Genomic DNA, 254949 nt, shown 5'->3' on the forward strand with positions numbered 1-254949 from the left:
AATGATAATGAAGCAGTCCCCTTTCTAATGTAAAAGCTGACCTCTACTAAATGTACAAACGGAAGTGCTTTAAGAACAAGCTTAAAGAATATGATGTGGGCAATACAAGCAGTTTAAAAGTAACTCTGCTAAACTGACTTTCAGTCAGGTGAATGGCGCCTCTCTCATTCCCACCCTGCGCCCTCTACACCTGTTCTTGCACTAGGTTTTAGATTGGGTTTGGGAGAAGTGCATAATGCTCTACCGCACTATGTCACACAACACCGACCATTTCACACGATCAAAAATGGATCATATTTTACAGAGAAAATGTTTTTCCGGGGCTGCTCTCCTCAACTCGGCTCCATCAGGAGTTAATGAACAGATAGCTTTACTTGTTGCTGATGTAAGTTAACCGCTAAGCTTGTTAGTTCAGTCCGTGCTACCCGGTAAGGGAGCTCAAAGCACTGGGGAAGTGTTCGTGTTTACACCGCTTTCAAAGGAGCTCTGGACCACTGGGAGGAGGAGGTTTTTCAGGGCCCGGGCTGAGTGGGATCCATCAGGGAATGCTGACGGGAAGCAGTCAGACAGTGTTGTGCCAGAACCGAGTGGGCGGGCAATGTAACTGGGCTCAGCAGCCTCTACGGACATAGCAGTGGCTAAGAGACCCAAGAGGATGTTGATGGAGGGAGCTAAGAAGAAAAAAGGAGAGAGTGACCAGACAAGACTCTGCTGGACAAGAGTAAATGTGGGACTGATTTTTAGTCACTAGTGAGATCTATGTGAAATAAAAGTCTGAAAGACAGACGCCGAGCCGGACTGACTGCTGTTGGACTAGTAAGTAATATTATCTGCTGCTATGTCTTGTGTTGTTGACCTTGTTGATGTTTTAAGGTTAGCAAAGTTGTTGACTTTTAGTTTTTATTAAGAGTCAATCTTTGGTGACTAATTTATGTCATGACATATACACTACTCACAAAAAAGTTCAGGATATTCAGCTTACAGATGAAATTTCAGCGTGCACCTGAAATCTTTACAGGTGAACTTAATTTGACCTTGTGTAAACTTTTGTCCAACTGTTCAATGTTACTTATTGCATAACATGCCGTTCTATAAGAAGGTGATTACAAATCACAACAAGTGTCTGATCCATGAATGGACCACTGAATGTTCTGCTTCAGTGACAGTTTGTATTTAAACAGTCCTCTTCACCATGTCGTCTTCATCAAGGCGACACCTAACAATCCATCAACAGTACCTGGCCAGTGCGAGGCTTCAAACAGGATATACTCAGAGGGAAGTTACCACTGAATGTCACAGAGTGTCATCAGCAGGTTGCAATAAGTCGACTTGTGAACAGCATGAGACGTCTAGTCGAGCTGTAATCGATGGTCATGGATACATGACGAGTTATTGAGACAGTTTTTGTTGTGCTATACACATCACTGTTGTTAGCTTTTGTTTCAATAAGTTGTTCAGGGTGAAGAAAATACCATTGCATGTTTCTATTTAAATGCCCTACTATAACATCACTGCAGCATGAACTTTTTACATTTTCCATAAATTTCACCTGAAAGTCAAATATAATAAATATAATAATAATATAATTTCTGAGTAGTGTATATGCTAACCTTCTACTCAGTATTTTAGTGCAACAGCTCAGACTCTCTTGCTCTCAAACTCTCTGTGTTGCTACAGAGAGTCTGACAGCAGCTGCACGTGAGCATGAATGAGGGGTTAGCTCTCGACCCCTATGCTGCTTGTCCTGTGCAGTCCTCTACTGCATTTATATTTGCTGAGAGTTTGGATTTGCATACAAGTGTTGATCATTCTGAATGGCTGCACTCAAAGGCCATGCAAAAATCATAGACATCATAGCATCCTGGCTTCATTTCGCTGCCTCCCTGATCTGTCTCCGAGATGTTCAGGTCTTTTCAGACTCTTTATAGTCCTGATAAGATTCATCATACAGTTAGGAAATATCAGTGCAGACTTCAGGGCGGCCTCTCCACAAAGCAACCGTACGCATGGACAGTGATAACAGCTTTGAAGCCCTGCTACTTTCACACCCCTGCACACCTGGCCAACAGCTGCACAAAGTTTGTTGTGGTTATCGGGTTATTCTTCTGTGATTGCACACAGAGCATACGATGCCGTCGATGTAGAAAGCTGTTTAAAGAATCCCATTATTGTCCAAAAGGAATCTTAACCCGGATAAAACCTGGAAAATGAAGTTGGATTCTGCTGCTGCTCCTGTCAGATTTGTTTGGATGGAGCAGCTTCAGACTGTTGCTAACTACCGTCACACATTTTACCCAAGATCATTATGTAAATTCTCTTTTTTTATCGCGGATGTTCATTATGCCATAACACTAAAAACCACTGTCTTTCTTTCACTCTAATAAGGCTAACAAAGTAGACCCACTTTCTTGTGGTTTCCCGTCCTTTTCTCTTTTTTTTCCCCTCTTTTCCTCTCGTGCTCACGTGCACTCCCGCTCCCCGCCGTGCACCGAGTCACTTTCACAACTTTCATTACCTCTCTGAGGGCTGACTGAGCTAGCTGGCAGGGGAGATGGGTGTATATCTCCTAGCTATAACCCATCATCCCCAGAGTGTGGAGGTCAATGAGATTAACCTATAGCTCCTTTTTTTTCCTTCATTACACACTCCAAATTACACCCACTTACAGACGAGAGAAAGAAAGAGGGAATCATATATGGGCTGATATCTATTTAAAATCTAATCCCTTTGGGTGAATTGCTCAGCCTTTCCATTTCTCTTATGTTTCTGCCTATTGCCTCTGGGCTCCGCTGTGCCGTGGTGCGCCGTTCAGGAAGGTGCTATAACCTCGCCCCTGTTCGTATTAACTTTAGATTCATCTGCGGTAATATAGGAGACACTTAAGATTATAACTCCCTCTTTTCTGTTGTTATTGCTCAGTTAAACATTACAGACTTGCAGCTTATTGCTCTGTTGCCACGAAGCTAACCACCCAACTTACTCCGATTTTTTACTGTGGATCGCTTCGGTTGTACCTTGAGGGACATCTAAAAGAAATGTCACCACTGTCCAGGCTCTATATATATATTTTTTTTTTAACTTACAAAATAGTTCACTTAGTTCAATTATAGCCCCTGATGAACATGATGTGGAGGGAGGTGGGACACAGGTTAGGACACATGAGGTTTGCACGCCATTTGTTCCCGAATATTCAACGGCACTGAGACATTTTATTATTGTTCTCTGTGTACACCATTTAATCACCGCACTATTTGTTCCACTGTTCAACTTGAGCGTGATGCTTTAAAGGTCCCGTACCAATCAGATTTCATGATTTTGATTTTGAACGTGTCTCGGTATTAAAATAATGTCGCACGTGCTGTAAACAGGGTCTGGTAAACAGAGTTTTGATATGCTTTTTTTTTTTTTTCAAAACAGCTCGTGACGGCTCGCGGCGCCCTGTCCAAATCATCCCGTGCCGGTCAACAAAGATACAACGTGTTTCATATTTCATGGGGAGCAGTCTGGAAAATGACAGCATATACAAAACACAGGCAAAGTGCTTAGATAAAGAGGAAGTTGAAACCAACCAGCAGAGATATGACAGATGTACAGTAAACATACAGCAGAGAACGGGATGACAACGACGGCTAGTTAGTGTGTAACCTCGCATAATCCACCTTTTGTTTTGCAGTGCTTGCAGTGATGAGCCGCTTACTTCAAAGTCCTTCCTCGAGTGTTTACATTAATTTGTCTACCTCCTGTAGTTTATTTAAATAGTGTTTATTGAACATACATACAGGCAAAACAGCCACAACGCTGCGCTCTGATTGGCTGATGTCACCAGCCCGTCTAATTCAAAGGGAACAAACCTGCTGACTGGAGGCTTTCCAGATCAAATGCAAACTACCTTGACTCAGTGCGGATGGCTTCTTCAGTGGCCAATCAGGAACGACTCCAGCTGTGATGTGTTTTTCCTGGAGATCCTGAAAATACAGATGTAGTTAGCAATTATTTCAAAGCTGCACTAATCAGCATGTTTATTCTAATATCATATTAATTATTGGATGTGTAATGTGAAACGGGTCGCCATCCCACGGAGAGTTATCATCTACAGAGCGTTTTAGTGTTTAGTTCAGTTTTTCAGCCTACAGCTATGCTCTTATTATCACCCTGGCTTCAAGACGGCTCGACGCTGCCTGTCTAACAAACAGCAGGCAGGAAATGGGCTAGCAACTAGATAGTGAGAGGAATTGGTGGAGACCAAACCAGGACAAAAAAATAAAGAGAATATGATTATGAATATGAGAACATGATGCATGAATGCTGCTGTTACTTGGCTTCAGCTGTAACATGGTTGAGATATCAACCTTGCCCAGTAGCCAAAAAAATAAATAAAAATAAAAACCAAATAAGGCAACTTTGCGTCTTTGTGACCTCGTTTTTATATACATTTGCATTTTCTCAGCAACTTCCATTTAGTGTCTTTGCATTCTGTAATTGCCTCTTTAATTGTTACTGGTGGAGTCCATCTTTCCTACTGGGAATTAAAACTGCATACCCATGCACAAGAGATTCACAGGAAACAATGCATGGGAGTACTGGATGAAAACTGGAAGACAAAGCCAGCACAAGCACAAACACAACGTGACAGGATGCATCTTTTTTTTTTATTCATTCATTTTTTTTTGGGAGGGGGAGTCGTACTGTAAATAGAGTACACCAGTTGCTCTTATTCTGTTGCATATTAAGAGAGTAGCTGTTAAAGGTGTGTTTGCTGCCACCAAGGTCATGGCATTTATGTTATTAAAATGCAGTTGCAGTTTCCACTACTAACCACTAGTGTCACCAGATCAACCCGAACTGAAACCTTAAAGGTTACATACACTGTTTACATTGATGTAGCAGCAAACAAGTGTTCACTCTGGAAAGTGAAGTCATGACGTCCTGAGCAGAGAATGATGTCACACTCCCTTTGCCTGCGTTGTTATCCCAGCCCCTCTGTGCTTTGTTTACCGAGCCGGGCTGGCCCGCGCGTGCATGTTACATGTGCAGCTGAGGAGCTCATCTATGTCGGTGAATTATGGATTTATTATAACCAAACCAGAGCTGTGATTGTTGGAACGGTGGAGAGACAGAGAAAGACAGTTTTGGTGAGTTTCTGTTTTGTTTCTGTCCACTTGAGTGAAGTTCAGATGATCTGCAATTTAAAAAGACTGTTTTTGTCTATGGAGTCTGGTGGCAGCCAAGTGATATAACTGCTGTTTCTGGTTGGACAAAAGGTCTTTCTCTGTAGGGATCCCTCCTGTAATGTTGTCAGAATAACAATCAGAGCACTTGGTAGATGTACTTGTCCCTAAGTATCCATTGCAGCCTCACTATTTTGACACCTAACTCTCTCTCTCTCTGTATTTTTGACCAAACCAGCGTTGAAGATTGTTGGAAGGACTGTGGAAAGACAAACAGAGACGGTTTTAGTGTTTTATTTTGCTTCTGTCCGGTTCAAAGTGTGCTTTATGATTACCTGCTAAGTATAATTACTACTTTTGTCAATGAGTCTGGTCAGCTGTAGCACCCAATCATTTTGGTCTGGTATGCTGCGCTCCAGTGCGACACCTAGTGGCAGTGAATTCCATACATATAACCTTCAGTGTTAAACTAGACGTTAATAAACATTTAGAACCATGAATGTGTATAAAGAAAAGGCTATTTTGATTATGGGGGGAAAATACGTTGGACCCTATTCCTCTAAGCTGATAGTTTAGGGGCCTATAATACATTTCTCACGTTGACTAAATATCTTCCGCCATCAGTCATGACTTTCTCCGTAACCTTTTGTGAATTAAAGCCCTTGGGCTCCATGCTCTTTGGGGCCACTCGTATTAAAGCTGCATACACTTGTAGCATACAGAAGACAGAGGCTTCCACCTACAGCGTGTACGGTACTTATCATTAACTACAGTTCAGAGATCAACCCAAATCGGAAGCTGCCGCGAAACAATGGGGGAGCATCGCTCAGTATTATCTCAACAAATCTGTTTGTCGGTGAGCACATCTGAGCTCTATCAGCTGGAGGATGGTGTGACGGATAGAGCGTCACGGTGGTGGGTGTGACGGAGTAGGCAGCAACCGGGCTCATGTAACTTCCTGGTTATGAATAGCCTCGGCGGAAAAGGTCAACGCCATGACAACCCTGTGATGGATGTCACTGACGTCCAATTAAATTCTTCTAAAAAAAGGCGCCTTGGAGGCTCTTGTGTGTCCTTATTAAATATAAAACAGCTAAATCAAAAGTCTGAGGGCCTGTTTCTCTTGTGCTTAATGCCGACTAGGACAACCAAGAGCATTTTTTATTCCTCAATTATTCATGTTTTTGATGAGGGGGTCAATAAGGGGAAGAGCACTCATTATGAATGTTTGGAGCCAAGCGCAAAGGTCACAACACACAAACACACACAAATACACGTCTTTTCAGATGGTTGGAACTTTTTTCTCTCCCCTCACTCTCTCTCTGGATAAACAGAAGAGAGCAAAGAACAGTACTCCCGTGCTTTGAGGAATGCAAATATTTGTCGCCAGGTTGTTGAAGCTTTCTTTCTCTGATCTATCTCGCTCACTTTCTCACATGGTCCCCTCTCTCTCTCTCTCACACACACACACACACACACACACACACACACACACACACACACGCACATTCCCACACACTCGATTCAGCAGTCGTCAGCTTCCTTCCTCCAGTCCAGCAATAAAAGTCCTCTCACTTTTTAAGCCTACCTTTGGTTGAACTTATACTTCTCTTTTTTTCCCCCATGTCTTGTGTATCCACTCTGAAATTATAGATGGGGATAATAATAATAATGTCATTTTGTACCGGAATCTTAGTCATTACCTGCAGTAAAGTGCTTCTAATTGATACCACCAGAGAGATAATGATTACAATGCCCTCCAGGAACATATTATTGCAATATTAACCTTTGTATATACTTTTATGCAGAAGACTCTGGCACATTAAGGGATCTCTAAATCTTACTTGTGCGGTGTAATGCCATTACAAAAGAATGGATACTCGGAGGTGTGCCCTTTTACTGATTAAGTGTGTCCAGGGGTTTGCAGCCATCTCGAGGAGATGGATGACATGGAAGTGCAATTTCCAATGTCTCTCTCTTCTTTTACCGGCCAAAGCTTTCTTTCCTTCACATGCATCTCTTTATAGTTGTGCACTGGCGATAACCTTTCGCTGATGCCTCGGCGTGTGTGCACAAGTATCCGAGTGCGTTTGTGTGTTTTTCATGTGGGCATATGAATAGCTGTTTGCATCTCCCCATATCTTTCATTGCATGTGTTTGACTGTCATATCTGTCCGTGCATGAGTGTGCTTGGTTCTGCGAGCATCCCAGACATTTGACCGACACGCCGCACAGCTGATGTTCTGCACTCGGCATCCAAACCAAATACTATTTTTGGATACAATGCCTTTACCCGATAATTGTCCCACACTGAGGCCGTGACCCTTGCCATCAACCACACTGCAACATTCCTCTCTTAATATTATTGCATGGAGTACCACTGTGCCGTGCACTGTGGTTTATGGCTGTTTGACCTGACATCTTAAAAAAAGGCAGCAGTGAGCTGATCTGGAATATGAAATCCTATGAGCAGATAGAGGGACCTTTGGTTAAGAGATCTTTTATACAGCAAAGACCAGAGTACTGCTGACAGAGGGCAAATGAAAACAAATTAATTCAGTGAGGACTGTGTGAGTGAGTGAGTGAGTGTGTGTGCGTGTGTGCGCGTCTGAGTGTGTGCACATTGGTGCGTGTGTCTAACTCATGACACAGTCCAAAACGACTTCTTAAGACCTGATGACACAGGACAGGAAATTGGGATATCTGAATACTCTGGAGACTTCTTGGCTTGGCCTCACACACGCTCCCCCACCCCTGCACTCCACCCACCTGCAGTAGCAGACTTCAGCCTCTGGTGGGCATAGTATAGAGCACACAGGTTTGACCTCCCACAGGATCACAGTGCAGGCAGTAGTTACCCCAGATGATTGTTGTGGCTCTTGACTATTGAAATGTCATGTAAACTTAGTTCATATGAAACAAACAAACTTAACCAAATCAGAAGGTCATGACTTTTGTCATGAAGAGAACTTGGATGAAATAATTTACAGCTTCTAAACTGTCCTCTGTCCCGTGTGCAGACAGACAGACAGCATCAGTCAATGTTCATGTGACGAAGCTGTCCAGCAGCTGCAGTAATTACAGCAGCAGCAAGGAAGTAAGCGAGGCGATGAGAGCGACAAATGTTGGATGGATAGGTCAGCAAATCATCAGACTTTAATTTGGACTTTAAGACTTGTTGGCTAGTCGGCACCACACATGATCTCTGCCATGTGTTAAATTCTTGCGTGGTTTGAGCATCTTTCAAATAATTCTGCTCGGTTTTGTTCGCAGATGATTTTTAATGATCCTACTGGAAGTTAATGAAGCACATACGCTCTTTGCTCCCCTGGTCAGACCTGCTGAGAAGATAGCAATATTGTTTTCCACAGTGTCTTATTGCCATCAGATGGCGCTGTTGTCGGAAATAGCTTGACTGATATATTAATATTGACCCAGACCTTAAGAAATCATGAAAAATTATTCATTAAAACACTTACTTTGATAGACAATAAGCACCAAACAAGTCAGCCCATCCTCATCATATGGGCTGTTCAAACAGCTTATTTATATTTGGCTGATTGCAACCCCCTCATCTCACCCTTCCCTTCCTATGAAGCAGAAACAATAATGGCTGCAAAACCTGTAGAAAAGGTGAAATACCCTATCTAGAGCCAGTTTGTCCATTCTAGGCTACCGTAGAAACCTGGAGGGTCAACATGATAGACTCCGTGTGAGATGACCCCCGGCATCTGTAGATATAAAAGGCTCATTCTAAAGGCCAACTCACACCGGACGCGGAACGGAAGCGGAACGGCACCGAGGCGGTCACCGTAGCAAATAGAATCCAGTCTAGTCAATGAGAGCACTCACACTGGGCGCGGATCAGACGCGGATCAGAAGCGTCCCAGAAGCGGCTCTCCGCCCCACGGCGCGAGCTTTCCGCAGGATTTCTATTTCTTCCGTGAGCCGCGGCTGAACCTCGTAAATTTCAACAGAGCACTGCGCACCAGACAGGAAACCTGTCTAAACTTCCGCCCCCTTTCAAAATAAAACACAATACTCAGTTCATGTAGCTTTTTACAACTTCACATCAACGTTACGTCATGACCGGTGGCACCAGGTGATCAAAGATCGATCAAAGGGTCTCAACGAGAGACTAATTGTTGAAGTGGAACAACACACAATCATTTATGACACAACAGATGCTTTTTATAATCTCCTCCACATCGGAGAAGCAAAGTCTGCTGTTTGTTGTTGTTGTTTTCTTTATACACAGTTTATCGCGGGGTCTCGGGTATGTCCAGGATTCTCGCGTGATCTCGCGTGAATACGGCCGGCTCGCTCCGCTGCCGTTCCGCGGCTGATCCGCGTCCGGTGTGAGTTGACGCCGGGCAAAGTACCGTTCCGCTTCCGTTCCGCGTTCGCTGTGAGTCCCGTGTAAGGTTACAAAACCATAAAGACTCCTATTTTCTATGGATGATACACTTATGAAAACATATTTATAATCCATTTCGTATCCTGTTAATCTTACACTGAAAAAAATGATTTTTAGCGCCTTTCAGCTCATTGTTTTTGTTTCACGCCCGCAAGTTTATTGTTTTAAATTAATCACTCTTATCACATGTTGCTTCTTGACGCAGTCGGTGTTTCTGTTGGCGTAAAGCTCTTGAAAGCCGCAACCTCATTGTGACAAATGGAAAACAAAATATTAAAGCTGCTTCTGTTTCAACAGTGTGAATTTAGACGCTAAAATGTCAAATATTTTATTCAGGGGTTGGTGGAGACCAAATTTGAGGTAAAAAAATAAATAAAAAAGGGTTAATATTGAACTTAACTTCATCTGATGATCAGAAACTGTATCGTATCATACGATTATAAACCAGAAGCCATATCAACTTTAAAAAGTGATAATATGTCAATGTGAAATATTGTTTACAGCTTGTTGTGCTTCTTCCAGAAGTGGCCAGAAAATAAATGAATGCAACTTCACAAAGAATGATTGTAACCATGACTGTATTTTAAAACTTGGAGGGTCCGGACAGCAAAATATTAAAGTTGGGTCTGTTTTCTTCTCATGCTCCAAACCAGCTGTGAAAAAGTGGAATTGAAATTTGTGATTGAAAATGAATTGGCTCCTAACTGGCACTGTACATGACATGTTCAGGTTGTACCTGACTCCTGCCCAGTGGTGAGCTGGAATAAGCTGAAGCCCCGCTGTGATAACACAGGATAACCAGGAAGAGATACTGGATGGATGAACCAGGTTCACACAGCATTATTTTTTTCTGCAGGAATATTGACTTTTTTTTATTCTGGGGAAGCAACACACATAAAGAATTGACAAACATATTAAAAGGCCTGAAGTAAACTGCATCGAATCTTTGCTTTGAGAAAACAGTTGCCTCTCGAGCTACATTCATGTGAGGAATACTCAGGGTTTGGATTTCATGGCTAAAGATGCCTGTTATCTCTGTTTCTTATATGCATTCTAGCCTTATCGGGTCCAATCAAAGACTGCATAATATCCAGAAACCTGCAGCGGTTTCACTGAAACACAACCTTGAAACAATGCATGGATCCTTGACCTGCTTTGGGTCCAGTTGGGTCCACTGGGCTTTTTGCCTAAAGACCTTGACTGTATGGCTTCCACAACAGACTGACTGAGCACCATTGCTCTTTTTTTTTTTTCCAGCGTTACCATACTGTGCTACTGTGCCAAGTCAGTGACATGCTCAAGGGTACAACAGCTGTATTTATTGTGTCGGTGGTAGTGCCAGTAGCATTTGTCCAGCAGTGTTTATTCTCTACTATGTCCTCACCAGCTTCACTCATCTTCAACTCAGTTGAACAAATGTACCTGTTTCTTATTTCCAAGGCTAGAAGATGGCCTGAAAAGATAGATAGTTGGCCAGGAATTTTTTTGTGTTTAGTATTCATCTCATAGTTGTAACACAAGGCCCACTTGTCCTTGAATGCTTGTTACAAATAACCCACATAATTCCCACAGGCTCAGAGATAATTCACTGATAATTTAAGGCACTAGTACTGTGTAGCATTTTCCCCCAACACACACAAAAAAATCAGCACATTCCTTTGTTGTTCTCTCATTGTTTCCCTGCTGCTCCAGAGCTGACACTAACCTAGTAAAGCGTCTCTTTTGTTCTGGGTAACGGGAGACTGTTTCTGAAGTGTACACAGAGTTTAGTGTGACTGAGCCCTTTTGTGGTGTGGCAGCACCTTGCACTTTATCTGCCGTTTAGCTTCTCTTTTCACTGCGCTGCTGCATTATCTGCTGATTTAAGGAAGTGCTGCTGAATCAGGTCAAGGAGGTGCTGGCAATTGTCAGCAAGGTACGAAGCCAGCCTTAAGCGGCAGTGCTTGCGAGCTTTTAAGAAAAATGATTAAATTTACTTTGACACGGAAACCGTTTTTATACCAATAATCAGACCTCTTACGAATGTAGCATTGAGTATTCTCTCTTAATGCAATTTCCCAGGACCTACAGTATGGAGGAGTATTTTTGTACTGGGGCACCATAAAGAGATTAATTTGAGTGGTAGTCTTCCCACCAGGGAGCCAATGTAATCCTACAGAGCATTAGAGAAAAGGAGACGAGAAGGAGGAGGAATGGACAAGAAAGAAGTGGACAGATTAGGACAGGAAAGGGAATGGAGGAGAGTGTAGGAGAGTATGGGAGAACACAGGGGGAGAGGAGTAATCACGTGTGTCCGGCGGAGGTCACCACTGGTCTGCAGGTTCTAATTATGTGCTAATAGCCACTGAGGAGGTCATTTGGAGCCATTAGCCAGCGCCTGTAGGTAGTTAACGGCCCACAGCATAACCCAGCCTCCTTAATGTTCCCTGCGAGGCCGTTAGCGCTCTGTCACCAGCCAGCTCGCTGCCTCGTTACTGCGATTAGAAACCAATTGATAGGTAATAGTAAAATATGATCGCACACTATCCAGGAAATATGGACTCTGGTGGAAAGGTGAGAGGACAGGAGACGCCGAGTTGGTAGTGCATGGGAGCGCCTACCTGTTCCTGAGGGGAAAGCACATCGGACATTGCTCTGAAGCTGAGGGCAACGACGGACGGATAGACTGACTGAAAAGTTGATTCAATTCTTGAACTATGCTTAGATCCTCAAAAGATGAGAATGTTGTCACTGTGGGTGAGTTGAATACATGGTGGCGAGTCCTTGTGAAGATGAAGTGTGACATTTTACTGCTGGGAGTGGTTGGTTTTAGGGCTTTGAATGCTGTGCGAATTGTCATCTCATGGCTCCAACTAACCGAGGAGTCAATCTATCATCACTAAGTTTCCAGTTTTGGCACTTACAAAGAAGCAACACACATTTACACATTTAGAGACACGTATGCAAGTAACAATGAACCCAAAGTTTGTGCTTCCAGTGTAACTATTACGATTCAGTCTCAGGACTAAACATCAGATTTCTCCAAAAGTACTACTATTTGAAAAACACAGATGATCATACCCACTCACTACTGTTCTTGACGTATTTACAGTATTTAAAGATTTTTTTTTATTCCACTTCTTAATGTGTAATTTCTATTCTTTCTCAGGTCCATGTCTTTTTATTTTTATTTTTTATTTTTAAAGGAACATAATGTAACTTTTCTACCTTAAAGGGCTCCGGGTCAGGAGAAGTGTGCAACACTTTATGACACTAAGTCACACAACACCAGCTATTTAACTGATTTTGGTAAAAAAGAAAAAGTGAAAGCAAAAATGTTTTCAGGTTTTCCCTCTGTCTCAAACAGTAGCTGCTGTTAGCTAGTTAGCTCTTAAACATGCCTGGGCTGCCTGTTCAGAACACTGGAGGACTGTTGCTGTTTACATTGGTATCACAGGAGCTTTGGACCACCGGGAGCAGTGGAACGCTGCAGGAGAGTGGAGCTAGAACCGAAGCTGGGCAATGTGAGCGGCCTCAGCAGCCTCTATCGACATAATGGCAGAGGAGAAGAGGCCGAAGAGGACACTGACAGATGAAACAAAGATGAGAAAGGGGAGGCTTTTAGTCATGTTGTGGCCTTGCTCTGTTGCAATCTGCTTTGGCTGGTAGCAAACTTGTTGACTTGGTAGTTTTTTATTGTAAGTAATATATTCATAAAAAATTATTGTCCATATTTACCACAGCGGTGTAAAAGAGCTAAATTGCAACAAAAAAAAAATCAAATATTACATAAAGTTTCTTTGTTGAAGGAAAATGTTACATAAAAACAGCTGTAGCCTGAGAAACAGAATAAAAGCAGCCTTTTCTCGTGCGACAGAGAATATTTCTTTGTTGCTGGAAAAAAGCTTCAGAACAGCAGTAAGTCGTGTTAAACAACCTTCTGGGTTTTTTCAAAGTACGTGGGCTAATTATATTTCAGAAAATAGTCTGCTTCGCTCTGTGACTTTACAAACTAGTAAAGATATATGAACACGTCCATGAACACACACATCAGTTCCTTTTCCCTTAGTCATGGATGAAGGAGAAATCGAATCAGTATCAAAACAAGGATATTCTAGACCTACTATGCAGAACATTGTTCTTAATCAATTAGAGTCAGATGTTTTCACTTAGATATATTTCATTTCTGCTCTGGGCAGATGTTGATTCATATGATTTAAATTAAAATCACACTGGTTATAGGTCAAAGGCAGTATACTTCCTGCTGCTCCACATTCATCAAGCCCGGACAAGTTTGATCTTGAGTTTACGCTCTGTCCTGGCGAATAAAGAAATACAGCACTTCCTGAAGAATCACAGATTTGTCCGTGATGAAATCTCCAGGCTGGGTTGTAAATATTTGCCTGTGCTGTATTTGTGTGAGCGTTTCATTAACGATCAGAGCTGACAAACATGCACACTCATTGACCCCAGTCATCGGGGGAGAGCCCGAGACAGTAGTGTGTATTTAGTGTGTATTTGTTGAAAACGTAAATGCCTCACATGAGGGATTGATGTCACCAATAGAAGAGACGGCTGCAGTGGAAATGAATCTGGTGTGGTAAACGTTTTCCATAGCCGGCGCTCCTGGCTCTTATTTAAGGCCCTGTCAGAACTTGAAAGTGTAATTGATACAAATTCTAAAGTTTAATTTTTAAAGTTTATAGTCACAGAGGGTTCAGGGCCTCAGATTGTTTAAAATTGCACTCACTCCCTTTTCATTAAAGCAGGGGATAGTCTGAAAACATTTGTTCATCAAAGGGTTGCTACAAATTAGACTTTGAGAAACTCAATTTGAAGTAAAGAAAAGCATTTCTTTTCCTCGGGGGTGGAAGCCAAAGTCCCGGCTGTGTTTGCATTTAAATATAAACAGGGCACAATATCTGGCTTTAAAGATGCATTCAGTCATCATACAGACACAAACACGGAGACACAAACTACACTTGCCATATGCACATACTCAACCATAACTATATAATTTGGTAGTTCCCTCTAAACTCGCGCAGACAACGGCATGAAAACCTTTGTGATCATGTTGCGCCCATGTTCTTAGATTGTTGTGTCTACATGCTAATAGTTGAAATTAGCAGTAAGGCCTCTGGAGACGCTGAGGAACAGGCTGGCATGTTGTAAACTTGGGTCTGGTAAAAAGGGGGAAAGAGAGACAGAGAGTCAGATAGAGATGGCCAGAGCAGTGGAATAACATCTTAATCTATCTGAGAAGTGAACAGTGGCCGGTCTGTTTTTGGAGCACGCTGTCTTGGATGACTCCCAAGCAGAGGGGCAAGGAGCAGAGCCATCTTCAGCTGCTAGTCACTAACATGGCAGTAATAAGGCAGTGATGACCCTCCCAGGACTGCCGGCCAACACTCCCCCTGCCTCCTATCCCTTCAGTACAAACACACACAAACACACACGCACACTTGAACAGAGCACCAAATCTCTCTCTCTCTCTCTTTCTCTGTGATATACTGACTTCCCAGCCTGCTGACCAGTTCCCATTCATTTTCAATGAAACTTAATAGCATGCTGAAAAGCACAGCGAGAACAATCAGTAGGTTAAAACGTGGGCAGCAGGCTGCTGTGTTTTTAACGCTACGCCGCATCCACTGAAATTTGACAGACATTAAAGTGTGTGACGTTCATTTATTCAATGAAGTATAATCGACGAGAGTAACACGCAGGCATTTGACCAGCCACCAGTCACAGTTTATAAGCCTTAAGACAGTACTGAGGGCTCGCATAAATGGATGTGATGCTGCTGCACCTGTTGCAGCGGCGCTGTCAGACCTCTTCCTCTCCCCTCCCAACACTGTCCATCACTCACATACAATAAAAAAAAAAGAAATCATTGATGCGCTTTCTCGCAATTAGGTTTTAAGTAGCACCCCGAAGGACTTCAGCATTTAGACTAAGTTTTATTAAGGCGCTTAAATGGCAGATAAAGCTGCACACTTGCCTGCAAACAACAAATAAATAGCATTAATTTGTACAAAACTGATGCTGGAAATCATTTATATCCCCTCAGATGAGATAAAGGTGGGTTCATGCATTGTTTGTGCTCATTAGAAGGGCAATAAGAACTTCTAATATCATAAAAATCAATTATATTATCATAAAAAGAATTTATATTTATCTTTCAGCACCTTTAGAGCTCTGATCCACGTGTACTTAAATTACTTTCATCTACTCACTCTGCAGACAAACTGATTTAAGTCTCTGCTCTGATCTGCCCTGTACAACACCGCTGGCAGTTTTGTTGCGTGGCTACTTACACATATATGGTGGCGTGCATGTGAGAGTACAACACTCACTGCTACGTATTGTTAGAAATTTGCATGCTTAAGTCCATATGGCAACTTCCTTTTGACCTGCTTTCCCATCCCAGATGCATTGTCAAGGCTGTCAGCCGATAAAGAATCACTTGACTTGCTATAACAAGTTCAAAAGGAGCTGATGACGCGCTGTTGATCCATGGAGAATCGGCAAAAGGAACACCCCTACTGCTTGCTGCTATCACTCCCATAGAGATAGCCATATTATTGATGGGGAATGGTTATGCTAATTTCTTTAGGGGAGAAAAACTTTTTTTATTTTTTTATTTTGGAAAATGCTCAAAAAAAAAGAAGGAAAGAAAAAAAAAGAATTTCATAGGCATCAAACTGAATTCCATATAACCATTTAAAGGAGCAGCATGAGAATCTGATTTTCATAGTGCATAATGAATGTGGGGTGTCTTTTAAAGAGGGGAGATGTGTTTTGTCTGGGAAAAGGGAAGAAAGCAAATATTTAGGCTATCTATTAATGTCACACACACACAGGCTCAGCACTGTGACAATATCTTTAAAATAAGCACACATATTATTATTAATATAAGCGTCAGCAGAGTGATACAGATCATAATAGGCCTTTATAATGACTGTGTTTGTTCATGAAGGTGGGTGAATATTTCAATTCCTGTGAATGTGATCAAGAAAAAAAAAAAGTTAGACTCCTGAGTGTGAGTATGAAGAAGTGTAATCTGCTGTAAGGTGCAGATTATTTGCAGCCACAGATGGAGTGTCATGCGCTCTGTGTCACAGTGACCGTTTACATGTGTGTGACTCTGCCTCTCTCTCTCTCTCTGACACATACAGCATGGCACAAGCGGCGTGCAGAAGGGGGGTGGGGGGGGTAGGATGATGAGGGTGTGTGTGTGTTTGGGATAGTGTGTGTGTGTGTGTGTGTGGGGGGGGGCTGCTATGAATATGACCCCGAGATATTCCATTGTGGGCCCATGTCCGGTTCTGAGGACATTTGATATCATCTCAGTCAGTGGCATTAATGTGTCTCTCGGTTCGACATTTTGAATAATCGGGGCTGTCTGCCGTCATCCTGCCACTAGCTGTCAGCAGCACCGTCTGTCTGTCTGTCTGTCTGTCTGTCTTATCACACTCCTCTACTCATGCACTTACATTATAGAAAACAAGCTGTCCGTGCAAGAGAGCACTTGATACTTTTTTATTATTACCAAACCGTTCCCATAATTACCCCATAATCATTATATAATCCTATAACAAAGCCTCTATTGAAGCCCTGTCTTTTGTCAACGCTGGGACACTGAATCTATAATTGCATTATTCAGTCTCTTCCACCCCCCTATAGAAGCATAATATATCAAAACCATCCCGCAAAAGGAAGGTTTTAGTTGCAAGAAACGGTTCGGCCTCTGCGGGACGTCTTCTTCTTTTTTTTTTTAAATGTCGTGTTTACGCGTCGCAAAAAAAGTTGTGCCAACTTCAAGTGTGGAGCTCCTGTTGGAAATCTATTAGAAAATATCAAAAACAAACATCCTGAAAAAAGTCTTTGCTTCAGTTAGAGTCAGATCGGCCGCCTTAAAAAAAAAAAAAAATCAAGCAAACGGTGTGTAGAACGCATTCATTCACAAATTGGACCAGTCGCATTATTGATATATCATATTTTCAAATAATTATGTTCATTCCCTCCTGCGCTTCCAGGCAGTAAGAATAAATCGTCAATACATAGTGAAAAAAAAGGCAAAAGCGAGTCCCCGAGGAGCGGTTTGCGTTTGTATGCATGGGGATTGGCAACACAACGGGGCTTATTTACATTAAATACGCCACAAGGTTACAGTGCAGATAGATGAGCGTCATTTTTATCACTCATTACTTCTCTTAAGCGGTGACTGACGCTCAGGACGCACAAGAGGCAACACTCATTTATCCTGGAGTTTTTTTTAAAGGCGAAGAGAAGAGGAAAAAGACTCGAAACAGTTCACTTGGAAGGTAAGGAATTCTACTTTTTGGACTCATTTTGTTGACCTGGGTGTCTTTTTTTCTTTCCACCACCGAGCCCGATGTTTTTAACGCACGGTGCCTAAAGCGGCGAGGCGGGCTGCGTGTGAATGCTTCTGTACAAGGGGGCACATTTTTGAAATAAAAGAGTGTTTGTGGGCAGTTCAAGGTCAGAAACAAACTAAGGTGGTCGGGAATCGGCTTCCCCCCCCCCCTATTGCTACGGCACCGGGGGACATGTAACGACGAGGGGCTTATTTCTTTAAACGAGGTTGTGAACACCGCTGGGCTCACCAGCTGATTTTTTTATCCCCGTCAACGACGAATACCGCTAGACCCGGGCTGTATGCAGCCAGTCGGCTCTGCTTTCTACAATGGAGTGCCTTTTTAACGGTACAATGCATTTCACCTACCAGATAGGGGGAGTTCAAGCTGAAAGATGAAGGGAATATGCTGATGCCTGGCGACCGGCTTCAATGCAAACGTTTACCTTTTTATTAGCAGGCAGGCGACAGGAGAGGGGGGGAAAAAAGCAAGAAGAGAGACAAGTAATAAAGCCGTATTTTTTCATTTCAAACTCAGGATGCGCGGCAGGGAGCAGTTGTAGGGACAGGATTCGAGGAGTGGACAGTCTTTAACAGGTCCGAAGCGCACTTTTCAACACCCCCGTCATCCGACAAGAATATGATCCGGTCAAATCATATGGACATGCCTCATTATTCAATGAACACTATCTCTCACAACGCATCGTTTACGCGCAGGAGTTAGCCGGCGCTTCGCCAAATTTAAAAGGTAAGAAGTGTGGAGCTTCTAGTACACATGAGTGTTTTTTTTTTTGTTTTGTTTTTTTACTGGGGGGGCTTGGAGTGTATTACTCGCTGGGAAGTCAGTTTTTGGGGAGGATTTTGGGGTTGTTTGTGCGGGGTGCATCGCAGCGGGGGCCCCTGATGTCTCCCCAATCATGATTAGAAAATAACAGTGCAATTATCCGTAGCGAGTGACGATCGTAAAAAAAAAAAAAAAAAAACGGCGACAAAATAGCAGCTGGGACCAAGAAGACACGGGGCTGCGATGCTCGACACCTTGCAACTCAAACGCGTTAAAAAAACACATTTTGAATCCAGCTTGAAATAAATGTAAAGTTTGTTTACGGTTGCATGTTTTTACTCGGAACCCGTATGCGTAAAAAAGGCGATAGGGCGCACGGGCTTTGCGATATTGCGCATACAGATCAGACACGCAGTATGAGACTTTTAGGAAAAGTCCAGCCGTGTGTTTCTTCCTCCCGTTAAGGAAAAAACTTTCCCCACCGCACTTGTGCTGAAGGAGTGCCGGGGGTAGGCGAGTCAAGTTTACCGGCGCGTTTTGCCACCATGTGTCAAAACTTGTGAGATGGAAGAAGAGCCGGTGAGACCTGCCATTTTGTGCAGTGATCGACCTCTCTTTATGAATAAGCAGCCCCTGCACTATGCTTTGAGGAGACGTTACGATGGCATTCAGACGAGGGGGGTAAATGCCATATGTGGAGAGACTAAACGCACAGCATCGGGGAAAATGACATTTTTTTGCAGTGGGGGGGTGGGGGACCCGATGTCAGCTTTGATGGGGGGGAAGGATGTGAGTTTTTCTTTTAAGAGACGGGAGGAGAAAGTTACGGCGAGTCGGCAAAAGGGGCTACAGGAGGCTGATAGACATCCGTTACAGTGGAAATATAAAATGACGGAGCTCATAAGGCAGTAATATTTTTCCAGGGGATGGAAGAGGTCGTGGGTATGACATGTCATTGCACTCGTGCTCTCTGGAGTTTTTCCGCGTTATCTTCTTTTTAAATTTACCACATGGCGTTTATTTTTAGGATATCTGAAACATCCAAGCAGGTTGAGCGTCTTTCCGTGCGCTTAAAAATGCCCAATTCCCCACACCAAAGGGAGCGAGAGTTGAAGCGATGTCCGAATTTGCGCTTAACATGACGGGGTCGTATTGAATTATCACTAATATGTGGCATGGGTGAGGCTTGTAATCCCATTTAAAGCCTGTGTCTCACCGTGCGTCTTGGGTGGGGAGGACCTTTTTTTTTTCTTTCTTTCTTGGAAGTCGAGTTGACCCCTGAGTGATCTGACCTGGGTTATCCAGCCACTTCCAACAAGCTCCCAGCACTGCACAATGGCTGTGAAGACACGTGTCATCCTTCTTAAAATACTCAACAATGTCTATCACGTTGTTTCCCACTGTTTCTCTAACCTTTCCTAAAGTTGTCTTGAGCCAAAAAACTAAACAAAAAAAAAAAATGTTGCCTCTTCCTCAGATTCATTGTGCGAGGAAAAGGGATAAATAGATGTACTGTGTGAGTTGAGATGCTGTCATTGTTTAATGGTATGCACAGGGCGGATATTATGTCTGAAATAGTGTCTGGGCGTAAACCCTTTTTGTCAGCTCCTTACATTCTCTTATTGGAGATGAAATAGCAAATGGATAAATGTCCCCGCTCCTCTGACAGTTCGGTCTGCCTCACAGACCTGTTTGCCCTTTATCGCACCTCTCTGCCGCTCTTCCAACTTGAAATGTTGTCATTCTTTTCGGGTGAAAATATTTGGGATGAGACACTTGGTGTTTTAAGAAAAGGCCTTGTTTTGCTGACTGGCCTCTTTGAGGAATTTATGTAGCGAATTTTGGTGTCAAGGCCTCAGTGGATTGCGTTAGCAATTTATTTAATATTCATCAGGCCTGCTTTGGATTGTCAATTTTTTTTTCTTCTTTTCTTTCTATTCATCTACAAGTCAGGTTACATTTTAATATCACACACTACTCACTAATGAATTATCCAATGAATTATCAGGATTGTTGTCATTAAAATAATTATTCTTATAAAATATGCAAGCATTATTTATCTTCACTTCATGGCAAGTCAAATAGATGAATTGACGAGGTTTATGGATGGGATGTTTTATTTTGGAGTCAGCGTGAGATTTATTACAGCAAAGAAAAACACACACACACACACACTCACACACACACAGCTCAAGTATTTTGATTTTCCTGTGCTGCAACTTTCTGACCGACGGAGCTCGAAATCTGGTCTAGTGGAGCCAGTCTGTAGCAGCCGCCGTTGATCCTGCATTAGTTGCTTTTCCCACCTGTGCCCGTGTCAGCGTTGCTAAGGGGGCCGTGGGGCCGTGACTGGCTGGGTTGGTGATACACATCTCTCAGCCGAAAAACGAGGGAGAAGGGAGTGATGAGAGAGACAAGGAGGGAGGGAGGGAGGGAAGGAAGGAAGGGGGGGCATAGAGACAGAGAACGAGAGAGATGGGGGGGGGGGGGGGGGGGGGGGGGGGCATAGCATGCAAAGGATGGCATCAAATCAGTCCTCTTCTCACCAGGCTGTCAGTCAGTCAGTCAGCCACTCGGTTCACCGTGGAGTAGACCCACTCGACTGAAGCCGCCGCGTTGTCAGTCCGACGCACTGTGAATTATTTGCGTGTTGACATGTACACAATCAGATTCTTTTAAAATCTTTTTTTTTTTTTTTTAAATAGGGAGAGTATGGAGCAAAAAAATAAATAAATCACACACTTGTTTAACGAATGTGCACGAAAAGAAGGCTGAGCAAAAAAACCCACCACAGCGAAGTGGCCGCACGAATTACATAATCCAGCAGCACAGAAAAAAGATGTGTGTATAATCAATGGGACAACACATAATTGAAGTGATCCTGTACCGTTGTCAGTGATATATGCATCTGAAACATAGTGCAGTCCACAGGCAGATAGGCAGCCTCACTGTGGCTAGTAGTCGATCCCCTTCTCATGTAATTATAGGGGAGAGGGCTCCAGCTGTACAGGCTGCGAGGCCAGGGCTCCCAGTCCGCTGGGATCAGGGCGGTGGTGGGCAGGCCAGATCAGGCCAGCTCTGCTCATCAGCCAGCCATTAATTGATATGTGCAGTCATTGTGAAAGCAACCCCCCCCCCCCCCCTCTCTCTGTGTTACCTACTGGGTAAAGGCTGTGGATACTGGCTGTGTCATTTCTTCATTTCCATTCTGCTTCTAATCTTGCTCACTGTTCTTCACACGGGCAACAGGGCAAGGCGGCAGCGTACATGTATTCCACTGTGTCTGTGTATGTGTGTCCCGTGGGGGGGTAGGAGGGTGTTGAAGGGGCTGTAACACACAGGCGTTAGTCTGGGCTGAGCCTTGTAGCTCCATGACCTTGATCTCTAGAGTTCAAGCCAGAGAGGGGAAGATGTTGGCGAGCTGGGCTTGCAGTTGCAGCATGAGGCTAATATGACAAGTGCACACACACACACACATGAACATACACACACACACACACACACACTCTGACGCACAATTGAAAGCATTGAATCGAATGTGGGAAGTGAACTCAAGAAGAGATTGCCCTGACCACAAAACAGCACACGCTAGATTACACACATTACGCAGAAATCTCAAACGATGAGATGTTTTTTTTTTTTCTATCACATTTGTTTGAATTTCTGTCATCGACAATGTTTGATTAGATTTTTTTTCTTCTCTTTTTCTCTCCGCCACTACCAGGCCACAGGGTGAGATGCCGAACTTTTATAAGGAACGGCAATTATGATTTATTCTGCCGTGGTGATAAATGGAAGGGGGCATGGATGACCTCAAAGTTTTATGAAGTTAGTGCCACTGACCTTTTTGCTCATTACGAGGCCTTGTTCACAAATTCATTTTGTGAAATGAATTTGTGAACTGATGACTACAATTTTCTTTGTCCTTTTCACGTGAAGTGTTGCCGTCGTGTCTCAGTTCTTGTTTGTTTTAACTTGGCTTTAGATTGAGCGTGTTGCTTTTTTCTCAGAAGTCAGGGACTTTGAAGGAACGTAAAGAAAAGTGCTTTACCTCTGACTCAGTTATTGAATAATATAAAAAGCAATGGGAAATATGGAAAATGCCATTAGCCATAAATGAATATGCTATCAATTAAATCTAGCTGTAAGAATGATCAGCCTGACTGAATCATTGTTTAAATGAGAGTTTATGTTCAGTTTTCCTGTTGTGTGTGTGTGTGTGTGTGTGTGTGTGTGCTGTACTGCGCTCTGTGAACGCCTCATCCTTTACATGGAGTGTATATTCTCCCCCGGCATGTTCCTTGCCCTGAGAGCTTGATAAGGATTGTGGGGTTGGAGGAACAGTGGGGTAGATGGTCTGGGGTGGTGGTGGTGGTGAGGGGGTAATCATGGACGTCATTTTGATCTAAGAATAAAGGGTGTAAGGCAGATGAGGTGCTGACAGATAGGCTTGACTCAGGCTCTTGAGTCCTTTTCGTGCCGGGGTGCCATCACAAGAAGCGTCTGCCTGTCTGGGCAGCCGGGGGAGTTAAGGGTGAGGGAGGGGGGGGGGGGGGCGAGGGCGGCTGAGGTCTGGATAGTAAGAGAGGAAAGGAAGAAATTGAAGTGGTCTCGGAGGGAGAGGTGGGAATGGAAGTGGGCACAAGGAGGATCTATTTTTTTCTTTTTTTTTTTTTTTAAATTACAAAATCTGCTTTTCTCTTTTGCGACCTCCTGCATGTGTGGTGGTAGCGTTTGTGACAGTTTTGCAACAGTGTATCGTGCACATGAACCCTTCTGCTGTGTGTGTGTGTGTGTGTGTGTGTGTGTGTTGTCAGGACTAGTTCAGCCTTGAGAAAATCCAGTGTCCAGACGATGCTTTGGCCTTTACCCCTTCTCTCTCTCTCTCTCTCTCTCTCTCTCTCTCTCTCTCTCTCCGTCTGTGGAATCAGTTGGCGCTCACATAACACCAACAAGGAATGTAACCTGAAAAAATGTAAAACACCTTATCCTCACAACCCGTGATATTCCTCCTTTGTTTGCCCCGGCTTCCCTGCTGAGCTCCCTTGGCATTAAGGCATTATTGAATTTGGCTTTAGTTTGGTAGTTTTTTTTTTTTTTTGATTCAAAGTTCATTTGCATTTTGGATTTAAGGATGCGTCATGCAGTGTCAGGACCGTTTTCTCTTTTGATGTGTCGAACGCTGCTACGTTTTCAGCTGTGTCATTTCCGTAGACAACAGCTTAACACAAACGGGCAAGCACGCATCAATCAGAGGTCCTGAAGCAGAGAATTGTTACTGCTTAACATTCAGTCACGCTCAGCTAAGACTGTGGTAAATACCTCCAGTGTTGATGAGATGGAAGGTTGTATCTGTGTGTGTGAGGCAGGTTATGTCTATTACCCACTTCACATACCATCACCGACTGGCATCGAGTGTCATGTCCGCTCTTTAGCCGCTCTACCTCCCCGGATGTGACCTCTGTAAACTTCCCAGACCTCCTCTAATGAGCACGCCAAAGTAGCACAAGATGGAGGGAGAGGGAGAAAGAGAGGAGGGTGTGAGGATGCTGTCGAGAACTCCTGCACCTTTAATTATGATCAAGAGGTTTTCACCAAAGGATGGAGGCGTTGCAGTTCTGTTGCGCTCGTAAATCTGGCCCCGGATGCCGTATATTGTGTCGAACGATTACTGTACACCATTATAGTGCATATTCAACTGCCTCTCCAGCACCTGATTTGCATAATTGGATCTTTAATGAAACTTGCCTTGTGGAACAAAAAAATACAAAAAAAAAAAAAAAAAGTGAGATGAAAAAAGTGGTTTTGGTGTGAGGGCCTGGGGGGTGGGTGGAGAAAATAACACGATGTAGATGAATGCCCCCTCAAATATTTATTGGACTTTGGAGAGGTGGTATTGAGAGTATAAGGGAAGACGGAGAGATATAAAAAGCGGGGGTGTCTGAGGGGGGGTTGACCTGCTCTGGCCCAGGCGCTCGCACATCAGCGGCAGTGCTACAAATAGGATGAGAAGTGACTGTGAAAGCTGTACATTCCCCGCCAGGTCTCGCGGGTTAAGACTACAATAGCGGGATATTCTCTAGCCCGGGGGGGATTTCAGCTCCTCTTCTGTCGACACTCATTGCACCAACTTGTTACTCAGGGAAGATGGCTCTTTTGTAGAGGAGCCGATTCCGCGCTCGCCTGGTGGAATTCCTCCGTCACAAATATTTTGACAATGCATAATCTGGAGGGTGTTTTTTTTTTTTTTTTTTTAGCCTCCACTTCTTTTTTAAATGGGGAGTGGTGTGAGTTGCTTCGAGCTTTCTTGCAGTGACTTGAGCGCTTACTTTTAACTTACATATGCATGCATATTTTCACGCGAGTTTCTTGCATTTCTAGTAATAATTTGTCTTATTTGAAAATGCATTTGTACGTGTGTGTGTGTGTGTGTGTGTTGAGCGCCTGAAAGTTTCTTTCCCTGCCACTTGTTTGCGGCTGTGGTAAGGCATCCATCTAATTGCTTAATTAAATTCCATCGTGTTCCTGTTGGCCTTCAGGAAGGGGAAGGTTAAACTCCTCCTAGTGCCACTTTGACGCCAGTGTGAGGGTCACGGGTAATAATAGCGGGTTATTTCCCACTGAAGGATCCATTGCTTAAAAAGTTGACAGTGAGAGATGGATAAAAAGAAAAAAAACAAAAAATTTTTTTTATCAACCTGTCATATGAGAGACGATTAGGTAGTGCTCTTGTTTCTGCTGTGAGTGCCCCTCCACTCAAAAAGTGGGACAGCCAGTTGTTAATCGAGTGCTAATGTTAAAAAACAACCAAACGTTGATGATGCGTTAAAGCGTCTGTGCGCACTTAGCAGTGCTTCCTCTCTCTCTCTCTCTCTCTCTCTCTCTCTCTCTCTGTCTGTGTGTGTGTATGTGTGTTTGTGTTTCCACTCTACATCCGTGGGAGTGGATCATGTGTCAAAGCGGTTTACAGGTGGCCTGCAGGGCAGCAGCTCTACAGAGAGGTGGAGGAAAGGCAGGCAAGGTTCAAGTACCTCAGAGGCTCTAACGGCGCTGAACTGAGCAATCCCAGCATCTGAGAGGACCCTTCAAAGGCCTCCTTATCACACTCCTCACTCCACCATTTCACTCTTCTTTTCTGCCGCGCCCTCTCCATCCCCTCTCCCACTCTTATCTCTCCTTTTCCTTTTTTTCTTCTTCTTCTTCTTCTTCTCTCCGCTCTCTTTTCTTTTCTTTCTCTTTTCTTTTTTTTCCCCCCTCACTTCCCATTTATGCCATCTGCCAACTCCATTCATGACTCTTTATCGCCTGCTAGACTCGTAGCCCAAAATGACAATAAGTTACCTATTAGTTTTTTTCTGCACCACACCCTCCAGGCTGTGATTCATTCCTAAACTTTGTGAAATTGGCCTCAGAATCATAATAATTGATCATGAATCCAAACACTTGTCCTTCGACTGGATACAATTAAAGAGGAGGAAATGCTTCACAGAGAGAGAGAGAGAGAGAGACGACTCTCTGCTGCCGCGATTATGGCATCAAATAAGAATAATTCAAATTCATAAGATTTTTTTTTTTCATATTTTAAATTTTTTTACTTGCTGGTCAGTGGAACGGTTGATTTTCCTCCAGATGACTTGTCTTCCAGTCAGGATGGGATTGGAGCAAATCTAAATCCCATTTCAAACCGGAAACTGGTGAGTTCTTTTCTTACAGTCATACCAGCGGCTCCTTCCTGCACAAGTGAATTAACTCCAAACTGGTTAAGATGATACATCAGTTTCACATATCCTTTTATTAGAAATCAGACAATCAGGACGGCTTTTCTGGCCTGACCAGACACCGTTAACCTGTGTGAAACTATCCTGATGGCCTCAGGAGAGTTTCAGTGTCCCACACGATGGCATGAGAACTGCTTTAAGACGTTTACACCTTGACGCACAGAAGAAGTCATTTGTTTGTTTTGTTCTTTCAGTGGTCCAATTTAAAAACTCAATTTGTCATTTGGAAGCCAGAAAACATTCTTATTAGCCTACAAAGTGCCACATTTGTGGAATCCGGAGAGAAAAGAGATAAATATACAGTAGGCAGAGTGATGACAGGACAGCGCGGGGGGGGGGGGGGGGGGGGGGGGGGGGGGAGAAAAAAAACAGAGAAAAGCAGCGAGCAGAAGGGGAGAAGGAGTGAGACAGAGAGGAGGGATGATGTACTTAACGGTATCTGTAGGCTTCCTTCTGAACAAGCTGCTGCCACAGATCCTGGGAGCCTGCGTTGATAAATTCAGTTTGATAAAAGTCACTGAAATGCCGGCCTGTCTGCACACCTCTATTAAGCGCTGGTACATTTGTCACAGCCAGTGGAAGTCAACCAAAGGGTTTTAATGTCACATCAGGCTGAATTAAAGACTCAATCGAAAGCCCTGAAAGGTTTACGTTTTTATTTCAAGTGACAGAAGTGGTGGTACAGCTGTGGCTGCTGCTAAAGATTACTGGGCTCTAGTTGATCAAGGCAGTCATTTTACATTTTATATTTGGCTATTGGGAATCTTGTGATTATTTGTTGCTCATTTTAGCCTGGATGCTCATTTTGTATCTGATGACTTTGAGCAAGGGAGGGGGGTGTGTGTGTGTGTGTGTGTGTTGGGGGGGGGTGGGAGGTGGTGGCTGGGGTTGAGCTCATCTCAAGTCTGGCATTATTTTTTTTTTCTAATTCATGTTTTTTAATCAAGAGAAATTAGATCTATGCTGCATTAATCATCAACCTTCCTTAATATAGCAAACTGAGGGAGCATTTAAAAAAGGCTGCATTTGAAAAACACACAACTTTCCCCCTGAGAAGCCCCTTTAATACCACAGTACTGTTCTCCATTTATGCAAAAGTAAATAAGTAAACCCAAAAGGCAAATGAGCATTCCAGGCGTTTAAACACACAGCCTTCTGTAAACGCCTGGTGCAGCCGCGACCACATCTCCGAGGCATAGCTGCCATGAGACGCAGAGTAAGGGTTGCTACTGGGATTTATTTCTTCTTCTTTTTTTTTAAAGGTAAATATGTCTACTTGTTTATTCGTGCCCTTATTTGAGGACAGGATATCCAAGAAAACATCTTTTTTTATGATTTTTATTTTCCTTGAACATCATTACCGTAAGCTTAGGGACTGTACACAAATTATTCAGCCAGGGGCTGGGAGGGCTGAATCTGTGATTTGTTTTATGAATGAATTAAATGCAACACCCGTCCTCCCCTAAAATGTCACAAAACAATACACTAATAACATATAAAACGGTGAAAATACGGTCTACATTTGAGTAAAGAGAGGGTAAATAAGCAGGACGAGAACGTGTGAATCCCAAACAGGCTGCAGCTTTGTGGGTGCACGAAGGCGCCGCAATATTTAACCCTCAACCCGGACTCTAAATAATCTAAATTTGAAGTTGAACTTGGAGCGGATAAGTTGACACATTTAACTTTACTGCAGCTCTGCTTTCTGTTATGATGCAGAACGGAGCGTCCGTAAAGGCTCGTGAAAAAAAAAAAACTAACAAAAAACAAAACACAACAAAACCCTTGTTTCTTGTAGAAACCACTAATTAACTCTCCATGTATTGTGTTTCGCAAAGACAAACACGCTGGTCCGACTAGTTACAGCCCCTTACTGTTCGGCACCTACGCCAACCATCAGCTGCTGATGAAACCACTAATGATAAATGTGAACGTAATGAAATTCAGCCACAATATTTGATCTTTCCTTCTCTTCATCGCTTCTCCTTTTCTGTCCGTGATGCACACACACACACACACACACACACACACACACACACACACAGGCGCACACACTCGCAAACAATCAGTCGATCCCACCTGGTGTTTTATTTAATTAGGTAAAATACACATTACATGTACATGCGCTTGCTTGTGTGTTTGTGTAAGTGCGCTTTCCTCGCCAAGAGCTGTCAGTCTTTCATGAACTACTTTAAAAAGTGTTGTTCAAGGTGGGAGCTAAATACTATTTATCTATTATGTATCTGCGTTATTACCGGGGTTGAATTTAAAAAGAGAGTTCTCCGACGTGGGAGAATTCCCCCGGCGCTTGGCTCTTTTCCTTTAATACCTCTTTTTAAGTCATAAGATGCGCTCCCACCCCTGCTGAAAAAGAAACCTTTAACAGATCTCCCGCAATTTCCGACAGTATTCTCAAATCATCCTTTTTTTATTTTTATTTTCAAAGGGCCTACCTCATCATCATCTTCTCTCTCTCTGTCTTTCTCTCTCTCTCTCTCCAGCCCCCTCCACCTCCTCCTCATCTTCCACTTTTCTTTTCATCCTTGTCTTTAAAAAAAAAAAAAAAAAAAATATTATTATTCTTGAGCTGCAGTTGTTTTCTCCGGCTCAGAACTGCATTTTATCTCTTTTGTTGTGTCGTTCACACCAATCGTTGTAATGGGGAAAGAGTTAAGTGGAAGTGGCCGGGCCCTTGTTCAGCTTGTGTGTCGGCTGCTTTGGTAAACAGGACTGTCAGATCTGTGCAGAGGGAGAAGAGGGGGGGTGGGGGTGCGTTTGCATCCATGGTGTGGTTGTTGACACTGATAGGCTTGAAGGGTGGGAGTGAGTTCACCCGTTTACAATGTGTGTCCCCAAAACGGGGGAGGTCATTTTTGAACAGATTTGCTGTTTCTAACTTCTGTCACTCTGTGACACCAATTAAAAAAAGAATAATAAAAGGACATGGGAGACTTGCAATTTGTTTATTTGGACTGTGCAGTGTATAATAGTAAGTCAGTTTTGTACCAAATCACAGGCAGGAGGGTCAGACTTTAAAGAACGCTGCAGGTTTATTACAGCTTTGGTCGGTTTGGCCATTGATTTAGGTCACGATAACGATACACACACCGCAGTGATTTATGCAGAGATCTTAGAATGAGGTGACATTGTTAAAAAGACATGACGCGTGAGCAGTCAGGCAACTGGACAGGTTTTAAACAAACCTACTGAGATGTACATGGCCATGAGTCAGCCATGCTGCCAAATTGTCTCGAACACAGTACTGCAACCAAAAAGCGTCTTCCCTACAGATGACCATTAGAAAAGAAACATCTGTGCAGTTTTTAGTATATCTCAAATTGCAGAGTCAGTGATCACCGCACAGGATGACGATGTTGGTTGGTTGGTCCAACTCTTTGGATCAGTGGTTCTTAAGCTTTGTCTATCAATCACTATCAGTGATAGTGGAAGGGGCGCCTGGTACCACAGCGGCACTTTGCCGCATGTCGTTCCTGTTGAAACAGTGATAGGGGAAGCAACCAAAGAATTGAAATAAGTCAAACTTTATTTAAATAACGTACAAGAAAACTTGTTTATTTTACCCATGGTAATCATATTCGAGTCTCAAATGTCAACAACCATTGGATGGGTTAGCAAAGACTTTGCAAAAACGTTCATGGTCTCCTGTGGATGAAGTGTAATGACTGATGATTTCTGCATTATCCTTTACGACAAGGCTTTAGACTCTTTTAAATCATAAAGGTTCAATATTTTGAAAACTTCTCCAGAGCCTGGAAAAGTTCTTTATATGTGTTGCTGCCCTCTCAATGCAGATTCTTGGATTTTTATTTGATTGAATGAAAACATCTCGGAGTCCAACATTCAGCTGTACAAACCAGCTTTTGGTACTCGCTGTACTAGTCGTGTGCATACACAGTTCTGCTGACTCTTGGGATTTACCTCAAAAAGAAGTGGTTTAGATGATCTGGCTAAACTTTTGTCATATTTACAATTTACTGACCACTCCTGTTTCCTCGGTACAATCTTTTAACCAATAGAAATGAAGGCCATAACTACGAAAATGAGATCCAGGTTGTAATAGTTATCCCTTCAGCCAGAATTTGAAGGACTTCTTAAGTTGTTCAAACTGATAAACAGGTCTAACACACAGAAACCACACAGACGCTCAGCTTATTTTGCACCACAGCACAGTAACTTGTGTGCTTATTGCCCCCTTCCTGTCCTGACCGAGCGCCTCCACACTTCACCCTCCCCGTGACCCCCTTTTGACCAAAACTTACCCTGTCACAGGAAGTCCTTCAACTCGACGCTCATATCCTCACAAACACCCCTCATCCTGCCTACCCACCAACAGGACAATCTCATGGCAGAGCTGCTTCGTATTAGGGGAGGTTTGCTCCACATATCTGATGTTGAGGTTGAGTTTATTTCTCCCTCTCTCTCTCTCTCTTCCCTCGTAGCCTCCGTCTCTCTGATTGCCGATCAGCCCCCGAGGGCTTTGAGGCGCTCTTGCTGGATCCCTGTGATTAGAGTAAATGGCCTCCCCTCTGCTCACCGGAGATCAGGGTTGGTTTGCGGGGTGGGAGCGAGGTGGACTGAGGAGGGCGAGGTGAACAGCGCGGGAGAATGCTGAGGGTGTAAGGATGTGAAAATTTATGGAGAATAACAGAGAGAGAATAAATATCTTTAGTGTTGTTTGACAGCTGGTCAGTGTGGAAGGCCATGTGTGACAGGATCCAGTAGGTGGGCGTAATGCCATGTATGCATCATGTCAGATTTATGGTAAAAAAAACTGGCTTCCAACTGAGGAAAAAAACCTGCCTGCGTCCCTCAAGAGTCAAACATGCCACCAAATACTAATGTACTGCTTGGCAGTCACGTCTTTCTCTCAAAATAATGTGAAGGTGGCATAGTCAGGGGAGTTTCTAAAGATTCAGCCAGCTCAGGGGAGTGCTGGTCTACAGCAGTGGATGGATCTGATCTCCAGACAGTGTACTCTGTGCTCTCTGTGTGTTTTCTCATATGTGGCCTGTTATAAAATCTAAGTCCTCAGGTGCTGAGTCCTCCGTCTGTGTGTGTGTGTGTGTGCCTCTGACTGCATGAAGTATGCTTTTCCTCAGCTGTCTCACTGATTCTACAGTATGTATCAGTACCTGTCGTGTGTGTGTGTGTGTGTGTGTGTGTGTGTGTGTGTGCACGCGGGTCTATGTGTGTCGGTTACTGCTGGGAGGGGCATTTGATCCAGCCGTGGCTCATGTTCGCGTGGAGCCCGGCGGAGAGCAGCGGAGGTCAGTCTCCTCCTCAACACCCCTTTTTCATCCAATTTCTGTGGCTGCGGGCGGCCGCTTGCCGTGCTTTTGTTGCCGGAGGTAATCTGTGAAGTGATCTTAATTATGGAGGTTCGGCCTGTTCCTCTCTTCCCCCCACCTCTTCCTCCTCTCTCTCTCTCTCTCTCTCTCTGTTTTCGTTCTTTCTCTCTCTGTCTTCCTCTCTGTACACGCTTTTAATCTAACAGCGTAGTTAGCTCGTAATGAGGGCGAGGGGAGCACGTGCGCTTCTGCTTACACATGCTGCGAGGCTTCGAGGAGGAGGAGGAGGAGGAGGAGGATGAAGAGAATGAGGAAGGATGGGAAGGGTGGAAAGACAAACGATTATACAGTTTCCATGACAGGTTTGTCAAGAAAATTATACAGCGGACCAGAAATCTGAAATTTATTTTGAATTCTGTCATGCCCAAAACTGAGTGGTATGAAGAGTAGGGTTTGACTTTACATACCACAATAACAATAATAACAATATCGATATTTTTGGTTAAAGCGTGTACGGAAAGACGTGCAGTATCTAAACAAATTTTACTGGGAGTGAATTAAATCAGTTTAAGACACTTATCATGGTGGAAACATGTCTAAATCCACATTCTAAAGAATGTTTTTAACGATACTAACACAATGTATTCAGTCAGTCTTGAATATAAAATATCAGAACATACACGGGATAAAGTGTGGATCTACTTCCCTTTCTATTTATAATTACATACAGTTTGTTCTTCCTTTTATAGCACTGACGCCACACGTACCATTAAATCTCGTTCCCTCTGCTCGTCAAAGAATGCAGACATATCTGCAGTGCGTGAGGAGAGGCAGATATGTCTTATTTGTAAAAATAAAAATAAAAGATCAAATCAAATAGTTGGTGCATTCTTTGACGAGCAGAGGGAACGGTTATGAACGAGATGGGAGGGAGGTTGAGAGACCTGGAGGCAGGGAAAGGGTGGAGGGGGCAGGGGGAGAGAAAGAGGGAGTTAGATGGGATCCATTACACATAAACAGCCTAGGCATTGATGAGATGATCCGACGAGGATTAGGACGACAATCCTGATGGACACTGAAAAGGTGACCACACGGGGAGGGGCGTGTGCGTGTGTGTGTGTGTGTGTGTGTGTGCATATGGCTTGGAGTACAATAGTATATGCCGTATGGCCTCATTATGACACCACCACCACCACCACTACCCATCTCCTCCTTCCAACGCTGCCACAGTTGCTCTTTAAGGTCACGCTGGGAGCCATTTCCAGGTCACAGCGAGGCCAAAGGGCAGCAGCTGGGGCATGAATGGCAATCAAAACGCTTCTGAGACGTTCTTGTTCGCCATGTGTGAAATGTCTTATAATATCACTCAGCCGGTTTCAGGGCAGTCCTTGGCTTTTTTAATTTGTGCAATTTTGGAGTTTGAGGATAGAATTACGGATGTCAACAGGCTGATTTCCCCATGAACGATGAACGACTGAAACTAATGCTGCTGCAGTCAAATGAAGTGACAGCATAGTGATGATTAATAGTTAATAGTTGTTTATTAGTAAAAAAAAGAAACATTTAGTTTCTTAAATGTTAAAATGTAATGCTTCTCTCCATTTTAAATAACTGTAAATTTTATTATTTTTGGTTTGTAATCTGAGTTTGAAGACAATCTTTGGCTTTTGGAAGTTTTTGAGGCATTTTTTTTAACCGTTCATTGAGTCATTAATTTGATAAATCCAAGAAAAATCTTAATAATCAATATTATCATTAGTCAATAACGAGGAGTGGAATCAGTTGATTAATGGATTTGTTGATTGTCCGAAAACTCACCTGCGACAGACGATGATAGCGATAATCTGGTGATTAATTGTTTGTCATTTTGAAGACAAAAATTCCAAAAAGTCTCGGCTTGAAAAACATCATTATTTGCTTGTTTTTCTGAGTGCTTCTCGACACCTAACAGGACGTTTTCAGGCGTCGGTGACTGTTGAATATGTCGACTTGAATCAAAAACGTAGATACAGACTCCATGTGTGAAGTGTGTAAAGCCACTTTTTCTCTGTCTGCAAGGTAGTTTGTGAGTTTTTTGCGTGTGTGTGTGTGTGGTGCGTGTGCGTGTGTGTGTGTGTGTGTGTGTTACAGTGAGGCTTCTAATTCCTTCAGGGTCAAGGGGAGGGGCTGGGGTTAAATGGTGTGACAGGGGAGGTCAACAGTGATTAGCTGCCATCTGAACTAATGGCTGGATGCTGAAGAGGGGAAGAGGCAGAAAGAAGAAGAGAAGGGGTGCTAGCATTCGGGTTACTGCTTTGGTGGAATCATTGTGTGTGTTGTTGTGTGTGTGTGTGTGTCATTGGTTTGTACTTTTGTACTCACCCCACCCCCCCCCCCCCCCCCCCCCTCCTCCCCTCCATCCCCTCCTTTCCTCATGTCCTTATATTATTAAAGGTTGCCTCCGTGCTTAAGTAAGGCAAAGCAGATGGCCCTTTTCATAAATCATGCTTATAAGATGATTATAGGCGTCGCCGCCCACCATTCTCCCCTTCACTTACGGTACAGTAGTGCTTACAGTTTTTCCTCGAGGCCCCGTTAATCTGGCTGTAGTTTTAACAAAAGCCGCCGTTAAAGCCAAACTCTTGATTATTTCTGCCGATCGGTTAAAGGAGACGCCGCGGCTTGAACCCTGAAAGCGAGTGGAAAGCCTCGCGAAGGTGACAAGTCACGAGAAGAAAAATGCGGAGATAAGATTCCTTTGCCCTGTCAGTGCTGCCTCCTCTCTCTCTCTCTCTCTCTGTCTCCTCCAGACTCTCAGCGTCACTCCCCACCACCCCCACCGCCCGCCACTTGTTATGTTCCTGAGCTTGGTGCAAAGTTGCTCCGAACAGGATGTTAAATATATAGCACAGGGAGAGAGAAGGAGAGGAAGAGAGATGGAAAAGGAGTAAAAAAAGGAGGGGTGTGCGTGCATGTGTGCGTTGGATTATGTCTGTGCCGTTGCACTATTCCTTGATGTATGCACCATGTCAGGCAGTCATTGTCTCCTGGGTAAAGAATGATAGTTCAAATACCTAGCATCTCTCCCCTGGTGCTCCAAATGCTCGCCTTTGAAGTTTTTATAATCCATCTGTCATCTGCGAGCAGGGAGGGCACATGTTCTGTACCACTCAATTACCAAATTCTCTTTTTGCCAGCTACAATGAGACAGGAAGCAAATAATATGGGCGACCCTGAAAAAAAAAAAAAAAAACGGGGGAGGAGAGGGGGGTATAGAAAGAGAGAGAGAGAAAGAGAAAGAGGGAGGAATTGCTTGAAATCCTGCGTTCCTGGCTTTCTCACGCACTTGATTGTGTCCCCTCGCTGCCTCTCATAACAGGAGAACAAAGCCTGTTTGTTGTGGGTGGAATGCCTAAAATGTTTCCTACTGTTACAATTATGAAGAATTTGATTGAATGTGTATTGTTTCAAGGGCTTGGTGATTTTGATCATTTTTTAAAGTGCCTTAGATTGTTATTCTGCCTCCCTACTAACAATAATAACCTACTAGCAATAGTCACCTAATCAAATTCCATTTTGATATAAACATTTAATTTGTTATAAGGCCGCGTTGATGTCGTGAATGGTGTGGAGTGTGAGTAGAGAGGGGAAAGAAAAAAAAAGAAGTGTTTTTTGATTATACATTATTCATTAGCGACACTTAAAGATGCATTCTGATAGGCTTTTTGTCAGCGGCTGGATGAAGAATCTAATGAAGTTTGCCGCAGTTCTTGGTGTAAAAATCGTCTTTAATTGGTGAACGCTTTGTTGTGCGTCTCTTTAAAGCTGCGCTGAGGCGACCAGAGAAACTTCAGATAACCGTCTGAAAAATAACAACAGCAGCAGTTGCAAATTATGACTCTGAAACATATTTCATTTACATACGCCACAGGCCCCTTTTTAAGACGTCTACCTTTTAATTCTTTTTCATATTTAACACTCGATACAAAACAATAAAAAAAGCCTCAGATCTCTGCGTCTGTATCCTCGTTTACATTGAAAATCCCCCCCCTGGCCCTCCCCCTCCGCCAGCCCCCACCCAAAGGCATCCTCACTGGGAAGCAGATGAAAAGATTGTTTTGAGAAACTCGAAAAGAAATTTGACATTCTTTGGTTGCTTCTGAAACTTCCAATATTCTCCCATAATTGTTTCATACACGTTATATATCTTCATTTGGGGGGAATGGGGGAAATGAAGAACACGTCGGCTTCTTTCTTCCTGAATAAAAGGCAGCAGAACCCATCTGGTTGGGTGAAACACGGCTGGCCCTCTCGCGCTCATCGCTGAAATAATACTCCCTCTAATGACTCCCACATATTCTGAAATCTCCCTTTTGAAATTGGTCTTGGCAGATTATTTGCAGGTACTTGAGTTGCATCTGTTTGCAATTTTGCAAATGTGGAAGACTTTAATGCTGGGCAGGGGCGGGTAGCAGAGAAAAGTCTATTTTAATCCTTGGGATAACACCGGCTGCCAGTGTGAACGGGCCTGGGTGGCGGCCTGCACCTTAACCCAAATTTTGACTTGTCTCACCCAGGTGACAATACGTTTATCTATAGTGATGCTACATTTTCCCCTAATTCACGATTTGTATATGTCCGTACATAGGAGCAGGATGGTGGTGTTTGCAGGTTAGTGTGAAGGCAGGTGGTCACAGTGTCCGTTAAGATCGCAAAAATATTAAAGTAGGAGTTTAAATGCATTAGATGGAGTCATAACAGATGTAACAGTGATGGAAAGTAATCGAGTACTTTACTAAGTACACATTTGAGTATTTTACCTCGAGTCACACGGCCGCAGGGGGGGATATTTTACTCCATGTATCTCCACATTTGGTGATTTTTATTATTTTTTTAAAGTTTGAGTTGAGAAATTCCTCCAAACTTCTGAAGTTGAACGAAGCGTTTAAAAACTTGTTTGATTATTTGAAGAATCCTTTCGCACTAGGCTGAAAACAGGCCTGTCTCTCATGGCTCATGAAAAGTTGACATTGTTTTTCACAGATTAAAGATGGAAATTAAGGAATTTTTGCATTATAACTCATTATAAAGAATATAATGCAGCACTGCAGATTAAACTACCCAGCAATGAATAAAAGTAGTCCAAATGTGCTTCCCCTTCACTAACTACAGCCATAAAATCCTTTGGAATAATACACTAATCATGTCGGCTAAGTACTTGAACTTTTCATACTTGAAGTATCATTTCAGTGCAGTAATGAGTATTATTATTTTTTTTTTTCACAGTGTGGTATTTCTACTTTTGAAACCGATACGAACGCTGCAGATTAGTCTCACACACCGTATTAGGTTATTTAATATGTACATGACGGATCGTATGTCCAGGTATTTGTATTGTCCAGTATAAAGTGCAGTGATCAGCGAAGCTAAACCAAAGCTGAAATGATTGTGACTTCAGTCCTTATTATTTCTACCATGTGGTGAGCAGCTGACCGGCTTAAGCCTTCCCCCCTTTTTTTTTTTTTTTTTTAACCCCCCCTCGCACTCCCTCCCCCTTTTTAAAACTGTAATAAGGTGCCCTATTGTCCTATGGCAGGGTGTACCGGGGCCACAGTCGAGCCCACCCGGCTGACTGTAATTGCATAGGTGGTTACAATTACATTAATTACATATTTCATCAACACTGTTTATCCAGCCGCACGGTAAATGAAGAAGCCAAACTTTTAACTCTGTCTTTTGTTTTTGCGTTTCTTGCCCCCCCACCACCACCATCACCACCACCACCCCTCTTCTCTTCCCTTCTTTTTTTTTTGGTGTCTGTGTGTGTGTGGTTGTTTTATTAGGAGCGAGGGGAGGGGAGGTGCCAGAGGAGGAATTATGCTGAAAGTGTATGCCTTGCAACTTTTCCCCTCCCTGTTGGAAATGTTTATTTGAACAGTAAGCTCATGATTTGAATATTTGTAATCCATGCTTAAATTTACAGGCCAGATGAACTTTTTGGCACAGAATGGCAACCATAAGTAGGATTTTGAGAAAAGCTTTACAAAATTTTAAGCCATGTGCAAGGCTTATATAATTTAGAAGGGGGGAAATATGCACAAATAAAACAGGCTCTGTCTTATTTACTTTACACGCGCGGAAAAAAACTGCATCATATGGCGGCAGACGTATATATGCGTTTGCGATGTCCTTCTGTCCACACTTTTTTAGAAAACACAATCGAAAGCTAACAAGCAGTTGTCTATGAATGCCTGGAGGAATAAAATAGCTCCAGAGGCGCCGGCATTTGGGTCGTTCTCCTGAGTTAGATGTAAATGAGTGTACTTTATATTGACTTGTGCTGGCGGGGATGCCACCCATATTGTAGGTTTGGGAGGTGGGTGGGTCGTCCCGGCGAGTGGCAGAGAGTGATAGGGAGAGGGAGAGAGCGGGAGAGAGAGGTCGCTGAGGCGGGCAGAAAAAAAAAAAGGAAGGCTTTCTTAAATGATGCTAATCAGTCCGGAGGGGCCTGGCCCTCTCTCCCCCATCAGCCTGCTGTAATTCAGATGTGCTGAGAACCTGGAATTAAATGTGTCACTGTGAGTCGTGCATGTGTGTGCATGTGCATATGTGTGTGTCAGCCTCTGTTTGCCTTGTGTCCACTTCTGTGCGTGTGCGCGTGAGCACAGGGTGTTTAGGGGTTAAGTAGAACCAAATTAGTCGATGGGAGAACTAACAGCAGCAGTAGCTTTCTGTGTGGCTACTTCTTGGTGAATGTCAAGATGATTTAGCTGCTCTTCTGCTCGCCGTCTGTCTCTGAGTACTGGCCCTCCAATCACCGCTCTGAGCTGTCTGTTTTGTGGCCCTCCGTGCAACAAATGAATATTAAATCTGCGCCGGGCAACTTCACACACACACACACATGCTGGCAAGAGGTTACAGGCTGAAATATGAGGACGGCTGAGTCCAGAAATCCTGCAAGGTAACATCAGTAAAAAACGTCTTCTTCTGTGGTGGCTGCTGATCGCAAGGAGGTGCTGGAAAGAGAAGCTTCTTCTGCATTTATCCGAAATCTGAAAATCTGTATACACTTTTAATCAAAAATCACAACCTGAGCTTAAATATATATTTTTAGATTTTTTTTACATTTTCCCAACATCTTTATAATTCACAATCATCTGTACTAGGAGCTTTAATGATGAAATTAAACACAAAATTGTGAAAAAATATGATCTAAAGAGTAAGAATCTGAGCATGCATTCGATGCCACTTTTTAATACTTTTCCACACATTTAATTTCTTACCAGAAAACATACTGAGGTTCGATACCCCGCTCTACTGTTGAGTGGGAGCTCACAAAGGTGTCTGTGTTGTCTTTTTTTTTTGCCAGCGAATGGTGTGTGTGTGTGTGTATTCTTGCTAACATATTGTGTGTGTGTGTGTTGGGAGGGGTATGGGGGTGTAAGTGCGTGCGTGCGTGCGTGTGTGTGTGTGTGTGTGTGTGTGTGTGTGTGTGCGCAGGGACGCCAGTTGGGCTAACAGCTGAATCATGGCTCAGCCGCTGCCCCTCGTAGTCCTTGGCAGTTAGCGGTGTGAAAAAGCCTTCTCTTTGAGGGCATTATATAGATTAATGTGCTGTGCCTCAGGCAGAGACACACACACCTCGCCAGGGAGGGATCCTGACCGTGTGTGTGTCTGAGTGTGTGTATTGTGTGCATCGGGGGGGGTGTTAACAAGAGACTAGGGGAAGGTACAGTGAGTAAGCTGTGCGTGTGTGTGTGTGTGTGTGTGAGAGAGAGAGAGAGCAAAGAGGCTTGGGTGGCATTCAGATTTATTCTGGGTGAATTTCTGAATGATTTCTTTGATATATTTTTTATGATTTCACACTTGTTTGTGGTGGAAAAGTTATTCCGTGATAATAGAAATTATGCAATGAATAACACATTTGATCATAAATAAGTAATGACGGGGTGTAAAGTGTAAAAGATTTTACTCGTAGCGTGAGTTCCTGATGTGGCTCCACCTGTTTAATTCACTTCTTCAACCCGGAATCGGAGTAAACTCACAGATATTAGAGAGCATCCCAGCTTTATGCTTGATTAAACTGTGAGTCTGCGGCCAATAAAAAGCAGAGGAATGCTTAAAAAAAACATGAAGTCAAATCACTTCTCTTAGTGTATTAAGCCTCCTGCTTTGTGTACACCTGAATCCACATGTGTTCAGGCTGCAGGGGCGACCGGGGAAGTCGATAGCTTTCCATCGAGGTATTTTTATGTGGATCAGAGGGGGTGTTTATGAGGCCTGCGCGACCTGAGAGGGTCAATCCAATGGCCCATGTGACTCTGGCTCTTTTCTCTCTCGCCTCTCCTCTTAGCTGAATCTTAGCCCGAGCTGATATACAGTATCACAACAAATATGCACAAATGCCACAGCTGCTGGGAGCAAACACAAATGGAAAAGTACAACAGTGTTCCAGCTGAAGTTAAAGGAGAAACCTTGTAAACAGGATGTCTTTCTCTCTGTCTCTTTAGCTCTCTTGGGTTTCATGATTGCTCCTATTTTTCATATTTCATCTCTTCTCATTTACTCACTTTACCCCCCCACCCCTCCCCTCCTGAGAAATATGGAGGGTAGATTTTACTTATCAGGATTTTAGCACATTCCATTCAAGGTTAGGCACATCTGTTGTTTTGTGTATGATCGGTGCACGTGTGCAAAAGAAGTGCATGCATGTGACTCGTAAGTTCAGAGATCGTTCGTGTTTGAGCTCTCACACGCAGTCACAAATGTACATACGCACATCCGTATATGTTTGAGTATGCACATGTGTGCGCTCGCTCTATAATGCAGCTCTCTTCAGCCAGCGGTCTAAATAACCTACTTTTTTTTTGTCTGACAACGGCATCAAGTCGTGGAGGTGCACATATGCAGAAAGCTACTTGGAAAGGCCTCCTCGTAGCTGTCAGCTTTTATTATGCGCTGAGGTGTCATGTTTGTTAGGAAGCTGAGTGCAGATGGCAGAGTGGAAGAAATGGATCACTAATTTTAACAATGATTAATGAACAGAGATGGAAAATGAATTACATCGGACTATTGGAGGCAAGGAATATTTTCTCTGAAAATGTTAACTTCGGCTGCCAGGCAGCCGGCCGTGTTGTGGGAGTATATTGAGGAGGGGTAGGGAATGTGTGTGTGTGTGTGTGTGTGTGTGTGTGTGTGTGTGTGTGCACTAAGGTGCAATTTTTCCCCCGCATCTTTTGTAGAATCAACACTTCACTGCTCTTGCCTATTACTTTACTGTTCGCCTGCTTAAACACTGCCGGCTTTATACACATTGTTTTTCCCCCCTTATGTGTATTGCACTACCAGTTAAGGTACACACTCTTTAATAAGGTAAACACAGGAAAGGTTAGCCTGTCTTAAAATGTTAGCTATTTCCATTACTGCGCAGTGCGCTTTGATATCAAATCATAGATGGAGCAGATTCGATCAAGTGTCAGTAGCTTTCATCTGTGGTATTTCACTCCGGCGGAGTCTGCCTTTGAATGGAGTTTGCAGGCTGTTTGTGTGACTCCATATGGACTTCTGATTATGACAGAAACAATAAAGTCTGATTGGGGAAGTATTTTTTTCAAGAGGAAACAGCCCCCTGCACCTTTGTTTGAATGACTGATGGACACCTCATCCATCACATTTTTATCAACATGTTCGCGCTAAGTTTTACATGACAGAGAGAATCAGCGTGTACAGTTCATACGCCAGTATTACAATATCATACGGCGGTATAAGAAAAGCAGACGTGACACTCCTCGTTGCCTGTGATCGGAGCGGAGTTCCTTCTAGTTGCTCCTCTCTTCCTCAACACTTTCTCTCCTTATAAAAGACAACCTGTCTTCTCTCTGCCCCCCCTCCCACCCCCAGCCACACACCTCCAACACCTCCACCCCACCCCATCACCTCCCTGCCTTGCCTTGCCTGTATTTGTGTCTCTTTCAAGGTTTGTCTGGTGGGCGGCTGGTGCAACATGGTTTAATAGGTAGATGTGAACTATTTTGAATTTAATTAAGGGCCTGATGGGAAATACGTAAAGGGAGAAAAACAGAGCGACTTCTTTGCAATGTTGTGTGTGTGTGTGTGTGTGTGTGTGAGAGAGAGAGAGAGAGAGAGAGAGAGGGAGCTCAGGTTACAGCAGCATATGCTAAGCACTCAGAAAACATACACAATGCCTTTGGTGAACAAGGTAGTCGGTATGCCCTTGGGAGCCAATTTAGATTGTGACTTAAGGCAATGTCGTGGCTTTGTGCGTGAGCGTGTGTGTGTGTGTGTGTGTTCTCTGTATGTGAGTGTGAGCTTTACTCATGACACTCCATTGAAATAGTAGTGGTGGTGCTGGTGGTAGTGGGTAGGTCTGGGTGGCCCTCCTGCAGACCCTCCACATCTGTGTTCCTCCTCCACTTCCCCCCGACTGTTGCAGACTGAGCCAGCTTCTCCATGCCTGGCTGCCTCTCCACATCCAGAATAGTCATGAGAATTTGTTGGACCCATGCTTCCCTTTTTTTTTTTTGTTGTTGTCAAAATTTAAGTAATAAGTAATAATGTGCATCATTAATGAAGACAAAGAAACAAACAAACAAAGCGCCGTCTACAGAAACCACCAGTATGACATCACGTCGTGACTGACGGATGATCTTTGGGTTGGCGGAGTGTAGAAACAACACGGCATCCAACGTTTAGCACAAAAGATTGAAAGTAAATACACTAAAGCGAGATCCCGCGGATTACCATCTAAGCAAACTCTGGCAGATTTAGGCAAACGTTTGAAATGTCACAAAAAAATGAAAGGTAAATCAGGAGCAGTTTAGTCAGCTGCGTTGAAACGGATAAATTAACTTCTTGAACAAAGAACAAAGCCATGGAAGTTTTTCACCTTAATGGAGCATATAAACTTTTCTGCAGGGTTTGGTAAATAATATTCTCTATCATTTCATAAATCAGGACTCGTATCAGAAGTCAGTCAGTGTCAGTTTCTTTACATCTCCCTGTGAGGCCTCAACTCGAATGCCACTCAGCGGGGTTACATGCTACTTTAAAGGGGAGTGGTGGTTTTTCACTTCACATACTTTGTGTTGGCTTGATTATTTTTCTGGTGTTAAGCGGCCCGGGCTTCAAGGCTGGATCAGATAACATCCTCTGCTGTGCTGCGTAGGCTCCTCTCACAGTTTTCTGCTTATGAGAACAAAGATTCCTGCTTTTTTTAAATTTTATTTCCCCCCCGCACAATGTACTTTAACTCTGAAACGATAAGGCTCGCGCATCTTGTTATGTGTCCCCGTATGATTCCCTCATCCTAGATATTATAGTGTCAGATTAAAAAGTTAATAATAATAAGAAAATGAAAAAGTAAAAGATTGATATACACACGCAATTACAGTTTCATATATTCGTTAGATTACTCAGGGATGTGTAAATGACATCACATCCTCACAGGAAGTCCTGAGGAAAAATAAAGATGTGTGTGTGTGTGGGGGGGGTGGAGGGGATCAGCGCACAATATTTTAATGGGTATTTCTCTTCTGTCAGTGTGGCAAACATGTCAAGCTTCAAATGTGGGTGACTGTAAATTTCCTGGTGTGTGTGCTTTGTTTACAGGCTCTTGTCGTCCCACCTTCTGTGGAGCTGTCGGCACTCTTCCTGACATCCGGCATTCGTTGGAGCGGCGGCAGTCGCGCAGGTACGATCACACCGATTGATCACGGGGAGGGGAAAGGAGGGAGGATATTAAAGGTGTCTGTCACACTTACAAAAACACCCGTGCATGCATCTTTTGTTTTCATTTAAATCTTTGTTTATCCGCGGAACCCAATTGAGCGTGGCACCGGTTCAGCAACTGCCAATGCTTCCTAGTCACACTGTCGAAAAAACATTCATATGCGGGAGCTGCCTATTACAGCATGTGGTGGTGGGTCACAGCAGCTCGCGCTGGAGGACCACAAAGTTACAGAAGAGATTTAGTTACTCACAATCATCAGCCAGACAAAAATAAAATGAATGGACATTCCAGCAAACAAAACTTTCATCACATAACACATAGAATATATGCTTTATGTGGAAGTATGGACGCACTGATCGCGTGGGTGGTGCGGTGGCTGAACTTTGCAAGTGAACATGAACTATTGTAGTTTCAAATGTCATCAAATAAGCCATTAGCCTACTATAAAAAATAAATAAATGATTAAAAAAAACAACAACATAAAATTGCTTCAGAGTTAGTTTTTCTGTGGTTTCACTGATTTCCACAATGAACATCAAGTTGGGACAGGACTTACTATCCAAACAAATGTGATTCGACAGTCAGTTGAATAGCACAAAATCTGCAAAATGAACACTCGGAAGATAGACTCACCTTACTGCTTCTAGAGCTAGTTAGGGTTGGGGTCTTTCAGTCATATTCATGTCCAGGATCAGATCAAGTTTTCAAATCTGACTTCTTTTGAATCTGATTACGTTTACCTTTCAATATTTTCAAGTTACTGCAGTTTTTTTTTTTTTTAAGAGAAAAAATTCACTGGAGAACTGTGATCACCTGATGTCAGCTGAAAAAGCATCACTCCAGTTTTCAGTGGCAGCCTAATTAATGTTCACAACCTGTAGCTATAACCTGAAAATGAGATGAGCAGCAGACGATATGAAATGTTGATTAAATGTATCTGACACATTGAAATAACAGCTGAGGCCTACTTACCTTTTCAACCTTTTTTTTTTTTTTTTCACAAACTACTCGTTCCAATTACTGCAGATGCAGAACTACTGAGATGATTCTCCTGTAACTGACGCGATGAAAACAGCCAGGTCATTTCTTTCACATGTTTCAAAAGCAAAAGTGACGGTCAGCGCTGATATGGATTGCCTGGCTTAATTGGCACTGGGTTGAATCAGGAGAAAGAAGACTGCCTACTAAATAAACTTGTCTTATTAATACATGGCTATAAAGAATCACTTGCATTGTGTTCACAATCTCAACTCTGGAACTGTGAGATTGTAACACATGGCTCAATGTAACACCGTGAAATCATAACTCTGATATTTTTCTATAAATTACAACGTCTAGTTTTCTGTTTCTATAAGTCTAAAATATCAGACACGATTGGTCAGATTTGGAGTTGATGGAAGACAGGCTAAATATTTCTTTGACCAATCTGTCCACTGAACATGTAGAGAATTTAATTTGGTGACATTTGCACCGTCTTGAAGACAGAGATATATCGACATCCGAAGATAGATTTGGATGTTTTGTTGGTTATTTATGTTCATCAGAAACAAACAGCAAAATTCCAAATTGGAAAATTTAGCAGCTTGGTCAGTGACCCTGTACTTCATGCTATGACACCGTAAGTGCACCCACCGTTAACGTGACCCAACCAAGTAGCTTTTGTTCGTAAACACAACCAAGCTGCAACCTTTTTTTTTTTTTTTCATGGACAATTATGGTTTTTAAAAAATAGTGGCAGGTTTAGACATGTGTCATTAAAATTAAGTCAACACTCACTTATGTAAAAAAAAAACATTGACTAAAGATACTCATGCCTCCCCCACCACCACCACCACCACCACACACCCCGCCTGTCAAAAAGCCACGACGCCGTCAATTCCTCTCTATGTAGCTCAAGGAGACAATTAGCAAACAGAGGTGACATGGTAAACAGGTGCAAGCCATTATTCCTGGAGCTGGAGGAGCGTGGCCACCCCATCTCTCATGGTGATGGGCTGTTAGAGTGTGTGTACTGTATGTGTGTGAGCCTGTGTGTGTCTGTGAGTGATGGAAGATCATATGACAAGTACAAGTGAGGGATATGTCTGCTTTGTGGGGTTAGGATGCTTCATCCCGCCTGGTTGTGTGTAATCAGCGCGCCGTCACCGCCATCATCATCACCATCACCATCATCATCGCCATTGTTGTCACCGTGCTCATGCAACAGGAATTACACTCTCTCTTTCTCTCTGTTAGGTACCTCAGTTGCCTCTGCTCCCTTTAAATCCATACACGTCTCCTCAGCACCGCTCCTCTTCCTCTTTCCAATAACTAGTCTTACCACTCTCACTCCTCTGTATTATTTTAATTCGTAAAACACCATCATCCCCGAGAGTTGGCTTCCCGAGAAACCGAGACAGAGATGAGGGGGTCAAGCGGGTTTGTAAAAATTGATTGCTTGCAAAGTGCTAATCAATGGGAACCTTTTCTCTTGGAGCTGGAAAATTCATGTTCTAACATTTATTATAAAGCAGTGGGGATTAAACATATATGGCAGCTGTCCTCTCCTGGACAAGCTGAGACAAGGGCCTGTCTGAATTACCACCCTCTGCATTCACATGTGCCTCACTGAGTGAAAAATGAAGACATTATGTAACTGTAAATGTAACATTCAGATGATATCATTTTTGATCATATGAGATTTCGTGCTTCGCACAGATATTTTGTCTTCATACCTTAATAATAATAATATGATTCTACATCTCTCCAGTCAAGCCGTGCCTTGGTAATGGTCTGTTGTTTTGAAACACATTTCGCCGGCTGTAGTTTTATTAATCAAATATAGCATGGGTGAGTCATGTCGTTTTGGCTTGTGTCATATCGGAGGTATGTGCCACAGATTTCCCTCATATTGGAAGCAGAGCTAACACATGCTCCCCTTGATGCATTCTCACACCATTTCTCACACAAAGCACTCACACACACAAACTTGCAGATGCACACACACACACACACACACAAACACACACACAGATGACTTATATAGAAAGAGATTCATAAACAGACCTGCTGACACATACGCATGAACGAGCATCGATAGATACACACACACACACACGCAAACCTCCTGCTGAAAAAAGGGAAACGGCTGTTGCTTCCAGTAAATGTGTATCTATAGCAGTGGACGCAAGTAAACACCAAATACATTTAGTGAAGTGCTTCAGTAGAAGTTTGAGATACTTCTATTGAACTACATTTCATAGGTAAATATTTGACATCTATAGATTCTTTGTAAATGAAGGTTTTGTATACAAATCATGATTCAGTGGGAGAGTTCAAATCTGCACATTTAACAGCTGCAGTCGCAAATCTGTTGCTTACACCATAATACATCAGTGGCAATAAATTAATTAATGATATAACACTGTCATTCTGCTGCACAGTGAATGCTTTGGACACTATAAACATTTTGAAAATATCGGCTGTGACTTAAAGGACCAGTGTGTAAGATTTAGTGGCACCCCCTCGCCTCAACCTCTCCTTCCTTGCATGAAGGGGAAAGTGGCAGCGGAATGTGTGAAAAATGCAAAATCTTACGCATATATGCTGTCATGTCATATTCTATTTCTGTTTCTGTTTATTTCCAAAATCGGATACAGTGGATGTTTAAGTAAACGATCTCCATGCTTCTTCTTCCACGTCCAAAACAGAGATTCCTAAAGTTAGGAGTGTAAAATGAAATCTTTTATTTGGAAACCATACCCCACAGAGAAGACGTTAGAACACTGTTTACATGGTGTCGTTCCCAGATACCATCAAATTATCTTCATGTTTGTTTGCTTTTTGGTTTGTCTTTTTGCATTCCAGGAGTGATTAAGTGTAAAATAATATTTTGATTTACCCGAGCACCTTCAGCCTGGCCTCTTAATTCTGTTTAGTGATATCATACATTTCCCAGAATGCCTTTTAATAAGCCCAAAGGAAAGGGTGTGAACCCTTTTTTGCTGTTTGCGCTCATGGCCACATGAATACAGATACAGCTAGTTCACATTTGTGAACTTGTGATCGCAGTTTTTACTCTGTCTTCTGGCTGCAATGCATTTTGACAGTGGATGCAGTAAAACTGATTTCTGAACCAAATCGTGTGTAGACAGAATCGGTGAGTGATGTACACTGAAACCTGACATGGACTCCACTTGAAATATCAACACGATGTCAGACAAACTACAAAATGTAACCTGCACTCCCATTTTAGGATTTTTTTTTTCCTGTAAGAAGGCGACAGAAGGAGCAGGGGTTGGTGGGTGGAGAGGGGTCAATTTTCCCACAGTTTCCTCTTCAGTGTTGTTGGGTTAAGATTGTCACTGCTGTGTGGCACTCTACCCCGCTGGTATAAATAAGACATGATTGGCATCACAGCAGAGGAAAAACTCTCTCTCTCTCTCTCTGCCTCTCACTCGGGCTCTCTCTTTATCTCTGTCTCTCTCTCTGACAGCCTTCATTTGCTGGAGGAGTGGCAGACTTGGTGGGAGTTAATGATTATAATTATTTCGCTTTTTTTATTTATTTTTTTTATTTATTTTTTACGTTGCGGGATAATTATTTAAGAGGTTCGTGTAGTCATTGTTGTAATCAGTAAAGAGAGATTACAGAAAATCCGCATGCCAACAGATGGCACTTCGCTGTTGTTGTTGCTTCATATTAAACCCAGTGCAGCACACTCGGTAGCAGGCAGGCAAGAGTGAGGGGACAATCAGAGAGGGGCCAAATTATAAAACAATTTGTCCTTCATCATAAATCAATTTATCATATCACTGCATCCCAGAGAAGAAAAAAAGAAATCAAAAGTAGTTAGCATTGTGTGTGTGTGTGTGTGTGTTTTCAATCCCAAACCAGCTACCCTGCTAACACACACACACTCCCATAATGTTGTGGTTTTGTAGGGCATTGCATTGTTGGTCAGAGTCCTTCAACGCTACAAACAGTATTTAACCAGAGAGCCCCAAACCCATGACTTTATCTATTAACGCCACAGTGCGCCGCCATGGTCGTTCACACGCAACCCAATTCACAAAGAAGGTCAGCCCTTGTTAGCTCGGCTCCTCTGGGACACCGGCTGCTCCAGCCGCCTCCTGCGCCGTGATGCTTGGTGCCACTTTTCAACTTTATGGCCACATTTGCATATTATTTATGTTTAAAAAAAAAAAAGTCTATTCATGTATTTCTGTGTGTTTCTTGACAAGTGAGGAGGAAAGAGATAAATACAAAGTGAGACGAGGGCACTTGCTATCCAGGGTCGGGGAGCAGGAGGAGCACCAAGGCCGCTGGCCTACATTCCTGACTAATTGTATAATTGGAAAAGCTCTCCAAATGAGCAAGCAAGCGCCCCCCCCACCCCCCTTCCCTCCCTCCCTCCCTCCCTTCATACCCCCCTCACCAACCACCTCACCCCTACTCACTTAACACCCCCCACCCTCACCCCACCCCACACACACACGCACGGCCTTCAAAGCAAATCACAAAAGAGCATTTTGGGAATAATAATAATTTCAAAAAGCGTCCATTATTAATCCCACACACTAGCATCTCTGGCAGCAGCAGCTAGGCTGGTTAGCACCCCTCCACCCCCCGCACGCACACACTCATTACGACATACTGTACTTAGCTATCCGCTGCTGCTGTACTAGTGTTAAACACAGTAAAAGGTGGTTAAACACGTATGTCCAGTGGGAGAAATCATCGATTCAAACTTTATTTTCTTAAAATATTCCATCCTAATGATAGAAGACAGACAAATATAGATTTTTTTCCAGACTTCAGAAAGTTCATCCGGAGCCACAGGCGACTAAACTAAACTGAATTTCGCGTAGATTTCTTTTTCGTAAACGACAATCCGTCCGATACGGGATGACCTAACTGCGTGCTGCGTTAGCGCTCCTATTTTACTGTTAGTACTGGAGCTCATGGTCAAATTGGATTTCCTGATTTATGGCCCCTGCCACGCGCCGTTCATTTCCATGGCTACTGAAGGAAGGGTGTGAGGACAGTGTGTTTGTGTATGTGTGTGTGTGTGTGTGTGTTGGGTGGGGGGGTGATTTCTGAGGTCGACAGTGGTGTCTAACGGGATTGCGGGGTGCCGTTAAAACGAAGCCGTTAATTAATGCTATTGATCAGCAAAAAATAGAGGCAAATGTGATTTGCATACAGCCGGAGTGATCAATGCATTAACCGATTTTTTTTTCTCTCCCCCCTCTGAAATCTGATTTCCTGAGTTTTCAAAGTGAAAGAGAGAGAGTTCAGACTAATGTGGATCGATCGGGCCTCTCTCAGACAAGAATACAAAGCATTTTATTAGCCGGTGAAGGGTGAAACATACCGGGAGAGAAGACGCAGTTTGAAGTTGGGTTATGTATTTACGTCTCACTTCAAGTAGAAGACAGAAAATTGCCATCTTCTGCCTTTTACATATTTGTTATACTGGTATCGACTTTGTCATATTACCCCTCTGCTGCTACAGAAAACATGGTAATAAGGTGATATTTCTGCAGGGCCAGACTAAATCTGTTTTCTAAGAGACTACAATGTAAAAAGAAAGAAAAAAAGAAAACACATACAAAAAAAAACATCAATGACAATAACAACAGGGGCATGAAAAAAAACAAAAAAACACAAGAGGTGTTAAAAAAGCAATATGTTGTTTTTTCCCCCCCTCCTCCTTTCTCTCCCTCTCTGTCAAGAGCAGCTTATTATAGCGTATTGATTTATAAAGCTTTAAATGTGATCCTTCATGTCCAAGTCAAGGGCAGGGAGTGAAAGAGAAAGAGAGGGAGAGGAGAAGAAGAAGAAGACAGAGAAGAGAGAGGGAGGGAGAGAGAGAGAGAGAGAGTGGAGAACGAAAGAACGACAAAAGGCAGAGGGGAAAAAGGCGTCTGGAGACGGATAGAGATAGAAAGAGAGCGTCCACGACATGGGGAAGTGACAGCAAGGCATTTTCAGAGCCGCTCTGGAACACAAAAGGGTAATTGTTTTAGCCCAGATGTTGCTTTCGCACAACAAGCAGGATACAATGTTCCTACTGAGCTGATGAGCCCAATCAGTGAAATGATTAAAAATTGATTTTGTCCCTGTAATTACAGTATGTAAACTACTTAGCCGGGATTGCAAAGGAAGTGATTTTCTAATTACGTATATACTCTGGTGTCTAATGATTGGTTTTTTGAAGTAATGAAGAGAGGGTCCTAACGACTCCACTGTGTTCTGTTGTTGAAGGGAGAAGGCTAGAGAAGGGGAGTGTGTGTGGTGGGTGGTGGTGGTGGTGGTGGGGGGGGTGGGGAGCATCGTTAGGGCAAGACAGCAGGCTCAGATACAAAAGGGGGATGAAAATTGAATTTTTGCCAGCCAGCGCTAGCACGCTAACACGGGGGCCCTGTGTTCGTTTGCATGGGATCTGGAAGCTAAATGGAGGCTGTGACTTCTCATGGGGGTCACCAGGCCCTAACCAGCCCCGGCAATCTGGACCCAGCAATTATAACCTCAGGGGGGTTAGGGGATTCAGAAAATCACACATGCACAGGAGAATTAACACTTGTGCAGGACACAAGCACACAGAAAGAGACATGCAGCTAGGCCCTTCTGTTTCATTTGAATATATTGTGATTTACAGCCGAATCTGAGATGTTTAACAGAAGCTAATCATCTACAGGCTCCAGCGTTATATTTAGTGTACAGACAGAGTGGTATCAATCATCTAATGTGACTGTTGCCAAGAAAGCGAATACGCTTATTTTCCAAAAATGTTCAGCTATTCCCATGAGTGCTAAGTCGACATCGTACCCATACAAAATTTGCAGCAATATCCTTACTTGGTCTCATGTGACAAGCGCCTGACGGTGGCTAATCTTAGCTTATGTTAACATACTTCATATAAATGTAGCAGCCTCCTCCATTGACCTGGTGATCCATTTTTAAATTATGTTATAGCATACACACACACACACACACACACACACACACACACACACACACACACACACACACACACACAAAGCTCAAAATCAAAAGTGGACCTTGACTTAAATATTTTCAGCTGTTTCCAAGCTGAACATTGAGCTTTAACACCATTTTCAAATTGAGAAAAAAACAGGTGTACGTTATAAAAACTGTATCACCAACCTCATTGCCTCCTAGTGCCGCATGTTTTGGGCGTAGAGTAAACAGGTAAGAGTCAACGTTTCACCAAGTACACATATTTCTTTGGCATGGCATCAAGTTGGAACGTCTTGAGCTCTCACTCCACAACACCTTCCATTGCTTTCTGGGTAAACCTCTTTGAGATCCACAGATCACTGACAACAGTTGGTTATATCGTAACAGGACACAAAGCAACAGTAAAATTTAAGGTTTTGTTTTGCCTCTAAAGGTGGTTCAGTACACGCTTTTCCCGATCGATCTCAGAAGTTAAGGGCGGTTTCTAAGAGTGTTTCTGCAAATGCTTTTAAATTTCTTGATACATCTCCCCAGGCAGTGCTTAGGAACGAGTGCATATGCATGCCGTCAAGAGCTTCTTAATGTCGCCTGTCCGTGGTGCTCAAGATGATACTGAATACACTATAAAGTAACTTTGCATATATAACTGTCAGCAGTGCTATATCTTAAAATGCAAACATGTAGTGTTGTAAATGGCACAATCGATGATTTATACTTATACGGGATGAAAACAAAGCTTAATGTTTAGCTTGTTGCCCAGGGTGCAGCTAAGTTTAACCAAGTATACTGACTGATATAGCTTCTGCTAAAGGCAGACGTTACTCTGAAGCTCATATCAAACATGAAATGAAGCAGTGCCACTTCCTGTAAGTTTCATAAACATGCAGTTCATAATGTGAATGTCGTTTCCTCAACATTCACACCAAAGACAAAAAGATAGGGTCAGCAAGAAGGTGAGAAGAGGAGGATGATGGAAATTGTGTCAATCGATTGTCAAATGAACTTACTGATCTCGTTTTCTAACTTAAAGATCACCCATTTTACATGAAATGTCCCTTAACAAACAGCATCAGTATTCATGATAAAAATATAGACGGAAAAAGTGAACCGTGATACTTAAAACATGCTGTTTGTTGGCTCCTCTTGCAGATTGTGGAACTTAAGAGTCTCTCAGCCTCCAAAGAGTGGGCACGATCATTTATTAGAGTGTTCGGTTACGATGCTTTTGGGAAATACCTCTTAAGCTTAAGGAAGTTCATAAGATGGATTTTATGATCATCTTAGCCTTAAGATGCTTTTGAGAAACAGAGCTCCGGATAATGACTGAAATCAAGATTCCAAGAACTGTAACCATTTTAATTAGAGTATGTCATTTTCAGGTTGGTGCACAAAAAGTGGGTGATTGTTAAATTCACTTGTTTCTACAGGAAAGCGTCTCTTTCCCTCTTTTCGTTTCTCATCTGTCACCCTCTTTTTTTCCCCGTCAACCACAATTTGACGAGCTATCAAAGACGTGACCTTTGACTCGGGCTGTAAATAAGAATCAACCATCGAGTCCGGTACACAGTGTTATTGTGGCGAGGCATGGAGACAAGCAAGGAGTCACTCTATCAGACAGGGAATATAGAGATAAACTTACAGGGTCGCAGAGCACATAAAGAGCACATAAATCATATCACACAGAATGAGTCACTGCCTCAACCATGGCTGCGCTCTCCCTTCTTCCCTGCTCTTAACACATCTAACAAAGCTGAACGTATTTTCTTATCTCCTGTTCAATATTCAATATTTAATTAATGACTTTGTTCATTTATTTAAAAAAAAAAAAGATTTTTTTTCCAGAGAAATAAAAGGACCTGACTTAAGCCTCAGATTATTGGTAGGGAAAGATCTGTGGTTTTTAGTTCCTTGGGAACATTAATAAGTGACAGAAAGCTAGATTAAGAAAGCTGGGATGCGGCTCGAAAGAGAAACGACAAAGCTTTGAAATGCTGCCAGTATCGCCAACTGCACTCTTCTGACACAGCTGATTGTAAGAGAAGCCGATAGCGCAGACGGCGTAGGCCTTTAATAATTCATTTAGTTAGGCTATGATCTATCATTTTGTACCTTTTGACATGCGATATTGAAATTTAATATTGCATCAATACAAATGATATATTGCCAGTCGTCAGAAGAAAGGATGTGGATTGCAAAAAGATCTCTGCAAATGTCTTTTCACTCCTCTCCCCCTTTCCTTTCCAAAGCTTCATTGTACTCCAGTAGAAAGGCATAAGAGAAACATCTGTCTTTTTCGCCCCCCTTTTATTCCCGACTTTGATATGTGTTTTAAAAAAATGACAACTTAAAATGATCAGGGAGAAAGTCTCCTGCTCAAACCACAGTCAAGAGAGACTTGGATAGAAAAAAAAAAAAACAGGGGGGGGGGGGGGAGAAGCAGACGGAACATGACAGCAGTGGCTGAGGGAGACGTCACACGTTGTCAAGGTCTTTGACATGACTCTTTAGTGCAGTGAAATCCCACAGGCGATATTCGGGCTGCGAGCGGAGCGTTAGGTGCTGGGAACCAAAGGATGCTGTTGTGGTGTCAGTCTAGCCCGGCTCCCAGACTGCTTCATGTACGCAGTCTGCTCAGTGAGATAGGAATGCATCGATAGCAACGCTGGCTGATGTCAGTCTGAAGTAGATTATACGTGTCAGAGGATTTCCTCTCCACTAAATGTTGCTACCAGGGGAGACATGGCAAAAAGAAAAAGAAAAAAATCCACATGACAAAATAAGATTTTCTACATCTTTGGTTTTTACATATGGATGATAAAGAAGTAAAGCAAATACCAGTGTTGCTCAAGACAGGTCATCACATCGGATATGCAATTTGGTCTAAGACAGTTCAGTACTTACTGCATACTGTATATTCACAGTGAATATATATATATATATATACACACACCACACATTTGAATTATGTTAAAGTGAACAAAAACAACAACAATATAATTTATATAGCCCCTTTCAACACAGCAAAAAAAAAAAAAAAACAACAACAAAAAAACAAACATAATCCAATAAAATGACAATAAAATAAAAACATAAAAAGAACACTTCAAAGCAAGAGTAGAAAGTAAGTTATGATCAAATAAAACAAAATAATAAAACAATATATTATTAGACACACAGTGAGGAATTCATTAAGTAAAAACAGTTTCAAAAGAGATTTAAAAGACATGAAAAGACATGTGGCTTGTCCCAATAAGTCATTTCAGAGCAGTAGGGCCAAGATAACAGGAAAGAAGTTCTAAAATGTAGCCAGTGTAAAGAAACTAAAGTTGGGCTTAAATAGACTCTTTTGGTAGAATTTGTGAGGATTCTAGCAATGGCATTGCTTTAACTGCCTAAGAGAGGTTTTGTTTGCTCAAAAATGACACCAAGATTTCTGCAGCTAGAGGTGATACTGGTGGAGAGTGAACCAAGCTGTGGTGAGATGTGATGACATGTGGTGCCTGGGCCTACGATAATGACAGCCGGTTTTTGACTTTATTTGGGCATATCCTGTGAGTGAGTAATTGGTTGTTACTGATGGAGTCAAAAGAGAAATAAAGCTGTGTCTCATCTGTGCAAAAATGGACACTGTGATGCAGATCATGTGTCCTCATGGTAACACGTAAATGGAGAAAAGCAGGGGACCAAGAACTGATCCCTGTGGTACTCCACAAAACAAAGATTCAGTGGACTCTCATCCACCAAAATCAACACTAAATTCCAATTCAGAGATACAAGTAAAACCAGTCTAACGGTGCCAGAGACACCGATTTTTTTTTACATGTTTCTCAATTATAATTGAGTGATCTGAGGTATCAAAGGCAGCAATATGATTTAAAAGCATTAAAATAGATGAGTGAGCAGAGTCAGCTGCTAAAAGAAGATCATTGAGCACTTTGACGAGTGCAGTCACCGTGCTATGGCCCACTCTAAAGCCTGACTGAATTTTTTTTCAAAGAGACCATTTCCGCTCAGAAATGAAATTACCTGTTCTGCAACTATTTTTTTGTAGAACCTCGGCCAGGAATTGGAATTGGGAGACAAACGTTATTCAGGATAATGGAGTCGAGCTTAGTAAGGGTTTTCGAGAAGTTATTTAACTATTGCAGACTGAAAATGATTGGGGACAGTGCCAGATGTGAGAGAGAAATTGATTATGATTGAAATAAAAGGACAAACTAGCTGCGGGACATGGGAATAAGAGGATGGGAAGAATATCAAGAGAACAGGATGTGGCCTTTATGTTGGCAGTGGTCTTGGTTTAATGATCAATTGAGACAGGCTAAAATAAATTTAGAGAGACATGATTCCTAGGATACTCCTTTTTTGTAAAAAGATTTTTCTTTTATATAATTTTTTTATAGTTCAAGAGGCAGTAGGGACACAGGAAGAGAGATGACATGCAACAAATGGCACCGGCTAGAATCTGTGATCCAAGTTCTTTTTTAGCTCCTGAACTTTGTCAGTTTAAAGAAAATGTTTCAGCCCTTGAATGGCCCATTTCAGACTTTATTGTGGTTGTTGTATTGTGTATAAGTGAAATTTGACAGTTTTCTCCCATAAGAGCTTTTTCCAACTTGAAAACCTGAAGCCCAAATCCACTGACAACCCAGCAAGTGGTGCATTCATTTAGTGCAGCAGTGGTTAATGTTGGTATTTCAGTGAAGTAGATCACCTAAAGCAGTTTTACCCGCATTAAATTAAATTTGAAATGTTTTCTGGATAGAGATGTTACTTTGAAATATTTTGAAGGTATTTGGTTGGATGCAGAAATCTCAGTGACTCATTTCTCAACAAATGTAACCAAAACAAACTGCATGACTAGATAGCACTACCCATTAGATTAATCTTCGGTGGCTTAGACTTTACGTCTGTTTTACAAACCGAAGTCTGGTCACGCCAAATAATCTTGCTGTGGTTATTTGGTCTTATGATTTACTTTGAATGCATATATTGCCACGGTATGCAAGAAAGAACTGAAGTTCTGGGTGCATTAGAGCTCAACCAAACTGCTGCAGAAATGTTTGGTGTGAACGTATCCTAACACCGCTTCATCACCATCCACTGACTGCCCATGTCACACACAAAAAATATGGCTCGTGATGGGCTTGATGATTACAGATGACGGTGTTGATGATGATAGTGATGCTGTCAGTGGCAATAATGATTACAACAGTATAGAAGGTTGTCATTACACTGATGCTTGAAATCATCCCTCTCAAGTGAATTATTACATATTCAGCTGAGATACACCTAAATTTTACAGCTCTGACGCGTTTCCTCTGTAGGTGTAAATGTATTTCAACAGACAGATCAAAATCTGGGTGTGTAATGTGTGTTTCAGCATCGACTACGACATCTTTTCACGCGACTTTGGGTGAATCAGAGACGTTGACCTGTTATTATGTGTGTTTGTGCAAGCCCGTGTCACTCCTGTTCCAGAGAACTGAGTGTGTGCAGCTGTGTCATTAACACCACATTTGTCTCTGTATATTTGCATTTTCATAACTGATATACGGATGTCAATTAAACAGGGGAAGGAAAAAACAGTTTAGGTGACGATCCCTGCATGCATTTGTGGGCTATTTATAACAGCCCCTCCCTGATTTCCTCATGGCCTGCTCCTCGAAAACAACACTTGACACTATTTCCGGTGAGGTTGTCTGTTTCACACATAGCATTTGCTTAGTTGATTGCATTAAAAATATGTTTTTTGGGGGGTGGGGGTATCAGTATAAAAACAGCACATTGTTGCTAATTTCTGCATGCCTTCCAGGAATGTTGACCTTTAGCTGTGCCCTGACACTGCTCTGAACATCTAGGAAGTCTGCCATGGTTGTAGGTGTCTGGGTATGTTAACAGTGGGGAAGAAAGACACAGTGAGAGAGAGAATTAGGTGCAGTTAGGAGGTGCCTTGGGTTGCACTGGATCGTGGTGTGCCTCCCCGCTCTCTGCCTTATGTCAAGGCTTTATTATTTCACGTGCCAAGGTCCTGACCTGATATACCAGGGATCTGTCTTCCTCACACTTTCCAGGAAACAGCTTGTTGAAAACCCGTGTAAATGCAAGACACCCCAAAAAAACTGGAACATCACCGAGAGTTGCTATGTGCGTTGTAGTGTCGAAAGGATTGTTTGTAGTCTACAGAACAGAGCTAATTAATAATTGTTTTAAGTCTTTCATTGAAAAAAAAATGAAATTTGCAAGTATTTCCTCTCTATGGTTTTAAATTGAATATCTTTGGATTTTTGATTGGACAAAAGTAGCAAACTGAAGGTAAGGCACTGCGACAACGCAATAAGATAAATACATTTTATTCGAACATTGAGAAGCACGAACAATAAATGAAAAAAACAATTAGAAATCATGAAATTAATTAAAATACCTTCTGCTCTAGGTAATTTTTAATTTGCACGTTTGAGTATTTTTCTAAATTGTATAGACTAAACATGATTGATTCATTGAAGATGAATCAAAATTAATACAAATATACCATGAATGAATACAATTATTACTTGCCAGCCTCGTGTATTGCTTGGTGAAACAATAGAATAATCTTCCAGGGGTTTAAAGCTAATATGACTTTCTGATTGCCCATAAGATCAAGTCTTTTACTTCTTTTGGTTGGTATTTATTTCTCTTGGTTACTACTTAGGTTTGTCTTTAAGTATTTGCTCGCCGACTCCTCCTTCCCATCTTTTCCTTCCTCCTTCTTCTTTCTTCCTCTTGCCTCAGGGGTGCGTTCGGCAGGTCAACACCTCAGCAGGTGGGTCGTTGTGGGCCAGGTGACCTTTGTCTGTCATTGTTTTGCTCCTCACACCTCACCCAGGGAGAAGGGGAAGGAGCTTAGTGCCTTACACCTGCCACTGGCTTTACTGTCATAGTGCTGGTGTGCGCTTGATTGTGGTGTGCCAAGGACAAGAGGGTCCCAATGGGTTTATATATGTAGCCAACAGTTGGTAGATATTAAACACCTTAGAGCAGGGATACTCAAGTTACTTTACCTCAGGGCCACGTTTCAAAAAATGACAGGAGGCTAGGGGCCAGTTAATAAGAAAACATTAACAAAATGTATCAGAAAATCTGAGCTGTGATTCTTGACGGTGCTTGATGTTAGCAGCCTTGTACAGCAATTGTCAATTGGCAAATTAAACACAGTGGTTTAGGTGGTTCAGGATGTCCAGGGTTCATTGAATTGCCTGTTTTTATGATCAGTCTTTCCACGTTTGCTGTCCTCGTTCATGTTTGCCAAAATCCAATCACAGCAGCACTACGCTGGTCGGGAGTGGTGCACTGCACGTGTCACTGATGGGTTAATATGCAACTTCCCAAGTAACAGGAAATAATTGGAATTGGAAAAATTCCCAATGTGAATCAATTTATTTTCATCATGAATTTGAAAATGTTTGGGGTGCCACCAGGCACTGTATCGGGCATTAAGTTGAGTATCACTGTCTTAGTGAGTGGGTGCACATCATGTACACTTTGGATACACTGGTTTGAACCTCTAATGGCCCTCCTATTAGTGTCTGCTCTGTGCTACCCTCAGCCATGTTGAAAAGAACCAAAACAAGCAGCTGCGGCGGAGATAACCATAACGAACGCGATGTTAGATTCCAAATGCGATTTACGCTCCTGCGCGCGAGATAAATCAAACGTAGCTCAAGTGAATAAGGGGATGGAGATGAAATGAAATACCCAAATGCTGCCTCCACTGGGGCCTGATTGAGTTCAGGTGGCTGGAAAGTGTCTCACCCAGGGCTAGTTGTCAGTGAAGGATCTGCTGTCTTCTCATCTGTCTGTGCTGCAGGGCTAACTGGTGAACATCGGGTGTGTTGCTTTGACTGATGTTTGTGTGCCTCCTGTGTTGCGGGGGGACGGGCCGTTGACACACTTCATATTTCAAAGGCAAGGTCTGAGGAAGAAATGAAGATTGATGCGGGAAAATGGCGCGGCAACTCATCGCCCATTCGATACATATATTATCATTTACACATACGTGACACCTTTGTGCATGTCTGTATGTCTATATATACATATGCATGGGCGTGATCCAAGGCGCCACACATATTCACGGGAAGGGGGTGGGGGGTGAGGGGTTTCCTCTGTTATTAGAGCCATGTGATATAATTGCATTTGATCTCCAAATAAACAGGGAATCAGTCCATCTCCTTGGTGGAGATGGCAGATGTGATGGACGAGCACATTAGCGGCGAGGACAACATTAGATTTGCTCAAAATTATTGATCTTTTGTTTGTGAGCCAAGTCGGCGATAAATAACAGTGCATGGGAGATGTGACTCATTATCACCGTGCCAAAAGCCCCGACAGACCTCTGTCAAAACACACTCTCCTTCCCCCCTTCTCTTCCTCCTTCCTTTCATCTCCGTCACTACAAACCAATTTAATCTGTTTTTAATCCTTCCCTCTTTTTCTGTCGCCGGTGCCTTTAATGCGAGGCCTCACTGTCACTATCTGATTCCCTTAAAATTTTAATCCTGCACTGATAACCCTGTATTATTACATATTGCACACACACACAGGCGGCAGGACACTCACACATACATACACATATACACATGCAAATATGTACACACAGCGTTTAGTGGCTCTCTCAGTGTTTTTATTCCTTTTTACCTTCTTAGTGAAGAAAAAATCCTTTTATCACACAATGGGTAATTTATATCCATTACCAGCGTTTTCAATCCTTTTCAGCGCGGCTGTCACTGCCTTTGGCACACTCGTGATTAATGTGATCTAATAATAGTCTGCCATTATATTTCCTTTAGTAAAACATGTACCAACATCCTATTCAGCTCCATGAAATTCATTGCCCCTTAAAATATTTTTCCCCTTTTTCGTTTGAAAGACAAGATTGCTTGCCTCCATCTCGTTGCCTCCCAGGAGGTGATTATTTGTTGGGGGGTGGTGGGTGGAGGTGTGGGTGCATGAGAATGATGAGAAGTGCCACGATTCAAAGTGGTTTGTATGGATGTATTTGTGTGCGTGGAAGTGTGTCTCGCAGGTCAGTGTGAGTGTGTGAGGACCACACACTCACAGCGACCTGAGAGAACACTATTAATGTCCATAATCACAGATTTTGAAGACAACTACCTTTATAAAACTGTCCAAAGCCCTGATCACAAATGAATCATTTATTTTTTCCTCTTGTCTTTCTTTCATTTTTTTTTCTTTTAGAGCAGGTAGTTTGGAATGGGTGATCGAGAGGAAAGATGCTCCCCATGGAATGTGCATAGGATTAGGTGTGTGTGTGGTTGTGTGTTTGTGTACGTGTGTGTGTGTTGCTGGGGAGGTGGTCCAGCAACGGGCTCTGTTCCCTCCCAGCCGGACAGCCTGAGCCAGTCTGCCACTCATGGGGCACGTTTCAGACGGGGCGGTGCCAACACTCACTCACACACACACACGCATGCATGTATGAAGTCGTGCACACACGCACACACACAATCCTGGCTCCCTCCCACAAAGAGGGTTAACCCTTACTGGGTTCTTAGACTTGTATCCAGGATGAACAGGTGGTCCCACAAAACATGGGCATCCATTTCCTCATGACTTATCCCAGTGTGTGTGTGTGTGTGTCTCTGTGTGTGTGTGTGTGTGTGTGTGTGTGTGTGTGTGTGGAGGGAGGGCTAGACAGAGACATGAGGGGAAGAGAGAAAAAGAGTACACAAGTGCGTAGCTTTAGTACACCTTTTGTATGTGTGTTGCTTTCTCTTGGTACCGTGGCCGCTGGTGTACGGAGCAGCTTGTGGAGGGTCCCGTCGCTGTGTGAAATTGACATCAGATGGCCGTCGTGACAAGAACAATATTACATCCAGCTTCCATTTAGCAGGGGACAGCTAATATATGTGTGCCGTTTGAACATTTGTTTGTGTGCGTGCTCCTCGCTACCTGACCCCGGAGTCTGACCGCACCAAACACAGCTGTCAACACTTTACATCTATGTTTTTTTTTTCCCTGCTCCGTCCCTCTTTTTTTCCCCCCTCATTTTTTTTCTTCCTCCAGAATCCCTCCATCCAGGATCCTTCCATTAAAGATAACTTGTATTGAGCCACATCTTATTCACTTCAATCCGCCTCCCCCTCCTGTCTCAAGTGATCCCTTCCCAGCAGAGAAAATCGAAGGTAAACCACTTCTAAGGCAAAAAAAAAAAAACAGTGCGCTCCATCTTTGGATGTTTTAAATATCACCTCTCTTGATGGATGAGGAGATGCAGGGCAACGTCAAAAAATCACAAAGTTACATGTTTAACACCTGACTGCTGCGATAAGTGAGACTCAGCATCTGGCCGCTATGACACATGGCTGAGACCTTCTGTGCCTTTGATAACTGTAGTCTTTCATGTCGGAGGAAAACACTCCGCTTTATTTGTTCTTTTGTGATTTTTTTTCTTTTTTCTTCTGTGGCTCAGCCCCTTTCGAACTCCAGACACATGTGAAATAGACGTTTTGGAAAATATGAGTAAGTAAGCAAAGAGAAAGGGGAGAGAAAAGCAGAGAGCAGAATGGAGCTGAGGAGATAAACATAAACAGAGCAGAGAGAAAGAAGGTTTCTCTCTGAGTCAGCGAGTTTTAGTAAAGTCTGATTAAACGAGGTGGGAAACCGGTTGGGGTAGTAAATAACAGAGGTGTCAGAATGTTGCTTAATGACCTGGATATCTATTGCATGAAATATGTAGCTGCAGATCTAAGCAGGAGCTGTAGTTTTTTCTTTTTTTTTCTTTTGCTTTAATGCCTTAATGTGCAGGGGGAGTTCAGATGTTTAAAACAAGCTATTGTGAGTGGAAAGCAGGTTTGCATTACATGCTTTTATATAAAGCCATATAAGAAGTAGTAACACTATCATTAACACTGTGTCTGTTCTTAATTAACACACAGTACACATACACACACAATACTTTTTTAAGCCTGTGCCTGCAGCTGAAGGAGCATTTACTGTATAAGAACCTCTAACAGAAACGATCAATCCAAACCCACCAGCACATGTCATGGTCTCTTTTTCTGTTTTTGTCCCTGACAAAGTTTTCTGAGGTTTCATCTGAAGGATAGGCGATGCTGCTCAGTGCGGAAAACTGTTTGAGGCATATTTGTGGTTTTGTGATTTCAGACTGTATAAATAAGATTAACTTGACTTTTAAAACGAGGCCTGCGTACATCCTATTTGACCATAAGACATCATGATTTACTATCTTATTTACTTCATGCATTAGTCACATTTGATCAAATGCGGGGCTAGACAATGATATGATGTTATTACCTTATCATCAACTTATTATCCTTACATGACGTTTATTGTATCATCATTTAGTGTATGAATATGAAGAGTTTTGTTAGATATACTGCAAAACAACTGAATCCTGCTAACTGCATTTCATTCATTTGCCATATTACAAGTGTCAGAAATATTCCTCTATATCATTGCATTGATTTCATCTATATCGCTGGCCTTCACAACATGCAAATGTAAATCAAAAACACATCAATAGAACATCAATATCCATCTCCCTGATATAAGGAGGCGTCACTGCAGAGCTCCCAGCACAGGTCGCTCCACCTTGCATCATGCGTTATATTTTCCATATTACAGTTTTGCAAGCGCACTTTTTATACTAAATATTAAAAATATGCATTCATAGTTTCACAATTCGGATGTTACATGTTGATATTGGAATATTGGCAACACCTAAAATGGCAAAACAAAAACAAAAAAACGACATACATTAAAAAGTTAATGAAATGTTTAAAGGCTTGAAGAGAAGAGTGAAGAAAAGTTAGTGTGTGAACAGGAGGAGGGGGCAGAGCGAGCAGAGAGCTGGAGGTGTATTCAGAGGTTAGTGCAGCGCAGTCAGCAGTGTAGCAGTGCAGCAGTCGATTCACCTTCCCCTCCTCTTTCCAGGGGGGAAACCCCTTCCCGAGGAGGGGATGCTCGAAGCAAAGAGAGAAGGGGAGGAAGGGAGGGAGGGAAGGGGAGCAGTGGTGGCGGTGAACTCAGCACTTTCCTTATCTTCTCTCCCTCTCTCTCTCTCTCTCCCTCTCTCTCTCTCTCTGTCTGTCTCTCTCTCCCAGGGCTCCCTGATCAGTGCCGACCAGAAGCGGAGCTGAAGCTGAGGCTGGCTTAACGGGGCTAAGCGCACTATCACGCTGTCTAAGAAACTACCCCCACCCACGTCTGAGGTGACTCAGGGCTTTCAGGCAAGAGGGAGTGAGGGGAGGGGAAGTGGGGAGGGTGACAAGTTGGGAGGAATAACTGTGGACACATTTTTAGGTTTTCAGGAATTTCCGAGCAACAGTGGTCGTGCATGAATGGGTGAAACTGGAATGGGGTAAAAAAAAAACAACAAAATAAAAAAAACACACAGGGGCAGGGAGAAGCGTGCAGCAGGTCACCGTTATCCACACTAAGATGCAATCTGCGTGGGTGATGATGACGATTGCTGCGATGATGAGGATGATCGTGATAATGACACACACGTACGCACACATGCAAGGGCACACACACACACACACACACACACGCTCGTGCACGCAGCAGTTGGCAGGGACGTCTGTTATATATGGACGTACAGAGGGCCGGCATGGGCATATGAACAGATAATTCCTATTTAATCCCATCAGTTATCCGTCATAGAGTTACTCTATCTTAACGTCCAAGCTGGCTGCCTCTTATCTCTTTTGTCATTCTTCTCTCCGGCGTCCAGACACAGAAGCCGCGTATTAAGCATGGCCTGAGTTATGTAATATAGGTATGCGCGTGGCGTTTAAAGGGGCTTCGGATGCATGGAGTGGAGTGCAAAAGAGTGCAACTGTGAAGGTGTGAGGAGAAGTTAGTCTGAGAAATCACTACAGCGTTGTCTGAAGCGGAGAACCCTGCAGGGCCCGTGTGACCCGGGCCTGACGCTCTGGCATGATCCGAGGACGCGAGGTTAGTTCACCTAGCAGCTATTTCTTGTCCAGCTGTGGAAATGCCTTTGCCATCATATCAGGAATATCTAGCCGAGGTGCGGATGAACATGTTGCATTTATCTGTTAATAGCAGAGCGTAATACATGTAGCTGTGTTAGTGATTTATTTCAGTTGATATTAAAGTGGGGATTGATTGCGATGCTGGTTTGGCATCTTAATGCAGAAGCATGACAGAGTTAGTGAACTCTTCTCCTCTCGCAGCACCTTCTCTCATCCTTTCCTTTGCCAAATTTGGACACTGACACTAAATGGATCTGCCATAATTCAGATGTGAGTGGGAGGATATATATAAATATGTGTGTGTGTGTGTGTGTGTGTGTGTGTGTGTGTGTGTGTGTGTGTGTGTGTGCAGCTGTGTGTGGTTGTAAAGTGAAGCATTATGGCAAAAAAAAAAAAAAAAGCCTGAATAATTTAGCACTCACATTATTTTCTAATGCCATTCTTTAGAATCTGACTGCGTCACTCTAACAAATGCGCATGTCGGAAAGTTCAGGGGATTTTGTAGGGCGCCTGTGAACAGTGAGTGATGGCAACCAGCCGACTCTCAGCTCCCTCTTGTCTACCAGCAGCTCCATGTGAGCCCCGTGCACCATATTCCCTTCTCAAAACTAACGCCATGGTGAATCGAAACAAAAAGGCCACATATTTTATTTATGTGTCAAAAGTGCGGTGAAAGGAGGGTAGGAAGGAGGGAGCGGGGCATATCACTCTATCCGTTGGTTGATATCATTCCATCCTTGCGGATCAATTCTCCCAGACAGAGGGAGATGAGAAAGGAGCGAGCACGAGAGGGGGGGAAGGACGGAGGGGGGGAGAAGGAAGGAGAGCTGAAATGGTGGTCGTATTGATTTGTCAAAGAAATACAGCGTTGCGTGTTTTGCTTAAACGTCCACATAAACCTGAGCTGTCAGAGGTGGGCGGGCATATACTGACATTTGGCCACACAGACATGGATTGTGGATTTTCTGCTTGGCTTAGCTGTACACAGTCTTACCCATCAACTTCTTGTGGGGAAACAGGCAAAAATGGCCCATGTTTGCTCAAAACCATGCTTTGTGGCGTCCAACGTCCCCAATTTTCTACAAAACAATCCTTTAATTAGTCACACTGGCCAATCCCTTTAAACATCTTACCAGTTTTTGAGAGAAACATTACTCTGTGTCCGCTTGGTAGCTTTTTTCTGTCGCTTTTACCATCGTCTCTTTTATAGGATTTTGCTAGTAGCCTACTCTCACTATAAAAATTGTGTATTAATGCAAAATGCATTATTCATGAGAAGTACAGAGCACTGAGCAATGATCTTCCAGGGATTTCAGGTGTCTATGCAAGTTCAATTCCAAGAACAATGTTCCATTCCTGTTACACCTACCTGTCCCAGCCACTTTCAGGCTTCAGCGACAATCACAGCTTGACACCATTATAACTCCCCATATTCCTACAAGATCCACGCTATAATAACCGAGACCCTCCCTTAAAGTCTGTTCTTTTAAACATGGTTGTGTATCTGCAGCAGCTTCAGGCCCATCACATTCCTCAGTTATAGCAACTATAACAACCTTGGTCGAGAGTGAAAAGAAGAAAAACACTTTGAGGTTATATCTTGACAAAAATATGTCAAGATATAACCTCAGTTAAGACCATCCACGGAAATTTAGCTCATCATGGTGAAACTGTCACGTCTAGAAAAGACTAAGACAACAACTTTGCATTTAATCGCTCCAAGGAATCCGTGATCCTATCGTGTTTATCCACTCTCAAAAAAATGTAGTCGTCCTGATATTTGAACATGGGGCAATAGAGAAAAGCCCTCTTCCACTGTGTGACTACATACCTGGCACAAGGACAAGAGTGAAGGGAGGGGGGGGTGAAATTAAAGAGCAGTTAAAGAAAACTGGAGAAAAGAGAAGAGAGTGTGCACAGGGCCATAAAAGGGATAGTTTAACCATTGATCGAGAGCAGTGGTGGAAATGGCAGCTGTAAATCAATTTTATCTTGGAGCAGCTAAAGAGTGTTTTCTAATGAGGTTAATGCCACATAATGGCTAAATTCCTCTGCTTAAAAGATGCCCTCAAGGTGGTGGCGAGAGATAGATGTCACCATGGAAAGCTTAACACCTCGCCATTCAACACCAAGCAGAGGGATGCCTTTTGCTTTCAGGGAGATTGTATCTTAAATGATGTTAAACCTTTATTCATTACAAGGTTTCAGGGGGTCATTATATCATCCAGTACACCTTTGTCTAGACAGCTTGTTTTATCGATGGACAGATACATCTGTGGCTGAGATTGGGCATTCAGTAAATTATTCAGCCCCATGTTGTCCACTTCCAACATGATGAGTTCCTCCCTGATCATGACGTATCAATCAAATTCGAACAACTATGAGAGAACACCACTGATCATCTCAGTGCTGGGCTAGCTTGTCAAACTGGAAAAGGCTGGGTACTGACAAACTGACCCAGCACCAACAGATTATGAATCAAGCTGACCCCTGGCAGAGAATAGCGTTCATGATATCCTTTATGTTTTGGGGGATAAGGCCTGGGTGGCAAGCAAGTACTGCATTCACACCACACACAGGTTTTCCCAAAAATGCATCAAATGTGGAACAAAATTAGTTTTTAAAGGCCAATATAGAATATCCTTTCAGAGGTACTGGTAGCCAATTTTCTGCCAATTTTCATTTCTATGCTGCAAAGCTTTTCCAAATCTGGGTCTTGGCCAAGTCATGGTGGCAACAGGCTAAGCAAATTAGCCTTGTCGTCCTTGTTCCTAGACACATCATTCAAATTTCCTTGGGGGAACTCGCAGAATTCCCAGGACCGTTAGGATGTTTAATCCCTCACGTGTGTTTTTGGTCTGCCCTGCGGTCTCTCCCAATATCGATGTATCTGACCTGGCCAGGAGACAACCTGGTTAGATACCCAAAAGAACCCAACTGGCTCTTTCTGAAACTCCTTCTGGATATCTGGTCATCCCAACCCTTGAAATCAACAGACCTACGGTTTTGGCAACAACCCTGAGGTCAGCAAAGTGGGCATCCCCCACTCACTGGGTCCGTCATTAGTGGACTTAAAATATAATGTTTTCATTCTATTAAGTCGGCCTGCTGATGTAATTGCGTCAGAATAAAATGAGTCCCTGAAACTTCCCTTGGACCATGGGACATTTGATCAAAATGTCACCTTCAAATCAGTTTAGTATAGAAGGTTTAAACACTGGTGTATCAATTCTACTAGACTGTGTAATAGCAGAGGTTCGTAGAGATTAATCTTATTTTCTCAAAAAACAAAAATCGACCTGACCCAATGGTGAAGCCCTACTTTGTGCATACAGAGACAGTGTTTCTTGTGTATCTTGACCAGACGCAGATATACAGAGCTTCAGTGAGCGCAGACCGGCCTGAGCAGTTGACAGTTGTAGTATTAAATGGGTGGGTGAGTTTTCGAAAAAGCCAAGAGTGTTGGTTCCAAACCGGAGCTTGTCCAAAAGTAATTACAGTGTGCAAAACACAAACATAATGCAAGTAAACGTCAGCTTCTGTTGGTTGGTCAGCCAGCATCTTTATTTTTACAGTCTCGTCTCCTGAATGTGCTCGTCTACACCTCTTGCTGAGTTGGGGTTGGGGAAAAGTAGACAGAAGGAGGAAGCTTTGAGAGTCAACAACCGGTGCATCCACAACCGATACGTGCAGGGATTCCCAAAGCATCCAGTATCAAGACTAATCACAAGTTAGCTAGCTAGCATGTCAGCAGACGCAGACGTGTTGAAATATTACATTACACAAATCACATTAGATAGTAATGGAAGCATAAGGAATCCTCTTTGTCTTCAGCGAGAGTGATCCGAGGAGTCTGTAAGCTGTAAACTCGACTCCACCATAGGGTTGTTGACGGAAAGCAGCTCACAGTCAGCAAGTGTATTTTAGTGATGTGGAGACACTGTGGGTGCATCGCATTATGGGAGAGGCTTGGAGGTCTCGGGGGATGTTGAGCAGGCTTTATGAATTTCCAGTATTATGGAATTCTGAATCATATCCATCATGTTGGTGGTGAATATAGCACTGATGCAGGCTATTTAAAATTGTATTTAGTCCAACACTGACCATACGTATTGATCTAATCATATTTTACTTTATATACTGCCAACAGGAGAATGACAAATGATGAAAGAGGCAGAGGACATGCAGAAACATATTTAAGATAATGCTATCTATAACACAGAGCTTCAAACCACTTTGGTGTGTGTGTGTGTGTGTGTGTATGAAAAAAAATGAGTCCAACCAACGTGCAGCATGAAACTTAAGGAAAGTTCATCTCCACAGACCTCTAGCATTGATCACTAGGGCCCTAAAGCTATTATCATGATCTAATTAGGTTTAACATAAGTCTGTGTCACGGCCCGGTGCAAGGCTCCCTTGTCCCCAATTCCACACTTTCACAGCATCCCTATATAAAAATAGCACACATGTGCCACACATACATGCGGTGAATACTAATATTTTTTTTTTTTCTTTCCCCAGTTACACTGAGATTTACTTTAATGTCAGACTGAGGTCTAAGCAGGGAGAACTGATGTAATTCACGACTTGTACGAGTGAACAATTGGGTGTAATCTCTCAGGTTCTTCTTCTCGTTCAGATGCATGTTAGTACAGTCCATCAAAGAGAAATTGGTGTAATTTGTGAAAAAAATAAAAATAAAATACAGCCCCTAGTTTGATGCAAAGCCTTTCCACACCTTACTGTACATACGTGCATACTGTGAGTCCAGGAAACACAAAAGCTTCGATGAACTGACATATATTGTTTGAATCAGCAGTTACTTTAGTGTAGTGGAATATAGCCTCCTGACTGTACTCTTTACAGTACAATACAATACAAACAGTCTCATAATTCTTAAATGATGCAACTTAAAGACCAAACTGACTTCAGAGCTGTAATCGTTTCTCTTTATTTCTACTCTGTATAGTTCATGGGCTAAATATAGTTTAAATCACCAATAGAAAGGAGCCATATTGATATTTATTTTAAAAAAAAGAGTATAACTCTCTTATTGTTTAGGAGGCTGTTGCACAGACAGTCACTCTCATGTCTCATAATTGCGATGCAGTTTGAACTAGATTTTAGCCAGTTCTCTTCCTCTCTCTGTATTCCTATGAGCTATGAGTCAGAGTTGATCTCAAAAACCTCTGGCTCAAAAAGTGTAGAAGGTGAAACATTCAGCCAGTGACCTAATAAGAAGACCTTTGAGGTGTGCCCATTAATATAGCTGTCAGAAATATTCTATAATAGATTATTATATATAATTTAATTTGTTTTATGTACCTTATATCTGGGCTGAGGTGCTTTAATACAGCTGTGAATTACCTACTCTGACACCTTATTCATTTTCAACACGATTAGCAGCAGTGGTGTGCATGGCTGGCGCAGTGGGTGGCTGTGGCCCAGTGCACACACTCATGGGCTCATTATGCCATCGCACAGGTGTAATGGAATGCCCCCCACCCCCAATACACACACACACACACACACATGCACGCATGCACAGACAGACAGGCAGGCAGGCACACATACGAGCCCTTGCATGTACAAACTCAAGAACATGAAAGCTTGCACACAGACTGAATACTGCGGGCCCTCTTTGGCCTCTTCACAAAGCAACTTTTTTTTTTTCCAATGTTGTACAATCTACGCATCCACTACAGTCTTATTATTTCAGGCCCAGGCTGAGGAACCATGCTTCAGTCCCCATATAAGGGAAGACAAGTCTAAAAAAAAAAAAAAAAAAAAAAAAAAAAGGTGTTAAGAGGACTCCCCTCCCTCTCCACTACTCCTGTGTCCTCTATTATTATGAATAGTGGCGCGGTAAGAGAGAAAAGCATATACTCCATTCGAATCTGTTCATGGTTCCTGAAGGACCACTCTCACCAGACGAGGGTCCTTTCCCCCCCACACACACCCTCCCCCTCCCTCTTTTGATTGATATGTGAAATCCGTCTCTCTCCGCAGCTCTAAAGGCAGTCCCTGTGTGTGTCTGAAAGGTGCTCATTGTTGAGTCGAGACCACTTTGTCAAGAAACAATCCTGTTCCCAAGGAAGCTGAGAATGTCTTAAAAAAGATACAGGCCCTTATTGTGTACATTGGGGAACTTTAATTTTGTGTGTGAGGTCATTTTAATCCTGATGAATTTTTATAGTAGCGGTTGTAGTTCAATGGCTAGTCGCCCTAATGCTCTAAAGAAGGAGCAAAATAAAGGAAGAATGGGAAAAGAATAAAAAAACCCACCCACAGGCCTGTTGAAGAATCCTAAACTTAAAGTGTCACAGAGAGCGAGGAGGAAGGGTAGAGGCCTTTGTTTATGGACACATTGGGATGTATTTAAGTTCTACAAAGGAGATCCCCTGAATGGAGGCTTGATTTCTGCTACAAGGTTTAAAAATGCGTGCTCTAAGGATAGATTTGCCACGGGATGGAGTTTGTGTAGGGTAATCTCTTAGGCTACAGAAGCTGATGTGAGGAACCACCCAAGACATCGCCTCTGAACTGATGCCAAGGAGGAAAGGCAACAAGCTTCTAACACGGTCGTGCATCTATGACACCGCTAATGGTATGATTGAGCATTCTTAATTGACATATTGGATTTTTCCCCGACCCCATTTTATCACATTTGACCCAGGTAAACTTTCACGATTGTCAGAGTCTTATTCTTTCTGATAATAGATGGCTAACCTCTCAGACGTCTTCTTTTGTGCAAACTAATGGTCCTGTTTGAGCAAGCAGTTTGTCTTTTCATCTGAGCCGCATGGCTGTTTTTGTTGCTGCTTGGCCCTCTGGCCTTGTGTAGGTTTAGACTGGATGTGAGCCTATTAGGCAGACGAATTGAGAAGAAAACAGCAAGCAGCTGAAATTGCGATCGTCTAAATTGAATAAAGTCACTTGATTTTGAACTTTTTAAAACACTAGATAAACACATAACTTGTTTTTTTTTTTTTTTTTTTTTTTTTTTTTTTTGGTGCACCATCGCGGGAGGCTTTCTCATCACCATTGTGGCTAAATGGAAACTGGATCTTGTTTGAGAAACGGCAGGGTGAGACCAAACAGCGTGATTCATAATGGTTATTTATGTACCATGTAGCTAAGACTCAGCAGGGGGCAAAGGCATGGTCTTTACTAAGTACATGTCTTTCTGCTTAGTTTCTCCTCAGTTGGGCTTGCGGCCTGATAAATATTTCTCATACGGATGCCGAAAATACATCATCTCGATGTTTTTGATCATCCTCAAAATAACGACTGTAGGAGTCTGCGTTCTCGAGCAGAGTGCATTCAGACAAGTTTCACTGGTGCGTCAGATTGCACACAGTTTGGGTTGCCTCTAGTTTAGCGTCGGATGCTCATATTGCCTCCGAATTCTAACAGCTAAAACATAAACACCGCCGCAGACGCTTCTTCCCTCTCTTTCCTCTAACTGTCCTTTATTTCTTCCTCTGCTTTTCCCTCCTCCCTCTTTTCCCTCTGTTCCGAGATGCAGAGATCCAAGTGCGCGATGGTGCATTACTAAGGACACCTGCTCTGTTGATGTGGCCAGGCAGATTGACTGTGTGCTGTGTGAGTGTGTGTGTGTGTGTGTGTGTGTGTTTGTGTGCACGCGTGCATTTATTCATTCATCAATTTTTAGGCTGAGACTGGGACCAAACCTATCAAAATTGTTCTGAAGTGAATTTGTCCATTTCTGCCTGAAATTATGCATAATGGGCTTTTAATTCCGCGCCCTGCGACTGGCCCAAACAGTGCCCCTCTCAAGGTTTGGCACCAGAAATAGTAAGAAACTCCAAACCATGCATGTCATGAAGTGTTAAAAATGATGATGAAGTGTTAGAAAAGATGGCATTTATTAATGTTTTTGAAGCTATTTATTTACAATGAGAATCGAGAAGAAACAGTAAGTAGATACTATTCTGAAAACAACCCCCCCTCCCACACACACACACACACACACGCACACACACACACACACACACACACACACGGTGCCTCCCTCCACTTCTCATTTCATTAATTCTTCAAAAAAGAGAGAAAGTCCTCTTTCCAGAGGGTAAAAATGAACAAAGGAGGGAGAGTTCAATGCCTCGGAGGGCACAATATGTTCTGTTACATTATACTGTACTTTCTCTTTTTGCTCTGGCAGGAGAAAAAGAGTTCTGTTCACATCCCCTCCGAAATCCCCCCCACCCCTGTGCCCTGTTGTACCCCCACTGCACCCCAACCGACATACAAAAAAATTCTTATTCACTTAGTATGTAGGTCACATTACAGTGATGTCTAGCTATTGGACATGGGCTTAGATAACTGTTTGTCGAGTATTAAATGCTTTCGCTGCCTCAGCAGCCTCTGCCACTGGTATTTCTCACACAGCTGTGCAACTGAAAGGAGGCAGCACCGCAGCAAAAAAAAAAAAAAAATCATGTCACATACATACACACACACGTACGCGCACGCACACGCTTTCAACCTCTGACGCTCTTTGTGTGTACTTTAAAAAAAAAAATCCTGTTTGCATAAAACATTCACTTTTCTCGTATAAAAGTGCCTTATGCGAAGTTGAAAACAGGTTTTTTTGAAAGAGACTTAAAGCAGCATCTGTAAAAAGAGGAGCACGCTGCGGTGAATAGGAGGTAAACCCATTGACCTGAGGTGCTAACTCAAGCAGATGAATCTTTGCTTTTCTTTCCTCTTATCCCCTGTTTGCTTTGGGTGACCTTGCACACCGGCTTCGATGTAGTGTGTTCACATAGCACAGGCCTTAATGGCTTAGATAGGCCCCGGCATGGCCAGTACTTTCCACTGAAAACACCCCTCCATGTTCGACCCCGTCCCTCCGAAATTGTACACTCGCTGCTCACTGCAACCGAGCGCGACCTCCGATTTGAAAACAGCCGAGTGGAGGTGCGGGGCACAGGAGGAAATTGCACCTGCTTTTATACCAGCAGGATCCAGGTGAAGAGTGTTTTTCAGTGTTCACTTAAAACAGAAAGGCAGGAGACAAGAGGGGCACGTCTCTGCTGTACATTTTTTTTTTTTTGCCCTCCGTTGTCTTTGCATGAAATGAAAGATGCAAGAAGTGTGTGTGTGTGTGTGTGTGTGTTATCCTCCCCTCCCTCTGTCCTTTGTATGAAATGAGCCCAGATGGTGATTGATTTTTCAAGTGCTGACATCCCTGCTTGAGAAGCACCCCTCCTTTCTACACGCACACATACACACACACACACACACACACACACACACACACCCTTCTTTGTGCCGAGCAAGTGAGGCACACTAACATCTCGGTGCCATCATCATCTTTGTGACTGCCAGCAACCACCATTGATTGACAAAAGTATGCATGCAAACAAATAGACATACACACAGACAACAAGAACACACACACAGTCGTCCAAACACACACGTGCACAGAGCGAATAAAACAAAGTGAAATGTTAGAAATCATAAAGAAAAACAGGCCCCCGTTCTGCTACTGTTAGAACTATTAGTTTATTAACAATTTAGATGATCGACAGAAAATTAATCAACATTTTTGATTTGTCAAGTGAAAAATGCCAACTAGATTCCAGACTTTTCTCAGATTTATGTCATTATATGTTTGATTTAGATTTATTTTGACATTAGATTGAATACTTTTGGCTGGATGTAACAAGTAATTTGATAGTGGCACTCTGGAAAGCTGTCACAGGCATCTTTTTTTTTGTACTTTCTGACAGTTTGACTAAACAGATCCATCAATTAATCAAAGAGATTACTGCCAGATTAATCCATAATGGAAATTATTGTTAATAATTACAGCCCTGGACTCAAAACAGTAGCCTTTTGAAAACATCACCATGTTTGAGGAGGAGAAAAAGAGACGTGAGTTGTGCTTTTGTGTCAGGTATTTGCGACGAATTCCATTTAATCACAGCTTAAACGTGCAAAAAAAGGTGAATAAACCTCAGGCCAAAGGGTGTGATAAAGGTCATAGATGGATGACCTTGTAAGAAGAAGAGAGAACAACAGATAACAGCAAAAGAAAAATAGCGATTGAATCGACTTGAGGGGAATTTTTCAACAGTGAGAGAGAGACATAGAGCAATGGTAGGCGAGGACGGGGTAAAGTGACAGAGCTGTACGCCACAGCAGCCCCATTGAGTTAAAGTGGCTGTGTGGCTAAATGATGTCATTGGCTAACTAGGCGTTCTCAGGCCATTGCCTCTGTTTGCGTGACTAAATACATACAATTAAGGCCTAGGCACTTCTCAATCTCTGTGAACTCATTGTTATCCCCGGGTTCAAGTGCACTGATAATGGGGGCCAGAGGAAAACAGGCGTAGCAGCGAGCGAGACAGAGAGCTGGTGGGTAAAATAGACATCTCATTATTAGTGGCATTCTCTTTCACCCCAACAGCGCTACTAAAGCCTTGCTCACTCATCTGTCCCTTGTTTTTTTTCTTTCTTGCCTGTTTTCTTTTTTTCCCCCCTCGGTTCTTTTCCTCCCTTTCGCTTTTCGATTTTTCTTTCTCGTACCTTTTTTTCTTAATGCGATTTGCAAACATTTTTCCCCACTTCATTCTTTCCACCTCTTTCTGTTGCCGTGTCTCTCACCACTCTTCTCCTTTGTTACGTGAGGATGCTTTTGTGCGAGCAGCGTTCGCTCCCATACAGTGGCTCGTTTTCGCATAGGGGCTTGAGCGTGACACACACCTTTTTACCAGTGTAAACACCCCCCTAATGCCACCTCTGAATGCATCATTAGTCGGTTAGGCTGCTGTGAAAGTGGTAGGACAGTGGACGGGCAGACAAACCAAGAGGAAATAACTCTGTCTAAAGCAATTGTGATTTTTTTTCTTCCTCCTCCCCTGCATTACCCCCTCCATCCCGTCCTCGACCCTCCTCTGCAACGTACTTATAAATCTTGAAGTTCGAATGCTTCACGGACTGTGGAAAGTTTGTGTCTGCTTTTGTGAGTTTTTTTCTCTTTTAATTTTTGTCATGCATGTCTATTTTTGGTTGAAAGCTTTAAGAGGAAAGCTACTGATGATGTTAAATTTCAGTTAATGACTTCACTTCACTGGCCCTTATTATTTTTGACTTCAGTTTCTGTTCCTGTTGGCTGCAGTGCTGGGAGAAACTGAAGAGCAGCTGCAGCAACTTTGACAATATTGAAATCTAAAAGACAAAAAAAAACAAAAAACAAATTCATTCATAAAGGAGTGGCGGTCACGTTATGCTCCCCCTCCCATGACACACGCATACACGGGCACACACAGGGGGACACACACACACACACACACACACACACACCAGACTGAGTGTAATCGTCTAAAGCGAGACTTCCCTGATGGCCTCGACACTTGACAGTGATGCCCTCAAGTCTCGGAGAAAACTCTGTAACTGGAGAACGATTGCTTCTGTCTGTCTTGAGTAACTGGATCACCATGCCGTCCTCCCTGCCCACAGGCACACACACACACACACACACACACACACACACACACACACAATCACTGTTACACACTAATACACACACACACCAGCAACACAAACACGTAGATATTCTTTCACGAAGACACACACGGGCAGATTTACAGATAGATACTACCAACTGGAGAGGAACGGAAGTACGCTCGCGCGCAGAAAACAGCCAGCGTGCACGACTGTGTGTGTGACAAGAGGTGTGTTCAGGGCGCGTCGGGGAGGGCGGCGCGTTCTCCTCCAGTCGGCGGCGGGGCGCGGTAGCCTAGGTAAATGGATCTTATTTAGCGACGCGTCAACACGTGTAAGGGGGCTTACGGCTCATTACTCTGGGCCCGATCCTCTCTGCTCACCCACTGATGGATGGCAGGGGCTGCTGGGAGGAGGTGCAGGTAGGGGGGGAGCGGGATGGACATCGACCCTTCCCGCCTCCCTTCCTCCCTCCTTACCTTCCTTGCTTTCACTATTCCTCTCCTCACTTTGCTCCTTTTTTTTTTTCTCGCTTTGAAATGTAATTTTCATCTCATTTCATATTTATCTTTTCTATAAACTGACACAGGAAACACTCAATAAAGAGTAAACTGGAAGCAATTCATGGAACCTATTTGCAGATCTGAACACGTCTCGGGTCTTTCCTGGGAGAAATAGAATAGTACTTTTTTTTTATTCTGCTTTATGCTAACCAAACAACCAAACACACAATGAAGAACATTATGAGAACAAGTACTGAATGCTGCATTATACAATAGGCCTTTTTCACCACTGACATTTTGACATGTCACGGTAGGAAAAGCACAGGTGTAATAAAATGAATGATGGCTGAATTCAATTTAGCTGCTTCAGTTTCAGGGTCATGGTGTTGTGCCGGCTGGTTTACTGTCATACTGTGATGACTTACTATGTCTCTCCTCTAAGAATACCGGCATCTAAGGATAGAGGTTGTCAAATGTTGTACTCGGAGGCAAATTTGTGGTTTGAGCCTGTCGAAGGCTTCATGCTGAAAACACATCAGCAGATGTCTCTATCTATCTATCTATCTATCTATCTATCTATCTATCTATCTATGAAGTTTTGATGGAACTGATGCTGGCAGCACCACCTGTCACACACATCATGACACTAAGCTGAATCTAAAAACCCCATCCAGAGCTCACGCTGCCAGTACTTTCTCATAGGATGCCGGTGGTTTGTAATCACTGTGTGCAGACACAAGAGCGAGGCGAGATGGATTTGTGATCTTGCGAGTCCAGCTGCCTCACAAGGTTACCTACTGTCAGGGTTACAATTCTCTTTGAGGAGAACGAAGAATGAGAAAGGACAAAGTTTGGAAGTTTCGTATGACGTTTGTAAGACACCTCTATCTTTTCAGTAACACAGGAATGTAAGATTCAGTTATGTTAGTAATAAGTAGTAGTAGTAGTAGTAGTAGTAGTAGTAGTAGTAGTAGTAGTGTGTGTGTGTGTGTGTGTGTGTGTGTGTGTGTGTGTGTGGACACACATTGGAAGAAGAACCACAAACAGTAATTACACATTCCTCAAGAGCATATTGAGACCCGACTCAAAAGATAAGTTGAGAGAGTGCAGGTTGAGTGCGTAACTTTCTTTTTTTATGTTTATAATTTGTGGGAAACAAACACATTGATGCACATCATCATATACTGTAGTAGAAAGTTTGACCCTCCGTACCTGATGTTCTTCATCATATAGTAGAAAGTTTGACCCTCCGTACCTGATGTTCTTCATCATATAGTAGAAAGTTTGACCCTCCATACCAGGTGTGATTGGCTCAGTAACTGCTACATTTTAGGTCAGGACTGCTGCTTTCTAACTCTCTACTTGATTCTTCTGTATGTGGTGAACTTTTAAACCCTTACATTAGCTCCCTGACACCTAATTGTTACCAGCACACAAACCTACACTATAAACGTCTCAACCATGACACACAGTTACCACACACACACACACACACACTGCTTCCAAAGCACTGAGTCAAGTCCCTCTCTCTTAAGCTCGTAGAGCATTCCTCTCATTCATGGAAGCAGGGCCCTCCTAGTGAAGCGCTTAATTGGCTGCAGATTGCTCTTTAACCTCAGGGTTATACCACACACACGCACGCATACGCACACACACACACACAAACATGGTGCACGCACACATAGACAGAGACAAACACATGCGCACGCACACACCATTTGTTCAGGCTGTTAAAGCCTTAAGGGAAATGGAGTGTGGTTTTTACAACTCAGTGGGGAGGTCAAAGGTCAACAGATTTGTAACAATCTCTAAGGATCTGTCAGTCAAGGCTAAGATGCCAAGGCAACTACCGCACACACACACACACACACACACACACACACACATATTTGGATGCTTACTGTTGTCTCAGAGTGTGTCTTGTTGGTTGTTTTTCTTCTTCTACTCTCCGCCGTGTGTGGTAGAATTACACAATGGATGGGAGAGTTTGTAATGCAGTCTGGTCAAACGCGCCGGATTGGATCACATGACTTTAGAGTTGCCTCAGCCAGTTTTTGGTCTTGCCCGTCACCTCTGTGCGTTTAGCCCAAGTGGGACACCTCAGTCCCAGAGCTATCCATTTTAGCCCTACGCCCAACGGGGCTGGCTATGACAGTTCGGACCTTGAGTTCACATGTGTGTCCGTGTGCCTACCCAACTGTACTCATGTCATACTGTCATTGAGATCAAACTGTGGCTGCAGACAAAGAGGAATTTGGTTTTGCAAGCTTTATAAAAATGAGTCTTTATCAAAGCTGGGAGAATTTCGAATCAAGATATGCAGATTCTCGTCTTTGTTTGGACATTTGTGTAATCAAATGGTAATGGTGTTGGGCATTTCTGACATATGTCCTAATTTGTAATGTAATTTGGATATTTCTCGCATTGTTTTTTTTGTTTGTTTCTGCGCGCGTTGATGCGTGGGCGTGTTATTCTCTTCTCTCACTACTCCCTATTGTTTATGATACACAACGAATATGCTTTTCCTACATGACTCACTCTGCTCTTCCAAAAGAATTAAGATCTGTGTGTTTCTCTTCCCAAATTAGCTTTTACACTTTTATCCCAGCGCACGAGGGAACTTACTGCTAACGTGATTGTGTACGACGGAGAAAGAACGAGAGGGAGAGATTGAAAAAAAAGGAGAGACAGGGAGAGAGAGAGAGAAAAAAAAGGGGTGTGTGGGGGGGTATTAGTTATTTGAAGCTGTGAGTCACTTAACATTTAAATGCTGTTTTTTTGATGAGCTTATACTGCTGTAGGAAAAAAAAGAAAAGAAAGAAAACAACAGCATAATTTATGGCATCCAGACATGTGATTTCATGATAGGTTGCAAAGAGAAACAGTTAAGAATAATTTTTTGTAAAGGAACAAAGGACCCTGGTAGAGACTCAGTCATGCCTGCCAGTCCTTCCATTGTACAGGCTTATGAATGATTAAGCTACTGTAGCAACAAGGGCAGATCACATTACAGACGCCATTTTGTTAGTTCCCCCTGCAATCTTTCATATCTCCACCAGTCGTTTACCAGATTTATTCCAAACAGGATAGTGATGGTGTGTGTATTTATGTATGTCTGTGTGTGTGTGTGTGTGTGTGAGAGGTGGGTGTGTGTGTGTGTGGGGGGGGTGCAGGCAGGGTGGCATGCTCAGAGTCAATGCCACAAATTGTTGTTAGATGCAGGTCTCCGTCTGCCATGCGTTTTGGACAGGAAGGTAACGTGATTGGCTTTGTTCAGTCTTCCTGGCAGCCAACACCAGCTGACATCTGTTCCCTCCTAACCACTCAGACTTATCTCCATCAGGGAACACACACACACACACAAACAGGCACACACACACACAAACAGACACACACATACAGACAGGCACACGCTGTCACACAGAACAGACACGTGCACACACACACACCGATTCACACGGTCATACACACAACCATATTTTGTGCACGTGAGAGTAAAAAAAAAAAAAAAAAAAAAAGCACATGCACACTCGCACTTTCGCGCACGTGGGCTAATTTTGTGATAATGGAGAGTTCAGCGTGCCAACTGTATGTGGGTAGCAAATAAATGAATTCACATATGTATAAAACGCTACAGAACGGACCACGAAACAGATCGCAGAGTAATACACAAACATCGGAATATACAGACGCACACACAGCATGTGGAGAGTGTGCATGTATTATCAAATGAACAGAATCTACATTGTATTGAAATTATTGTGCAGATAGAACCAAACTGGCATTAGTTGGGAAAGAGGGGAGAAAGTGGCTGATTTGCTTATGCATTCGGGGCTGATTGTGGCGGTGCTGCAAATCTTATTGCATTGCTAATTTATATTATTGGCGGCTGAGTCCCTGGCACAGAGGCCTGGGCGTATATCTTAGACATGTGGAATCTGAAGGCAGAGTGGCATGAACATTTTCCGGGTAGACGAATTAGGAATTTCAGTCAGTTTTGCCTCTCTTGAGCAAATAACCGTCTGCACAACTTGCCTGGTGTATGAAGGACTGCCTTTTTTCCCCCCGTCTGAGATGACAAGATGAAAAAAAAAAAAAAAAGTGAGAAGGGCGGGGGGGGGAAAAAAAAAAAAAAAAAAAAGGACAGAGGTCTGCGTGTGAGAGGGGGAGGCTGTTTGAAATTAGCCCTCCACTCTGGGGTCCTGGGAAATGAATGTGACACGTCCAAATTTGGTGTTTTTGTTGCAATTACCAGAAAACACCAGATGAATTCTTTGCAAGCCATGTGTGCTGGTTTGTGTATGCATGAGTGTGTGTGTGTGTGTATGGTGAACATGTACACATATGGATGTGTGAGCATGTATGTGGGTGCGTGTTTGTGTGCGTGTGTGTGTGTGTGTGTGTGTGAGCAGGTGGCGGGCATATTTGAAGATGACAGTAGGGGTCTGACCCATGCCAGGCCCAATAAAGCGGCCTTGTGATGGAGCTTATGTGACACACCATCCCTAGGGCTCTGAGGTCTTTTTCTCTCTTAACACACATGTGCACGACACACACACACACACACACACGCAGTCCCTCATTTCCCTAGTGGTGCTTCCCGTCAGATAGCGAAGGCGGCACTCTGATTGCTGCAGTACGTGCGTGAGGCCTGCGTGTCGTCTAATGATGACACGCACCATACACTCAGCACTAGCACTAACGCTATTGATCCAAGTCGTCACCTCTGCATTTGGTACACCAACTCATGTTTCCAGTTGTAACAGCCACCTACGCCTGTTTTGAAATGTTGTGAGCGCTGCTTTCACTTGTAGAGTCGAGCTGAATCATTTGGAGCCAGTCAGTGTTGTGCGTCACACTAAACTAGAAAAACCACAGCAGAGTACACAAGAAGGCTCATGCACAATCATAAGATAATGACATTTGAAAAAACGCCGTCTCTGAAAAGTTTAAACCAGACTCCAGATTCTTGGTTTGGAGTAGAGAAATCTGCAGCTGAGAGATTACTTCCTAAATATGCAATATTTCCTCCATATTGTAATGATGGAGAGTTTTTTTTTTAATCTGTCTGCACGCGATAACCTTTGAGAACAGTGGAACATATCTTTGATTTTACACTTTTATCACAGCATTTTATAGCCTCAGAACTCAAACAGGTTTAGAGACGGGCCTGCTGAACGTGCCGTCTGTGAATACGGCCATAAGGCTAACATGAGGAAGAGAAGTTCCATCATAGATTAGCTTGACAGTAATGCTGTGAGGCAGACGCAACTGTTTCTAAGACAGAGAAGAAAACAGGTTGGGATGTTACCTGTCAGGCAGACAAAAATCCATCTCATCTCATCCCCTCTGATGCTCTGTCTCACTTTCTCTCTCTCTTTGGTTGTGCTGTTGGGAGCGCTTTCATCAGGCGAGGATAGAGCACTGGCTTTTTGTGAGTGTGTGGTTACAATAAATAGAGAGAGACCTTGACACCTTACAGGTGCATATGGCAGCTTCACACCTTGCCGGCTAAAATGGCAGCTGCAGACAGAGAGGTAATTACGGGAGAACTGCTTTAGTACTCGGCATACCTGTAATCTGTTGTCGGTGAATGACTTACCGCGTGTCAAGTATCGTGACCAAAGGATATAAAAGGTGGAGAGAGTTTTAGAGTTTTTAGAGTTTTAGTGTTTTTTAGAGAACATTTGGTAAAAAAAAATAAAATTCTAACAACATGAATATTTCAGTTCGTTGGCTTGGATGCAAATTGAACTGTGCCTCAGTTTTGGTGTCCATCAGTTCGTCAACGTTGGGTGGTTAAATTGCATGAGCAAATAAATTTGCTGAGAAGAAGTATTGTATGGCCAGACTTGGCCTGCTTTTCTTTCTTTCTTGTCTTTCTAATCCTCTTACATTTGGTCAAGAGATTTGGCATTGCCCATCATTATTTGGCCAGCATACATGAATTAGATTCTTGTTGTTGATTTCAAAGCTTCAAAATGTTTTTTTTTTTTTATCATTTAAACTCTTACTGTAAGTAAATTAAGTCTTGTATGTCGAGATCAATGCGCTCCTCCGGATGAAGAGAGGCAGCTCAGAATACAAAGAGGAGGGAAAAGTAGGAAAGAATCGAGGGAGGCAGAAACTTTTTTTATGTTTTGCTGATCTGGTCTTTCGGTTGCGGCCGCCGCATCTCATTTGTTACCACAATAAACCAGACTAATACAAGTAACCCTGGTGCATTTGCACATGTTTTTTCAGCAGCGCAACTGGAAAACAGGACCTGCAAGATAACATCAGCTGACTGACTGTGTGTGGTATGCATGCATGCACACATTGCTGTTGCAACCATCAATTTTTTTTTATCATTCAGGCGTTCTCGATGTCTAAAACACGGCTTATGTCATTTCATACCTGAAACACGGGGGCTGAGCGCAAGGTCAGATTTCTCACCCGCTTCTTCCCTCGTTGTTTTTGTCTCTCATGATGATAGGATATCATAGAGGGATTATTAATTAATAAATACATTTCAGTTTAAGTTACAAGTTGCAGTCTGTGAATTTTGGCTCAGAGGCTTTACATATTTGCACTTTGTTGTTTGTCTCCGAGCACTTCTAGAGAGGTAATGTGGTAAATGATGTCAAGCAAACTAATGTGTGAGCATGGAAGAAGTCTAGAGTTGGAGAAAAGACATTTTCAGTCTGAGGGTGTGAGTGTAAGGCTCTAATGTAGCTAAATAAAGAGCTAGCCTGATAATGGCATTCACCGATCAATATACACTGGTGTGGAGTCGGCTATAGCCAAGATAAAAGCTTTAACTAACAGATGAGACATCAGATAAGGAATAAAATCTGTCTATTCCAATATCAAAATAACAATTAGCAGTCATTGTTCCTGATAAGATGAAAGCTACCCGGTCACATGACATAAATCACCATTTCCATGGCCTTTGATGGATACGGTGGTGACACAGCGAGAAAGAGAGAGACAGCTAGGGGGGGAGACATTAGCAATCAGGCAACAATCTGGCATCTGAGTGTCAGTCCAATATAGAAGGGCACGTGTGCAATCACAGCACATACGCATGTCACATCACATGTACTTTTAAAAAAAGAGCAATGAGTCCGGACTGATAGGATGGTAACCAAAAAACAAGCAACCACAAAGCATGCCAACAAATGACTGTGAGCTGTGTTTCTGTCTTTATGTCTTCCTTTATACGTTCCTTTATTTGTCTTGCTAATAAAAGAATTATTTAAACATGAATCTTGTATTTTATATGGAGTGTGCGGGGAGAGTAAAAGTGGAAACTAAAACACAGTGAGGAAGATGGGTAGCTCTGTGTAGCAATTGTATGAGAAACCCATTACTGCTGCCTTGCCCCAGTTTGAATTGAACCCTGGTTTTTCTTTTTTTTTTTCCATTTTGTGCATAAAACTCTCACTCAGCATGTTTAAAGTTATATTAACATCTCTCGAGATCTTCCCCCTTTTTTTTCCTGAAGGATTTATTCTCCTCAATTTATTAGACTTCAGCAAATTGTAAGTGATCTTTAGAGCCAGCCTTGTACTCAGAGTATTTGGATAGTCATTTTACATTTTAATATTACCTAAAGACTCGCACAGAACTGCGGCTTCATGTCACCTAAAAAAATGCTCAAGAAGGATTACAAAATTAGAATCACACTTCCCCAACGTCTGAAACGTGTCTGTCGCTCCATCTCTCCCCCTCTAAGCTCTCTCGGTGAAAAAGTGTGAACTAACAAGCGTCCAGCAGCTTGTAACACAAAGGGCCATCTACACATGTTATTCAAGAGAAGCGGTGGAGTCTGGCCAGGCACTGCTGTTAAAAAGAGTGAGTGAGAGGAGGGAGAGTGAGTAAGCAAAGCTGTATAGTGATTTGCCATTTATAATTGGCCTGCAATGGTAGATGGTGGCTGGCAAGGACTGCTTTTTTCTTTTTTTTTAAAAAACACAATCTGTGCCTGCGGTCGGGGCGATGCATCGCTAATGACAGAAAGCCAGAGTGGTGTGGAAGCACAACAGCGCCTGGTGGCTACAAGGCCAGCACTCGCAAATATGTTCACAATACGATTTCAGATAGATGGATACAGTAGATGATGTTTCATGGGAACGGATCATAGAATTGTCTGTACTTTCTATTTCAAGTGCTTATTTTCACAAGTGAAAAATCGTGGGCAAAAGTCACGTTGCACATTAAGGACATTAAATACTATGCCAAATGCTTTATTTATCCACGGAGCTCTGTGCGCTTTACCAGTAACACTCTGCTCGTACTCTTCCACACAGCCTCACTGGTAGCTGCCCATTAAAAACACTGAAGCAGCTGGAGGTGAAGGTCTTAGAGGACCGACACGAAAATTAGAGCGCAGAGGTACATTTTGGACAATCCCATCAAAAAAAAAAAAAAAAAAACGGATCCGTGGACACTCAGTCGGAAATAGACCAGGGGATTATTGCACCCAATTCAAAATGTGGTCGACCCAAACAGACACGCGATATGCGGCCATTTAACGAGCAGCCTCGGACGAAGAGAGGAGCTAAGGTTCTCCGAATTAAAGAAAAAGGATGATCAGAAGGAAAAGGCAACCAGGCAAACAGATGTAAGCTCTCTCAGTCCAACAGGAGCTCGACAAAGTCAACCTCATGCTGTTCCACATGCACATCAGCATACATCTCTGAATACACCTGGGTGTCTGACTTGGTGAGCCCCTATCAGGTAGACAAAGGAAAGATTGATTGATCTTGTGATGAACCTTCTAAGCATCTTAACAATAACTACATGGTTATTGTTGTAGCACAGTTTCAGTCACTGTCAAATAAAGCCAACATTTATGAACCCACCCCAACCTCTTTCATCTGGACTTTGTGGCTCTATAACCAGTGTCACACCATTTATTCTTGTAAGTATATAAGTATGGTTGCAGATGAAATGATTCGTCATTTGAACATGCACATCTTTTGGAATGAATGTCCATTTGGATATTCTTCATATAAGGCACAGATCTGAGGCTGATTACGAAGTTACTTGGACCCTGCCCTGACTAGCATAGCTGGTCGGGCTCTTGGTTACTAAATGGTCCTGAGGGAAGGCAGAATATTCTTCTCTGAATTTCCCCCACCCATTTTATCCAGCCTTTCAGTTTGGAGAATCAAACCAACAACCGTACACAAAAACCTCCCGTCTAATCTGCAGATTACACCCCCACCCCTCACACTGCAGGGGAGGGACTCATGGGCAGACAGAACAAGACCCAGATGCCCCAGCCGTGGATAAGGTTTTTTTTTTTTTTTTGATAAAGAACCCCTACCACCACCACCACCACCACCTCACCCCCCGTTCATCCCCTCTCCTTCCCGATGCCTCCTCCATAAACAATGAAAAGTTAATGAAGAGGTAACTTAATGATGTAATGAATATAGCGGAGCCCAAGGTCAAAGCTGGCTACAGTCTGGGGCTGGGCACAAGACAGGGCCAGGTGATAACACATGGTTTTATATGGCTCTCACTCTCTCTCTCTCTCTTTCACTCACACACAATCACAGACACACACACACAGTCTCAGTATTCCTGTAGATGTACGTAGATCGATTATTTGTCAGCTGGCATTGAGAGGACAATCTCTGCTTTTTAATTGTCTGCAGAAATATTCTTTACGGCTTAAACGTACATGCGTGTAAATGGCTACATACTTATATATATAGAGTGTTTTTGTCCAAAGCAAAGTTTTTACTGCTTGTTCACCCGCAGGCACACTGATGTCGGCGAGCTCCCAAACAGGATGCCGGCTTGACCATTGGGAGAAATTTAAGGGTGCCTTGTGTCCAAAAGGAAATCAAACCGCCAATACTGTGATCAGTGGACGACCCTCTCTACCTCCTGAGCCACTTTTGTGTGTGGAATTCTTTGTGTTGATAGAGGGAGGTGTGTACTTGTGTGTGTTGGGATGGGGGAGATGAGAGTGTTTGAAGTGGGTAGTAAGAGCAGAGGGATGTTTATGCATGTTTTTAAGTTTGTGCGTGCATTTGCAGCTGTGTGTGTTTGTGGCTTTTACATTCTTTCCCGCGTGCATGTGTGTGTGTGTGGGTTTGACAGTACAGGGACTTGTTCTGATGTTGAAGCTATGGTGATTAAAAATTGAATAGGTTTGAAAGACACAGCAGAGAGTTTGGCGGAGCCAGGTACGATCGATGAAGCTGTGGTGAATGGCCCCAACCCCTACTTGTTGGGCTGAAGAGCACTTGGAAATGTGTGCTTTTGTGTGTCTGTGTGTGTGTGTGTAAAGAAAGTGTCTGTGGCGTGTGTATATTATGCATTTAAATAGTCAGTAAACCAATTACACTTTAAAAAGACAGTGTTTTCCTCACAGCGCAGCACTTTTACTTTGAGTTTGTTTTACACCAGCCCTGCCACAATGTTAGAAAAGGTCTGGATTTGTGTAAGCATCTGTCTGACAGTGGCTGCTTTTTTTAAAGAAAATGCCAACCCAACAAATCTGATTCATTGGGAAAAGAATGAGTAAAATCATAAGAAGAAGGGGGCAAGGACAGTATAGGAGAAGGAAAGATGATAAGAAAGGAGAGGAGGGGTAGGAGTTCTTAGCACACAGCTTACCCAGCAGCCAGGTGCTCTCTGTCTTCGATCTGTTTGGCCTCCACAGGGCTAAAGAAGTGTCTACATCTCACTTTATCCCCTTATAGCCTCTCACACCACAACATATGGGGGGAGGGGAAGAAGAGGAGACTGAGGAAAGGCTGAATGGAGAGGATGGAGAGGAAGGAAACGGAAGGAAATGAAATTGTTGGCAAGTAGGACAGAAGAAATTAGGGTGGTGGGAGTGAACTAGGATGGGACAGACTGTTGCGCCCAATCACTGAAAGACAAACAACCAATATTTTCTAAGTGCAGGTTAGTTAGAATGCAAACGTTATGCCAAAAGAAGAACTCAACAAGGTAGCTTTGATAACTTACAGTTTTATAATGCTGGCTACCTCCTCCATTCCATTCCATGAATTTCTTTATCCCAAGCAGCTTTAAATGTTTCTTTAAAACTAAACCAAAACACACATTTTCGGGTCAGATGCCATATGTTTAAAGGTTTAGTTAGCATCTTTCAAAGTGGCGTTGTATAAAGTACAAAGTAGCGTATTAGGTGATGGTGGTCGGCACGGCCCCACCTTTGAGAAGTAGCTAAGAAATGCACTGCTGTGGATGAGGCAACAACAACACAATGTGATTTAGCTATATTTTCACAGCTTAATCTTGCCATCAAACAGCCCTTTATGACAAGAAACTAAAGTTTTTAGAACGATCCGTACTCCCTTAAAGGGGCCAGACTCCTTGGACAAAAACAGTTGTTGACCTGCCGCTGCCTCAATCAGTTTGTGTGCGTTACTGTGTGACTTTGGACCCAAACTGACTGTTAGTTGCTTGCAGATCGAGGATGCAGTAAACCAACAACTCCTATGTGCCGTGATGTAAAATGACAGACTGTCTTATAGCAATGGAAAGCAGTGGAAAAAGTCCACACATAGCATACACTTAGACTGACGGTGATTTTTTTTTTAGGTAGATAAAATATGTTTTGTTGCTGCCCCGTGGTTAGCTCCTGGGCTTGTTCTCCTGTCTGCTTCTCCAAACTGGACGTGTGCCAACTGTCATCTACTGTAGATAATATACAGACTATGGATACATACCTCATAAAACCCCAAACTGTTCCTTTAAGTAAAGTGTAGTGCTGCTTTAAGGCACAATGAATAGATGCAGCCTGTTGCAGCAGTGCAGACATTATACAGCTACAGTGAGCATACAGTGAAAAGGCCAGCATGGGTCACGCTGATGGCTTCCTTTCAGAATAAAATCATTTTGCAGATTCCTACTTTCTCACTTGAATCCACGGGGAAAATAAGAATGTTTTTGCATATGTATTTCTCATCATGATGATGTCATCAGGCTTTTTCATACAGTGCAGCTTTTTTTTTTTTCTGGTGGCACTGTAAAGTCCTTTCTCCTCTCTGTGTATACATCTTCACCACTATTAATCATCGAAATGAATGCTAACAACACTAAAAGGCCGATTTAGAACAGCTTGCCCAGGATGACCTGTGTGTGATGGAGATCTGCACTGTAAAGCATTGGCTCTTAATGTGGAGTCCTCCAACAGTTCTCGTTTTACTCTTTAAGATGTTTATGCAATCAGAAGATTTTTTTTTCACATACTATCCAAATTGCCAAGTCCCAAACTAAATAAAAAAAACAGGCCTTTTGTTAACACTGGCTGTTTTTCGGACAAATAGTTTTAATTCGAGTCAGAAAGGTCCAGTAAGAATCTGGTTCGGGGTTTGCTGTGGAAAGTTGGCTGGCATTAAGAGTTAAAAGGTCATATTTCATGTCCCTGTGTAAATGAGATACAAGGTCACCAACAACCAGCAGCCTGCAGTGAAAGTTCTGTTGTTTCAGCACCGTCTCCTATGAATTACATTTATATATAACTAATATGCAGCAGCAAATACGACTTGGCGGTCGCGTAACCGCGAATTCAGTTTTCTCTGAACATAATGAGGAAATGCACATGTCAGTGGGCATGTTCTTGTTATTTATGCAGGATCTGTATGTTGCAAATAAAACATAGTTATGTAGTTGAGATAGATAAGGCTCCTGGTCATGAGGCTGCTGTATGACCAGATGTGGCATATGAATGAAATTTGTAGGAAAATGGAGTGAACATCATACACTTGTTATGTAGTCTGTCCATCCACAGATGCAGCAGATAAAAGGGGAAATAAGGTGCAGATGCTGTCTGGCTGGTGCACGCATCACAGTCAAAACATGACCGTCTAAATAAAAATTTTAAAAAGTTGGTTTTAAAGAGTGCTTGCCTTTCTGCCTGTGTTGCATTGGCAATGTTTGAAGCACTGGTGAAGTGTGACCAACCCTTCCAATGTAACTCATTGATCTTGGCGCTCCGCTTTTCCTGGATATGTATTAAAAAGGAAAATAGTCGAATGTCAGAAGACACAAAATCCATTTGTTTAAGTGTTTTTTGGTGGCTCAGCAGCCTGAAGCGCCGCAGCTATACTTGCTCACAACCTTTGTCATGAGTCATTCTCTCCTCTCACAGTTTTTTCCTGTCAATCTCCGCTAAAAGCAGAATACACTAAACTTAGCTTCCCCCAAGGCAATCTGTGATCCATCTGATCTGCTGGACAGCAGGCATGGTAATGCACTGAAGCTGTATGGCACTGTAAGATATTATATTATAAGCAGGGATACTCTATTATTAGATGATAAGAACAGAATATCTGCTCTGAGTGTTTTATGAAGGTCAAAGAATTGAATCAGAAATATTTCAGCACTGACCTGGACTGCTTTGCATATAATATATATCATCACATGGGCCGCATTCTCATTTTAAACCCCATAATGTAGCCTGAATGTGGTTTTAATATGCACTCATGGTTTGTGTTTATGAGAGACACTCTAACTAAAAATGTGCATAAGACCTCGCAGTGAAGATAAGATGCATGTGCCTTATTGTCTGGATTCAATATACATTTGTCTTCCGGCCCAGTGTCCGTCTCTGTAGTTGCTGATATACAAAGAGGCGAATCAGAAGCACTGCAACGTGTGGAAATGTAGCCGCTAATGTGCTGACAGCTCACACCATGTCGGCCATCCACATTTAAAAACTCCAATGTTAAATATTGTGAAAGCGCTATAGGCCGCCGTCGTACGTTCAGCGAAAGAAATTAGCTCCAGAAATAGACAAAAAAAATGCGGCGGCGTGCTCTGCACATGTGGGCTTTTGATAGGATCCCCATATTGCGCAGTTTGATCTTTTGCATTGATAGCCTGCGAGAAAGGCTTGTGTATGTTGAGCGTCGTGTTAACTCCAGGTCATTTTGACAAGTGTAAACACTCAATCTCCCCCCATCAGATTCCATTAAACCCTGTAAGAACACAAACACACACTCCAAAAAGAAGCCCCCAAGCAGCGGCATTAAACAAGTGCTCTCATTTGGACATAAATAGTGTGATCTTACTCTCATAAATCACTCTGAAATTGTGCATTTGGCCCGGGCAAAGGCTTCAGGTTTGCACACCCCTTCTGTAAACAGGTTCTCTTTCAGACTCTCACAACTTCAGCTTGAGTCTGTAGATGTGTGTGTGTGTGTGTGCAAGGTTGCTGTGCTTGATCCATTTTAAAAGGAGTCTTGCTGTAATCAAAAATAATAACCGCTCAAAGCGTAAACTCTTCCAAAGCCCCCCCTTACACACACACACACACACACACACACACACACACACACACCCTCCCCACCCTCCCCTTGAAGTATGAAATAATATTCTGTGTGTGGGCCCTGGCCGAACGCTGAGAACGCAAACATTTCACAATAAAGTTGTTTAAATAAAGGCCTTGGCATAGATGGCTGGGAGATAGAGGACATGCTGCGTTAATTACAAGCGCCCGTTAAAATAAACCGCCGGTATAAAATATGACTCCCTCCCCTCTCCCATTCTTGGGGATTTGAACCTATAAAATGTCAGCGAGGTGTGTACCTCAGATGTGCTGTTTGGAGACCAAACACAACAGCAGCCCTTCTGGTTGGAGATTGAGAAAGAGAGATAGACAGACAAAGAAAGAAAGAGAGAGAAGGGAAGGAGGGAGTGTCGGGGGGGGGGGCACGATATGCAAAAAAACACAACAGAGCTCTACAATCAACAAAGAAAGCAGTGTTTACTCTGCATTTAAAGACTTATGAATTCTTCTCGCCCCCGCCTTGCCGTTGCGTGGCGTTAACTGAAAGAGAAAATAGCCCAGTTAAGCACCCGGTTTATTATTCTTCAAACTCTTGTCTGAAAAGTAATATGCTTTAAAGGCACAGTAAATGTACTGGTGCTCTCCCCTCTGTATCTGTTTCAGCCTTTCCCCTTACCAAGCGGTATGTATGTGTGTGTGTGTGTGTGTGTGTGTGTGTAAGTGAGTAAAGTTACTTCGCAAAGAGAGAGGCCGAGAGATGGATTATTTTTCCTGAAGCGTGGACTTAAGTTTCTGCTCTCTGCTGCTGGGTGGCCCACTCCTCTTTAGCCGTGTTAACATAAGAATAGAGGGGTGGCCGGGGGGGTGAGGGAGGGGTGGGGTAGCCGGGTAGCTGGTTTAAATTATTCTGCGCCTCCGCTGCTGCATAGCAGGAGCTGTTGTTATCCACTTAGAACATCAGACGATTTGTTCCTTCTCCCTCTCTCTTCTCTCCCTCTCTCAACCCTGTGGGTGTCTTTATTCGGGACCCTTTGTACCAGTGTTATGTTATAACGCCTGTCCCGGCCAGGGTGCACCTTATTCCCCGTCGCTTGTGTGCTGAGTTTAAAATAAAAAAAAAAATTCAGATTGGAAATGTGTTTGTTTTTTGTTTTTTTGCCCTGCTGCAGCTCCATATCTGATTTTAACCCCTTCAAAAAAAAAAAAGAGTCTGATTTTTGTTGTTGCTGTTCGTTGGCAAGGGTGAAGTCCAACTGAGCTAAACTAATCAAGCCCCCCATTCCAGAGAAAGATTCAGCCCCTGTGAGGATTACCTCAAAAATCTAAATATCAAATGTTAACTCTCCGCACCGCGGGCTGTCATCCAAGCTCTGTGACGAGCGCCGTGACGCTTGCAGGCCCAGATGAGGAATGCAGTTATGAAGAGATATTTGTATACATTCAGCCTGCGCCTTGGAAAGCGGAGATGGTGGTTGAGCACAGCTTAAAGACATCTGGATGCGATGAAATGCCATTTGTCTAAACAATCAAGAGTCTTACCAAAGCCACCCAACGTGCGCTGTGCTTTTAGTACATACTTGTGCAATGTGCTTCAACAGAAAGCGTTATTGACAAATATTTCATTGCGACAGCCTCATGAGATCTCAAAACGAGATTTTTTTTTTTTTTTCCTTTGCATCATTCCAGCTTTCTGCTGTAAACATAAAGCATTTGTGACGGCTGTGTACTTGAGGATAGATGAGATGCGATGAAGTTCGTTTTGAAGTGGGGAGGGGAGTGGGGGGTAAAGAGAAAAATAAAACCATGGTGGCATTTCATTAGAACTAAGACTGAGGCAAATCAGTGAGATCGTAATCTAAATGCTTGAATGTAATGCTCATTCTTACTGGAAAAAAAAGGTGAATAATAAGCGCTCATATTTTGTGGTTGACCACCAGCCATCGCTGCAACAAAGCAATTCGGAGAGAGTTTGAATGAACGTCACTTGCAGAAGATACAATAATCAACATGTCGGAATGGAATTCAAGACACAGAATCACAAAGACAAACACCCGGAGAGAGGATGAGGCATCATCTGTCACAAGAAATGCCACACCTATAGATTTATTTCCTCCTTAATTCCATTTAAACAAATGGTCTGGGCAGTCATGGCAGCCAGTGCTCTGACTATGCCAATGGTGTGTGTGTGTGAGTAGTGGCGGTGGAAGTGAAGGGGGCAGGCAGACATGACTGGGATAATAAGCGTCATGGAATCTAATCAGATTTCTAAGAGGAATTGATTGTTGTGAGGCAGCCGGTGCAGGAGTGGGGTTGACAATAAGCTGAAATTTAAGTGTTAATTTTTATGCTAATCCTCTGGCATCTCTGTGTGATGCAATTTGGTCCAGCAGCCCCTCGACTTTGCAGCCGCAGATATGAAATTGTCCCGTGCACAGAGAAAATGTCAGCTTGCCAGACCCTGAAAGCTCGTAATTTATTAGGTATGTTTCTATTAGTATGTGTCACAGTTGTTAGGGAGCCACATGCGCAGGCAGGCAGCCACGCCACGCCACCTTGTTCTCTCCCTCCCTTCGCCTTCTCTTTCTCTATATCTCACTCTTTCTATTCCTCTAACCCCAACTTGCCTGATCCTCCTCTCTCCATCTTATTTTCTCTCTCCGCATTGCCATGCACTTCTTTAGCACACGCGCGCACGTTCGCGCACGCACACGTACAATGGCACACACCATGCTTGTTCTTAAGATGGTCTCGGCTCAGTGGCTGCTACACTGGGGCCTTAATGTATTATCATATATCGGGTGGTCCTTGCCCCCTGGACAAAAGGCTATTTAATACAATTTAATGACATTCCCAAGGTTGGGGGGGGGGGGGGGGGGGGTGGATAGAGGGATAGAGAAGAGAGAATAAAAGAGAGAGGGAGAGAAAAGGGAAAGAGAAGAATAAAAAAAAAAAAAAAAGCAGAGGCCCAGATGAAAATAGCATCTGTGTTTTTCATGGCTCACCCATGCAAACATCGCAGTGTAAAATGCGTGACTTTTTCTCCTCTCCTGCTTCTACCTGCTGAATAAAATGTAGTCGTGAGGCTTCACAGCGGCTTTGTAGTAAAGTATGAAGAGACTTTTAAAATCACTTCCATCTGGTCTTCGGCCCAAGCAGGAAAGTGGAGTACCAATCAACAATGCTACATGGAAATATACTCTATTATACTGGTCCAACAGAAGACAGAGACTCTTAACCTGAACATGTTCATGTTATCAGACCAGGTTTTTGATACTATTCAGTATTTTCCCAGAAGTAACCAATGTATTTACATTCTACTGTAAATATAATATTTTTCATTGTTGCCGGTGACGTCCGCTGGTGCAGTGCACATACAGAGCCAACAAGCTTGATAAATCAAATGAGACATTTGAAATGAACACATTTTGATATTCCACCATGGGACTGAAGAAATAATGTATTAAATTAGGTCTGATATTTGTGTTATTAACACAAAGGGGACACATTGTGTCAGCACCTTTAGCCTCCACCCAGGTAAATATCCACCATCCGCGACCGATGGGTGTGTTCAGGCAAAACACTTCAATTTGTTTTCTGTGTGTTTTCTGTTTAAATATTATCAAGCGTTGTTAACACCAACACGTTTTTAAGAACATTTTTTGCCTTTTCAATGTTTAACCACACAATCTTGCCTGACTTCAAGCCTAAAATCACATAATTATTAGGAGACAGCTTGCTGAGAGCTGTATTAGTAAGAAAACACACTGCTGTGGTTACCACAAGCAACCACAGGTGTCACCTAATCCTCCAGGACTGACATTTTGGTTTAGCCTATAACAATATCCATATTTTTTTTACAGCTGATCGCACAATTTGTATGCAGAATATGAATCTATGAACGGGCACTAGTAACTCTAACTGTCATGTATTAAATATAGCGGAGCACCTCCTCCACGTTGTACTTGATTACAGTATACAGTATATATGTAGTACTTACTTTCCATCACCACCTGTTAGTGAGCAGCATACAGTCAGGTTTGGTAGAGATGCCATCAGTAAAGCATAGCAGAAAAAGAAGCGTGAACAAACAATGGGGTTGAATGATTTTTTTTTCAACTCCCTACAATTCTATTCTATTCTATTCTATTCTATTCTATTCTATTCTATTCTATTTCTATTCTATTCTATTCTATTCTATTCTATTCTATTCTATCTTTAGTCATGTCCCTCTTTATGTTTAAACACTGCTAAAATGGCTGTGCTCCCTGCTCATATGTTGAGTGGTACTAGAAAGCCAGTCAAAACTGTACTCAGTGGGCCCAGAAAACACACTGAAAGGTTTGGATGCAATTCACATATAGGTCAATTAAATGCAACAACATCTGCTCTCTCCCTACCATTTGCATATGGCATTCATATGTTAATGATGTCCCTTGTTTTTTTTTTGTTTTTTTTTTCTGCATGTGTGTATGTGCATGTGTGTTTGTGTGTGCTATTTGTTTCTCTCTCTCTCTCTCTCTCTCTCTGTATTTTTTTTTCCTGTACTTCCTCCCCTCCTCCCATTCTCTTTGTATCGCCAGACAAAAAGAGATGCAGAAAATTTGGATTCATACTTCCCTTTTCGAAAAAAAAAAGAAAAAACAGATACGCCCGTCCTATTTTCACTTCCTCTTGCCTGACGATTAAAGGGGAGGTTAGATGAGTGCCACAGTTGTTCCATTGCCGTGCCCCTGATTTCGACAAGAAGCCCCTTTAACAGCAGAGAAGGCAAGGCCCTCTCTCTTCCCCAAGCAGCTTAATGCCTTATAAATCAATGATGACACAGATGGACTAGCGATAATCTATTTAGAATGCCTCACAGCAAATATTGTTGTGCAGATGATTAGACAGCCAGTTATTTTAACTCAGACCCCTAAACCCAATCTTCCGCTTATCATAATGCTCCTCAGATTTATAGTAGTAATTTGGGATTTGAGATTTTTGCTATTTGAAATAAATTTGTCGAGCAAAAGAGATGTGCAAAATGTAGAAATCAGAAGTGAAATCGAGTGGTGGCAGGGTGTCTCTGTGCATGTGTGTGTGCGAGACGTGTGTGTCTTGGGTGGCATGGGCAGCTTGAGAAACAAAAGACATGAAGAGGTGCTGGTGTCTGTGCCAAGGCCATAATGATAAGGCATGTTTCTTTAAAGCAGGGGGAGACAGACCTTTAGCAGAATTGTATCTCCAGGGCATTTTGTGTGCCTGTGTGTGTGTTTGTGTGCGTGTCTGTGTTAGACAGTCTAGTGACACGAGGGGGGTTAATGGCAATCCAGGGTCTCTGCCCCTTTTCATGGTCGATGGGTCTCAATTTAGCGTGCGAGGGTGGTGAAGAGGAGGAGGAGGAGGAGGAGGAGGAGGAAAAGAAGAGGAGGAGCAGGACGGGAGAAAGAAGAAAAAAAAAGAGCAGAGGAGGAGTGCAAAAATGAAGTGGAGGTTGTCAGACGTGGCAGCTGCTCGGAGGCCCTGATAAATATAAGCCCTTATTGATCGGTTGAAAATGAAAGATCCCCGAGTGGCGTGCAGTATTTAGCTTCTTGTCTGCCTCGCGTCAGCGGTGGCCTTGCCCTGGAGGGATAGATTTTCAGCTGTGCCTCCGGGCACCGCAGCGCGCTGGCTTTGATTTCATCTTTAACCTTTTTCGGCTGCGTTCCCTTGACCTCTGCAGCGTCGCTCGCTGAATTTGTTAGATTTTCATCTTGACATCGACCCCCCCCACTCATCTTCTTTCTTCCTCTTTCCACCCATCACTGTCTTCCTCTTCATGCAGTATCCCCTGTCCATCTTCCTCCTCGCCTCCTCTAGACTATATTTCATTATCACCTCCTCTTCTAATCTTCCCCCTTCCTCTTGTTTCTCTCTCTAGGTGGCCATTCCAGCAAACACTAGTCAGTCAGGAGTGACAGTGAGACGCCACTTGATCCTAACAGACAGGTTGCACTCCAGTATGCAGTTGGAGTGTTAAGGTAAGCTGACACACACACACATGCACATGCACACAAACCTCATACCTTAGCTCGTAGTAAAACATTAAAACTTGGAAGATTTTTCCCACTTTTCCAAACCCTGTACGATATTTTCTTCCCACACTATAATGATAAAAGAACAAGGCACACGCAGACACACACATAAATGCACGCATACGCTCACACACTCCAACTGTTCGTCATTCACTCACCATTTAGTCTTATCCCCAAAGGCACTCTGTCTTAAACCAAAACACACACACACACACACACGCGCACACACACACAGACAGTCACACAGCTACAGTACACTGCTGCTATGTGCGCAGACAGAACTTGTAACAATCTGGATTGTGATAATCTATGATAATCATCCACCACATGCCACCTAAAAACGCACATGGGTGGCATTCAACACCCACACTGGCACGCTGCTTCAGTGCATCTCGTCTCCCTCTGCCGCTCTCCCCAATGTCACTACCTCCAGCGTCAATGTCACCACTCTGCTCCTTATTTCTCTTTTATGTATGAGGAGGCTCGAGCTATAACACAGCGCGGAGGGGGGAAAAAAGAAAGAAATCTTGAACAATTTATGTTTGGCATTAGTGTAATTGAATCCCACTCGTATATCAAAGTAAAAAAGTTGTGAGGTGTAGGTGATATACATGCAAGGTAGGGATCCATGAAAACACAGATCTGTCCCTCCCCTTTTCCTTGTCTTCCGAACAATGTCTCCCATCTCTTTTTTTTTATTCTCTCCCTCTCTCCCCTCCTTTAGCTAGATGGACGATAAATTCCCAGCCAGAGAGCCAGCAACAGCTGTTGGCAGACAGGCCTGATATGAGAATAGCAGCATAGGATGAGCAGGCATTAAAAATTAATATGCTATTTAGCCTAGGTGTATTTTAGGTATTTGACATTTTCATGTCCGGGACAGACTAAATTTATTCATAGTACAGAAAAAAAATAAAAAAAATAAGACGAGAGGAATGGGTGTAGGGAGCGGAAGGAGGGGTGGTGGAGATAGAAAAGGGTGGGGGGGTGCAGGGAACACTAAGTGACGGCCATTCTGGTTTTATGGTCACCCTGTTTCACCTTGCCTCCCACCACAGTGATGAGTCTGGGTGTGTGTGTGTGTGTGGGGGGGGGGTTTGACTACACCTTTTTTGCCTGCTTCTCAGTCGAATATGACAGGGCTGCTTGTAATGATCACACTCGACACAAGTGGAACAAGTTCTTCCCTTTTATGAAGGTCTAGCTCGTAGGTTAGTCTAAGTGCAAACAGCCCGATAGCCAGGATGACATACGTGTTGAAAAGTTGACACAACCTGTATCGCCCGCTTTTACTGCACTCCACACCTTTCACTGTTTTGTGAAATCGGTACTTAATGCAACGATAAGGAACTCTGAGTTTGTGTTGATTCTGGCGACCCCTGTGGATAAAAGTGGTACTGTTTTCCGCAGTCTAATATCTGTTACAATAACAATATTATGTTATATATAAGCTGATTATATAGTGTGTTTATAGTATGTAGTGTGTTTACTCAAAATAGTTTTTCTTTTCATATATTTTAATATTTATTTAGTTTTAAAAGCTTCTAAAAAACTTTTTCATCTACATATGTCTTTGTTGAACCTCCATCATTCGGCATCAGCCCAGGACAGACAAACTGGCCAACACTGGCCCCTAGATACATAACGTTTATAGTTTTCCTAAGTTTCAGGGCCACCATAGTTTCACCTTAAGGCTAGAAAGGACAGGGTGAGGCCAGGGGCTTGCAATCAGCTACACCGCTAGATTCCACTAAATCATACACACTGGTCCTTACTAGATGTTGTCTTCCCAAAGCTTTCAGACACATTTTATGGCCTTCCTCAGTGGATGGAGTTGCTCACTTATCATGTGACCAACAGTAAGTATGCAATTCAGTCACTTGATAACAGGTGGTCGTACATGGGGGGAGCTGAGAGTCTGAATTTAAAGTATGAGATTTGGATCCATTTTGGCTCTCTTTGAAAATGAGCTTTGGAAAAAAAACAAGATGTACAGAACAGTTGAGTTGCATGTTGATGAGAGACAAAAAAGAAATACTGTAGATGTAGAGTAGCAAGATCCAGTATTGTCATCCATCCAGATTAGAAACTTAAACGCCAGCTGTCATTACAGACAAAATACTCAGCAATGTAAACTTTACATTCTGTTCAATTATAAACATGATTAAATGCAATTCCGCTTGCAAAATACACCATACACACAGAAATGTGTTAGGTTTAGATCGTAAATGGATTTATGTCGTATATTTCCTTTTCTAATGGACCAGGATCAGGAAACTCCTCCACTGAGCCACTGTTCAGCAGTCAAACACAAGACCCCTGGAGGTCCAGACAGCAAAAGTACAAGTCCCATGCTGAGCCATGCTAGGACAGTCCTCTCTCTTTATCACTCCCTCTCTTCGTCTCTCTGTCTCTCCCTCTCCCTCCCTTCCTTGGTGATTAATGGCTAATGCTGCTCTAGTACATCTCTATATCCCTCCTCATCCCTCCCTCGCTAATCGTTGTGAAATCTTAGACATGGCCTGGATTTGGCTTCCTGGAGAAAAAAAAGAAGAGGAGGGGAGGGGGGGGGTTCGATTGGATTGGGGAGGGGAACAATTTCCACCTCCCACAGCATCTATATCATCTGCTTTTTTTCACTTTTGACTACATTATTGATTTCCTGTCTTTACATTCCTTAGGAATAAAACATACTTTTAAAACTTTGACGCCTTGTTGATGAAGAGAAAACGAACAGATTGAAGTGATTGTACATTGTTGCGAATGTGAAACTGCCACAGCTCACTTCAAACAAAAAAAACAACAAACTATGACATGATGGAAAATGATGGCGTAATGGAAGAACATATATCTGGGTTCTTCATGAGGTTGCATAGATCACTTCCATATGCTGATCTAGATATTAAATCAAAAAAATAAATAAATAATATGAAAACATTCACTTGACACCAGTGATATATTAGTAGATCTGTTCATGATAAAACTATATGTACTCATACTAAACTACACTGTCATTACATATTTCAATTAGAGCCAGACTGATATATAGGTAGACCAATGTATTATTGATTTTTGATTTTTTTTAATTCCCTGATATCAGTATCAACACCTGCCCTAAAAATCCAGTGTTGGTCGGGTTCTAATTTGAATATGTTAAATGTCGGGTTTGTTAATGGTTTGGTTGATGTCAGCCAGTATCTAATTTAGTTTATCTCTTCACAGAAGAGAATAAGCTAGCTGATTAACACACACACACACACACACACACACACACACACACACACACACACACACACAGAGGGAGAGAGTTGAGACCACAGGAGCTCAAAGAATTTAAGTCTTCCTGGCACCTGATTTATAAAACCAGACTTGCAATCAAGCTGCATTCTGAGGCCGTCCTCACCGGCTAAATGACATAATTTGATGTTTATTCAAACTTTAAAACGACGCACGTTCGTGTTTTCTTGAAACGTGATCTCCAGTGGTGATGCAGGTAATTGAAACAAATAGAAGAATTAGATGAAAATAGCAAGGAGGCGAGGTTGGATGGCATGCAAGAAGTGGTTTGTATCCCAACAGTCAACGCTGCTTTGTTTAAGCTTGACCACAATCTTGTCTTAACCCTCACAAAGCTGCTTTACTTACCTAAACTTGACCAAACCTTATACAATAAAATTTGTGCCACAAAGGTGAAAGAAGCAGAAAATAGTCGAGTACGGTGTATTTATATTTTCACAAAAGTATCTTAACACTTACTTTCTTTTTCCAGTAAGGTCAAGAATGAGTTTTCACACCCACATTTGTTTTGGTGTCCGTGCATCATTAGGTACTGTTAAGTACGCTGCATATCCAAGCTTTGTTACAGAGGTGAAAATAGTGGTTAATGAACATGACTAAAAGCTGGATTTAAACTCATGTAACTGAGTTTATAGTGCATGCACCTGTGCTCACTCACCAGCCAGCATGTAACAGTGTCACATCAGTTTCACTTCTTATTGACTTTATTTATACCTCTGCTTTGGAAATTACTCACCTTCCACCTTTTCTAATCCTACCTTTAATTTCTGTCTTTTTCGCCTCTGTCTCCTAATTATTCCATTTCCTTTCCTTTTTTTCCCCTACTTTTCACCCTCTCCCTCTCGCCTCTTTCTCTCCGTCTCTGTCGCTTCCACACTTGGCAGCAACTTCCCCGCCACCATACAGCACAGTAGTGTATATACACTCACTGTTATTACCTTGGGGAACGTTTAGCAGCTCTGTGTTTAACACCATATAACCTCCGCTACATCAGCAGCGGCAATAGAGAGAAAAACCTGGGAGGTGGAAACCAGAGACGGCTTGCGTTAGGCGAGTGTTCGACTGATCACCACAATAAAGACGACAAGAGGGAGAGAGAGAGAGAGAGAGAGCGGGAGAGGGGGAGCGAGGGAGTATGTGACAAGCCTGCTTTATTTCAACCTATTGGATGATCAGTGATTCTTAAGGGGAGGGATAATTTCTTGCGATATCTCTCACTACAAAGTAAATAGAAATCAAAGCCCTTCACGCTCCTAGACAGAAAGCACTATATGAAAGAAACTCTCTTAACCACCTCCTTCATTTCTGCTCTTTCTTCCCTCTGTACTTCCCATTGATTTCACGTAACTGGTGTTAAGTGAAACTATTTGAGAGGCAATGAATCCACTTGACTTTCCATCTCAGAAGTAAAGGGAGGGGGGGGGGGGGGGGGGGGGTGATTGGCTCATAGTGTGGTCAAATAATCTAGTAAATCTAGTACTTGTGTTTTTATTTTTCCCAATTATGTGATCAGACTTTGTTTGATATCCATTCAACAAATTAAAAGTTAAATTGAGACGTCGTTTTTTTTTTTTTTCTTGCTGCGAGTCGTTGCGGTGTATGTCTCACAGTAGCCAATGTGCCTTTGAGTCTGCAGCCTCTCGGCAGATTACTGTCACTCCCTATCATTCAAATACCTCGCCGTCCCCCGACTAACATATTGTACACATCAACCTCTGTCCTTCGCTGCCCCACTACTGCACCCCACTCATTCCCCTTCTCCTTGATAGGAATCTGTGGGCGTTGATGTCTGTCTCCAAGGAGTTTTAGAAAGGGGGTAAGGAAGGGGGGGGGGGGCAATTTGACAGATAACAGGACTACCATAGGAGTCAAAACCGAGTCATGTCCATGTCTATCAATGTTCTTGTCCACAAGCGCAAAAGAGGAGAGAAAAAAACGGTACGTCGACCAAACATCGACAGCTCGGGGAGAGACATCGAGGGACTGTCAGGTGATTATGAAAGGAAAGAAAGAAAAAATAAGAAGTGTTCAGGGGGACTGGGCGCTCACACACACTCATGCACACACACACACATCTTCTCAGGGGTTTCTCTCTCTCTGCGTCCCATCATCCTCCCAGGATATCAGGTTGTAATTGATATATGGGCTTGGCTGTCTCTCCCCCATCTTACTCTCCTACGTGTGTGTCTGTGTGTGTGTGTGTGTGTGTGTGTGTGTTAAAGTCGGCTTATCCAGATTGCACCCGTGATTCCTCCCATTGCCCTTTCTATGGGCTGACCCGCCACTTCCCCGTACGGGATGGACAGAGATGGATGAGTGGGGGGAAAAAAAAAGAAAAAAGGAAGGTGCGTCATTTGACAATTCCACAAAAGGCCTAATGTGTTATCAAAGTAACTTCCAGCATATTAGTGACAAGAAGCCCCAACCCCCTCATATCCTTTGTCCCCCCCCCCCTCCCACCACCACCACCTCCACTCCTCTCTCTCAGCACCCACCCGCCTCCCTCTCCTCCTTTGTGGCATTGCTCGCTCGCCTCGGCAAGCTTCCTGAATTAAACTGCCGGCTTCCTGTTCTTTTATATGCACGGCCACATCTGGGGCGCTCGCTCGCAGGGCCCCGCCGCTTAATAACAATCACCTTCCCTTTCACTCGGCCCTGATTGTTTCTAATTCGCCCTGACAGATAGTAGCTGACAAGCCGCCCGCGCCTCCCTCCCTCCGTGACCCGAGCTCACTCAGCACACTTATAAGGCCTGTCATTTTTAATATTTGATTTTCACTTCGTAAAAAGTTATGTGTTTTAGAGCTGCCACAACCACAGCCACCAGCCCCCTCTCCGCCACCCCCCCACCCCCCCCCCCCCCCCCCCCCCCCCCCCCCCCCCCCCCCCCCCCCCCCCCCCCCCCCCCCCCCCCCCCCCCCCCCCCCCCCCTCCCCCCCCCCCCTTCCCAATCGTATGATGAAATCAGTATTTAACTGAAACCATGTCGAATGGCCGACCCTCCCTTCCCCTCTCCCTTCTTGGCCACTTCGCTTCATCCCTTTTTTTTTTTTTAAGCCCTGTGCTCTCCATCTCTTCTTCCTCCTGTTTTCGTTAATTGTCTTTCTCCCTTTCTGCCTTCATCATTTCCACCTTCTCCTTTCTTTCTGTCTCTTTCACTCAATCTCTTCCTTAGTTTATGAAGACAACGCAAGCGGGAGAATGTAGCAGCGGGATTGTACAGATTCATATGTAAGCCACTGTCTGAGCCACCTTTTGAAGCCACATTCATCCAGGCGTATACAGTATAAAGCCACATGGCTAAGAACAGAGCTGTGCGTATTGACAAATAACCGGCGTCCACATCCGTCCGTCAGACATGCAGCTTACTGGCTTCCAGCATTATTTGCTTTCCATTGATTCCCATTAAAGGTATATGGAGCCATGTAAAATGCATATCAGGTAGGCTGATCATTAAATGAAAGGATGGATTCATCGACAGCTTGACGGATGACATTTTGCCGAGCGATCCATACAGGCCTTCAATAAAAACACAATTTGGAGCTTAAGACAAAGGGAAGAAAAAAGAAAAAGGAGGCGTTTAAGATGGAGAGGGAGAGAAAGACAATGATTGGAAGATGGATTCATGGATGGACTGCAAAACACATCTTCACTATGAAGCATTAACGCAACATTGACAGAATCATATATAACACATTCTCCATTTTTTTCAGTTTGACTGATGTCGATGTGATATCTTGGTTGCATCTCTGAAAGCTAGCACTACAACGCCAAAGTGATTTTTAGAAAATATACATATACAGCTTGCATTGTCTTGTCCTGAAAGATCACCTTTTGGCATTTTGCTGTGACAGTCAATGTTGGTAATAGATACATGTATGAATCGAACAAACGTTCAGAAATATTGTGCCCTTTTAAGTGGAAAGTGAGGTTGTGGAGGTCAAGGTGCTCAATCGGCCCGTGGGCTTCACAGATGTTTCTTAATATTATCTATAATGAGGATTTTCATAACCACCGTAATTGTAACCATGTGTTTGTTGCCTAACCCTAATCATACCTTAATCCAGTGGCGACAAGTCAATAAAAGGTGGTGCACCACCAACCACAGATCTTAATTTAGAGACACTAAAGTTAATACATTATTATCAAAGATTTAAAATGAGCAAATTGATATGTTTTTACTTTTAAGCTTTGAAATATATCTTCAAATGAATTTGGACAGTGTGAAATGAACCCTAAATTCTCATTTCTAATGGACGTGCAATACACATGAATTCAGCACACACCACAACAGGTGTAACAAGTGCACAGAAGACAGCACCATAAAATGACTTAAATGCTGGGTTTAAGTGATATCAATAACTGGCCAATGCTCTGTAAGAAAAGAGGAATTTGGATTTAGTCACAGCGCTGAGCTGTTGGAAGCATTTGCTCTTCTAATCTAATTGTTGAGTAAATGTTAGTTTTATAAAGCTGGAGTCAAAGCTAAGTGTGCGAGGGGTATTCACTTGGTTGCAGTCTGTCACCGCTAGAGCCACTAAATCCTACATTCTGGACCTTTAAGCACTCAAACAAGCAACTTGTACTGCCAAGGACAGTCACGACAACCCCCAACACATTCGTCAGTACCACGCAAATAAAATCTCATCCGATCACTCCGCAACTCTGCAAACACTTTTTTTTTTTCTGTCATTGCAGTCAGCCTTGTGCACCCAAACATTGTCTAACAACACTGCCCCCCCCCCCCCCCGTCACTTTCCCCAATCCACCCACCCGCCCACCCACCCACCAAGACATACTATTTTGGGACCCCGAGGTGCCCGGGGCGCACCCACTGCCATTCTCCATCTTTACCCAACGACAAAAACACAACTAATTGGAGTACCACTGCATGTTTTCACTAAAGGCACAATTTAATTACATTTGAGCTGGGAATGAGTATTTTGGGAATGTCTGTATGTTCATTCAAACAAATCGAGCGAATGAAAAGCAATATTTGTTTTGCTTTGATTAGCAAACGGGCAGGGTAATTTGTTAAGGAGAAAGAGTGAGGGCAGAAAATGTTTAACCCCCAGCTTTCCAGTGGTGGACTACACACACACACACACACACACACACACACACACACACACTTCATCCCCTCCCTAAACGTTTGTGCCCCTTTCCGTCCTAAAAATTAATGAACTTGTGCTCCTGGCTTTGGGCTTTGACCTCCCTCTCTCTGCTCTCTTTTTCTTATTTCTTTCCCTTTTTCTGTCTGCCTTTCTTCCTTCCCTGATCCCCAGTCTCTGTCCTATGGTCCTCCTGTTCATAAATCCTTTATTAATAACTCTGTGAATAATGTAAAGAGTATTGTTTTCTCCAAGGTTGTATTAATAAACATGAATGAATTTATTTGTCTTCACCAAAGCATGATTAATGCACATTAATGCCTGGATATTGCTCACTCTGCCCTGCATCGCCAAGCACATATCACCCCCACCCCCACGCCGTCTCTCCCACAAAAAAAAGAAAAGAGAGAAAAAAAAAAAGACCTATCAACATTAAATATTTATGGCATAATATTAATGGTTTTGTAAAGAAAATAACAAGTTATTAATCCTCTGATTAACAACTGATTAACCTTTTTTATTAAACACGTGATCCGTGCATCATCGACTCAGGATATGTCGACTGACTGCGCTGCAGAATAATTATTTTTGTGTCTTTTCTAATTGCAAAAATCGCATGGCTGAACTATATGTGTGTGTATGTATTTTTTTGTGTGTTTTTTTTTTTCTTCTTTGACACATGCATAGATACACTACCCTCACACTTGTTCAAACAACACGAGATGTATGTAGCCCCAGATTACAATGAGGGATAAAGGAAAGGGAAGAAAATAAAACACACAAACATAACATAACTGGCACGTTCTTTCACATGCGGGTTGGGGGGGGGGGGGGCAGTGCCTAAAATTAGCAGCAGATCTCTTTAAAACAATGGGGTTTAATTCACATATCCGTTTATTCTGCAGTCACTGGCATGGGGTGGGAAAGTGAAGTGAAAACATGGCTGAAGGACAAAACATTTTCTCTCCTTTTCTTTTTTTCTGCTCATCTCAAAGCTATTGTCTGAGTATTTTTAGGTCTTGTCAACTGAAAAGACAATTATGTTGTGTTTTCTGACATGGCAAAGACTTCAGATTTGAGACGGCTGAATTAAACACAGTTTCAATCAGGAGTTCACGGAGTATATTTTGGGTTTTTTTGTTTAGTAGTCTCTTTATAAACAGTTAAATGTTTGTACAGTCAGAAGTACTGACTATGCGCCTAATATTATTCATGTCTTATGATTAGATTGATCTGCATCTAAAATTGTAATCTGCAAAGGAACTGCAGCTGTCATGTGAATGTGGGTATAAAGTAAAATATAATAAAATATAAAGTAGTATAAAATGTACAAATGCCTCAAAAGTTTGCTTACAGGAACATACAAGACAAAAGTCTTTATATGTTTTATTATTTGCACCTTCAGATTCAGTGCTTTCCTCCCAAATACATTTATTAGAAATATGATATCATATGATTTGGCTCCTCTTTTATCCCAAGATTAATTTCCATGGCAGAGATATACATTCCTTCTGTGTAGTTGGATCTGTTGTTGGATCACTCAGCTATGCCAACTCTCTTCCCTGTGAAGCACACCACAATTCTGACCCAAACATTCCAGCCAGGAGGGAACTTTTACTCTGTAGTTGAAAGACTGGAATCACGATGGATTGTCACACATATAGGTTCATTCACCGCATCGCTGTCTTGCTCTAACTCTGCTTCCAAAAAAAAAAAAGAAAGAAGAAAAAAAAAACCTTGTGGATTGCATAGTTTGGAACGTGTTACAACTGCACCACCAGCTGCCATCTGTTGGGTTCCAGAGATCGCTGTTCTGGTGGATCCAATGATGTAGCAACAGTGTTCCCTGTTCCTGCCCTTTCTCTGTCTCGCCTCAGCACCATTTCCTCCTCAGTCTGTCTCAAACTTCCTAATTTTATCTTCTTACATGGGCCCTTCTGCTCTAATCAGCTGAGTTTGACATATCGAGGAATGGTGCATTGACGTGCCTTCCACTTTGCATTTAGCAAAATAATCTTTCATAGACCATTCAATACAATTGTCAAATTTCTGATAATCCCATGCATCCCGTGGTGAGTTTCCAAACACCATATCTTCTGAATACGGTTCTGCGCTGCGGCCGTTTGGGCCACATTCTGACATCAGACCTTCACTTCAGCACATCAGCAGCAGGAAGGATTCACAGATCGCTCCGCGCTTTAAACACTAAACTAAAATGGATTTTCATTATGCCTTATTAGCATTAGCATTTTGATGCTTAGTCGTCGTTATATTAATACAATTTGTTAAACAACCAAACACGTTAATGAGTCTATTTTGCTATGATGGTTCACATTACGCCTTTTTTTCGAGGGGTGCTGCCTTAACATGTACAGAGAGAATAAAGCAGAACAGCTGTTTGGGTCGTCTTTCTTTAAAGGGAAGCGCGCTACATGTCCCGTACCCCAACTTGTTCCACCTTGTTTCGATGCTTTTTCATTTTCTCCCCCCTTTCTTTTTTTACTCTCTCCCCCGCTGTTCTAACCATCAACAGCAGGCCTCACCTTGTCTACCTTAAAAACGCTGAACGTCACATAGGCCACTTTCTCACCTTCCCTCGCTCTTTCTAAGATCCATTATCTCAGCATTAACATTTCTCAGTTCTCCCTCTCAGAGAACATATGTCTTTCCATCTCCTATTCTTTCTCTTTTAACTCCTGCCATCCTGGGAAACCGCACAAACCCGTTATGTAAAAACAAATCATTTTATCCCCGTTAAAAAATAAATTCTGATCCTATTGAGGTTCAACCTTATTTCACTCGCCTGGAACTCCCCTTAAGACCTGGATTTATCACATGTATTCCCCACAGGCTTTCCTAGTGTGTTTTTTTCACCCTCTCTCTCTCTCTCTCTCTCTCTCTCTCCGTCACGTAGCTCTGTATGTTTTTTGCTGCCTTCAAATTTCCCTTTTTTTTCTTTTGTTGTCGTAGATTTTGATTTTTTTTTTACACTATCATTAAAATGAATAAGTCTGATCCCAAAAATACGCAGTAGGACATATGGTTTGGCCCAGTTTCTTACAAGTGCCGGGTTCAGTTTTTGGTCATTGTGTGTAAAGAATGTGTGTTTGTGTGTGTGTGTGTGTGTGTGTGTGTGTGTGTGTGTATGTGAGTGTGTTCGTTCATTTACAAGTTGGATTTTCAGGAGCCTCTTGGGAGTTGGAGGGTATTTAAAGTGCTGCTCACACAGAGGTGGACTTCACAGTAATTAAGAAAGCAGTAAAGGTGGTTAATTCTACTTTTCCGATCACTTTTTTAATCTTCTGTCCCTCTGTTCTTGAAACACACACACACACACACACACACACACACACACACACACACGGAGCAGCAGGTACATGAGCCTTAAGCCTCTTATGACTCCTTGTCTCCATGCAGCGCAGACACAACACTGTGTCAGGGAGAGGTTTAGGCATGGTGCGGGCCTTCCTTAATTACTGGGGGATTGCTAAGCAGATATGACTGTGCTTTCACTGCAGTAGGTGCTGGGTCAGTGGCAGCCTATGGGATTAGCTGTACACACCAGCTTCAGACAGAAAAAAAGTGGGAAACATGTTCGAATAGAAGTTGAAAAGCTTCAGTAGAGTGTAAGACAGCGGGAAGAGAGTTTACAGAGTGCACCGTGCTACTGATATTGATTGATCGCTGCTCATTTCCTATTTGTACAGTGCCATACGTTTGGTATGAGCAGCACACGATCTTTTATCAATATATTCTCGCTGTGAAAGCCGTGAATAGTTTAATGACCTCTCCGATATCTACAAAAACTTTCTGCCTGCACTCCAGTACAGAAACTCTTTAGCAGCCACTTTTGGACATAACACACACGGGACTTCATTATTTAAAAGAATAGTAGAGAGAGAAAGAGAGAGAGTGTGTGTGTATGTGTGAAAGAGAGAGTGCTATCACAGTAGTTCTGGCACATGCCTCTTGAAATTAGAAACGTCACAGTCGGAGACCGCGCCGATTGCCTGTGATTACTTGTTGATGATTGGCTTGTTGGTCCATGTGATGACCCTCACCCAGTCAGTTCTTCTGCCCCCTTTCCGAAACACCAGCCACCAGATAACGCCAACATATCTGTAAAACTTTAACAGGGACATGTGGCCACTGTAAAAGTTTTAACAAAAAAAAACGTCACATTCAGCTTTTCATGCTTCCGGGAGGGGGGGGGGGGCATGTTGACAGCTCTCTCCAACACCGTCATCAAAGACCAAATGAGGGAATATCCTTTGGAAGAATGGTGTTAATCCCTCCAGTGGAGTTCAGAGACTTGGAGAAGCTATTACAAGAAGCACTGAAGCTGTTCTCGAGGCTCGCGGTGGACCAAACCATACTTCCAAGCCGTTACCCTACAACTTATTTTTAAGCTCAACAATTAGCTTAACCTTAACATACCCTGATCCTAACACTAATACGTCTGACTCCCTGTAGACATTCCAGGGGACGTTTTCGAGCCACAATACTTGAGTCATTCCTCTTGAATTACACCTCCGCTCTCAGGGAGTAGGGAAAAAAGTGGGTGAAAGCACACATTTCTCGTCTCTCTGGAGCACAGTGGTCTGTCAGTCTGCTGTGCACACATTAGATTTGTCACTGAACAAATACAGAGGCACGTCAGGCGCAGTCAAAACACTCCAAACCAATGCAAGTTTCGGTGGGAGGAAGACATTTTCGCCTCCTTGTCACCAGCGTGAGTTTGGACGTACCATCACAGGAGTTTCGGTGACAGCCCAGTGAAGGCTGCTTTGTTTGCCTAAGTCGTCTCCATTCCTTTTAATGAGCCATTATGGTTATGTTTTGTCTCAGTCGTGTTCGTTGGCTGGCTGAGTTTCTGAGACGGCAAGACAGAGGATAAATGGGTAGGGGGGGTGGCGGTGGTGGTGGTGGGGGGGAGAGGCCCCCTGTCTTCAAACCTCCTCGCAGGGTTTCAGGATAGAGAAGCTATTGGAGAGAGGCGTAATGAGGGAAGAAATTTCAAAATGTTTGGACAAAATATATATTGGGATTTTCTCGTAAAGTGGAACCGTTTAATGTTTCATGTCCTGGGCTCCTCGTGGACTTTTGATTGATTCACTTTTGTCTATCTGTCCTAGCTTGAAAGGAGAGTTTCAGGACTCTGACAATGACACATGCATGTTGCAGGAAGAACAAAGTTTGGACGTGGTTAGGCCTGGTCAGTTCAGCGGTTACTGCCCTGATCTAAATCATTTTCATGAGTCTTTTCTTCTAAAATATTGCCAACACTGGCCCTCAAACAACTCCTGCTAATCCTGCCAGCAGACAGCTCCCTCGAACCGTTTCATCATCTGTCCTGTCGCTCTTAAATGTTTCCGAAATCAAAGCCTCGCGTTCTGAAGCCAAACTCTCCTCTACCTTCCTCTATCCTTCATCCTCTTTACCCTCCTCTGTTTCTCTTTTGTCTCCTGTGCTTGCCTGGAGGTGCGAGGAGCTTCCTCTCCGCGGCACGTGGTAAACTGTAACAGAGCAGGATGGAAAGTGATGTGATGTTGAAGGGGGGAAGACGAGGGGAGTTGGGTGGCTAAGCAGACACTGTGACAACCCACCTGTCAGCAGGTACTCAGTATAATTGGTAAACGAAGGCCGCGGGATAGTAGCGGGGCCCCCTTCTCTTCTCTCTGTCTTCTGCGCTGTTCTTTGTTTGACAAGTATTTGAAGTCGCCAGGCAGCCGTTGGAAGCTCGTAGCTTCCGTGTTTGGTTCAGAGGAAGACGGAGGCCAACCCGGAGAGAGGAAAAACGAGGAGAACTTAACACACGTTAAATATGAATCGCTACCATGGTTAAGTTCACCGAAGGTGATTAGCACAAGTGGACAGCTCTGCCTGTACATTTCATCGTGGATCGCGACTGGATAAATGTGTGTTTTATCCATATTAGACCCTTCCTCCTCTCTCAATGCCAATTCCAGCCATCAGGCTCTGTTTGCCCTCTAATGAAACATATTTATCTTCATCGCGCTCTCTCGCGGCTCTCAAACTCACTTTACAGCATAGTCAATTAAACCCTTAGGGGCCACTCTGTGCAGGAAAAAGGATATATAATGCTTTGACATTTCAGCGAGTCCACATTAGGCCCACCCATAGAGCATTCTGCTTTGAGCTGGATGAGAAAGAGTCATAGCCAAGCCTGGAGGTAGAGGGAAGCCAGTCAGAGGGATTGGGTCTCTTATAAGCTAGTTAGCTCTTTGGATTCAGTTACTTATGCTGATGTAATAGGGCAATTGTAAGCTGATACTGAAGTCTCTCTGTGACCCCTACACTGGCTCTTGTTCTCATATTAGGCTACTTAATATATACTTATGTGTATATACTGTAACTATAGACTAACTAATGAATAACCAAAATGGACTGAACTCAATAGACGAGTGTATTAGAGTTGTGGATCACCGTCTCAGGCTTCTTAAAATTTCAGGATGTCCTTCGAGGGGCTTTTGTTATGTTCTGTCTTATCTACTGTAAATCTGTGATAGTCTGCTTCACTTGCTTGACTTTGTCCCTCCTAGACATTCATACAGTCACTGGAGCAACTGGGGTCAGCAGTGTAACGATGCAAAGCAAGTCTCATAACAAGCCTACTGCTTTAGGGCTCTGTGTGTGTGAGTGTGTGTGTGAGTGTGTGAGTGTGTCTCCCAGGCTCGTAGTTGATCCTGCATCTCGATGGCATGAAACAGCTTGACAGAGCCAACTTCTCCTTAAGGCTGAACATCACCCCTTTCTCCTGTCATACCCCCTCTGACTTGGGGGCTCTCGTGTGCGTGTGTGTGTGTGTGTGTGTGTGTGTGTGTAAGAGCACACTTCACACGCTTATCTTGAAGGCAACTTTGCACCCACTTAGGTTAAAAGTGTGTATGTAGTATCTGTGTGGTTTTACTTCTGCATCATATCACATTTAATGATTTATCACTGCGAGAGATGACACACTGTGTTTGTCTTCCTCCGAATCACTTTTGAAATGTTTTACTTTGGTGTATTTTTTTCATCATTATTCGGCGCATTTAGATTCACGCTGTGCAGAGGGAACGGCATGTCGATAAATGACATGGAAGCAGTTTGACGAATCTTAATTCAAGGATCAGTTTTGCAGAGCTTTCAACCACATCTTCCTCTGTCTACCAGCAGAGGTGTCCCGCGTCCTTGTGTCTTACTTGTGGTCACATTTAGGCGATGAAAGCATGTCAGTTCAGGTTAGAGAAAGACTGTGGTTTCAGTAGACGTGCCGTATCTCATGCTTCATGTCACTTTTGATTATTCTGTATTTAAACAGGACCGTGATCTTGGTTTAATCCTGAGCATGCCGTTATACAGTATGTAATCTTACAGCTTCAGTCGCTATAAGTGGATATTGTATCGAGACGGGGGAAATGAAATTCTTCTTCTCATGTCAGCGTTTTGTGTCTTGGAGGATATGTTCATAAACAGCATTTCCTCATTATGTTGATAAAATCTCTTCCAGATTGCATTACGTTTCATTTCATAAATTAGTCATTTGACATTTCAGGACACAGAGTTGCCTCACCTTAGCTCAACCCGTAAACCTGTGATAGTTGACTTTCTTTTGCCATCAATCTTAACCATGGTGTGATTTCGACTCATGGTTCACGAATAAAACCCGAGAGGTGTCGTGACTTTTAGAAAAGTTTGAATCGGTTTTTCTTTTCTTTTTTTTTTTTCATTCCTGGATTCAAGCCACGGTTCTTAACTTCACTCGTATTATATTCCTTCAATTATGTCCAGCCGTCACGTCCGATGGATCAAGCTTTTAATTCATAGCAAGACGTCTCCAATTTCCTATTGAAACAGGGATAATACAGTTGCAATTTTGTGGAGGATACTAATGTCGACTGTTTTTATGGCGGATTGTACGTGATTCCTATTTGTTAATTGTGTTTGTTTCTATCAATAGATCTGTATGTGTGGGTGTGTGTGTGTGTAAGATGAGTAAACTCTATTTGGTATGCCCAGCCACCAATATGTGGAACAACAATGCTAGGCCTCTATTGTCTTGTGCTGCTCTATAGGGGTTAGCTGGCACCGCATATGAACAGATGTGTTTCAAATCATTGTTGTTATTTACCAGTGATAGGCTAGAGCTCAAGAAAATGTCCCCCTGTTTCTGATTTATTCATTCGGACAGTGGATTTATGCAGAGATGCTGAAAAACCTGGATCTTTTCTGCACGGATAGACGGGCAGATTTATTATTCATGAAGCTAATGCATTGTTTCTGTTGCTTTATATCTCTTTTTTGTTCTCTCATCCTGCTCCCCCCCCCTCCACGGCTTCCTCTCGATGGTGCACTGAATTCTCTCAGGCAAAGGTTGGCAGTTAAATGTCTGTGTTGAAATGAGAAGTTTGAAAGACGAAGCGCTATCTCTGTATATATGTGTGTGTATGTGTGTGTGTAAACTGATTTAAATCGCTCTTTGAGCCCTACAGAATGGCGCTTTAAATGTTAAATGGGGGTTGAAGCCTGCCTGAACTAATTTGTAGGGCTTTGCACCGTGTTGACATTTAAATGTGATAAGAATAGCAAACTGTACCGCCGACCTATTTTGAAGATGCTTTCGGAATACATTCACATCATCTGCGGCCTATAATTAATAAAAAAAGACAGGCCTCCCTCGCTCCAGATTTGATTATAATACAACCTTATAAACACACCAGGGATAGATGAGAGGAGACGAAGGGAAAAGAAGAAGAAGAAGAAGAAGAAGAGGAACCAGGGGAGGGAAGAAAAGAGAAGAATTACAGGAATAAAAACAAGAGAAATGATGGGGGCAGGAATTAAGAGGGAGGTGGATTGCGAACACCTGGTCTTTGAGGCAGATTGCGTTGGCTGGCTGCTGTGCTATCACATTACTCTGATCCTGCCTCTCTTGTTTGTCAGAGAATTGAGGAGAGAGAGAGGGAGAGAGAGAGGGAGAGAGAGGGAGAGAGCGGGAGGTGGTGTTGTGGGGGGGGGGTGGTGGGGGGGCGGGCTGTGTCGGGGTCTGCGAAATCAGCATGCAAATAACACCACATTGTTAACTTAATCAGATACAGGGGGAGAAAATATGGAGAGGGGGGCGGTAGGGGTGATGGAGGGAGGGAGCGGGGGGGATTGCCAAGGAGGTGAGGCAGAAAGGAAGAGGGGTTTCTGCGGTAACGGGGGGGGGGACACGGCAGAGGGCGAGTAGATTATAACCACCCCCAGCTCCACCTCCCACCACTGTCCACATCCAACACCCTGGGGCTGCTCTGGAACTCATGGAGGAGACGCTCTATAGATGTGAGTGTGTGTGTGTGTGTGTGTGTGGAGAGAGAGAGAGGGAATTTGAGGGAGACGGATGCAGCCTCTTCAGTGCTCCATCAGGTGCCAGGCCAGGACGAGAGCAGTAGGGCTAAGCGAGCTAGCTCATGCTTGGCCGGAGCGCCGGTTCACAGACATTTTCATAATGCTGCTGTAAATGTCAAGATATTTCTGTCATAAAAACAATACAAGTCGCGAGGTCCAAGCAACCCTTAGCAACCACTTAGACACTGATGACAGCGGTCGAGCCTCTTCTAAATACAGATCAGTCACTCCCCTGAAGGCCACGGCTGAACTGCTTTGGATTGCAGGAACGTATTGTTTCAGGTCAGAACCTTAATCAGATAGAGATACATATAGCATGTCGTCCCCGCACAGCAGCATTCCCACGTGTTTGTTTTACATATTTTGATAATTCACAGCACAACATATCATTACATCAGAACATAACCCACACACACATGTATATGTGTTGTCAGACAGTTAGAGGAAAGCCTCTTTTGTGTAAGTTTGAATACAGAAGGTTTGTGTGTGTGTGTGTGTGTGTGTGTGTGTGTGTGTTTCCGTGTGTCTCGAGGGAGTTCATACAGTGTACTACAGAGAGGTCATTTTTCATTATAAATATCCACTGCCTTAATGAACTTAACCCCCCGCCAGAGCACACACACGCACACAAATGTGTGTGTGTGTGTGTGTGTGTGCGTGTGCACGCGCTGTCTTTTTAATGAGTGTGTGTACTGTAGCCTTTGTAGTGGAAGATAAGTCGGTGACGATGCTGAAGGTCAGGCAGGGCACAGAAGAATGAGAGAAATGCAGTGTTGGCCGGGACAGACAGCTCCGAGCTGAAGGCTCTGGTGTAGACAGACGCAAGGACTCCTGGGAAACAGGCCAGAGCGTACCTTGAGACACACACGCAACACACACACATACACACACACGACAAACACACTGATGCTACTATAGACTACCTGTGAGCATCTTTATTGATTACTGACATGATTTATTTAGCACGAAGCTTCATTTAAAAGTAAGTTTTAATCATAAATCCTAATCCTCATCAGTCCCGATAGAGTTTTGTAGCACTGACAGAAATGATTTGATGCATTATTACAGATATATTCCAACTTTGAGCTAACTGAAACGTTTATTAATAACTTTTGCTACACCTGCTACATCAGGTGTTTGTCTGTTTCGCACACGTATGACTTGTACGCAGCATACTTTTTTGCGTGTGTGTGTGTCGGAGTTTTGCACCGACAATGCTCTGCACATATGGGTGTGTATAGTGTGTAAGTTGTGTCCGGTTGTGTGTTTTTGTTGTCCGGTTCACAGAGAATCCTGCAGAAAAAAAAAAAAAAGTCTCCTCTGAGGTTTCACCCAACTTCTCCTTCCTGCTTTAATCACGGCTGCTTTTCATGAGGCGTTGGCATCGATGCCGCCTCACTGGCATGTCTCTTCCTCTCTCACTCTTTTTTCCCCCCCTTTATCCATCTCTCATTTCTTTTATTTCCTCCTGTAAACCTTTTCATCCTCCTCCACTCCTCCCAAAACCCCATCTCTGATCTTAAGAGCAGTCGCCACAGTGTTTTTTTCTGATAAAGCCTGATAGATAAACATGCTCTCTTATGTCCCTGAGGCCCTCCGCCCTCTCTCCCGAGAGCACACCCCTCCAAAGCACTTCCTCTGCTACAATTAGTCTGTAATAAATACACCCTGGCCTTAAAGTAGATAATGCTCTCTCTCTCTCTCTCTCTCTCTCTCTCTCTCTCTCTCTCTCTCTCTCTCTCTTTCTTTCGTTTCATATTAAGTGCCACATTAGCTCGTTGTACATATCTGACTTTGAGGTGAAAGGAGAGAAAGACAGCAGTGTGTGTGTGTGTGTGTGTGTGTGTGTGATTTTTTTTTTCTTCTTCTTCTCTCGTCTTCCCCAGTCACGCCAAAACTGCGTGCGAACAATAGCAGTTAAAACACCACTAAAGAGATATTGTAACATATGCAGAGAATCGCAAAGCATTTCCACTCAAGTCTGAGCTGATGGCTTTGATAAGATTAGTTTGCTTTCTTAAACAGGAAGTGTGCTGCTTAAAGGGAGAGAGAGAGAGAGAGAGAGAGAAAAAAAAAGGCACAGCATGGTTGCATAATAAGTTTAACTACTTCTCAGAGAGCTAAAGTTCCCTTCAAACTCTTCAGATTAACACGGGGAGAAAAAAAAGAAAGAAAGAAGAGAAGCACAAAGTGAGGGAGAGGAGAGAGACAGAAAGGGGGGGAGTTTATCAAAGTGATGGAATAAAGAGAGATTTAACACGGTCATATTAAAAAGACATGCGGCAGTTTCAATATTTAAAAATCCCATTTGCTTCGACAGAAGAGCTTTTTCATTCAAGAGCATATGGCGGCGGTACCTGGATCCAGCCTCTCTCTCTTATCTGCCTCAAAGACAAAGAGAAAGAAGGAGTAAAGGGGTGGAAGGGAGGAGGGGGGTGAGAAGAGATACTTTCAAACAGACATTCAGACATTGAAGAATCATTCAATTATCGGCAGCATGATGTAAAATAATTACCTGACTCGCTTCCTGTAATGAGTGCTGCTAATTAGCCATAGACTTTTGTTTTAGTTGGAAAAAAAAGAAAGAGAAAGTCCCAAACTCCCAACAGCAGAGAAGCTGTGAAAAAATATGTTGTATGTCGAGGTAGCACCCCATCCTTTCTGCAGACACACACAGAGCTCACACACACTCTTAGTATAGGCTCACTTGGCTCGAAGGCACAGTTTACCTCCCGATGCATGCACACACAGCTCACGGTAAATAGTAAAAAAAAAAAAAAAGATCCTTCTTCTCTTAATTAGCTGTGTAACAATTAAAGTCTCCTCTTAGTAAATTGAACCTTTGTCTCCCTTGCCTCCCTAGTTTGATTTCAGCACCTGTCACAACAACCCCTCCCTTTACCACCACCTCCACTGCCGCAACACACACACCCACCACCATTACCTCCACCACCGAGCCCACCCCACCCCACCTCCCCCTCGACTGTAGTCATTATGCAAAACTCTACCAGAATGCGCCCAGCATGAGCGGAAGAAAACAGCAATTATTTCTGATATTCTGTTATTTAGGCCGTATTGACATTCAACTACTTTCTCTTCCTACTCTGTTTGTCTCGTTCTCGCTGCCGCCACCTGAGAAACGGAGTGAGACTGAACTTGACTTTGTTTTAGTCTCAAGTCTTCAATCTTTGTGTGTCGTCACTGCAGTCACTCTGCAAGAGGCACAAAAAGGCAGCGCTGGCCCATAATGTGACCTACAGATTTCTGTGTGTGTGTGTGTGTGTGTCTGTTTGTTGCATTGACATGCAGCGGAGAGGGTGACCAGTGATGTAAGCTATGACAGATACACTGTGGCCATTGTCTCTCTGGCCTCTTTCTTCTCGCAGTCTAACCATGCGTGAGCGCTCTACACTGCCATGTTTGTTGTCTAACACACACACACACACACACACACACACACACACACACACACACACACACACACACACACAGTATTGTGTCCTGGTTTTATGACTGATTTGATAGGAAGAAGAGTTTAGTCACCAGACACCGAGCAGACCAGACCACACAGGTACATTACAAAACATCCGAGCCACTTTTTCAAACCGTGTTGAGGAGGAAGTCGATCTGAGAGGCCACACCATTGTTCTGAGGTTTGTGAAAGTGCAAATTAGGACTCATATTTGATAGAAATAAAACCACATATGGATTTGTGTACCAATACATAAAACCAGCATGACGAAATACAGTAGAAGAAGATTTCTTAGTCCAAATCTGGGCCTGCAAAGAGCAGTCAGCAGTCAGGAGGAAGCAGTGGATTATCCATCCTGTGGAAGTCTGTCGACCATGTCAGGGCAGGTTAAGGACCATGCTGGTGGTTTTTGCGTGATTCCCATAGGGTATACTTATTCATTCTAAGGCCTAATGCAGTTCATCAGATGTCAGTTATCTTATACCAGCAACTGTTTTCCATTCATTTTACTACACTACGTGGATCAATGTTCTATTTTCATCAACATAACCTTGTTATTAAAGCAAATTTTTGCAAGAGAACGTGCATTATGTTGGAAATTACTGCGACCGAAGGCTGCATGGAAGACAGAATGAACAGAAAGCAGCAACACTTAACTCGAGAACAACTTTCAGTGGCAACGGAGCTGATGTGTTTACATTCAGTTCCTCTAATACATCATAGTGTGACCAATATATGTATATAAATCATTCCACATTTTCATGTTAATGCATCTGCTTTGAAAAGGAGCGCATCAGCAATCTGATACTGTAATGTCACTGCCACTTCACGGAGTAAGCTGCCGTATTTGCAGTATTAAAGCAGGATTGATGCAGCGTGTAAGTATAAGATGAGCCACGTTCACTATCATTATCATGTCAATTACTGTAATTTTTATTTATTTTTTTTGCCTTTCGCTCCTGTCATTGTGCTTCACTAAACAGACACTGTTTAACAAATGTTTGGCGCTATTAATCCGACGCTCATCGCCGTGCTTTATTTGCTGCTGCAGGGGTCTGTCCACGCCGCTGTGACCACTATTGTAAGCGCACTCGGGAGGGGAGAGGTGCCCACAGATGTACATGCACACACACACACACACACACACACACACACACACACACACAGACAGAGACATCTGCAGGTCACCATCATCATAGTGGGAATAATACCAGGGATGGTTATCATAAAGGGAAGCTTTGAGCTCCCGGCCGTCTTGGGAAGATGATTTGGCTGGCCCGGAACAATGAACTGTGGGAATCCGCTTGTCCTGCATTGATCTTCCTCCCATGGCATCCCCTGCAAGGCTGTCAGAGCGACGGACAGATAAAAAGACCCACAACATTTTTCTTTCTCTCTCTCTCGCTCCCTCCCGGTGTCTTTCTTTTCTCTCTGTCAGGAGGGCTCCCACTGATCAGCGGGGATGAGCTGAAAGTTGAACTACCTGTTGACAGGACCTCTTAAACAGCCCTCAATGACATATTGTGCAAGAGAAAGAGGGAGAGGCAGAGGCTCCTGTTCATTCATATTTCTCACTGATCTATTGAGCCCACTGCTCTCATCAAATCCTTGCTCCTTTGGCATTATTTTCTCTGTGTTAAAGAGGAGCAGGCCGCAGCGTTAATCCAGTTTTATTCATGGCTTTTTACATTTATGGATGGTTTGAAAAAACCTAACTTTTAAAAAGATGACTTTTTTTTTGCCTTTTCAGTCTTGTGTTACAGAAGGTGTCGGCTCCACATTGATGCGTAAGAATGTGGTTGTTGTGTGATTGGTGTTTTTGGCCAGACAAGAAGAGCTCTGGCTCTTTGAAGCCACTGGAAACACCTTCCTAATGATCCAGTAGCCCTTTGGAACAGGAGGCACATATTCCTAAAATAAATGTGTATGTTTTTGTTAGAAAAGAAAGAAATCCTCCCTGTTTAAAACGAGATGAGATCAGATCTCGGGCATGTCCGTGAGTCTACTTTTTTTTTTTTCCTGTTTAAGATAAAACAATCCATCTCTGAAGCTTCACATCTTTTCAATAGTGCGGTTATGAGTTTTGATCAAGAGGCTCTAGGCATGGGATGGGAGTTAGGATTGAATCTGGCAGAGGCTGTGTGACTGTCTTCCATGTGCAGTTCAGAGTGTTTTCGCCTCATTACAGAAAGTAATAATGCAGTGAAGTCAAAGAGCGAGAGAGAGAGAGAAAGAGGGAGAGAGGAAGGAAAACAAGGCGTATTTTTTATTGGATTAATTAGACGCCTTGCAAAGACCACCTGGAATAGAAGCAAAATACAAGCCAGGAAGAAACTCATATCGGTTCTGTTCGACCTACCAGAGCACTAACTCCAACTAAACCAACTTTTACCCAGAGGTAACTGATCTTTGAAAAGACGAGAAAGCTCTGTTTGTTCTTTGAAAACATACCCGCAGATTCTGAATGGATCTGAATGTCCCCGCTGCTCATGTAGTCACAAAATATTTAGCATTCAACTCTCAGTACATGTACCATATGGCAGATACCTACATTGTCCCTTCAACGTCAGATTGCTGTAGCTGCAAACCCCCCCCCACCCCCTCGTCTCATTAATGATTTGGTGCAAATATGATGGAATTCAGCACATTGTGAATAATGATTGATTTGTTTAATGCAATGAATTTGTTCATTAGGACTTAATGAGGTATTGCTTTGTGATTAGTCGATGGGTTTTGTGTCGATACATGTCAAAATAACAAAGTAAAGTTCAGCTAATGGCTTTTCGATCCCTTAGTTTCTCCCCGTCTTGTCTTAAATGTCAGAGGAAAAAGTTTTGTGACAAAACTCCTGACAGTAAATTTAAGAAGTGTATTCAGAAGTCTGTTTGAAATAGCTTCTTTTAATATGAATTTATAATAGGTAGCCATTCCTAATGTTGACACCGCCTTTCATATACTTCAATAATTTATATGATTACAATTAGACCGAAACACATATAAATCCCTTTAGCATTTATGATGCATAGTACTATTGATAAGACAGAAATGAACTGAGCACATTCAAATGCTGACTGAAATACACTTCCATTGTGTTACAGATACCACTTATAATTAAGCTGAGGCTTGAAGAGAAAAAAAGAGCAGAGAAGAAAAAATGCGTTTAGAGAAAGTCAGTGAAATCGGTTTCTGTGTGCCTGCGTGTGTGTGTGTGTGTGTGTGTGTGTGTGTGTGCGTGCATGAATGCGCAGAGGATTCAGTGTGTTTACGGGTGCACGTGGTGCTTTGCTAAATATTAAACCACAAACTATAAAGACAACAACTGAACTGTCGTGAGAAAATGCTAAAGGAAGTCTTTGTGGTTTTAGAGGTATCAGAAGAGCCAATAGTTTTAATGAGGCAGCATTGCTGCACATGCCAGGAAATGATAAGGTTATACAGGTTAGAATAACGGCAGATAGATACTGTACCAGTGTTAAGCTACAGAGTGGATGTGTTGTTCATATCGGAGTCTACACAGCTATGACAGTGACAGTAAGACATGAGGGACAAAGTGGCATCAAGTCTTTCCTTCACACAACCGGTAAGAACAACAAACCCGAGCCTTGATCTTCTAAAAGCATAATTCTGTTACATTAAAACTGCATAGAGTTGTTACCTCCTTCGACATTTGATGGATATTTTGCAGGAGACTCGTAACAGTTAACAGTTAGGTGGATGTCAAAATAGAAAGAGGTGTTGATGTGATTTCTGTGGGCAGCCATTTGATAGCGCTGGGTGAGTTGTGACATACTCGCGGTGTCTTTTAGAGGGCATGCGCATATTGAATTGTTTGTCTGTAGTCAAAGGGCTGTGTTTGAGTGCTTGTCTTTGCCTGTGTGTGTATGTGTTCCTACTTGTACACCACCCTCAAATTCCCTTGCATGCGCGCGTGTGTTGATATGAGCAGAGGGGGGATGTCACATAAGAAATGTCCTTTTTAATCAGGGGAAAAAATATAAAATGACTCGGGAGCAAGGCGAGCATATTAATGTGCCTCATTTGCATACGCTCGTCAGCCAGGATACGTTTATAAAAAAAAAAAAACACAAACTGGATTCGTCAGTTCATTTCACATTATTCCATTGTCTATCTGCCTTTGTTATATGTTAAAGATAAAGGCAGAAATCAAATTGAAGAAAAGGGCAAGCTGCTATCTCCCCAAATGAGCAACAGCTCATCAGCCTAGTTTAAATCACAGATTTCTATTCCAAAAGGCAGCCGCCTCTGTAAAAAGGGCCCATTCAAATAAGGTCTTCTCCGATATAAGCACGCCTAGTGATGGAAGCTGGGGTGTCACATAAATACAATTTAAAACCTAAGCCATTTAAAGCAGTCCAACAAAGTTTTATCTTCCCTTGCAATTCTCTCCCAATATTATTCCCACAATAAATGTACACATATACAGTCTGTATATATATATATATTTTTCATTTAATTATAAACTTTTATTATTCGGCTTCTAAGATGCTTCATTTCTTAGATGAGTGCAGCATTATTCAAGTCGCATGACAACTCGATCATAAGATCAGTCGTAAATTTAAGTAGGCTTTGACAGACGCATATCTGGCTGTTGCGCATAAGCCTGCAGAACATAGCATGCTCATTATATTCTTGATGAATTCAGTAGAACTGCTTAAGATACTTGTGGGGAGAAATAAGGAGAATTCAAAGGGCAGCCCACAAGTGTCACATTCCTTTAAACACAAGTGGAAACTGGTCACAGTGTCTAATTCATGTCCACAAGATAAGAATCCACCATCGACAGTGTGTTGGAGGGGCCGGTGGCTAAAAGAACAGGCACCCCTTATGTCTACTAAACTCCTACTGATGGGAGAGCGAGGGGAAACGAGTGAAAAAATTCAAATGAACGAGAAAACAAATGAGCCAACACAATCTAGAGTCCTCCATGCTTTAGAAACACACTGTAGGTGGAGAGAGAGTGAGGGGGGAAAAGAAAGAGAAAGACAGAGCCTTAGTTGCCCTTCATGCCTGTAAAATGTATACTGAACATGTGCACACATATTTAATGAGGGTGTGCCCCACTGCTGCCAGATTGGGTCCATAAGCTGTCTGAAATGATCCCGCATTCTCTTAAAAGTGAACTCACCTAATACCAGTGCTTTACACTGCCTCTCTATGAAAAGGATTTTTTCTGATGATTAAAATCATGCGTTATAACACAGTGGCTGCCACTGTTACCAGGCAGCATACTAATCAGCTTAATGAGATATTATACAATATTTTGTTGACCAAAGCAGAACCGCGGTTATTGTTTCTGAGGGTTTGACCCCTGCCAGCAGCCAGAGGAAGTGTGCAGATAGATGTTTATACCTCCCCATCTGGACAGCAGATGGATCTGCATTAAAACCAATGTTATTCTTCTTTTTTTTTCTTTTTTTTTTCTTTTGTTATGTATTCACTGATGTTACACATATGAGTGCTTTCACTGACGGTACAACATGCTCAGAAAATCATGATATAGTTTGGTGGCATTACGGCGGCCCAGGGACTACAACGTTATACTGTGTCACGCCGTAGGTAGAGCAAATATAACAAAGTAACTGCTACCTGCTCATTCCTCTCAGACTTGAGGGTGCGCTTATCTGCCATCTATTTTCTTTATCAACCAATGCATCTTTGGCTGCATTGGGAACCCTTTCAACGCGGCCAACTGCTGTTTTCACTGTCCTAGAAACTGTAAAAGAGTTAGGGTAAGCGAGAACAGACAGACAGCGAGTGAATTAGGGGAACAGAGGGAGAGCAAAGTGATTCACATCAAATGTAGTGCAGCTCTTTAATGGAATTTTGCGCCAAGACAAGTGTCGTGGCAACAAGATAAGAGTGTTGTGTTTACTGGAATAACCCCTTGGTTTTAAGTGCTATTGTTAATATCATAATTGTAGTATTGCGGTGGCTTCCCGACAATGCTGTTGCTCCGTTTCATTAAGGCGTGTAATTGGTGGAATTCTGATAGGATGGGCACAAGTAGCTTAATTATACACTGCTCACTGTGTTTACAGAGTAATTATTCCATCCAAAATGGTGTTACATTTTGAAAAAGTTCTAAGGAGTCACAGCATTTCTCCAGGCCCTTGGTGCTGACAATTCATGCAGTGTTCTGTGCATCAAAGACAATACATTTTATTTCCCTGTACTGGGTGACACAGCACAGGTGTTGTTTCCCTAAATGGAGTAAGACATTAGGCTTGAACATGTGGTTTGATAATCTTTTTTAATCTGGAAGGCAAACACAAAGCACCCACCATGGCACATTGACTTTTTTTTTTCTCCAATCCTCCAAATGTTTCCCGTTTAAATTATAAATACTCTCTTTTTTTAACATGTATCTTTCTTTTTGCTTGTTTTTACAGGATGGAGGACTCTAGTTTGTGTCTTGGTGTGTCGTCAGCGGTGCCTGACGCTGATGCCCATCTAAGCAATGCAGTGTTAAATGGCCGCTACCCCATCAGTCAAAAGCTTCACCAGCTTACTGCCCAGCTAGGACACGCCTTCCCCGACCTACACCGCCCACAACAGATCCCTGAAGAGAAAGCAGCCACGCCTTTGGACGAGAAGACCCACCACGCAGCTCTGGCCAGTCAGCCTATCAGCAGTCAGATGGCCCTGCTAGCCAATCAGCTCAACCGAGACATTGATGCAGGGGCACTAAGTGGGTTGAACGGGCGTGTTGACTTGCAGCAGTTTCTCAATGGCCAGAACTTGGGCATCATGTCCCAGATGAATGATATCGAAGATGACGCCCGCAAGAATAGGAAGTATCCCTGTCCATTATGTGGCAAGCGCTTCCGTTTTAACAGCATCCTGTCGCTGCACATGCGCACACACACAGGCGAGAAGCCCTTCAAGTGCCCCTACTGTGACCACCGAGCAGCTCAAAAAGGCAATTTGAAGATCCACCTCCGCACCCACAAGCTGGGGAATCTTGGTAAGGGCCGTGGCCGTGTCAGAGAGGAGAATAGGCTGCTGCATGAGCTGGAAGAGAGGGCCATCCTGAGGGACAAGCAAATGAGAGGGAGTGGCAGTCTCCAGCCACCTCAAACACCCCATCTGAGCCTCACTAGCAGCACTAACACCCATCAGCAGCAACTAGGCTCAGCCTGTGGCCTCCTGCCCCCCTCCAGTATTGTCACTCCAGAGACAATGTCCCAGCCTTCTTCTTCACCAAAGCCGGCTGGCACCCAAGATGAACAGTCCCTGAACCCAGCCACAGGCTTCCGCTGCACCTTCTGCAAAGGGAAGTTCAAGAAACGCGAGGAGCTGGACCGCCACATCCGCATACTTCACAAGCCCTACAAATGCACACTGTGTGAGTTTGCTGCTTCCCATGAAGAGGAGCTGATAAGTCACGTGGAGAAGGCCCACATCACAGCTGAGACCACACAGGGCCAAGGTGCTGGTGGTGCTGGTGGCATGCAGCCGGCCACTGAATTCCGCTGTGATGTGTGTGGCCAGGTGTTCAGTCAAGCTTGGTTCCTCAAAGGCCACATGCGCAAGCACAAAGATTCCTTTGAACACTGCTGCCAAATTTGTGGCCGTCGCTTCAAGGAACCCTGGTTCCTCAAGAACCATATGAAGGTGCATCTCAACAAGTTGGCCATCAAGAGCAAGCCACCACAGCCCAGTGAGCAGGACCTGGCTGCCGTCAATAGCATGAGTAATCTGGCCCAGGAAGCTCATGCCAACCTTTACTCCCGCTATATCTCCTGTCTTCAGGGAGGGTTCCTTTCACCAGACAAACAGGGCCTGAGTGAGCAGCACCAAATGTTGGCTAAAGCAGGAATAGCCATGAAGGAAAAGGAAATGTTAGGGAAGCTGCTGGGGCCAATGGCAGGAGGTATGGGCCATGGGTTGGGCGAAAATGAGAAGCGGTCACTCCTGGGTTGTCTCAATCTTGTGCCACCACTCAAGTCAAGCTGTATGGAACGCCTCCAGGCAGCTGCCAAAGTGGCCGAAATGGACTCCCTCAACAGCTACCAAGCCTGGCAGATAATGGCTCGTGGCATGGCTATGGACAGGGCTTTCATGCCGAAAGACCAGCACCAGCACCAGCACCATATACCTCCAGGGCAGGAAGATGAGATGGGTGGTGCTGGGGCCTTGGCTTCCTTCTCAAAGGAGAAACAAGACTACTCCTTGATTACTTCCAATGATAGCTCCAAGCAGAAGCAACTCTCCGAGGCCTTGCAGGGATCCAAGGCAGCTACTGGAGCCATGATGTCCATGAAGGAGGATGGAAGGGGCTTTGACAGTCACCGTGACTTAATGTCTCACCACGGTGGTGCTGAGGCTCCTGGAGCACTGGCTGGCTTGGGAAGCCCAAACATTGACTACAGCCTCTCCAGCATGAAGGAGAAGCCTTCAGAATGCCCTGACTGTGGCCGGGTCTTCAGAACCTACCATCAGATGGTCGTCCACTCCCGCATCCACGGCAAAGACAGGAGAGGCATCGAGGAAGCGTTCCAGCAACAAGGTTTGGACGAACGCCGCGGATCAGCCAGTGACCCTGAGTCCCAGTCCATCAGCCGCTCCACCACTCCTGGTTCATCCAACGTGACAGAAGAGAGTGGAGCTGGAGGAGGACACTCCCAGACAGGAAGTGTCCAGGATGACAGCCCACATCCCTCCTCACCATCTTCAGGTAAGAAACCAACCACTTGTACTCTTTGGATAAAGGGATCAAAATTGTATCCCATTGACGCACGCTTCTTTAACGCAGTGCTGCTTCCAAAGAATTTATTTTGTTTATAGGAGTGTGTATATATAAATATATCCAATCCATCGCTTTAAAAGGGAATGAAAAATAACCCAAATATCCAATGAAGAATCAGAGCCACACATTCCTCACATGACTGAAATACTTACTTACGTTGTTTAAATACACACACTCTCACAGAGAGGTTTGGTTTTACATGATACTTTACACACACACACAGACAGTACATACACATGCAGATTATTCAGCTGAAGTATACACACTGTACTTTATGTGTAATATACATGCAGGTATTTACAGGAATATGCTATTTAACTTGCAAGTTTTTATGCTGGACATAGTAACAATTGTCCCTTGACACTGCTGTGTTGTTGCCACTTTTTACATTAAGCCAGACAGAAGACTTCAGAGAACACAATCTAGGAAGAGACCTTCACCATTGCATTCACGTTTGCAGGTTAGCAGTCTAGATCCCTGTGGAACATGAGTAAAGATGAGGAGCGTGGGGACAAACTCGTTTTAACCACAGCGATTAATAAACGTCTTTAATAAACACGTTAGAGACAACCATACACCCTCCCCTCCCCCTACCCAGCAAACACAGGCCGGCCGGGGCTAGATAAGTGTATGTTTAGTGGGATTAAGGGAGGCTCGTTGCTAATGATTACACAAGTTTTTAAAGGTAACTTTCGCTTGCTCCTCAGGGCACTATGCTGGCGTTAAGAAGCGCGTGCCGTAATTAGGTCACGACTGTGCGATAATCAGTCGGTTTAAGCTAAACAAGACACTAATTAAAGATATACATATAAAGCAGGTCAAAAAAAAATGCTGAACTTCATTTGCAAATGCGAGGATGTGCTTTTAAGTCTTTTGAAAAAAATAAAATAAATAAATAAATAGAAATATAAATCAGAGTGGCTTAGCTTAAGGCTGTAAGCAACTTAATTCCACCAGTGGAGACGAAATTGTTTATTTATTCACAGAGGCATGAAGTCCTTATCATGCCCGTGTAGTGTGATGGGTTTGAACATGGGACAGGCTATGTTTATTTTAATCTAAGAAATAATAACAGACAACCCCCCACCCCAATTAGGAATTAATGAAAATGAGAGTGAGATAAAAACCTATTTTCTTTATAGAGACTATTAAACATAACACTTTCTCAACAGGGTGGGGGTGTAGCCGATGTAATTATCTTCTGAATTTTAATGCTGGAAGTTTCTCTCTCCATCTCTGTCTCTCTCTCTCTCTCTGTGTCTTTGTAGCTCTCTCTCTCTCTCTCTCTCTTTTTGTCGGTTTCTTTTGACTCGAGCACTTTGAATCTGATGGGTTCAGCTCGTGGCGTTTCAACAATTTCAGAAGTACTGTATTAACATCCAGTGTTTGGTATACAAAATAGAAAAAAAAGAAAAGAAAAGAAAACCAAATTAAAATAATAATTGACAAATAAAACCAATAGTATTTACCACCAAATGCTAAGAAAGCACAAAGAAATGCATTAGATTTAGTCGAGTGGTTAAATCTCACCCCCCCCCCCCCCAGGCACCATCTGTGGAGACGAGGGTATGATTAAAGACAAAAATATAAATACAAAAACTAAATCATTAAAGTAGTGTATCTGCAACTTTGCTCAAGTAAAAAAAGAGGCCTGCTGGTTTTCACAAGCCCTTAATGTTGTCCTTCCTGCTATCTTCATCTAACTGTGTGAATGTGTGGTTTGTGTACAGGTAGCGTGTCACACCCTCAGCCGAGTGCTCAGTCAGAGGCTCCGCTGCTCGATACACTGGTGCTTTTCGAGGTCTTTGTCAATCTACATGGTTACCGTTGAGCTTTTGTGGGTGTTTGTGCCGAAATAGGATGTCAAACTGTAGCGGCTATAGTGCACGGCAAAGGTGGAAATAGATTTTGCAGAGAAAGGAGAGAGTAAAATGATTAGGTTATGTTACATATGCTGGTTTCGCTACTTCCTGTTTTTTAATCAGAAGTAGCGAAACTTGTCTTTCTTCACAACTTACACAATGTGATTCACGTTCGGAGCTCAGGGACTCTCAAATTAGAAACTTTGATGTGTGAGAAAAAAACGTGTCTGAGTCTCATGTGGAGAAAGGTGTCATGCTTCTCTTCTGCACGCATGTTTGTTGTGTGTGCGTGTCTGTGTGTGTGTGGGGGAGGTTTACAGTATGTGTGCATATCACTCTCTTCTGTAGTGAACAGGATGTGGCTACTGTACCATTTATCTTAATATCTCAGCTTTTTTTCTTTTTCTTTTTCGTAATTCTCTCTAAGTGCTTGTGCATGCATTTGCAAATGTGTGTGAGCCTCTGCCCCGCCACCTGCCCACAGCAATTTTGAGTTAAACTTGAATTATAGTAATCAAAAATAACATCTCAACTGTGAAAGAAGGTCAGCTTTTTGCGCTTTTGTCTTTGAGGCGGCACTTGTTTAAAGGCAGTGTGTGAAAAAAAAGGGAGAAGTGAGGAAGAACAAGAGCAGAAAAACAAAGGCCTCTGTCAGAGATGTCCTTTAAAGACCTTCCTTATTACAATATAGCTCAGCAACTAACCTTGAGCGTAAAATTCTTTATTCCTTTATCACAAAGAAGTAATTACATTTATGCCCATCACCATCATTTTTTGTTTTCTGTTTGGCTATCCTTGGACTGACTTCACTTCATTGTTTCCACTTCACTGTTCAAAGAAGAGAGAAAACACACACTGTTCAGCGTAGTATATGTTAGGAAGGTTCAGCAACAGGTAGATGTGAATACGACTTATCACATCCGATAGAGCCTGGTGCTTTGGGAAGCATCGCCTGCCTTTTTTTTTTTTTTTTTTTTGTGCCAGCTCTTACATGCAAATAAGCCACCATTGAAAATCCTCATTTTGCACGTTAGCGTCTCCCCATTCTGCTGCCACATTAGAGGCGGAATGTAGCTGAATGTGTAAAAAATAGGCTTTGCTGCACGAATGTAAGGCCTAAAGCAGCAGAAGTCCTCCTTTACATGTACCTCCGCAACCTTTCCAATACGCCTAAACCACTCCCACCTCTTGGCTCCCGGCTGTAAAAGACTCCATGCCTTCTCTCTCTCTCTCTCTCTCTCTCTCTCTCTCTCTCTCTCTCCAGAGAATCCCCCATGTCTACATTTTTTAAGAGGAACAGCGTTTTAACATGGCAAGGATTAGCCCGCATATCCCTGGTCTTTACCACGGCTCAAACAAGCAGGCGAAATGCTTTGCTCCATACAAATTGAAATTGGATTTGCCAACTTGACGCCTTAGGTTATAAAGCGTGGATATTCATCTAATTGCGACGTTACAATGGGGGCGTAATTACACATGCGGACAAACTGTTACAGTGTAATTACTGTGTCATTAACAGGAATAAAGTAGAGCTGAACAAGATCCAGATGACTATGAATATGCATGGTGATAAACCCAACATAGCTAGCTTGTTTCAGTCAATGAGTCGTCAGTACTAGCAATATTAAATAAGGAATACCTTTTATGATTTTGTTGCTATTCTCTTAGATTAGATTAGATTGTACTTTATTTATCCAACAACGGGGAAATTCACTTGCTACAGCAGGTGTTATGTATGGCAGTCAAAATAATACATACATAAAAAATACATATATAAATATGGTAGAAAAAAAAATCTATATATCCATTCTATCCATTCAGTATCAGGCCAGGTTTTGTTATCTACCCTCATCTGAACATTCTGGATCCTGGTTCTGAGCATTTTGACATGATTGTGTGTTGCATGTATACGCACTGTTAACTGAGGTATCTTAAATATACATTTGAAAGTACACACCGTGGCCAGATTAAGCAGAGGGTTGAGCTGTCTCACCCTCTACATGTGTGTGTGTGTGTGTGTGTGTATATATATAGACTATACATGACCTAGAGGCAGTACTCTTATGCTGGAGTAATACTATCAGGCCTAGACTATCAATGATCTAGTTGTAATCTGATAAAACACAAATTTGTTAAAGAAAAAGTACGACCACAACTGCAATAATAAAAGTGCTAAGACTGGATTTTGACACAGACATAGCGATAACACTTTATTGCACGACTCGTCTTAGACATAGCACTGTGTACTTGAGTAATTCCCTAAGAAATTAGTGATTGATTGTTACTACAGTCAACTGACATGCAGGTCTTTTGGGGGGTTTGTAGGGCCACTGGGTGGTCTGGGGCTCCAGGTCTGCTTGCATTGCAATAACTCTTAGTTTGGTGAAATGTCCTGAAGCTACGCTTGTTTTGAATGCACTGACTTTATGAAGATATATAATATTTGACAGTCCAGTCACCATTGATAATGCACCATACGGACTTGTTAAACTTATTTGGGTTGTGAGTCTGCGTTTTAAGCTAGAAATGAAAGAAAATAAATAAATAAAAAATCAAGAACAATTAAACCGTCTATCCTTGTTACCTAGATTGGCTTGATTAGCAGTGCTAATGTTTTAAGCTCAAGGAATTCAAAGAGAAAAGTGTGCACAATTAAAAAGCCGCTCTGTTTGTCTGTAGTTATGTACAGCGCTTGATTACCAACTCAGGCAAAGCAGATGACTGCCCTGGCCCTGAAGGCCTCGGGTTCACTGCATGGCCATTACTCTCCAGATTACTTTTATGGGATATTCACCACCACATGAAGTGAAAAACAGCGAGCTCCTCGGGGGTGGCTGCTGTATTTTAGAGGGAACCTGTGATAAAATCTAATTTTACCTTCAGTGTTATGTGATAACACATACAACCGTGTTTTTACTCTAGTCGACACAAACTAACTGACACACAGCCAACCTAGAGCAGGGTAATAGTCCAATGTAGGATGACAAGTTTGTGCTATGTGCCAAATAGACTATGGGAATGAGGGTGGCAGGGCTCAAAAGGGGCCAAGACCAAATTTTTCCCCCCACGACCCACGGGTGGATTAATCCGTCTGTGAAATCTATAAAAAAGTTGTAGTATTGAATATGCAGACTGAAATGTCATAGTAATAAACAAATCAACCAGGGAGGACAATGCTCAGACACTTTTAGCATATGGTTTCTCACTATGAAAATAATGATTTCTGGAATAACTAACGTATACCTCCTCACTGTATGCTACATTGCTCTCACACCACATCACACTGCAGCCAACACTTTGAAATGAGGCCAGTCCTCTGTGAGCATGAGCGCCATAATATATGAGTGCGAAACTATGTGCATTAAAAAATAATGAATTATGTCTCTCATTTTTTCCATTTCTCCGCTCTGCATAAATTACTCTTTCTTTGTAATTGACATCCGTTCCTCTACTCCCCACCCCCCCCCCCCCCCCCCTCCCCCCCCCCCCCCCCCCCTCTCACTATTCTTCTTTTCTCTATAATCAGAGAACTCACTGGTTACAAAACCTGAGCTTTCTACCCCCCACTCATTTGAAGGAGTCTGGCCTGTCATATCTGTATTTTTTATGTGTCACCAAACTTAAATAGACAGTCATTGTGTTACAGGCACATTCATTCCCCGAGCTGTATTTTTGTACAGTAGGTCAGGACTCTGGTGTCTGGTAAATGATAAAAGTTCTATTCAAACGCACTAATTGTCAGTGTGCTGCGCTGATTGACATGTCTCGGATAAATGCAGACTTAGTATTTTTGTACACGCTTGCACAATATAAAAGGCCAATTTATTTCTCTGTTCTTCTTTCTCTTATTTCTTGCACAGTTCATTTGATTTCTCTCTTTCCTTTCTTGCTCTCTCTCTCTCCCTCTCTCTCTCTCCCACCCCAGTCTCTCTCAGACTCAATTTGTAAATATTACCCATGGTGGGAATTAGCCGAGGCTTTTTAGACATTTTAAAATTCCAATTTTATTCCGACGAGTGTGTTTGATCGAGGGGAGGACTCCGAGCCCTGGTTTGCTCCTCGGTATTCCTGGGTGGCTATCAGTGGCTAGCCTTGTCCTTATGAAACATTTATCAGCCTGTTTTATGTCTTAATGATCACGTTAGGATTCCCCGCTTGGTTATGAAGCCGGGACAGAAAAAGGGGAAGAAGAAGAAGAAGAAAAAAAAAATGGACTGTTGAGAGAGTGAAGGAGAAGCGATGAAAAAATGACACGGGCAATCCAGAAGGGAGAGACTGAGTGGAGTGAGAAAAAGGGAGAGATGACAGGGCATCACATTCCTCAGTAAACAGCATCACATTATGCCATCCAGTCTTTTCAACTCCAAATCTTTGCCAAAACATAGCTTACCTTTCTCATGGAACAAGCCTCCTTGGCGCTCTCACACGCACACGCACACACACACACACACACACACACACACACACACACCTCCTCCCTCTTCTTCCGTCTTCCCCATTCCTTTTTATGTTTTTATAATTAAAACACAATATTTATCTTTCCATAACAGAAGGCTGCCTTACTCTGTCAGGTAGACTGTTTGCATATTAATATTCTTAATACATCAACAAGCTATCTTCTCCGGTGTCATTGCTAAAAGTGAGCAAGAAGAATAGAAAAAGAAAGGAAGAAGGTGACTCGCAAATAATACAGCTCTTTACTACAGTTCTTGAAAATGCAGGAGAACTTCACATGACTGAACGTGCAGGAAGGAAAAGACTGAAAAGTTTCGGAAAATAAAGACAGAGGCAGAGAAAGGAAAGACAAATCAACATCACAGAGCTGTCTAAACCTCGGGGTGCACATATAAATGCAACCGATCCAAACTAAATAAGCGTTTGTTCTCCTTTGAGTCCAAACCAGCGAGCAAACTCCACGCTGGCTAAAATGTGTCTCTTCTTTTGATTTGTTTATGTGTGTGCTTTAACAGAGGGGTCCGGGTGGAGGGGATGGAGGGGAAGGGGTGAAGCTGAATGAGGGCGAACGCCAAGTTCCTTTTCTCTGTCTGGTGACAGCTGTCTGACTCCGTCAATGTGGAATTCCTGTGAAATGAGGCAGGGCTCTCTTGGTCAGGGGAATGCAAATGGGTGGCACTGGATGGGTAGGCGAGCCTGAGCCTGAGCCTGAGCCTGAGCCGAGCCGAGCCGGGCCTGGGGCGGCAGGGATGAGGCTGGGTCGGAGGGAGCAGGAGGGGGGGTTTGTTTGAACAAGTTAACTTGGGCATGATTGAGGTTCCTCCTGTGTGTGAAAGAGCAAGAGAATACATTGACCTTTGCCTCATTAAAAATGGAGGGCCAGCCATGTGATACCATGACTGAAGAATCTCTCGCTTTTTTTTTTCTGCCTTCCCCCTTGTCCTCCCTGCTTTTTTTTTTCTTTTGGATTCTTCCTCTTTCTCTTCTCTCTTTCTCTCCCCTCGCGCCGTCATTCTTTAATTCCGCCGCCCTCCCCCCTGATTCTCCCCCCCTCCCTCGTTCTCTCCCATCTCAATCTCTTCCTCTTAACCCCATTGACAGGTCACATAAAAAACCCTTTGTATCAACATCAGGGTGCTGACATGAGAGCAGAAAGCGACATGAAAAATGTGCTGCTTTTTTTTTCTTTTTTTTTTCTTAGTTGTAGCTATCTCCTCATCACAAAAGAGAGAGTGAACGAGGGAAGGAGGGAGGGGAAAAAGGGGGAGAAAGAAAGAGGGAGCAGGGTGGAAAAGTGAGGGAGGGATTAAATCCAGGGATTAAGATCTCTGAGCTTTCTTTTTTTTTTCGCTCTCTCCCCCTGCCACATTCCAATTGTTCTTAAAATATTTGGCAATGTCAATTAGTAAGTGAGCAGAGCTAGCTGATGAACACAATTTTCCAGGCGACTGAGCACCCTATTGTTGTGGAGCGAACAGCAGATTTCTGAGGTCATTATCATTCCCTGTTAGCCGTGCCCAGCTGCTCTCCTCTTGGCTCCAGCCAAACTCTGCTTTCTTCTCTCCTTTTTCCTCATGCTCTTATACATCATCTCCTCTCCTCTCCTCTCCTCTCCTCTCCTCTCCTCTCCTCTCCCCCTCTCTTCCCGCACCGTGTTCACCAGTTCAGAGCTTGGTTGATAGCAGGCAGCAACAGGGGGCCTTCAACAAGACGAGGGATGGGAGGAGCTGGCTGGGGGGAAAAAAGAAGGGAGGAGAGAGTGAGATGGATATAGCGCAACAGTGGGGGGAATACAGTAAAGGAAAATGAGTGAGAGGAGGAGGTGAGGGAGGGAGGAGAAAGAGGAAACAAAAAAAATAAAAACAGAAGGGCATGGGGGCAAGCGGTACGATCAGGCGGCGACTGAACACAAGAGGGAGCATGAAGGGAGGATAGAGAGAAAAAGAGGAGATTATCTGATAGTTTAGATTTGCTGTTTGAGAGATGGTGCCTTTTGAAAGTGGAGAACATGGTGAGCATCATAGGAGGAAGAAAGGAAAGAAAGAAAAGATCAACCTTTTAGAAAAATAATATGCACAAGAAGAAGTGCTTTACAGTATGGCATTAAGACCAAAACACGATGCATGAAAAAAGTCATTAAAAGCCAAAGAAAGCATTCATTTTAAAGGAGTGGCTCACTGAATGGTTACCAAACCTATTTGAGGTTTACAGTAACATGTTTTGCATTTTACTCTTGTGTGTGCAGCACTTAGCCTAAGTGATTTAAAACACTTTCCCAAGGAGTGCAGAGAAAAAGTTGGTATAAACAGCGCTATTGTTCTGACAAAGAAAGGCATCATTGTCGACGGTGACCTCCATTAAAAAACAACACGATCGCTATTTAACGCTTTTTTTTTCTTTCTTTTTTTTTATCAAAGACGCATTAGGCTAAAACATATTGTCATATCTTAAAGTGCAGTCAATGTGGCGGAGATGAGATTTAAGATTAAAAAAGAAAGAGACTGGAACAGAGCGAACAAAGCATCCAGGTATCTGCATCTAAACAACCCAGAGCTATCTTTTGTTTTTTTGTTTAAGAAATAATGAAAGATCGCTTCCAGACAAAGTACAAAAAGAAGAAAAGAGAAAAAAACTAGAGAAGAAAATAAAAAAACTTGTCTTTTTTTTTTGTACCTGCCAGTACAGCTTAATGTGTTCCCAGAGGCCTTTTCACCTTCCTTCTCTTCTTCCTCCTCTCTTGCACCCCCAACGCCGTCTCCCACCCATGGGTGTGCTCCCTCCTTCCACCCCCTCACACCGTCGTCTTTTTCGACAGCAGATTTACACATGTTGGAAAAACAGAAAACTTTTTTCTCATTGTTTGTCACACTGGCATTTAAACACCTCTAACACATCGCACCAGCGATCCATGTCACTATAATACGCTATATACGCTCAGTCCCGCCTCCCGTTCCTCTCGTCTCTCTCTTATCCAACCTGTAGAAAGTTTGCGTAAGTTAACACTGGTTGGTAGTAGCTGTCTGGGTTCTTCTGAGTGTGTGTGTGTGTGTGTGCATGTGTGTGTGAGAGAGGAGGAGGAAGACAGCGAGAGAGAGAAGTGAAAAAGGGTGAGCGGCATCAAAGCGTTGCTCTCAGCTGCAGCTGCCAAGCTTCCTCGTCCCCAGTTAGCAGCCATCCAGCTGTCAGGCTGCGCGAAGAGGAAGAGAGGGGGGAAATCTCTCACCAGCCATATGGTCCCCAGTTCTGTCGGAGACACTCCACGCTCCGTGGGCAAATGGCAAACTCATATATCTAATCAACACTCTTAATATCCAGACCTGAGACCAAGGATATTTTCAGAGTCTTGCCTTTCAACAACATGGCAAAAGAGGAGTAGATGGAATATGACCAGGCACTCAGAGTATGTGTTTGTTGGTTGTGTGTGAGCTTTAGCACTGCACACAGGTCACAGGGGTTACAGGGGAAGAGCTGTGTGTGGAAAGGCCTGATTATGTTAGGTCTTAAAGTCATCCTTTCATTTTTAAATAAACAAAGCTTAGTAATTTCCTAAAACAGCTGGGTACTGTAGTTTTTAACAACCATTATTCACACCGTAGTAAACAGTGCATTTGTTAGGGGACTATTTTCAGCCACGGATTAATACACATTATGGTGAACTAGCGACTTCATGCATCCTCCCACTAACTTTTTTTTGTTTTTCTTTTATTTTTATTTTCCCCACTGCATTGATTGGATGTAAGTTTGTGCCAGCAAATGAAAAAAAAAAAATCTTCTGGCCCATCAATTTTGTTTTTTTTGCCACTGACTCCAGCTCCCCCAGAATAGCCTCCTCTGCCCAAATACTAATCAGAGCCTGTGTATCTTTGTTTGTCAGTAAAAAAAAAAAAAAAAAAACCCTTGGAAGAAATTGGAATTTCCATTTAGTATCACCTCGTGAGATGTAGTTTTAGGAGCTTGTTTAGCACATTATCTTTGTAATTATAAGATTTATCTAGCTTTCAACACAGACAATACTTGTAAGGAGGATAAATTAATTGTTGCTGGCTTTCGTTCACAATAACAGAAATAAAGAATTATTCTCCAGTGGGATAACTTTTTTTTTTTTAGCAATAATTCAAGCTGACATAATAACATGTAGCCCTCCCAAATGAAACTAATTCTCCAGACACTTCTTCTTCCATGTGTGACATTATCATGACAGTAATAAGTGCGGTGGATTGACTTGAGCCCTTCTTTAAGTTGAGCAGAAGCTGTTAGCTGTAGCACATCTAGCCCCAGAAGAGCACGGGCTTGAATATGGCTTTGTGCTGTATCTGTTAGCGGGATGCTACACCTGCTCATCTAATCCTGGCAGGCCTCTGCCTCCAGTCTCTCTCCGGCTGCAGAGTAACGGGCGCCGTATTGCACGGCAAGCCGCGCTGAATCACGGGGAGGTTTGTCGGTATTACAGCGACATCGCCGTGTAAAGCTTGGAAACAACCATCGCCCCCTTCCTCGTCGCGACTGAAGAGCGGCAAATCCCTCCCCGGGTTCAGCAAACAGCTATTAGTGTATGGATGGAGCGTGTAGCCTGCAGTGGAGGTTGGTTGTGGATGTAGTAATTGGTATGTGTGGGAGAGTGAGATAGACAGAGGCAAAGACAGAGAGAGTAAGTGTCGTGGAGGAAGAGAGACAGCGTGAGAAGGAGGAGTGGAGAGAGATTTAAATAGAATCAAGAGGTATGGACGGGGGGCAGCTGGGGTAAGAGGGGAAGAAGAGGGGAGTTATCCGAGTCCCACAAATCTTTGCTCAACCCAACAACCTGAAGCAGGGGCCATTAAAAGCAAGGAGAGCTGGGCGAGATAGCAGCCTAGATGGATACGGTGGCAGCAATGGTTTGGAGGGACAGTAACTTTAATGGCCCCACTGGGTTTTTAATGAGTGTTGTGCCCCAAACAAAACGAGCTAATTAGTGTTATCATCCATATATCAGACCCAACACACACCCATGTGTTCTCAGGCAGACACATACACACTCCACCGTAACGAACCTGCTCAGACACCTCTCAGCTTCTTTATTCTATGCGCTTTTCTCCCCGCGTTACTTTTCTGTACATAAAACTTTTATAAAATTGAGTTTCCTCTTCTATCAAAAGTCGAACCATCACGGAGTCTCTTCATTCCTCTCTGAATTTGATTGTCTCAACCTATGCAGCCACACTCTCTCTATTCACTCTCTATTTCATCCTGAAGTGAGCCGCTTCTCCTCCTCCTCCTCCTCCTCCTCCTCCTCCTCCTCCTACACACAAACACACACTTTCAAGCCCATAAGGCCGTGCCCTTTTTGTGAGAGGAGCGATTATGTCTACACTGGTTTAAAAGCAGGATAACAATGCCACGAACAGGCATTCGGGAAAAAACAGAAAAGGGCTCAAGCCAATATCCCGGCATTTGGACTCAAGCCGCTGTTACCTGCGCATAAGCCGCGTGTTTGTCACGCCATCGCCTCTGGTTGACCACGCCACCCCGCCAGCCCCACACTTTATTTCTCTTGCACTAAGCCTATTATAAAATCAATAAACAATTGAGCTTTTTTTTCCAGTCCTTTTAAATCTTTTTCTCCTCTATATATCCTCTGAGATGAAGGGGAGGCATGCAGGCAAGCGGCAGTGTGGAGAGCACAAGGGGGGTGGGAAAAAAAAAGAAAAAAGTAAAGATTGAAGGAAAATAACGGAGAAACAAAAACAGCACAGTAACCCCTTGCTTTCAAAATGTTGAAGTCAAGTGAGTTTTTAACCAACTGGCGTCCATGTCAGAGTTATTATCCAATCGCGTCTAGTCCAGCAGTGAGCTTCTTAGACCTGCTTCTGACCCTTAGCTCTATGATTTGCACGCAGTCATGGGAAAGGGTATTTCTGATGCACATGAGTGTGCGCACGTTGGTATTACTAAAGGAAACCTTGTGTGCAGACGGAGAAATCATTTCCCTTCATTATCCGATATCTGTGACCGCATGTTGTAACTGCGAAACAGAATAAAAATTTACTGTTTGTATTTTGACCTCACGCTACCAGATGAGGTTTGGAATTCTCGACTGGAGTTTTCATCTACTTTGGTCACATCACTTTGTATAACTTAGCGAGGTTGGCGTGATTATAGAAAGCTCATGGGAATGATTGAGGGATTTTTAATTGTCACATTCTCGAAATGTAATAACCCTTGAGTTGATAAAAATCAACAAACACCAACTCTGACAGCTGATTTTCAAATTAGGCATCAAAAAAATGTTGCGTTTACAGATTTTAATTCCCTCTGTCAGTTTAAACTCATATTTCAAACTCAGCGGTGGGGAGATGACAATATAAACTTCTTTTTTATTCCACCAGTCACAGAGAAGTTGGAAATTAGAATGTCTGCTACAAAGCTAGTCCCCCCCTCCCTCCCCTCTCCCCTCCTTTTTCTTTCTCCCCCCGTTTCCCAACTTCTCACTTTGTTTACTCCTCGAGTCTTCTTGGAGTGCAGATACAGTAATTACCAGTGATCAAAAACAGCGCAGGTTTTTCTGCTGATGCTTTTGATGTATGCATGACATTGTGTGTCGCCACATCATCAGTAACACAGAAAGAAAAGCAATTTGTGGGAAATATGCTTTTTTTTTGCCAAGCGTGCTTTAGTAGATCCTTTGTGGAGAGGATAGTGTATATTCCACAGACTGTGACTAAAAGTAATGATCATCTTTACAACAGCTGCAGATGATGAGATACTGTTGCAGCAGCGCTTTATTAATATAAGATGGCGCAGACATTTAAACATTCTTGCTCGGCTCCTTGTTCTCTAGGCGTCGGGCCTGCACTCATCCACCATGCTTGCTGTAGACAGTGGCCGGACTTTTGACTGCAACAGATTTCGGCAAGCTGTTGATTGCGTCATCTTGGATTTTGTTCTTCAAGCGAGCCTCCATCTTGGCTGACCCTCCTCTCAACATGCCTGCTATTGGCTGACCCCCTGTTTAACCAAGTTCTCATTGGCCCAGCAACTCCGCCCCGCCTGCCTTGAGCCAAGCCTTGATTGGATGACTCAAAAGATCTCTGGAAAGCTCTCATCAGGATGGTCTAAATGAGTAGATAGATGTGGACTACCATGGTGAATTGTCGGCGCTTTCCCTGGCTGCCATTTGGTCCTCGGAGACAGGGCTCCCAATTCACCCAGGGTTTGTTCGATGCTGGACAAGCATTTGGCCGGCTCGGTGCTATTCCCAGGGTTTGTCCCCCACTGAGACCCTGTGTGGGCCGCTGGTGGTGACTGTGCTTCAGGCAGCATGGTGTGGCCATGTGTGTCACATCCCCCCTTGTCATCCCACCAGACGGAGGGCTGCATCATGGCTATCGTCCTGTCACACTTGGATGATGCTTCTTCGCCTCAGAGTTTGACAGTGACTTGCCTTAGTGACAATTACCATCGGAACCAGCTTTCTTATCCACCTGGTTCAAAAGGTCCGTGTGCTGGAGATTGGCAGGCGTTTAATTTTGCCTCTTCCCACTGCTGTCATGCTGTGCCATTTCTTTCACTGCTCCGTTTATGTTTCTCTCTGCTCGTCTTCCGTTGCAGCATGTTAACCATTCAGTCGCTTTTTACATCATGATACTTTTTAACGCATGTACCAGTCCCTGTAGAGATAGCAGGCGACTCCAGTCCCTGTTTGCAGGGCCTCTTGCCACGGTATCACACCTCAGTTCACCAGGAGAGCCGGAGAAAAAGAAAGCCACTCTCTAAGCATCCGTGGTCCCTCCCTTTCCTCTCTGTGTTTTGCTCCTTCTTCCCCTTATTTCCACTGGGAGGAACACTGACCTCATTTGTGAGGACAATAACCCCCTTGACTTTGGGGATTAAGACATGAAACCTTTGTGGATTAATTAGGTTCCGAGCTGAATTCATTTTGTCGCCATGGAAGGCAAAGAGAGAAAGAGGAAAGAGGAGGATATGGGCCGTAGGCTTCATTATGAATTTGCTGTTTGCCCAGATAGATATATTAAAAACAAATGTTGAGGCTGATCACATTTAAATCCTCCCAACAGAATGGAACTGCATTTGTTCACTGGGCTAAGCATTAGCATGGGAAGTAACAGTATCACAAACTGTCAAATCACAGCAAGCATTATAGAGTCTTATACATCAGTGCTGACTTCAAACCAGGATTTTGCAAGCGTGGAGACAATGTTAGCCCGCTGAGCTTAACTCTTTGGCAAGGTTACACATGCAAATATGGTTTGCCGGACTATCTTCAATCCGCAATAGGCTGGAGCCTCAATCTGTGCATTCACGCCTCTAGATCTACTCTTAAGCTTGTCACACATAATGTAGCAAGTAGCAGTCCTGACAATGCCGCAGGAATCACATTATCTCAGTTGTCTTGGTAACAAAGCAAAGTGTTTGTTTTCCAAGATGCGGTGCAATTGCAATTTAGACGGTTTACACCTATTGTGCTTTTTTTTTTTTTTTTTTTTTTTTTTTTTTTTTGCAGTCAAGAGCATATGTTGTTTGAATGTATCTTTAGCTCGCAAAAAGGAGGCTGTTAGTTAGATGTTTTGTTTACAAAATAACAAAGGTGTTTTTTTCACCAAAGGCACAACAGAAGACGTGTTAATGCATGTTTCATGTCATCTCGTGCTCGCTGTAAATAAAAGCGACTGTTGTCTTATTAGAGTAACACCTTCTGAATGCGACAGCCCCAGGTATAGCTCCCTTATGGACCAAGTGTTGAACATGTGCTTGATGAGATGCCTTCCTCACTTTCATTTACAGCTCTTCTAATGAAGCTGCGCCTCGTCTGCCGACGACTCCCTTATATTTTTTTATCTGCCCTCAAGTTAACATCGCCCGACGGCCCACACAGTGAGCATATGTTTATGTTAATGATAAGGTTGTTATGGCAAGTGAATGTCTCTCTTATCCTTTCAGTGTTGGCTTGTAAAACATAAACGTCCATGTGAGGATCTTAGACTGAGTCATTCCCAGGCTGAGATTAGGCCTTGGATTCCTGCAGACAATGGAGATTTTAAATTTTCTTCCTAAATCACAAGGCACTTAAAGAATGCACACACTTTATCCAAGGACATTCAGCCAGACCTTATATGTATATATTCTATTGAGAACGATTAGTGGTGTCTAGGCAACTCGACTGCGTTAACAGTTTCACAGTTCTTTGCCTCATGAAGTGTACAAACCAAGGACACAAAGGTTCCCTCGTTAAGACTTTCTGGAGACTTCAGCATAGCCACATTTCAAGGTACCGTCTTTTAACCCCTGGGCCACCATCCAGCTGGGAGAAGTTGGCTCCTTCCCTCCTGAGGACACAGGTTTATCCTGGGCTTTCATAGAGAGAGAGACTCACATTCTTCCTCAGTGGTCCCCCCCTCCTCAATTCCTCCTATCCTCCGTCTTAAACATGGAGCTAAGTCGAGGCTAAGCCACAAGTCACCCTCATGGGGGGACGGATCGGCCAAATGCCACCTCTCCTGGCAGGGCTTACAGGTAGGGTGTAATCGTGCCGGCGCAGTACTCTCAGGACCAGAATCAGGTATTTCCTATTAGACACAGAGATGAGGAGTGGATTTACGGGAGTAGGATGGGAAAGCTGTTTTGGTCAATCCTCCCTCCCTCTCAATATCTCAGTCCTTTTTCCGCTCATGCTCTCTGTCCCTCCTCCTTTGCCTCTTGATCCTTGAGCCCCCCCCCCCTGTACTTCACATTTCTACCTGTTCTGCTGGTACTTGACAAGGCAGGATTTTGTCTTGCCTGGCATCCCCTTCTTTTCGTCTTTTGGAGAGAAGGGCAAAAAGAGGATGAGGGATTGAAAGTTTGTGGAGGAAAGTTTTTGGAGGACGTTTCTGGATTATGTTCACAAGGCACAAGCTGCTCACAGTGTGAACATGGCACGTTGTCAATGAGATCTATTTCCATGACGATTATTTTTATACTCCAACAATCAGGGAGCCGACAGCACAGTACCACAGGAGGAAAAAAAAAAAGTCTTTCTTCCAATTCGATACACCCTCTGTAACATTTTAGCTGTAAATACTAACAAAGCCATGAGGGAGAAGATAATGACAAGATATCAACCTTCTTCTGGCGTCACAAATTCCCATTCTAGTTTAACTAAGTGTCCTGTTGAGTTGTCAAGTGTAAGTGCACCGAACCTCAGGCTGCGTATACGTCTTCTGATCGGATGCTCTCCACTGCTCAGTGTTGCGGTAAATGCAACATCTGATGGCTCTCTGAAATCCAGCGTGTTGGACAGGTGAGATGCTGCAGCGAGCGTCACTTTTGAGATGCGAGTTAGCACCATGTCACCCATCCCCATCTGTAAGCTTTCAAAGACTTTGCGTGTTTGGCGTGTGTGCGTGCATGTTTCTAAGCGGTCTGAAGTAATTCAAACTGGTTTTTATACACTGTGTTTTTCCAAGAATTGTAATGGAAACTCTTGTAAAAAAAAAAAAAAAAAAAAAAAGAACATTTGTACAGTCTACGAAGAAGATGGCAACTAAACAACTGATTCGGAATTCACTGCCATATTCAGTGTCACTATTTGACTTGGTGTTTGGCAGACTAAAACAGGGTGCAGATTGAGAGACAGTGTCACAGGGAGAAGGAAATGTCTTGCCTCCTTCATCTGCCATTTAGATTGCTTCCATTTATTGCTTTCCCAAGCCTCTCCCTGTTATTCAAACCTGAAAGAAATGATCAGTCACATTCACCTCCTACTTTACATGAAGTCAATGACAACTGACAGGACATGTCAGATGCGTCAGTACATCTCAGTTCGTGTATATGACTCCTCTCCCAGTGTCTTGCGTGCTCAGTGGGCTGTTGGAGGGCTTTCTGCAAGACAGAAGGGCTTGGCTGCAGAGTGGGGCGAGAGCCAGGCATCTTGATGATTTTTTCGGGGTGCATCACCATCTCTCTGGAAGTGCCAAGTGTGCACCAAGGCCATGCCATTCACTGTAGAGAGTGTGTGATAGGGGCACGCCATCTCCCATCTCTTCCAGGCATCTCTCGGTCTCTGAAACAAAGATGAATCTGGTTGCCACATTAAAGACGAACGCTGTGATTTCCGCGCGCAGTAGAATTGTAATTCAGCGGAGCTGTAATGAATGCAGTGAAATGGTTGTCTAGTGAAACATTTTGTGAACTCGATTAGAGGTGCTAAACCATTTATTTGTGAAGTCTGTTATTGCAGACATAATTTGTGGTGGCAGCGCAGTTTACTTAATTTTATTTATGTATTCCCCTGGTCAATGTTGTTCCTAAATGAATGTGAGATTTTTGTCTTATTGTCGAGCACTAATGCTAGGATTTGCTTTGTAACCAAAGAAAGAGTTACATTCGACTGTCTGCTGTGTATTAACTAATCCATTCAGTTTACTGCTTCCATGAGTACTAGTCAAATAAAAACATGCATAGATTTAAATAAGTGCAAATGAAGCTGTCTGCTCAGATTTTTCATACTTGATGAATTATCCAAAAAAAAAAAAAAAAAAAGAAATCCTGAATCTTAATTTCAAATGTACTACACGAGCAGCTTTGTTCTCTTATGATTTGACCTGTAAAGCACGTGCAAAGCTTCTTTCACCTCTTGTTTCTCTCCTCCTCCTTCCCCCTCTCCCCAGTCTAAATTAACGCCACATAACACCGATCGATGGATCCCTGCTAATCGCGTTAGACGTTTTGTTTTAAAATACCAGCGCCCAGCTGGTGACTCCTAGCACTCATCTGTTTGTCTCTGTCTCCCTTCTCTCTCTCTCTCTCTCTCTCCTCTTTCCTCCATCTCTCTGTTACTCATTTTCTACCTCTGTCCATCCATCCCTCCCTCCCTCCCTCCCTCCTTTTCTCTCTGCATCTCTGTCTCTCCACAGTGTGTTTGCTTTACAGGCTTGGAGAGAGGGGTGGGTGAAAAATTTGGACCATATCCTAGGTATCACATATCTGACCATATTTCAAGCCCAAATGAAGCATGTAAAAAAAAAAAAAAAAAAAAAAATCCCTTTTTCGCTTTAAAGGTCAGACATTAGTGCTGGTAAAAATTGATCTGTGGATTTATGAATTTAGCCCTGTTGTTGGGGCTCCTTTGTAATGGAAGATTCAGTGGGGGAAGCTTAACATTGCATTGTTTTGCTTTGACAACGCAGCCACGAGAGCCCGTGCAGCTGTTCCCCATGCTCACAATGGCAGATTAATTAACACAATCATGTGGCGCTGGCTCGGGCTCAACAGCCAGGTCTGCTCTGGGATAGATAGGTAAATCCTATACATGCATTTCCAGACTACCACTGAACATTCTTGTGATGCCGCGCCATAACTAGATAGATTTGGTGGCTGACTGGTCAGCTGTAGGCATATAAAATTAAGGTTGAACAGGGGGATCTTTCGCTAATTGAACTGATGTTTAAATTGGGGTGTGGAGTGTATGTGTGTGTGTGTGTGTGTGTGTGTTTGTAATTATTCAAGCATTTCAGATCTTTTTTTATGCAATTTAAATTATTTAAATGTGTGTGTGTGTCTGTGTGTGTGTGTGTGTGGCACCTGTGAGTGTGTTCCTGTCACAAAATCTGTGCTGATGTGCACATTTGTCTGCGTGCCAATAAGCCTGTACACATATGTGTTTTTGTCAGCATGTATACACACATACACGAGTGTGTGTGTGTGTTCTTGCTAGACACTCCTCCCATCATCAGCCGCTCTAGAAAGCTGTTAGACAGAGCCCCTCTAATTAAGATTCTGCCAGTCGACCCGTCTCTCTTACTTACTTAGTTCCCTGACATTTTAAACTGTCTATTATGCCGCCCGGCTTTCAGGTGCAATGCTGTGTAAATGGCAAGTCAAAAAATTATGTATCTTTTACATACAGTTATCCATCAGGGACAGGGAAGGGGGGTTGGTGGGTGACGGGTCGGACGCGGTGTTTAAATTATTACCGGACTCTGTGATCTTTCCCGATTGATCATATCACTTTACGTCCTTGCTGTCACTCTATTAACACCTTCCTTTCTTCCTCACTCCTCACCCATACTCCCCACCCATTATCGAGTCTTTCTCCTCCTCCTCCTCCTCTCCCTCCTTACCCTTGTGTTTTTATTTTTTATTTTATTATTTTTAATATTTCATCACATTCGACCACAACCACACACAAACACACACCTCCTCAATGTTTTGCATGAACATGACCGCAGTTTGTCAATATTTTACCCTTGGCCCATCCCCTGTGTTGATATAATGATCACTTAACAGTCAAGAGTAAGGCGAGCAGGAAATTAGGGCGTCGGCAGCAGAGAGGACAACAACACTGAAGCAATTATGTTTCTTTCAGCCCAAGCATTCTCACGTTAATGAAATCCCTTATCGTAAGGGGAAGAGGAAGGTGGGGAGGGGAGGACAGGTGCACGAAATGTACGTCGTTCATTTATCTTATTCTCTGAAATGAACGGAAGGAGCGGCAAGAATAATGTAGAGATAAAGTCCGGGCAACAAGTGTGTGTAGTATTTTTTTTTTTTTTTTTTTTTTTTTCATATCGCTGGCCGTGCATTTTGCAGTGACAGAAGAAGAAAAGAGAGAAAGGGAGACCAATAAATGAGAGAGAAGGAGAAGGGAGGGCAGGGTGTATCACACGTTAGCATCTTCCTAAAGGACAAATCGAAGACACTCCCCATGCTAACATTTGCAGTATTTACCTTCTTGCAAAATGTCTGCCCTTTTCCTTTATAGATGAGATCAGTCACAGTCTTGGGAAAACACAGAGATCCAACTGAAGACTTTACGACAGAATGGTAGTGATCAGGGTCTGTTTAATGAGTTGTTTTCTGTGGCTTGCTTAGAATTTGTAGTAGAAATTGTTGTACAGGGTAGCTCTTTTTTTATTTTCCCACCACAACTGAAAACTGTAGTGGAACTTTGGAGTGCGGAGCCACTTGAGTGTGTGGCCCAAGAAGCTATTAAAACGTGGTTGTGAAATTTGATCTTTGAAATTCCAGAAACAGTTTATCCGAGATGTTACGAATATTGTATTCAGCAGATTTCATGGAAATTTTTTTACAATCTACCACAATACAAACCCTGGATAGCCTATATATTTTTTCAGCAGCAATTAATTTATGTGTGTGTGACTCATGGTCAAGTGCATACTTCAAGTATTTTTAGAGACTGCGCATGAAACCAGGTGTGGAGCGAATTTTCCATGAAATCCACAGAGGGACAGAGATGATCTCACCGCTAAGATACTTTTGGGATGACAATACATAAATAAATAAATGCCCCAGTCCTTGTTAGCTGCTGCTATTAGTAGTGTCGGGCTGCAATGACACTAATGTCTGCTTTGGGCTGCTGTGCTTGGCTTCTTTCTCTTTCTCCTGTAAAAGAAGGCTATCTGATTGGAAACAGATCTGGGGCACTGGGGGGGCTCGCCCCAGCTCGTTGGATTTAATGACCCATTTCCTCAGCTGCCTCGTGCCACAAGCAGTTAAACGACAGTCAAGGTGCCCAGAGGTTCCATACCGTGGGACCGGGAGGGGGGCAAAGGGGGGGGGGGGAACAGAGTACACTAGCTGTAGAGACAGAGTGAGTAATAGAGAGCGACATACCCCGGCTACCAGGCAGCAAATCAAAGCCTATTTCCTCAGCAGGAAGTTAACTAGCACCCACCGCAGTCTCAAGTCAGATGTTCGGAGTTATTTTGTGATCGAGTGTTGGAATTTGCTACTTTTTGGTGTAGCTGTACTTTCGACAGCCAGCAGGAAAAGTGGCTACACTTGTTGCATGGAACAGATTGACAGTAGCGAGTTTTTCCATTCTTGTCCAGCGTGCTTTTCTCTCTGAGTTCTCCTAGGCCTGATCAATGGAATACAAACAGAACCTGGTTTCTCAAAAGCATCTAAAGGTGTGAAACATTTAGGACGATCGGGTAACAGAAATGGAACATAATATGTATAACTATGTTTTCATTAATGTATAATCACTTGAAAACATTGAAAGTATTTGTTACCTTAGAGTGAGAACACAATGCATCTTGTTCCACGGAATGTCGAACCACCATGTTCCTGCAATCATTAGCCTCACCACTAGAGGTCGCTTAACCCCGCACACTGGACCTTTAAGCCTGCAAGATCATCATAAAATACATTTTGCCAATCTTCTTAAGCATGCCATGGTATAATTGTTGATTGCAACCCTTTGCTTCGCTTTCGCCTCCCTATTATGAAGGAGAAAGAACAAAAAAGAAAAGAGAAACTTCCTTTAGAGGTAGACAACCTCCTGCTCATACGCTCAATATGCTACTTTGGGTAACCGGCATATAATTCCTGTCATTGTATACTGAGAAAGCTATATGAGCCAATTTTAACCAGTGATGCTGCATATTGCCTCCAGCCACCAGTGGCAGCAGTGAGCATGGTGGAAAATGTATTTTATATATATTTTTTTCTCTCTCTCTTTAGCAGCACCTGACATTTTTTTGAAATACCTCTGTGACTGAAATGTTCAGGTTATCTCTAATAGTATGGCGGTTCAACTTGTGTGGCTGTTGGACATCTGCAGAATGGCCACTCTGCAGAGAAGTGCTTATTCTTTGAAACCTGACATTTATCATTGATTTTTTTGAAAGTTAAATGAGCCAGAAATAGCTTAATGTGGGAATTTGGCCAGCATTGAACAGCACTGTGTGTGTGTGTGTGTGTGTGTGTGTGTGTGTGTGTGTGCATTACATTAAAAGAGACTCCCCAGTTTAGCATTGCGCTCTTCGTCGGACACACATATAGAGAAGAAAAAATAAAGGATCAACATCAGCATGACAAGCAATATTTAATAAATGTTCCTGCAGGATCTTAAAAAAAAAAAAAAACTTAAAAATACAAGAGGAAATTTGGGAAGATTGAACAACACAATGCAGCTAAATAGACAACAGATAATATTGATATAACCTCCTTTTTGTTTAGATCAGTAGTGTTCCATTCCTCACAGTGAGCCCACTTGACCTTCTCCACAAGTACAGCAACAGTACTCGAGACCCCGAGGAGAGACCTAAAACGGCCATCAAACTTCCACCACTAAAAACTTGAGTACGCTCTGCCCTATCAAGCTAATGATCAATTATTAATATCCACAATCCTCAGCCTTGATGTGGCTGCTTGGATATAGAAAGCAGGCAATTATGTGTTACTCTCTTATTTGGGTTTTGGCCGGCTCCATCTCCGGCCTGCCTCTCCCTCTCCATGCGTTGAGCTCCCCCCAATAAATATATAACAGATAGTTCCTCTTAGCACACCACAAGTTCTTATTAGGGCCCTCTCATTGCAGATATCCAGATCCAGATTAATTTGTAATTAGTCTTGAGTTGTTGAGCCTCTGAAAGATAAAGGATTCCAACTCCCATTCTATTCGCCCCAAACACTGACGATCACTTAAAAAGAACAAACGCGCTCGCGCTTGATAAAAATAGCTTAAGCTCTGACTTATTTGTTTGGCGACAAATGCCAGACACATATGTCTGAATGGCTCGGGTGATGCTAAAGCAGAGAATAAATGAGTTGGTCTATAATAAAACTTGTCATTGTGTCTCTCTGCGTGTTTGTTTGTTGGAAAAAAAAAAAAAAAAAAAAAAAAAAGGGGAGGAAAATTGTTCAACAATTTCGTCCGCTCAGCACAGGCAGCCGTGGCGTTTGCTCGGCGCTGAGGCGTCGCTGTAAAAGCATAAAGTCGGGAAGAAAAAGGAAGAATTAAAAAGCTGTCTGCTTTACTTTTTTACAATGTAATTCTCTCTCCAGGAGATACCCCCTCGGCGGGTTTCTTTCAGGCTTCCCATTAATTTGCCTCCAAATTTCATATATCCCTCCACAGATAAAAAAAAAAAAAGAAAAAAAGATAAATGGGATAAAGACATATGGGCTTTTTTTAGGCAGTGCATGTGGGGTATGAGTGTAAAAAAAAAAAAAAAAAATACTGGAATAGTTTTTAGTCATTTAAGAGGACAGGGGGTGTAGAGGCATGGGGGGGTTTGAGGGTAGGGTGGGGGGCTTCAGTCTATTAATAGTTGAGTCATCAGTGCCTCAATGTTCTGAAATGGCAAATTGTTAGATCCCCAATGGTGATTATTACTTGCTGTCAATGACCTTCATAACAAATTAAAATTATGCGACTGGGACAGAGCGTGCTCTTTAATAGGCGTTATGCATGGGATTGTGTGTGTGTGTGTGTGTGTGTCTGTGCATGTGCTACTTTGTGCATGTAAATGTGTGTGTGTGTGTGTGTGTGTGTGTGTGTGTGTGTGTGTTTGCATTGGCCAGAGGGTGAAGGCCTCTAGCATTTAAAAACTCCCCCTCCCCTTCCCCCTCGCTAAAATCGGGGGCCTTTCTCTCATTTATTCTTAAAGTGTGGCTCTATCTCTTGTGGTCATTGTCTCGTGTCCGTACACAAACACACACACACACAGACACACACACACACACGCACGCACACACAGCAGCAGGATGTTTGCAGCCACAGTATAAATCTTTTTATTTCATTTTCCGAGACACTGGACAAGTTCATAGAAGAGGAAAACGGGACACGTCCTTGGTCTCTGGATTTACTGCCTGACCAGGCTATGGTGGGAGCGATAGTCTCTCTCTCATACACACACACACACACACACACACGCGCACACACACACACACACACACACACACACACACACACACAGTATGCATGCATGACGTGAGGCAGATTTACCCACTTTAGCTCCTCTCCACGGTGGCCTTGTTAAAAGTGCTCATCGCCCCTTGTGGTAATATATGTCTTTAAGTGCACATTTATGCTCCCGAGCTATTGATCATTGTACATTCCCCACCCGATAATTACTCCACCTTAATATGCACCCTTAATGAGGCTTAATTGATTCATTTTCATTGATGAAGAATAACGCCACTAATGGCTGCGGTGTGCAGAGCATTGATGCCACGTACAGTATAGACTCCGACCAGTGCCAGGTGGATTGAGGGTGGGATAGAAGTGGCGGTACTGAGTACGGAGTTTGATGATTGGCCTATTGTGCCTGCTGTTGATTTAGCATGCACGGGAATGAATAGGAAATCAATGGTGGCTTTAGGGAGGAGTCCTACTTTATTTAGTGTTAAAGGGGCAGTGCAACAGGGTGGCTGTCATCTTTAAGTGACAGCATGTACAGACAGAAGCCGGAGAAGATTTGACATTGTGACCTGCTCTGTTCTCATCTTCTCACTTCACAAGGTTACTTTCTTCTCTTTCCTTGTCCTCTCCTTTAATTTTGGCCTTCGTTCCTTCCTTATCCTACACCCTTTCCCATTTCTCTCATTTGTCTAAAACCTGTTCTCCTCTCTATCTTTCCTTTCTTTCCCAGTCCTCCTGTCATGTCCCTGTCCTATCATGCTATTCCCTCTTCGTCTCACTCTTCTTTCTCTTCTATTTCCTTTTGTTTCATCCCTTTTTCTTCCTTTCCTAAGACCCCTCAAGTCATCTTCTTTCCACTTTTCCCCCGTCCTTCATTTCTTTTTTCCCCCTCTCTCTTCACCTTGCCACTTTTCTTATTTGAAATCCTTTCCTTTCTTGCATCTCTCCATCCATAGAAAGCCAGCAGTATCCCAGTAAAAGAGACAGCGACCTAGTCATCCTTCACTAATGGTAACCACACCACTTCCTGCCAACACAGACTGAGAGGGGGCATGATGAATATACACCCTGATTATTATAGCACTACACACAAACACACAGGCACACTCACACACGTTGGCAAGTGTGTGTGTGTGTGTGTGTGTGTGTGTGTGTGTGTGTACAAACGCACAGACAAACACATTAGTAATTGCTCTTGTCTTCATGTCCTAAAAGACACCCACCTCTGTCCCCATCTGCCTTTTGTGCTCTCATGCATACATGCAGACAGTGGTGGACAACACACACATAAACGCACACACACACACACACACACACACACACACACACACACTCATACACCCTCAAGCATCATCCACAGCCTCTCAACGGGGCTATGATCACCCTGCTAGAATGATAAAGTTAGTGAGACATCAGTGCTCCCTCAGACATTTGTATGTGCGTGTGTGTGTGTGTCTGAGTGTGTGTGCGTGTGTGTGTTTGTGTATGTGTGTATGTCTTTTTCCAATGCTCTTTGAAGCCTGAAACAGACTTGAGGAGGGGGGAAAACAAAGGTGGGCCGGTGCCAGGGAGAAACTTATGGCACCATTCCTCTTCCCCTAGCTGGGCAGAGGCATAGCCTTTACTGAGGGAGAGAGCCACCTTCTGTCAGTCTGGGGGGGGAAGTGGGGGGTGGAGATGAGAGTGAGAGAAGTGGAAAGAAGAGGAATGGGGGGGAAGTAGAAGAGACAAACAGAAGAGTCATCGGTCAACACTGTCCATCGCTCCCACCTGTGTCGACTTTGGAACCTTTAGAAATGAAATTGTGATGCTGCGTTTTTGGAAATGTATTTTATTTTTTCTCTCGCAGCGATGCCCTTCACCCGATAGTTTTGGAGAAATAATCTTCACAGCATGAAGATCACACTCCCTGAATAGATATCCTGCACTCCCACACCCCCTTCATTCAAGAAAGTGCTTCAAACAAATAGCTTTAACGCAATTCTACACAACGGAAACGGCTACCCTTTCATTACCCAGGTTGAAAAAAGGGAACTATTTCTCCTCCTCCGCTCCCATCCTCTTCTTCTTCTTCTTCTATTTTTTTTCTCCCTCTCTCTCCCTCCTCCAACAACTCCAGTTTTAGTGCGGGCGTTCACTAATAAATATAAATGTTTGTGATTAGCATCTCTGCAGCACAGGTGCATGTTTGTTGCGAGGGGAGGCTTGTTCATTAATTTTCAGCCATGAAAAGTGCAGCGCGCCATGAACGGAGAGTCCAAATCACACACACTGATAAATGAACGCACAGATTGTTAATGTACCATTGTAAGGCTGCTGCCTCCACCAGCTTTGAAAAAAAAAAAAAAAAAAGAGGGCCTGCTGCCAAAAAGCAGGGCTACGAGCACACACACACACACACACACACACACACATAAACACACACACTGGGTCCGAGAGGTGTGGCAGAACGCTATTCAGAGGTCTAGATTAAACTGAATAGAGCTTTAGAGCGGGTGTGTTTTTTATCCTTACACATATAGCCAGGGATTATTTAGATCATATAGACAAGGCACCCCCCGGTGTGAGGCCTCTGGCTTGTGTTGTCTAATTAGATTTGGTAGAACTGGTATCTGCTGGTAGCGACGGCACTAGGAACCTTGTGTCCTGGTAGAACGGTGTGTTGGCACACTCCACCATGTGGATTGGGCTCTTTGGCGCTGAATGTGAATCTGTTTGGGTCCATCCCGAGAACACTCACCTCACGTTTGGCGGTAATACGGACAGTGGTTGGTAATCCTCAAAGTATTTATTTTTTAATTTTTTTTAATTGTCATCATGATGGTCATAATCATGATTTCATATCTGGATTAAACCAACAACCCCTAAGTCTGGGTTGACACATTTGCCCGGGAACGACACATGTGCATTATCTGAATCACAGTGTACTGTATATTTTTTAATTAGATAATGCTGCGCTAAATCTAGAAGCAATCCTCAATATGTTTTTTTGGAGATACGGTCGCGACTGTTCACGTTCACAACAGGACAGAGAAATACCGAGGAAGAGTAAACAAAGAAGAATAAATAAAATCTGCCTGAAAATGGGTTGTTTTTCAGGAGCTGCAAAAATGTTTTAATAGGGGACTGCCGAGCACCTGCCTTAAAATGTCGTTTCAACATCTCCCGAATGCCATTTTGCTTAATTGACTTGGAAATGGCCCAAATGTATTGCTGAATGCGATCTAATTAATATTAATAATAAATGCCATTATTAACATCAAAGAACATCTGGTGCCCCTGTTTACCCCACCGCCTTATATGTAACACATTCTGCTGCTGTTTTCATCTCACAAGCATTGCGCGGGTAAACAACAACTTGCTTTTCCTTTATTTTTATGTTTTTCTTGATTTTTTTTTTTTTTTGTTGTTGTTGTTCTCGCGATTTATTTCATCTCTGGTCTCATGTCTGTCACTCGATGGGGTCAATAGTAAAACAGCACGTATGAGGTGAGGATGCTGTAAAATTTGGAGCACAGTTGCTCTTTTCTAGTTCCCCCCCTGCTCCTCCTCCTCCTCTTCCTCTCTTCTGCTTGTTCTTCTTGGTCTAGACCTGGTTGCTATAATACCTCAGAGACTTCTCAGATCCCTGGTGTGCTCCCTGAGAAAAGAAAAAAAAAAACAGAAAATAAAAAAAAAATAAAAAAGCATCTGCACACTAAAAGAGCCTTGCATTAGGACTTTCTCAATGCCCATAAATCATGGACCAAATAACTTTAATCTAAAATTTCATTAAGTAGTCCTTGTCAGGTAGTAAAAGGAGGGGGATAATGCAGTGGTGTTTAATGATAATTGGTGTTTGGTTAATAAATTCTGCGAGTTCAGATTACGTTTTAGCAGTGGCTGGAATGCTAGCATCAGCAGTGTAACTAAACCTCAAATTGATTAACTCGCATGAACCAGACGCTCACAAAGATGGCAGTGGTCCAAATCAAAAAAAGAACGAAGAGGGGAAGGGGGGGGGCTGTGTTGGGAGGTGTGTGTGTGTGTGTGTGTGTGTACGAGAGAGAGAGAGAGAGAGAGAGAGAGAGAGAGAGGGAGAGCAAGCGAGCATCAGGCCGGATGGTGTTGTGTTGCTCTGGTGTAAGGAAATCAAGTCCCCCCGGGCGCATTTTTAAAAGCCTAATGCCTTTCAAATGATGTCATCACATTTTACTCTTTCTCTCTTTCCCCTCCCTCCCTCCCTCTCACCCAATCTCTCTTAATATCTTTCCCCTTTTCAAACTGTTTCCGTCAATCACCCCCCCCCCCCCCCCCCCCCCCCCCCCCCCCCCCCCCCCCCCCCCCCACCACCCACCACCCACCACCACCACCACCACACACACAACCCTCCCTCCCCTCCCTCCCTCCTACCCCCCCAGTTATTTGGCTACGGGGAGAGGCCGGCGGGCTTCGACGGGAGAGTCACGTGACGCATTAGAATAATGGCCGAGCAAGAAGCAAAACATCTTGTGTTTTTATGACTGATGTGCTTTTTTCCCCCCTAGTTTTTTATTTCCTGAAAGTGATATCATACTAATCAAAACCACAGAACGTTTAGAGTGCAAAGTGTGATTGAAAGAGCACCATTAAGGAACTGGCAAAGCAGCCCCCCCCCCCCCCGCCGCCTCACCTCCCTCCCCAGCAGCAAGGCAAGCCTCACCCCCCCGGCATCATACATGCACACACAATCACTGGTTTGCTGTTTATTTTTGCTGTTGTTGATGATTTCTTTTTGTTTTCTTTTTTTTTTTGTCCTCCAAACTGGGTGTGGTTGTTGTAAAGGAGTAGGCAACGTGCCCTATCCCAGGGGTACCCACATGAACACACACACACACACACACACACACACACACACACACACAAAGATCCTTATCAATTTATATATTTGTCAGTCAGTCATGGAGGCTGCCCCGGTGGCGTATCCCCTCGGTGGCGATGCATCGGTCGATCCGTTGCAAGATCCTGGTGACGTGCGGTCGGAAGGGAGTGAGGTGTCTCACACACACACACACACACACACACACTTACACACACACACACACACACACACACACACACACACAGTTGCACTTTCGCACACAGTTTCTCAGAGGGGAGTGTGAGTGCAGCAGACAGCAGGCAGAGTGACTGATACTCAGCCTGCCTCCCAGATGGCCTGCTCAACTCTGCTCCAATCTGATCTCAGAGCCTTTGTTCTGGCATGTTCCATTACGGCGCCGTGACACCAGTAAAGGCAGAGGGGAGAGGAGCTGGTCTCAGATCAGATATAGCTGAATTATACATGTATTTCTCTTTTTTCCCCCCCTCTGTGATATTCTTGTACTAGCGCAGTCACAGTTCTGCGTTTGTCATGTTTTTTTGTTTTAGAGGTGAGCGAGGGGTTTAATCGACGATCAACTCAAACTGTTTGGATGTTTGAGTTCGATGACACAAGAAGTAGCAGTGGTTTGAAAGTTTAATTAAAAGGTATTCTTTAGCGATTTTATCCTTGATATGAATTATGATCTTTTGTGGGGATCAATGCCAGAAAATGAGGTTTGGCTGAAATAAGCTCATCAGCGTCAGCCTGTGACACCAATTTGACGAGAGAGACACATTGGTTTGTAAATAAGGATCTTTCATTAAATATTAAATATCTAATGATTGTAGCAACCGTTTTTTTATTAACCCTGTTATGTAAGGAAGCATCATCCTCTGCCACATTTGCAGAAAAATAACGACAACTGGAAAACATGTAGTGATGTCTGCGTACCTAAATAATATGATTTTATGAAACATTTCTTAGTTTAAGGCAATGATACACCCACAGCTTTACTGGCAAACCTGCCAGCCTTGTACAATTTTTATTAGAATCTTTTAAATGACGGCCTCAATGCCAGTTTTTCTATTTTCGAAAGCAGAATTGTAGCAGATTTAAAGGTTGTGGATACATGTACAAAAACGTCAGCTCCTCCTAATTGTATAATAGTGTGAGCAAAGTGAAACTGTAATAGTAGCTGGCCTTTACAGGCTTTTACATAAAAAGTCAAAGGCTCACCTGTGACAATCACTTTAATGGTGCGTGTCTCCCACAGTGAATCTTCTTTGCATAAAAAAAAAAGCAAAGGATGAAAGATGTGGAATGAAAATCAATACTCGCAGGATAGTTACGGCTGGGTGTCAACAAGCGATCGAGAGTCTTTCTCCACATCACACACCCAGCTGTGAACGATGATGCCTAATATACGGGGTGACCTTCAAAATGTCATAAATGTGTTGTGCAATAAAGTGTCAATATTTGTGGTTATATGGAGCAGGATGACTTTTACAGTAATTGGAACAGCCGCATTAAAAGCTGCGGATCAGTCAACTGATTAAAGACAAGCGCGCCGGACACCCGGCTAGTGACGTGCGCTCTCAGACGTGTGGGTACCGATAGACATACGTGTACATACACCACATGCACACACACACACACACACACACATACACACTCACAAAAAAAGCAGGGAAGTATACTCAAAGTTCTGTTTTACCTTTGTAGTGTGTGTGTGTGTGTGTGTGTGTGTGTGGGAATGTGTGAAGCCCATTTATTATTGAAGGGCTGTTATATGCCAGGAGAGCACACTCTCATCCTCTCAGTAGTGTGTCTTCCTCTTACAGGAGCACTATTAACCCTGACACACAAGGACGTGTGTGTGTGTGTGTGTGTGTGTGACAGAGAGAGACAGACATGCAGAGCTTGTGAATGTGTGTGTGTGTGTGTGTGTGCGTGTGTGTGTGTGTGTGTGTGTGTGTGTGTGTGTGTGTGCCTGTTTGGAAGTGTGGTCTGCTGTTTGTCCTGCTTCTAATCTGTGTTTTGGATTTTTTAATTTTAGCCCCATCTGGGGTGGGCAGGTGGGCCACTGTCTGTTACACGATCTGGGGAATCTTTGCCAAAAAGGGATCTGTACAGTAGACCGCTTGAAATATGTTTATGAGCAGGCGACTATGGCTACAGTATGGTGCAGTCCTGGACCGGGCACTGGGGGAATTGTACTCTCACTTTTATTTATTTATTTTCTGTCCACAGGCTGTCTTTTAAATGCATTCAAATGAAAATGCAAAAGAACAGGGTCAGGGGGGCTGCAGCTGAGAAGTGAAATTATGCATTTTGATATTTTGCACACAATTTATGTTTAGGATTATTTGCATCATGCTATATGATGTGTTTTATAATGCAGGCCTCAAGATTTGTCAGAAAATGCAGAATTTCCTTTAAAAATGTTGCATTTTTTAAGTGGATTTATGTAGATATAATGAAACAGTGCTGTTTTAAATGTTCCATTTCAACAACTTAACAAATATCATTATTGAATTTATTTTTGCCGTGCCAGTCCCCGGTCCCTATCACTGCACTGGTGGGAATAATGGTCAACCTTGTTAAATGCCCCACCGCACAGGATTGTTTTTCACTTTCTCCCTCAGTCATCTTTTTCCACTTCCCTGGCTTTCTCTGCGTATCGTCAGACATTGTTTAAAAAAAAAAAACGATGCGAAAAAGCGAGATAGTTTAAAACCGCCATCCACAGTTAAACATCTGCTTTTAAAACCTAACTGTCTCGCGGCTTCTTCTTCTTTTTCTTTTTTTTTTTCTTCCTCCAGATTCTCGCTGAATTAAACCACACAGTTGCCGAGCCAAAGTAGAGGCAGCTGGTATTTAGTATCTGTGTATTGTCACAGACTTACATTTAGGTTGCCTTTCAGTTTCAGTTGTGATAAATAGCCTTCAGCCTGATAGCGGCGTCGCTGAATGGAGTTGTGTGTTTAGTGTCAGTGTGGAAGAGGACTTGCTGACTTGGGTCTTTCCATTCTGTAAACCTTATTTGACTCCCCGACAGAGGAGGGGTGGAATGGGTTGGGGTGTGTGTTGGGGGGGACGGCGACAGAAAAGAAAAGATTAGGCTACTGTTAAAAAATGTTCCTTATTGTGCAGCGTGGTTGCCTAAGTGGGTTGCTCGATTTTGATTCTTTCTTTCCGGCTTCCTCCCCTCCTCCCGACACACATACCAAATCATGTGCCAGATTAGAAAATAAATAACATTTTGAACTGTATTTGTGCTTCCTGAGGTCACGTGCGTACTGACGTGCTAAATAATCTTTTACCACGGAGGCTGTATATATTTGTGTGTGTCTATGATAAAATACAGTCTACCACACCGTATGTTTTTTTTTTTCACCTCTGCAAAGACGAGATCAGTGTCACAGATCGCTCATGACCACAAAGTTCATCATTTCTCACGCTTTGCCTACCAGTGCCCTCAGATGAATAAACATCCATGTAGATATGGCAGCCCGTGCAAAAAAAAACAAGAAAACTTTTTTTTTTTTTTTCTGTGTTCTGCGTCATGCGCGTTGATGTTGAACCTCCTGCACAGCAACGTCCATCAAATGCCATTAGAACTGGTACAGATATTTTTAATTTAACAGCTACAAGACACAAGACATATCAAGCATCTGTTGTCTTTTTTTGTTTCTTTCAAGTATTCTTCTTTTTTTTCCCCTTCCCTCTGTTTTGAACTTAACTGTGTCGCTCAGGCCCTTTAAATTCTGCACCCATGACTGTCAGCACATCACAGGCTCTTAACCATCCGTACAACAAGGCCAGTGTGTACAATCTGATGATGACACCCTCACCTCAGATTATGCTGCTGTCAACACATTCCCAGGTTGTCGTCAGTCATTTTAGATTCATATTCAGGAGGTGATTGTGTTGATAACAGACTGCTGTTGCACTAAACTGTGCATCATCGTTTTTTTGGCGTGCGGAGGAAGCGGCAGAGGGCGGGGTCAAAACCGTTATCACCCTATCATATCTCTGACAGCTACCTGTCAAAATCAGGTCGCAGGAAGAGATGTGAGGAGATCCAGCGATGCTGACATAGCCAAATCTCTCTCTCTCTCTTTCTCTCTCTCTCTTTCTCTCTCCCCCACCACTTTTTTTTTTCTTCTTCTTTCTCTCTGTCTTATTTTGCATTGTTAATTTTCACTGCAATCCAGCATATGCTTAATAGGAATGATGATGATAGAAAGGATAAAAAAAGAAAAACAGGAAGAGAAAGGAGAGGCGGTGGTGGTGCAGGTGGTGGTGTTGAGAGTGTGTGTGTGTGTGTGTGTGTGTGTGTGTTTGATTTGAGAGGGGTGGAGGAGGAGGGGGGGAGGGTTGTATCTCAGGACTATGGTGTTTCTAAAGAAACTGAAAAGCTTATGAACTGTCAGCGTTCTGTCAGGGAGGAAAATAGCGCGGCCCGTGAACCTGTTTGATGCGTTTGACTTTGTGTGGCGTTCGCACATTTGAGCGAGGGGAAAAAAACGAGGGACAATGAGAGACAGACAGAGGAGAAAGAAAGAAAGGAAAGAATAAAAAAAAAAGAAAAAACGTGTTGTGTTGTGATGTGTGGAGGGGCTGGTTTGAAGTGGCACTCAACACACCTTCCATTTGTCTCTCCCTCCTTGTGCTGTCTCTGTGTGTGCTCCAGATGTTGGGGAGGACTTGGGGAAGGCGGCGGGGACCATTCAGCCTTCTCTGTCCCAGCATCGCGAGCGGAGCGTGGGCTCGTCCTCCAAGGATTGCCCCTACTGTGGCAAGTCTTTCCGCACCTCCCATCATCTCAAAGTCCACCTGCGGATACACACAGGTCAGTAAACGTCCACGGATGTCACTTCTGCAACGCATAGACTGGATTTCTGCAGCAATTAAACATTTATTGTACTTCATGCAAAATTTACCCCTCTACTTGTACTGACATTCCTTCTGGGGTTAGCCTGACATATTGGTTTATGAATATTGGCCTAATCAGATATTGGAGTCTATCTGCCTCTGACATGATGGATGTGATGCAAATTAATTGATTGCATATTAGTTTTGTAATTGATACTGCATTTTTTGTCTCTGGGATGCCCTTAACATGGATTTTTTTTAAATGCCAGACTACAAAGTAATATGCTGAGATACATTACAAAGAAAGAAAGAAAGAAAGAAAGACAGATCCACTTACAGTACAAACTACCTCCGTCCAAATTAAGTGCACAGATGGTCACAGTTCCCAAATCACAGTATCACAGTGTCCTGAAAATAAGCAGTACCATAAGAACCCAGTGATCCCAGTTCATCAGTAACACATACTGTAATTCTCACCTAAATCATTATCCTGTTTAGTGTTCACATATTTTCTGTGCGGCCTCATCAGATGTCTGATTTTAATGTGTTTCCTTCAAACTGACAGAGAGACAAATAAAACTGGGAATATGCGTTTCCGAGCAGTGTCCCTCACTGAGGCTTTAGGCCGTTATTATTCTCTTTTTTTTTTCATACTCATCATTTCATTGAGCTCTAATTAACACAACAAGGGTTCAGTGTCCTCCGATGACATCACTCAGAGGGCAATTTCACACTCGCTAACTCTCAATAACTTTCAAGCCAAAACAAAGCCGGCCTGTCCACAGTTTAGGGATATGCGTGAGAGCATGTGTCTAATAGATTTAGCTTTATTTTTCAGTCAAGCATCCTAACCCTCTGAGCTCTGCCCATACATCTCACCAACCAGGGCTCAGGCAGTTCTGTGACAATCTGTCCGCTGGTTGTTACTGCGAGGTTAAGGCTGCAGTCAGAGTAATGATGTGGACTGTGGACAGTAGCCAGGGTTCTAACCCTCTGCAAGGTACAAACGCCCCACTGACTATCCAGGTTAAAGTCACAATTAGACCACGCAGAGGTCACCTTACAACAAGGACGCCTGGTTCTAGCTGGTGGGCCTGGTGTGTAAAGTGTAAGTTTGTAAGGTGATTTTCTGCCGCTCAGTTCGTCTCACGGGGAGATGATGTTTCCAAACTGCAAAGAGGGAATTGGGATATTTGGAAACTTTCCAATCGCGGTGCTGAGGAAAAGTTATAAATACCGTTAGGGCAAATTATATTTATTTATTATTAATTCTGCAAAAAGCCCAGATAATAAAAGCGCCAAAATTCTTGATTTCTGTTATATCTAACACAGTACGGTTCATTTTAGAAAAGATCGCAGATACAGAAAATAAATCTGGTTGAGGGTTAGGCAACATACTGATGCACCACCCTCTCCCACCTCACTACATGAAGGGTACTCTGTTCCCTGCAGTCTCGAAGTACAGAATCGCCCGATATGGACGTAATTTGTCAGGATACTGGGCTGTTTATACAATGACACCTGATGAGCATTCGTCCAAAACTCAAATATATCCCACTGAAATATGTATGTGCAGCCAGAGAAATTTAACGACTGATGATTAATTCAAATTTTAGATAATCAGTGAGAAATTACTATTGATCAAGCGCAGGGTATTCACATGGTCAGAGTTGCAAAAACTGAAAATTTACAGGGAGGAAACAGTTAACCAACCCTTTGTCCAGTCAAAGCATGCTTGAGCAAAGCATTAAGGTCCTCACCTACAGGTTACTTTGATCACCAGGATAGGAGTGCAGTAAAATTCATGTACATGTAAAGGCTTTGATAATTGTTGAAAGAACACGAGGTCCCTGTAGGGTTTCTGGTTTTGTCCTGCAGTATGTCATCGTGAGACTTATGTCACTGGACCCAACACAATCATATAAACATAAATATGGATAATAAATCATGTCACAGAGTCATTTCCCCTTCTGTCTATCAAGGATTTGTAACCCTCAAGATGTTCCTGAAAAGAGTCCAACCATCCAGTCCGTTTTATTTCAGTATATACACAGATGAAGAGACCACCAGTACCGTGACCCCTTTTTGCTTCCCTTAATAAGACGCCTCAGTTCTTGAAAGGAATTAGAGGAGAAGCTTGTACTTGTACATGCCAACGTGTCTGGTGTATACTCACATAATTAGAATCCCTTTGTTAAATAGTGCATCCAGGTCACAGCCAAGGATGGTGGTGGTTTTCGGGGGGGGTGCATCTGTTATCTGGTGGTGAGAGGCTTGAGTTATGTCTGCTTTGAGTAGTACAGTAAGGATACCCATGAGGGCCATATTTTATCATGGAGGAAGCAGAGACCTCAACCCAGGCTTGGCGTTAGATCATTTGGCAAAACACACACAGACAAGTAAGCCCGTCTAATTTCATCACAGCACAGTATATTTAACATTTACACGTTCATATCTCCAAAACACAGTCTAATAGAAAGCTTAACCTTGAGTCGTTGTATGTGCAGGAACAAAAGTGAAAAAGGTTAGTGAGGATGTTTGTCTTTTGGAATGGAATGTATCTCTGGATGTGGGCCCATCTAAGCACAGCTTTAGCATAGTCTCCTGCACGTGGAGAGAAAAACAGCTTGATGCATCCCCAACATGTGGCCTTTAAATCATTCCTATAACCTAATCATACGAGCTCCACTGTGACATCCTGATTACATCCACGAGATGACTTTTACAGTGGCTAAAGATCCCTCGCTGTGCTCTGGTGACAATGCACAGAAATTCACAGATGACAGCCAAACCTCCCTCCCGCCGCCCCCCCTCCTACGCCCCCTCCACCCCTCAGCTTCATCCTAATGCAATGTGAGTGACACAATGGAGTTTCGGTGGAGGCAGCATTGTGCAACGCGACGCAGGAGATTAATGAGCGGCTAACGCCAGCTTGAAAGGAATGAAGTGAATTTAAATTTCTCCAAAAGTTAAAGAGCTAATGTTACAGTATTAATTTCCTCTTGAACAGTGAGTGGGAAAATATCCATTAGCAAAATTAACCACAGTTTTCTAGGTAGCTAACATTGTGCGGCTGTGGCGCTACAGTGTGGGGCCACAGCTAATGAACACACTGCAGAGGGTGATATTTCATTATACAAATTAATGCTCACATTTTAATGGGAAAGTCACATAATGAATCTAGGCTTCAGTGACAGCAATTAGAGGCCCAGATTGTCCCCTTCTGGACAAGGCACTATTTAGCAGTAAGCAGCTGTGTGTAAAAAATAAAAAAGGTCCTCGCTCTTGACAATAGCCACACATAACTTCAGGCAGGGCCGCATAACCAATAAGAGTCCCTGCTCACCTTTAAATGAGAGGAGAGAGAGGAGGGAGGGGAGACAAAGAGAGAAGGAGGAGAGGCAGGACTTGCCCATGTCACTTAACCTTAACCTAACCTTGTAATCAGGATGAATCAAGAGAGACCTGTGATCCCCCCCCTCCATTCCTCTCACCCCCTTTTGCCGCCTCCTTCCTCCTTTTTCTCGAGCGTCTCCCTCCTGTTACATTTTCTCTCAGTGCTCAGAGTTCTTTTCCTTCATCCCTTATCTCCATCATACAGTATCTTCAGAGCAACGACACAGCTAAATGTAATATATTTGCCATTTTGTGTGCTCTGATATACAAAGTTCATGCATTTATGACCCCCCCCCCCCCTCCTCTGTGTCAGTTGAACTGTTAATCCTGACAGCATTAGCAGCAACTCGCCACTAACCTCTTACTTAAAGGATAAGGCTGGCAATATTATTTATATCTATATCTATCTATCTATCTATCTATCTATCTATCTATCTATCTATCTATCTATCTATCTATCTATCTATCTATCTATCTATCTAATCATCTATCTATCTATATCTATATATATCTATATATATATATATATTTTTTTTCATTGTCAACAAATCCCATGAAAAGACCAAATGCAAGAATGAATTGATCCTACTACCAAGTATTAAAGCCTGATATATCTTCTATGCATAGAGCTCCATTGTTGCCCAAACACTATTAAAAACACATCAATGAGACACACTGTTGCACTGGGCGACATGTTAATTCATTACATTGAACGTAATATATTTTGAGTTAATCCCGCATACACCATCCTGGTGCTGGAAATACTCACTAGAGCACCATATGTGTATTAATTCACAGCGAAAAAACAAATGCACTATTTACTCATTTGCCAAATACTACAATGCCCACTCCGTGTGTGTGTGTGTGTGAGCTGTTTTTAAAGACTTACATCTTTGTCAGTGTAGGGAAGTAGGGAAGCTATTGGCGGGATTTATTCACAATAAGGAGAATATTGTAAAATACCAGCGTCATCCTGGTATGTCTCATATTTGCCATTTAGTCGGCACATTTTTACAAAGTTCCAGAGTTCATAAACTTTCCCCTCTGAGGCAGATGAACTGTTAACCCTGACAGAGGTGTTCTCCATTCACCACTAACCACTAACTTAAGGAGATATACTTAAAACAGATGTAAAACAGATTCTATCCATTATTCAGTCTCTCAAACATCCAACTGCTGTTTTTTTTCCATCCTTCCGGCCAAATGGAAATTCATCTTCAAGTATGTCATATCTATTAAGCCATTTTAATTGCCCCTCTGTACAGGTTCGGGGTATTTATCTTTACTTGTTTCTATGGTACTGTCACAATTCACACAAAGCCAGATGAAATCAGTACATGCAACATGAAGTGCAAACATACTGCGGAGGAGCAGATCCCAGCACAGCAATCAGGAGAAGGATGATTTATAGGCACAAAGGTGTCACTTAGATGTTTATGAGCTCTAGCTTTTTTCTTTTTTTTTTTTCACGTCAAAGCTAAGAAAGCTGCAGCGGTGCTTTTTTTTTTTTTTTTATCCTTCTATCACTCACTTTGCCGAGAACAAAATGTCCAAAGTAGTTCAACAAAGCCAGGATGGACAACAGCAAAAAAGTTTACCGTTCTATTTTTAACTCCCAAATAGCAATTTTCTGGTTTTGTGGCGGCAGTGATCTGTCATGTGGCTGGGAGGTTGTGCTGTTTGCGCTGATATCAATTAAAAGTGGATTAACGGGTACATAATGACCTTTAGCAGTAAATTGTGTGTAATGTTGCAAGGCAGGATACAGTATATTCCCCAGATGTCACACCAGGCCCCTGACGTATGATGGAGCAGATGTCTTAGCCAGTCCAAATGGCCCTCTAAGACACAAACACACATACACACACACACACACACACGCATACACACTGGCTCAGGCCTACGAGCATGCATAAACATGTGTTCACACACATTCCAAATGGTGCACACATACACGTACATAAACAAGTAGCTGCAGAAATGTACTTGTCGTCTGTCTCACTCGCTCCAGATATATTTAAATGCTTAATTTTAATGCAAAACTGGAATAAAGTGATAACTTCCCTGAGAGGGCTTGTATTTATTTTCAGTTTGCCTTACTCTGTAAACATCAAAGGGCCTGTCAAACATACAATATTCTGCGCTTTTCATTCCCATTTTAGATATGTAGATGGTACATTACTCTTTATTTCTCCCCCCCTCATGAACATTAACAACCTCTTATAAGGGAAGAAAAGACAGAGGAGGAAAAAAAAAGATCAGATCAGTCTAATTTCTGTCTAATTTGGCTCCTAGAATATCATTTTGTCCAGTTAGAGGAATTGAGAATGATCATTTGCATCAGGGACGTTTCCTTATTAAATCAGCACTGAGCCTCTGTTCAGCAGCTCACAGGAGAAGCACTTATTGGGTTAAAAGCTCATCTCGTATGGTTTATTTTAAATATACTCTATGCCTCATAGCCACTCTAGCGTAAGAGAAAAGATATCAAATCACTGTCTTTCTTTCTATAGTCAGGGCTATCTGTCTCTCTGCACGCTCCCTCTTCTCCCCCCCCCCCCTTTTTGTCTCTCTTATTCTTTCTCTCTCCTCTCTTCAACATCTCCATCTTCAATTTTCTTTTGTATACCCTCCTATCCGTTTCTCCCCTGTATCAATATTGTATTGAGTTGGTGTTTGTGGCCCTGTATTTGAGAACTCTGCAGTAGGTCTGCAGATCGCAGAGTCTTTTTCTGGAATGGTGCCCTCTAAATAATGATAAATTACTTGAGCAGTATGCCATTTGCTAATTATATCCATGATTTACTACACAGCCCGACTTAAATCATTCAAACCAGCCTTGCGTAACAATGCCTTTTTTCCTTTTATAAAATGGTTTCCATGTGTATAATCTAAACATTTTATGGCCACATACTGTATATATAGAAATGTGCATACACACAAAACACGTCAACCATCCCTTTTTATTTCTTTTTCCATCAACCTCCCTCCACCACCCTCCCCCTTTTCTCTCTTTTCACACAGTCACTGTTATCCCTTTAACAGAAAATTCTACTCTGGGAACTTTTTATATGTATATATTAAAAAAAAGAAAAGAAAAAAAATCAAGCTTAGCATTTTTTCCCTCTCTGTTCATTGTTTAATGAATCCAAATCTGGCTCAGACTCCAAGCCTATTATAATTGCTAGCAGGATGTGTTCTATTTCAACATAAGTATCATTTCAATGGAAGATCCACTTCTGGAATAATTCAGTATAATGCTGGTGTTATACCATTATCAAGAATATTCATGAATATGGATGTGCAGCATAAATAAATATATGTAAATGTTACACGACAGATTCACCCTTCTTTTACCACAATATAAATCTCTTTGATCTGCGTGTCCTGTAGTGAATCATATTGTTCTTTATCATAGAGCTTCACTGCAACAAGCATGTGGTTCACATATGTTGCCTGCACATTTCTTTTCTTCTTCTTCTTTTTTTTTTTTAATACTCATTGACTTATTTTTGCATCGTAGTGTATCATCCATATTTTCTTCCCAGTGCACCGCAGTGTGGCAGTCGTTGCAGAGATCTTACGCCGCGGCTGATTTATGTTTCTCAAGATAAACTGCAAATAGGGAATGTCCGAGAAATTGCACTCTCATCGCCAAAGCACAGGACTGACAAGGCCAGGGGAAAGAAAGAAAAAAAAAAGGCGGCACGATGACCCCCAGTGCAGGCAAACTCACACATCCGTGCACAGATGCACAGAAAACACACACAAACACAGACCTAGCCGCACCCTCAGCCCCAGCCCTTACCCGTGCAAACACAGATAGCATCGAGACAGTTTTGTTGTCAGTTGAAAATATTATCTCTTGTAGTGGACTGAAAGCACCATATGGTGAAATGTTTTTTATGGTGTTGATGTGAGTGATGGCTCACTTGGCGGGGCTGGATCGAGCTGGATCGACCCATATTCAGATGCCTACTCCACACCCCCACCCTCGTCCCAATACACACACACACACATAACACACACACATGCAATAACACATACACACATCAAGTGGAGCAGAGCTGGTGTCTGTGGGAGAGCAGAGACAGGGGATTGTTTGTTGAATGCAGGATCCTGTTCATTAACACTTTGTGTTTATTTATTTATAGCGTATATATATTTATTGATTGTGTATTTCATTCTGTGCTTTATTGTTTTTCTTTATAAACTTCTTTTTTTCACTTTCTTCCCTCCTCCTTTTGTCAGCATGTGTTTTGATGCCAACTCAAAGAGACACTTGCAAAATATTCTCTTTTTTTTTATATTAGTTAATGAAATGCATATCTTTTTTGTGAGCTCTACTCATTTGACCTAATTTTCTTTGTTCGGGGAGGTTACATGACCCTAGGGTCCACATTCCCTGCTCCAATAAATAGATTTTGATATCCAGTCAATCTAATAATCAGGTTAATTATTCACTGTTTTCCCTGTCTTTCCCTTTCTGTTTCTCTGTCTTTTTCTTGGCCTCTCAGGAGAGAAACCCTACCGGTGCCCTCATTGTGACTATGCCGGCACCCAGTCTGCCAGTCTGAAGTACCACCTGGAGCGCCACCACCGCGAGCGTCAAAATGGCTCCACCACCTCAGGCCCATCTTCTGGCCACACCGCTTCTTCTGACCACAAAGAGGACCACGGGAAGACAGCCGGTGGTGGCATCTTTGCTCGACCAGATGTTCTCCGTAATGTTTTCAAGGGCATGCCTCCAAACCTAGACTTCAGGGCGGGTCCACTGCTGCCCCATCAGTGGGCGTCGGCTGGCATGATGTCTCCACACGACCGAGATCGAGAGCGGGAGCGCGGAGACCGCCGCTTTGACTCCTCCTCAGCTGAGAACATGAAGGCTGCTGATGGCCCATCCTCACTGGTCTCAACAGCGACAGATAGCTTCTCCGACCTAAGCAGGGCCTACCAAAGCATGATGGGAAACGGAGTCCACTTTCAAGGTTCTCTCCAGGCCTTCATGGACAGCTTCGTCCTCAGCTCCATGAAGAAAGATATGAAGGACAACCAGAGTCCAGCCCAGCTCCAGGCCCATTGCTACCATGATAACGGTGAGCCCAAAGCAAAGAGGGCCATCTCAGCTGACCAGGAAAGGGAGGAGAAGGCTGAAGCCAAACAGAACTCAGCAGAGCCTGGCAAACCTGGGTCCCAGTATGAACCACTTGATCTGTCTGTGTCAGTCCGGCCTGAGTCTGCATCTGGATCTCTCCCTGGCTCTTCAGTCACCATCCACGATAATGTGGCATGGCACGGCTGCCTCTTCTGCTCCTTCTCCACCGCCTCGGTGGAGCTCATGGCTCTGCACCTTCAGGCCAACCACATGGGAAAGGCCCAACCCCAGCGGTCTGATACAGGCAAGGAGCTTCATGGGGAGACATCTCCCAACACTTCCACCATTCACCCCAAGACCTCTGGTGTGGCCCTTGACAAAGATGGAGACAGAGATGGCGAGAAACACCAGGGAGGCTGGAACAACCACATGGACCAGCCTTACAACCCCTTCCAAAGTGACTTCTACAGGCGGTTTGGTGGTTTGTATGATGGATCCCCAAGGACCAATCAGGCCCTTCAAGGGTACATAGCCCCAGTAGAACAGGGTCTGGAGCTACCTAGCCAGACCTTTGGAGGAGCATCTTCAGCTGGGGATGACCAGATTGGTGAGAGGGGCTCCTGTGGAGATGCAGAAGAGGATCGGGTTGGATCAGATGATGAGGTGGCAAAGGCTGGTGTACACAGTGCTAGTGAGACTCCCTCAACCACACCCAAGAGACAGCAGCAACAGAATCAATCTGATGAAGAGGAAGAGGAGGGAGGAGTGGCTGAAGAGGAGGATGAAAGAGATGAGCATGGACAAATGGACATGGAGAGAGAGGAAGAAGGAAGTCCAGCTTCAGACCACCTCCAGAACCACCCCAAACAGTTCCAAGATGACTCCTCCCTGCCCCCAAGGAGTGGAGCTGGTCTGGCAGCATCTTCCTCTGCTATGAAACCACTTTCTCTGGTTCCCCAACCCAAGAATCAAGCTCTGGCACTGGAGAAGCAGTGGCAGCAAGGCCTGGGCCTCCTGTCTCCTGGAGGTCCTCCAGGACTGTTGAAGGCTGAGCAGCAGACCCACCTAGAACAGCAGATGAACATGCTGTCTGTCCTCAGAGCATACAGCAATGACAACCTCCCCGCATTCAACGGCCTGGGAGGTGGAGCATCCACAGGGGGCATGAAGAGGCCAGATGCACCTGGTGAGTGTATTTAACCCCAACTGGCACTTTAACTGCTGTTAAGCACACAAGCATATATATTTACACACACCTACCTACTAGCACAAAACCACACACATAAAAAGCTGTGAATGCACACGTGTTTGAAACACAAATCCAATTTCCCCAGAACTGCATAGACATAAACACTAGATACACAAGACAAACACATATACATTTTTTTTTCCTGACACCCACGAAGGAATCTCAGACACTCACTAAAGGTCTCGAGATTGGCTCTGAAGTGATTTCAGCCTTATTTCAAGCAAGTTTAGAAGCTATCAGCCTGGCGACTAGCAACAGATTAATCTTTATTACACGTTTATATTACTGGGAGTGCAGCGCCTCCCTCCCGCTCCACAGCATGGAGGGAATAACCCTGGATGAGTCAGAGCAGGACCTCAGCTCCCCGTGCCACCTCCTGCACATGTCTCTTAACTATCTTAGCTCTCATAAAGCCGGCTCCCAAAAGCCCATTACTTTATAAGACTCGTCGATCTATGACCCTGTGAAAAATGAACTGTCAACTTTCATGATTCTGCTAAGGTTACAGCCGCTCCTTGAGACTGAAGAAGGAAGTTCTTTTTTTTTTTCTCCTCTTTTTTTTTTTTTTTTACAATGCTCTTTCGCTGTTTAGGGGTGGTTGCTGAAGTGTCTGTAGAAGAAAGTAAAACCCCAAAGTTGGTGTTATAGCTTTGAAATACTGACTTATACACACAACAGAGACAGAAAATGCATAGCACTTAGCTCTTGCGGTCTTAGCTGAGATCCTATCAGTGACAACTCCTTCATATCCGAAACTGAGGCATTTGTTTTATTTAATTGAAACTAGCAAAAAAAATATCCTGAGAAAAAAAATAAATGTTTTTTTTAGATTCATTAAGAGCGAGATACATGTTGCAGCTACTTGTTTACTCAACTTCTGTCTAATATTTTGAATATTTTACCATATTTAATCCCCTAAGTGTTAGCTTCTATGAGACCCTATATATATAATCCACAATCATAAATATTTGTCTTGTTTGTGGGTAACAAAAGTATCAGACATTTTGCCTGTGAAATGCAGTGCCCACATTCATGGAGATATACATTAACCTATGATAACAGTGACTTGTTTGTTAATGAAGCAGTGCAGCTACATATGTTCATCTGACCTTTTCATCTGACAAAATATTATCCGTCGTCATGGAGCCGGGCTCTCTGCATATCTTAACATTGTGAAAGCATTTTAACCATACGAGATTGATATATGTTTCATTTAATAGAGAAGTGCCTTTGTGTGAGAATGCCCTACTTATTGTCTAATCAGAAAGCCTGTGAAAGCAAGCTATGTAATGTGGGCAGTTCCCATTGCAACTAGGAATGCTTGACCTTTATAGATAAGGCTTTCTCTATGGAACAAAAGCCTTTCTTACATGTTGTTAGTTTGTCCCAGTCTGAGTCAGGCATTCATTGTAATTAGAAAACCCAAAGACTTATTATGTATCCAACTTCCTGGAAATAGATACTCACCATTCATATCTCTAGGATGGCACTGATGATAGCACTGAGGATTATGGGAAACACAAGTAAAATCAAGACGTGCTGTGTGTGCTGCGCTATGAATGCGAGTGACTTGTTGTACTTTGTGTGACATTACCTCTGGCGACTTGCCCTGCCAAACACCACTTCCCAGTCACCGACTATCTGTTTGTACTGCTACGATGATATATGTATCAGATAATACAACACCGTATCCCGTATTATAGGTCAAGCTAAGTACTTGCAGCTACTGTTACTGATTCCAAAAAAGCTTTATGCTTTGCTATTTAAGCTTTATCTATCATATCATTGTAGTAAAGGTGGAATTCACTACAAATCCAGACTGATATTTTGAAAGAGAGATGCTAAAGTGCTGTGAGGGTTCATTATCAACACACGCTTCCTATGGAAGCTCAGGTTTCTTCACAGTCCATGCAACTAAATGAGCTGGAGGCTCTTGGTTGTCTATAGGTATGAGTGTGAGTGTCTGTCTGTCTGCGTTAACCCTGTGATGGACTGCATGCTATTGCCCCCATGTAAACCCATTATTATTATGACCATTACCATTACCACTACTACATTACAGACTCGAGCTGTTACTATAATTGCTTATGATTAGTAGAAAAAATGTGGTTAAAGTATTTAAGTTATGTGGGAGCAGCAGAATGGCTCCTATTATATTATATTATATTATATTATATTATATTATATTATATTATATTTTTAATGCATTAATGTGTCAACACTAGTGGAGTGTTTAGTAGTTACTCATGTTACTTACTAGTTTTTTTTTTGACTGCTGTGAAATAAATGTAATAAAATAATTTATATAGAATATATTTGTCCTGGAAATGTAGGCAAGTAGAAGTATAGCATAGCATTAAAGGTCCAGTGTGTAGAATTCAATCGTATCTAGTGGACTAATCGCTGCATTGCCATCTCCTCATGTCACCCTTATCTTCTTAGTCTAAAGAAGAAACCACACTTGTCTAAAGTCACTAGTGCTCCCACTGTAGATATAAAAGGATCATTTTTAAGTTAGAAAAATACAAAAATTAATATTTTCAATCGATTATACATGCATGAAAAAATAGTTATTAATATTGTAAACCATTTCTGCCTTATTCTGAAAATAAAGACCCAGATCTTACACACTGCACCTTTAACTGAAAACGGTATCTCAAAAAGTTCAGTACTAGAAGCAGCATTGCTTTTGATACTACCATCGTTACTACTGGTCTATTGTGCCTGCTGCCAGCTCTGCTCCACATACTACAGTTGTATGATAAAGCTTGGATGAGAAAATAGACACACTTGTTTCATGGTAAAATGCACTTTTACAGTCCCTCTTTATGTGTCCACTTGTAAACCCCTTGTGTTGTTGGGGGGGGGGGGGTCACCCGCAGCGTGAAGAGCAACAGCCACACATTCCACTGTTATTTGGTGGGTGGAGAAGGTGGGGGTAGCAAAAGACATCCGGAAAACTCAATTCAGACCTGGCAAAATGTGATTATCTGGAGTGGGTTTGCATTAGGTTTGTATGCAAATACAGCATAAATCATTAATATCGAAATTCTCCCCTGAATCTGTGGGAGCTGTTGTAGGGCACGCGCTGCACGTCTGGAGTGGCCGTCTCTTCATTAGTATGCCCAGAGGAGGGGAAAAGGGTTACAATGCGCATGAATCTACTTGCACTCTGACACATAACAGATACGCACACATTCGGATCCACACACACATATTCACACGTCTGTAGTATTAAACCACACCTCCCTAAATTGGCCCAGGAATTGGATTTATCAATAAATGTCATTAACAGCAGCAGTGGCCCTGAGGTCTCTGTAATCAGACAAGGTATCTGGTTACTGAGGTACAGTACGCTGTGTAAAGATTGATATGAACCCGCACCATTTGCTGTACTGTAGATGTGCTTAACGCAATCAATACTTGGCTGCAGTGGAGACCTATCTATAGCCATGCATTATCAAACATGAAGTATTACATTATTCAAACAGTGCTGTACATGCCACGACTGCTTGCGAACATTGCTCCTCACATCGTATTACTTACATTACCTCAACCCCCTCGTTCACTTAATATATTAAACGTGGACCAGGACTTAAGAAGGTTGAGATTGACAAGCTGGAGAGGAAGTGTTGATAGAAGTGTAGGACTTGGATGGGCGTGCGTCGAGGATTCCAGAGGAGAAAATGGCAGAGCTCGTAGCCCGAGCGCCCCTCGCAATTTGAGAAGTAGGCTACATAAACAGAGAGTCAGTGGATATGGGAAAGAAAGGAGAGAGGGAAATGCTGTATATGCTCACATCAATTAGAGCCATCACTTCCAATTTACAAGTGCTCTCACGTTGGGCTCTATAGTTCTCCTTGTAAGTGCTGTTGTTTGTCGGTGTTTGTTGCTTTTGCAGAGAGTCACCTCCTATATGCACGTTACATGACAGTCAGAACAGTCTATTTTTGAAAACTTGAGAGGATGAACATGACAGCGCCTCAGAGTCGCTATACAACAGCAAGAAGCATAGTAGCAACAGTTTCTATGAGTCTCTTGAGCTTTGTTTAATGCCTGGAAGTCCGCTTTTAAATAATTTAGGCATTCAATAAGGTCTGGCTGTTAGTTTAACAATATTGATCATTGCTTTTTGTAGTAGAAATTCATACTAATCACTATTATGAATTAAATATGGATCATTCATGGGTCTTGACTTTAAGACAGCACAAGTTTGTGGCAAAGAAAGTGACAGCGGCTGGTTTACAGCGAGCCACTGAGCAAACTCCGCCCGCTGATGAAGGCACAATGTGGCCGAACGCTCTGAAAGAAACCTTCAGTACCTTCAGTAAATAATTATGCTCTCTTCAAGACAGTGTTAACATTTAAACATGTGAAATCAGAGCGTAATTCATCAGCTATTCGACTATTCCATCCTTCACTTCATAATGTGACTCTTTTGCAACCACATCCCACAACTCTACAGGGAGAAATCCATCAGGAATACCAGGTTCTCCGCAGACGCTGGCTTCAATAAACCGTAATGCAGTTCAGCTACAAGCCTTTTTTTGATTTGAGCAAGGGTGTGGCTATAATTAACACACACTAATGATCCTGACTTGCTTTGACATGACCATAGCCACCTTTGAGCAAAAGCCAGTAGTTTGCACCACGTCTCCGGTGGTTGTGGAATGACGACGGAAAAGCTTTACAGGGGGAACGGTTTCCTCACAGCACGGCTACGAGGCTGAGACAGAGGCACACTGAAAGGATGACTGACACGCACATATCACAAGTAATAATGAATCACATAATGTCGGCTTCTTGTCTTCAGAAGAGGGAAACTATTTTGGACTTAATGTCCAATGTCTCTTTGCTTGTGTCCTAAATATAAAACCCTGCACATGTAGGAAGTAGGAAGAATGAGTTAAGAAAGATTTTATTTGACCCCCCCCCCCCCCTCTGTAGCCTTGCTGTGACATCACTCGCCTGTCCTACAACCCCAAATTTTCTGTGCATGGGTATGTGTGTGTGTGTGTGTGTGTGTGTTTTGTTTTCAATCTTAAATACAGGGCTGGTTGTGTCACTAGTGGCCAATTATCTGAGTGCACTCCTGCATGCCTTTACTGCGCGGGATCTGAACCCATGAGTACTGAGGTCATAGCAGAACAACATGCAAGAAATGTACATACACACACACACACACACACACACACACACACGCACACACACACACACATTTAAATCTGTACAGATGTACACATGCTCACAGAGTAGAGTGTAGGCGATTGCAATAAAAGGCTGGTGTGTGTGTGTGTGTGTGTGTGTGTGTGTGTGTGTGTGTGATGTTCTGTAAAGCACTGATTGTAATTAAAGACATATGGTGGGATTGGTGGGCTCACTGTGAAGCGCAGATGTAGTGGATCACAGTTGGCATTACTGGTGTAATTTTCACTTTCTCTGGTTCAAGGGGAAGAAAGGTAGGCACAACAAATGGAGCTCAGCACACACACACACACACACACACACACATGCACACACACACACACACACAGACTGCACATATGCTGGTGTCAGTATAACACAGATACAATAACCAAAATTGTATCTCTATGTATATGGTCAAATGGCACTCTCAATCATCATATTAATGAGTCATGGGCATGTATGTATTAACTGCTCAAAGTGGATATTTTGACTTAACTGAAGGAGTAATTCAAAATAATTAATCAAAGTAATGAATAGTCATATTTACTTCTATTCAAAAACAAATAAACTAATAAACAGTGATTTGCCTTTTGACTTAACAATGCTCTTAAAATTTACAGAGCTACAGATGTCTCTGTTAATGACTTAAGTTTAGATCATAGATTACAACATGACACCTGAGACATTTCAAAAATCCTGCGACATGATGAATCATATAAGCTGAAAATAGGTTATATTTCAGCATAGTATTTGCATCTGATTTGAACATGTGATACGTTGTTGCGTCCCTTTTTATCAGCTTTGTAAACAAGAACGTTTCACCACTGATTTTGTTTGCAATCACTTCCTGTGCCTCCTCATTGTCTAAATGCTCCTCATTATATGATTTCTCAGATGTATGTCATCTGCGAGCTGCCGGATGTCTTTCCTGATCTAGTTTGATTTTATTTATGTTTCCATTTCAACCTGTTTTCCTTGGTAACACTTTATATTAAGGCCTGTGTATAATAAACATTAGTTCATAGGTAAGAAGGCATTTATAAGATGCTTATTACCTTTGATGTGTTAATAAGACTATACAAGTGTTAATAATAGTGTCATAAACATGTTTAGTGTGTAGATTATATATTTATGAGTACCCATACTTAGAGTTTACAGACTGCTTAACAACATTGTAGGTTAGTTAATTAAACTTGCTAAATGTGTTTGTAATGCATTATAAATGATAATAATGAACACATGTTTTATGAGGTTTTTATTGTCATTCTTAAGCAGTCTATAAACTGTTTCTCATAAGTGCTTATAAATGTCTCATCATAAGCATGTTTATGATGATATTATAAACACTTATACAGTCTTATTTACATGATGAATTAAACTCAATAGATGCATTTGTAAAGCTGTTATTAACAGTTATATAACATATTATAAATGGCTTATAATCTAACAATAAACATGTTATGATGCTTTTATTATCATGTATTCTTATTTGCATACATTTATGTTAATATGATGTAGAAAATCTGAATAAGGCCCTTATAAGATAAATGATAGAATTACCATAAACGTTTTGTGTGTACATTATATATTTATATGCACCTATACTATACAAATAATCTAACAATAAACATGTAAATGATGCCATTATTAATACTTATATAGTATTATTAAATAAATTATGTCATAATTTATATAAAAATGTTGCTTTTTTTGGACAGATGTAACATACAAATGTTCCTTTTTGGAATGTTTCCCTTCATGAATGAAATCAAGAGTGCCAGTTGCCAACAGTGTTAGTGACACTGACCACCACGTTCTCCTCCATTCTCAGATAACATCCCTTTTATCTGCAGTCTGTGTCCGATCTCAGCTCACACACCTGCATGTGCGCATCCACGCACTCTCTTTCTCACACACACACACACACACACACACACACACACACACACACACACACGTTTAAAACTTGTGATAATGCAAAACCTGGTAATTGCCAATAATACTGTCCTCATCAGGTGGTTAATTATCATGAATTCAGTTGCTGTTTGTCTCTAGCAAACATGCGCGCACGCACACATAAACACTCACACAAAATGCTTTGACAAGTGCAAAAGAGCTCGGGTACTTATTGCTCCACAGACACCCCTGTGTTTACTAATGAACCAGACAGATAGCTTACCTGCATGGTGGAAATTAGTCTCTACACTTAAAACTAGGCCTGAAAGTTCATGAAGGTGACACCCGAGGATCCTTGTGGGTACACGTGGTGCTTATGGTCTAATTTACAAGACAGAATCTGTATTAAGGACACACAAAGGCCATGGATAGTCGGTTTTAACAGTGTCATCAGCCATTTAGCCAGTAGACTCTTGTGTTTGAATGGTCAATGGTTAAAAGTCTCTTTTCTGATGCACGCAAACAGTGACAGAATTCAAAAGCAAAACCAGATGAACATCTATATACTCTCACTCATACTTTTTTTCTTTCATTGTTGCTGCACCAACACTTCTGTTTCTTTCACACACTCAGTAGAGACGGTTGTATAATACAGAGCTACATCAAAAGCAACAAGGACACACAGTACCGTATATCTGTACACTTTGCATCCTTGGAAACATCAGAAAATCTTTTGTTGAACACTGGCAAATCCTGTTATATTCATTAATGCTGTGAGCTTCAATAGGTTAGACTGTTCACTAAGTCTTTGAGCAACCAGTCATCACCAAGAGTGTGGTGACACCTACGCAGAGAGCTGTCGGACTGTCATCTGTCAGTCAAAGGATCATTTTGATTTATTACAACTTGGTTCCTTTTTTTTTTTTGCTGTTTCGGCTTTTGTTTTTATTGGTTTTGATGACATTAAACTCACCAAAGTAATTGCTATGATCTGGGAACAATGCAACAAAGCAACAACAAAGTCCAACGGGTCAATAAACACGAGCACTTGTACAATTAGACTGTTTATAAGAAAAAGCCAATAATTTAGCCTTGTCATAAACATTATTCAGAGGTCAAACTGAAAGTGAGTGTGAGCAAAATGTGCTTAATTGCACACACAATGAACTGATGAAGTGACTAGAATGATGCAAATATAGTAGGTCAGAGTTGAAACAGTAAATATTCACAACACGACAGTTTGGATAATAGTTTTACAGTTTGGGCAGAATGCGAGAATGAAACAGATAAATTATGGTGGCTGTGAAAAGCTCAGGAGGCCAAATCTAGAGCCAGTGTTTAGTTTGTCTGTTCGGGCTACTGTAGAAACACTGTGGTTCAACAAAGAAGATATTCTAAGGGAAACTTGATTCTGGTTCTCAGGTGATTATGCACTGATGAAAATGTTTTATTCCATTTATGTGTTTATTACACACTGGACCTTTAAAGTTTGCTAATATCAACTATCGTCAGCAAACTGATCATACTGGGCCAAAGTAAGGCCATAGCAGCAGAACTCTTTATTGTTACTTTATTAAAGTGAGCGACAGTGCATTTTATTCTCTATGAATTACACTTCTAATGCGCAAAAGAAAGATTGTGTTATTTCATCTTTGAAACATTACATAGTCTTTGTCCAAACTCCTCTGACTGAGGGTCTCAGTTCTTTTCAGCAGTGATGCTGCATTTACAGATCACAGCAATTAACTGAGTGACTATGACCAATTTTTACGTTAGAAATGATATACACAAATACAGAAAAAGTCCTGATTGGAATAAAACAAGATTATCCTTAACAGTAAGTAGTAAGATGGTATTAGATTGGAGAGTGTCAGTGTCAGGTCATGCTTCTCCCTCAAACTCTTTGGTTGTCAGTGGACCAGACTGTCCAGTTAAATCATTTATTCCTGGCAAATTCAATTGCAGTCTTGCAAAGGTTCTTGTAAACAGCCTAACCTGATTAAAACTTCAACCGGAGTTTGACCAAGATCTGCCTGAGAGTGCATGGAAACCCAACCACTGATGTCTCTCTGTTCAGACCAAAGCAAGTCCATTAGCACTTCTTCCTCTCCTCTTGGATCTCCGCATTTCACTTTCCCACACTCCAGGATCCTCCCTTTTCTTTATCTCTCGCTCTCCGTCTTTCTTTCTCTCCTTGTTGCTGGAGGGCACGGGCTCCTCCAGTGATTAAGCCGTCTGGAGGCCTGTCTGTCTGTCTTTTTTGCTGAGAAGAAGAAGACGACTGTTGGTGAAACACTTCCCCAGGCTCTCATTGTGTGCCTCTGCCATGCCGAGATGACAGCTTTGACGGCTGGCGGAGGCGAGGTGCTATTTCACATGTGCAACAATATTACCAGTTTAACTTGTGCAGAGGTGAATTATCACCTTGTCACCCAAAAGTGCAAATAGTGTAGTTTTCAGAGAGCAATTAAGTGTAATAGCTGCTGTCAAGCCCTAAGGATGGTACCTGTTGCTCACTCTCTCTCCGCCACGCTTTTCTCCTCGGCAGATGTGACAACTCTAAAAATATTTTGACCTCACTAATTCCCCAGATATAACTGCTGCGTCTGCTGAAAGGTCCGTTTTTTATGAAAAGGCTCCATATTCTTTTTTCACATTCTCCCTCTCTGTCTCTCACTCAGAAGCACTAATACCGACGATGATATTGGCCACATCACGTTTCCTGCAAGTACTGTACAGTGAATGAAGGGCAGTATCGAGTTGCCCTTGAAAAGGAAATGGAGACGGATGCTGGATGATTGCAAAGTTACATGACAATTATTCTATTCATTATTTTAGAAACGGGATGGGGAAACAGGAGTGAAGACAGCGTGGGAGCTGGGAGGTTACTGGGAGCCGGAGATCACATTGATACACTGTGTGTGACTGTGTGTGTTTGCGTGCAAATCAACTGCTTTTATGTATATATGCAAGTCTGCGTACCCTCTCCCCGCGTGCACACTCATAGCCACGTTAGTGCGCATTGCATTCAATATTGCAGAACATGAAACAATGGGTTATAAATTGGCCTTCCAACCCGATATATTTGACATGATCTCTGCTTCCCATCTCGTTAGTTTGCTGTTTGTTTCTTTTCTTCCCTGACTCCTGTAGACTTTGTTCAGTTTGAGTTGCTCCTCTTAAGAATGCAACGTTCCCTTCCCCAGGCGCCCTGGAGATGTGAGGAGGACGCCTCAGAGGAGTTGTACTCAGAAAGCTCCTCATCCTCCGAGGGAGAGACAGAGAGAGACAGTAGAGACAGAGGGAGAGAGAGAACAGTACCGCCAGGCAAAGACACACAGGCATAATAACTACACTTACACAGCTAGTCGACACATAATGAGACATTGCCGCAGAAACTTCAAGGAAAAACACAGATATATAAAAAACAACAGAGAGTATGGCAGACAGAGAGGGAAACAGGGGGTTGTGGGGGGGAGGTAAAAAAAATAAAAAATCAAGAAACTATGTCAACTTTTATTTCCTCTGTTATTCCACATCAATGGAGGCATGCAGTGATACTAATAAAAACAAAAAAATATACACAGGTATAGACACATAGGCAGCAAGTCGGCGTGTTTGAAAAGCTCTGAGGCAATTAAAGACAAATAACTTGCATTATTTCCCGTAGTGAAGGATGATCCCGACCACTCGCTAAAAACATGTTTGATTTAAACATCAAAAAGTGCCAAGGAACAAATAAATAAGACTCGGATAAACAAAGTTGCGCTAGGAGAAGAAAAAAAAAGAGAGAGAGAGAGAGACAGAGACAGAGTGAAAGAGAGCGAGAACACAAACCGCGGGGGGAATAAGAAAAAGAATAGCGAGCATCGAGACAAATAAGCCAGTAACATTATAACATTAGCAGTTAGAAAATACACTTAATTCCTCGGCAGAGATGGATATAAACTGCATTGTTGCGTTGCAAATCCCAGCGACCGGATTTAAACTGCTTGCATTGTTTTATTAGGGAAATATGGGGGTGGAGGAACACTGCTTGTTCTAATTACAGTGATTTAATCAGGATTAGAGAGGTTACCTGGATGAAGCTAGGGGGCATCCGTGGCAAGGGCACATGCTTTTAGACAGACTGGTTCCACGCAGTGGGATGTTTCACAGAGCCGGTCCTTATCGGAACTCATCTGCGACAGTGACTTCAGCGTCTAAAACAATGACTTTCTTTGCTCTTGCATGAGTAAACACTGGCCTATTGTTCTGCCTCTCTTTCCCTCCTCTCTCTTGCCTTTATTTCTTTTCATTTTTTCCTCTCCTCCCCTCCTCTCCCCTCCTGTCTAGTTAAACAGCAGGCAGAGGGAATCCATTTTAATCTGATTAATAACTTGGTTGATCACATATAACCCAATTTTCATTCAGTGCCGCCCTTGTCTGCCCGGGCCACACCCACGCTGACCTTTGGAGTCGCCACAGTAACAATAAAGCACAATAAGCACCATTGTCCTGTCAAAAAAAAAAAAGAAAAAAAAGCTGAAGATGTTTTACATCATTACAAAAAATTTTTATGCCCCCCCCCCCCCTCCATCTTTTTAAATGGGATGCTTTTCCACAAAAGGCCAGGCCTGCAATTGAGTGAGTTTGTATGTGTGTGTGTGTGTGTGTGTGGAGGGGGGGCAGAGGGGGTTATTACAAGTGGGATTCGAGTTTCCTGGGTCGCAGGGATGGGAACAACTTTTCTCATGCATTCACAGTAATATGAATCGTCCTTTTAAAACAGATATGGTTACATATTAGTTTTGAAAGGTACAGTAACTGGCTCAGCGTTAAGCTGCCCTCCAACACTGGGCTTCTTTGTTCCCTGGCCGAGCTAATAACTGGCCCCTGATCCTCATCTCTTACTGGTTGCGGAAGAACACTCTCAACTTTTTTTTTTTCTCTCCTTCCAAACTCCCCCCACCCCCCGACCGAATGTATCTTTGATTACACCGTTATATGAGCTTCGTTTTGTCATTTCAATTTCACTCGATGTGTTTAGCGCTGAGAGATTTGTATTCAGGATTGGCAATTATGATTAGAATGCCACAAAGTAAGCCTTGTGAGTTTTTGCAATGACAAGTGAAAGAGAGAGAGACACAGAGAGAGAGAGAGAGGAAAAGAGAGAGAGAAACAGCCTTCCTCCCTTTCTCTGCTTCTCTTTTCTCTCTCTCTCACACACACACACACACACACAGGAAATATGAATCAAATATTCATGAAGTGGGCTGAGGTTCTCATACACCCATATGCTTCCTCATTCAAGCAGCTTGCAGTGGACAGAGGCATCCATCCAGCTTGTATGACACAGCCGAGTGTGACAGAGAGCATGACAACACCCCTCCGCCACCTATCACCGCTACCGCTGCCATCGCGATAATCATCAAATAGGTCATAGCAAACATGCACTCCTCTCCTCTCCTCCTCTCTTCTTTTTTTTTTTCCCTTTTGTCCTTGTTGCCCTCCGCTGTACCCCACGACTTCCTCTTTCGGTTAATAATCTGTTGTGAGAGAGATGAGTCCTCCTAGTTCGGTGATTCACTGGCCAGGAATCCTTGTAAAATCAGGGCGCCGTGCATTTGCCAGTTTCCAGAAATTGTAAGAACTTTATGGTTTATAGTTTTTTATTATCCCTCGGCAGGAATGAAAAGGGTGCTGAGAGGGGAGGGTCTGGGGGTAGTGGTGGTGGTGGTGGTGGTGTGCTGGGTGGATTAAAACTGGAGGGATTAGCACCATACTTTAAGATAAATCTTTTTTAATGTGAAACCTCATCCCCGCTCATTCTGGGGTAACCACTCTTATTAACTGCTTTTCTATCACTCCCTTTTGTGCGGCCTATTTCTTTCTTTCTTTTTTTTTCTCCTTCTTCTTCTTCTTTTTTCGCTCAGCAACTTTAAGTACAGGCTTTTTGGACGCGGCCGTGCACCGCCAACTCTGCCAGTTACACAAACAACGTCCCTTTTTAAGCTTTTAAACACAGAACAATGGCAGAGCACATAGCTGTGCACATTAATGCTTTTGTATATGGGAGGGTAAGAGGAGGAAAGAGAAAAAAAAACAGCAAAGAAAGCAGAGAAGAAAAGAGATAAGCAGAGCTTGGCTGCGCTGCCCCTCCATCCCTCTGTCTCTCTCTCTTTTTCCTCTCTTTCTCTCTTTCACTCTATCTCTGTGGCAAAAAAACAAAACAAAAAGAATCTCTCTTTCCATCATCAAATCCAGCCTGATCTGTATGTGTCGGGAGGCTAAACAGACAAACATCATATTCTCAGTCTCCAGACTCTAATTGACTGAACAAGGATTGGTCACACTTTTAAGAAGCGTTCCATAATGGATTTCCATGTTTGTGCCTCTTTTAACTGGCAGCGCGAATGGAAGGCATAAATGTTGTCTTTATTACCGAAAACAACAGCCCCTCTCTCTCTCTCTTTCCGCCTCCCTCTATCTCTCTCTGTATCTTTTTTTTTTTTTTTTCCCTCTCGCCGTAAAAGATGATTTCAGTGCGACGGTCGGCATTCATTGCAAGGTCAACGCTGCCTGACAGATGACAAACGATCTCAAGATGGCCACATCATCTGTCCTGTAGTTGTTGGGCGCAAAAAAAAAGAGATGGATGCATCTATTTTTTTTTCCTTTATTCTTCTCCACTTCTTTAATTTCATTATCACATCATGGGAAAGTGTGTGTGGGGGGGGGTTCAGATTGACAAAAAAAAACAGCCACCTGATTATCCGTGGCATCGGCTAGAAGTGCTTCCAGGCCAAAAAGCAAACGAGGAGTAAGGGGGGGGGGGGGGGGGGGGGCAAATGAACAAGAAGGGAATCTTTTCAAAAAATCTGCACTTATCGTGTTTCTGTATCAAGAAGCAGACTTGGCAAGAGACGGAGATTCAGTATTATGGACAAGCTGCTCATCAGATGGGAGTTGGGTTTATTTCTGTGGCCCTCCCCCCTCCCTTCCTCCCTTCCTCCCTTCCTCCCTCCCTCCCCCCCTCACTCTCCTCTATCCATCCATCCCTCCCTCCTTCCACATCCACTGCCACCCCTCTTGTTTTGCTTCCCATCCAAGATGTGTCTCATTTTCCTCTGACTGGACAGCTACAATCAGAAATGCCCAAAAGAACTTGGCACATCCTCCTCTGCGCGGACAGAACACACAACTTTTCATTTAAATTATTTGATTGATTTTTCTCACTGTTTATTGTTTTGTTTTTTCTCTCTCTTTCTTCTTTTCCTCTTCCCTTCATCTTTTTTTTTTTTTTTAATATTCCAGGCTCATTATCTGCAGCATGGAACACAGGACAAACACACACACACACACACACACACACTCACAGAGCTAAACTCCATCTCCGCCTGTGACGGCCACTTTTGACAAAACACTAAGTGCATTTCTTAATTATCTGACTTCTCTCTAATACTGTTGTCATCTCGCAGACAATCCCTCTCCTCGCGCTCTGATGTTGTTATTATGTTCTCATTTGGACGCTGCCTCTCTGCAGGTAGTCACCCCCCCACACACACACACCCCCACCCCCCGTACTCCCCCTCCCCTTCTCACACATGCACGCTTCTCCTCGTTGTCCTCACTCGCTGGTCCTCCTTGTTAAAGATCTCCTTATGTATTGTAAAAAAAAAAAAATAAATGCAAAAGATCACCAGTATGTACCCATGTATCAAATAACTTTTGTAAGATGCACACACACACACACACACATACACACACACACACACACACACACACATACATGATAGAATGGCTGGAAGCAGTCAGTAAGCTGAAGGGTTTCATGTGCACTGTACATCAGATAGAAGAAGAAGAAGTATAGGACAGGAGCGGTGGGTGTTGGGGGGGGGGGGGGGCTTTCTCCTCCTTGTTAATGAATCCATCCTGTCATCAACACCATCCGTCCATCACTGAACCCCCCTCCACCCTCCACCCTCTCTCTGTCTCCTCCTTCCTCCTTCTCCCTTCTATAGCTTGTTAATTAAGAAAACAATTATTCAGCAACTTTATCAGAAGTGAGGCGGCAGGCAAAACTTTCTTCTTACCTGTTCTTTTTTTTTTCTTTTTTTTTTTACTCTTTGCTTTGTTTTCCTCTCCGTGAAAGAGTGCCGTCAGCTCACCTGAAGTTTTATACGAACACATCTTTCTTCCAGGCTGTTAACTTGGACACAGTAGTGGTTTATAGCGGAGTTGTATGCAATTCCAGGCCCCCTTTTTTTTTTTTCAGTGACTCAGGTATGTTGAACCTATCCAGCTTGGTGCTATAGTAGATTCCCTCACACAATAAAGTGAGCCACGCTAGTCTATTGGTTTTTTGGGGCCTTGAATGCAGAGGTTGCAGTATTGGATCTTACACCTATTGAAGCTGACGCAGTATAACAAAGCGTGCAGGGCCAAAAGTAATGATCATATACAAATATCAATATGAGAAAGAGTGTGTGCTAAAGAAGACGCATTGCTATTGATGTTTAAATAACTGTAGTGTCAGAGAGATGGAGAGAGGGGGAAAAATGTGAATCATATTTTCTCACTGTGTCTTGTGGGGCGGTGAAAAAAAAAAGAAAAGCACTTAATCGAACACACCTCACGAGGTGCAAACAGTTGAAGCCAAGGGCAAGATAGAAACAGCACCTCTCTGTCTTTTCTCTTTCTCTGTGTCGGGTGGACAAAACTACAAACACATACGTAAACACTCAGAACGCCGCATTATCAGCCAGAGATGCCGCTCTCTCCTGGAAAAAGACAAAGAAGGGAGTATTTGACAATGAAAACTCTGATGATAAAAACCAGTAAAAATTTTAAAAGTGTCTATTTTTCCCCCCACTCCTGTGTGTGTCTTTTAATTTGTCTGGGCAAACGCAGCTGTATTAGCATTTCAAATACTCATATTTGAAGAGGGTGGTTTAAATGCCAAGACGCGAATTGATGACAGTCACCTCAACTCAAAAGCATCGGCAAAAAAAAAAAAAAATCCCTTCTCTCTACGCCGCTGACATTAAAACTAAAGCAATGGCCGCAATCACAAACACAATACAAATATATATTTATCTCCTCCGCCTCCCTTCTTCCTCCATCAACCTTTCTCTTGCTCTTTCTCTTCCTCCGTCTCATTATTTTAGTATCACTTTACATTTGAATATCAGTTTTTCTAAATTCACAGGGCAAACAGTGTGTGAGCCGCCTCTAACAAACTAAAATAAGAGAATAATCAGCAGGGTTCGGAATGAGGAGGGATTGATTCAACGGCAAACAGTCGGGGTGCATGCACACTTTCACACACACATACGCAGAGCCTCCTCCTCCCCCCCTTTTCGCTGCCTTTTCATCACTTTTCCATATTCATTTCTGTAATTTACAGTAAATCCAATAGCTGTCAGTCACACACACACACACACACACACACACACACACACACACATGCACAAAAGAGAAGAAAAAAAAAAGAAGGAAAAAATGCAGTAAATTTACAGCTTTGGGAAACAGCTGCTGCAACATTTACAGCAAAGACCACTCTAAAATATTAAAGATGTGTCATCACCGGCGCTCGGCCCCTGCATCTGTAACCATCTGCTTTCTATTAAAACATTACACCCAAAAAAAGCACACGCAGCCCGCTCGCTCGGCGATGCTATTTCCAGCCTTTTTTTTTTTTTTCTTCTTTTTTTTTTTGTCTGATCTGCTCGATCTGTGGGGAAACTGCACTGGCACAGACAAACAACCTTTTGAATGCTGTCGAACTCCAATAAAAGAAATAATAAAAAAAGAACGAGTTCCTGAATATCTGCTGGAGCTGTTGCTGTGCAACTTGTGCTATCAAGCAGTCGATCTTAAACACAACAGGATACTGACAGATCAAAAAAAAAAAGTACTGCATGGGTCACAGGTTCAGAAGTTTACAGTAGTTTATCGTCTTCTGTGCAGAAACACAATGCAGTCTACCACCTGTTTGGACTGAGATCAGTGTTCCTGATCAGTAAATCAGTACTGCATCACAGTGATGTTTATTCTTTTCTTTACAATTGTATTTTCCTTATGATAAATAATAACCAGAGGTCACACACACACACACACAACCCTCCTCTTGATTTATATCATTACATTACTGGTCCTGTCCATGTGGCCTTGAGCAAGACGCTGAACCCTGAAGTTGCCGTGACTAAGAGCATCAACTAAATGTCTAAAATGTAAAATTACAGTCCTCTCTTCCCTGATGTCCTTGGGTTACTCAGGGGTGTGGAGGCGTACAATGACTCAGACTGTTTGGGGCGATGACATCTGTCCTGTTAGAACATAGATAGAGAGAGAGAGAGAGAAGACAAGAGAGAGAGAGCCGGGCTTCTGAAAGCAGCGTCGCAAAATATTATGTTACAACCGAACAGAGAGAGAGAGAGAGAGAGATGGGAGGAGAGACTTATGGGCTGAGTCAAAGGTAAACAATTACAACATCGTGACTCACTTTTTTGGAGAGCGGCTAAAGGAAGATCATCTCTCCCACTTAATAGGTAATTTCCTTTGTCTCCCGAGGATCATATCACATGTTGTTGCCTTTCGACGGGGTGGTCTGCCGAGGTAAACGGCAAAACGAGGAAGACAGGGAGAGGGAGAGAGAGAGAGAGAGAGAGAGAGAGAGAGAGAGAGAGAGAAACTACAGATTGAAACTTGGCTGGAAAACTTTCACAACAGCGTTCCTTGAGAAACATTCTGTTCAAATTAAACAAGTGCCTGTTTGTGAGGAATGCAACAACAGATTCAGAGGGACATTTCCCAGTTTCTGTCTTTTTTTTTTTTTTTTAATTTTTAATTTTTTATGTTTTCTGTCATCTTGTGCAAAACTAGCTGTCCATTTTGGGACATCTCCCCCCCCACCCCCCTTATTTTCTTTCTCTCTCTCTACATCTCTCCGTTACTCTCCCTTGTGATGTCACTATCTCGGCGTGAATCATTAGGATATCAGTGTTCAGCCAGTGACAGAAAGCGCATGATTAACAAGCTCTCTTGTTTTTCCTCTCCTCTTTATCCTCCTCCCTTTTTTTTTTCTGAAACGAGAACTCCCGCTGCTCCCAACGACATTTCTTCTCATCCCACCTCCCTCCCCTCCCCCTCCTCATCATCCCTCCTTCCCCTCTCTTCTTCCCTGTCGTGGATAGCAGGGAGTCACAGGTGTGTGACAATAATTACACATACACTCAGGAAAAAAAAAATAATGTCGTTTCCTCCATTTAATAAGTTTGCAGTAAAATAGGCAGGGAGATAGAGAAGGGAGGCAGAGAGCTCAAATCTTATCGGATACCCCAACCTCTAACTTAATCATATGGCTCTTAAGAGCAGCCTGCCACCAGCTGGGGCTCCGTAATATGCATGCAATGTGTGTGTAAAACGATACGCTTTAATTTTGAGCCCACTTTAAGCAGCAACAAAATCTGTTTATATGGGAGACATTTAAAAAGAAGAGAGGGATGGAGGGAGGGTGAACAGAGGATTGGGTTAACTCTTGCTCTCCAGGCCTGACAAAAGCCATCTGTCGGGTGTCAACTGGTATCACTGTACACTGTAATGTACGGAGAGTGGAGAACAAATGGGAGAAAAGTTGACTTACTTTTTTTATTCGAGTCAGAGGTGGCTCCAGTCAACTGTGTCCCCTGTTTTACAATGCAGTTTCCCCCTGTTATGTTCCCTGAGGTAGCTTTAATGCCAGACTTTTGAATTATTATTTTTTTGAAAATGCACATTTTCTCACTCACACTAATACACAGTTTCTACACTTTTGCAGGTACACCGTGCCAGTAGCGTATGGTGGCTAATGTTAACAAAAAAACTTTAAATATCGCTGTTCAGTCGACATAATCTGACCCGTCGGATGTTGGCTGTGTGTATCTTATGCATCACTTATCCATGAATTTCACGAGGCATTCTCCACCCCTCCCACTATCTGCATTACCATTTTCTACCAACGTACACACTGTAAATGGCAAGTTACCCGAACAATATGAACGTGAAAACGCTAGCAGCTGTTACCCTTTCTTTAGTGGGGAATTAGCCATTTGAACGCCGGTGCTTGCCTCCCCAAGTACATATTTTCCATCAATACACCCCCCCGACACTATTTCGCAGGGGCCGCCGTCATTGCTTTCTGGGATTAGCACAGCCCAAGACGTTTCGAACTGGTTTAAGGAAATACAAACAAGCCCCACCGTTTTTCTTTTTCCCCTATACGCCACAGTGATAATGGCTACAGCCAGACCTTTTTTCCATTGCTGACACAGCGCACAGATATGCGAGATTAAACTGTTTTCAGACTGTCTCGAACCGTCTTCAATGCTTTTTTTTTCTGCTGTTATCCAAATGTTTTAGCCAATAAAACAGGCAGTACGATGTGACCTTTAAACATGACCCATAATATATTGTCACATGGCAGTTAGTCAGACAAAACAGTTGCCAATGCATTTTATGAAAAGGTTTTCTGTCATCACTCTGGTTTGGTTTGGTTTAGGTACAGAAGGTTTTGATGGTTTGGTATAAAATATTGAGGGCAAGGTTGTGGTTTGGGTGAAAGAAGAAAGTTAGGTAACCTTCATCATGATGGTTAAAAGTATAACCACTTGGTCAAAGTTGTGGAAGGGTCACTTTCATGATTGACAAGTGCTAGAGGATTTTGGGCCAATATAGCATCAGATTTAGGCATTTATTATTATATAATTGTCACTTTTGGCCACAGCAAAAACAGTATTTGATTCCATCAGTCCATCTTTTCATGAAAGCTCTATGATGTTTACACGTAGTGAAATATCCAAACCCCAGAGTTGCAAACGTTAGACAGAGGCTTGCTTTGCCCCGTGTACTTGTTCCTTGTAGAGGAACACTTTAAACCAAGTTGATGATGGTTCATGACATGGGCTTTGAGACTCTCAAGGGGATGGAAGTAGGCTAGACAAACTGAGCTGCCGCGTGGCTTGGGTCGCAACGTCTAGTGTGCAGACCCGGGGTATCACCAAAGGGTAAGAAAGAGAGGACAGAAGGAAGCAAGAGAGAGAGAGGCATTCAAGGACAAGGGGAGCAGAAGGCTTTGGGGGGAAGGAAAGAGTCTAAAGGGGGGAAAAGAGGAAAAGAAATGGAGGGGAGGGCCGTGTGTAAACTTCAAAAAGCCTCTGACGGCTGCTGCTGCTGCTGCTGCTGCCGCCGCCAGCCCTGACCACTCTACAGATGCTTTTGTTCCCCCCACTCTCTTTTAGCACCCCCTCTCTCTTAACCCCTCCTCCTCCTCGTCCTCGTCTTCTTCTCCCCTCTTTTCGCCTGGTGTCTTTAGTGATCCAGTGTGAGAGGAGCGGGGGCTATCAAAGCCACCACTGTCTGACTGTCAGACTTCAAAACCCGGGGCCCCCGTCCGTCCGTCAGCCCCAATCATCATATCTGCGAGGCCCCAGCGGAAAGCCTCATACACTGGAGGAGAAATATTTGATCTGTCCTCTTTGCAAGGATCAACAGTCACACAAACGACAGGAGCGCCCCGGCGTTGCGAAAGAAGGGGGAGGAGGGAGGAAGAGGAAGTGGGAGGACAGGCGGTGGGAGGCAGGAGGGAGGGTGGGTGAGGAAGGGTATCATGAGGGTGCAAAGAGCTGGCAAGAAAATACACCTCCATTTGACTTCATGAAGTGTCAAACTTAAAACACTATTGCAAAGATTGCTTTTATATTTCATATTTATACATTTTAATATGATGAATATTTGAGCAGAGCCACATCTGACATTTGTTTTTCTTCATTATATTACTTTTGTTTTCTTGACTCTCTTCATTTTCTTCCTTCATCGTTGCTTTTCTTCATTCTGTCTGTTTATTTATTCATCATGCGTGCTATGTACAGTAACAGGAAACTAAATTAGTGTGTAGCAGTTTAGCGCAGAGTAAACTTCATCCTATTTCAGGCACCTGTTTTTTTAAATGCTTGTTTGTTTTAACTTTTTCAATGTAATAATTCATAAAAAGTCAAAAAATACTCTTTAAGGTCCCTTAAAAAAGATTTCAGAGCGTCCAAACCTCAGATTTGCAGGATCTGCAGTGTAGAAATTACGTTTCAAAAATGGTGTTTGAAACTTTGTAATCTGTCATTTTTTTGATAAAGGATTAATAATTGATAACAGTTAGTAATTGAAGTCATTTATCAACCATAAACATTGTAACTTTCAGCTCCTCTTTGTGAGAGATTTGTCGCTCTTCGTTATGACAATGATGTTAATGAAAATATCTGTTACATAGTTGTGTATACCTACGAGATATCAAACTAAATCTGATTATTTATGTGTGTGTCTTCGTGTGTGTGAAAGCGTCCCCAGCTTTTTATTTGTCACTACATCATGACATATTAGTGTTTCGAATAGACTAATAGGCCTGTATCTATCCATGTTTCTATCAATCTATTTAGCCATCTATCTGTCTATCTTACTGTCATATGACAGTTATTTATAGACATCAGTGTGCGTGTCTCCAGGAGGCGGCTGGTATAGTTAGCTCTTAAATCCTGTATGTGAGATCAGACTACATAATTACCTATCACATTAAGCCCTTTATGTCCACCAGACTTAGGCCTCTCTCTCTCTCACACACACACTGTCTGTCTCTCTCTCTCACACACACACACACACACAGAGCAGCAGCAGTGGAGCAGCTGGTAGCATTATTGACACACAGTGTGCCTGGGGGGTGGAGGAGGCAGAGAGAATGAGAGAGAAAATCAAATGGGGAGAAGACGAATATGTGATTGGAAGGAGAGTCTATGTTAGTGTAGATGACTAACTTCAAAGCATTTTGTGTTTAATTGACCCACACACACATAGAGCATACCACAACGTCCTGAACACACACACACACACACACACACACACACACACACACACACACACACACACACACACACACACACACACACACACACACACATATAAACACCAGCCAGCCCCTTTGGATTGAATCTATTCAGACAGAATGCTATCAGTGATGCAGGCATGTCACTCATCACCCCATTGCATCCAACAGAAGAATCAGCAGGTCATCGTGTCAGGCTTCATGGAACACACACACACACACACACACACACACACACACACACACACACACACACACACACACATGCACGCACCACCAGACATAGATGTGTGTGCCAAGCTGCAAGTCCAAGGTTCAAAAGGTTGAATGTTTCCAGAGCTAATCAGTGTACGTCTTATGTCTCAGTACGGTACATAGTGTGATGAAAGATTGTACCAGAGTGGACAACGCTAATCTGACTGTGTGTGTGTGTGTGTGTGTGTGTGTGTGTGTGTGTGTGTTGGTACCTGTTTGTGTTTGTATTGTATGATCAAGAACATAAGGGATGATCCACGCAGATTGAACAGACGTGAAGGCATATACGTAACACACTTAGACACACATACACACATGAACAGAGGAAAGTGTTTCATATTATCAGATGCACGGTAAACGACAAAAGTGATTGTCTGCTCGCTCTATTCTGCTCTGCTCTATTTTTTTTCCTCTCTAGATCGTTCCCATTGTTTATGCTCATCATGTGCTCCATTTCCAACTCTATGAATTTATCATGTTTTTTATCATTTATCATGTTTTACTAGAAGCAAAACCCAAACAACACCTCCTTAAAAGTTCAGTATGAAAAATGCATGTCCATATGAATATCACAACAACTGTTACTTTTATTGTGAAGGCGCAGGATAATTCAAACATCAAAATTCAAAATCATCACAATGAAAACCGTTTATTTTATTTTATTTCTTTTTAGATTTACTTGTTGTCATGTCAGGTCTCTAATCAGAGAGCTGCGAGGGTTGGGTTGATGTTAACGGGTTGAGGAAGTGGAAGTTTTGGTAACCCTGCTCAGCTGCAGGGATCCAAAAAAAAAAGAAAAAGAAAGTGAAATGTGTGTTCGTTTTGACAAGAAGAGACAAGTCCAAATCTGAGTATCACAGTCTCGGGGGAACTGGGTAAAGATGGCAGGTGATCTGCACTGTGTGTGCACATACATGGGAATGTGTGTGTGTGTGTGCGTGCGCATGCCATTGTCATCGCTTTCAGCAACAATAAACACATTTTTTTCTTCTTTGAATGTAGAAATTTGGGGTGTCACTCAGTGCATATGTGTGTGTGTGTGTGTCTGTACTCGTGTCTGTGAGTGCGTGGTAACAGATGTCCACCCAGTGGCTGCTGGGACGGCACTTCACATTCGACATGTGTTAAGTGACAGTGATGGACAGCAGGTAGTCCTTTTAATAATTCAATATATTTTAATCTTCTGTCCTCTCCCTCACACTTTATCTGTCTCTCTGTCAGAAGCCAAATAACACCGTTGACAAGGATATGATTACACAAACTGGAACGTGAAAACACCGACACGTTTTATATATTTCCCCCCCTCCTCGCATACTTTTACATACTTTGGAGAATTCCCTCCTTTTATTTGATTTTCTCCGAGCTTATAATAAATCTAACACAGGCACATTAATGCACAGCAGGAGCACATGCAAAAATAAAGAATAAAAAAATGAGCTGAGGGTGTTTTCTGGCCTCCTCGCATGTATTCTAAACATCACTCCACTTAAAAAAAAAAAAAGACCAATCAAAAGACAAAAAAAAGAAAGGGGAAAAAAAGGCAATGGCAGAGAGAATGAGCCAGATCCAGTCAGCCAGCCAGCCGCTCAGTCAGTCAGTCAGTCAGTCAGTCAGTCAGTCAGTCAGCCAGAGACATAGACATTTCCCCAACACCAGGATGCGGGTAAGTGAGCCTCAACTGACCAGAAATGATTTGCCTCTGTCTGTTAGACACGTAATGGAGTCATTTAACTAGTCAAATTAGGAGCCGGCGAGATGCCGCATGCTTCATTACTGGGTTCCAATGGGCACCACTCTACATTTACGTCAGAAATGATTTCAGGGCAAATTAATGTTTTTATTGTCTTGCGGAAAAAGAAAAAGAAAAAGAAAAAAGAATAGACCCACATACACACAACACAGACAACAGGGTGACTCTCACACACATGTATGTCTACATTCTTGTGCATGCAATCGCAATCCGAGATCAAAAGGCAATACAGGCAACACACACACACACACAGGTTGTTTGCACATACATACCCCGCTCTGTCTGTCACACTATGCACAGATTCACACACACATACACGTCTGAGAGAGTCACACAACTTAAAGATCAGCACCATCTAGAGGTCCAAATCAGACATTGTTCCTGCCTCCACTAATGTATTAAAGCTCTTATTTGTCTCCCTCCTTTAGGGAAGAAAAAAAACCTTGAGAAATGTGTCCTGCAGCATGATTTGTTACATCAAATGATTGTTTCCTTAAAGCCATTTATTGAGAAAAAAAGGGCATTTGCAGCCCACAAGTGTGGATTATGAGCGGGGCTTAACATTTGTCGAACAATCGCAACATTTTTTTTCTTTCTTTGTAGGGTTAGAACTCATTGAGTAAAGGTGGAAAAATGAGCTGCAGAAGAAGAAGAAGAAAAAAAAAACACGGGGTGGTGTTTAAAACAAATTTCAGCAGCAGAAAGGCAGATAGTTAGCGGTGCTGATGATGTGAGTGACAGCTATTTAGCCTGGCTTGATCCAGCACTCCCTCTCCTGACCTCTAAATCAGAACCAGGTGATGACGGAAATAGGAAATAGAATATATCCACTGGGGAGAGATCAAAGACTGAGTGTGTGTGTGTGTGTGTGTGTGTGTGTGTGTGTGTGTGTGTGTGTGTGTGTGAGGGAGGGAGAGGAAAGGGGAGGGAGAGAGGAGGGTGGGGGGGGCCGTACATGTAGATCTGCTCCTTGTCGACAGGGAGGTCTGACAACCGGGATTATTGATGAGAGGCAGAACCCCTGTTAGACCGAGCAGAGCGCAGACCTCTGGGATTTGGAGTCCGCGTGGTGTTTACATGTCCGGCGGTCTCTCAAGGCCACCAACTCTTTATCAGCTCCGACCTGAACGAGATGCAGGCCCGGCAACTTTTCACGGCTGTGGAAAAGTCACATTTCAGACTTGGTGAAGTTGCCTTTAATGGTCAGAACAAGACCAGGTTCACTCGGCGCTCTTTCCTGTGTCAGTTCTTTTTTTCTTTTCTTTTTTTTTTTTCCGGGGCTGCCCGCAGCTGCTTGTATTTATGTTATCATAGATTACAGCTGCATTGTTTGAAGTTGACTGACAGCCAGTGATATTTATGCTTATGCGCGAGCGTGTATTTGGATTCCTTTGTTTTTGACGAGGCAGCACACACATACGCATATAAACACACCAAGATGCACCGGTGTAATCATGCTGCACACATACCCAGCTGTGCAGACACACACACACACACACACACACAGACACACACTCCCTGTCAGTTGCTGTTGTTCTTGACATTCTGTCGATATCATTGTGTCCAAAAAAGCTTGGTTTGTTTGATGCGGCTCTCTCGGCTGACGCTGGCCAGCGCTCTTTGACGCACACACAGACACTTTGTTCTAAGACCTATGCAACCCATCTCTCCGTCTCACTCACTCTCTCTCTCTCTCTCTCTTTGTTTCCGTCCCTGTTGCTCGTCGTCCTCTTTCAGACTTCATCGCTGTCCCTCTGCGATAACAGGCAGCCCAGCCACAAGGACAGATCGGTTTCATACACAGCCAGAGAAGCATGTCAACAAGGCAGTGTCAGGCTGAAATGCAAACACGTTACTATATACTAGAGTCACAGCGTGGCCATGAAAGATAAACATATTGTACTATATTAAAAATATATATGATTTGATTTTGGATGGTTCCCTGTGTGTGCAGTGTTTTACTAATCCGTAATCCACTTTTGGCACTTCTTATCATCTTGAGTCAGGCTTGGATGTGCACACGTTCTCCAGCCAAATCTGACCACACCTATGGGTCATACTGAGACTGTGGCTGGCTAAAAGTTAAACCTAAATGCTCTTTCACAGATCATTTCTGCCATTTATGTGCTGCAGTTTCTTGATTCTTGTCAGTGGGCCTTGATACCAATACTCTGTGTATCTGTGATGAACTAACGCTGGACCACGATATCGGCTCGTTTTACCAGTCTCAGATTACTCTTTTGTTCAAGAGAATCTAAATCTCTTGATTTGTACCGAACTTTAAAAGCAGTCATAACCCATGACCAAAGCTAAGTCAAGCTGACATGCTTGCAGGTGTGCGTAGGGGGGGATATGCATGTCTGTGACTGATTCGTCTCAATGCATGTGTTATTTGTTTGAACGTACAGATTGATTTCTTCATCCATCTTTGGTCAAGCAGCCCCACCGCCCCCAACCCCCACCCCCTTTCCTCCCTATCGAATAAACACAGGCATTTTATAGACACGGGCCCTGATGCTGCGATATTGTTTTTGACTCTCTCTGTTATGTATTGATCACCGGCTCGCCTGTTTTTCTGCACGGTTTGGACATTTATAGATGAATACATGCACACACACTCACACACACATGGACATAGAGGCACATATGTGCGTGGTCTTCCATTTGGACAATTGTTGCTGCCACATTGCAGTGGAAGAAGAGGGTGTGTGCATGCTCGTGTCCGTGTGTGAGCGACATTCAAACATTGATGTCTGACTACTGATTCCTTGTTATCTTATTATTACCCCTCCATTCTACATGGAGGCACCACTTTGTTGTTGCATGTTTTTGTGCATAGCTGAACTGCTCGGGCAACGACTCCATCGCTAATTATAGCTTTCCACTTGAGCGGCGACACAGAGACACAGGGCCCTTGAGTTAACTTCTCTGGAACTCACCACTGTTGTGGTTTTTTTCAGATATATGCATTACTGCATTGTGTTCAACCATGTAATTTTAGTGTTTCGCTCACTTGGTGCTCGGTTTCTATGGTTTCTTTTTTTTTTTAGCCATCATGTAAGTGCTCAGTAGTAAGAGCCGGCGTGGAGGAGCGCTTCATGAACACAGGAGCTTCATAACGGTGAACTTTTAGTCTGTGTGACAGCGAGCGTCTCCTGGAAAAGCACGAGCTGGAGTTATATCTGGATCTGTATATTGATAAAAAATTCTGCGTTTGACATTTTTTCATGCACAAACAAACTGTTCCAGGAAAATCGTCTGTGGCACGATGCTCAAATTTGTCTATAATATGCTGCATGAAATGCTCAAAATCTTTAACATCATAATGTTATATGACTGTTATATATAGATATCAATATTCCAATTTAAATATTTGATAACATTTCAATATAACTCCAACCTCAGTTAAATGATTAGAAAGATAAGTAATTAAGCATACTTTATACTTTTACTCAACATTTCTCTCACCTGCTCAGATGTTGAAATATCAATAATAATAATTCAGTAACACAGCATAAAAGATAATATAACTCTAATATCATGCTAAAAGGAGCAATTCTCTGTTGCTGAGTACTTCACTTTAGATGGTGGAGGTACTTTAAATATACTGCCGAGTACATAAAGTAACTCTAAAAGTGATCTAAAAGTAACTAGTAATTCTAATGTTCATAAATGTGCTAGAATAAGGAGTACAATATTTAAAAGTACTAAAGCAGAAGCTAAAATAGAAGTTCTCGAGTTAAACACAAGTATCTCAAAAGCTGACTTAAATACAGTACTTGAGTAAATGTCCTTCTCCTCCCTCCTTTGTCTAATTTTTATGCATTTTATTTTTTGCTTCTTACACTATCTGTGCGCCAGAAACTCTGAAAGCTTTACCTCACTTTAGACTGATGAACAGCCCTTTGTGTTCTAAAGAAATCTCTTTTTTGTGCCATAAAGCAGTCTGGCACACAATGTAAAACACATTCTAAATGCCAGTGAAAGCTGCCAGTCTTCTTGGTTGGTTGTTTGTAGTAATTACACTAATGTCTACAAATGAAGGTGGTAATGATTTATTGATGTTACAATGCTACATGTAGTACATTTAACAATCAGAGGTCCGAGGTAGTTATTACAATTCGATATAGAACCACCACCCTAACCAAAGAACCTTTGAAGATGCCTCTTTTTTCTGGGTGGAGCAGTGGCTGAATACATGGTTGAGTCCGAGCACCGATCGAGTCCTGGCTCGGTTGTCCGCTCTGTCCAGAAGGCAACTCCGCAGGACGTTAGCCGGCTCAGCATTCTGGGATAGCTGCCCAGGGGTCCCGGATGACCTCAAGAGTTAAAAGCAAACAGCGGGAGAGATAGACGAAGGCATGGAGGAAGCATGGAAACTGACAGAGAGTCGGAGAAAAGGAGGGATGGAGGTATGTGGGTGAAGGCAGGGAGGGGGAAGGAAACAGGGTGGTAGGTTTTTGAGAGGGGGAGCAGAAAAATGGAGAGAGTGATGAAGTGATGAGGGATGAAGAGAAAGACACAAGGAGGATAAAATCAAATATGTTCGAAGAGATGGTATACAGGAAGGAAGGAAAAGATTTACAGGAGACACGCAGACACAGGGAAGGTACTCTACATTACCGGAAGTATGTGGACACCCCCCATGCTCCTCACTTCCAGTGAAGGGAAACCCTAAACACATACTGTTTATTAGAGCTTCTAACTGGGATTGGGTTTCTTAGTTTCCTGTTTGAACGTTCATAGTTGTTCTGAACAGTAGAAGTTGTTGTGAGAGGTCTAAATAATTGTTTAAATATGGCCAAAACAGCATCTCTCCTGGAAAGCTTTCTTTGTGTTGCACCTGCTCGTTCGCACAAAAAGTTACAGAAATAGATGTGTAAAGAATGGAAAAAAAAAAAAAAAAACATTTGAGAAATAGGCCCGAACCCTTCATACTTCCACACCCCCGCACACCTGGACTATTGGCGTGCGAAGTGGGCGTAATTATCAGAAAGTTGCTGTCAGACAACAGAGAGAGGTGTCCGGGGACGCCATTTGATCATCAAACAAGCAATCCTGCTGAAATATACCGACTCCTTTATTGACCAACACCAATGACCGACCCTATTAACGCTCTTGTGGCTCGATGGGAAGCGAATCCCATCTGCAGCCAAGTTCCAGAATTGTGGGGAAAAAGCATAAGAAACAGGCAGGTTTGGGAATGAGATGCTCGATGTTGACGTGTGTGAACCCAGTCCCCTTTCAGTCCTGATCCCTGAAGAAGACAGGTCAGATGGAAGAAATGCAAGATGAACGAGTGAACCAGAGGTTTACAAGACATACTTAAAAGACATACAAGTGTGTGTGTGTGTGTGTGTGTGTGTGAGAGAGAGAGAGGAGAATTGAGAATGTCATCCCTCGGATGGACCTCATGAGCGACATGTCAGATCTGTCATTTCTGTCATTTCACTGGCCCGCTCCACCTGTGTTCCCACAGTCGTCTTCTCCTTGGCCTGATAATGACGCTTAAGAAGGTAATGGTGTAAATGAAAGCTGCCCCCCCCCCCCCCCCCCTTTCCTCCCTTCTCCCCCTCTATGTGTCTGTCTCTCTACCTCTCTCCCTCTCTCTCTCTGGGGAACAAAGAGGCCTTATTATACCTCCCTGTCAGCGTCGCTCTGTGTCTCACCACTGTACAATCACTGTTTTCAGCAGCACTATCAGCATGGGGTAAATGGAGAGAGAGAGTGGGCGAGACAGGTAGACAGAGAATGGGGACGTCTGTCTCCAGTGGCAGTATTCAACACTAGTTATCTAGAAGTGCTTTTTTAGTTTGAAGCGCACCGCTCGTTTGTTGAAAATGTCTTTGTGTGGGGCTTTTTTTTTTCTTCTTCTTCTTAAAGCTTGAACAGGCAGTGTAATTTATTTGAGGTGCGCGTTCACATGGCACACACAGGAACACACACACGCACACGCACACACACACTCCTTAAGTCGAGAGATATCTTCTTATTGGGGAATCTTTCAATAAATCAATGTGACTTTAAACACATTTCCCAGGCGACGCGGCTGACCTGATAAGAAGTGAACTAATCTCTTTTGAGGCTGCCGGGAGAGCTTTGAACCAAATCTACTGTGCATCTATCACCAAGGTTATTTGTCAATGGCTGCTAATCCCAGGTAAATTTCCCTGGTTTTATATCAGGGGTTCTCATGCCTGAAGTTTCTCGGCCTTGGGAAAATAAGAGAGCAGGCTTACAGAAAGTAGGGGAACAAAAGAAATGTTATGGATTTCAGCAGCAAAACAATGGATGAGGGAGGGAAAGGGAGCAGAGAGGCAGGCAGGCACACACCGAGAGAGGGAGAGTGTATGAATTAGTTTTTACATCAAAATCAGAAGTGCATTGCAATGCATATCTGTTTATATAATAGTTTGTTATTATAATGTTCATACACGGTCAGATGTAATATCACTTGTTTACTTTTGCTTATACTTTGTCTTCGGTAACCCTATAATGATAAACTATAATTAAAAAAAAGTAATGGATTTATTTTCTTTGATCACCGACGACAGCAAAATAGTTTCTCTTTCAGCTGACCACACGGTTTCATTATGAGCTTCTACCCAAAGGCTGAGGTTTCCATTTACAGTACGAGCTACATTTTCAACATCTAACAAAGGTTTTTCTCTGTTACAGTAAAACAAAAGACACAATTTGCTTCACAACAAGTTAAAACCTGAGAGTAATTCATTAGACATGTACAGTTATAGCATAATTAATAACGTGGAAAATCGACACATAAAGTCATGTAACATGCACTTTAGTCTTTGTTGAACTAAATCAGACTTGGGTATTTCCTATCCATTTTAAACTAGACTAATCCATCGGATTAATAATCAGAGGGAAGTTTGTCCACAATCTTCAATCGTATTCTGTTGAATAATTACCAATATCATAAGTATTATTTCAGATTTAGCCGATTATCAGTGTGTTTTTACTGATTATATCCAAAAAAAAAAATGTCCATGTAACATTAATTGTTATCATATATATAATCAGAAAAACTGTGTCACTTACTGTGAATGGAGGTTTCTGCTAATTGGTAGAGTTTTGTTTTTTGAATATTTGACAAAGTCACATTTTTTCAGACATTTTTTTTTTTTTTTTAAACATCTTCCATTCAGTGAGCTCTTTAAAATTAAATTAAATCCCCTTTCCCAAATTTGGTACATCCCCTGGGAAGTTTTCTGGGGGCCTACTTTGATGGAGAAATGCCTTAATCGGGTTACAAATTTAGCAATGTGATATCACAACTCCGAATGTACTCTACCAGAACAGTAGAGAAAACACGGCTGACGGGTTAAATGCATCACTGCGCTATATGCTCCTAAAGTTTGCATGTCATCTGTCATATGTCTGCACCCACTCAAGGTCAGAGCAGAGATCCAGGAAGCCAGGCTTTCGGTTACATCTGTCTAATTTATGAGCACCCAATTAGCAGAGCACACAAAGTAATGATTGTGACCAACGCCTGGTCCACAATGTGAAAAATAATGGTCCGCTTTCACCTATCGACACGCAGCGTCGTCCCACCACCACGCACACACTGTTTGGCAATAAATAATTGATCGTAGACGTTATTAAAAAGTTTCTGTCTTTGCCATTTCTTTCGCTGAGCTACCTCATGTGGAAAGACACCTTTCTTTGATTTTTCGTCTCATATTTTTCATCTTCATCCTGTATTCCACCTCTCTTTTTTTTCCTCTCTCCGTCCCTTGAAGTCCACCCCCCCACACACACACACATACACACACTCCCGCTCCCTCCCCCCCATGTGCGCAGATCATGGAAAATCTCTTGCCATATCTGTCATCTGTCACGCTCTCTGATGAACAGTTTTGATCTCTCGCTCCTCTGTTTATGGCCGTTGTCAAGCGAAAAGAGTCGTAGCCGTAAGTGCTTACACCAGCGCGTAAATAGTTTGACGTGTGGCTCTGTAACAAAGTTGTAGGAGTAAATAAGGAACCAAACAACCACGCAGAATTGCAATTAAGTTGTACGTCTGCATTATGAAATGTTTGGAGCAGAATGATTTCTGCTCGGTCTTTTACATTTCCAAGTATTGATATCAAAAGTGTGTGTTCCTTTGTTCCAGAAAGACTCATAGGCTGTACAAGATCAAACAGTAAGCACAGTATATTATGGATAGCACTCAGATACGCACACACACACGCAGACACACCAAACAGTGGGATAGCAGAGGGATATGTGGAATATAATGTGATTGCTGCTCAATTCTTCCGTTGTGAGGTCATGGTGTTAAGGTCCAAGTGAGATGGAGGATTTGCTAGAAAAGAAGACTTTCACAGCTGAACGGAACAGGCTTTAAACATTCAAATCGATAGAGTCAGTCGGGATGACAGCCCCCACAAAACATGTCATTTAAAACAGGCTTCCCACTTTGACGTTTACGATGTAGTAGTTTCATATGTGTTCTTTCAAATGAAATCTTATGGATGGTGCATCATTTTATACATGTTTCCCTGAGGCATTTTTGGCATCTTTGGACATTTTGAACGTCCACTGAGATTTACAACAAACATATGCTGTTTCAGACAACGTTTGGCCGCATGGCATTAGTTTGTAATGACTTTATGACCCATCTTTTTTTTTTTTTTTTACTTTTAAAGTATTTTATTTTCATAATACAGAATGGAAAACAATCTGTTAACAGGGAGATACTTTTACCGAGAAATATCCACAACATCTGTACAGTAAAAGAGATTTAAATCCTCACGTGGTAAATGAAATGAAGTGTAATGAGTGATGAGAGTGGGAGGTAAGGAGAACACAGATTTTTGTGAAGTATATTGCACCATTTAAGGTAAAATATTAGAATTACAGAGTACATTTAATGAGCATTTTACAGCATAGATTTTTAGAAATCAGCCGGTTTTGATTTGAACAAGCTCGAAAAAGACATTTTAATTAAATTTGCACATGTTGGTTGTAATTACTTATTTTTTAATATGGCTTTTTATTGCACAACCCCAATTTAATATATACATATTTGTGCATATGGCAAATGATCACACTTTCAAGACTTCATTGTTTGTAACAAATCAATTTCAGTGACTGATGATTAACTAAATTTGGTCTCAGCATTTCCACGATATCGACAGCTTCAAACCAAAAATAGTGGCGTCACCGCTGCCCTTCACGAAGCCATATCATCATGAACCTGAGTTTGTGGTTATTCGGACAGCTCACACATTGATCAGTGTTACTGTCCAGGACAGACGGAAGGCAGAGGAGAGGCCTGGGAGGAAATGACAGAGAGTGAGAGATGCCGAAAAAAAAGAGAGAAATGGACAGAGAGAGAGAGAGAGAGAGAGAAGGCAAAGACGAGATGGAAGAGGAGGGGTGTGTGTGTGTGGAGAGGGGGTGGGGGGACGGGGGGCTGATCTTGGAAAGGTTTAGTATATCATAATTATCCCGTTAAGTAACGGCGGAGCAGCCTCCCCGGGGGAATTCGTCTTAAATGGAAGATTTGCAAGGAGAACGGGTCAGAGAGAAAAACGGCTTCCAGTCGGCAGGAAATCCTGTTTACATTTACATAATCATATCAACACTCACTCCTTCTTCTTCTTTGTCTCTTTCTTTTGGTTGCCTTTTCAAAAAAAATAAATAAATAAAAAAACAGGGGAAAGAGACAAATGAGGGAGGGCTTTAGGCTGCTGCTTGTCGAAGTTTGTTGTTGTTGCTCCTCTTTTTTTTTTCTTTTTCTTTTTTTTTCCGCTTGCTCTTATTTTCTTAAAAGTGCTGCCAGTGTTGGCAAGGATGCCTCTTTATTTGAAATCTCCTGCCAACACCTCCAACCTCTTCTCTGCGTCTCTGTCTTTCCACCTTGTAATGTCCTCTTTGAGTGGGATTTGTCAGACCTTTTGGCCTCTTTCCCTCATTTGGCATGTTTGAAATAAAAAAGGAGAGAAAAAAGAAAGCAAAAAAAAGAAAAAGAAATAGCATAAATAAGGTATGGCGTGCCCGGCTGTGTGAGTCTTAATTGAGATCTGCTAAGAGCAGGCAGCAGATGTTTGTAGCAGCAACTGTTGAATCATCAGAGACCACTGAAAGCCTGTGAAACCATGTTTAAAAAGAAGCCAGGTGCTCCACATTTTTTTTATTTCTCACTTTCTCTCTTTACATCATGGAAGAACTGAAGTGATGATGTGAAAGTGTGTGTATGGGGAGTTTGTAGGAGAGAGAGAGAAAAAAAAGAAAGAATTGAGAAACACAAATATACGGGTTATTAGCAATGCTAAACTGTTGTAAAGTGACTGCGTCTTCATGTACTTGCCAAAAAAGAAAAAAAATGAGGGAAAGGAGAAAGAAAAACGTCGACTTGAAGCTCAGCTGAAACATGGTGCAAAGACTGACTGTTAACAAGATATTATAAGGTGGGGAATGTTATAAATAGCCATATTGTAGGTCATCAAACTGCAGGGAAAATTTCTCTCATTACCCATTGATTGATTTAAAATATATTTCATAATATAGAACTACTTGTAATGCAGTACCTTTTTAATGTTAGTAGAAATGTGTTTTTTTATGTTATATATTAATCCTGGAAATAATTACTTTACATAAGTATTGATATATATTTATTTATTTTTAGATATGAAGCATCACATACTGATATTGAAAGTAACACATTATGTGCTTGGCAGTTCTGCCTTTGTCAATTTCCACTAATCCAAAAATGGTCAAGAGGTGGAGCGTGGTTGCTGAAACCAGCCACTACTGATTAATTATGCATAACTTAAAGCTTTAATATCATTTGAATGGGCTATATAGCAATGAGTTCTATAAAAATCCACTCATGAAGGGAAGGGAAATTAGCTTTAGAGACCAAAACTGTTTTTTTTGTACCAGGCTGTAAACATGACATTTAAACATGGGGCTTTATGGAGACTTTCTGTCGCCAACCTCAAGTGGCCATTTAAAGAACTGCAGTTTGAGGCAATGTGATTCATTTAGAATTGAGGGGCACCTTGGTAAGTACTAAGGCCAGTCCTCGTTGCGGCCATTACAACCCGCTGCCCTTTGCTGCATGCTCCCTCGCCCCCCTTTCCACTCACCCTTAAGCTGTCATTGTCAAAATAAAGGCATGAAACACCCCCACCCCCCCCCCCCCCCCGGTCCAAGAATCCCAATGTGAGCACAAAACAAAGTAGAATGAAAACTGGATTCTGAAACAGGGCCCCACTTCATACAGGGCCACAGGATTAGGTAACATTACAGGACCTGTATTTGATATTGGAAGTTCGAGGTGCAAAGTCCTTAACACATTTGCAGTTAATCAAATTATTCACAACTCAGTCATATACATTAAACTTGGGACTTTTGGTGCCCATGGGAGTTTAGGGCCTCAGGCAGTTGCCTGTTTTGTAATCCAGCCTTGGTAACTCCTGTTCATTCAATCATTCATTCATCCATTCCCTCACAGTTTGCCAGCCTTGCAGCCCCTAGTGGCTGTAAGGAGACGTGTGTGTGTCCACACACACTGAACTGCAATCAGTACCCAGGTCTGAACTTAAAGAACATGTCATGTCCACAGTTAAAAACTGTGTTGGTATTTAGATACAGCCTCATTTGAATGGGTTCTTTTAAATGATACAATCCAATGATAATGAATCATTAGATTAAAGCTGCTTCGGGAAATCCTGCATAGGCCGTATGAAGTAACCCAGAACTATTTCAACTCCCGTAAATGTTGACAGTCTTGCCTGGATGCCCATGTTACGGTTGTCCATAGAGTCTGTATCTCCTCCTCTAGCTTTTTGCCGACTCCCTTCATGCCATGCGACAGGTTCTCTGTGATTATAAAAGATAACTATGATAGCTGCGGAGCAGGGTTGCTATTACTCTCCTGTCTGTCAGTCTCGATGCCGTCCTCGTGTCGAGACTTCTTTTCATCTCTGTATCATATTTTATTTCTCTGCGATGGTCTCTGTCTTTTTGATTTACCTTTTTGACTTTTGGTGTTTGCACTAGAGTTGAGCTGATGCAAATATTGAAATCTACACCCTTGTACCGAAGCCAGTGACTGTTGAGATTTAAGGAAGAGCCTCCAGAGGTGGAGGACACTGACTCACCGGTATCATGTTCAATGAAAGGCCTGATATTTGAGGTTGAGACTCATATTCTCTATTTTCCCGTCTGTGTCTGCCTTTATGAGTGAGTATTATAGACTTTTGCAAGGCAACACACTTACTGTTGCCCTATATATGCATATTGCCCTATATAATATTGCCCTATTTGCTGCTGTGTCTCTGGTTCATTTCTCCTCCTTTTGTGATCCGCTGTACATACATCCTCCATACTGTGCCATCACACTCCTTTTGTCTGTCCTTCTCAGTCAAATGGATGGAGTTTGGGGGGACACATCTCAATGGCCGACCAACAGACCCCTTCTTCCTTCCTCCATCTCCCATCTGGCTTCACGCCACACCGAATTAGTAACCAGATATGTCACCACCACCGTGCTGGTGCGGATAACACCGTACGCTTCGGGGAGGGCCGTGGCTTGCAGATTAGCACCTAAAATTAATACAATTGACTCGCAGGAAGGCCATCTGCTCTCCTGTGTTTGGTAGTTTATTGGTGGTGCACTTCAAAACCAAGCAATGGCCAAGGAGTTTGCAAGGCCCAATAAAGGAAACAGTTTGTGTGTTAAGATTGGTCAGTGCCAAGGACCTCATGATTGAAATTGAATTTCAGCTCTGAAGGTCATGACAGGGCATCACATAATTAAATACTACACAGAGTTATCAGCCTGCTGTTCTACATATTCAGAGTAAAAACACAGTATTAAACAGGTTTAAACGCTCTATCAACTCCTAGAGCTCTAGATTTCCATTTTTTCTCTTTGTTACCATCACCTTCACTATCATATTCTTCTTTGTATGCGCGGCAGGAGCTGTAATACAAGCAGTAGTACAATAACAGTAGGTTATACTACACCTTGTTTTAAACACAGCTTTTAAGAAAGGAAGTAGACATAGAACTACCACTAACCACCAGAGGGAAAATCACAGAGGCACTGCGCTGTCAGTTGAAACATATTTAATAAGAAATAATCACATTAAAGAAACTGTGTAAAGTGATATTTAAAAGGTGTAGCTGTAGACATATATGCTGTTCAGCCAGGCTTTTTTTTTTTAAAGCCTGCAGGCCCTTATGGAAAAGACAAATCCGATTTGCTGCTGTACACTTAACACAAACATCCAGTGGTGTTGGCCTTTAGCCTGCGTCCGTGTATCAGAGAATGAGGGAAGGATGTTAGTTCATGTAAAGCAGAAAGCTTTCCAAAAAAGAATGAAAAGTGAATAGTGACTGGAGATGAGATGACCTCACCTTTTTCCTGCCCCCCCACCACCACCTCTGAACAAAAGCTTCCTTTTCAGTGAAGGGTGGATGGTAGAGATGGGTTAGGAAACTCGAGAGCTCAAATCCCCGATTTCCTTGTGAGGACATGAAGGCAACATGGAGTTTGGGAATGGCACACACAAAAAGTTGTGAATACACACAGCCAGACTCTTAAAAAAAAAAAAAAAAAAACAAGTCCTCTGAAATAAGAGGCTTCCTTTGACCGGGGCACATGGGTAAATCGGGCAGTTTCATGATTCGTTTCTCTCTTCTTTTTCGCCCTTTCCCTCTCTCTTTTACATTAGACTACAGGCTTTTTTTTTTTTTTTCAAAGCACAGTGTGTGTCACAAGCATTTAAGATGTGGCCTTTTTTCCCCCTGCACATTCCAACGCCATTATGTTACATTGTTGCTGAATAAAAGGCTGTATTATGTTCCAGCCCCCCCAGTAAAAGGGCAGAAGTGGACCCAGTTTTTATCTGCTGAACGAATCAATCAGGATTATGTCAGCTGAAAAGAATCACAGACAGCAGTCGCCAGGCACTGTGTCTCTGTATGTGTGTGAGTGTGTGTTAGTGTGTATATCCCCTCTCTCTCTCTCTCTCTCTCTCTCTCTCTCTCTCTCTCTCTGTGAAGGATGGGAAATTTGCAATGGAGGAAAGCACTTGTTGGTTATGAACATGCCCCGCTTGGTGACAGAGATGTCATTTGGGGTCTAAAAAGCAACAGGATTTTTTTTTTTTCTATTTATATATTTACCCACTCCCCCCTCAACCCCACCTCTTTCTCCTCCTCTGTGGGAGGATTGGAAGGGCACTAATTATCATTTCAGCAGAAATGATTAGGAGATCAAACAGGGATCGAATGCCATTTCCTTCCATTAATGCAGGGGGTTTAGAGTGCCTGTCATGGCTTGGCTTGTCCTAGGGCCTGTGGAGAGAAAAAAATAACAAGAGGGGGGAGGAGGAGGAGGGAAGAATGGAAGATGGAGAGGCTTAAGAGGAAGGGAGCGAGGGAGGGACAGGACGGGACAGGGGTTTGGCAACAGAAATAAAGAAGAGCTATTCAGTTAAAAGGCCAAAGGATTTTGCAAGTATAAGTTGAAGAGCAGAAAGACATCATTTGAGCACAGTTCTTGTGTGATTTTGGAGGAAAAACCTGCACAGAAACTAAACCCGTGGAAGGACACTGGTCACTTTACCATCCACAGCCGGGCCCTTTAAGTGTTAAGTGCAGATTAGAAAGAGAAAATAGATGCAGCAGAGGCCCAGAAATCCTCACTTTTAGTCTGCAGTGTGGGTAAGGCCCCAGATCCTCCATGCATCCATGATACAGCTTCGTAACAGCGTTTGATAGCACAGAGACAGCACCGAAGCCCGTCGGAAAAAAAGACGTATCTGTACTATCGACTGCTTGTCTCATAACTGTCTCCATTCCTGTTTTGTGGAACAGTTTATACAGACAGGAAGTCAAATAAAAGTGGATGGTGCAACGCAGTTAATTAACTAAGATGGCTTCCTCCACGTTGGACTTTTCTGTTTCCTCTCATGACATCATCTGTTGTCGTGTTTATGCTGCAAGAGCCGCAGAAGACATTACACAGCTGGGTTTTATGGTGTGAATACTCTCCATGATGAGTAAATTGACTTTTGTGTGTAAAATAAGTGGCGTGGCCCTTTAAAGACGAGCTGCCAAACCATCAGTTTAAGTAAAGATCTTCCTGCCATGTGACTTTCTGTCCGCGTATGTTTAAAAATCAGCACCCCCGTGATATTTCCTTAATCGTAACCTCCCCGTTCGGATTCAACTTTTGAAAGTTTCAGGCTGAGCACAAACAAGCGACGGCGAGTTGGCACCTAACAAAGTTCGATGTTTCCATTAAAAGATCAAAGAGACTCGAGGTGGATATCTGGAAGATTACCGAGAGAAACTGCGGAGCAAGAGGGGGCAGAATGGAGAGCGCTGGATGAGGTTGTGATTGTTTCAGCACGTCAGATGAGAGAAATGTCAAAGAGAATGTGAGAGATGACCTCTGTGTTCATCGCCCATTAATGACCCTGCAGCTCCCAGCTTCATTTTCCCTCTCATCAAAAACATTAAAAAAAAACATTTCCTCCTGTCTCCAATAGTCATTTCCCCCCGCATTGTATTTATGTATTGAAAAAAAAGGTAATAGATCAAGCACATTCCATTATTCTCTTATAAGATCATTAGCAAATATAATTAGATATGAAAGAAAGTAATTTGGAGAGGAGAGGGGAGAAAAGCGCTATCAGGCAGAGAAGACAGATTGTAGCATCAGAGTGTTTGGGCTTAAATTGCTCAGCGGAGGTATTATCAAGCCGGCAATCTTTTAGCCTCAGAAATAGTTTTGGAGTCAGAGAGCGAAAGATAGAAAGAGGCCACTAACATTCACTTCATTGTGTTTCCCCAACTGCAATCAGCATTTTTTTTTTCTTACTTTTTACATTTGACTTCCTTTTTTTTTTTCTCCTCTGAAGCTTTCCATCCTGTCACACGCATCACCTTGTATTAGACCTGAGAGTCTGCAGCAAAACAAGAACTGAGTTTATAAAAAGAAAACAAGTTGACACCGAGTCATCACACGCAAAAAAAAAAAAAAAACATATTATCACAGACAACAGAAAGCAGGTTTTTTTTTTTTTTTTTTTTTTTTACCTGCTCCTCGCACATATTGATTCAGCTTTTGTATTATTTTTGCGACTTTAAAAAAACAAAACAGAAATAACACACAAATTGCATTCCGCCTTGAAGTCGCTTCGTGAGGAACCTTTTCGCTGCGCGTCTCTCTCTTCTTCTTTTTCTTCCCTCCCTCCCCGACTCTCCACCTGCACACAGGAGTTTTTGTCACTCTTTGTCGCACCTTAACACCACACTATGTTTGTCTAATAGGGATCTGAGCCCGAATGCAGACTGAGAGCACAACAATCCTGCTGCGTTTCACCACAAATTTTCTTCTTTTCTTTTTTTTTTTTTTCACCCCTTCTTCTTCTTCTTTAGTAGTTCTTTGAGGGATTGGGGAGGGGGGGAGGAGGTGTGTGGGAAGGGCGCAGTGGAGGGGTGGCAGGGTGCATGTGGATTTTTCTAGTCTTTTGTGCGAATCACAGGGAATGGTAACTATAAACATCCTGTATTCATTAAAACCATCTAAAAATACAATTTTGGAGGTGGGGGTAGGAGGGTGGAGGGAGGGTTGCGCTCACTTCCTCGCCGCTCCTCCTCGGTGTATACAAGCGGGCCGTGTTATGCCTGGTGCCGCTCATATTTACATATTTATAAATACTGGGCTGTACAATGAGACGGGGCTGTGCCAAGAACAACACTTTCTGCTAGTGTCGGGGCTCGGATGCCTGAGAGGGAACAAAGGAGTCACAGCCACCTTCAGAGAGGGTTCACAGAGCTCCACTTTAACACCCTGTTCAAGTCCATGTGGAGAGAGATGATGACAGATGACAGTTTTTTTATCTATTTACTTTTTTCATTTAAATGAGGCTGATACAACATTACGACATTTAACCAGTCATCCAGATTCAATAGAGGAGAGGATCGGAGTCATGTCCGCAGGTTCAGGACAGCGCAGCAGGCCTCACCCTGACTTAACTTCTTCACCTCCACACAATGTTACCCTCATTCTCGTGGCTACATCTGACTACTGGGAATTATTTTCTTCCCTCCTTTATTTCAATAATTTTAAGTGCTAAAACATCCAGCCATGCACAATCTAAAAAAAAACCTAAAAGAATATTTTGTTCATCATCTTGTGACAAATGTATCTTGTTATTGGGATTCCTGACCACATGTTGAAACCTCTGCTCTAGTGCTATCTAGCCATGCACATAGATTTGATTTTATTCAGACAAATGTCTCTGACATTTCTGCCTCAGTACAACAGAGGTGAGTAGAATGTCGGTTGTGGTGCTCATTGAAAAATAAAAGATTTCAACACCAGTACGTCTTCCCAAAAAGACAACATTCTTATTACTCTGGATAATCCTCAGAACTCGCTTTGAAGAGTTTTCACAGAACTACTTTCAGGTTCTGAAGATGCGATAATAACCGTTGACAGCGTGTTCTATCAGTTTTAACATTCACCACACTGTATCAAGGTGGAGACAGGAATCTCTGACGCAGGTTTCTCAAAACTTTCTTCGCCTCATGATGCTTTTTCAAAACCTTGAATTGAAGTTGAACACAAAATGTCAGCTGGGGGCAGGTTGGGTACCTATCGACCGTCAGAGATCTATATTAGCTATTAGCTGAACAATAACGGTCATCAAAATAGAAAGAATAAAGTGTGAAACATGCCCAGACAGAGGCACCAGCTATTGTGTTAGTTTAATATGAAGAAACGCTGCACAAATGCGCCACGCTACCAGTCTGAAGAATGGCAGGGTGTTGCACTGCAAAATGCCAGCTTCTACTTGGTGAGTGCCTGGTGTGTGATGTTTTCACAGACTGCTATTAATGTGAGGTGATGCCTCCGAGACCGCATACTCACACTTATCCACGCACACACACAGTCCACTGTATCCCAAGGCGGTCTCCGACACATGCTCGGAGTGCAGTGTTATGCCATTGTTCCATCCTCCTTCCCATTTATCCATTCTGTTAAGCATGACACATGTATTAACAGTGGATGGATCCTGGAGCTGTGTGTCCTCACACCATATGTTTTCCTTTCCCGGGCCCTCTTCTCTCCAATAACCACCACTGTCTCCATCTGCTGTCTCGCAGCGCACCACAAGAGGGCGTACTTGCTCTTTCATAATATAAGACCGTTGCAGAGATATAGGCGACATGCACCACAGAGCTGAGTTTCACTGCTGTTCCTTGTGAGGGAATAATAGTAAAAACTTCAGCACTCAAGGAGCGAGATATATTTCCATCAATATCGCTGTGACATCATGTGTATGCACGCTGCATCAACCTCTAAGAAGGGCAGAGTCTTTGAAGGAAACAAATATATAAATAAGCCTTGCATGCAGCCCCTCCGTGTGATGAATGAATGCCACACAGGTTTTCTGTGTCTGTGAGGTGCATCTGCCGCCTTGCCCGAATGGGAAATTAAAAACTGCGAGGGGAAGTTATGCAAAATCTATAAAGTTGGCCAGGAAATTTCTCCCCCCCTTCACAGCGGCAGTTGTTTGGGGAGAAGGAGCACCGTGCTTAAATAATAACATTCCAGGTGGCTTAGTTAATGAACAGTGAAAATCAAATATGGAGCCTAATCTGGTGCTCGTTACAGGAAGTTTCTTTACAGGGAAGTCAAAGGCAGGAAGTGCCCTCAGGGAGAGACTCGACACTTTTTGAAAAGGAAACTTTATTTTTGTTTTTATTTTAGTTATGGTGGCTTTTGTGCATAAAATACAAATAAATCTCAGGAACATGAACGAATGAGTGACGTTTGATGGTGGCTTCTTTGATTTGTCTTTTTCAGTAATACTCTTATTTAGATACGACTTTAAATACAGAAACGTCGAAAGTGAATCTCCAGCTCTGAATGTATGCAGAGGCATGCTCAGCTATCCGTACGCTGGCTTCAGTGTCTTATTCCCTGTCTTAGCTTGCCCTCTTGTGGCGAAAGCTGGTTATGAAATCTTTATCCTCTGCTAGTAAGGAACTGTAATCTGAGATGTGCTGCAAAACGTGATGAGATAACAGCAGTCAGTTGACTACAAAAGAGGCCGACCCTTCATCGCAGCTGCACAATCACAGCTATTCATGTTAATGGCACTTTGTATAATATTATCAGTGTGCATTAGGAATCAGATTTGATCTAATATGTTCAAGTCTTTCATTAGAATTAAAAAAAAGAGGCTATTTGTAATTATCCTGTAGAAAGACTGGAACCATCTGAAGTGAGTAACATGGAGCACTAAAAGCAGAAGCTGGTATGAGACGTACAGTAAAGTAAATGTTGGTCGCAGTAATGTAGGGAGTTGTTCACACCACGCGCAGCGACAGCTAGAGAATTATTACCCAGTGTTGAATCTAAGAGATGTTTTATCATGTTATTAGCTCTTTATTTTCCCTCTGTTACGGCGGCACTTCCTTTCATTTTGATATCCATTTCCGTTCTCGCAAAAGCACAGCTCAAATAAAGCCGTGTTTTAATTTGGTTTTGTCAGATTCATAACGCCACTTTAAAAGAACACGACATGCAAATGTGTTCAGCGGTGTTTTATTGCAAAATAATTTTCTGAGAAGTTGCTGAGGGAATGAAAGTGTAGAAAAAGGAGGAGGGGGGGGCGCTGGGGACAAGTTGTATTATTTAGTGGCCGCTGCTGTGGGACCTAATTACAGTTATGCATTTGTTACTGTCTCACCGAGTCTTAAAACTTTTTTTTTTCTTTATTAGAATTACTCACTCCACTTCTCACCCACTGTCACACTTCCTGTCACACTTATTGAGCCAACCAACTTGTAACAAGTACGAAACTACTCCAGCTGTCATAACCATAATGTGTTACCGTAGCACCTCGTATCATTTTAGAAACGATTATTTCATCGAGCACCGATCTCTCGGCGCGAGCCTCCGTGTATGGAAAGACGCAAAACTAAGATTAGGAAGGAAATAAATGGTGGATTTGTACAGTAGATGTAGCAATCTAATGAAAGCTCTACTGACCTTGCTTATGTAAAGAGCAGCTTCCTACCTTCCTAGTTATTTACAGTGATTGTTGTAGTACATGACAGGGTAGACAGAATAACAGGATAAACCCCATAGAGTGTAACGGGAACCAAAACAATAGTGCTACACTTTTAATTTCAAAGCAGTGGATTCAATTATGTGGACATGGAGGTAATCTGTGGATTATTGTATTTGAATGTATTTCATTTGAAGGTGTTCCTGTTATTTTGTCCTCTGTGTTTAGATACTAACTGCACACCATCAGCATATCAGCATTTACACGAGGTAAAAAGGTTTTTCTGTTGCCAGTCCTAGCTGCGTTACATAATATAATGAATAGAAACTGAACCCAGCAGAAACATTTTAAAGGGTCAGGTCACTGAAATGATTTCTCACTTATCCATGCAGGTACTTTTAGTTTCACTTGTCCAATGATATTTCAGCCACCACACCGATACAATAGAAGTTACATGAATTTTGTTTGTGGGAAATGTGTATTTAACATTATGTTTTCCTCCCCCCCCCCAAGAGCAGTGTCCCCGTAATAAATAGATAATCCATAGACCTGTGCGTGCAAAGTTTTCACTGGGATTTTAGACCAAAGAAAAACTGTTGACGGTGAGATCTGTGGATTATCCAGAGTAACGGGGACGCTGGAAACAGATGCATCTGTTGTGCTTTTAAATTCTGTGAGCGCCACAAACAAAATTCTGTTCACCTCTGTTGTATTTGTTTGGGAGACAGATTCAGAAATGAAACCAAAACTATTTTTTAAGACTAATTATGACTGCAGGTAAGTGAGTGAAAAAAAAGTGTAATTTGGGTGAAATGACCCTTTAAAGTCCTGAAGTTTGACACAATAGGCCATGGCACATTGTGAAAAGCTGACAGACACCAAATATCTCATCCATCCATTTGGCCCCACTCACTCACTGTATGATGCAATGATGTGTGTGTGTGTGTGTGTGTGTGGGTGTGGGTGTGTGTGTGTGTTGGGTCCGTGGTGCTAATCTGCCTCTTGTTCTCTCATTGGCCGTAGTGCATCTCTGGGTAGGAGAGGAGGACCAGCCCATGACCCATGACCCCGCGCTGACCCACGACCCCAACCATCTTAACAACGACCTTAACCACCCTAACAACCATAATCTAGGCGACCCCGAGGGGCTGGACGCCCACGCTGTAAACAAAGACTAACGGCCGCACACCGGAGCAAGGCAGGATGATGAGGATGAGGATGATGAAGGCGATGATGGTGATGATGATGAGGAGGAGGATGAAGGATAAATGAAGGAATACACTATAACAAAGACTTTATTTAAGATGAAAAAAAAAAACACATACTACCGTCAGAGTCAAGAGAAGGCGAGAACTATATGAAGGAAAGTTTGGGACAGTTTTCCTTTGGGGACGGATTTGCGAGATGGACCTAATGACTTTTGCAAAGCGTCCTCGGACGCGAAAACAAAGTGACGGCAACTTTCCTGTTTTGTCTCCTGTGGTCTGAATGCCCCTTGTCTTCGTTGTCTTCTCTCTTATACAATGTTTTTTTTTTTTTTTTTTTTTGTTCTTTCTTTTCTTTTGTTTTCATTTGATGAAACTACCTGTCTGATTAGCACTTCCTGTAACTGGCACCGCAATCTCTGATACATTCCTTCGAGCTAGAAAAAGGTGTGTCTTTTTTTAAAATTAGGACTGAAGTGTGTAGTACTTAATCAAATGCTTTCAAAGACTTTTTCCTCTCCTGTTAAATGAAGAAGACAGTGATTTCACGTCCACGGACCACCATTGTATTGTACCTGGAATGTATTCTACTGTAGAATAGAAACTCCACTTTACTGGACTGTTGACAGAGACCAAGCACACTACCTGTCATAACAGCCACTTCTGGCTCTCCTATCAGCTGTCATAGAGTCACTATTTATGTCCCATAACCATGCATCACACTGATTATGGTTGGTAACGGACAGGGCACCATATGACAATCTACAACACAAGTTGGTTTCCAGAAATATCGTGGTATTGCTGGTGGTAAAAAAAAAAAAAAACATACCCATAGTTGACTTTTGATGAAGGTGGTGCTAATGATGATTGTTGAAGAAGAATATTCAAACTGCCCTAAATGTACTTATAATACTATACCCCCCAACCCCTCCATAACCAGGCCAGTACAGGCCTCCACCCTGCTATATGGCTCCCTTTGTCTTTTTTTCTTGTTCTGTATCATTCAACACAGCGCCCGTAGACGCTTAATGTACATAGAGAGATATACAGTAGTTCAAAAAAAAAAAAAAGAAAAAAAAAGAAAAAGTGAAAACTAAAGTTTTAAAGCATTTGCGACGAGGAAAAAGCAAAGAGGTGACAGTAGTTTACACGGCCACGTTCTCCAAAAAAAAAAAGGTAGGCATTCTTCTAGAGTTTGACAGAGAAGAAATTTAAAAAGAGGAGAGAGAGAGAGAGAGAAAAAGATCTCAAAAACAAAACAAAACAAAAAAAAAAGGGGGGAAACAGTTTCTTTCTTTATCGCCCTCCGCCCCTTTCTCTTCATCTCTCATGTCAACCTCAAGGACTCCTAGTGTTGCAGATGTTTCTAAAATACTGCCACTGATCATTGTTGCACAGTGTTACTGACTACTGAAAAATGGTTTGATGTATTTACTTTAAGAGGAGAAAAAAAAAAGAACAAAAAACTGGAAAAAAGACATATTGTGTATAGCCTTAGATACAAGTCATCTGTTATTGCTTCTACAAAGCTATGTAGCTGTGCTAGACTGTAGGACGTAGGGTTGATTTTATTTGGAATTTTTTATATGTACTGTACATTAATGCCTTCTCCATTTACTGATCTAAAAAAAAAAAGAGGAAAAAGATGACAATCGTCTCCTGTGCTGAAAAACATATTTGCCCCCCCCCCCCCCCCCCCCCTCCCCCATATATACAGAATCCATTATGCATAGAGGGACTTTATCCTTTCTTATTTCTTTCATTTGTTTTGGTTCTCAGAAGTATTTTGCACTGTGATAGTATTATAAATCCAACCTATACAGTACAAAACTAGCTAACTAACTAAACTGAAGGTGTGTGTCTGTGTGTCCCTTGGCATTGTGAAATGTTTCTACGTCATTTTTTGTGAACCCAGAGAAAAATTCTAATGCGGTATGTACAGTTCAAATATAATACTTCTTTATTTTAGTTTGATCAACCTCTATACTGTATGTGGCTTTGACAAATTGTTACCCAGATTTCTTTTGTACGCTAATACCCTTTTGACCTGCAGCGTAGGCCTGTTACTGCTTTAGCCTGAGTGATTTTCACTGCTCAAATTCCAACTTGAGGAGATTTTGCAGCAGTACAGCCTCTATTTTATTTCATTTTTCATTTTTTTTTTCCCATTTGAATTTGATTTATGTAGATGACAATTAACCATTCTTTCAATTTCAATATGCCAGGAAAAGAGGGGATTCAAAACTAAAATAATAAGAGTGAGACATATGAAATGTAACGGTTGTAGGGAAATATAACAGGGTGTTTGAAGGGAGGAATTCTGGAAATGGGGTCTGAGTAAACCAATCAGACGTATGCTGCCGGAGGCACTGACCAATGGCTTTAACCTCTGACCCTATCTCTGTTTTCCAGGGGTGTAAAGATGAGAGATTAACGGCGAGAGTCTCGCTTGGGCTCTCTCCTTCTCTGAACCAGCTATAATGAGCATTCCACTCCACATATTATGTACAAAACCTGTCTTGTGAGCTGAACACTCTTTATGTTTCGCTGTACCCTCATGGCAGATGCTTCGTTTTGTAACTACTGAACTGTACTTATAGTAAAAATAAAATGTATTCAAACTAAAAAAAAAAAAAAAAAGGATTGTCACAGAGCAACGGCCTGTTTCATGTTTTTTAATTTCTTCATTTCTGACAGAGCAGCGAATCAGGAAGGCGAGCCGGCGTGTCGGAGTGTCACTGTGTCATCAGGAGTGGGTAAACTATTTGTAGAGTAGTCCATCACTTCAACACAAGTTATTATCTCTGTCAATTTGATGGCGAAGCTTCACGGACTGTGATCATGATGTCGAACATGCGCAAGTAAATTACTGTGTGCACCGCTTTGTCTCCCAAAGGTGCTCTTAAAGTAGCTGTGGTGAAACAATATGGGGATGATAGGAGGCACATGAGCACGCTCAGAGCGTCCCACGTGGTGAAATGTAAAGGGAAGATTCAGACGTTTAAAAGACAGAAAATCGCTTTCAGATTAGAGACGTGCAGTAGCATCACACGCCTTGATCTCATTAAGTTCTTTTTAACGTTGAGTGCATGCATCTGACATCTCCGTCTTTGTCCAGTCCCCTCTTGTATGGTACACCACCCTTTCAAAACGCATTGTCTGTATTGTAACAACAGCGTCAAGACTCATTTATAGACCCAAACCCAAGCTGTAGATCACATACATGCTTATCACAGGTCAGTCAATCTGACATCTGATGGCCAAACTGTTCCAGCAGATCTACAGTACAGAAGGTTGTTGCACACCGGGGTCAAGAATTTACATGCAAATATACAAACATGAAGGAAATATTCACTAATGGAACTGTACTCAAATCTTAAGGGTTACATATTTTACACTTTTCTGGAGTTTAATTCAAAGTTTTATATAATTTGAGAAGTTTTAAGTACCATAAACAATTCCGTAGTTTTACATCTCCTCTGGCGAGGTTGTGGCTGACTGTATAGTTCTGACATCACAACCATACGGATGTCCTGACAGCTGGTTTAGACAAAATATGAGCTGTGTTCATTTCTCTGTGGATTTTAATACTTTAACCTGCTTTATGATCAAAACACCTACACTTACACACACTTCAATAGGGGACACTGTCCATGCCGAAAATGAGTATGCATGTAAATATCACATGGAAGCTACTGTTGGCTACTATTTGCTGCTGGTAAACAGGTTTGAAAATCAGTTTGAAAATCTGAGTGGACTCATTGATTAGATCATTCAGAAGCACCTTTCACAAATGCAGATTTATGATGCGTTTAAGAAATTAAATATTGCAGGACAAACTACATCTACAACACTTTTAAACCTTTTAACGAAGGCCACATGTAAGTGAGAACTTTCTTTTGTCTTTTTTGTCTCATTTGTCAGGTAACAATTAAGAATTCAGCTGCAATGTCATTTATTTTGCCACAAGCTGTAATAATACTAATGTCCAGGTGCAGTTTACAATTAGTCTTCAGGACTGAGAAGCTCAAGATTTAGCTCAAACATCAAAGTTAAAGTCAGTGTTTGGGGTGAGAAAACAGTGTCAGTTTATTGTGTATGTAAGAAAACTCGTCAGAACTATAGTAATGTGAATGTGTGTGTTGTGAGAGAGGTATGTGTATGTGTGTACATCTGTGAGGGCACATATAATATAGCAGAGCAGTATCATCTCTCTCAATCAGAAGTGGATTCAAACACAAAGGTTTCTCCAAACATTCACTTTCAGTGCCCCCTCCGTGTTCTGAAACCTGACCCGCGGTGCACTGACACAATCCGTATTTGTGTTAACCTAACGTCAGGACCCCAAAGGCTGCTGTGCCACTGGGAGGCTGCCCAGGTCAATGCCTGACTAATTTTTAAACGGATCAGCTGCACCGCACCAGATGTGGGGGGCCTCCTGCCACGAATCTCCCAAGTCTGTTCCTAATAAAAGTCACATCCGGAGAAAGTAACTGTTCGACTGGTTTCTATCCACACACACACTCACTCACACACTCACACACACACACACACACACACACACACACACACAGGCAGCAGCTAATATCCTGATTGTTCCTGCTCAGTCTCATATGCAGCCATCCTTGGTGATGTGTGTTCCTGTGTGTGTGTGTGTGTGTGTGTGTATGTGCATCATGCACTGTACTGTACACGTGTGTTTGTGTGTGTGTGTAGATGTGGTTACATATGAATGACTGTGTGTGCGCATACATGTGAGTAGGTGTGTGTCTCTATGTAAGGGTGCACATGTGTCTGATTACAGAACACATTAGGTCATCTTTCATTCCATACGGCTTGTCGTGTGTGTGTGTGTGTGTGTGTGTGTGTGTGTGTGTGTGTGTGTGTGCTTCTGCTGTTCAGCTGAGCAGTTTCAACATTTGAAGCGACCTCTTTCACAGCGTGATGAACACCGATCTCTGCCCTTCATTTAACTTCCTTTCTCATCATTTTCTCTGTTTCTCCCTCTGTCTGTCTGTCTGTCTGTCTGTCTCTCTCTCTCTCTCTCTCTCTCTCTCTCTCTCTCTCTCTTCAGTATCCATTACCTCTCATCTTCCTCCATGGCATGTCATGCATTCGTGTGTATAAGCACACATTTGTGCATGCATGCGGCGTGCTGTCTAATTGTCTGCGTGCCTCGTGCGTCTGCGTTGAAGATGACGCTCTGCAGCGGTTTGCAGTTGTGCCAGCGTTTGGTTGGTCGCCGGGCAGATGGTGACCTGCAGATGAACTTGTCTTTCTGCTCATTTGTTCAGCCGCCTCTAATTTCCCTCCTCCTTTACATTGGAACGGCATGAACGGTCTTGCGGTGCAGTTCAGTAGTTAGACCACCAGAGGGCACAACAGACCAGGTTTTGGCGGGGGGAAAACTTGTGGCGGGGTCCTCCTCCTCCTCTGAAGGAGTCGCATGTTGCATTGCAGAGAGAAACAGGGAATTCAGGGGGTTGTGTCAACCTTGTATTGTTTGAAAATGTCACTACTACTAACTAACTACAACTCAATTACTTTAATACGTACAAGATTTATTTTTTAAATCCTCATCAGAATTCTATTCTTGGCAGTGTGTAGACGGCTTTGAAGGATTTCATTTTTCATTTACACACAGAAGCACCGAGCCATTAACTGAAATGTTAAAACAATTGATGAACTAACTGAATGATTCAAATGTAAAAAAATACAATAAAATAAAATGCTAAAGATATTATGCATCGTACTTTTGTGCTTGTCGTTGTTCACGTCCTCCGTCTTTGCCCTCTGCTCTCTGATGTCTTCAAAGGTCCGAAACTCATTTGAAAATCATTTATTCTATAATAAATAAATATACCCTGTCACACGGATCAAACTATCTACTGCCGTTTTACGCTGCATAAAATATACAGCAAAGATGTCGGCACTGACACTATTTGTCAATCAACACAAACTCAGTCGCCGTCAATTTTAATAACTCTAGTTCATTTCCATAACGCCGGCATCTCTCTGATTTCAGCTCCTTAAATGTGAGAATTTCCCGTTATCACATCACTGTCATTTGATCATCTGCAGTTTTTTTTAATGGACAAAACAAAGAATATGAAGGTTACTCTGGAGCCTGAGAATGTGTAACTATCACTATTCTATGACATTTCAGTAACCAAACAATTGAAGGAGTAATCAATAGAAGGATCGATAAAAGAGAAACATAACTTGCGAGTTGCGGCCTTGATTTCAAGCCGAAACATCTACTAACAAATGCTAATGTAACAGCTTGTCCCCTCATTCTCATGCATCCTTCTGTTTCCTACTAAGCATCTGTGCTTATGTATGTGGGTGTGTTAATGTCTGCATGTGTGTCAGCGTATGCCCAGAAAAGTCTGTGTGTGTGTGCGTGTGTTTGTGAATGTGTGTTTTTAATGCGGGGCTAGTGTGTGCTACGGCCTCCCTCTTTCTCTCTCCTCAGCTCTTATGAATCGATGATCATGTGGTGTAAGGGAGATAGATGGCCCCCAGCTCCATCTTGTCTCCTCTAATTGTAAAATATTAGTTACATTAGACTCTGGCCCATGATTAATGGAACTTATTTGGAGGGTGGACTCTTGCGCACACACACACACACACACACACACACACACACACACACACACACACACACACACACACACCCGTACATACTTTTTTCTTTCTTTCTTCCTCTCTCCCTCTCTTTGGTTACCAGGGGCCTCCAAAGTCTCTTCCTGAAAGAATTGAGTGATTTCACTTAAAGCGGACAAATAGGTCCCCCCTTCTCCCTCCCTCCCTCCCTCCCTCCCTCCTGCCCCGGTAGAGAATGTGGAGGAGAAAAGAAAAAAAATTACAGGAGGGAGAGAAGAGGAGAAGGGAGATAAGAAAAGGGGGGCGAGCTTATGAAAGGGGGGTAAATAAGAGCTCTACTGGGAGAGGTTTTAAAAAAGTTATGGTGTTGCTTGGATCCAAACGAGATTTAAGCTCCCTGCTAGATAATTCTGTATGCAGGATCACATCCCAGGGAAAGACTTGATCGTGTTTACAAGCTGATCTCTGTGAAAAAAGGGATATTTTTTTTTGTTTAATGCTAATGTTACCTGCCTCGAAAAATGCATCCAAAGAGGAGTTGATAAGTTCAGACGATGAAAACACTGAAGCGTGCGCTGCGGCAGTTCAATCATCTGCAAGTGAGAGAAACACACGGACGTGATAATTCCTCTCCTCCCGTCCTTGTGGAGCACCTGGTCAGGGCGACGTGACACACACTAACACACACTAACACACATTACCTCAGTTTGTGTGAGTGTGTGTTGATGGCACGTGCAGTTCTTAAGCTGCAGCTTGTCTCACTTACACCTGCTACCAGCAAACAATGTCATCATTGTGAAGATTGGCCTTTTATACAGGCACATTTAAAATGTACGTTTCCAGCACGGAGCAGCAATCCTTCATCATTTTTTAAGAATTTCTTAATATCATTTCATCGATGCAGATGTTTCCATGGTCACGAAAGAGGAGGGGAAACTTCTGGCCGTGCATTTCAAGCCAGCAGTCACAAATGATGTGGTGTCATTTTGCACGGGCCGGTTCAAAAGTGATGCCAAAAATAAACCAGAATAACTGATTCTGAAATGTTTGGCTCACTCTGTCTGCCTTCACAACTTCATCCAACAGAACAAAAAAAGAAACAAATCAAACAGACAGAGTTACAGTATCACGAGGTTCCTGAGCAATACAAAACAATGTGTGCATTAGGAAATGAAAGGATAACATACCTAACAGACATTTGATATCCAAAGGTTTGGCTTCTGTCCTGCTCGTATACAAAAAAAATAAAAACGTTACCCTTATTTAAAAGTGAGTTATTATTTTACATACATTTACATGTCATAGCTGCTCTCCGTCTTCTACTGAAACTGCTCAAAATCCACCCACATGTGCCAGACAGGGATTAAACACAGACACAACAAAGTTTTATTTAAGTTAAAGTAAAAGTGCCATAATGTACCTTCAGTGTATAATATAACTTCAGAAGTGTCTCTGCCTGGTTTCTTTGGCAGCAAAATTCAGGTTGAGTTCCTGAAGTCACTGTCAGTGGACGTCAGTGTCACATGGCTCAGTCTTTCCTGATGCTGTAACAGAGGCACCGTGCTAACATTAGTGCTAGCCGAAGCCTCAAGAGTAGTGCCTCGAGTCAAGTTTGGTATTTTGTGTGACCATTGATCTCATTTTTTTTTTTTTTTTTTTTTTTGGACCTTTTACTTTCGAGCATCACTCTCATTTCTTCATGGTTGGGTTCATTTTATTCAATGAAGAGGTCTATGACTCTGTGAGCCCTGTGACACCAAACTGAGCAAACAAATAAATACTACAAACTGCCCAAAGAGTATACAGGATTTTTGCCATTAGCTGCACCTGGAATGTTTTGGTTATTAATATTATTAGTAGTAGCAGTAGTATTATAATTGGCATTAAGAGGCCTTTTGAATTCAGCCCAGGAAATCTCCTGTGGTCAAGAAGGAGCTAATACTTTATAGATATATATATATAGATTATATATATGATTATATTATATTATATAGATATATTATATAATATTATATATATATATATATATATATATATATATATATAATGTGGTATATATGTCAGAATTTACAGGTGATAATGTGTTTTATATGCATGTATATGTGCATGATTTATAGCTGTCAGATAAATTAATACTTCCCTTGTACACAGTACATATTACTTCAACCACTGCACACAAAATGAAAAAGGCCCCTTGAACAACTAAAATCTGATTCTTCATAGCAAGCAAGTAAATATACAGTTACTATAATTATCTGCAATATTCACTTTAGATGTTAGAAAACATATTTCTCTTGTCATGTTCACATCCTGCACAATAATAAGGATGTAATAGTTCACACTGAACTCGGGCTATGCCGCAGTCGTTGTAAAACTTATTTACCTCTAGCACTGACAGCAGTCTGGCCTTAGCGGTAACTCAGCCGTAGTAGTTGAGCCTAAAAGGGTCGAGAGTAATGCATTTAGCTTCATCACCCAGTTCTCCCTGCTGTTCAGACCTTCAGTCATAATGTTGTTTTAACCTCTACACCAGTGATGGGATCCCGGGACACACAGGGGGGGCATCTGAGGAGGATTCTTTGAGAACGTCACACTGTTTTATTCAGTAACTTTAATTCTCTACAAATAAGTTTTATAATTTAATGCTAAATCAGCATAACAACCCACCTTAGTTTGGGGTCCCCTGTGGTAAACTGTCTCTGTGTCTGTTGTCAGATTGTTTCCCTAACTTTAAGCTGTTGTCGCTGTGTGTCCGGGTCAAAGGAAGTTCATGATGATTAATGCAGCAGAGCAGCCGATGCTCTTTGTGTCAGAATGTGAGTGAGAAGCAGGTGGCCGGCATATCTATCAACCCCCACTGCTCTCCATTTTTTTTTTTCTCTCTTTATTGCTGAGAGACATGGATGACAGCCTCAGCACACGCACACACACACACACACACACACACACACACACACACACACACACACACACACACACACACACACACACACACACACACACTCTCTCTCTCACAAAGACACACATGCAGTTGGGCATCCATTATCTGTGAACAGTGACAGGTCAGCAGCAGATTGTGCCTCCCTCAGTTCAGCAGGGACTCTGACTGAGGAAAAATAAGGCGAGGTTGGGCATCTTGCCTGCACACACACACACGCCGCAAACACCTCTGCAAAAGATAACGACGATGATACAAATGTCTGAAGAAAATGTGCGCGAGTGTAAGAAGCGACGAGCTGATGAATGAGTGAGTGGGTGAAAGAATGTGCGAGTGAATGAGAGAAAATAGGCGTGTGTGTGTGTGAGAAGCGATGAGTGTGAGTCACGTTGAAAGTGAGTCAGTGACTGAGTAAGCAAACACACGAGTGTGTGAAGCAAAACTTTGAGCACACGCATGAAAAAAAGAACAGTGGCAGACTCTCCCGAAAAATAAAGAGAAAATAGAACAAGAGATGAAGACGGAAAGGAAGGAGCTGCTATTTTGGGTTCTTATTAACAGGTCCTACTGGTAGAGCAATTAATAATCTAGTTCAGTATTTAACATGGGACCTAGTCCCTGCTGGGGACGTTTTAGCTTTAGCTTTGATGCTGAAAGAGCTCCTTCCCCCCCCCGCACCCCTCTCCTCCTCACAGCTCCTCTTCTCTCCTTAAGTGCCTCCCCTGGTGTTATTTGCGTGTTGGTTTTCTCTAGTTAAGCAAGGAAACAGACCAAATCACTATTCCCCAAACTTCAGGCCAATTTTCCATCAACACACAAGCTCGCTGAGGGAAATGCTCTTAATTCATCCGAGGGAGTCCAGAGAAGGATAAATTCCCCTCAGGCTGTTTGAAGTGATGTAAATGTATTTATTTTTGGAAGGGGGGTGTTTTTTTAAAAAAAAAAAGACAAGCATGGGGGGGGTGTCGATTAGCTCAGTTGGTAGAGCGTCCGTACAAAGGCTGAGCAGCGGCCCAGGGCTGGAATCCGACCTGTGGTCCTTTGCTGCATGTCGTTCCTCACTTTCCTGTCACTCTTCAGCTGTCTCTGTCAAAAATACAGACAAACATGCTACGCTTACTCATTTCAGATCATGGCTCAATAAATTTTTTTACTATCTTACAATATATACTATACTAATCCACATGGTTGCTGTTTGTACGGTGGAGAAATGAGCAGCTTGTAGCCATGAAGACTTTCCACAATGCAGATTTGCCAAAATGCAAAAAAACAAAAAACAAATGCAGCTACAGGCTAAAAAGAAGGAGGTTTATTTAGTTTAAAGATATCAGATATCAGACATTCAGAGATGCTCGTCCTTCATAACTTTTCATCAGTTTTCAGCAGGTTTGTTGTGCAGTGCACGATAAAAGCTGAACTGATGCACGTGTGTTATTTGTACCTGATCATCAGATGATGAAGATTTGTGCAAACTGACAGCAGACAGAAACTGACAAGCTGAAGGCAGGGACTGTCTCTGCATGTAAATATATGAATGTGTCAAATGTCCAAAAGAGATGAGTGATCTGCATGCCCATCCATTCCAAAAAGAAACAATATGCTGTTATGAGCTGATCAGTTTCTGTCTCCCACTATACACCCATCTCTTAGTATTTCAATTTAACTTCAGTAAGTATTTTCCCACCATTTAAACCTTTTGTATTAATCTTAACAATAACACAATTTTTTAAGGGTGAGGTTCAAGTATGAATCATACTTTATTATGTTATTAATTTAGGTTTATGGTTCAAATATAATATTCTGCATATTCTGTGTGTAACTAAACACACACACACAAGGAGCATCAACAGAAAACAATGTAACACTGAAAATAAAATAGTTCAGGCTATTCAAACATCTTAAACCACGCTCACGTCAGCCTCGCTCTGTATAAATCTGCTGTCATGTGTCTATATATATATATATGTGTGTGTGTGTGTGTGTGTGTGTGTGAGTGTGTGTGTGTCTGTGAGCATGTTGCTGGAGTTTGCTGAGTAATCTGGGAGCCACGGCATGCATGCAGGTTATTGGACAGATGGTTTAGCACATTTAATTGCTCACACCTTCTGTGTGTCTCTGTTTCTCTGCCTACAAACTCTCTGTCTGTCTGCATCTCAGTCCATCTCGCATTCGCTCCGTCTTTTCACACCAACAGCTTCCTTTAATAGTCACACAACTTGTATTCCATTTAAAAGTTTCTACTCTACATTTGATCTATTTTTAAAAATATGTATCTTAAGTGTAGCCCGCAGCATGGACACATGAATGTCATGCATGACATGAATATGTGTGTCTATTCGGTTCACAACCTGGCGGTGTGTGTCATGAATTCGAAACACACAAAAAAGACTCACTCACTCACACACACACACACACACACACACACACACACACACACACACACACACACACACACACACACACACACACAAACTGAGCATACATATTCACAAACATTTATCCAAACACACACGGCATGGGTTCACATACAGAAACACATTGTGCACATATGCAAAAACACACTCACACACACACACGCACACACACACACGCACACATGCATGCACACACACACACGCACACACACACACACACAGAGGCACATAAAGACCAGGAACAGCATGTTGGCATCCAACCAAAAGCTTCCGTCCTTAAATGCCATTTGATGCCAGCACTGCCATCTGTTGCCGTCTTAAGATAGCTCTTCTCACAAGGCGCGGGCGACACTTTTCCAAGAGCTTTTCACATATGGCCACAAAACGTTCAATATAAAGACAGTTTGGGTAAGTTAGAACTTCAGTGTAACAACCGTCTCTCTCTCTCCTGTCCTTTCCTGTCACTCCTCACTCACACCTCAAATCAAATAAAGAGCTTAATTATGATTTGTGAATGGATTCAAGAGACTGAACTTCAAAATCCCCAACATATGTGAGTGTAAGGTTCAGCTAAAAATAATACGTAGAAAGGATTATTTCATTGTCTTTCTGTCAGATGAGCATGTTGTCAAATAACAGTGGAATATAAAAAAAAATGTAACCAAGAGGAAAAAAGAAAGATGACGAAGAAGAAAGACCTGGAGGGAATGTAGATGAGAGTTTGAGACATCCATCCTTACTTTACCTCCAGTAGAGTGCACAACTGTGTGTGTGTGTGTGTGTGTGTGTGTGTGTGTGTGTGTGTGTTTTTATGGGTACAGATAAAATAACAGACTGGGGGGTGATTGAGGAGTGAGGTGATTTGAGGTTGTGCATGTATGGCAGGTGAAACACGGGCATGTTTGTGGCAGTGATCTAGACACACACACACACACACACACACACACACACACACACACACCCATCCGCCCACTGAATCCTCTCCTCCTACCCTCCTCTTCACTTCCTCTCCCCCTTTTCCTCTGATCTCCATGCAGAGGGCCTTAGGGGGTTAATTAACAGGCTTAGATAATGCCACACTAATGAAAACAAGACCACTGTTTCTTCTCTCTCTGTCTCTGTCTGTCTGGCTCTTTCTCTCGTTTTTCTCACTCTATATTCCTCTATCAACGTATCTTCTTTTTCTCTTCCTTCTTTCATTCTTAAAGGCTTTTGGCAAAGGCAGCCCAACCCAAAGTATCTGTGCACTTGATGAAGACAAAAAAGGACAAATGATTTCAATAAAGCAGAAGAATGGACTACACAGACGTCAACAACACATGGTGAACAACAAATAATTGAAGCGACATAACCAGAAATCATATGATGAAGTTGGAAACATCTTTAGTTTGAAGATATGAATTTTTGTTGTGTCGATGTTGGACTAATCACCAGAATTCTGGACTGCACTCAACAGAAATCTATGTATGGTTAACACTTCAGGCAACTAAAACTATTGGTTGAAGTTAGGGAAATACTGTAGTTATGAACCAGCACAAAGAGGACAACTACCAACATCGATGTAGTTAGTAAATGCTATTAATAACACTGTATGCTGATATTCATTCTTAGAAATCTTCTCAGTGATATAGTGTGCTGATGTAGGGAGCAAAAACCCATAGCTCCCATGTATTTTACTCAGCTGTGAATTACAACATGAGATATATTTACATACATGCGTATGTTTCTCTGATCAGCATGATAATTGTCGACAATAAGCTGTCATACCTGAATGAATATATACTGAAATATCCATTTGCCTTCTACAGTCACTGGAGAGTAAAACAGAAGACGAGCAGGAATCAGAAGAAACATGAAATTTCACCCATAATACAGATTCAATGAAAAAAACCCTAACAAAATACATTCTAAAACTAATATCATATCATGTCCTAGGCCACACATCATGTTTCTACAGAGAAGAGCATTCTCTCATTTACCCATATATGATCACTTATTCTCATATTTGACTGAGAAGTTGAGATTTAGATGCCATGATGTCACCTGACACCAACCCCTCTTTGTCACTAAGAGGTGGGATACAGTTGAAAGCTTCAGTTCATTAGTAAGTACACCTTTGAGATCACAGTAGATTGTTGCCACCATCTAACAAGGTGGGTTGACATATTTGCAAAAGTCTATCGAGTGACTTGTAAGTCCAAAACACACACTATTACAATTCCTATTTTGCTTGGGACATGCAATCAAATACAAAAATAATCTCAACTGTAATTTAAAGCAATTTTATGTGCATTGTACCTAACCTGTAATGCCAGAGAACCCTCAACTGTGACAGTGTTGCTGCTGTGAGCTTGGCAAACCGACTGACTATCACTAATTTAGAAAAATGATGACCTGACTGAAGAAGGTGAAACAGAGAATCCTGGCTGTGTGTAATTAAACAAAGTACCTACAACTAATTTATGTATCTATAATCATTTCATTGCCTGTCTCTGAAATTCATAGTGACATCTGTATTCGTGTTCAGTGCAGGGATGCCCAGATCGACCAGCTGCCAACTAGCTCATTATCAGCCAATCTCAGTAAAAAAAAACAAAAAAAAAAACGGGACCATGAGACTGGGATTAATGCTTTCAAGTTGCTAATCATGAAAACTATTCAATGATTCACATTGTATTGTTAATTTTTTTTAAAAATTCGACCTCTCCAATATTTGTGAATGCACAGACAGTGACCTCTACAATAACAAGTTAGGCTTGTTATTAGCCTAGCAGTTGTTATGAGGCAGTGATTAATGCATGCTGGATGAAATGTGCACTTCAGTTCAGTTTTCAGAAACGGGCTCGTTTAGGTGAGGAAGAAAGCTGGTGGTGAACTTAATGTACTGCATTATGTACTGTGTTTCAATATCAATAAAAAAAAAAAAGCAAAATGTTTCCTTTTCATAATTATTCAAACATTTTAAAAACCTAATTCAGCTGGCGTTAATGTTTTTCACTTGTTAAACTGTATTACAAACATAGAATATGAGGTTGCCACATCTGAATTTCTGTATGTGGCTATCTCGTCTTTGCTTGTTTAATTATGGTTGATTAGAGGTCTCTAGAAAATCATTTTAATCCTCAGTAACACATCACAGCTTCACAGCTGTGATTGCAGTGACAGGGAGAAGGGCGACAGGGATTAGATGGACAAAACAAGAAAGACACAAGTGGTAGAAAAGGGTTAATTTTATCGAATGGTGGTTAGTGTGGTGCTGCTGGACCACAGTCAACATGTGGGCCGCTTTGGTTTCTGGCACAAACCTGAGAATCTGGATTAATGATGGCAACTTTTAGCATCCACAGTAGCCGGGCATGTGGATTGTCAGTGTGTGTGTGTGTGTGTGGGAGTGAGAGGACGAGAGACACAGCCTCTCTTTAATTTTTAATCCGTAACAAAGTATAGCCTGTGTGTCTCTAAGTTGTTCAGCAGAAGTCAATTTCAATTTCTCCCCTAACTCAAGTTTATACATCCTATCCAAACTTTCTTCAAGCCGTGCAACTCTTTTTTTATCTAAACATCTCCCCGGAGATAAAACCAAGCTTGATTTGTATTTATTTTCAAAGTCCACGGAGACAAACAGTAAGTAAGCAGGGAGACGAGGAAGAAAAAAAAAAAAAACGAGTTGAGTTGTTTTGGGGGCATAACTCGCTCTCTCTCTCTAAGTGTAAAATGGGATGGGATATTCTGCCTCTCGGACTTAACGTAATGTAAGAGAGTGTGAAATTAAACTGCACACGAATAAAAGGAACCCTTCATTGTGCGCCGCCGACTAGCTTATCTGGAAATTCAGACAACTGGAACATCCAAAGCCTCCAAACTTGTAGCAATCCCCTTTGTGTGGCTCCGGAGCAAACAATGTAATATCAGAAAGCCGGAGAGGCTCCAAATCCTGTGTCAGATTGCCAAACACAAAGTAGCTGCTTCCGTGTATCCTGTGTTGCCTCGTTGCGTCCTCACAACACGCCTGTGTGTATATGTGTGTGTGAGTGTGTGTGTGTGTATACTTTATTGTCCATCTTTATACAATAAGTAGACTGTGCACTCACTCCGTCTAACCCCATGTGTATGCCAGTGAGTGCTTCAAATAGATTGTTTCCTCTTTAATTCCTGGCCTTTTACCTATTGATATTCCTTGCACCTATCCCCACGCCTCTTTTAAACCCCATATGTTAATTTGATTTAGAGCATCTCAAATTGAATAAGAGATAAAGAAAAAAAAAAGGGAAAAAGAAAACGAGGGTAACGGCAAATGTACTGTTATTAATAACCTAAAGTACCAGAGAGGGCTCGAACACTCTCCCTTCATTCCGCCCCTCCCTCTTCCTTCCTCCCTCCCTCCCTCTCCATTTTGTTTTGTCCTCTCTGTCTGTCTGTCTGTGAGTGAGTGAGCTAAGTGAAGTGGGTTATGATGGCGGTGTAATCGGCATCCCTCAAAGAAACGGCTGCTGCTATTAAGGGCCATTGTGTTTGCTGCAGTGATGATCAGATTCAATCTAGGGAGAACATTCTGTGCTGGAGCTGTGGCAAAGGGGTGGAGGGGGGGTGATGGTAGAGAAAAATACCTTGCCTCGTTCCGCTCTGCTATTGTGTTCAGGGGGACTAGATGTATGCACACTCTTCAAAAGATGCATATCGACTCGGGGAACTGCAAAAGTTTAGCTCATGAATTTGTGGGAGCTCTCTGACGGCACAAAGTGAGGCGAGTATTAAGTGTTGGGTAATGTTTTGAGGATGTATTTGTTTCAATAAGGAGCTCGGCTGTGCTGCCGGGGAATCACTTTTCCTCTTCTCTTTCTCCTCGACTTTACCCTCTTCTCCCGATCTCTGTTTCTCGGGCTAATCTTCCATGTTGTTAACACACCTTTATGAGGGCCAGTGGAAGCCTGAGGGCCTGAGAAGTCCACTTGTGGCCTGAAGGGTAGAGGGTCAAGTTTGGGTTACAGGCTTTTTATTGATTCAGTCAGTCAGTTGTTTTATACACTGCTGATATGACAGAGGGGACACAAGGGGGCCTCATAGTAAGATGGTTTGGATTCAACAGCTGACTGACGCCTTGTGGAATTTGCATATTCTCCCGATGTATGTGAGTTTCCCCTTCCACAGTCCAGATTCATGCAGGTTTGATAAAGACTTAATTGCCATTAGGTCATTATTTATCATTATTTGTTTCCTATATTGTTGATGATGGGGTTCCTTGGAGACCACAGGTTTATAAAAATCACCAGAGGTCCTTCAATGACATGTCATTCATTAACTAATTTTAATGAAACTTTGAGGAAACGAAAATTTGATGCTGCCAGCTGCCATTCCTAGAAGGATTTAATTACACAGGGTGTCAATGAAAAGTTTTACTGTCACATGATGGTCCATGCTGCTTTAGAGGGTGTCTGTCCTCTGGAAGGGCACAGAGTTACAACACCAAAACACTGCTGGCCTTTTGAAACTAAAAGGTACCCAAAGGAATCTTTGAAAACTCCATTTGGGTACCACCAGTGAAATCTCACTAAGAGGTCTCACTGCTGAAAATAATGCTAGCATTGACACCGTGGCTCCCATTTGGACGAGAATGCAATCTGAGAGAAGGAATCTACTATCTGTTCCTACTTGCTGCATTTTGGTTCTCTGCTTGTATCTCGTGTCACTGATCAACAGGTGGTGGTTAAGACCTACAAAAAGTAGCAATGCACCTACAAAATGTAGTGAGGAAGCATCTTTTCAAAAGCTTTGAAAATGTTTCATGAGGAACGAAATGCATTCACATATCTCAGACCTGTAACCCCCAAACATATATAACTCCATAGAGGACTGGGACCTGCTGTGGAGGATGGTTGTTGTGCCTATAATTCAAACAGAGACTTTCCATGGTGAGATGCAAGCATCTGATTGGTAAAATCACTATTTCACATCTAATCGGGGTAAATATTTAGCAAATTAGATCACAGTGTCATGGGGATCCCCAGGGATCTTGTCTGAGACCTCCTGTTTTCGATCAAAATGGTTACAATTGTCTTTTTCTTTTTGTTTCTCTCTCCAGGCCAAAGACCATTCAAGTGCAGTTACTGCCCCTACAGTGCCTCCCAGAAGGGCAACCTGAAGACCCACGTGCTGTGTGTTCACCGCATGCCCTTCGACAACAGCCAGTACCCTGACCGACGCTTCAAACGATCGCGTCCCGAGTACGACATCCCAGAGAAGAACACAGATGACGCTGTTGGTGTTGCTACATCTAATCAACTAATGACAGGAGCAGATGGAAGCCATGGGAGCAGCATTGAGTTGTTGGCAGGGGATGTCTTGTCCCGTCACCAGGACTGAAGCCACAATGAGTTCGGTCGGTTAATAGCATCAAGGGGGGAAGGTGTGGATTCGTGTTGGACAATCTGAAATGTCATAGATTTCATCAGATCATCAGACAACTCCCCGAACTTGAGAGTTGGTCACTATAAGACGAAGAGACCTATGATGAAGACCCCGACTGAACGACAAGACAATGAGAGAGAAACAAAAGTGCTGTGAATAGACCACACTTCCTATGTTATAAACTCAAAGTAAACATACTCTGCGTGTGTTATTAGAAGTCTGTGACTAAGAAAACATTATAACCTATGTATCTGTGATGAGGTGGCTCAGCATTTTTCATTTTTTTTAAAAGTGAGCACAGTGTTATTATGTGTAAGGATGGAAAGGAGAAAGAGTTACAAACTGTTAATGAAATCATACTTTTCAGACAAATCAAAGAGGAGGGAGGCTATAAAGCAAGAGGGAAGCCAGATGAAGTCATCTAAAATCATTAAAGTGACTTTTCTCCAAAAATAATGCTTTTATCAGAAAAATGATCCGTGTAAACGATTTAGCAGAGCAGTTAGTGTAGGGAAGATGGAGGAGGAAGAGGAGGGCTTCTGATTGCACACCACAGCCACCCAGAACATAACACCAGTGGCTGCCATTTTCCCAGTGCAAGTGATGAGCATTGTATGTGTGTGTATGTGTTGTGGGGTCAGTGGCGGCGACGGTGGCGTGTGTGTCAGGGAAACGGGGGGGGGCAATGGTGCCAGTCTGACTGGAGCTGTCATCGCAGAGGAAATCAATTCGACAACACACACACACACACACACACACAAACACACACACTCAGAGTCCTACAGTGGTAACCCGACTCTGGATGGTACGCCAGGGGGTCAAGTTGAGTCCCATCAGCTGGCCGGAGCCCCTCAAGTCACCTCCTTCTCTCCTCCATCCTTCCCTGCACTCTCACTCTCTCCAATACAAGCTCAATCCATTAGAATGGCCTTGAAAATACAACACAAATCAATCGGCGTATTTAAAGCATCCATTAGCCGACGTTAAGGCTTGTTTTGCTCTGGTTTTGGCAATTCGACGTCTGGAGGTCACCTTACAGGCTCCACGTCAGAGAGGGACGGGGGAGTTTTAACTGATTGTGTTTTAGCCTGGAACGCTTAATGATGACAGATACATGATGGCGTGACACACACACACGCAGGCACGCCACCACCGCTACAGACCGTACAACACATGCACACACACACACACACACACACAGGCACGCACACACACTCTGCAGCCACTGGCGTTATGTTCTGGGGTGGCTGTGGCGTGCATTCAAATGTCCTCTCCTCCGTCTCCTCAATCTTCCCTCCACTAACAGTTTGACTGAATCGTTCACACAGATCATTTTTTCTGATAAAAAGTGTTATTTTTGGAGAAAAATTAATGATTTTCAATTACTTAATCTGGCTTCCCCGATCGCTTCTTAGCCTCCCTCCCTTCTCCTCTTGGTCTGAAAATTTCATTAACAGTTTGTTACTTTGGCAAAGACGTGGACCAAACTGTGGAGGAAATATTTTTTATCACGTGCTCCAGAAGGAAAGATCAGATGTAAGCAGCTGTGTTCTGTACGTAAAAAAAGATGTGTGACATGCAGCTAAAAACTTCTCCTCTAGACGAAAAGCAGGATTCATCTCCTCTGATGAGCTCTTCCACAGGGTGAGACATTGACCCTGCTTTATGTTTTAATTACACTACCTTTTCTATATATATATATATATATATATATATATATATATATATATATATTACACAAGTTGTTTTTCTTAAAGGAGGCATTCTAGTGTGCTTTTTATTTGTGTGGTTTTTATTCCTGGGGGAAAAATCACCATGAAACATTGAAAACATGTTTTGACCTTGAAAAATCAAGCTACATTGTTTTAAGGGCAAAAGAAAAAAAAAAACTTTGATTGTACTTTGTGGTGCTGTTGGTTACCACAAGGAGAATAAGTAAGTGTGGCGCTTTGTGTTCTGTTGGTGTTTGATGGTGGTGGGGGGGTTGGGTGCAGTGGGGATGTTAATGTTTTTCTGATAAAGAGAAATGATCCGGACTTTAAGAAAGTCAATATCCTGCCGTAAGAACCCGCATGCAGCAGTGGGGAGGGCTAAACTCTTAAAACCCCAGGGCCCCAGCTCTGCCTAAAGGAGTTTACTGTCTGACACTTACACACACGCACACACACACACACAACCACACACAAACACAACAACAACAACAACAGGGTGAGAAATTCAATCCCCTTGCATGCATGGAGAGATGGAGGGGAAGTCGTGGAGAAAGACGGAGAGCGGAAGTGTTGAGGGGAAAAATAGAAAGACTGCTGTAATTATAATGTAATTTGAACTTTTCAGCCCTACAGAAAACTACAGTGTTTTCATGAAATACTGTATTTTATTTATTTCTATTCCTTTTTTTTCAGTAGCCGACAGGACAGTAGTTCTCACTGCCTTATAACTGAGTGTATAGGGTCTTTTCCCACTGATGAGATGCCGATAACTTAATGTAGTGTAAGCTTTAGGTTTCGACGCACCGCTGTGTTCTTGGTGGCCGTAGCTTGCTTTTCTGAATGTGTGTATACATTTGAGCGTGCGCTCGACATTTACGCATATTAGCAAGGAGTCAATAGTTGAAAAAAAAAAAAGTTTTTAAAAAGTTGTTGTTTTTTTGTTTTTTTGGCGCCAGTACTCTGTCTTCTTCAGCTAACACGTGTGAAACAGTGCAGTTTCATCATCTCGTTCAGATGAGGCAATAATTTTTGGTTTCGACACCAGAGAATGGAATTTGTTGTGATTCCTGTGTGACTTGTACTCTTTGTCCATCCCTGAGAATGATACGCCACCCCCCCCCCCCCCCCCCCCCTGCTGTAATCCCAAAATAATCCATTCCATTGTCCCCATGCTGTTTGATCTCCGTCAAGCTGCCTATTGAAGTAGCACATGCAGTTTGTTCAATTATAATCACTGGTGCTAGAAGAAAAAAAGAAAAAAAAAATGAAACGATGCCCATTTATTTCAGCCTGCGATGAATTCTGTAGTATGAAATCCTAGTCCAAATACTGTCCACATTCCTAAATGAAGATTTCTACAGCCGATGGGAGGAGACGTGAGGAGAGGTTGTTTTTTTTTGCAAACTATAAGCTTATATTAACAGTACATAACTTTGTATTTAAAAGAGAAATATCCTTGATCGTTATTTATTACCGCACATCTGTTTGACAGAAGATTAAGTCTTTCATTAAAGAGGTGTATCAAACATGGACTGTTTACTGCGGTCTAGATGTTCTGGTGTATTTTGATGCAGTAAGATTTATCCATGTTTTTTTTTCTGCAATAAAACCTCTGACAAACACACACGTCTTTGTCTGGATCCCTTCATACCATTCAGGTCAATCACTCCTCTGGAGAAGATGAATCACTCTGACTGTGAATAGACTCCTGGCACCAAAGTACTGAAACGTTTCACTCAAATCAAAGTGGTAATTCCCAACAGGGGTGTATATAAACAATCCATGCGATCCAAAAGCAGAATGGGTGGTGCTGAGAGGACAAGCCCATGCTAGCGGCGCTTTCAGATGATGCTAGAAACAACACGCTCCCAATGACATTGCTGGCATTTGGCAAGTTAACATGCTAAAATTGAAGTTCGGACAACACAAAATATAACTGAGGCTGATGGGGATGTATTTGATTTGATTTGATTAAATTTGATTTGATTTGATTTAATTTATTTAGCACATAGTTAATTACATTATCCATTAAAGATAAACCAAACAAGAAAAAAAGAAAAAAAACTCAAAAACAAACAAACAGCAAAAGGAATATTATTGTACACAGCGGACATGCAAGGAGGTCCGAAAAACCCTCAAGGGGCTTGTCAAGAGAACCTCCTGAAACAATTACAGAGTATGAATTAGAATGCAAGCTACTGTATTATACAGGGCATACACACTAATGACAACTTCAAGAATAAAACACAGCTGAACACATAGATCCGGCATATACACACATCAAGGTGTTATGAAGATTACAACGGAACATTCAGTTCTAGATCACACAACATACGTTTAACAGATTTTTTAAAAGCTGGTTGAGAGAGTTTAAGAAAATGAGGACGAAGTGAATTCCATATCTTGGAACCTCTGTAGGAAATCTTAAATTGCGATAAAACAGTTCTCGATTGTGGGGGCCGAAGCTGATAGGCTTTATGAGTTGAGAAATTATGAAATTGATTGTTTGCAGAAAATAAATTGTGAAAATGAAGGGAAGTGTTTTGTTTAAAGAACCATATACAAACTGAGCAATCTGAAGGTAATTAATCTGATACATATTAAGAATACCGGTAAATAATATTTAGTCTGATCATAGACTGGGACTGGACAAATCAAACTTTTGAGCTCACAGTGCTATAGTGCCACATCAGGGGATGACAAAAGTTATTACTATGCATCCTTAAGGGAACATGAATACCTGTAACAATCTTCATTGCAACCCATCCAATATCTGTTCACTATGAAAAGAACCCAAACGAGCAGCTCGCATCAATCCGCACAGAGCAGGTCACGCTGGCAGGAAGTCAGACACAGAACCGGCGTGGAGAATTTGGGTTCAGTTTTCAAAATAAAACACCCCGTGCAAACTTTCAATGGTAAAAACAGCCAAAAGTTAAGGCGCAAGTCCCGAGGAGAATGGACTGAAACAGTGCTGCGGCTGCAATGTGATGGAGGTATACCCATTATTTCTCAAAATTAAAAATCTACACATGAAAACTTGGTTTGGCCGTTTTTCACAGCACTGTTAGCAGCCACAAGAGTTCAAATGTAAGGATTAAAATTTGTGGTGCAGAGCTGCTGTTTAAAAGAGTCCCATTGGTAATGGATACCCGATATACATTTCAAAAGTAGTGAATGCTCACATCAAATGTTTTACAATTGTAAGATCCAAAGAGCAATGTAAATGCAAAGCGAGGAAAATGAAAAAAAAAAAGAAAAATCTGCAATGAAAGGACAAAACAAGGGGGGGAACCAAACCAGCAGCTGAATTTGAAATGTTGTCCCCAGGATGAGCGCTTTTTACTGTTAATGGAGAAATAGAGTGCGTGGCATATTTAATGGGTTTTGTTTTTATTGTACAGCACTGAATAATTAACTGGGAAGCAGCATGTCACATAGATTTATCTTTTAATTAAAATAACGTGTTTCACGCATATTTGAGTGGTAGTCCAAATAAATGCAATATCCAAATTTATGTTTTGTTTATCTTCCTGTTAATTATCTGGAGATTGTTCACTGTACAGCTCTTCATATTCCCTCTCTCTCTCTGCATCTTTCTCTCCCTCTTTCTCCCAGTAATAACCATTCAGGTTTTATTAATTTATGGATAATTGTGGCTACATGAATAAGGTGCATGGCATGAAACCAGCTCATTCTTATGAAGTGAGACATGACAGCAATAAAGAGAGGAACATTCTTTTGTCCTTGTCTCTCGAATCAGACTAATTTCCAATATCTGTTTTCCCATTAGAGCCGAGACAAGTGGAAACAACCAGATGCAGTGAAATATCCTCAAAATACCACAAACAAGGTTCAACTTTTATTAACATGTCTCAAGATATTTCATAGCAATCTGTCGAATGGTTGTTGAGATATTTCAAGCGCGATAACCTCGCGGTGGCTCTGGAGGAAAAGTCAGAGGATTACCTACCTAATCCTGATGGAACAATGAATGCCAGCGCCAAATGTTGTGCCAGTATATGAGGCAGTTGTCATGATTTTTTCATTAAATAAGTAAAAAGTTGGACCAAGTGGTGGCGCTAGAGGAAAGTCTTTATGATTCATTCTCTGGAGGCCTTCTATATAAACTGACCCAATAGCTGTTTATCACTCAAAAACAAAAGAAAAAATCAACCTTGCAGTGGTGCTTGATGAAATGTCCGGGGATCATCAAAAGGACTTAGACTTTGTCCTTTGGGCACCATGAATGTTTGTGCAGAATCTTATGTCAATCCATCAAACCCTAATCCTAACCCCAAACCCTAACCCTAACCCTAACCCTAACCCTAACCCTAACCCTAACCCCAAACCCTAACCCTAACCCTAACCCCCGAACCCTAACCCTAACCCCAACCCCAACCCAACCCTAACCCCAAACCCTAACCCTAACCCTAACCCCAAACCCTAACCATCAAACAGTTACTGAAATATTTCAGCCTGACCAAAGTGGCAGACCAAACCCAACGGGCAGGAAGGACAGGAACAATCTGATCACATAGTTTAGAATGATGTTGCAAGCTGAATCTAAAGATCACAGTTTACTACAGCTCTGATTAGCACCTTGGTGCATGGCAGCCACAGCTGAGGCTCATGTGTATCATGGCATTTAAAAAGCTACCCATATTACCAAACAGCTGGGAGCAAAAATACACATAGGTGAATTAATTAAAGCTGCAATAACTTATATAAACAATAGATCAGATGTCTGTGTGTAATAGTAACAGGCAGAGCTTTTCCTCACAGCGCAACAGTGTAACCGACTTATTTAGAGTAGTTTCAGGGTTTTTTCAGTTGGATGGATTTATTTATTATCTCAGTTGGATCTTGTAACTTTCCTGTGACAGCATAGGTCTGCAAAGGGTGCAGTCAGATTAATGTAAAGGCTGCAGCAACACACACAGCCCTACGGCTGGAAAATATCAATTTACTAAAATGTGCTACATTACATCTCTCCTCGTTTCATATAAGGTTAGTATTCTTTGCACATTGTCCCTGTAAAAATAAAGAAATTCAAATTCAACACGCAGAGAGTGAGAATAAGAAATGCATGTCTTACTGGCTTCAAAAGTCACTGTAACCAATGTATCATCTCAATCACGATATAATCAACAAATTCAGTTTAAATAATCTCATCAACGCTTCGTCTTAGGTTGTGAAAATGTTCTCAGATCAGATGAGGGTTAGGGTTCTCCATTGCGATCGGGGCAAAATAAGTTTAAAAACTGTCAACCACAGTAATGATGTTACCACAATTCTCTCCCTACATTCTCACTTTTCATGCAGGCCATCTGCGTGGTTGAATAAATGAATATCTATGAAAACGCTGTAGGCTACATACAGCATGTGAGTTAACAGTAATTAAACGAGAGTCCCAACTTAACGTCCTGTCAGTCAATGCTTGGGCACTGTTGGATATTACGAAACAGGCGATGGAATCCGATTAAATGTTAAATGGTGAAACCGATGCGGGGTGTAACAGTGGATTCGCTGGGAGAAGCTGGGCGGGCGCACCTCGCACTCATGGTGACTGTTAAATTAAGTCTTCAACAGCAAAATGAGTCTGAAAAGAAAGATGAGAAACAGAAAACATGTTGAACTCACATGCTCTGCTCTCTCCTGCAGCTCTTTCTGCAAAACTCACCTGTGTCTGAATGACAAAAAAAAAAGTCTAACATACAGATGAAAACAGCAATGTAACATATTCCATGTCTTAAACGTAATGCTTTCATAACACATGCATAGCTGTAAAGAGAAATCTGACTGTAATCGGTTTACTTAAAGTGCATGTTAATGTACATCCAGGCCTTTGCACTTAAAAGTACTAGAACCACAGTGGCGACCTATGAGGGACTACAGGTGTGGTTTAATGCTAGGTGTTAAAGCTGAGGCTGGCATCAGTTATATCAGAACGAGAGAGCAAGGTGATGTATATAACTTCTAGATAGATAGACGGAACACACATGCAGTATATATGCATACACACACACACATCCTATTCAGTCAGGCATTTCCTAGACAGCGTCTCTTTCCAGATAACACCATCAAAAGGCTGAGTGGTCCTGAAAATAGAATCATCTCCACCATGAATGGGGATGATGCTCATCTAAAACACTGCCTATGTGCATGTCAGCCTCTGCTTACATGTGTGTATGCCAGTGGGAGTGTGTGTGTGTGTGTGTGTGTGTGTGTGTGTGTACGCATCCAGCCTCACTATAGGATGTGGTGTTGCGTCTGTCTGAGTGGATGACTGTCAGCACTACCGGCTCTGTTATCCTGCTGACGTCTCCATTATTGTCGTCTGAGGTGGGACTTTAGCCCTGTCTGCTGTCACTCTGCTGTCACACACACACACACACACACACACACACACACACACACACACACACACACACACACACACACACACACACACAAACGAACTGCACTCATAGGCAAGAAAAGAAATGCCAATACACACGTGTTCAAAGAGACAAACACCATCACACACCGTCAGAACACTCTGGATTAACACAGTCACACACATACATGTGCAGTTTTCTCTCTCCAGTGTTATGTTACAGACTTTTTGACACGCAGCCCGGAGCTGTAGACGTGGTCATGTGTTTTCGTCAGAGAGCATTAGACAACAGATCACTCACATTCAAAGTCAAGGAGCCCTGCCATCACCTCATGCCTCGCAGCTCCCGCTCCGTGCTTTGAACTCCTTCCTCTGTCATTTCCTGTCCACCGATGAGGGGGGTCAGGAGAGGTCAACGTGAGGCCTGAGTGTGTGAGAACAAACAGTGTGTGAGGCGGCCTGTTTTTCTTGCTAGTGCTCAGATGTTCCTGTATTTGTGCGAATGTTTCTGTCTAATGACATCAGCCTCTGCAATATAATATGACCACTTATTGTTTAAATTAAACGGATAATGCTAGTTCTTTGAACTGGAATCTTATTTTTGTTCTTTTTATATTTTAGTTGATGTCTATCAGTTATGATAACATTGTATTCTGAGAACAGTGACATGGCTTGTCAGATCAAGCTGGTCAGGCATTTTGCACACAGGCCAACAGTTTAACCAGAATATCTAAACCCCCTTTATTTGGAGATAAAACTGAACATGAGTGCACCCAGAATGTTAGCGATGATCCCTCATTGCTACAGGGCCAACGTTTGACTGATACATATCAGAAAACTGATCAACGATTTGGCTACATCAGTGCACCCACTGATCTGAACTCAATTATAAGTATCAAAAAGATATTGTGTGTGTCCTGTTCTGCTAGATTGCTACATTCTCTAATCCAGACCAGCCTCGCCAGCTGACATAAATATACACTCACCGGCCACTTTATTAGGCACACTTGTCCAACTGCTCGTTAACGCAAATTTCTAATCAGCATAATCATCACATGGCAGCAACTCAATGCATTTAGGCATATAGACATGGTCAAGACGATCTGCTGCAGTTCAAACCGAGCATCAGAATGGGGAAGAAAGGTGATTTAAGTGACTTTGAACGTGGCATGGTTGTTGGTGCCAGACGGGCTGGTCTGAATATTTCAGAAACTGCTCATCTACTAGGATTTTCATGCACAGCCATCTCTAGGGTTTACAGAGAATGATCCGAAAAAGATAAAATATCCAGTGAGCGGCAGTTCTGTGGGCGAAAATGCCTTGTTGATAACAGAGGTCAGAGGAGAATGGCCAGACTGGTTCGAGCTGATAGAAAGGCAACAGTAACTCGAATAACCACTCGTTACAACCGAGGTATGCAGAAGAGCATCTCTGAACGCACAACACGTCGAACCTTGAGGCAGATGGGCTACAGCAGCAGAAGACCACACCGGGTGCCACTCCTGTCAGCTAAGAACAGGAAACTGAGGCTACAGTTCGCACAGGCTCACCAAAATTGGACAATAGAAGATTGGAAAAACGCTGCCTGGTCTGATGAGTCTCGATTTCTGCTGCGACATTCAGATGGTAGGGTCAGAATGTGGCATCGACAACATAAAAGCATGGATCCATCCTGCCTTGTACAACGGTTCAGGCTGGTGGTGGTGGTGTAATGGTGTGGGGGATATTTTCTTGGCACACATTGGGCCCCTTAGACCAATATTGTTGCTGACCATGTCCATCCTTTTATGACCACAGTGCACCCATCTTCTGATGGCTACTTCCAGCAGGATAACGCGCCATGTCATAAAGCTCAAATCATCTCAGACTGGTTTCTTGAACATGACAATGAGTTCACTGTACTCAAATGGCCTCCACATTCACCAGATCTCAATCCAATAGAGCACCTTTGGGATGTGGTGGAACATGAGATTTGCATCATAGATGTGCAGCCGATAAATCTGCAACAACTGCATGATGCTATCATGTCACCAAACTCTCTGAGGAATGTTTCCAGTACCTTGTTGAATCTATGTCACGAAGGATTAAAGCAGTTCTGAAGACAAAGGGGTGTCCAACCTGGTACTAGCAGGGTGTACCTAATAAAGTGGCCAGTGAGTGTATGTCACTCCCTAAATTGACAGTATAAAGAGCAATATAGTCACAGTATAGAAGGGGTTGGGGTGGATGAATGGGTCAAACAAAAAACTGGACTTTTACTATGACAACAGTGACCTGACTTTGTCCTTGTGTATATCCACGACACATGACACATGAAAAGCTCCATAGAAGTTGGACTTAAACCTGCCCTTGTCCCCACTACTGAATGCCTCTTCCTTTGCCAACCTTAACTGTCTAAGTAGCTGTGAACCAGGGTTTGCCATAGTTACAACTCCCCTGGTGCATGTTGGTATCAGTCCTCACAGAGGCTGATGTATGACGTCACAGTCTTTGTGTACTGGTCCTGCTACTGGTACTGGTCTCAAACTTTCAACATCACCCCCTGGTCATCACCAGCATGGACCTGGTTCAGCTGTCTGTGAACACCATGAGAACCAGTCATAGGACTGACTGGGAGGGGTGGCACCCAGTCTTTTCAACTGGTGTACGCATTGCATCCCCTTAAAGAGTCAAAGTTGGGTTTAGCAAGGTGGTGAGAGAAGCTAAATGACTGTACTCTGAGAAGCTTCAACACCAGTTCACAGCAAATGACTGAAACTGAAACCAACCCCCATGATACCCCACACCAGCTCCAGTGCATCAGCTCCAACTCCTCAGCTCAACAGGGGACTGTGCACCTCCACCAATGCCCACCTTAAAGGTCCCCTCCTTCACCTCCTCCTCTACCTCAGCGACAGATGGAGAGGTGTCAACAAGCTTTTTAGGAAACAGAACCATTGGAAAGCAGCTGGACCGGATTCTGTTTCTACATCCACCTTGAAGCACTGTGCTGATCCACTGTCTTCAGTGTTCACAGACATTTTTAACACCTCACTGGAGACATGCCATGTGGCAGCCTGCTTCTAGACCTCTACCATTATCCCTGTCCCCAAGAAACCAAGGACCACAGGACTTAATGACTTCAGTCACCCTGACCTCTGTAGTTATAAAGTCTTTTGAGCAACTTGAGTGACTGTCACACCTTAAAGCCATCTCTGACCCCCTCCTGGCCCCCCCTGCAGTTTGTCTACAGAGCCAACAGGTCTGTAGACAATGTGTCAACATGGCCTTTCACTACATCCTCCAGTACCTGGACTCCTCAGGAACCTACGCCAGGATCCTATTTGTGGACTTCAGCTCTGCCTTCAACACCCTTATCCCAACTCTGTTACAGGACAAGCTCTCCATTATAAGTGCGCCTGACCCCACCTGCAGGTGCCTCACAGACTTCCTCCAGACTTGCAACATGTCCCCTTCCAAAGAGTGCGCCATGTTGAACCAACATTGTTCCACAGTAGCCCAGATTGGACAAACCAAACGCTGGCTCCTTTCATTTTTTTGTGTTCAAGTTTTGGGGCTGCCATAGTTTCTCTTAAACAGAAGCAGAGGCTGATGTGAGCAGCATTCAGTTGGCTGCAATTTGTAATTTGCACTGTAAGTCTGTTTTGATGCCTGCATGACAGCCCAGTCCAAAGATGATTTTGACTTGATTTTAACCTATAAAAAAAAAAGCTTCTATGCTTTTTTAAGCAGCTGACAAAGGTATTTGTTTGACATTTTTCATCATATTTTTGGAAGATTCCTGCTACTCTGAACAACCTTCTTTTATGTTGACCCAAAATCCAAAGATCTTTAAGAAAAGATTTTTTGGAACGCTGTTCAGCAGTGTTACGATTGTTCTGGATCTATAATATTGGGCTTTTCAGATCGATTATTTTCTGTGATCATGAATTTGATGCTCTGTGCCCTGTCTTTAGCAGGCTTATCATTGCCACTTTAAATAATGGCCAAGAGGAATACTGGTTTCAAACTGCCTGTGGGAAGAATGTGCATATAAGTGCAGTCTTGATTAAAAATTCTCATATCAGATAGATTTTACCACATTGTCAGATACAGAGGTGATACATTTCTCTTTAATAGCCTACTCTGTTTAGCATGTTGTTCAATGCACAAATTCATTAGGTTTAATTGTGATGTGATGTCAGTCTTTTCACAGTCTTTCCACATGCCTCAGTCATCTGCCAACTTCAGTCATCACCCACCCCTGCTCCGCCTCCTTCTCAATGACACCGTTGAGGAGTCAGAGCATATATGGCCTTTTTTTCCCCATCATAATTAAACAAGTTTCCACCCTTATTCCATGTCCATTAGCAGAGCCCATAGCACTGCTTGGGAAATGGTCATTATCGCAGACAGAAATAGGAACATAAATTTGCTGTTAATGAAAATGTCAATTAGTGGTCCACTGTGTTAGAAGGGGGCTGATTGTGCCACCACTGTGAATTAAGCATCCACATGCTTGCCAGGGTGCCTCACATACACATACTGTATGTACAGGCATTCACACACACACATACACAATACAATACCACACCAGTGTAGTTTTAATTGAACAAAACCTTATAATTTCTTTTATTTTCTCAGCGTCGACTGATTTCCTGTAATTGTCACACATCTGGTAGAATAAATGAATAAGATGAAAATTAAACATAAGCCCCAAAAAGTCATGTTTGAAAACAAAATAACATAAAAAAAATGTTCTCCTCGTTAATCTGTAGTTCCGTCCTTAAGCTCTTTCGACTCTGGAACCCCTAGGTTTGACGAGTTGTTTTGATATTTTTATTCACATATTTGGATCATTAATCAAATGGCGGCATGGAGGGAGGGCAAGCAGAGGGGGATGGATGCGATCCATATAGCATATCTTCTTCAGGGCCTGTGTGTGTGTGCATGTGTGTGTGTGCGTGCGCTTGTTGTAAGATCAATCTAAAAGTCCTCTGCAACAGCCACTTCAGACCCTGGGCGCAGTCACAAAAAAATGATTACCATTACACTCCCACCCTCCCCACACCTCCCCTCTCACTCTCAACAGACGATGAGGGGAAATAAATGATGCCACACACACACATGCGGCACACACACACACACACACACACACACACGCTCGCAAATATACCAATGGCTGCAGTGCTAGAAATGACAGAAATAAAAAAGACGGATTCCCACCTAAACGTCATTATGAGGGGGATGTATTAAAAGTGCATTTGAAATTCTTAGCAGTGTTCCACTTCATTTCTGAATGTCTGGGTCTTGCACCCTTAAAAGCAGAGGGAAATAAATCAAGCTGTTGCTCGCGCAGAGACCCCTATAAAAATAAATAGATGAACGCTGGTCACCTCAGAACCATTTTTAAAATGTCCCCCCAGCTGCACTGTATCCATAATTATGATTTTGATTGTCTGTGACCACATCCTCCAAGATCAAATGTGAAGCGGAATAACGGCAACGCGGATGAAGAGATTTATTTGTCGTCTGCTGGGGCTAAGGTTGTGCATGACAAACAGATAGCTAATACCTTTGGGTGTAGTGTGCTGCTGGCTTCGGCAAGAATACTTTCCAACCTCTTCCACATTACGGATCCTAGAGAACGATGTTCTGGATGTTTGGACAAGGTTTGTGGCATTCAAATTTAGATATTTTAAGCTGCCATCCATACATACGTCATGTGAAAGACTGCAGATATGTCAACGACATCAGTTCAGAACCATTTGTTAAGATAAGATAAGATAAGATAAGATAAGATAATACTTTATTGATCCCACAATGGGGAAATTCACTTATTACAGCAGCAAAAAATAGAAACCAAGGAGGGAAACACAAGTGTAAATATTTACAAAAAGTACTAGAGTATAATGTGCAGGTTTAAGAATGTGCAGATTTGCTAGACAACGTTATTATTTGATGAGTTACAATGACAGATACTGCAGGACAGACTGTAGAGACAAGAATGTCACAGGTCAACAAAGGTCAACTACAAGTCACTTTTCCTGGGTAGCTCCCTCTTGAACTCTGGACATTTCAGTTATTTCCATAACATTTGTCAGGGGAAGAATGGTAAATACACAAAGGTCTGGCAATGTTCTTGGTCAACCATCAAGGCTGTAAAAAAAAAAAGACAGGTCAATGTAAAGTAACAAACATCTTTCGCTTACAGAGAGAGGTCTTCCTTTAATGTTAGTTAAGCATTTATTGATCCCCAGAAGGGAAATTTGGTTCTTGCAGAAGCTGAGCAGCCGGTCAGTGAACCCTGCTTCAAACTTAAAGTAATTTTTTTAATGTTGTTTTGTTTTCGTTTTTTTCTTGGGTTTGTGTCATAAAATAAATTCAGCTTAGTCTCTTTTCTTATTTAATTACTGAAAATGTGGTTATTTCAGCAGCTGAGAGTGATATTTAGCAACCATATAATCCATACACAACAAAAAGAGAGTCAGCAGTAGAAGGAATTATATCAACATATTAAAAAGTGTTTGGTAGTTCAGTGGTCAAGAATCAGTGACATCATTTGGTGTTTTTCTGTCTCATGATCAACAAACAATTATGAATAAGTGATGCGAAGTTATTGAAGAAGTAAATTAAGGCTCCTCTTGCTGCCAAAGCAGAAAGGAAAAGTCTGTGTGAGAAACAGCCTGAGGAAAAGAAATGAAATGAATGTCTGCTGAACAATAATCATGGTCATCAAAGTGATTTTAGTGATCTATAAAATAGTCTGGCTCTTTATTACTTGTCACTTTATTATAAAGTCAGCACTTTTGTCCCAGGTTCAACAGTCTCAGAAACCATCCGCTATCATCTGACGGTGATTTAGTCTCCGGGGGCAACAGCCAAAGTTTCAGTGCTTCCCGTGCAGCCAGTGGGTATCTGAAAAACAGATAACTGATACTCAGGCCAAGCATTCCTCTGCAGTCCGATTAGTGACTTCATACGCAGGAATGATGTAGGATGTGCTAAAACATCGTCAAAGTTTACCTGCATAGATGAAATGTCCTCTCTAATCAGTCAATACTAATAACTACAAATGTGAACCAGAACTCTTTCAACACCAGGATCTTGGTCGCTTTCCTGCAGACTCTCCATTTATATGCAGATATCTGTTTATAGAGATTACAGGTTCAATAAAATGACTATCCTGTACAAATGGTGATATGTATTCCAGATGATCATGGCTGTTCTACAAGCTTTTATACACTTGTCTAAGGAGACTTATTACCTGAATTAATTTTAATGTGGTATTTTGAATCCGATTTTACACATGAGAGCTCAACACGCTGCAAATTAAGAAAACACATGCAATAAATGGAGAAAACAGAAGAAAATAGAGCCCATTGCTATTTTTTTTTTTCAAATTTTTTCGGCGTTTTTTTTTATATTATGTCAAATTATTGAAAACGTTCACCTGATTTGTTTGTGTCTGTTTGCATGTGCTGTCTTTAGTTGCAATGAGTTGAGCTCTCAGCCTCATCATACATGTATACATACTTTCTCACGCTCGACATTCTTTTGTCATAACTGTTTAAGAGATTTTCTTTAGGCTTCTTAGAAATAAAAGAAAATCCTGAAAAAACAAAATCATATCCGATATCTTTGCCTTGACTTTGGATCTGTTTTGGCACTGAGACTCTGAGACAGCACACAATCAGCTTTTTTTTTTGTGCAGTTTCAATCTAAAAAACTCAAGATCAGAATTTGCCGCCATAAGCTCTTATAAACACCTAAAATAAATGCCTACATGCAAAGCCACACACACACACACACACACACACACAGGCAAACACTGACACTCGAGAGAATCTTCACTCTCTCTGAAACAGAACGCCCATCTTTACTCTGATAGCTGTCATTTCTACGCGAGACTTTCCTCTGCTGCTGGGGGAAATAAAAGAGTTGGTGGTAATGGAGGATAATTACACATCTCTCTCTCTCTCTCTCTCTCTCTCTCTCTCTCTCTCTCTCTCTCTCTATCTCTCTCTCTCTCTCTCTCTCGTTTTTCCTCTGGTGCTGCATTGCACAGGATGGATGCCAGCGAAGTCGCAAACTGCAGCATTCAGGCCCATTACATCTGCAATGAGTGGAGATGCAAGCAACATCTGGTGTCTAAGCTGTGATAGAGAGCTGTGCCCTTTTAATAGATATCTGGAGGCGACACAGAGTGGGAGATCACATCTCAACGTTAACTCTTCAAAGCCCACTTAGAGGTATGGGGTGCGGCCTGAGAGGAGAGAAAAAGGACAGGGATGAAGGGACAAAATAGTGGAGGGAGGGGATACAGGAGAAGGAAGCTGGTGTTATGAGCCAGGGAAAACAGAATCGGATGAGTTGGTGGAAAGAAAAAACAGGAAGGCAGAAAATATGGAAGGGGGAAAGTAAAAATAAAGAGAATTAGAGGAGAAAACAAAGAAAATGTATAAAAAATAAATAAATAAAAATAGTAAGAAACAAAGGGAGCAATCAACTAAAGGAGAAGGAAGGAATAAAGCAAATGCACAACAAAATAAAAATTTCAAAACATGGGAATAAAGAAAAGGTGATGGTAGCATTCAAATAATTAAGCACAGACAAGAAGGTGAAGGCAGGACACGATCAAATAAGGGCAGAAAATAATGAAAGGAAAGAACATTTAAAGAGAAGAAGGCTCAGGAACCTCTGCAGTATTTCAATGACTGGTTTACAAGAAGGTCAGGTGGGTCGAATAATGTGAGTCAAACAAGTTAAACGCTTGCTTGGGAAAAAGCAAATAAGTCAAAGCTGTATTTTTTTTTAGCATACTACCTTATAATAATCAAGATCATATACCATGCTGCCATTAAAGTGCACACTCATGTTCACTAACCCGGTCGGTCTGAGATGTTATTCTAAATTGGGATGAGTTAAACAGTTTGATACCATCAGCAGGAATGATCTGCTGTGCCGCTCAGTGGAACACCTTGGCGGTCTTGGCTGATCCAGTCTTAACCAGCATGCCTTGGAGAGGTTAGAAGGCATCGTTCAGGATGCTAACCAACTTGGACAGCATCCTCTTCTTCACCACATCAAGACTGTCCAGCTTAACTCCTCTGCCAATCGCTAAGACGGTCTTTCTGTCTAGGTTGTGGAGCTTAGCTTAACACTCCTTCTTGTATTCCTGCCCTGTCACAGACTTGTAGAACATCAACAGCATCTTGTTGCAAGATCTGAAAAAGAAAAGCTGTACAGGTGTGTTCAAGTGAGCTTAAGAGGAAGGACAAATGCATGATGCATACATGTCCACAGTGTTGTTATGACATCTGTGCAAATGATTTCTACTTCATGAACACAGAGAGACAAACACCAACAGCTAAAACTACTACCATCACCACAAGCCTTATTGCAGGATATAGGGCCGTGTGAGTGTCTGTGCTGCAGCTATTAGTAGGTCAAACCATGCTGCTGCTCCGAGGTTCCCTTTTGGACTTTATATAATATGTTAAGCTACAAATATGTTGTTTTTTCACAATAAAAGCCTGACTTCATGACCTCACATGAATCCACACAGGCAGGTTTCTTTCCTGGTAGCTTTACATTGTTCAGATAAAAGAAAACAAAGCAGAATGAATCTTGAGGTACTCACGGATTTGGTGTTGTGGAAGTGAACGCTGCATTTATTAAATCAACAGGTACATATTAAGCATTAACTTAGGAAGAGTCAGGGCCACAATGTGAAAAAATAAAGCAATGTTTGATTCCTTTGATCTATGGTGTGAACCCGTCATGAACCTCCTGCATGTCGCCGTCGAAAAACATAGGTCTATTTTTACATTGAAATCAGGTTCAGCACAGCTTTGACATTCATAATAATCTAGAGGATCACAGAAAATACAATTACACAAAGTAATATTGTCTGTTATTTAATCTGGATGTCTCTCTCTCTCTCTCTCTCTCTCTCTGTGTCAAACACATGCACACACACACGCACACACACACACACACACACACACACACACGTGCTCTATGGCAAAACAAGAGATCACCTTCAAGTGCAGCGACGCGTCAAGCTGAGCCTTCAGCTGTTGTTACGGCGACGCTCAGCTGATCAGCAGCCAGCCTGACAACTTCATTCACCCAGCATCTGCTAGCTGTCAATCACACACAGGAGAGGGATGTACGCGTGCGCGCGCGTGTGTTTCCTGAGGCTATTGATGAAACTGTCAGAGAGAGGATGAGACATGTCCATCACCCCTCTTTATCTCTCTTTCTGTCTGTTGCTCTCTTATCCCCTTCCCTCTTCCCCCTCTCTCTCTCTCTGTGTCCTTGATCACTCTGTGTTCAGTATTCCCTATTCATTCTTCATTACACCTCCCACACACAATAATCTCCCTACACACTATCACCGCCCACTGTCTCCAGATATTTACCATGGGATTTTTTATATCAGGTGTATTAAAGTGGCCCTACGTGGCATAGAGTCAGAGCAGTTGCACAAACAGTGATGCAAACACACACAAACAGACAACTGACCATGTTCAATGAATCCGCTTTGACATAAACCTTCATTAACATACAGATGATTTTGTGATTTTCATTTTACATGTCTTGGTTTGCTGAGTGCACATTCTACAATCTGACAGAAGCTGGAGTTGGAACATGGAGGGAGCGATTGGTTGATCAGCGTGAAGCTGAAATATGAAAGTTTGATTTGATGATCATAACAGGAGGTCGTGGTCTGTGTACCCATTGTGTTTTGTGATTTATTTATCATGAATAAAAACTTCCAATTACACTAACCTCTGCTTTGAGTTAGTCGTATGCATAGACTGTCTAAATCAGGGGTCCCCAAACTTTTTTCGGTGCGGGCCACATCAACTTGCCTTTCTGTGACCGGAAATGATATCAGTCCCACCAGGATTTCACGGGCCTTTTTCAAATAGTTGCGGCCTAAAATCCCTGATGTTGCATCAGGTAAAAAAAAAAATTGCGGTTAAAGTTGCGGTGCTTTTTACATTTTTGTTGCGATTTTGTTGCGGGAGGAAGTGAAAGTTGCGTTATGTTGCGATTCAACAGTCACGGAGAGGGCGCAGCGAGCACTAAGTCCATGGCCCCGGGAAGCGGCAAGGTCCAGGCAGGAGGGCGCTGTAAAGCTGGAGCCACCTTCACCCCCGAGCCTTTCCAAGCTTACCCAGAGCCGGTCGCGGTGCACCGCCGCGGAGGAAATGCGCCCAGCGGAGCGTGCGGCCGTCCTTGACCCGCCGAGTTGGATCCCCCGGGCAGACTGCACGGAAGTTGATCGCGAGCAAAGTCACGTCGGAATATACCATTGTGTGAGGGGATGAAAATTAGCTAGTACTGTAAATAGTTCGTAAATAAGGTAGATTTTAATTAGAATGCCAAGCTTAATCATTAAGTGAGGATATTTTATAATAGGAAAATGCAATTTTGAAAAATAGGCCATGTTTAGAGGGATTGTTTGGGCTCGTTAAGTGGGCCACTCCAATTGTTTAGGCGAGCCGGATGTGGCCCGCGGGCCGTAGTTTGGAGACCATAGACATATATACATAGACGCCGCATTGAGCGCTGAATCGTACGTAAACGGCGCCGCCATATTGGTTCGGGCAGATCTGCCCGTAAACTAATACAAGGAAATGGACTGAACTTCATAAAGCGCCTTTCTACAAAGTTCTTTAAGTTAATGTCTCTTATACACCCATTCACACATACACTAATATATCTGGGAAACAAACAGGCACCAAAAACAACGTATGTAACTTTTAAAGTGATGATTATAAATGTTTACTCCTTATGTAAGCACCAAACCAACGTATGTATTTTTCTAATGCTGAGTGTTTACAGCTACTAATGTGTGTAACACTATTACTGTGATGATAAATATTGAAATATTTATATTTAACATTTAATCTGTGTCTATAATAACCAGATCCTGAAATGTAGATGTGACATGAGGGTTTTCTGAATAAAGAGCACACACACACACACACATATATATATGTGTGTGTGTGTGTGTGTGTGTGTGTATGTGTATGTATGTTCACGTGTAATGCTCTTTTTCAGGATCAGATTAAATGTTAAATATAAATATTTCAATATTTATCATCACAGTAATAGTGTTACACACATTAGTAGCTGTAAACACGCAACCAGGCTCACGAGAGGAGAGGGAGCAGAGCAGAGGCGACACTAAGTCCCATGGCCCCGGGGAAGCGGCAAGGTCCAGGCAGGAGGGCGGCTGTAAAGCTGGAGCCACCTTCACCCCCGAGCCTTTCCAAGCTTACCCAGAGCCGGTCGCGGTGGCACCGCCGCGGAGGAAATGCGCCCAGCGGAGCGTGGCGGCCGTCCTTGACCCGCCGAGTTGGATCCCCCGGGCAAACTGCACGGAAGTTGATCGCGAGCAAAGTCACGTCGGAATATACCATTGTGTGAGGGGATGAAAATTAGCTAGTACTGTAAATAGTTCGTAAATAAGGTAGATTTTAATTAGAATGCCAAGCTTAATCATTAAGTGAGGATATTTTATAATAGGAAAATGCAATTTGAAAATAGGCCATGTTTAGAGGGATTGTTTGGGCTCGTTAAGTGGGCCACTCCAATTGTTTAGGCGAGCCGGATGTGGCCCGCGGGCCGTAGTTTGGAGACCATAGACATATATACATAGACGCCGCATTGAGCGCTGAATCGTACGTAAACGGCGCCGCCATATTGGTTCGGGCAGATCTGCCCGTAAACTAATACAAGGAAATGGACTGAACTTCATAAAGCGCCTTCTACAAAGTCTTTAAGTTAATGTCTCTTATACACCAATTCACACATACACTAATATATCTGGGAAACAAACAGGCACCAAAAACAACGTAGGTAACTTTTAAAGTGATGATTATAAATGTTTACTCCTTATGTAAGCACCAAACCAACGTATGTATTTTTCTAATGCTGAGTGTTTTACAGCTACTAATGTGTGTAACACTG

General features: G+C 42.6%; 1 protein-coding gene and 1 long non-coding RNA gene across 6 annotated transcripts; one reads left to right on the top strand and one right to left on the bottom strand.

Annotated features, from left to right (window-relative positions):
- The first annotated feature begins 16881 nt into the window (after positions 1-16881).
- znf536 (zinc finger protein 536) lies at positions 16882-235540 on the top strand. 5 transcript variants are annotated; one of them, XM_027281278.1, is made up of 9 exons: positions 16882-17888; positions 43420-43501; positions 61568-61686; positions 63628-63735; positions 96668-96767; positions 124505-126792; positions 160347-160505; positions 168442-170205; positions 233564-235540. In XM_027281278.1, exons 6-9 carry the CDS (start codon positions 124506-124508, stop codon positions 233842-233844), a joined length of 4491 nt encoding a protein of 1496 aa, XP_027137079.1. In that variant the 5' UTR covers positions 16882-17888; positions 43420-43501; positions 61568-61686; positions 63628-63735; positions 96668-96767; position 124505; the 3' UTR covers positions 233845-235540. The 5 variants fall into 5 exon arrangements, with proteins under 5 accessions (XP_027137079.1, XP_027137078.1, XP_027137081.1 ...); XM_027281277.1 differs by lacking the exon at positions 61568-61686; XM_010733963.3 differs by lacking the exons at positions 61568-61686; positions 233564-235540 and adding an exon at positions 215345-217170 and having other exon boundaries at positions 16888-17888.
- LOC109142666 (uncharacterized) lies at positions 149787-190912 on the bottom strand. Its single transcript, XR_002043034.2, has 5 exons — positions 187838-190912; positions 162705-162787; positions 160866-160936; positions 160300-160489; positions 149787-154468 (listed from the first exon to the last, which is right to left on the bottom strand). It is a non-coding gene; the product is annotated as an uncharacterized LOC109142666 (long non-coding RNA).
- Positions 235541-254949: the final 19409 nt, after the last annotated feature.

This window comes from Larimichthys crocea, chromosome VIII, assembly GCF_000972845.2.
Source record: "Larimichthys crocea isolate SSNF chromosome VIII, L_crocea_2.0, whole genome shotgun sequence".
Taxonomy (NCBI): domain Eukaryota; kingdom Metazoa; phylum Chordata; class Actinopteri; family Sciaenidae; genus Larimichthys; species Larimichthys crocea.

What these genes read in the sequence shown, in the direction of transcription:
- znf536 (XM_027281278.1), top strand. Translation starts at nt 124,506, where the DNA reads ATGGAGGACTCTAGTTTGTGTCTTGGTGTGTCGTCAGCGGTGCCTGAC. An exon ending in TCCCTCCTCACCATCTTCAG is followed by an intron (nt 126,793 to 160,346) that starts GTAAGAAACCAA and finishes TGTGTGCTCCAG; the next exon opens with ATGTTGGGGAGGACTTGGGG. An exon ending in GAAGAGGCCAGATGCACCTG is followed by an intron (nt 170,206 to 233,563) that starts GTGAGTGTATTT and finishes TTCTCTCTCCAG; the next exon opens with GCCAAAGACCATTCAAGTGC.